The 288,358-nt window shown below is 38.9% G+C and overlaps 2 protein-coding genes across 5 annotated transcripts; one reads left to right on the top strand and one right to left on the bottom strand.

Moving 5' to 3' along the window:
• Positions 1–11,662: 11,662 nt before the first annotated feature.
• Positions 11,663–221,401, bottom strand: LOC106094111 (ras-related protein Rap-2b). Of its 4 annotated transcripts, XM_059367458.1 has the most exons (7): positions 221,026–221,401; positions 188,441–188,476; positions 109,449–110,101; positions 90,490–90,721; positions 34,844–35,041; positions 15,211–15,303; positions 11,663–12,353 (listed from the first exon to the last, which is right to left on the bottom strand). In XM_059367458.1, exons 3-7 carry the CDS (start codon positions 109,535–109,537, stop codon positions 12,048–12,050), a joined length of 918 nt encoding a protein of 305 aa, XP_059223441.1. In that variant the 5' UTR covers positions 109,538–110,101; positions 188,441–188,476; positions 221,026–221,401; the 3' UTR covers positions 11,663–12,047. The 4 variants fall into 4 exon arrangements, with proteins under 4 accessions (XP_059223441.1, XP_059223442.1, XP_059223443.1 ...); XM_059367459.1 differs by lacking the exon at positions 188,441–188,476; XM_059367460.1 differs by lacking the exons at positions 188,441–188,476; positions 221,026–221,401 and adding an exon at positions 110,977–111,314.
• Positions 47,042–54,555, top strand: LOC131997112 (uncharacterized). Its single transcript, XM_059367461.1, has 2 exons — positions 47,042–47,607; positions 53,364–54,555. The coding sequence occupies exon 2, from the start codon at positions 53,365–53,367 to the stop codon at positions 54,226–54,228; it is 864 nt and encodes a 287-aa protein (XP_059223444.1). The 5' UTR covers positions 47,042–47,607; position 53,364; the 3' UTR covers positions 54,229–54,555.
• Positions 221,402–288,358: the final 66,957 nt, after the last annotated feature.

Here is a 288,358-nt window from a genome sequence, read left to right on the forward strand (position 1 = left end):
TTCGTTAGTAACACATCGAATCCATTCCCACTTTCGACCACATAAAGTATATATTCTTGATCGTCGAAATATTCTAAAACGATGTAGTTATTTTCGTCCATTCGGCAGCCCCCCCCCCGTCTCTTTAAATCACCCTACAGTCTTTAACAAGTAAAAGCGCGTTAAGTTCAACTGCGCCGAATCTGTCATACCCTCAACCATGGATTCCATTTGGCAAGTTCTTGGAAAAATTGTTAGAAGTCATAGCAAACACCACGTTCCCAATTTTAGCAAAATCGGATCGATGGAATGGATCGAATCGGAATGATTGCGTCCCCTAAAAGTTTAAGAAGTTGAATCGGGAGGTCGGTTTATTTGGAAGCTATTCCAGGTTATACCTCCTACTCCAGGGGCCGACGACGAGACAATCACAGTCTCTCTCAACATAGGGAAAATTAGTATAGGCAAAAATCCTCATACTAAAACATCAGGTATGCAGGGGCGGCCCATCACCGAGTTCAAGATTGGGAAGACTAGGATAGGTAAAGATCCTAATATTGAAACATCAGGCATCGCAGAGACAGGAAGGAGTTTCAATGCAGCCTAACGAATAGGGATCCGATGATGGAACCATAAACCACTCCCAAGAAGCCAATAAGAAGCAGATTTACTTAAGATTTGGAATACTAAGGCAAAGATCCTATTTAGAAACATCAGGCAGTACAGGGACGGGAAACTCAATACAGCCTAACGAAAAGCGACCCGACAATGGAACCATTACCGAGTTTGTAGATATTCGGAAGACTTGGATAGTCAAATAACCTAATACGATTACATCAGGCAGCGCAGTGACAGGAAAGTCAATGCAGTCTAATGAGCAGGGAGCAGATGATGAGACCATCACCCACTCCCAAGAAGCCCATCTAATGTAGGACCAATGCTTGAGGTCATCCAGATAAATCTCCATCGGGACGAGACGCTACTCATGCTCTAATGGAGAAACTCAACAAGGGCAAGATTCATATTGCCTTAACTCAGGAGCCATGGACGACCTGGAAAAAAAGTTTCTGGACTGAACCATATCAACTACCAATTATTCTATGCTAACACTGATACTCCGCCGAGGACCTGCGTTATTTGTTATAAAAATTTGAAATATATATTTTCCCCAGAGTCGGATGCAACGTCGGATGCAACAGTGATAAGACATGAAGACGGTGGAGCATACCTGGCATCACTTTATCTGCCTTTCTTCTCTCTGACACCGCCACTAATAGGGTGCGATGCGAACTCTCACCACATTCCGTGGGGTAGTACCAACACTAATAAGCGGGGCCAAGCCCTGGCAGAATTCTTAAATACTGACGACCTAATAACACTTAATATAGGTAATACCGCTACCTTTGTTAATAGGATTAGGGAGGAGGAACCTAATCGATGAGGTTCAGGATTGGAGGGTCTCCATGAAACACTCTTTCTCTGACCATCGCTATATAAGGTATAGAATCGCGCTGCCAGCGCCGGCTTCCAGAATAGGTTGAAAACCATCTGGACAAAATTCGGAAGGCTACTCAGAAGAAGATTTGGCAAGAGAATTTTGATTGTCCAAGCATAGAAGAGATTGACGACAATGTCAATCAATGTACTGTAGATCAGTACCGGGTGGACCCGGTCCTTAGAGACTTGATTAACCATATGCTAAGGAACAGGTGGGGATCCCGTAACATAAATATAAGGGAGAAAGTAGCACAAGGCACACTACAGGGGGGAATTTTATCGCCACTCCCTTGGGTGATCACCATAAATAACCTATTACGGATGCTGACTGAGGAGGGATTTGAACCCCCCTTCTGTTACGTAGATGATATTATAATACTTCTAAGGGGCAAGGATCTGAACCAGCTATGCAGAAGGGCCGAAAGGGTCTTGCATATGGCATATGACTGGGCTAGACAAATACTTAGGAGTGATATCGGACAGAAACTTAATTGGAAGTGTGGCATTCAGGAGCGTACTAAGAAGGCTTATAGATGGTGGCCACTTTGTAGATAGGCCGTAGGCTCGAAATGGGGCCCGATCTCGACGATAGACCACTGGCTTTACAGGAGCGTGATTAGACCAATACTTACGCCTCAGTAGTTTGGTGGACGGCGATGGAGAAAAAGTGCAACGTAAGGATAATACAACAGGTTAAGAGAACATATTGTCTTGGCATAGGCGGAGCGATGAGGACCACGCCCACTAGGACACTGGAGACTATTCTAGATATGCAACCCATTGACATACAGATTAAGCCTTAAGTCCCACTGCGGCTATGAGACTTAAGGCGATGGGAGAATAGATTGAGGATAGGAGCAGGTCATACCATCGCGGTACAATCGAGGCCACGATAGGAAACTTGGAGGGAAGGGAAGAGTGTTCCGATCGTATACCTGAGACGACACTTGAGGTCGAGTGCGAGGCACTGCTGCCAGCGGCACAGTTTTGGATGGACGGAACCCTAGCACTGTCATCTGGAAGATCATGTTACACGGATGGATCAAAGCTAGAGGACAGAGTGGGAAAACCCAACCTTGAGAACACAAGGACTGAGATCTGTTTTAGACTGCCTGACCATAATACGGTCCTCCAGGCGGAGATCCGGGCGATCACGGAATGCGGGAGGTGGTGTGGGGGCGTCGAGGACAGAAAACTGATCATAAGGGCAATAACAATCAGGACGGTAAAGTCACGAACAGTCTTGGAGTGTAAGAAGGAGATTAACGCCTTCTCTGAGAATGGCACGATCCGCCTCGTTTGAGTGCCGGGCCATAGCGGAGTAAGGGGAATGAAAAAGCAGACGATTTAGCAGTGAAGCCAGAGGTTAACTAAGTTTATTGATGGCAATAAATTTAGTTAACGCGAAGCCATTCTGGTCGACGCAGTTCGGGTTAAGAGTGTGGGCGACGAAGGTGCATGTAACAGTGTGAAACACCGAAACAGTCGGTAGGACGACGAAAATCCTATGGTTATATGTGGATTGTGAGAAGACGAGGCTATTACTCAAAAGAAGCAAACAGGAGGTCAGTAAAACTATGCAAAATCGGTGCGGCAAGTGAAAGCATGCGTAGCGCATGTGGGGAAGATGATGAGACGTTGGAGCATTTTCTATGTGCCCGGTTTTCGCTGCTAACAAACACCACCACTTAGATGGGAACACAATACCAGATATGAACCAACTTTGGGGAGTGATATGAAAAACAATTAAGCAGCACGGAATTTCTGACTTAAATTTTATTTTTCGAGGTTACTTTTTTTGTATTTAGAGCGCACAACAAGCCGTTTACTGGCTTAGGTGTATGTTCATAGTGACATAGTGCGATTAATTTCTGCACCCTCTTTTCAACCTAACCTAACATATATCAGTTTATGCACTGATTTAGACCATACTCGTCAAGATATACAGATCCTACTCTAGAGGCTTAAGAAGTATAATCCAATTATGGGAGCTTGTCTTAGCATGGATGGATTTGGATCATACTGGGCACAGTTGTTGCAAGTCATAAAACACCACGTGCAAAATTCAGAGACATTGGAAAATATTTTCACTCTCTAGAGGCTCAAGAGTTGGCGCAGAGGTAAGAATTTTCACCTATTCGGCGTGTACATTAGAAAATTTTTCAGTGGTGGTTATCCCCTTACTAATGCTGGCTACATTTGTGAGTATCCTAGGATAAGCTAGGTTGAGTGGGTTGTCCACCAAAGGTAAGTTCACTCGGAGGCCAGTCTGACCCATTGTGGTACCCTAGAAAGAAAGGGAAGAGAAAGAAGATGTGAGACCTCGGACCAAAGGTTAACACGAGTAAAATAAAGACAGGAGGATAGAGAAACCGAGCGGGAGGTAAGGAAATGTCCATCCCCATGCAAGTACGTACGCCGGAGCTTATGGCACCCCCCTTCGTAGTATCCTACAAAGACAACAAATTTTGGTCATGAACATTCCACTTAGGAACAGGGGCAAACTTCTCACATATCAATGAGTGCAGTCCGAATCAAGTTTAAGCTCAATGATAAGGGGCCTTCTTTTTATAGCCGAGTCTGAACGGCGTGCGACACCTCTTTAGAGAGAAGTTTTATATGGAATAGTACCTCACAAATGTTGCCAGCATTAGGAGGGGAAAACCACTGCTGAAAATTTTTTCTGATGGTCTCGCCAGGATTCGAACCCAGGCGTTCAGCGACATAGGCGGACATGCTAACCTCTGTGCTACGGTGGCCTCCTTCGTAGTAGCCTACCATGTTAAAACTTCTCTACTGAGTAGCGCCGCTATGCGCCGCGCCGTTCGCACTCGGCATAAAAAAGCGGGCTCCTTAACATTATGCTTAAACCTTAATCGGACTGTACTTTTCATTAATGGAAATTTATTATGGTTATTTACGATCTAAAACTTATAAACCGTACAGGTCGCATTACTGACTTGGAGTCTTAAGTACATGCCAACGTCATTTAATGTCAGATTGCACTGAAGTTTGAACAACGAGTTGCGATGGACCCCAGAACTCCGAACCAAATCGGACCATAGATCGTTCTGTTGATTTGAGGTCTTAAGTCCATTCAAATTGCATTTATTGTCCTATTCCGCAAAAATTTGTAATTCGCAGTTACACTAAACCACCCGATATATGGGCTAAATATGGTCCATATCGGATTATATTTAGATATAGCTGCCATAAACACCGACATTCAGGTCTTAAGGCGTTAACGAGTTAGACTACGTTTTCCATTGTACGAACCGAATATGGTCCGGAAAGACCCATATTTAGATATACACCGATCTCCCGAATTAGGGTTTTGAGGCCCTAAAAGCCGAATTTATTGCTTTATTCCCTTGCAATTTGCAAGAAAGGGTTATATTCGGTCACTCAATTTTTTTTTATATCCTATACATCACTACTGTTGTACTGGGTATTATAACTTATTAGTGAACTTGTTTGTAACACCCAGGAGAAAGGGAGCTAGACTTATTAATAAATATACCGATCGATTCAAAATCACTCTCTAATTCGATTTACCTAGATATTTAGATATTACCCCCATATATATGTATTAACCAGTGTATTTCTTAACAGATTTTCTCTAAATTTTGCACAATGTCTTTTTACATTAGATGTTGGTTAAAATTTGTTTAGGTTTAGATATATTTTCTTCAGATTTTCACTATTATTGCAATAATTTGGTAATTTCTCACTAAGGTTTCTCCTATGACTTTTCTAATCACTGGTAAATTTCATAGAAATCTATTTAGATGTAGCTCCCATATATATGTATCTACGGATTTTCACTTTCAAGGCCATTGCTAAGGCATTTATAAACAGATCTTCTCAAAATTATGCACAATAGTTTCTTCTATGACTCCCACAACATGTCCGAATTTCAAGTTTAAACAAATTTTAGTTTCGACGGCTTAGACTGCATACCTACAATGGTATAGGGTATCAAAAGATCGGCTTTGGCCGACTTTAGTCCGTCCTTACTTGTTAGATAGACAAAAAGACCGATCTCTCGTTTTGGGTTTATAGCCCATAGAAGGAACATTTTTTATCCGATTTCGCAAAAGTTTGGAACAGTTAGTTGTATTAGACTCCTCGACACCTGCTCTAGATCGGATCATATTTGGATATAGCTTTCGCATAGGCCGATCTAATTGGTTTGAACCAATTGTCAAAGCACTTTTGCCACTCTGTTTGAGGTAGCTCCAAAGCACGCATGTCGAAAATTGTTGACTTCTCATTTTATTTTGTTACGTACGGGAATAAATAGAAGGACCATACGGCGGATGACTAATCAAATCGATGTTTTGAGTGTTCAAAAATGCAGTTGTTTCGTGTTTTTGGAGCAATTCTTTCGACCAAACGACACGAGCCTTTTTTTGAGCGATTGACAAGTTGTGTGGAATCCAATGTGAACAAATTCTGACGGTCAAATGCAATATTGAATGTATGCTCGTCCCACTAATACCTAAGGTTGTCTCAATCTCACGATAGGTCGCATGATGATCTTGCAATATCAGTTGGCTCACAGCATCAATGGTTTTTGGAACAACAATTGATTTCAGACGACCATCACGAAATTCGTCTTGGAGTGAACTACGACATCGGTTGAATTCACCATACCATCGATTAACACTGGTCCTTGATGGAGCTTCATCGCCAAAAATTGAATTAAGTCCATCGATGTGCTGTTGTTGAGTTAATCCACGTCGAAAGTTTTTTGGGCGAGATGAATCTTTTAAGTTACTGTAAACAACACAAATAGCGCTCGTATGTCAAAACGTTCTGAGTACGTATAAAACCATGTTTCCAATCACAATTCTAGATTTGCGGCGAGATTTCGGAAATCTTGTGTTTTGCAACGAGGATTCCCATACATTTTCAATGTGAGCTTATTTGAGGAGATTTGCTGCAAATCTCCTTCCAAACTCAGATGCAATACTGCGTTTGCATTGAATACCCAATATTATTGGGATTTTTGGGCAGGACCTTTTCTTAACATCTGACAATTTCTTTTTGAAATTATAAGATTTAGTAGTAATTCATTCTTTTGCGCTTCTTTAGTTTGGTCACAAAATTTCATTTTGTTGTTGGTTTAACCAGTTTAGACCAATGTGTTTTTATCTCTTGCTTCTATTTCAAAACAAAACAACAAAAACACTTTAAAGAGTCTCAACATTTGTGGTGTGTTAAATGTATCAAGGGGCGGGTTTCAATGATCGCGATTTCGGCCTTTGCCAAGGACCTCGTCAGACTGCTATGCCACAAAAAGATAACATGCTTCCACCTACCCACTAATTAGTGAGCAGTGCAATGGTAGAAGCATGCCCTCTGAATGAAATGTTAGGTCTTGTTATTCAACCTCTTCTTATAGCGCAGTAAGAGAAAGTTCAATTCTAACAGCCAACATCTCTTCAAAGAGACATCTAACATCAACAACACACACAAAGTTAAAGACTTGTTATCCAGACAAACTTCGCTTGCCATAAAATAACTTTGCTTTTGATTGAAACACAAGGGTTGTCCAATCCCGAAATATAAAAAGCAACCCTCGTATTAAAAAAAATGAAGAAGAGTGCGTAGTTTTGGTCCCCTCGATATCTTTAACCGAAAAATATTTCTTGAGTTGACAAATGTTAACAAAATTTTGGGAAGATGTATACCCATGGTGGTGAGTATCCAAAGTTCGGAACGGCCGATCTTAAACGTTTCCATTTTTTTTTGTGTAATGTATAATTATAAATTAATTTTTATATAAGTAATTTTATTTTCAATTGTATTGAGATTTATGAAGGTTTTTAGTTTCAATTTAATATCCTGTATTTATTTTGTTCAGTTTTTCTTTGAAAATGGAGATTTAAAAAAAAAGATAATGTGTTGATTTTTGTTGGTTCATTCTTTTTGAATTTTTTTGTGATATATTAATGTAATAGAGAAACCGTAGTTGCGAGTTTTAAATGGTGAATGGCTATTTTAATAAATGTTTTTACAGCAGATAAATTGATCAATTTCCTTCTAATTGGTTGTGTTAAAGAAATGTTAAACACATTTTATTTAAAACTTTCCTTTTATAGAGAAAAAATACTCTCTATGTCGTGGTTTTATTATTTTCCTCCCTTTTCTGTAATGGAAGTTGTCGTTGTGCAATTAAGCAGGTAAAGTCACCATCCCAACTGAAGAAATATTCCAATTTCAATTGGATTGCTTAGATTTTAATGTTTGTTCTCAATTTGGTTCTTTTTTACATTTTGTGTGTTTTAGTTAATAATTTTCACATTTAGAATAACAAATATTTTAATGTACTTTCGAATGTCAAATTGACAGTGTGCAGTAGTTTGACAGAAGAGTAGGAATTCTACGCTCATCCTCATAGAGTTGTATCGTAAATTATTTTGCTGTTGTGCAAGTGACTTTTCCTTCTTAATTGTGCACTGGACGTTGTTAAATTGTGATTCGCCATGATTTTGCCTCTGTATCTCAAATTTCTTCACTGTCATCCAGCTATAATCGAAATTGATCAGTTTACTCCTTATTTATTCAATGTAACTATGTATGTTGGGTTCTTTGGATTATTGGATTCTTTTAATAATATTAATTTAGTTTTGTTTATTTTCTCGTTATCTTAATTGTTTGAAAATTAAATTAGTTTTTCTTTTGTTACTTCAACTTTGAAACCCGTATTATTTTGTTATGTAGGCTGGTATATTTGCAACAAGGATTAATTGTGATTACATTTATAAGTTTGCAAAGATTTTATTTGTATTTCTAGTTTGTATAAAGACTTGTAATGAGGAAATATTAACTTATCTAAGGTTTTTATAAGTAAATGAAATGCATGTACCAAACACCATATCTGGATATTAAAGAATTGCCCATACGTTAATGGAAGAAGCAAATGGAAAAGTAAAGCAAACATTCCCAAATGTTGTTTGCATAACAATTGAATTGTTCCGTTAAAATCGTTTTATTGAACCCTTCTTGGTTGTCAAATAAAGGGTGATTTTTTTGAGGTTAGGATTTTCATGCATTAGTATTTGACAGATCACGTGGGATTTCAGACATGGTGTCAAAGAGAAAGATGCTCAGTATGCTTTGACATTTCATCATGAATAGACTTACTAACGAGCAACGCTTGCAAATCATTGAATTTTATTACCAAAATCAGTGTTCGGTTCGAAATGTGTTCATTCACCGTAACGTTGCGTCCAACAGCATCTTTGAAAAAATACGGTCCAATGATTCCACCAGCGTACAAACCACACCAAACAGTGCATTTTTCGGGATGCATGGGCAGTTCTTGAACGGCTTCTGGTTGCTCTTCACTCCAAATGCGGCAATTTTGCTTATTTACGTAGCCATTCAACCAGAAATGAGCCTCATCGCTGAACAAAATTTGTCAAAATTTGAACACATTTCGAACCGAACACTGATTTTGGTAATAAAATTCAATGATTTGCAAGCGTTGCTCGTTAGTAAGTCTATTCATGATGAAATGTCAAAGCATACTGAGCATCTTTCTCTTTGACACCATGTCTGAAATCCCACGTGATCTGTCAAATACTAATGCATGAAAATCCTAACCTCAAAAAAATCACCCTTTATTTAACATTGGGACTATTGTCCAGCCTGCTGAAATAATGCTTTTAATTGAATTTTTAATTTGGATATGATGTATTTAAATTATAGGGAATATAAAATAAATAATTCTTGGTTAATTCTACTACAATGTAAATGTCAATAGTACATTGTAACAATTGTTTAAATAGTATTTGGTAGTACTTAATACCAAAAACAAGAAACTACTCTTTAAAAATTGTATTCTATAGAACAAGTTTAGATTTTACCATATTGCATTGTCACTGGTTTTTATTGCATTGCATTCCATTTCATTTCAACTGGCTTTGAAATGTGTAGTAGTGTAGTTCATTTAGTTATCAATAGGTACCAGTTTCAAGTTCTACATAAAGCCAAGTCACATGCATTCCATCTGCTTTTCCTGCATTTGAAATTTATTAATAAAAATATTTTGAAAGCAACATCATCAATATTGCTATTGCCGTTGCCACCCCTTAAGGACCATGTGAAGGAAGAAGATGTCAATAGGGACAGATGCAGGAAAGGATATTGGTAAAGTACCACTACAACTAACACAATACTTAACTCATTTCGATATTCTAACATAGACATTTGTATACAGACAGATGCATCTAGTAGATGAAAATTTTATAAGTTCACTTTTCCTAGAAAAAACTATAGTTAAAGTTTCGTTGCTGAGCTTCCGCCATGTAATGAAATCCTGGCACTATTTAGCGTTTCACCTATACATACAACAACAATATTGTAGAATTTATCTGTCTTCTATCATCTTGGCTTACAATAGAGTTCCATTATGATCGAACTTACAATTGAGTCAAGAGAAATATGTAATAAAACTAACCTTCTCCAAGGAATAGGTTAATAAAACTGTCCCTCTCCAAGGGAGAGGTTAATAAAAACACCATTATCCAAGGGAAAGGGTACTAAAACTACCTTTCTCTAAAAGAAAGGACAATAAAACTGCCTTTTTTCAAGGAAAAGGGTAATAAAATTACGCTTCTCCAAGAGAAAGGTTAATAAAACTATCCTTCTCCAAGGAAAAGGTTAATAAAACAACCCTTCTCCAAGGAAAAGGGTAATAAAACTATCCTTCCCATGGAAAAGAGTAATAAAATTATCCTTCTCCCAGGGAAAGGTTCAAAAACTACCCTTTTCCAACGAAAAGGGTAAGAAAACAACCCTTCTTCAAGGAAAAGGGTAATAAAACTACCCTTCTCAAAGGAAAGGGTTAATAAAAATACCCTTCTCCAAGGAAAAGGTTAATAAAACTACTCTCCTCTAAGGCAACGGGTAGTAAAACTACCCTTCTCCAAGGGAAATGGTAATAAAACCATCCCTCCCCAAAGCAAAGGGTAATAAAACCACTCCTTCGCAAGGGAAAGGTTGATAAAACTACCCTTCTCCAAGGTAAATGGTAATAAAACTAAATTAAGATTAATGAAACTAAAAAGGCATTAAAACTACCCTTCTCCAAGGAAAAGGGTAATAAAACTACCCTTCTCCAAGGAAAAGGGTAATAAAACTACCCTCCCTGAAGGGAAAAGTTAATAAAACTACTCTTCTCAAACGTAACGGGTTAGAAAACTATCCTTCTCCAAGGTAAAGGGTTATAAAGCTACCCTTTCCCAAGGGAAAGTGTAAAAAACTACTTTTCTCGTAGGTAAATTGCAAATTTTGCCCATGAACATTCCACTAAGGAACAGGAGCAAACTTCTCACATATCAATGAGTGCATTCCGAGTCAAGTTTAAGCTCAAAGATAAGGGGCCTACTATTTATAGCCGAGTCCGAACGGTGTGCCGCAGTGCGACACCTCTTTGGAGAGAAGTTTTACATGACATAGTACCTCACAAATGTTGCCAGCATTACCCTTCTCCAAGGAAAATGTTAATAAAACATCCAATTTCAAAAGAAAGGGTAATAAAACTACCATTCTCCAAGGAAAGGGGTAATAAAACTACCCTTCTCCAAGGAAAAGGGTAATAAAACCACCCTTCTCCAAGGAAAATGGTAATAAAACTACCATTCTCCAAGGGAAAGGGCAGTAAAGCTACCATTCTCCAAGGGAAAGGTTAACAAAACTTCCCTTCTCCAAGGTAAAGGGTAAAAAACTACCCTTCTGCAAGAGAAATGACAATAAAACTACTCTTTTCCAAGGGAATGGGTAATAAAACTACCCTTCTCCAAGGGAAAGGGTAAAAAACTAAAAGAAAAGGGTGAAAAAACTACCCTTCTCCAAGGAAAAAGGTAATAATACTACCCTTCCCCAATGGAAGGGGTAATTAAACTACCCTTCTCCAAGGGAAAGGTTAATAATAATTCCCTTCTCCAAGGTAAAGCGTAATAAAACTACCATTCCCCAAGGGTAGGGGTAATAACACTACCTTTCTCCAAGATAAAGGGTAATAAAACTACCCTCCCCAAGGGAAACGACCCATCCACCGCTGATAATTTTTCTTTCATTCTTTCATCATCCAGAATTCGAGCGCGGGCTTTCAGCGTCATAGGTGGACATGCTTATCAATGCGCTGAGGTCAAAACTCTTTAGAACTCAAAACTTTAAGATTTTTCTCCTATAATTTTATTTCGTGTGAACTTGAATCGGTCCATTTTAAGCTAAATGTGGTCCATTTTAAGCTTATTGCTTTAATTAAGAAGCATTTGGAAAAGTGAACTTATACTAATTTCGTCGACTGTATGTACCCATTTTACAAACCTTTGGATGTATTAATATTTTATGTCACTATACGCATATATACATACATTTAACATACATACATATATATATATTTCTATTTCTATTTATCAGTATCAGTTTCCGTTTTTTAGATGCACTTGCAATTGCTGTTGTAGTTGTTGTTAATTTAATATTGTTGTTGCTGTTGTTGGTTGGTTGGTTTTCGGCCGATTTGGGTGCTGCTGGAGATGTTGCTGTCGATATTTTTAGGAAATTGCACAGGAATTACGTTTGCTGCCCAAACTACGTTCCTGTATCCGCTGCAAGTGTTGCAATTGCGCTGCCGTTGGTGCATGGGCGGCCGCCGATGCTGCATACGCGGATGATGATGATGAAGACGAGGCAGATGAATGGGCTTGATTATGGTGGTGGTGATGGGGCGGTTGATTGTGGTGTGTCGGTGTACCAGGCCCATTGTTGCCCACTTGCTGTGGTAATGACTGACGGCGGCGACGCAAAGCTGGACTTAAATTGTAGGTGATTTTTGCTTGCGACAGCAACTCTTTGAAAACCTATTGAGTGGCAGCATTGAATATGAGAAGAAAACATAAAAATCAATGAGTACATGAAACAATTACAAGAGAGTGTTCTGTGTTCTTTGTATTCAACATCAAATGACATCGAAATAGTTCTATTGAGACAATAATATTTGTATGAAAGAATCTCTTGTCTATATACACTGAAAAAAATTATAGCTGATTTATTAAACAACAAAACACATATTAAAATGAAAATAAATTAGATTACTTTAAATACAATAGCAAAATTTCATCAAATGAAAAAATCTATATTAGACTGGAGAAAAGGCAATGGAGACAAGTAAAAACGCATTAAGTTCGGCCGTACCGAACTTCGGTTACCCACCACCATGCATATGTTTTTTTTTATCCTATTTTATTAGAAATCTCCTATATCCATATTTATATCCAAATATGCCAAATATGGGCCGACCTGTCATATTAGGTTCAGCTGCGAACAGCCTATAACAAGTTACAGTTTTAAATTTCAGCGAAATAGGGTTATAAATGAGACTTTTATGGGCTTAAGATTCTTAATCGGCAGATCGGTCTTTATGGCAGCTATATCGAAATATGATCCGATTTGCACCATATCCCGTTCGGAAATCACTGTTCTAAATTTCAGCAAGATTGGTTAAGAAATGCGCCTTAGATCCCATATCGGTAGATCGGTCTACATGGCAGCTAAATCCAAATGTGGTCTAATGTGGACCATGCTCGGTTCCGATATCGGGTGGACTCAGTTCCACATTTTAGCGGCTTCGCGGATAACAAACGAGAATGTTATGCGCTTAAATCCCTAAATTTACAGACCCATCTATATCGAAGCTATATCCAAATGTGTTCTGATGTAGACCATAATCAGTTTGGATATCGAGAGGTGTAGTCGAACTCACTGTTCAGAGTATTTGGGTAATAAATTCATCTTTTAAGGGCTTAAGACCCAGAATCGGCAGATCGGTCTATATATCAGGTATACATAAATGTGGCTCGGTATGAACCATATTCGGCTCGGATATTAGGGACCCTAGTAAAACTCACCTGAATTGTTTCACAAAAATCAAAGAGAAATCTATACCCTTTCTCAAATGGCAGAGATTTTACTAGTTATACCCACCACCATAGTATACCTCTTACTAATCCAGTCATTCCGTTTGTAGCACTTCGAAATATTCGTCTAAGAACCCATAAAGTGTATATATTCTTGATCGTCTCTACGTTCTGAGTCGATCTAGCCCTGTCCGCCGTCCGTCCGTCTGTCGAAATCTCGATAGCGGTCAAACACGTAAAGCTAGACGCTTGTAATTTTGCACTGATACTTAATATTGATGTAGATCGGTGGGGATTCCAAATAGGCCATATCAGTTCAGATTTAGATATAGCTCCCATATAAACCGATCTCCCGATTTGACTTCTTGAGCCCTTGGAAGCCGCAATTTTCGTCCGATTTGCCTGTAATTTTGCATGTAGGGTTCTGTTATGATTTCCAACAACGCTGTCAAGTACGGTCCAAATTGGTCCATAGCCTGATATAGCTCCGTCTGTCTGTTGAAATCTCGTTACAGTCTTTAAAAATAGAGATATAGGTCTGAAACTTTGTACAGATTCATTTTTGTCCATAGGCAGGTTAAGTTCGAAGATGGGCTATATCGGATTATATCTTGATATAGTTCCCATATAGACCAATATGTCGATTTAAGGTCCGATTAATTGTCCGATTTTTCAGAAATTTGATACCGTTGTGTTAGGCTCCTCAATATCCCTGTATAATACGGCTAAGATAGGACTAGATTTGGATATAGCTACCATATAGACTGATCTCCCGATTTAAGGTTTTAGGCCCATAAAAGGTGAATTTTTAAACAGATTTCGCTGAAATTAGGTACAATGAGTTGCGTTAGGCCCATATTCCATATTCGTTCCGATTATGGTTAAGATCCCTCCGTATTTCGATATAACTGTCATAAAAGGCTTATTTATTGTCCGATTTCGTTGAAATTTGGTAGAGCGAGTTGTGTTATGCTCCTCGACGACCCTGCTCAGTGCGACCAAAATCGGTCCAGATTTGGATATAGCTCTTATATAGACTGATCTTTCGATTGATGGTCTTGAGCCCATAAATGGCGAATTTATTGTTATATTTCGCAGAAATTTGGTATATCGAGTTGTGTTAGGCTCCTCGTTGTCCCTGTTTAATACGGCCCAGATCGGTCCAGATTTGGATATAGCCATATGTACCGATCTCCCGATTTAAGGTTTTAAAGGCATAAAAGGTGAATTTATTAACCGATTTTGCTGAAATTTAGCATAATGTGTTCTGTTAGACACTTCGACATTCGTGCCAAATATATTCAAGATCGGGCTATATTTGGTTATAGCTGCCATATATACCGATCTCCCAAATTAAGTTCTTGGAACAATAATAGAGCGTTTTTTACACGATTTCGCTGAAATTTGACAGAGTTGGCGGTATAAGGCTCTTCGACATTCGCGTTTAATATAATTCAGATCGATTTAAGTTCTTAGGACCAAAAAAGGTGAATTTTTTAACCGATGAATTCAGTTGTGTTAGACCCTCACATAGCCTTGCTGAATATAGTGGAGCTCGGACTATACTTAGAAATAGCTGCTATGGGTTCATAAGTGATGCATTATTCACCGTAGTATGACGAAAGATGGTTAATGTATATATCCGAGGTGGTGGGTATCCAAAGTTTGGCCCGGTCGAACTTAATGCCTTTCTACTTGTCATATTTCTTGAAGTTATGTCATTCAAACACGTAGGAATTATTGAACTTATTTGTTTGAGCGGCAGTATACATATGTGTCTGTTTGTGTGTTTTGAAATTACCTGTGTTATATTCTCATTTCTCGCTGCTGAGACTTCTACGAAACCATTTTCCCAGTCTACTGTCACAACCGATTCTGTGGTGGCATATTCAACCTGAAATTGATGAAAGGATAAAATTACACAACCAAAAATACCCTTATGCATATTTATTATGTACAACAACTGATTTATGAAGATGTGGTGCTAAGATCGATACATGAAAACACTTTTGGTGTACATATGCGCAGATAGTGTTGACATTGATTTATTTTGAATTTGTTTATATTGGCAGTGTTGACGCTATTAAATATCATAGGGCGTTGTTCAATATAAAGGCCGCGAATAACGTGTCAACGAATTTAATTATATGCGTTTTAATGTTAATTTTCGATGTTCGAAACGTAGGAAGAAGAAGTCCACGAAGAAGTGGCGTCTTAAATTGTGATAAAAATATGCATATTTAGTTTTCATAGATTTTCGCTTTCCAACTTATATTGGATAATGAAGTATTGTACAAACGAAAAACGTATGATAGCCTTTGAAAAAGGAAAAAAAAATTAGGTAATTTTTCTTGTATTACAGGAGTACATTCTGTCGGTGTCATTTTTATACCCACCACGGAAGGATGGGGGTATATTAATTTTTTCATTCCGCTGGCAACACATCGAAATATCCATTTCCGACCCTATAAAGTATACACATTCTTGATCATCGTAAAAATCGAAGACGATCTAGACATGTCCGTCCGTCTGTCCGTCTGTCTGTTGAAATCACGCTACAATCTTCACAAATAGAAATATTGAGCTGACACTTTGCACAGATTTTTTTTTTGCCCATAAACAGTTTTAGTTCGAAGATGGGCTATATCGGACTACATCTTGATATAGCCCCCATATAGACCGATCCGCCGATTTAGGGTCTTAGGCCCATAAAAGCCACATTTATTATCCGATTTTGCTGAAATTTGAGACAGTGAGTTGTGTTAGAACCTTCGACATCTTTCGTTAATTTGGCCCAGATCGGTCTACATTTGGATATAGCTGTCATATAAACCGATCCTCTGATTTAGGGTATTAGGCCCATTAAAGCCACATTTATTATCCGATTTTGCTGAAATTTGGGACAGTGAGTTCTGTTAGACCCTTCGACATCCACCGTCAGTTTGGCTCAGATCGGTCCAGATTTGGATATAGCTGCCATATAGACCGATCCTCCGATTTAGGGTATTAGGCCCATTAAAGTCACATTTATTATCCGATTTTGTTGAAATTTGGGACAGTGAGTTGTGTTAGGGTCCTCAACATCCTTCGTCAATTTGGCTCAGATCGGTTCAGATTTGGAAAATTGCATACTATTCGGTGAAAATAGTATGCAATTTTCACCGAATTTTGATGAAAGGTGGTTTACATATACACCCGAGGTGGTGGGTATCCAAACTTAACGCCTTTTTACTTGTTATACCCTCCACCATAGAATGGTGGGTATACTAATTTCGCCATTCTGTTTGTAACTCCAACTAGTATAACTCTAACTAGTATATATATTCTTGATCGTCATGACATTTTAAGTCGATCTAGCCATGTCCGTCCGTCCGTCTGTCTGTCGAAAGCACGCTAACTTTTGAAAGAGTAAAGTTAGCCGCTTGATTTGCACAAATACTTCTTATAAGTGTAGGTTGGTTGGGATTGTAAATGGGCTATATCGGTCCATATTTTCATATAGCTGCCATATTATCCGATCTTGGGTCTTGATTTCTTGAGCCTCTAAAGAGCGCAATTCCTATCCGATTTGGCTAAAATTTTGCATGACATGTTTCGTCATGACTTCCAACAACTGTGCTAAGTATGGCTTAAATCGGTCCATAACCTGATATAGCTGCCATATAAACCGATCTTGATTTCTTGAGCCACTAGAGGGCGCAATTCTGATCCGATTTGGCTGAAAATTTCCATGAGGTGTTTTGTTATGATTTCCAATTAAAAATATGGTTCAAATCGGTCTATAACCTGATATAGTTGTCATATAAACCGATCGTGATTCTTGATTTCTTGAGCCTCTAGAGGGTGCAATTATTATCCGACGGCTTTTCCCTTCAACATACGTGTCAAATATGGTCTGAATCGGTCTAAAGTCTGATACAGCTGCCATATAAACCGATCTCCCTAATTTACTTCTTCAGCCCCTAAAGGGCGTAATTCTTACTAGAATTGGCTGAAATTTTACACAATAATTTCTACTATGGTCTCCAACTACCAATTCAATTATGGTCCGAATTGGACCAAAAAGTGGTAATGTTCATACTCTACGCCTTCATCTTGACACTGTACAATCTGAGGCATTCCATGATCGCCCGGATTTCCGCCTGTAGCGCCTTGTTAACTTCAAGTGAAACATTGCAATTTATTTGGATAATACATAATTGTGCTAAAATGCTTAATGAGTCAAATCGTGAGACAGGTTTATATGAGAGCTACAATACATTTATACATGAATCTTGTCGATCAATTAACATACTGAGACTGAGAATGAAGGGAAAGGAAACGGTCCAATTCGAGGTGAAACTTTAAAAGGAATTTTGTCATCCTCTCTCGAAAACTTAAAAAAAACTTTAATCTCGTTCTCTACAAGCAAATGAGTTCAATGTATTTTGCCCTTCAATGCGTAGATCATTTTTAAGGATAGTAGAACAAATATGCTTGGTTTTGATTATGCATTGATAATAAACTTCATATTCGTCTTTTAAAGCCACAAGAGTCAAGAAGCCAAATTTAAATTCTCTTTGTATTTATTCAAAGACACAAAAGATGTGGAGGCGAACAAAAACCTTCTGGCATTCTGATGCAAAAGCGAAGACAGGGAGCGCTGGGTGGGTATCCTGCAACCAAAGACGCATAGATTGCGGCGGTGAGAGCGTGTTACTGAAATTTATGGCAGCATCGTAAAGAAGGAAAATATTTGTCCAGTAAACCAAAAGTGAAAGTGAAAATGATGGAAATCCCTTTTCTCCCTGTTTCTTGGGTGGGGTGGGGGGAGGACTAAATGAATGTTTGTTGCTGAAAGTGGAATGTAATAAAAATGCAAATTCTTTTTGCTACGTCCTTTATTAGTTTGCATACAATCACAACAACAAACGAAAGCAGCTACAGCAACAAGCTGTAAACATCAACAAGGACAATAACCAGGATAAATGGTAACCTATTGTAATCCTTGCCAGTTTGCTCGTCTGTTCCATTACAAAGTTATTGGATGCCAAAAAAAAAATTATTAGAATATAAATTGAATTGTGGGAGAGTGAGTGTATTTGTTAAGGATACGGGGTGGCGCTCCTTTTTCAGGGATCGCTTAAACTTTTTTGACATTTCCTCCTTGCTTAGCACTGCGTTACTTGATTGAGTGCCAAAAGGAATACTCATTTTCAAATGACAATGGGAACACCAACCATGCTTAACCAAACAAAAAATTAGAAAGGGAAATATTCCAAACAATACCAATGCCAGATGGTGTACCAACCTTTTGCCCCGGTATTGTTTGATAGCAAAGAATAAGAAAACTTTTTACTTTCTTGGGAGTGTACCGGTGTCGTCGATACCCTTTTGTTTAGAAAGTGAAGGGGACGTCATATTCAGAGTGTTGCTAAAAAAGATGAAAATAAAATTTCAGTAAATACTAACCGAAATGATCATCACTGAATGTAGTAAAGCGTTTTGATTGTTTTTATAAATAGGGTGGCAAATGTTCTTCCAAGTATCCATACGCAGAAGCTAACTGGTTTACTTTAAAGGATTGAGTTTTTCTCAATGTACTCAGGGATATATTTTTTGAGCACCTGACATTAAAATCGTTATAGGAGACTTTAATGCCAATATACAGCTTAGCTGACACAAAGTGTGACCAAGTTCACACAGGAACTATATTTATCAGACTAGAAATTATTTGTTTTATTGATAACTCATTTTATTGTGTACAAGCCACCAAAAGCATCAATCTTTAGCTCGCCGCGTTAAAGATAAAAAATGAGAATTATGAAAAAAATGAACTTTGTCCTACCAACAAAAAAATAAAATGCGGCGGAGCACGGCCGGACACTCGGAACAACACACAGTCAGAATGGATAGAGAAAACTCTTTGAAATTTGAAATGGTTAGAGCTGAGGTGTTATCGAGATCGGTACGATCCTGCAGGCGGGCAATAACAACCAGGGCGGTAAAATGGAGATTAATGTCATCTCCGAGGATGGAAAAATCCGCACAGTTTGGGTGCCGCGCCATAACGGAGTAAGAGGGAATGAAGTGGCAATCGATTTGGCAGTGAACGCCGGAGAACTGCAGTCGAAAAACTTGGTCAACCGGAAGCCTCTCAGGCTTCAATTAAGGACCTGGGTTACAAACGTAACAATATAACATTGTGTAACATCGAAACAGTCGGTAGGACGGCGAAAATCCTATGGGGTGATTCGGATCGTGAGAGGTCGAGACTATTACTGAAAGGAATAAGATGGAGGTCAGTATAGTTTGTGGTGTCATAACGGAACATATAGGACTACGAGCTCACTTATGCAAAATCGGTGCGGCAAGTGATAACATGCGTAGGGTATGTGGAAAAATGATAAAACGTTGGAGCATTTCCTTTGTCAAATCTTTGCAAAAAATAGTTTGTACTAAATAATATTTATTTTTATTTATTAAAAAAGTGCCAATTTGGAAAGTCGTTGTACAAAATTTCAGCCAGGTTTCAGGTTTCAGGTTATGTACCGATTCCAACCATACTTAGCACAGTTGTTAAAAATCATCAAAAACACGTCATGTAAAATTTTAGCCGAATCGGATAGAAATCTCTAGAGGCTTAAGAAGGCAAGACCCCAGATCGGTTTAAATGACATCAATATTAGGATATGGACCGATTTGAACTATACTCACTACAGTTTTTGGCACAAAATCGGATAACAATTGCGCCCTCTAGTGGCCCAAGAAGTCGAGATCCAAGATCGCATTAAATGGCAGCTATATCAAAACATTAACTAATAAGAAGTATTTTTGCACTAATAAGAAGTATTTTTGCAAAATTTCAAGAGGCTAGCTTTATTCGTTCGAAAGCAAGCGTACTTTCGACGTGTTTAGGCGGCCGTTCTAAGTTCTTGGAAACCCACCACCATGGATTCTGCTTAAAATTTAAACAAACTAAATTTGGTTGAGGAGCATAATTTTATTCTACATACCAAATTTCTGTCAAATCAGCAAAAATTAACCGAATAAGGATAATCGAGAGACCGGCTTATATGGGATCTATATCGGGTTATAGACTGATTTGGACCATATTTGGCACAGTTGTTAGAAGTCATAACAGAACACCGCATGCAAAATTTTAGCCAAATCGGACAAAAATTGCGTCTTGTAAGGGCTAAAGAAGTCAAATCGGGAGATCGGTTTATATGGGAGCTACACCAGGTTATAGACGGATTCGTACGGTAATTAACACAGTTGTTGGAATTTATAACGGAACACAACATGCACAATTTCAGCCAAATCGGACAAAAATTCCGGCTTCCAGAGGCTCAAGGAGTCAAATCGGGAGATCGGTTTATATGGGAACTATACCAAAATCTGAACCGATATGACTCATTTGCAATCCCCAACGACCTACATCAATATAAAGTATCTGTGCGAAATTTCAAGCCGCTAGCTTTACGCATTCGACCGCTATCATGATTTCGACAGACGGAGGGACATGTTTAGATCGAATCAGAATGTTGAGGCGATCAAGAATAAATATACTTCATAGGGTCTAAGGCGAATATTGCGAGATTTCAGGTTGGTATACCTCCATCTTATGGTGGTGGGTATAAAAATGACAGCTATATCAGCTTATGGACTGATTAGGATCATACTTGGAAGTCATACCAAAACAATATCAGGCTAATTCTTAAAATTTCCTGCGAATTAACTACCAGTCAATTAATTTCTTCTTCGAATAAAATCCTCTTATTCTGATGGAATGGGCAGAGGAAATATTTGGGAGACGGAATCTCGAATTTTCGAAAACAGCTTTTTTTCTTCAGCTGTTTTATTTTGGATAAACATTTGACTATTATTTGTTAGAAAAAAGAACATGAAATGGAAAAATAAGCAAAAATAAATTAGAAATGTTGTTAAACAAGTAAAAAGGAGTTAAGTCCGGCCGGGCCGAACTTTGGATACCCACCACCTGGGGTATATATGTAAACCACCTTTCGTTATAATCCGCTGTCAGATCAAAAGAGGATACATAGGTCCTAAAGGCATCCTCTTTTCTTCTTCTGAACAAAAATACCAATACCGAAATACTCCGCAAACAGGCAAGAGCTTCGTGTGCCAAAGTACTTAGACACCAAAAGTTTCTTTACGAACAGCGTCTTGGTGCCAAAGTTATTGCTTCTCCGAGGGGAAGAAAGAGCTTTTGGTCATTCGTAAAAAGAGTAAATGGCAACCCATCGACACCGGTTGATAAGGCTAATCTACTGGCTGAAATGTTTGCAGGAAATTCTTCATTGCCGTTTAGCAACCAACCACTCCCCGTGATTGATATTGTACCTAGTTCGATGCCTCAGATATTATTTCGAACAGGTGGACCCTAAAGGGATCTCGGATCTCGAAGTTAATAAATCTCCGGGCCCGGATAATGTATCAACACTTATCCTTTGTAAGTGTTCTTCGACGCTTGCTCGTCCACTACCCAACCTTTTCAACCTTGCTTACCGTGCGGGAGTTTTCCCGGCGCGTTGGAAGGTTGCGAACGTTCAGCTCATCCCCCAACCCTGCGAATTACCGGCCAATTGCGATATGATCTGTGCTCTCCAAGGTTATGGAGAGTATGGTTAACCATTAGAGTCCAATGGCTTTGTTAGCAACAGACAGTATGGGTTCCGCAGAAATCGTTTTACGGACACCTAATGGAATTTTTGTCGTTACGATGGAGTCGCTCTATTCACCAGTTTGGTGAGAGTAAGGTCATGGCTCTGGATATCTCCAAAGCATTTGATAGGGTCTGGCACGGTGCACTTTTATCAAAGCTTGTCGCTTTTGGAGTCAGTAATAACTTCGTTCGATTTATATCGAGCTTTCTCAGAGACCGCACTAAACGAGTTGTTGTAAATGGGTTCTCATTCGATGAGTATACATTGACCTCAGGTGTGCTACAAGGCTCTGTCCTTTCCCCTTCCCTTTTTCTTATTTTCATTGACTATCTATTGGGTCAGACTTCGAATCCAGTCTACTCATTTGTCGATGATAGTAGTCTGCGTCATTCATATTCATCCGACCATAGGCCCAGCATTATGGATGAGACGCTCTCCCAGGATTTGTTGGCCATTTCAGAGTGGGGTAGAATGAACAGAGTAGACTTTAACGCACAGAAGTCGCAGTGCTGTTTCTTGTCTCACAAGCCCACTTCAATCGTCGATATCTATCGACGGTATAGATATTGAACAATCAGATGCTTTTGATGTTCTGGCCATCAAGATACAATGTGAAGTCCGTTGGTCAAAACACGTATTCAAAGTGTCGAAAGAAGCATTCAAGTGTTTGGGTTTTCTTAAGCGGTACAAGAAATATTTCACCTCTTCTGATCTTTTCAATATCTGTACTACCTACATCAGGCCGAGGATGGAATATAACTCTCATATTTGGGCAGGAGCTCCAAAATCATCCTTGGAGCTACTTGACCGTATTCAACGGAGAGCGATGGTGTTGATTGGGAACAGTAGGGTATCCAACTCTATTGCTTCTCTTGAACATCGTCGGAATGAGGGTAGCGTTGTATTGCGCTATCGTTATTTTCATGGCGTGTGTTTCAGGGATATTCGTCTGCTTATCCCTGACGTAAGGATGTTCACCAGGAATACAAGACTTGCCAGGAACTCACACCCGTTTGTAATTGATTGGCCAGTCGACCGAACTATGCATTACCGAGAAAATTAATTTTTCGCCCGAACCATTCGTATGTGGAATCGACGAATATCAATAAACACTACTCCCTCTTTCCCCCCTCCAACCCTTTACTTTCCTAATTGGCAACGCAATGCACTGCATATATAGGGGACATCCCCTTTTGCCTTTTATGGGCCAAAAACATTAAATCCAGAGATTGGTCTATATGGCAGCTATATCCAAATCTGAACCGATCTGATGCAAATTAAAGAGGGATGTCGAAGTCCCTAACACAACTCACTGTACTTAATCGACGGATCGGTTTATATGGCAGCTGTATTCAAATCTGAACCGATCTGGACCAAGTTGAAGGAGGATGTCGATGGGTCTAACACGACTCACTGTCCCAAATTTCAGCATAATAAGATAATAAATGTGGCTTTTATGGGCCTAAGACACTAAATCGGGGGATCGGTCTATATGGGGGCTATATCAGGATATAGTCCGATATAGCCCATCTTCGAACTTAATTTAGAAAAAAAGTGTAAAAAAAGTATATTTGATTAAAGTTCATTCTAAGTTTTATTAAAAATGCATTTACTTTCTTTTAAAAAATCCGCAGTTACTTTTTGGGCAATCCAATACTTCATAGGGTCGGAAATGGATATTTCGATGTGTTTGCCAGCGGAATGACAAAATGAATATACCCCCATCCTTCGGTAGTGGGTATAAAAATGTCTGTACTCAATATTTTATTGTTGGGCAGCTACGACAACTAAATGAATATATCTTGTAAAGACCTACATTTAAAGAGCTATAACTTGAAGATTTAATAGACATTTCCGGGCGCCGGCCGCTTTTCTTGTTGGTTGGGACGGCTGTTGGTCATATAGCTGCCGAAAAGCGACTTATGGGTTATTCATATTCCTGTGGTGTAAATGCTGCCATACGTGGCACCAAGTATTCTTGAGTAATTGATGGTCTGAAGTGTAATGTAATGCAAATTTGCCCACGAACATTCCATTAAGGAACAGGCAAAATACTTCTTGCTTATCAATGAATGTCGCCCGATGCTACTGTAAGCTCAATGAAAAGGGATCTTCTTTTAGTATTCTAATATTGTTGTCTTTTATTGTCAATAAATCTGAAAAACGAATGCAAACCTTCTGTAATGGGTTCATGACATATTTAAGCCGGGAGAACCTATTAAATTTTGTACTTGTTTTTGACGAAAAAGTGAAAAATAATATCCGTACAAAATAAATTGTTCGTAAATAGTAAGAAGTGTTATAATTTTTTTTATAAAAACAATTAAACTTATTTTTTATAAATTTTCCCAAATTTTGTATTTTTATTTTCCCCTTTTTTATACCCACCACCCTAGGATAGGGGGTATATTCATTTAGTCATTCCGTTTGCAACACATCGAAATATCAATTTCCCTACAAAGTATATATATTGTATTTCGAATCGTCGTAAAATTCTAAGACGATTTAACGATATCCATGTGTCCGTCTATCCATCTGTCCGTCTGTTGTAATCACTCTAGAGCCTTAAAAATTGAGATATTGAGCTGAAATTTGGCAAATATACGTCTTTTCGATGCACGCTGGTTAAGTTCTTAAACGGGCCAAATCGGACCATATTTGGATATAGCTGCTACATAGACCGATTTTCCGATAAAGGGTCTAATGCCCATAAAAACTTTATTTTTATCCGATTTTACTGAAATTTGAAATAGTGAGCAGTTTTAAGACTCCCAACATCCGACCCAACTATGGTACAGATCGGACTACATTTAGACACAGCTGTCATATAGACCGATCTGCCGATAAAGGGTCTGAAGGGTCCCATAAAAGCTTTATTTTTTAACCGATTTCGCTAAAATTTGAAACAGTGAGTTATTTTTAGCTTCCTGATACCCGACCTAAATATGGGTTAGATCGGACTATATTTAGATATAGGTGCCATATAGACCGATCCGCCGAAAAGGGGTCTGAAGCCAATAAAAGCTTTATTTATTATCCGATTTCCATGAAATTTGAAACAGTGAGTAGGTTAAGACTTCCCAATATCCGACCTAAGTTTGGTTCAGATTGGACTATATATAGATCGATCTGCCGATAAGGGGACTGAAGCCCATAAATGTTTTATTTATTAGCAGATTGCGCTGAAATTTGAAACAGTGAGTTTTTCTGATCCTCACGATATCTGAAATTAATATGGTGCAAATCGGTTTATATTTGGATATATCTGTCAGAGAGACCAATATTTTGTTCTACAAAATTGAAAAGCGACATATATATTACACCACTCATTGTCCGTGTCGAATTTGGGTGCTTAAGTAATCCAATTTTCTCCTGATTGTGACGAAATGGGGTTTACATATATACCCGAGGTGGTGGGTATCCAAAGTTCGGCCCGGCCGAACTTAATGCCTTTTTACTTGTTATTATTCCCTTTTATTTCTGTTAAGAATACCTACTTTTTTACCATGGAGACTTTTCCCTTTTTCGAAGTTGAAGAATAGGGGAAAAGTTTCCAGGGAATAGTTATTCAAAATAGAGCTGCATGTGAAAAATTCACCGAAATTGGATATGAAAAGCGCCCACTAGAGGCTCAAGAAGCCTAATCAGGAAATATGTTTAAATGACATCTATATAACGTTGTGGTATATATATTCTTGATCGTCATGTCATTTAAAGTCGAGCCATGTACGTCCGTCTGTCCGTCCGTCTGTCCGTCCGTCTGTCGAAAGCACGCTACCTTTCGAAGGAATAAAGGTAGCCGCTTGAAATTTTGCAAAATGGGCCAAATCGGTTCATGTTTTGATATATCTGCCATATAAAGCGATCTTGGGTCTTGACTTCTTGAGCCTCTAGAAGGCACAATTCTCATCCGATTTGACTGAAATTTTGCACGTAGTGTTTTGGTAACACTTCCAACAATTTTGTTAAGTATGATTTAAATAGGTTCATAATCTGGTATAGCTGTCATATAAACCGATCTTGGATCTTGACTTCTTGAGCCAATAGAGCGCAAAATTATCATCCGATTTGATTGAAATTTAGCATGAGGTGTTTTGTTATGCCTTTCAATAAATGTGCTTAGTATGGCGAAAATCGGTACATAACCTGGTATAGCTGCCATATAAACCGATCTGGGATCTTGACTTCTTGAGCCTCTAGAGGGCGCAATTCTCATTCGATTTGGCAGAAGTTTTGTACAACGGCTTCTCTCATGTCTTAATCGATCAATAGCTTGATACAGCTCCCATATAAACATATCTCCCGATTTGGCTTTTTGAGCCCCTATAAGGCGCCATTCATATCCGAATCAATTGAAATATTACACAAAGACTTCTACAATGTTCGGCATTCATTTATGATCCGAATCGGACTATAACTTGATATAGCTCCAATAGCATAATATTCTTATTCAATATTCTTTGTTTGCCTAAAAAGAGATACCTCCTTGTTGGAGGGTGTACAAGATTCGGCTTGGCCTAACTTAACACGCTCTTACTTGTTAAATTCGTAGAAGTTGCAATCGGGAGATTTGTTGTATGGGGAGTAAACCTACCTTTATTGCCAGAAACAGGCAGGAGGTACTAGGTTTTACCTTTGTATCGGGGGATATGAGCGAAAGTGTATGCAACTGTATTAGTTTCAGCCGTGGGGAAAATACTTCAGAAGTGGTCCCTCGGAATCTGTGGAGGACATAGACATAATGGTTAAGCGGATGACGAGCGAATCATGTCCTAGAGCCAAGGAGCAAACCGTCACCGTCATAGTGGATCCCAAAACTGGTAGATGTTAGAAAGGGCTGCAGAATAGTCGTCAACAGCGCTAAAGGCTGAGCTAAGAAAATACAGGGACGACATGAAAAAGGCTCAGAAAAAATACTGGTTTTAATTCTGCAGCTCCGTGGAGGATACATCTGAGGCTTCTAAGCTTAGGAAGATCCTATTCTCGAAACCTATTTGGCGGTGGGAAATATTCAGAAGTCAGAGATTGTATGGAAATTACGTCGCTATTTCATTGGAACAATGAGTGCTTACATCAAGCAGTTAATTCTGTCGAGTGGTGTATGCCGTTGCAATGGAGTGCTAATGCAGTTTCTCGACGTCCAGCGTCCTTGCTGCAACAAGGTCGTGATCGTATATTCAACACCAAACTCATCGCATTTCCTGTAAGGTTGTAATGTAGTTGTAAACTGCATCTTCCCTGCATAGAGTTAGGACGTCTCGGTTTCATTTACTCAATGGGATTTAATTAAAGCGTCTCTTAAATTGTCCATTGTAGCCGATCACTCTGTGATAGGAAAAAAATGCTGAGTGACTAAACTTTGCATGCTACGATTTTTTAAAGAAGCTGTGAGGATGCCGAGAAAGAAAGTCATACAAAACCTCGTGTAGCTCTGCGTGTGCCGAATTGGCAAACAGAAGGAGTTTTACTTTTTTGATTATACGCCTGAATTATCGGATGTGGTCACTGAAAGGATATTTGGTATTTTACTGTTATCGGGTTGGTTTAATGGGCACATTTCCTTCTCCAGCTTTTGTGGCTTAAACTGTCTGGGTGAATTGGATTGCACACACCAAGAGTTTAAATAACTTAGCACTCAATTTCTTGGGTCATTATAGGCAAAGCAAACACATTCACATAGAAAACACTTTTCGATTAAAGCTTAATATCACTGACAATAGAGCTTTCCATTTTTTGTGAATTTTTTCCAAGTTCCAAGCTATGGAAAATGAGAAATTCATGCTCGATTGAGAAAGTACGCGCTGAAAAAGAAAAAAAAAACTAATCGGTTTTTGATTCTCCATCTCTTTTGTGGTTGTGGTGTTATTGGATGACTTAATGTATGCATGAGCTCTATATGCTTCCCGGCACCTGAATAAACAAATCGAAAATGCCTATTAAGGTCTCGGATACATTGTATGGCATCTTTCAGTGGGTGTAGAGTGCCTTACTAATTTCTCACATTTTACTTTTGGCTCAGCAGAGATGTGACAAACCCACAAAACAACTGAACCCATGTCAATTCAGGCATTAATAACTAGGGCGAGAATCAATTTTTTTGCCTTTAAAGTTTTGCTTTGCCTGGGATTGTTAGTTCATGCGGTGGCATTTATGGCGATATTGAAAATTCTCATGTTAGGAAATGCCATACTTTGCATTTCCCTGGGCCTACGATTTCCATTAGCAGGAGGCTTGTGAGGCCATGCGAAACGATGTGAGTGTTTACCTTTTTTGCATAAAACAACTCCAAGCTTCAAGTTCCGCGCCATGATTGCCATGGCGGTGGGTTTTTTGTATTTATTCGAGTGGTTTGGATTTCTTTCTTCGCACAATCCATTTTTGTTTGCTTCCTTTTGTGTTATAATTCTGTTGCAGCTGTTGAGGTGGTGTGTAAAAATGTAAAACGTTTCCACCAAATGATGGAATGTAAAGATTCCCAGCTTTGGTTCTGCCATACCACAAAATTTGCATTGTTATGCGGGATTGAGTTTGTTTTTCTTCTCGCTCCTCGTTGACAGCTCCAAAGGTGTTAATATTTGCTTATGTGGGGAAAGGGAGCTGTTGTTGTCTTTGTCCTACAGTGGAAACGATGTTCTTAAAAAATCGCTTCATTGGAATTTATTGTGTTATTCTTCCCCCAGAGACATTTTTTCGCTTAAAGTGACACTAATGAAGGCTTTTAAAACGATGTACGGAGAAGGAGGGGCAACAAGATGTTGCTCCATTGTCCATTTTCATATTTAGGATGTCAATATTTTCTTTCATAATGCACAAAAAAGGGAAGTTAAAAGAAGGACAAAAGGTTATCAAATCATAGGTGTTTGAAGGTATATAATGTTTCCAAAAAAACTTAATTCAATATAATTCAAAAAGAAAAAAAAACTCATGATTTAGAAAAAAAACTCCTTACATTTTATTTTGGTAAAGTTAAATTTTAAGAGTTTCTATGATAAATGCTTTAAAAAATGATATACAATATTTAATTACATTTGAGCAAATGAAGCTCAAAGGCCAAAAAGAAAAAAAGATGTGTGAAATAAATCCACAATTTTTGATCTATTGACTTCAGCAGTACCAAATATTCGAGATTTTGTAGAAGAGGACATACTCGTTATTTAAAATTTCTTGTCGGTTGTATTTCTTATACAGATTGAAATGCAGGTTATCCACTAAAAGCGTCTCCAATTCTGGAGTCCATTTTTTCGAGGACTACAAGCCGCCTTCGACAAGAGAGAAAATATGCTACTCGCCTATGCCGACGACATCGATATTAGGGGTCGGTCACCGGAAGAAGCGATTGCAGCCTTTGAAAGTATCGAAAAAGAATCAACGAAAGTGAGTTTGCAAGTAAATGTAGATAAGACAAAGTGGATGACATCAACCCCTACAAAGCAACCCGAAAATGGAGCAAGTTGTAACTCCCAACAACTTTGAGGTAGTCAGTAACTTTATCTACCTTGACACCGTAGCAAACGAAACGAATGACACCAGCTTTAAACAGGTAAAAGCGTGCTAAGTTCGGCCGGGACGAATCTTATATACTCTACACCATGGATCGCATTTGTCAAGTTCTTTTCTCGGTATCTCTTTTTAGGCTAACAAAGGATAAAAGAAAATAATTGCTGTAATATTGGAGCTATATCAAGTTATTGACCGATTTGGACCATAATTGAATTAATTGTTGGAGACTAAAGCAGAAGTCATTGTGTAAAATTTCAGTCAATTCTAATAAGAATTGCGCCCTTTAGAGGCTCAAGAAGTAAAATAGGCAGATCGGTTATATGGGAGCTGTATCAGGCTATGGACCGATTCGGACCATATTTGACACGTATTGTATTTTGTATGGTAGAAGCCGTTGTACATAACTTCTGCCAAATCGCATAATAATTACGCCCTCTGGAGGCTCAAGAAATCAAGATCCCAGATTGGTTTAAATGGCAGCTATATCAGGTAATGGATCGATTTGAACCATATTTTGCACAGTTGTTGGAAGTTATTACAAAACACGTCGTGTGAAATTTCAGCCAAATCGGATAAGAAGTGCGCTCTCTAGTGGCTCAAGCAGTCAAGATTCAAAATCGGTTTATATGGCAGCTATATCAGGCTATGGACCGATTTGAACCATACTCAGCACATTTGTTGGAAGTCATAACTGGTCTGTCGCAAATAAATAAGGTCTATAACTCATGTGGAAGACTCCTTGACCTCATATTCATAAGTCATCCCCACGATATATTGCTTTTTCCTTTTAACCCCATTACCCTTCTATCGTTGCTTTCTACATGCCATAGGAAATCATATCAAAATAAGTCTGTATATTGCTTCTCGAAGACAGATTACTTTAAATTGAATTCACTTCTGAGTTCAATGGACTGGAATATTCTCCATTCAATGAATTCTTTAGATGAAATGCTACAAATGTTCTATAGTACTCTAAAATGCAATGTATCAGAAATTGTTCCAAAGAGAGTATCCTTTACGAATATTGATCCTCCGTGAACTACTCCTGCGTTGTCGAAATTGAAGAACAGAAAGAATAAACTCTATAGAAAATCCAAAGAAGTGGTTCAAATTTTGATTATACGAATTATTCAGTAGGAAGGTCGAAATACACAGTTATGAATAAACAACTGTATAGCAAGTACATAACAAGGATGAAGAATGAGATGGTGTCGAATCCTAAATCCTTTTATGGTTTTATTAACTATAAACGACGATGTAATGGTTTCCCATAGAGTTTGCAATTTGAACAAGTTGCAGCGGATGATGATATTGAAATCTCAAATATCTTTGCATCATTTTTTAAAACCACTTATTCCACCAAATCGCACGAGGAAACTTTTCGATATCCCTACCCGATTTCTGAATTCTCATCTATACACATAGATGTCCATAGTTTTGATATTTCTACCGTGTTGGAAAACTTAAGATGTCTTAAAAGTATGACAGCTCCTGGGCCAGATGGAATCCCAGCATGCATACCGAAACATTGTGCGGAAAATCTCGCTCTTCTTCTTTGCATACTCTTCAACAAATCTTTATATTCTGGGCATTTTCCAGAAATGTGGAAGGAGTCTTGCTTCGTTCCTGAGACTGACATTTTCAATTATAGAGGTATCGCGAAGCTTAATGCTATACCAAAGTTATTTGAGAAACTTGTAACAGATTCAGTATCATTAACGAATATTAATGAGAACACTCGGATGTGAACGATGGATTTAGAAAGAAATACCAGACAGACTGTATTTATTCTGATTTCAGAAAGGCATTCGATAATATAAATCAAAGATTGTTATTAACCAAGTTGCATTACATGGGATTCGGTCCTTCGTTATTAAATTGGATAAAGTCGTACCTTATTGGCTGATCAAAAATGGTGAAATTTGGTAATGCAGTGTCTAATAAAATAGATGTGAGTTCTGGGGTTCCACAAGGGAGCCATCTTGGTCCTGTACTTTTTGCTTTGTTCATTAATGGCTTGCCGAATGTAGTACGCCACTCTAAAGTATTTAGAGTGGCGTACTACATTCGTATAATCTCGAGACGTATCAAAGTTTACTGCAATCTGATCTTAACAGTTTTTATGACTGGTGTAAAAATAATCTACTAGAACTAAACATTAAAATATGTAAGCATATGACCTTTTTTAGACTAGGTAGTATGCAATCAAGTTATTATTTTGATGGCCGCTTGATTGAATCTGTCTCATCTATGGATCACCGTCTAGACTTCCGCGAGCATATTTCTGTAATTACTAACAGGGCATATAAAAGCCTAGCTCTTACAAAACGCTGGAGTAAAGAATTCTCAGATCCAATAGTTACTAAACTGTAGTATATTTCTTTTGTGCGTTGTATCATAGAGTACGGTTCTGTAGTATGGGACCCAGTTTACCTTATTCATTTTAAAACAATTACCATTTAATTGTTTTAAAGAAAACAAACAGAAACAATTTTTATTATTTTGCCTCAGGAATCGTGGCAGGAACCAGCAGAATTTGCCTAGCTATAATTACAGATTGAATGTAATTAAATTATCAACTCTGAAAAGTCGTCGCGTTATGCTGAATGTAACTTTTCTAATAAACATTATTCATGCGAAATTATTATAAGATTTTATTTTAGACAGATTTTATATAAATGTTCCAATCAGACCAGCTAGTCATTATCAACTACTTCAAATAAATTATTATACCATCAATTATGCAAATAACGACCCCTTGCGCCGCCTCTTCCTTGAATTCGACAAATTTTATAATCTAATTGATCTATCAGAAAGTCGCGAGTCGATAAAGAGGAAGTTAATTTTATACTTGAATCATATTCAGTACTTAAACCTCTATATTCTTAAAAGCTCAAAAAAAAAAAAAAACAAGTAAAAGCGTGCAAAGGTAGGCCGGGCCGAATCTTATATACCCTCCACCATGGAGCGCATTTGTCGAGTTCTTTTCCCGGCATCTCTTCTTAGGCAAAAAAAGGATATAAGAAAAGATTTGCTCTGCTATTAGAGCGATATCAAGATATGGTCCGGTTTGGACCACAATTAAATTATATGTTCGAGACCTGTGTAAAATGTCAGCCAATTCGAATAAGAATTGCGCCCTTTAGGGGCTCAAGAAGTAAAATAGAGTGATCGATTTATATGGGAGCTGTATCGGGCTATAGACCGATTCAGACCATAATAAACACGTATGATGATGGTCAAGAGAGAATCCGTCGTACAAAATTTCAGGCAAGTCGGATAATTATTGCGATCGGTTTATATGGCAGCTATATCAGGTTATGAACCGATTTGAACCTCATTTGATATAGTTGTTGAAAGTAATAAAAATCGTCCTGCAAATTTTCAGCCAAATCGGATAGGAATTGCGCCCTTTAGAAGCTCAAGAAATCAAGTCCCAAGATCTGTTTATATGGCAGCTATATCAGATTATGGACCTATTTGAACCATACTTGGCACAGTTGTTGAATATCATAATAAAACACGTCGTGCATTTCAATCGGATAAGAATTACGCACTCTAGAGGCTCAAGAAGTCAAGACCCAAGATCGGTTTATATGGCAGCTATATCAAAACATGGACCGATATGGCCCATTTACAATACCAACCGACCTACACTAATAAGAAGTATGTGTGCAAAATTTCAAGCGGCTAGCTTTACTCCTTCGGAAGTTAGCGTGCTTTCGACAGACGGACGGACGGACGGACATGGCTAGATCGACATAAAATGTCGCGACGATCAATAATATATATACTTTATGGGGTCTCAGACGAATATTTCGAGTAGTTACAAATAGAATGACGAAATTAGTATGCCCCCCATCCTATGGTGGAGGGTATAAAAAACAGGTAAAAAGGCGTTAAGTTCGGGCGGGCCGAACTTTGGATACCCGCCACCTCGGATATATATGTAAACCACCATTCGTCATAATCCCGTGAAAAATGCATAATTCATAGCCTCATAGTAGTTATATGGAAATATGGTCCGATTTGGACCAAATTCTACATGGATATTGAGTGGTCTAATTAGTACAAGTCAGTGTTCAATATTGCAGAACAAAATATTGGTGTTTTTGGTAGCCATATCCAAAAATAGATCGATATGAACCATATACGACACGGATGTCGAAAAGCCTAACATAAGTCACTGTGTCAAATTTCAGCGAAATCGTATTATGATTGTGCGTTTTATGGGGCCAAGACTTTAAATCGAGAGATCGGTCTGTATGACAGCTATATCCAAATCTGGACCGATCTGTGCCATATTGCAGAAAGATGTCGAGGGACCTAACACAACTCACTGTCCCAAATTTCAGCGACATCGAACAAACGTTTTAAGGTTTTAAGCCCATAAAAGGCGCATTTTTATGGGCTCAAAACCTTAAAACGAGAGATATATCCAAATCTGGAACGATCTGTGCCATATTGAAGAAGTATGTCGAAGGGCTTAACTTAACTCACTGTCCCAAATTTCAGCAAAATCGGATAGTAAATGTGGCTTTTATGGGCCTAAGACCCTAAATCGGCGGATCTTTCTACATGGGGGCAACATCAAGATATAGTCCTATATATCTTCGAACTTAACCTGCTTATGGACAAAAAAAAGAATCTGTGCAAAGTTTCAGCTCAATATCTATATTTTTAAAGACTGTAGCGTGATTTCAACAGACAGACGAATGGACATGGTTAGATCGTCATAGATGTGTTGCAAACAGAATGACAAAATGAATATACCCCCATCCTTCGGTGGTGGGTATAAAAATATATATACATATATATTTTTGTACATATATATTTGGCAGTTAATTTAGTCTGTAAGGATTTTGTAATCTATAGACTTAAGACAAATAAATAAAAAAAAACGTTGTGCAAAATTTCAGCCAAATCGGATAGGAATTGCGTCCTCTAGACGCTCAAGAATATATATAAACGAATATATCGAGGAGTTACAAACAGAATGACGAAATGAGTATACCTCCATCCTATGGTGGAGGATATAACAAAGGTATTTTTAGAGTCCGATAAAAAATTGGTAGCAAGTGCCAAAAAACTCCTTACAAGCTGGTCAAGAACTCAAATCGAGATATCGTTATACATAACAGCTTTATAAGGCTGTGGACAGTTTTGGAGTTACTAGTTTGATATTACTTTCTCGCTTTCATTCTCTTAGTGTCTATATGGATTTTGGACCAGTCATTTAATTTCCATTAACTTGTTAACACTTACCTCTCTGAGATCACTATCCTCGGCTAATAAATCTATTTTATTACCCACCACCACAATAGGGACAGCTGATGTGGCCTTAGTCTCATGTATTTGGTCACGTATCATTCGGACCTCTTCGAATGTCGTCGCATCTGTGACATCGTAGACCAAAATGAAAGCATCCGCCGATGAGATAGACAAAGCTCGCATGGCAGGGAACTGAAATGATATAAGAAGCAGTGATCAAAGATTTAAATTTTGTATCGAGACCCACACACAAACATACATACACCTAAGTATAGGTATTGTTCTTCATCAATAGATATGGTTTTATTAAAACTTATTTATATTTATTTATTTATTATTTTATATGCGACCCGCCGTTGGTGATTATTCTTCATTAACGTGTGCCTGTTTTTATTCCAGCCTTAAGCAACTATTGCTGGGTACCCATCAGAAGGGATATATGTTAGCTATATCTGGTAATGGACCGATTTGTACCATACTAAACATGAAAGTCGCAAAAGAAAACCACACTCATAATTTATGTCAACTCGTATAATAATTGCCTCCTCTAGTGGTTTAAGAAGTCAAATTTGGAGATTGGTTTATATGGGAGCTCTGTAAATGAAACACGTTTAGGCAATAAATACACCTATATTCGACACTGCACTTCCACATACCGCCGCTGGGTAGTAAAATCCAATGAAATTTCACATGCATAAATTATGAACTCCCACATATGCATTAGCAAAAAGGAAAATCTCATTGGTTCTTTTTGAAGCAGTTTCCCCGAGTGGCTGGTTAATTGGCATTGAGCCCAAGGGATAACGACTACTGTGGTCCATGCAATGTACACAAATGTCCGAGCCGCAACTTTATTAGGCTTAAGTACACCAATTGCCATTAGATAATATTTGCTTATGTTCATGCAAATTAAAATTCTAATGCACAATGTCATGCCATGTTGGTATGGAGATGAGTTTTCGCGGTTTATAGTTTAAGTTAAATTTAAACCTCATTCTCTGGTTTCACAGTTATTGAATGTGCTTAGTTAAAATCTGTCATTAGATTTGCTGATGTTTTCATGTGAGCGTTTAATATTTGAGTGTGGCTCTCGGAGAATTGTAATTACAAAATTTAATGGCATATCCAGGAAATTGATAATAAACCAGTAAGGAAAGGTAAAAGTCGGACGGAGCAGACAATATAATACCCTACACCTACCCATCAAATGTAAATTCTGGCAATATAAAAATATATAGATATATGAGAGCTATATCTAAATCTGAACCGACTTTTAAACAGATCGTTTGAAAATTGTTGTTACTACGACCATTTAAGTGCAAATCTGGCGATAAATATGTATGGGTGCTACATCAAAATCTGAACCGATTTTTATGAAATCTCGCAGATATGTTAAGATCAGTAACAAAGCAATGGCACGGGCCAAATTTGGTGCAGATCGGTTACAAATTGTGTTTATTAGAGCCTTATAAGTGTAAATCGGGCGATACATATATATGGGAGCTATATCCAAATGTGAACCGATTTTGATGAAATCTAGCAGATATGTTAAGATCAGTAGCAAAACAATCCGTGCCAAATTTGGTGCATATCGGTTGAAAATTGTAGCTTCTTCGGCCATTTAAATAAAAATCGGGCGGTACATATATATGGGAGCTATATCTAAATCTGAACTGATTGTTTCCGAAATCAATAGCGTTCGTCCTTGGGCTAAAAAAGTGGTATGTAGTGGATTTTTTCTATTTTTTTCCTGTGTAGTTCAAGCTCAGTGATAAGGGTTTTCCTTTTTATGCCGAGTCCGAACGGTTTGCCGCAGAGTGGTACCACTCAGTAGAGGAGTTTACATAACCGGTTACCTAAGGTAATTACTCCACAAATTTCGCCAGTACCAGGACTGGATTGTTTTTGTACCCACCACCATAGTTTCAAGTGGATGAACCGCCGCTTGAAATTTTGCACCGACACTTAATAATGATGTAGGTCGTTTGGGTTTGCAAATGGGCCATATCGGTTCAGATTTAGATATAGCTCCCATATAAACCAACCTCCCGATTTGACTTCGTGATCCTCTGGAAGCCGCAATTTTTGCCTAATTTAGCTGATTTTTTGCATGTAGTGTTCTGTTATTACTTTCAACAACTGTGCCAAATACGGTCGTCAAATCAGTCTATAACCTGATACCAGATACAGTTTCCATATAAACCGGTCTCTCGATAATCCTTGTCCTTTTCCTAGAAGCTGTATTTTTATACCCACCACCAAGGGATGGGGGTATATTAATTTTGTCATTCCGCTTGCAACACATCGAAATATCTATTTCCGACCCTATAAAGTATATATATTCTTGATCAGCGTATAAATCTAAGACGATCTAGACATGTCTGTCCGTCTGTCTGTTGAAATCACGCTACAGTCTTTAAAAATAGAGATATTGAGCAGAAATTTTGCACAGATTCTTTTTTTTGTCCATAAGCAGGTTAAGTTCGAAGATGGGCAATATCGGACTATATCTTCATATAGCTCCCTTATAGACCGATCCGCCGATTTAGGGTCTTAGGCCCATAAATGCCACATTTATTATCCGATTAGACTGCAATTTGGGACAGTGAGTTGTGTTAGGCCCTTTGACATCCTTCGTCAATTTGGCTTAGATCGGTTCAGATTTGGATATAGCTGCCATATAGACCGATCCTCCGATTTAGGGTCTTAGGCCCATAAATGCCACATTTATTATCCGATTAGACTGAAATTTGGGACAGTGAATTGTGTAAGGTCCTTTGATATCCTTCATTAATTTGGTGCAGATCGGCCCAGATTTGGATATAGCTGCCATATAGACCGATCTTTCGATTTTAGGTTTTGGGCCCATAAAAGGCGCATTTATTGTCCGATGTCGCCGAAATTCGGGACAGTGTGTTAGGTTAAGCCCTTCGACCTCCTTCTGCAATATGGCCCAGATCAGTCCAGATTTGAATATTGCTAGATTTGAATATAGACCGATCTCTCGATATAAGGTTTTGGGTCCATGAAAGGCGCATTTATTGTCCGATTTCGCCGAAATTTGGGACAGTGAGTTGAGATAGGCCCTTCGACATTTTTCTGAAACTTGGCCCATTTTTCTGAAACTTGGCCCGATATCTCGATATAAGGATTTGGCCCCATAAAGGGCACATTCATAATCCGATTTCACTGAAATTTGACACAGTGACTTATGTTAGGCTTTTTAAAATCCGTGTCGTATGTAGCTCAGATCGGTTTATTTTCAGATAAAGCTACTTAAAAGACCAATATTTTGTTATACACAATTGAACAATGACTTGTACTTATTACTTATAATTTGGTCCAAATCGGAACATATTTTGATATAACTGCTATGGGACAAAAGGTATACAATTTTCACCGGATTTTGATGAAAGGTGGTTTACGTATATTCCCGAGGTGTTGGGTATCCAAAGTTCGGCCCGGCCGAACTTAACGCCTTTTTACTTGTTTTCAACTAAATTTATTTTGTATAAATTTTTAGCAGAATCCATGGTGGTGGGTTTCCAACATTCGGCCCGGCCGAACTTAGCACGCTTTTACTTGTTTTTTGTATGACAGAGAGACACGAACCTGACTGCAATGTGATAATCGCAATAAAAAATGTCCAGTTTCCAAGAATAAATAAAATAAATAAAACGAGGATACACATGAACCAAAAAACCAATCAAATTTCAATTGAAAGTTTTTGACCTTTAGTTTGTATTGCTCCCATTGAAGTATGCCGCATCCATCTACCTCTTCGCTTCTCTCGAAGCATCCTTGCTGGAGTGGCCTTGTACTAGCCGTATTGTATGGTTATTGGGGTAAAAGTCCTCGAAACATTAAAGATGAAACCAATTCACATGCTGCCATGTTCGGTGTCAGTGTATGTCATGATTGCTCTTTTGTTGCCACTTGCCACTGCTAAAGTTGCAAAAGTGAATGGAATGGAACAAAACTCACGCTGATTTCTCAGTGCTATAGATCGTTTGGCCAAACAAGTGCTCTACGAAGGAGCAACTATGTCAGAAAACATTGTTGTGGTGTCTTCACATCCTTAAAATATGCTCCACATTTAACATTTTTCTGGCTTTTCACTTTCAAGTGTGCATGGTGTTCGTGGTTGATGGAAACAGTTTGAAATTTTAGTTTTAGAACAAAGGCCAATTGTAGCAACTGCATCAGGAACATTTGCGTCTACAGCGACGCTGCATCGATGTTGTAGTCATTATACCCTACATCACTACTGTGGTACAGGGTATTATAATTCAGTGAATTTGTTTGTAACACCCAGAAAGAAGAGAGCTTGAACCATTGATAAGTATACCGATCGACTCAGAATTATTTCCAGATTCGATTTAGCTATGTCCGTCTGTCTGTCCTTCCGTCCGTCTATGTTTTCTGTCCGGCATATTTTTTGGCTTAGAGACGAAGCCTATGGAAATTGGACAAAATCGGTTCAGATTTGGATATAGCTCCCAAATATATGATCGTCCGATTTTGGACTAAAACTGCAATAGTATCGTAATTTGTGAACCAATTCTCATGACACATCTCGCCATTACTGGCGATTTTGATAGAAATCGGTTCAGGTATATGTGTACTTGCTTCCATATATGTCCTTCGCCTAAAGTGATTGCATCAACCGATCTTCTCGAAACTTTGCTTTCCTCTACGACTACCACAAAACGTGCGGATTTTTGGTCGAAATCGGTTCAGATTTGCATATAGCTCCCATATATATTTTCGTCAGATTTGGAATAATATTGCAATATTGTGGTCATTTGTTACATATGAAATTTAGCCCAAAGGATTCTCTTATGACTACTGACATTTCTGTTGAATTTCTTAGAAATCGCTTCATATTCAGATATAACCCACATATATATGTATTAACCTATTTCAATTTTCTTTCCTTTTATAGAAATCGGTTCATACTCAGATATAGCCCCCATATATATGTATTAACCGATTTTCACGTTAAGAGCCTTTGTCAGCGTATTTCTTAACAGATTTTTTCTGAAGTTTGCTCAATGTATTTTTCTATTATTTTAACCGATTATATATGCCGATTTTGGTTATAATCTGTTAAGATTTATTATTTTCATCCGATTTTGACTAATATTTTAATAATTTGGTCATTTGTTATCCGATCCTCAAAAAACATTTGTCACTAGGTTTCTCTTATGTCTCTTCTGATAACTGGTAAATTTCATAGAAATCTGTTCAGATATAGATAAAGCACCCATTTAAACGTATCTCCCGATTTTCACTTCTAATGTCTTTGCTAACGGATTCATCAATCGATCTTCTCAATATTTTGCACTACGATTTTTTCTATAACTCCCACAATATCCCTGTATTTTGGTCCAAATTCTATATTTCAAATTTAAACAAATTTTAATTTCAACGTCTTAACCTGTATACCCAATGTGGTGTAGGATATCAAAAGGTCGCCTTCGCCCGACTTTTTGCCGTCGCTACTGGTTTTAGTTACTAATGCAGTTGTTTCATTTTCGAGTTTTAGTTTGAGTTTGAGTTTGAGTTCGAGCACTTTGAAAACTTTGGTGCACTGCTCTACGAGCACTATGGCGTCAGCGAGCGTTCGGAGGATTGAATTATGACTTTATGGTCGATGACTTTATCAACATATTCATCTATGCATTTGAGCAGTATTCGCCAAGTTTCATACTTGCCAAGCTTTCTAAAGGAGATTTCGCAAATATGTTCAGGTTTTATGCAACCAAATTATTTGGCATTCGTTTTAGGCCTTAGAGTAAACTTTTGTGATATGCTACTGGTTTTCTGTCTCCGCTCTGTCTGTGAAAAGTCGGTCAAAGAGTCATTGAATATATATGTTTTTGTAAATCATTTATAGAATATCCGCATTGAGGAACAATGGCAAGGATTGTTTGGATACGCGCAAACAAATAAAGATGAGGTGATAATTGCCGTTGAACCGTAGAACAATATCCATAAATGTTTATAAAAATTGTGTCGCCTTATCGAAATAGAATATGTGGTTAGTGCTATGCCAGATTTTAAACCTCCATAATACAATATGTGGGTGCTAATCAACATCCGAGATTACTAAATTCCATTATTAATCTATACCGACTATATCTTCATATAGTTCCCATACAAATCTCCTGATATAACGTCTTAAGAATTAAAAAGTAAAAGCGTGCTAAGTTCGGCCGGGCCGAATCTTATATACCCTCCACCATGGATCGCTTTTGTCGAGCTCTTTTCCCGGTATCTCTTCTTAGGCAAAAAAAGGATATAAGAAAATATTTGCTCTGCTGTTAGAGCGATATCAAGAAATGGTCCGGTTTGGACCACAATTAAATTATATGTTGGAGACCTGTATAAAATGTCAATCAATTCGAATAAGAATTGCGCCCTTTGGGGGCTCCTGAAGTAAACAGAAAGATCGATTTATACAAGAGCTATATCAGGCTATAGACCGATTCAGACTATAATAAACACGTATGTTGATAGTCATGAGAGGATCCGTTGGACAAAATTTCAGGCAAATCGGAATATAATTGCGACCTCTAGAGGCTCAAGAAGTCAAGATCACAGATCGATTTATATGGTAGCTATATCAGGTTATGAACCGATTTGAACCTTATTTGACACAGTTGTTGAAAGTCATAATAAAATACGTCATGCACAATTTCAGCCAAATCGGATAGGAATTGCGCCCTCTAGAAGCTCAAGAAGTCAAGTCCCCAGATCTGTTTATATGACATGAACCGATTTGAACCATACTTGGCACTGTTGTTGGATATCATAACAAAATACTTCGAGATAAAATTCATTCAAATCCGGTAAGAATTGCGCCCTCTAGACGCTCAAGAATTCAAGACCCAAGATCGGTTTATATGACAGCTATATCGGGTTATGAACCGATTTGAACCATACTTGGCACAGTTGTTGGATATCATATCAAAACACGTCGTGCAAAATTCCAATCAGACAAGAATTGCGCACTCTAGAGGCTCAAGAAGTCAAGACCCAAAATCGGTTTATATGGCAGCTTTATCACAACATGTACCGATTTAAACCATACTTAGCGCAGTTGTTGAAAGTGATACTAGAACACCACGTGCAAAATTTCAGTTAAATCGGACCAGAATTGCGTCCTCTAGAGACTCAAGAAGTCAAAACCCAAGATCGGTTTATATGGCAGCTATATGAAAACATGGACCGATATGGCCCATTTACAATCCCAACCGACCCACACTAATAAGAAGTATTTGTGCAAAGTTTCAAGCGGCTTTTACTTCTTCGAAAGTTGGCGTGCTTTCGACAGACAGACGAATGGACGGACGGACATGACTAGATGGACATAAAATGTCACGACGATCAAGAATATATATACTTTAATGGGTCTCAGACGAATATTTCGAATAGTTACAAACAAAATGACTAAATTAGTATACCCCCATCCTATGGTGAAGGGTATAAAAACGTCTATTTGTTATCCGATGAGTTGTATTAGGCCACTGTAATGCAGAAGTTAGCATGTCCGCCTACGAAGCTGAACGACTGGTTTCGAATCCTGGCGAGAACATCAGAAAAAACATTTTCAGCGGTGGTTATTCCCTCCTAGTGCTGGTGACATTTGGGAGGTTCTTTGCCATGTAAAAACTTCTCTCCAAAGAGGTGTCTAACTGCGGCACGCCGTTCGGAATTGGCTATAAAAATAAGGCCCTTTATCATTGAGCATAAACTTGACTCGAACAGCACTCATTCATATGTATGAAATTTGCCCCTGTTCCGTAATAGAATGTTCATGGGCAAATTTGCGATTTGCATTTGAGTTGTATTAGGCCCCTGAACATCCGGCTGAATATGGTTAATATTTAGATAGCTCATAAAGCACGCATTATTTACCCGGTTCCAATAAAATTTGAAACAGTGAGTTTTTTTAATCTGCTTCACAGCCGTGCAGAATGTATTCCAGTTAGGACCTTATTTGCATATAGCTGTCATATTGACCGATCTGACCTTGATCTTGGGTTGATAAAAGACTAGTTTTTTATCCAATTTTAAGTAATATATCCATGGTGGTGAGCACCCAAAGTTAGCCACGGATGAGTTGAATGTATGTTAACTTGTTTGATGAACCATTTTAACTAGTTTTCGCTATACGGCGTGTTGCAGAGCGACACCTCTTTGGGGAGAAGCAAAGTACCTCACAAATGTCGCCAGAACTAGGAGAGGATAACCACCGCTGAAAAATTTTTTTCTGATGTTCTCGCCCGGATTTGAACTCATGCGTTCAGCGTCATATATATTTATATATCCATACTTGTATATATACTAGCTGAATTATCCTTTAAATATTTATTTTCAACAATTTAAGAGGTTTTAGTGAAAAATCATGCTACGAAAATAGTAAATGAATATCTCTTGGTTAACAGTATAACAATGTAAGGGCCTCTATCTAAATCCGATATAATCTTTATAAAGTTTGAATGTTTGATGTACTCCATTCTTAAAAGACTTAATTTTAGCCCGATTTTCTCATGATGTCTGATTTAGGGGTGTTTTCGGAAGAGAGGTGGTCCCCCAGACTCTTGGCCCTGAAAAATATCAGCATCGTGCTCTTGTCTTAAATACCATTTATTTAAACTCAATATTGCCATTGGTTTAAGGAGAGTTTATAGGATGAGTCGTCCTCCTAAAATTTGGATGTCAAATTAATTTTCTTATCTCAAATACCTTTAATTTGGGCCACATATTGGCATAATCGGTAAATGTTTACGCTTTGGGTGGTATCTTTGGGAAGGAACGGTGCTCCAAATACATAGTTCACATTTAAATATTTGTATTCTACTCCCAAATACCTTTATTTGAACCCTACATTTGGATATTCTACTCCCAAGTACCTTTATTTGAGTTCCATATTGCGATGGTTAGTAAATAATTGCTGTTTGGGAGGTATTTTGGGAAAGGGGTAGACCCACAGAAAATTGGTCCCGAAAATGGGTATCAATTCTTGCTCAACTCCCCAATACCCTTTATTTGAGCCCCACATTGACATGGATGGTAAATATGCCCGATTTATGGGTGTTTTGGGGAGTGGGGTGTTCTCCCAAACACTTGGCCCAGAAAATATATCAGCATCGTGCTCTATTCTCATATATATCATTTCTTTGAACCCCATATTGCCATTGGCCTAAAAATTAGATATCCAATTCGTTTTCTAATCTCAAACTCCTTATTGCAAAAGTCGGCAAACATGTCCGGTTTGGGGTATGGGCCCTTCAAACTATCAATATCGAGCCCCACTCTCTTTAGGACTCAAAATGTCTTGGTGAGCAAATACGTCCTATTTGGGGGTTGTTATGGTGTTGGGACGTCTCCTACACAGCTGGTCCCAAATGTTGATAATAGATTCGTGGTCCACTCCCAAATACCTTTAATTTGAGCCACATATTTCCATAGTCGGCAAACGTGACAGGTTTGGTGGGTATTTTGGGGGAATGGGGCGGCCACTCAATGACTTGGCCTTGAAAAATATATCAGATTAGTGTTCTACACTAAAATACCTCTTATTTGAGCCCCATATTGGAATGGTCACCAAATACGTCCTATATGAGTGGTGTAATGGGTGTGGGGTGGCCCCATACACACTTTTTCCGAATATTGATATCAGATTCGCGCTTTACTCCCAAAGACCTTTCATTTGACCCCATATTGCTATTATAGTATATTTGTCCTCTTTGGGGGTTGTTTTTGGAAGGGCCGGCCCCCAAACACTTGGTCCCACATTTGAATATCATATTCTTATTCTACACTCATATACCTTTTATTTGAGCCCCATACTGGCACGATCAGTAAATAAGTCCTGTTTGGGGGATGTTTTGGGGAAGGGGTGGACCCCCAGAAACGTGGTCCCAAATTTGGATATCAGATTCATATTCTACTCGCAAATACCTTTCATTTGAGTCCCATATTACCATGGTCGGTAAATATGTCCGATTTAGGGGTGTTTTGGGTGTTGGGGTGGTCCCCCTAGCACTTTGTCCGAAAATTGGATATCAGATACGTTTTCATCAGAAACGTTGTCGTGATTGGTGTATATATATATTTGGCAGGTTTTGGTGGTGGGGCTCCCCCCCTAGGTACTCCATCCGAAATTTGGATACCAAATTTTTATACCCACCACCGAAGGATGGGGGTATATTCATTTTGTCATTCCGTTTGCATCACATCGAAATATCCATTTCCGACCCTATAAAGTATATATATTCTTGATCAGCGTGAAAATCTAAGACGATCTAGAAATCACGCTACAGTCTTTAAAAATAGAGATATTGAGCTGAAACTTTGCACAGATTCTTTTTTTGTCCATAAGCAGGTTAAGTTCGAAGATGGGCTATATCGGACTATAAATTGATATAGCCCCCATATAGACCGATCCGGCGATTTAGGGTCTTAGGCCCATAAAAGCCACATTTATTATCCGATCTCGCTGAAATTTTGGACAGTGAGTTGTGTTAGGCCCTTCGACATCTTTTGTCAATTTGGCTCAGATCGGTCCAGATTTGGATATAGCTGCCATATAGACCGATCCTCCGATTTAGGGTCTAAGGCCCATAAAAGCCACATTTATTATCCGATCTCGCTGAAATTTTGGACAGTGAGTTGTGTGAGTTGTGTTATTATCCGATTTTGCTGAAATTCGGGACAGTGAATTGTGTTAGGACCATCGACATCCTTCGCCAATTTGGCCCAGATCGGTCCAGATTTGGATATAGCTGCCATATAGTCCGATCTCTAGGTTTTAGGTTTTGGGGCCATAAAAGACGCATTTATTGTCCGATGTCGCTGAAATTTGAGACAGTGAGTTTAGTTAGGCTCTTCGACGTCCTTTTTTAATTTTGCTCAGATCGGTTCAGATTTGGATATAGCTGCCATATAGACCGATTACTTGATTTAAGGTTTTGTGCCCATAAAATGCTCATTTATTGTCCGATGTCGCTGAAATTTGAGGCAGTGAGTTAAATTAAGCCCCTTAACACACTTCTGCAATATCGCACAGATCGGTTCAGATTTGGATATAGAAGCCATATAGACCGATATCTAGGTTTTAGGTTTTGGGGCCATAAAAGACACTGTTTATGCCGCATACCTTCGCCGTTTAGTGTTAAGTCAAATGAATTTTCATATCCAGATGTCACTTTTCATCTTAGATAAGGCTAAAAAGTAGTTGCGTTAAGTTTACTACTTGTTCTTTTGTATTAGCTCACCGAGTGATTTCTCGTTCATTCAATTTGTTACCATCGAATAATAAAGTTAAAAGTCATCGTCTACTTAACCATAAATTTCTACGTTTTCTTAAAGAGGAACCATTTTGGTAAGGCTAAGCAACCGAACTCTCCCTCGTGGCTTACTGAAACCTGATTTCGTTTGTTTTTCGTATTTCTTTCTGCTTTTTAATTCCATATCACCGACATTGAATGGATATATTTCCGAGATTTAACCAAATCTACCATCTTTTAGGAAATCCAAATTTTTGCCAGTTTCTAATTCCTAAGTTCAGCCAAATACTCTACATGGTCCTTCGAACCGGATTTGGAAAGCCTAAAAGAAATTTTTCATCCACAATTGCAATTTCGTTTAAGCAGAAATAAAATCGAATCCAGGTATGTTCGGCTAATGAAAAACTATTTTCGTATAAAAGTAGAGGGACAGAAGTTACGTAACGTGTTTTTCCTCACAAAGTTCCTTTTCTGCGGAGACAGGTGTTAAATGGTGCATTTAACATAGAAGTCCAAAAAAGAAAAAAAAAAAAATCTAAATGAGACTACATATGTGCTCTTAGATAGCAACAACATTTATATTCCAATAATTTGGTACAATTGCTCGTACATTGTGTAAGGCGAAAATAAACTTCCAATCTCTTTGTTGGGCATCGATTTAACATACCCAGTGGTGAGAATCCCATTCCTCTTCAATCCATTTGATTCGGCACTTTAATTGGGAATATCAATGCTAATTTTTGCCTGTTTTGTTGACATACGCGTCAATCGTTGGTCAAGATCTGCTACAGCACTGCTCCATAATAGATAGCAACAGCGAATTGATATAGCAGTCGTGAGCAGCGGTAGCACAGTTTCGTTTTTGTTTTGATTCAGCTGACTATTAAAACAGGTTCCCTTCCATAGGGATTTATAACACTCCATTATGGGTACCGTTTATGTATTCATGATAATCAGATCATAAAATTGAAGGAGAAGTAAAATATCAAAAGGGCAGTGTGTTGTCGGAAGCCATATCCACTTACATCGTTTTTATACTGTCATTATTTTGCCTTTGTTCGCCCTATTTGTCATTACTGATATTGTTGATCAAAGCAACGTGTGTGAATTAAATATAGAAAAGTTAGAAAGTGCTACTTGCTACATTTATCGATTTTTGAAACTGCGGACTATAAAGAGTAAATTTCATTGCGGAACGAGATACGTCAGAGGACCTTAGTTTTTGTGTTTATTTTTGGTTGAACACAACATAGAGACAAAAGTATTTTGGCGATATATACTTTGGGAAGAATTCCAAAAGAGGCTGGATCATAAAGACACCATCAGTTAGAAGACGGCATTAAGGGCAGTGAAGAAGCCTTAACCTCTATAATCCTACACCAAGTTCATGGCCCAGAAGGAGAAAAGAACATCAAGGAAGAATACCAAATTTGAACCAAATTCTGGGGATTAATGCAGGTATTTTGTGAGATAATAAAAGTGAAGTCGAGCTAAACTATATTAGATCAGATTCGTGAATGGTCTTTAGTTTTTGTTGTTCCTACGATAATTTTTTTGGATTTCCGATACGAGTTGCATCATTTGTAGACTATTTTTTTCGTTCATTTTTTCTTAAAAATTATTAAATTTACCATTGAATTACCCTGCCATAAACGAAATTTTCCTTCTAGTCCATTGTACGGATACAACTTATGTGAGAATATTCCACATGGCTGCATTTGTGGTCTTCGATTTTCAATCCAATTGCGTTTGCCCACATATGAAATGTTTTTCTAATTGAGGTTAAATTTTGGAGTATATTTTGAATTTTGTTTTTGCTCCAAAAGGGCAGGAAGTTGATTGGATCGAAGTTTTGAATTCATTCGTTTTACATTTAATTTTCTTATACTCTTTTTGAACGGGGTTTACAGATATTTTTCTAATATTGATATATATGTTCGTTGAGATTCTGAGGTTTGGACTATTGTGTGGTCAGAATGTCCGCTTTGACAAGGTTTACGCAAATATCTGACGCTTTGATTATTTTCAACGCCGATATTTGCGGAGAATCTCTCAACAATTCTTCAGTCTACTCTTTGGAGGTACATAAGGAAGAACTGCGAGATATTTGGCAGAGAATGAAACCCACGTATGAGGAAAGTGTTCAGGAACTAATGGCTTCTGCGGACGAGAATAGCAAAGCTGATCTTGAGACTATTCGAGCCCGGTACCACAGCACTTACACTACATATGTCGATTCTGTAGCTAAGATAAGTGCCTGTATAGAATCCAAACGGGCGTCGATATCCAATCCAATTCCGATGAATACATCTTCCGTCCGAGATGAATATCCGTCAGTTCATTTACCACCGTGTGACACAGAGCTCTTTCACGGAGATTATCTAGCTTGGCCGACCTTCCGAGACTTGTTTACGGCCATCTATATAAAAAATTCGAGGCTTTCACCGGTGGAAAAGCTTTTCCATTTGAATAATAAAACGCGAGATGAAGCCAGGGATATTGTCCGCAAAGCCCCATTGACCAATGAGGGCTTTGATATTGCCTGGAAAGCTCTGCAAGTTCGGTATGAAAACAGGAGGTTGCTTATAAATAGCCAACTGAAGGTTTTGTTTAGCCTTCAAAGAATATCTGTCGAATCCGGAGACTCCATAAAGGAGATTCAAAATTCCATCAACAGCATAATATCTGCTCTGAAACTCTACCAGATCGAGATACAAAGTTGGGACCCTATTTTCGTCTACCTATGTAGCACTCGACTTCCCGAAAATACCCTTTCATTATGGGAGCAGTCTGTCAATAACAAGACAGAATGTCCGTCCTGGAAGGACCTTGATTCCTTCCTCACTAGCCGATACCAAACGTTGGAGACGGTTCGAAATTTAAGTGATCAGCCTTCCACTTCTAAATCGAGCGAACCTCCCAAAGTTAATGTCAAACTATCCGGTCAGAAACGGGTTAATTCTTATCAGAACAGCTTAGCTCTTCCTCCTTGTAAACTTTGTCCAGACGTATCACATACAATCCGAGTGTGCCCAAAGTTTATAAGCATGTGCTACAACGACAAGTTGGCTTTTATAAAGAAGATAAAGCTATGCTTGAATTGCTTTTCGAAGGGACATGTGGTAAAAGATTGCAAAAGTGCATTTAATTGTTCGAAATGTCAACGAAGACATAATACCTTGCTTTGCAATACAGGAACTGAATCGGGTAACCAATGTATCACCGCTCCAAATACACCAGTTCTACAGTCCACATCCGAAGATACGCCCCAAATTTCTAGCGGTGTGACAATTCAGTCTTGTGCTGCTACCACATCCAGAAAGGTTCTCCTTGGTACAGCAATTATTCACATCCTTCATAGAGGTGAGATATTTAAAGCAAGGGCTGTATTTGATTCTGGTTCAGAAGCTTCGTTCATTTCTGAACACCTTTTCAACCTTCTTCGACTTAATAGCAAAAGGATATCCGCCCAGATCTCCGGGCTGAATGGGTGTGTGTCCGCATGTTCACAGAAAATATGCGACTTATGTTTAAGTTCACCCATAGACTCCGGAATTTTCATAAATGCTTCCGCAATCGTTCTTCCCCGACTGACATCTTCATTGCCCACCTTTACGGCTGATAGCGACATGTTTTCCCGTTTACCGGACATTCGTCTGGCGGATCCTGATTTCTTTCGAACATCATACATTGATATTCTGATCGGGGCAGACTTAATTCCTCAGGTAATGCTTGGTGGGGTGAGACACAAGGTTTGTGGAACACTGATGGCTCAAGAGACAGTGTTCGGATGGATTTTGACAGGGCCTGTTGCTTCTGATAATATTTCCTCCTTTCGAACAACGGTCTCCTACTTTAACGAGTTAGCGCTCGATGAGAGGATATCCAAATTTTTTGAGATGGAAGATATTCCTAAACGAAAACACATGTCGGATGATGACAAATACTGTGAAGAGTACTTTGCTGAGTCCACGCGAAGGGGCCCAACGGGCCGATATGTTGTATCATTGCCATTCAAGAAAGAGTTTGGAAATACTTTGAGACTAGGTCCGTCGAAGAGGAATGTAACGGCCCAATATTTTCGGAACGAGAATCGTTTGATTAGAACACCAGATCTGAAGGTACAATATGACAAAGTGCTCAAGGAATACTTGGAACTTGGCCATATGAAAGAGGTTCCGTCAAATCCTTCCCAAGATGATTCCAGATATTTCCTTCCACATCATGCTGTGGTTCGCCCTGACAGCGTGACTACGAAGGTCCGCGTCGTCTTCAATGCTTCGAATCCAACTTCGAATGGTGTAAGCTTGAACGACGTCCTTTACTGCGGACCGTCCCTCCAACTTGACCTGACTAGTTTGCTTCTCCAATGGCGCTTTTACAAAATCGTCTTTAACAGCGATATTGAAAAGATGTACCGCCAGATTTCCGTTAATCCTAGCCACACACCCTTCCAGCGTATAATCTTTAGGGATGATCCAAACGACAACCTCCACGAATATGAGCTCCAAACGGTTACGTTTGGATTGAATTGCGCCCCATATCTCGCACTTCGTACAATTCAACAGCTAGCCACTGACATTAAGGATGTTTATCCGCTAGCTAGTCATGTTTTAATGTCGTGTATGTACGTAGATGATGTTATGGCAGGAGGCCATGACGTGTCATCAGCCATTAAGGTCCAGACAGAACTGACTGCTGCCCTGGAATCCGCTGGATTCGCATTGAGGAAATGGACCTCCAATTCATCCGAATTCCTTGCTTCCATTCCTAGGGAACATTTACTCAATGAAGATTTCCTACAGTTTAATGACAATAGCACGGCTAAAACTTTGGGCGTAAGGTGGAACGCCAGATATGATTATTTCTATTTTTCTGCCAAAGCCATCAGGCCTAATGAGAGGCCTACTAAGAGGTTCATTTTATCCGAGATATCTAAACTGTTTGATCCCGCTGGCTGGCTTTGTCCATATATTGTACTAGCCAAACTATTAATGCGAGATATATGGGCCTCCAATACCGACTGGGACAGCCCAGTTCCGACACATTTATTGACTAATTGGTTAGATTTCTTGGCCAATTATTCTGATATAAATGACCTCCGTATTTCCCGTTGGGTACAATACACACCCGACTGCGAGGTGCAACTGCATGGCTTCTGTGACGCCTCCGAGAAGGCATATGCCGCTACCATTTATTCACGCACCATCGATTCCAATGGCAATATAAATACCTATTTACTCGTGGCAAAGTCCAGGGTATCTCCTTTGAAAACCGTTTCGATCCCAAGGCTAGAACTTTGCGCCGCACTTTTACTTGCCGAGACGATTGAGGCATTGATGCAGGTTTTCCCTATTCCGAATACGAAAATCTTTTGCTGGTCGGATTCCATGATTGTCCTAGCATGGTTGAAGAAACCTGCATTCCTTTGGAAAACGTTCATAGCCAATCGGGTTTCCAAAATTTCCGAGATTATCAGTGGGGACAATTGGTCCCATGTGGAATCTAGACACAATCCTGCAGACATTGCCTCTCGGGGTGCTTATCCGAAAGAGCTTTCCGGTAATTGTACATGGTGGTGTGGACCGCCATGGTTGCAACTTCCTCCAAGTTTGTGGCCAATACCAAGTTCGGTCCAGATTGACGAAACTCTAATGGAGGTTCGCCAAGTTCAAAATAATTTCGCGTACTTTCCGAATTTCGAAGACCTTCTTGACCGATTTTCTTGCCTAGGAAGGGCGCTCCGAGTAATGTCATACGTGTACCGATTTATTGCCAGTCTGAAGGGCAGTAGGGCTTCAAATGACAGTATTCATTCTGAGGGAGATGTCATCGAGACGACTAGAAATTCGATAATTAAGTTGGCGCAAATGCACCAATATCCAAACGAATATCGCAAACTTTCTCAGAAGGAGCTAATACCCACCTCTAGTTCACTTTCTAATCTCAATCCCTTTATAGACAAGAATGGTCTCATGCGGGTTTGTAGCCGTATCGCTGGGTCAGAAAGCTTAACTTATGACGAAAAATATCCGATTATACTTCCATACCACAGTACGTTTTCCAGGCTTTTACTACGTTTCATTCATACCATAACATTACATGGCGGAAACAATCTGATGCTTCGTATGCTACGGCTCCAATTCTGGATGCCTAGAGCTAAGAATCTCATCAAATCTACCGTTCACAATTGCAAGATTTGCGTTATTGCTAAGCATAAGTTGCAAAAGCAATTGATGGGAACCCTTCCTCCAGAGCGGACAACACTATCCCGCCCCTTTACGAATACGGGGTTAGACTTTGCAGGCCCCTTCGAGATAAAGGCATATACAGGGCGTTCTTGCAAAACTACAAAGGGATATGTGTGTATCTTTGTCTGCTTCGCCACGAGAGCAATCCATCTCGAGTTCACTACTTCCCTTTCCACTGCAGCATTTCTAGCTTCCTTTCACAGATTCGTGTCACGACGAGGGTGTCCACGTAATCTATATTCAGACAATGGTACCACCTTCGTGGGCGCTTCTAAAGAAATCTCTCAGAATTTTCTTCGCTGTTCCCGCGATTCAATATCCGCAAATTTTTCGTACCAGAGTATAACATGGCACTTTATACCCCCGGGAGCTCCTCACATGGGAGGACTCTGGGAAGCCGGGGTAAAAAGTTTTAAGCTACATTTCCGTAAAATGGCTGGCAATCATAAATTTACTCTGGAAGAGTTCGCTACAATTCTAGCCCGAATTGAAGCCTGCTTAAATTCCAGGCCAATTTCTCCGGTATCTGAGGATCCAAATGACCTATTGGCATTGACGCCTGGTCACTTTCTTACCGGTGGTCCGATCCTCTCCATTGCCGAACCATCGGAGTCCGATGGCAATCTTTCCGTTTTAAACCGTTGGCGTCGAGTAAGGGCTCTATGCCAACAATTTAGCATCCGATGGAAACATGAATATATCAAAGAAATTCATAAACGTATGAAATGGCAAACCCCTCAGAAGAACTTAGAAGTTGGCTCTATGGTCGTTATTCGAGATGATTGTTTACCCCCAAATGAGTGGAGACTGGGTAGAGTTTCTAAAATTTATACTGGGAAAGACCATTTGGTAAGAGTGGCCGATATTGTCACGACAAGGGGTATAATCACTCGTCCGATAGTGAAAATTGTTCTCCTCCCTCCTTGCTAAATTTTATTACAATATATCCTTATTTAATTTCAGTATGCCTTCGATAAAATGTAAAGTGTCCAAAGGACGTCGCACCAAGTTCAGCTTTAATTGCAGATTGTGTAAGGGCAACCATGGGCTGCGAAAATGCCAGAAATTTCTCTGCATGACCGTCGATAAACGTTTGCATGCAGTTATAGCTAATAACTACTGTCCCAATTGCTTGGCCCATACGCATTCATCCGGAAAATGTTTTTCTAGCTTAGGATGCAAACATTGTGGAGGCAGTCATCATTCCTATTTGCATATCCACTCCGAGAAACACGACAACCAAAAAACAGAAGCCAAGGATAACTATCAAAAACCCAAACGTTCAACAACAACCCAACATAAACGTCCAACAACAACAACCATATCTCAAGCCGTGAGCCTTGAAACACTTACCAGTCCCCATACAACTAATCTTTTCCCAACGGCCGTGGTAGATGTACTCCATGGCAAGAAAAAGCACTCGGTCAGAGCCGTAATAGATCCATGCACATCTATTAGCAAAATTTCACAGCGATTGATAGAGAAAATTGGGCTAACTACTACTACTCTTGGCAGCGAAACTATCTGCCCTGTCGCGATCCATTCCAAATGTATCACCAACAGGTTATTAGAAACCATGATGACTGTGAACCATCGCATATCTATGGACACCCCAAAAAGATCAATTCCAGCAACAACTGCAGACAAGTTCCCAAACATGAAGTTGGCGGATCCCCATTTTTATCAAAGTGGACCATTCGACATCGTTTTTGGATCCGACTTATACGCCAAGATAATTCTACCAGGTCTTCTACCAAGCAATGCCGGGCTTCCCGTTGCAACTAATACTATATTTGGATGGGTTTTGTCTGGATCGTGCTCAGCTTAGTAGCCTATTTTATTATAAACATTTGAAATATCAAATATGAATTATACAATTTATTATGAATTCCTTTAGAAAATAAGGCAACTTTTTAATATTTGCATTACTGCAAGAGGGGCCGGAATGTTTATGCCGCATACCTTCGCCGTTTAGTGTTAAGTCAAATGAATTTTCATATCCAGATGTCACTTTTCATCTTAGATAAGGCTAAAAAGTAGTTGCGTTAAGTTTACTACTTGTTCTTTTGTATTAGCTCACCGAGTGATTTCTCGTTCATTCAATTTGTTACCATCGAATAATAAAGTTAAAAGTCATCGTCTACTTAACCATAAATTTCTACGTTTTCTTAAAGAGGAACCATTTTGGTAAGGCTAAGCAACCGAACTCTCCCTCGTGGCTTACTGAAACCTGATTTCGTTTGTTTTTCGTATTTCTTTCTGCTTTTTAATTCCATATCACCGACATTGAATGGATATATTTCCGAGATTTAACCAAATCTACCATCTTTTAGGAAATCCAAATTTTTGCCAGTTTCTAATTCCTAAGTTCAGCCAAATACTCTACAGACACATTTATTGTTCGATGTCGGTGAAATTTGAGACAGTGAGTTAAGTTATCGGTTCAGATTTGAATATAGCTGCCATATAGACCGATCTCTCAATTTAAGGTTTTGGGCCCATAAAAGAGGCATTTATTGTCCGATTTCACTGAAATTTGACACAGTGACTTATGATTGGCCTTTGACATCCGTGTCGAATATGGTTCAGATCGGTTTATTTTTAGATATAGCTACTGTACTTATTAGTATTTGGTCCAAATCGGTCCAATAACTGATATGGGGCATTAGGTATGAAAGTTTCACCGAATTTTTATGAAAGGTGGTTTATATATATACCCGAGGTGGTGGGTATCCAAAGTTCGGCCCGGCCGAACTTAACGTCTTTTTACTTGTTATTTTTAGGGTACTATATGAGAGCACACAAAATTTCGCTTAAATCGCACCACCCATCTCCGAGATCTGGTGTTTCTGAAAATTAGGGTAAGGGGGAGGGTACGCCCCCCTTCAAATATCAAAAATGTAGTACCCTATTTTCACCACATAATTATTATGCACCATCTGTGAAAATTTCAAGAAAATCGGTTCAGTCGTTTCTGAGTCTATAAGGAACACACAAACAACAACAAACAGACAAAAAACCCAAATTGACTTTAATACCCTACACCACCACTGTGGTACAGGGTATTATAGATTTGTGCATTTGTTTGCAACGCTAAGAAGGAGAAGAGCTAGACCCATTGATAAGTATAGCGATCGACTCTGAATCACTTTCTGATTCGATGTCCGTCTGCCCGTCTGTAAGTCCATGTATTCTTGTACTCAAAGTGCAGGTCGTATTTGTTGTCCGATCATCACCAAATTGTGCACATATCACTTTCTTGGCCCAAGGACGAACGCTATTGATTTTGATAAAAATCGGTTCAGATTTAGATATAGCTCCTATGTATTGGGTTGCCCAAAAAGTAAATGCGGATTTTTTAAAAGAAAGCTAAAACTAACAGCTGATAACTGACAGAAGAAAGAATGCAATTACAGAGTCACAAGCTGTGAAAAAATTTGTCAACGCCGACTATATGAAAAATCCGCAATTACTTTTTGGGCAACCCAATATATGTATCGCCCGATTTGCGCTTAAATAGCCGTAGTAGTGACAGTTTTCGACCGATCCGCACACAATTTGGCACGGATTGATTCGTTACTGATTTCAACATATTTGATTCAAAATCGGTTCAGATTTAGATATAGCTCCCATATATATTTTCAACCGATCTGCACCGATTTTAACATATCGATTTTAACATATCTGCACAATTTCATCAAAATCGGTTCAGATATAGATGTAACTCACATATATATGTATCGCCTGATTTGCACTTATATGGCCGTAGTAACAACAAATATCGCCCGATCTGCACAAAATTCGGCACGGATTGTTTTGTTTGCTGATCTTAACATATCTGCTAGATTTCATCCAAATCGGTTCAAATTTGGATGTAGCACCTATACATATTTATCGCCGGATTTCTACTTATATGGCCGTAGTAACAACAATTTTCACACGATCTGTTTTAAAGTCGGTTCAGATTTAGATAAAGCTCTCATATACATATATGCTTATATATTGCCCGAATTTACATTTGCAGGGTATGTGTAGGATATTATATAGTCTGCTCCGCCCGACTTTTGCCTTTCCTTACTGGTTATATATAAGAAAGATATACTTCCTCAAAAACACCTCTTAGTCCTTTCTGGGTCTGTGTTGTTTGAATACCACTGAATTGGGATATCATTTGTTAATATTTTGGGTTGAACGCATATCGAGCATATACGATAAACAAGCATAATTTGTGTAGACATACTTCCTTTTCTTGATAAAACACCAAATCACACGATTAACGTTGTAATCTTGTGGCATTGGTCTACGTGTTTTGTACTAATCATTAAATTCGTTTAAATTGGCAGAGAATTCCAAACGCTTTAAACTTGGTAGACCCATAACGCAAAGCACTTTGTTTACTGCTAAACTAAAAGGATTGTTTTTCCGAGAACTTCAAAGAATAAGAATGTGTTAATGTTTGCTCTTCTTCTCTCGAAAACTAAGAAAACGATTTCGTTCGTTGTGGGGAAAATTTATGGGACCGCACAGTTGGTTGCCTGTTATTGGCTTATTACGCTGAACCACAGATAAAGAATTTTCATCCGTAATGGTCCATGAAAGCGTTTAAAACCACCCATAACGCAAAAGGGTGGGGGATGGAAACGTACGAAAATTAGCTATGCGAATAAGTTTTCCTCGGTGGGGATAATGGCATTACAAGTTGTTGTAGTTGCTGCTGTTGCTTGTCCTTATTATATTGTAGAACAAAGAAGCAAACAAAAAACTTGAGTATTTATGTATGTCAATTTATAACATTGATGTCATATTTGCAAGTTGCGAAATTACCTTTAGATCAGACTGAGTGAGAAAGGAAGACCGGCGTAAAGTTTACTTTAGAGCAACTTTGAAAATTATTGGAGCGAGTCTGAATTGGCGGTTGGATGTTGTGCGATAGCACATGCTAATGAGAACTTCATGTTTGATTTGTGGTTTGTGGTGAAACACTTTATGCCTGAATTACAAGACAGTTAGCTGAGGCGATATGCTTGTCCAGGCAGAGGAGTTTACCAATAAAGGTATGCCTTGGAAGTTTCAACATGGGCCTTTTCTTAATTTCGCGAAGTAAACTAAATTTATGGGAATTTTTTCAGTCCTAAGAAAGTGACCATACAATATTTTAGTGTTGACAGTTAAAAGTAAAACTTTTTCAGGCCAACGATTGGATGATTGGTATTCGTACTAAACTTCAGGAGCCTCAAAGATCTCAACAAGTTTGTAGGAGTTGTATGCCACTAATTAAATAAGGATAAGTTAGTAGTGGGACCCATTTAGTAGTTTTTACTGGAGACTTGTCTGAATTGGTTGGGTTAAAAAGAGGGTCCCGATATTAATCCGCCCCATGCTACGATGGAAATGTCACTATAGAAATCTAAGAAGTAACATCCCTATGGGAAATGTATAGTTATTTACCCCAAATATACCAGTCCTAAACTGGAGAATTAGTTACCTCTCACAGGACATGTCCTACATGGAATGCAAAGTTTCAATTGTCATAACTTATGATTCTTAATTATTTTTTAAAAAGTCGCTTTCTTATTGTTATAAATTTTTTATCCGTTAAATATATTTGCTAACTAATGTTATCTCCTTTAAAAATAAAATAAAATAAATAAAATAAATAAAAAATACTTGCAAAGTATATTCACCTTTTTCGGACTGTCCCAGGACCTATCCTACGGCGTTAGAATGGTGGCAATTCATCACCTGGAGCGACAAACCTTTATAAAAGTAATAATTTTTTTCCATTTAAGGGGACGAGAGGAGCTTTCCCATGACAGGTTTGGGACCTGTCCCATTTCCCTTAGGGATCTCACTTTTCTTTAATTAGCCCTTACAAAACATTTGTTCCTCTAGACGAACGTAGAATAGATTTCCCAACGCCTCGATCTTCTGCGCCTCGTTCTTCTATGCCCCACACCCAGTTTCCAGATGGCTTTATCCCTGAATGACTCGTTTGTGTCAGCATGTCCTAGTGCCAAGCCAAGAGGCAAATAGCGGCCGCCATTGTAGACTCCAGAACTGATAAATATATAAAAAGGGCTGTAGAAAACTCTTCATCAGGGCGAAAGCCACATTGGCACCGTATGATTGGAACATCTATAATATAAGCTAAGCAAATGTAAAGGCGGGCTGAAAAAGCCTTAGAAAAATCCAGGGTGGAATTCTGCATCTCCATTAAGGACGTACCTGAGACTTCTGGGACCTCGGAACCAATTACTGTAGGTTACATTCAGAACTCAGAGAATGTATGTACAATGTCTAGTGAGTAAACACAAGAATTACTCATTGACACTCATTTCCCGGGAACTCCCCAACGAAGGTGGCGCATGAAGATGTTGTCCCTGATTTGCATTAGTCGGAGGTTGTGTCTGAGTCGAAAATGTTTTGGGCGATAAGAAGTTTTGTCTGTTTTAAATCGCTAGACTCTGATGATGTATCACAGTTGAATTAAAGTCATTGCCCGTTAGACTTGTTGCTTGGCTTAGGGGATATACACTGCTTGCATCAGCATGTCGTACATATCTGTGGGAGGGGGGCACACAAAGATCATTTTCATTCCGAAAGCAGGAAAACCTTATCACACGAAGGCGAAAGATTTTCGTCCTATTAGTCTGTTATCTGTTTTGCTGATGACTGTAGAGAAGTAAATAGAAACATATCTTAGGGAAAAAAATTTCCTACGATTTCGCCTGTCGCGGCAACAGCATGCATATAGTAATGGCAAGTCCTCAGAAACAGCCCCCTATGACCTAGTCGCCTACATAGAGTGTTCTCTCGTTGTCAAGGAATACACAATGGTAGGATTAGTTGGCATTGAAAGTGCTTATAATAATGCAAAACCGACATCAATCATGAAGGAGCTGGAATTTAGGGCATCAACACTTCCTTAAAAAGTTTATTGATAACTTAATTACTTACTATTATGGAGGCCACCGAAGCGCAAAGGTTAGCATGTCCGCCTATCACGCTGAACGCCTGGGTTCGAATCCTGGCCAGACTATCAGAAAAAAATTTTCAACGGTGGTTTTCCCCTCCTAATGCTGGCAACATTTGAGAGGTACTATGCCATGTAAAACTTCTCTCCAAAGAGGTGTCGCACTGCGGCACGCCGTTCGGACTTGGCTATAAAAAGGAGGCCCCTTATCATTGAGCTTAAACCTGAATCGGACTGCACTCATTGATATGTGAGAAGTTTGCCCCTGTTCGTTAGTGGAATGTTCATGGGCAAAATTTGCAAAAAAAATTTGCATATTTATTTACTATTGCGGAGAGTGGGATCTGTAGATTAAAAAGATGGGTTAGCAGAGGAACACCTCAAGGTGGTGTACTGTCTGTGTCCCCTACTTTGGCATATAGCCATTAACATTATATTATTGCTTTTGGAAGAAAAATGTGTAAAAGTGGTAGCGTATGCTGATGACGTGGCTATTGCGGTTAAATGAAAGTTTCCCATCACCCTTAGTTCACAGCTACCAGTTTTTAACCACCTGTCGTCTACTGCCATTTGGGCCTTCTTCCGCAGAATTAGTGAACATGTTGTTAGAGACATGTCCATAGGTTCCAGTTCCCCTAGGAACTGGAATACTTTGGATTATGTTAAAGTGGCAGCCATCAAAGCACTGATGCAACAGACCTTGCCGATGAAGATTCCATCGGGTCAATCCGGTGCGTACAGCCGGCTGCCAGGGGGTTGATATTATACTTCTTATTGATGCTATCAGGAAAAATGGTACAGTACTTTATTTATCAAAAAAAAGCTCAGGCAATACGACGTCAAAAGATCGGTTTATATGGGAACTATATCAGGTTATATACCGATTTGAATCGTACTTGGCACAGTTGTTGGAAGTCATACCAGAATACTATCTGTAAAATTTTTTTTCCGACGGCTCAAGAAGTCAAATCGAGAGATCGGTTATATATCTGTGCAAAATTTCAAGCGGCTAGCTTTACGTGTTCGACCGCTATCGTGATTTCCACAGACGGACGGATATGGCTAGATTGACTCAGAATGTCGTAAGCGATCAAGAATATTTTTATATAATGGGGTCTTAGATCAATATTTTGTGGTGTTACAAACGGAATGACTAGATTAGTATACCCCCATTCTATGGTGGTGGGTATAAAAATCAGGCAGAGTAGGGACAAGAGACGCAACACAGTGTAATGAACAGGGACGCGACAATGGAGCCATCAACAACTTTCTCGAGATTCGGAAGACTAGAACAGATAAAGATTCTAATATTATGACGTCAGGTAGAGCAGTGACAGGAAACTCACTGCAGCTTAACAAACAGGGAGCTGATGATGAGGCCATAACCTACTCCCAAGAAGCCCATTCATTCAAGATTTGGAAAATGAGGATAGGCAAAGATCCAAATATTAGAATATCAGGCAGTGTAGGGACGAAAGACTCAATACAGCCTAACGAACAGGGACCCGACGATGGAACCTTTACTGACATTCTCAACATTCGGAAGACTAGGATAGGTAAAGAACCTCATATTAAAACATCAGGCAGTGCAGCGACAGGAAACTCAATGCAGTCTAAAGAACAGGGAGCGGACGATGAGACCATCACCTTCTTCCAAGATGCTCATTTACTTGAGGTCATCCAGATAAACCTCCATCGGAGCGATTCATATTGCCTTAATTCAAAAGCCATGGACGACTCGAAACAAAGTTTATGGAGTGAACTATATCTGATACTCGGCCGAGGACCTGCGTTATTTTTCATACAAATTTGATTTTTTTTCTTCTGAGTTTATTTAAGAGCAAAGTTATTCGTGATGTAGTTCAAGCGTAATAGTGTGATTGCTTTATATTTGGCTGGAAAATCACAATTGGCTATTGTTGGCGAATTTTAGTATTGCACCATAAATCGTTATAATGATAATGGGAGCGTTGGAAACATACATGAAATGTGTCGGCGAGTGAAGGCTCGAATTCAACGATATTCACGCCGCAGTGGCAACCAAATGGCTAAAGATCTGCAAATGTCCTGTGAAAGGATGCAGCATACATTGAAAAACAAGTTCCGATGTGAACATAGGTTGGCACGGTTTTTGAACTCATACAAAAATACCACGTTTATAATTTCAGCCAAATCGGATGGCTGCGGTCTCTAGAGTCAAGAAGTCAAACCGGGAGATCGGGCTATATCAGGTAATGGAACGATTTAAGAGTTAAACCGAAACACCTTGTTCTGTTACACCCTATAGAGGCTATAGATGTTAAGATCAGAGATCGGCTTATATGGAAGTTACTTCAAAACAAGAACCAATATGGCCCATTTACAATTTCAACTGAATTACACTAATAAGGAGTATTTATGCAAAATTTCAAGCGCTTAGTTTTACTCTTTAGAAAGTTAGAGACACGGCTAAGTCGATTTAGAATATCAAGCCGATAACGAAATTTGTATACCTCCATGGAGGATACAAAAATTTTCGACTTGAAAGAAAAAGGGAGTTGCTTTGCTTGTACAATCGTGATGAATTTTCAAGCATCGTGTTTTCTGACGAGAAATAATAAAATGAATGAGCAATTTGTAAACTCCCAAAACGATCGTAGTTACTTAGCAGAGTGTACGTTCGAGAATTTGAGCCTACCAACGGGTACGCGAAGTATATATATATATATATATATATTCTTGATCGTCTCGACTTTCTGAGTCGATCTAGTAAAGCTAGCCGCTTGAAATTTTGCACAGATACTAAATATTGATGTAGGTCATTAAGAATTACAGATGGGCCATATCGGTTCAGATTTCTTCTTCATCTTGCAAATCCTGGAAGACGCAATTTTTGTCCGATTTGGCTAAAATTTTGCATACGGTGTTCTGTTACGACTTCCAAAAACTGTGCCAAATACGGTCTATATAGCTCCCATACAAGCCGGTCTCTCGATTTTCCTTGTTCTGTTCCTAAAAACTTTAGTTTTTGCTGGTTTGGCAGAAGTTTAGTATGTAGAATAAAATTACGTTGTTCAACTAAATTTATTTTTTATAAATTTTTAGCAGAATCCTTATAGGTGGGTTCCCAAGATTCGGCCCGGCCGAACTTAGCACGCTTTTACTTGTTTTTTACTCAAGTAATGGTATGTGCAGCTGTGACCGCCAAGGACTATTCAGCGTTCTCCATCGAGATGGCCAACCCTTTACGGTAATGTTGATGGCATGTCACACATATTCTTATGTTTTTTATTTGTGCATTTGTTTGCAACGCTAAGGCGGAGAAGAGCTAGACCCATTGATAAGTATACCGATCGACTCAGAATCACTTTCTGATTCGATTTAGCCATGTCCGTCTGTGAGTCCATGTATTTTTGTAATCAAAGTGCAGGTCGTATTTGTAGTCCGATTGTCACGAAATTTTACAAATGTCACTTTTTTGGCCCAAGGAAAAATGCCATTGATTTTAGAAAAATTCGGTTCAGATTTAGATATAGCTCCCATATATATCTTTCATCCGATATGGCGTTTTAAGGCTGTAGAAGCCACAATTTCGGTCCGATCTTTTCAAAATTTGGCATTGGGTATTTTATTTAAGGTCTACATATGTGTAAAAATCGGTCCAGATTTAGATATAGCTCCCATATATATCTTTCATCCGATATGGACTTTTAGGGCAAAAAAATCCACCACAATTTTAGCCCGATCTTTAAAAAATTTTGCGCGAGGTGTTTTATTTGACGTTCTTATATGTGTGGAAAACTCCATGAAAATCAATTCAGATTTAGATATAGCTCCCATATATATCTTTCATCCGATATGACCGTTTAAGGCTGTAGAAGCCACAATTTTTTACTGATCATTACAAAATGCGGCATGGAGTGTTTTATTTGACGTCTCCATATGTGAGAAAAGATTCATAAAAATCGGTTCAGATTTAGATATAGCTCCCATATATATGTATCGCCCGATTTGCACTTAAATGGCCGTAGTAGCTACCATTTTCAACCGATCTGCACAAAATTTGGCACGGACTGTTTTGTTACTGATTTTAACATATCTGGAAAATTACATCGAAATCGGTTCAGACTTAGATATAGCTCACATATATTACTTTCATCCGATTTGAACCATTAAGGCTGTAGAAGCCACAATTTTGGTTCGATCTTCTCCAAATTTGGCGTCGAGTCGTTTTTGTGAAGTCTCAATGTATTTGCAATATTTAATTAAAATCGGATCACATTTAGATATAGCTACCATATATATTTTGCCGCAATTTTGGGCCGATCTTTACAAAATTTAGCATGGGGTGTTTTGTTTAACGTCCTCATATGTGTGGAGGACTTTTGGTCTTTTAAGGCTGTAGAAGCCACAATATTCGTCCGTTTTTTTGTTCTATTTCATGTTTCAGCATGTGTCAATAAAATTGGCACAGGTTTCGATATAACTCCCATATAATCTTTTATCCGATATTGTTCTTATCCGAATTTTATCCGAATATTGTTATTCTACATATAAAAATACATACACTAGGTGGTGTAGGGTATTATATAGTCGGCACCGCCCGACTTTTGCCTTTCCTTACTGGTTGTTTCAGTCGATGTTGAGATACCAACGAATGAAAATGTGCATGGGTATATGCATAGTTTTTTTGGTTTTGCAATGAATTTATTTGATTAAACGCCCGGAAAGGATAACAACGCATTTCAGTTTTCTTATTTTATGTTTATTTTTGCAAAACATTAATCATTCGGTGCATAAATTGATTTTTTTTTTTCATATTAAGAGAAAAATACTTAAGAAGAGTATTTTACACATACAGTTTCATTTTCATTTTGGGCTTCGCTGAAGTAGATACTAGTTATTATGGAGAAACATTCTGGAAGCTGATTTGAGGCATGTACACGCAAACATTTCGGTCGTAGATCATAGACGTAACAACAAGACTCGAACTTCTTATCGTTTACATATTGCCTGTCCCATTCGCCAGATGCCTAAAACATATGCCAGAATGGATGTACCATTGTAAAACCATTGTACAGCAATAGGCCAAAAGACCGGCGAATTACATTCGTGCAGCTTGCAACTCGCATTTTGACCGACTCAGAGCAATAGTCAAGACAAAAGTGAATGAATTCTGACATTAAGATTACATCCATAAATTTTTGTCATTTGAATCAATAAAAATTATTTTCACGCAAAAAAACATTGTCGCTTAAAATAGTAACACGTCGTGTCAGCTATCCTGTATATGCGAATATGCATATTTCACCATGACACCAGAAATTGTTAGTTATCTACATATGTTATAGGCATCAAAGTTTGATAATTTGTCACTTGGATAAGTTTTCTTTAAGGCAATACTTTCGTACGTGATGAAATACAGTTTTCCTCACTTTGACTTCAGTTAGAGAATAAAGGTGTTGAGCGGGGGAATCACATTCTATGAGCAGCGACACCTATTCAGTTTTTTCAATGCTTTTCCTTTTATGATAGTTTTTCTCCATAAAAAGTGTTTTTTGACAACATTTTTGTGTTGTTGTTATGTTGATTTTATGTTGCACTATTAAAGCATATTGTGTGCAACATTGTAGTTCGTGGTACAAAGAGAACATTATTGTACATTTTGAACATCTTACTTAAAATATATGGGGGTTTTAATGCATTTTTATGCCATCCATTTCAGGGTAAAATGTATTGTGAAGCCTCCCTACAGTAGGCAGTGACTCACAGTGGAATGGAAAAAAATTGTGGAAATCAGTTTCTCATATTTGAACGGATTTAGATATCTTTATGAAATTTTAAATACTTATTGGTATTTTTTAGCCAGATTATGAACAAAATTTCAGTGCCCTAGATGGCGCTTGGGCTAATTGGGAGGCCTTTAAAGTTGATCATCTCGGCCCTATAAAATGTTGTTTGGATTGCTAAAAGCACATTTATGTCATTTTCCGATTTTCAATTTTTTTATTTACTGGAAAGTGCTCAAAAACCCATAAAAAACATGCACGTAAAAAAAAATTTGTTTCACACAAAGGAACATTTCGACAAGTAAACTTCTTTTGTGAAAAACGTTGGACTTTGATTACAATGAAAGTATATGTGTTTTCATCTTTGACTTATAGAATATGTTATTTGGAGTTTCAGCTAGTTTTTCTCTATTTATAAATTAATTTAATGTCATGCTTATTTATATATAAATTCTTTACAATTTCAAAAGAGAGTATGCATATTTAAAAGTTCCAAGTTCAATTTTATGTTGTGACATAATTCAAACCCAAATTTGTACCAATTATAAGCAGATCCCAGATGATAATTTACACTATTTTAGAGTTAATTTGGATTTATTCCGATGTTAATTAATATCTTTATATATAAAAATCAATTTGTTCAACCAATAGACTCAAAAGCGGCTGATCCAATTTCTTTCAAATTTTCACAGATTGTGGGGAATGATCCAGAAGGAGTAGTAGGCTATATAATTTATTGATATTGGTTGGGGGCGGAGCCTTCCCTTTACCCTAAAAGTACGACCCCAAATAAAAGTAAATCGATCGGGACAATATGAAAGGTATTCAGGAGTAGACTACGAATTTCATGTTAAAAATTGTATCCAAGTATCAGAGGGGCCGTCCCGACCCCAAAACCCATTAAAACAGGCTAATTGGGCGATAACGAATGAAATGTATTCAGGATTAGATTACGAAAATGGTCAGGAAAGAGGAAAAGGCTTTTTAGTTTGTTGATATTGGATGGGGCCGGACCCTCCCCCGTTACCCCAAAAACACCACTTAAAATCAAAAGTGGACCGATAAGGACAATATGAGTATCAAACGAAAGGTAGTGGGAAGTAGAATACGAATATGGTATTAAAAGTTGGATCCAAGGAAACCAGAGGCCACTCCTACCCCAAAAGTTCCCCAAACAAACATATTGGACATGCATATAAATATGGGACTCCAATAAAATGTAGTCGGGAGTTGATTACGTACGATTACGATTACGATTAAGTATTTGCGCCCCGCCCCGTCCCCAAAAAGCCCAAATAGGAATTTTACTCGATCATAGCTATATAAGACTCAAATGAAAGGCATTTGAGAGTAGATTACGAATATAACATTAAACTTGGTGTCCATGAATCTAGGTGGTGCTTTACCTCCTAAATCGCATCCAATAGGTTATTTGACCTATTAATTTGCGTCATTCAAATTTGCGCTCAAGACGCCCTCCACAAAACGTCTGTATACACCAATCATGACAATATGGCGTTAAATAAAAGGTATAAGGTTGTGAACTGCGAATCTGATCTCATTATTCTGCTCATATATCTAGCCACCTCACCCCAAAACAGTCGCCGCAGCAAAAAACATGGTAGTAAGCAGCACCAGATTTCAACATAAAAATATTCACAAAGTCACATGGCTGTCACCCGATCAAAACACGAGAAACCAAATTTATCACGTTGTGATTGACGGAAGGCATTCATCCAGCATGTTAGATGTACGATGGATTCGTGGAGGGAATATAGATTCGGATAATTACCTTGTTGCAGCAAAGGTTCGCACCCGTTTGAGCATGGCGAGGAAAGTTCGATCTAACCATGCACGGAAGTTGGAGTTTGTAAAGCTGCAAGCACAAGAGATGGCAACGGCATGCTACTGAGGTGGGGTGATGCTACTGAAGCCAAGAATGCAATCAGTACCAGGAGAGAGGAGAAATGCAGAAAGAATGAGGAAATGGAAAGACGTGATTGTGAGCGAATTGAGATGTACAGGACTCAGAATGTAGTCCGGAAATTCTATTAAAGAATTAAACATCAAACCGATTGCTTTGGTGCAGGCACATCCTCCTACAGATATAAAAAAGGGAATATGGTAACTGACACAGATGGCGTGCATCCTTAGCATGGAAAGAACATTTTACCCAACTGCTAGTGTCCGACGATGGTGGCGAAGAGGATACCGCAGAACCAATCCCTGCTGATGGTATAGAATATTTAACTCCTAGTCAGAATGAGGTCCAAGTAGCAGTGACCCGACTAAAGAACAAGAAAGCAGCAGGAGCCGGCGGTTTACTCGCTGAACTATTTAAGACCGTAGGCGACACATTGATAAGGCGTATGCATCAGCTTGTCTGCGCAATCTGGCTAGAAGATCGCACACCCAGTGATTGGAACCTTAGCATACTATGTTCCGTACAAAAGAAAGAAGACAAGATGGAATGTGCCAACTACAGAGGAATATCTCTCCTCCCCATCGCATTCAAGATACTCTCGAGCGTACTCTATGAAAGATTAAAACCTAAAGTCTATGAAATAATTGGAGCCTATAAATGCGGCTTTAGACCTGGTAAATCCACCCTAGACCAGATATTCACTCTGCACCAAATCACGGAAAAGACCCGAGAAGGACAAATCAACACCTGCCATCACTTTGTCGACTAAAAAGCCGCTTTTGATTACCCTATATGTTTAAAAATATTTCAAGCTATATCTGAGTTTCGTATCCCTGCTAAATTATGAAGACTCTGCACGATGACACTTGCTAATAATAGAAAAGAATCTCGCTGAACCATTTAATACCAAACAAGGTGTCATACAAGGAGACAGCTTATCGTGTGATTTCTTTAATATCCAGCTTGAGAAATCTTCCTTACGAGATGTAGATGTCAATAGATATGGCACACTAATCACAAGAGAACACATGCTACTCGCCTATGCCGACGACATCGACATCATAGGTCGGTCAGCGGAAATAGTAACTGCAGCCTTTGAAAGAATCGAAAGAGAGTCAGAGAAAATGGTTCTGGCAGTAAATGGAGATAAGACGAAATGGATGGTTTCAACTTCCAATATGCATTGTACAACCGATCAGATAAAGAACAAGTAAAAGCGTGCTAAGTTCGGCCGGGCCGAATCTTATATACCCTCCACCATGGATCGCATTTGTCGAGTTCTTTTCCCGGCATTTCTTCTTAGGCAAAAAAAGGATATAAGAAAAGATTTGCTCTGCTATTAGAGCGATATCAAGATATGGTCCGGTTTGGACCAGAATTAAATTATATGTTGGAGACCTGTGTAAAATGTCAGCCAATTCGAATAAGAATTGCGCCCTTTGTGGGCTCAAGAAGTAAAATAGAGAGATCGATTTATATGGGAGCTGTATCGGGCTATATACCGATTCAGACCATAATAAACAAGTAATGTTAATGGTCATGAGAGAATCCGTCGTACAAAATTTCAGGCAAATCGGATAAGAATTGCGCACTCTAGAGGCTCAAGAAGTCAAGACCCAAGATTGGTTTATATGGCAGCTATATCAGGTTATGAACCGATTTGAACCATACTTGGCACAGTTGTTGAATATCATAACAAAACACGTCGTGCAAAATTTCATCCCAATCGGATAAGAATTGCGCACTCTAGAGGCTCAAGAAGTCAAGACTCAAGATCGGTTTATATGGCAGCTATATCAGGTTATGAACCGATTTGAACCATACTTGGCACAGTTGTTGAATATCATAACAAAACACGTCGTGCAAAATTTCATCCCAATCGGATAAGAATTGCGCACTCTAGAGGCTCAAGAAGTCAAGACCCAAGATCGGTTTATATGGCAGCTATATCAGGTTATAGACCGATTTGAACCATACTTGGCACAGTTGTTGGATATAATAACAAAACACGTCGTGCAAAATTTCATTCCAATCGGATAAGAATTGCGCACTCTAGAGGCTCAAGAAGTCAAGGCCCATGATCGGTTTATATGGCAGCTATATCAGGTTATAAACCGATTTGAACCATACTTAGCACAGTTGTTGGATATAATAACAAAACACGTCGTGCAAACTTTCATCCCAATCGGATAAGAATTGCGCACTCTAGAAGCTCAAGAAGTCAAGACCCAAGATCGGTTTATATGGCAGCTATATCAAAACATGGACCGATATGGCCCATTTACAATACCAACCGACCTACACTAATAAGAAGTATTTGTGCAAAATTTCAAGAGGCTAGCTTTACTCCTTCGGAAGTTAGCGTGCTTTCGACAGACAGACGGACGGACGGACGGACAGACGGACGGACATGGCTAGATCGACATAAAATTTCACGACGATCAAGAATATATATACTTTATGGGGTCTCAGACGAATATTTCGAGTAGTTACAATCAGAATGACGAAATTAGTATACCCCCCATCTTATGGTGGAGGGTATAAAAACAGGCCTTGATATTTTGTGCCTATGCTGGTTCACATCTAAGCTGTAATCATTTAACATCTCGTGACGATATCTTATCCGCTCAGAAATGGCAAACTTAGAGGCCACCGTAGCGCAGAGGTTAGACTGTCCGCCAATGACGCTGAACGCCTGGTTTCGAATCCTGGCGAGACCATCAGAAAAAAAATTTTCTAGCGGTGGTTTTCCCCTCCTAATGCTGGCACAATTTGTAAGGTATTGTATTATGCCATGTAAAACTTCTCTCCAGAGAGGTGTCACACTGGGGCTCGCCGTTCGGTCTCGGCTATAAAAAGATGGCCCGTATCATTGAGAATTAACTTGAATCGGACTGTACTCATTGATATGTGAGAAGTTTGCCCCTGTTCCTTAGTGAAATTTTCATGGGCAAAATTTGCAATTTACTATGCAATTGTCTAGTATCCTCCTTGTATCTATTGGGTTGCCCAAAAAGTAATTGCGGATTTTTTAAAAGAAAGTAAATGCATTTTTAATAAAACTTAGAATGAACTTTAATCAAATATACTTTTTTACACTTTTTTTCTAAAGCAAGCTAAAAGTAACAGCTGATAACTGACAGAAGAAAGAATGTAATTACAGAGTCACAAGCTGTGAAAAAATTTGTCAACGCCGACTATATGAAAAATCCGCAATTACTTTTTGGGCAACCCAATATTACTTAATTTAACAAAAAACAAGCAAAAGCGTGCTAAGTTCGGCAGAGCCGAATCTTATATACCTTCCTGTGCAAGGTCTCAAAAAAGCATGCTTCTAACATTGCCCAACTCACTAATTAATGAGTAGGTGGAAGCATGCAATCTTTTTGGGGCAAAGCAGACTAAAGATGAAGCATGGGTTTGCTATGAAATCGCGATTTCCATAGTCTGCACAATGCATTAATAGCAACCCCATTTTACCTAGAATTTTTCGAAAAGGATTTTTATTTTTGCTCTCTATTCTAATTAGAATCAAAAACAAACCCTATTGGTTTCATCTGGACAAAGAAATCCAGAATCTTTTGCCAATGAAAAGAATTTACGAATAATGATTTCCTAAGTGTTATGTACGAAAAACTTTAATGAAATGTCACGAGATTCTATGTTTAAAAAAAATTCCAAACTCCTTGGTAAGGAAATGTGTTAAATGTTAACAAGTTCGGCCGGGCCGAATCTTATATACCCTCCACCATGGATCGCATTTGTCGAGTTCTTTTTCCGGCATCTCTTCTTAGGCAAAAAAGGATATAAGAAAAGATTTGCTCTGCTATTAGAACAATATCAATATATGGTCCGGTTTGGACCACAATTAAATTATATGTGTAGCGACGATCAAGAATATATATATTTTATGGGGTCTCAGACGAATATTTCGAGTAGTTACAAACAGAATGACGAAATTAGTATACCCCCCAACCTATGGTGGAGGGTATAAAAACGCCAATAGAAAACACCACCTCTAAATTTTCGGCAAATTGAGTAATAATTGCACCCTCCAGAGGTTCAAAAAGTCAAACTGGGAAATCGGTTCATATGGCAGCTATATCAAGTTATATACCGATTTAGACCAAACTTGGAACAATTGTTGGATGTCATACCAAAACGACATACATATGCACAATTTCAACCGAATTGGATAACAATTGCGCCCTCTAGGAGCCCAAGAAGTCTAATCGGGAGTTTGGTTTTATAATGGCGGCTATATCAGGATGTGGACTGATTTAAACCATACTTGACACAGCTGTTGGATGTAACAAAAAAAAAAAAACACTTCATGCTAAATTTCGACCAAATCGGTTAGGAATTGCGCCGTCTAGAAGCTCAAGAAGTCAAGATCCAAGTTCGGTTTATATAGCAGCTATATCAGGTTATAAACCGATTTGAGCCATACTTAGCATAGTTGTTGGAAGTCATAACAAAACAGGTCACGCAAAATTTCAGACAAATCGGATAGGAATTGCGCCCTCTAGAGGCTCAAGAAGGACTGATTTATATCATATTTAACACAGCTTTTGAGACTCATGCCAGAAAACTTCATGCAAAATTTCAGCCAAATCGGATAAAAATTGCGCCCTCTAGAAGCTCTAGAATTCAAGACTCAAAGTCGGTATATATGGCACCTATATCAGATTATCAACCGATTTAGACCCTAATTAGCACAGTTGTCGGAAGTGATACCAAACATCACGTGCAAAATTTCCATTAAATCGGATAAGAATTGCGCCCTCTAGAAGCTCAAGATGTCAAAGCCCAAGATCGGTTTATATGGCAGCTATATTAAAACATGGACCGATTTGGCCTATTTACAATCCCACCTACACTAATGAGAAGTATTTGTGCAATATTTCAAGCGTCTAGCTTTACTCCGTCGATAGTTTACGGGCTTTCGACAGACGGACGGACATTGCTAGATCGACTTAAAATGTCATGACGATCAAGAATATATATACTTTATGGGGTCTTAGACGCATATTTCGAGGTGTTGCAAATGGAATGACTAGGTTGTTATACCCCCCATCCTATGGTGGAGGGTATACAAATTAAAAGATGTCCTGAACTCGTTGTATATGAATTGACCTAATGATTATTTTCTCCTTTGATATTTGTCCATGTATCCCTATTGGTTACGCTATGTTTGTCTTATTTACCACGACTTTTAATTTATAACTTTTTAAAAAAATTCTATATTACTCTTTGCACAACTGGAATGGGCCATCAAATCTCAGAAGGAAGCTGCTTGATTATTGAGATAATTTAGTTTTGAGTTGTGTGCTTGGGTACTTCAATGTGTACGCCAATGTGTATGCATGTAGGCGAAGGACAGACAAATTAAATGAACACAGCAACGTGAGCATATTTCACTGATTCTACTGCCACAAGAGCACAAGTGTTAAATTGTCAAATGAAAACTTTTATTTGTCACCGACACACATTGTATGTGAGAAGTCTGTTTTGTTCTACGAAAATCTAAAAGTTTCCCAACTTTGTTGTGTTTCATTTCATTTGACACTTTTATCATTCGATGTCCTTTTGCTTGGCAAGGATTCAGCAAGATTTCTTCATTGTATGTTAGGTCTTAAAAGAAGCGACAGAATGTTGGAATTTCACTCCCAGTACGTTTGCGGAAGCTGTTTCTTCTAGTGGCGTTTAAGGTGGCGAAAATGTGAGGGTTGGTCTATAAAAAAGTTTAATTTGATAGGGAACCATGTATGGAATACCTTTTCAATAAAAGGAACAAGTATGTGGAAATTTAAGTTTGTTTATTTCTCGGAATAGCAGGCAGCCGGTATTATTTCTTATAAGCCAAATTTATAATTTGAAGAGCACGAAAATAATTAAATAAACAGTGATTGCTACTTTAAGAAAATATGTGAAAAAACTGGTGAGTTCGGCAGGGCCGAATCTTGGGAACCCACCACCATGGATTCTGCTAAAATATGGGATCTAAATCTGCTTATAGACCGATTGGGACCGTACTAGGCATAGTTATTGAAAGCCATAACAGAAAACTATGTGCAAAATTTCAGCTAAATCTGATAAAAATCGCGGCTTGTAAGGGCTCAAGAGGTCAAATCGGGAGATCTGTTTATATGGGAGCTATATCAGGTTATAGAACGATTTGGATCGTACTAAACACAGTCGTTGGAAGTCATAACATAACACTATGTTCAAAATTTCAGCCAAATCGGACAAAAATTGCGGCTTAAGAAGTCAAATCGGCAGATCGGTTTATATAGGGGCTATATCTAAATCTGCACCGATATGGCCCATTTGCCATCAATCAATATTAAGTATCTATGCAAAATTTCAAGCGGCTAACTTTACGCATTTGACCTCTATCGTGATTTCGACAGACGGACGGACGGACATGGCTAGATCGACTCAGAACGTCGAGACGACCAAGGTTATGTATACTTGATGGGGTCTTAGACGAATATTTCGAGGTGTTATAAACGGATTGACTAGATTAGTATACCCCCATCCTATGATGATGGGTATAATTAGGAATGATAAAGCAGACGATTTGGCAGTGAAGGCCAAAAAACTGCCGTCAATAAACTTGATTAACCCGAAGCCTTGCGGGTCGACGCATTCCGAGTTAAGGGCGTGGGCGACGAACACTGTGGAACAGCGAAACGGTCGGTAGGACGGTGAAAATCTTATGGGGAGATCCGGATCGTGAGAAGACGAGGCTATTACTGAAAGAAAGTACGAAGGAGGTCAGTATAGCTTTCTGTATCATTCGGAATCACTACGAGCTCGCTTATGTAAAATCGATGCGGAAAGGGAGAGCCTATGTAGGGCATGTGGGGAAGATGATGGGACGTTGGAGCATTTCCCATGACATTGCCCGGAGTTCACGGCTAACAGACACCGGTACTTAGGTGGGGACACAATACCAGACATGAACCAAGTTAGGGGCGGGGTATGAAAAACAATTAAGGATTTTGTAAGTAGTTCGGTATTCCAAACTTAGATTCTCTCTTTCGAGGTTACTTTTTAAGTATTTAGAGCGCATTACTTAGGCGTACGTCCATGAGTGGCATGAGGCGGATGTTAATCAACCACAGTAGTTGCCTTCAATGTTACAAGATAATGAGCGCTGTCCGATTTAATTTTATGCTCAATGATAAGGAATCTCCTTTTTATAGCCGAGTCCGAACTGCGTGCCGCAGAGCGACACCTCTTTGGGGAGAAGTCTTTACATGCCAAAGTTCCTCACAAATGTCGCCAGCATTAGGAGGGGATAACCACCACAGAAAATTTTCCTGATGTTCCTGCCAGGATTCAAACCAAGGCGTTCAGCGTCATAGGCGGACATCCTAACCTATATGCTACGGTGGTCTCTGGTTGAGAGTATGAGAGATAAAAGTTGGATGTATGAAAGATAGAGGTGACAGTCATGGTGGGGTGTTGTAGTGGTGGGTGATGTTCGTGGCTTGTTTCATGCAGAGGTCAGCCAGCTGCATATAATTCTTCTTTTGACTACTTATGTTGTACTTATTGTTTAATTTTTATTTTTTGCTTGTAGTGATTGGATTAGGGATCTACCAATTGAAAAGTCGACGTTTCGACTTTTTCTGATAATCAAAAAGTCGACTTTTCGACTTTTTTCGATTATCAAAAAGTCGACTTTTCTACTTTTTTCGATTATCAAAAAGTCGACTTTTCTACATTTTTCGATTATCAAAAGTCGAATAGCCAAAATAAATATTTTTTTTTTTTGGTTTTTTTTTTATAAAAATGCAATAATTTGTACTTAAACTTAAATAAGAATTGCGCCCTCTGGAGATTCAAGAAGCCAAGACCAAAGATCGGTTTACATGGCAGCTATATCAAAACATGGACAGATTTGGCCTATTTAAAATCCGATCTACACTTATAAAATATATTTGTGCAAAGCGTCTAGCTTCAATCACTCGAAAGTTAGGTGTTACAAACGGAATGACGAAATTAGTAAACCCCCATCAAAAGGTGAAACGAAAAATGTATGCATAAAATTTGTTTATTTTATATCATTAACATTTGGATTTCAATGTTTAAAAACTAATTTATCTTCAACATTTAGTTAATTATTATTTAAAATGAATTTAAAATGGTACATTGCAATGCAGATAAATTTAATGTTAAATGTAGCACATTTTATATTATCAATAAAAATTTAATTGAGAAAAAAATTCTACGAATTTTTCATATCACCTCAACATCATTTTCATCTGCCAAAAACCGCAACAAACATGCCGCATGTCACATTCATTTCAATTAAAGACAATACAAAAAAAAAAACAACAAAAAAGACATCCTAAGGGGAAAAATTACTTCGCCTCTACGAAGCAACCCTGTTAGCACCAAGGACGTTGTTGTCAAATGCCAGAATCAAAAATATTTTGTCAACGACAATGACCAGTAAAAATGGAATGGTTGAAATGGAATTTTTTTAAAACGTTTATGTTTTCGACTTATTTTACAATAACATATCAACATCATCGTAACTCGAATCAGGGAAGTGGCAGGGAATAAGAACTGAGTGGCCCATAGGCAGTTGGTAATTTATTTCCAAATTGGCTAACATTTGCCTGAGGTCTACAAAATGATTGCTACATGTGTATAGCAGAAAAAAGAATACTTAAATTGTTCAGTAATATTTCTGTAAATGTGAACTAAAGAGGCTACTTGAATTAGCTTGCGTAACTATCTCCCTATTTGGCTTTTACATCCCTTAAAGCACACAATGCGGATCTCGACGCTAATAAATCTCCAGGCCCGGACGGTATATTAACACTTGTCCTTTTTCAGTGTTCTTCGACGCTTGCTCGTTCATTACGCAACTTTTTCAACCTTGCTTACTGTGCGGGTGTTTTCCCAGCGTGTTGGAAGGTTGCGAACGTTCAGCCCATCCCCAAGAAAGGTGAGGCGAACAACTCCTGCAAATTATCGGCCAATTGCGATATGCTCTGCGCTCTCCAAGGTTATGGAGAGTATGGTTAACCATTATCTTGTCAGATACTTAGAGTCCAATGGCCTTCTTCAGACAGTATGGGTTCCGCAGAAATCGCTCTACGGGTGACCTAATGGCACTTTTTGTCGGAACGATGTAGTCGCTCTATCCACCAGTTTGGTGAGAGTAAAATCGTGGCTCTGGATATCTCCAAGGCATTTGAAAGGATCTGGCACGGTGCACTTTTATCAAAGCTTGTCACTTTTGGTGTCGGTAGTAACTTCGTTCGATTTATAACGACCTTTCTCAGAGATCGCACTATACGAGTTGTTGTAGATGGGTTCTCATCAGATGAGTATATATTGGTGTGCCACAAAGCTTAGTCCCCTTCCCTTTTTCTTATTTTCATTGACAATCTATTGGGTCAGACTTCGAATCCACTTTACTCATTTGCCGATGACAGCAGTCTGTGTCATTCATATTCATTCGAACATAGGCCCAGTTTTCATGAAATTGTGAACAGGATGCGCATTATGGATGAGACGCTCTCCCAGGATTTGTTGACCATTTCCGAGTGCGGTAGAATGAACAGAGTAGACAAGCGGTTCACTGACCCACATCAATCGTCGATATCTATCTGCGGTATAGATATGGAACAGTCAGATACTCTTGATGTTCTGGGCATGAAGATACAATGTGATGTCCGTTGTTAAAAACAAGAATTCGAAGTGTCGAAAGAAGCATTCAAATGTTTGGGCTTTCTTAAGCGGTGCAAGAAATATTTCACCTCTTCTGATCTTCGCAATATCTATACTACCTGCATCAGGCCGAGGATGGAATATAACTCTCATATATGGGCAGGAGCTCCAAAATCATCCTTGGAGCTACTTGACCGGGTTCAAGGGAGATTGATGGTGTTGATGGTATTCAACTCTATTGCTTCTCTTGAACATCGTCGGAATGTGGGTAGCGTTGTATTGCTCTATCGTTATTTTTATGATGTGTGTTCCAGGGATATTCGTCTTCTTATCCCTGACGTAAGGATGTTCACCAGGAATACAAGACTTGCCAGGAACACATACCCGTTTGTAATTGATTGGCCAGTCGACCGAACTATGCATTACCGAGAAAATTAATTTATCGCCCGAACCATTCGTATATGGAATCGTCTTCCGGTCTTTCCCACCGACATTGACATTCAGAAATTTAAGAAGAGTATCAATAAACACTACTCCCTCTTTCGCCCCTCCAACCCTTAAAAAAATGTGCCCTTTTATGGACCAAAAACATTAAATCGAGAGATAGGTCTATATGGCAGCTATATCCAAATCTGAACCGATCTGAGGCAAATTAAAGAGGGATGTTGACTAAATTTTAGCAAAATCGAATAATAAATGTGGTTTTTATGGGCCTAAGACTATATCCTATATCTGAACCGATCTGGAACAAGTTGAAGTAGGATGTCGATGGGTCTAACACGACTCACTGTCCCAAATTTCAGCATAATAAGATAATAAATGTGGCTTTTATGGGCCTAAGACACTAAATCGGCGGATCGGTCTATATGAGGGCTATATCAAGCTATAGTCCGATATAGCCCATCTTCGAACTTAATCTTCTTGTGGACTAAAAAGTCTGTGCCAAATTTCAGCTCAATATCTCTATTTTTAAAGACTGTAGCGTGATTTTAACAAGTTATTTTCCCGGCATCTCTTCTCAAAAAAAAGATGTAAGAAAATATTTGCTCTACCCTTAGAGCGATATTAAGGTATGGTCCGGTTCGGACCACAATTGAATTATATGTTGGAGACCTGTGTAAAATGTCAGCCAATTCGAATAAGAATTGCGCCCTTTGGGGGCTCAAGAAGTTAAATAGAGAGATCGATTTATATGGGAGCTGTATCAGCTATAGACAGACCATAATAAACACGTATGTTGATGGTCATGAGAGAATCCGTCGTACAAAATTTCAGGCAAATCGGATATTAATTGCGACCTCTAGAAGCTCAAGAAGTCAAGATCCTAGATCGTTTTATATGGCAGCTATATCAGGTTATGAACCGATTTGAACCTTATTTGACGCAGTTGTTGAAAGTAAGAATAAAATACGTCTTGCAAAATTTCAGCCAAATCGGATAAGAATTGCGTCCTCTAGAAGCTCAAGAAGTCAAGATCCCAGATCGGTTTATATGGCAGCTATATCAGGTTATAAACCGATTTGATCCATACTTGGTACAGTTGTTGAAAATCATAATAAAATACGTCATGCAAAATTTCAATTTCCAAATCGGATAAGAATTGCGCCCTCTAGAAGCCAAGTCAACAGATCGGTTTATATTACATCTATATCAGGTTATTTTCCGATTTGAACCATACTTGGCACAGTTGTTGGGTATCGTATCAAAACACGTCGTGGAAAATTTCATTCCAATCGGATAAGAATTGCGTACTCTAGAGGATCAAGAAGTCAAGACCCAATATCGGTTTATATGAAAGCAAAACATGGACCGATATGGCCCATTTACAATTCCAACCGACCTACACTAATAAGAAGTATTTGTGCAAAATTTCAAGCGGCTAGCTTTACTCATTCGGAAGTTAGCGTGCTTTCGACAGACAGACGGAGGGACATGGCTAGATCGACATAAAATGTCGCGACGATCAAGAATATATATACTTTATGGGGTCTCAGACTAATATTTCGAGTAGTTACAAATAGAATGACGAAATTAGTATATCCCCCATCCTATGGTAGATGGAAATTCCTTTTTCTGTTGTTACGGCGAACATTTTTGCAGATTTTACTGAAAAAATTGTTTCAGCGTAGAGAGTTTATTTTTGGTTTAGGCTTTTAAAAATATTTTTTAACGACAAAAGTCCAATTATCACGTTTTTTCAAATTCTGTCAACGTTTAATTTTCCTGTTTTCAAAACGAGTGTTACGATTTCCTCTCATTTCTCCCCTTCTTCCTGACACGCTACTGGTTATAGCGTTTAATTGAACTACCTGTGCTTTGGTCCCAATATTTTAACATCCTGCAGCGAATGCAGGATATTCAAGACGCCTACGCTAGCCTTTTTCTAAGCTTTAAGGCAATTTGGATACACATGCTGTTATGGCGTTACATAATGGCCATTAATAGCGAAAAAATATTGAATATAAATGGCAAACATTAATTTCCGCCGAGTGTTACATAGAAAAAAAGAGGCAAACGCAAAAAACTGAACAGATTGAACAAAGACAAATACAAGTCCGCTAAAGAAGAGGAGGCAAAAAATTGTAGTGTATGGAAAACAAAAACTTCTCGAGAAAATGGGAATAAAAAAGTCTTCATTCAAATCCTATTAAAGTGAAAGAATGAAATAAGAAAACTTCAAGAAGAGATTATAAAAGGAAAGAGCGACAGATAATTTTTCATATTTCCGAACTCAACTAAGTGACACTGTCATTAGTCATATCCTGGGCTGAGCTATGGGAATTGGTTTGTCAGGCCTTCTTCTTCGCAACTAATGATTGGTTTAGTTAATGTCTGGTATCCAGATTTCTGTTGACAAATAACTACGTTGTCTGTTTCAGTGCAATGATTTTTCATGTGAACAGCTGTCAAACTACATATAAAAAAATTCAAAATGAAAACTTTGTAAAAAATTAAAATGCTCTTTTTATGCTAATGTCTAAAAAGTAGAAATTAGGCATAATTAATCCTACTTTAAGCAAAAGTTATGATACGAACTAAAACACCCACCACCATGAATCGCATTTGTTAATTTCTTTTCACTCAGAAAATAAAAAAAAAATATAGTGGGTCAAATCCAAAGTTTGATTAATATAGGAGCTTTATCATTTGGTACACACATTGGAGGTCATAAAATCAGAGAAACTTGTAGGTAAAAACAGCAAAAATTTTTACTGTTACAACAGAAAGTCTGCTGGAAATGGAAAAGCTGTAATTTTTTGCTAAAACAGCAAACATTTTCGGCTGTTTTCAGATGGTAAAAAGATGAAAATGGTTTACAATTTTAGTTTTTACAAAATTTGTGTTTCATTTTATCTTATAACTTAAGGGCATTTTTCTCCAATTTTCTACAATGTTGAAGAATTTAACGATTTTAAAAAACAGCAAACAAAATAACTACCACAATCATATCTGAGATTTTAAACAAAAGATGTAAGCCTAAAATTGTCAAAATTTTATAAAGGGTGATTTTTTTGAGGTTAGGATTTTCATGCATTAGTATTTGACAGATCACGTGGGATTTCAGACATGGTGTCAAAGAGAAAGATGCTCAGTATGCTTTGACATTTCATCATGAATAGACTTACTAACGAGCATCGCTTGCAAATCATTGAATTTTATTACCAAAATCAGTGTTCGGTTCGAAATGTGTTCAAATTTTGACAAATTTTGTTCAGCGATGAGGCTCATTTCTGGTTGAATGGCTACGTAAATAAGCAAAATTGCCGCATTTGGAGTGAAGAGCAACAAGAAGCTGTTCAAGAACTGCCCATGCATCCCGAAAAATACACTGTTTGGTGTGGTTTGTACGCTGGTGGAATCATTGGACCGTATTTTTTCAAAGATGCTGTTGGACGCAACGTTACGGTGAATGAACACATTTCGAACCGAACACTGATTTTGGTAATAAAATTCAATGATTTGCAAGCGTTGCTCGTTAGTAAGTCTATTCATGATGAAATGTCAAAGCATACTGAGCATCTTTCTCTTTGACACCATGTCTGAAATCCCACGTGATCTGTCAAATACTAATGCATGAAAATCCTAACCTCAAAAAAATCACCCTTTATTATTATACCCCCTACCATAGGTTGGGGGTATACTAATTTCGTCATTCTGTTTGTAACACCTCGAAATATGCGTCCAATAACCCATAAAGTATATATATTCTTGATCGTCGTGACATTTTAAGTCGAACCAGCCATGTCCGTCCGTCTGCACAAATACTTTTTATTAGTGTAGGTCGGTTGGGATTGTAAATGGGCCAAATGGGTCCATGTTGATATAGCTGCCATATAAACCGATCTTGGGTCTTGACTTCTTGAGCCTCTAGAGGGCGCAATTCTCTTCCGATTTGGCACTAATTTTGTACAACTGAGCCCCGAATCGGACTATAACTTGATATAGCTGCTCCTCCGTCCTTATTCATTATACTTTGTTTGCCTAAAAACAGATACTGCGCAAAGAAATCGACAGATGCGACCATGGTGGAGGGTATATAAGATTCGGCCCGACGAACTTAGCACGCTCTTACTTGTTATTTACCACAAGCTTCAATAGATGTTAAAAAGCTCAAAAATTTTGTATTGTTTCATTCAAAAGTTGAAAAGTTTCATTTTAATATTACAATAGCAAATAGTGTTTGACGATTGGGACTTAGGTTATTATACACTCATAGAAAAAAGTTTCCTGAAAATAGCAAACACTGTCTGTTGAATATTAGTAGTTAATTTTGCTGCTATTGTAGCAGTAGTTCTGTATTACAGCAGTAGCACTGCAGAGTAGTAGGCTTACTGCTGAAAAGTCTGTTGTTAGCTGAAAATGACTGCTACTTAATTATGAAGGGGATGCTAGAAGAAACAAGTAAGAGCGTGCTAAGTTCGGCCGGGCCGAATCTTATATACCCTCCACCATGGATCGCATTTGTCGAGTTCTTTGCGCGGTATTTCTTGTTAGGCAAACAAAGAATAATGGAAAAGAATTGTTATGCTATTAGAGATATATCAAGTTATAGTCCGATTCGGACCATAAGTAAATTGAATGTTGAAGACCATAGTAGAAGTCATTGGGTAATATTTCAGACCATTGGATAAGAATTGCATCTTATAGGGGCTCAAGAAGCATATTCGGTAGATCGGTATATATGGGAGCTGTATCTGGCTATAGATCGATTAAGACTATATTGGACACTTATGTTGAAGGCTATTGTACAAAATTTCAGCCAAATCGGATAAGAATTGCGCTCTCTAGAGGCTTTAGAAGTCAAGATCCCAGATCGGTTTATATGGCAGCTATATCAGGTTATTTATCGATTTGAACCACATTTATCGCGGTTGTTGGAAGTCATAACAAACAACATCATGCAAAATTTCTACCAAATCGGATGAGAATTGCGCCTTCTTTTGGCTCAAGAAGTCAAGATCCATGACCGGTATATATGACAGCTATATGAAGTTAGGGACCGATTTGAACCATACTTAACACAATTGTTGGAATTGATACCAAAACACCACGTGCAAAATGTCAGCCAAATTGGATAAGAATTGCACCCTCTAGTTGCTCAGGAAGTCAAGACCCAAGATCGGTTAATATGGTAGCTATATCAAAATATGGTACGATTTGACCCATTTACAACCCCAATTGACCTACACCAATGAGAAGTATTTGTCCAACATTTCAAGCGGCTAGATTTACTCCTTCGAAAGTTTGCGTGCTTTCGACAGACGGACGGACATGGCTAGATCGACTTAAAATGTTATGACGATCAAGAATATATATACTTGTTTTGAATAACAAATTTGGTTGAGTGTAGGAGCTATTTAGGCCAACCGCATAAAAATGTTGCCCCCCAATACGAATACTGAAGGTTATTCTAGATATTCGACCCATATACATATAGATTAAGTTTGAGGTAACCACTGCGGCTATAAGAGTTGAGACAATGCGAGAATGGTTACAGGATATGAGCAGGTCATACCATCGCGGTATAAGAAGCACCACTAGGTAACTTAAATGGAATAGAAGAGGTTTCGGATCGGATACTTGATACGGTAAGGTCTTGAATTGACGGAACTCCGGTATTGCTATTTGAATGTTCATGAATGAATCAAAGCTGGAGTACAATGCATGCCTGAGGATCTACATGTAGGACCCAGGGACTAAGATCTGTTTCCGACAGTCTGACCATTCCGACAGCCTGACCATGACTGTTATCAGTTACCTTGATGAATACAATAAACTTAATGAATACGTTTCTTTTTAGCGTGACGCAGTCCGATTTAAAGGCATGTAACTGTGGATCAATTAAATGATTGGTAGGACGACAAAATCCCTTTGGGGGATCTGAATAGTGGGAAGACTTTTACTGAGAGTAAGCTGAAAGGAGGTCTGTATAGCTTTCGGTATTATTACGGGACACATGCATCTATGGGCGCCCTTATGCAGAATAAGTGTGGCAAGTGAGTTCACGTATAGGACAGAAGGGGAAGACAATGAGACGTTGTTTCATTTCTTATGCCATTGCCTGCTTTCCAGACTACGGCACTACCAGACATAAACCAACTAAGGGGCGTGGAGTGGAGAACAATTAAGGATTTTGCGGGTAGCACAGATTTCATTACTAACATTGTGTAGACCTCTCGATATCCTTGTTTAATATACCCCAGATCAGACTAAATTTGGATATAGCTGCCGTATAGACCGACCCCTAGATTTAAGGTCCTTGGGCCATAAAAAGCGCATTTATTGTCCGATTTTGCTGAAATTTGGGACAGTGAGTTATGTTAGAACCCTCGATATACTTGTTTAATTAGGCTCAGAACGGCCCTGATTGGGATATAGCTATCATATAGACCGATTTCTCGATTTAAGGTCCTTGGGCCATAAAATCGCATTTATTGTTCGATTTCGCAGAAATTTGACATAGCGACAATTTGACATCCCTGTTCAATACGGTCCAAATTTGGATATAGCTGTCATATATAACGATGATTTTTTATCACCGTATTATGACGAAAGGAGGTTAATATATATATCCGAGGTGGTGGTATAGCTAAGATATAATGTCATAACGACGATTGGCATAAATATCTTATCAGACAGACAAGCAGGAACATATTGTTGAATTCAAAAATCGATCATGACTGTTGCAGATCTCTCAATAGATGACTGAGCAATATTAACTAGTTCTGGGGCCGGGCCGCAGAGATATCCGAGGGAATTGTAGAGCAGACGAGCTTGCGAGACTAAGAACTACATAACACTTTCAAGGGGAACTGTGGGTATGACTGTAGCGACATGTAAGCTAAGTATTCAGGATCTAGCACGAAGGTCGATGACCTGCTGATGTTATTTGAAATACATTAATTTATTAATATCATTTGGTGTTCATTTACAAACGAAGGACAAACTAGTAGAAATTGACGGCGCCAAGTTTAAAGTCTTGTCCTTAGGACAAAAGTTTTGCTTAACTTTGTAATTAAAATATTGTTGCCAATATAAAATGTGGGTTTAATACCACAAATTGTTATTTTATGTCAATTATGTGCGTAAAAATTGTTTATATTTAGTGTGTTGATACAAATGCCACATTTGGAAATCAATTGTTGAATAATACAAATCTGGTTAGGTCGTGATGTAACATTTTTGATACCCATCACTAAAGGTGGGTATAAAACATATCGAAATATAGGATGGGGTATATTCATTTTGCCATTCCGTTTGCAACACATCGAAATATCCATTTCCGATCCTATAAAGTATATATATTCTTGATCAGCGTAAAAATCTAAGACGATCTAGACATGTCTGTCCGTCTGCCCTTCGACAACCTTCGTCAATTTGGCCGAGATCGGTCCAGATTTGCATATAGCTGCCATATAGACCGATGCTCCGATTTGGGGCCTTAGGCCCATAAAAGCCATATTTATTGGGTTGCCCAAAAAGTAATTGCGGATTTTTCATATAGTCGGCGTTGACAAATTTTTTCACAGCTTGTGACTCTGTAATTGCATTCTTTCTTCTGTCAGTTATCAGCTGTTACTTTTAGTTTGCTTTAGAAAAAAAGTGTAAAAAGAGTATATTTGATTAAAGTTCATTCTAAGTTTTATTAAAAATGCATTTACTTTCTTTTAAAAAATCCGCAATTACTTTTTGGGCAACCCAATATATTCCGATTTTGCTGAATTTGGGACAGTGAGTTGTATTAGGCCCTTCGACATTTTTTTTCAATTTGGTCCTGATCGGATCAGATTTGGATATAGCTGTCATATAGACCGATATCTCTATTTAGAGTCTTGGCCCCAAAAAAGGCGTATTTATAATCCGATTTAACTGAAATTTGACACAGTGACTTATGTTAGGCTTTTCGACATCCATGTTGTATATTGTTCAGATCGGTTTATTTTTAGATATAGCTATTAAAAAGACCAATATTTTGTTATACACAATTGAACAATGGCTTGTTCTTATTAGTCTTTGGTCCAAATCGTGACATATTTCGATATAACTGCTATGGGACATAAGGTATGCAATTTTCACCGGATTTTGATGAAAGGTGGTTTACAATACATATATACCCAAGGTGGTGGGTTTCCAAAGTTCGGCCCCGTCGAACTTAATTCTTTTTTACTTGTTTCAATGTCATTTGTTTTAATTCATTAGGGGGTAGAATTTTCAAGTGATAAAGAGAATGTTATTAAGACAATCTCGGTTTTGTATTAAAAGATATACCTGTTTGGTAAATTAAAAAACAGATAAAATTCAGAAAAATGAATGAAATCTTCATTTGAATCCATATAATTGAATGTTTGAAGGTTATTTCATGCAAATGTTGGCCGTGACTGCGCCTCAAATGGTCCATCCACTTAGTCCAATTTTGGCATACTCTTTCCAACATTTCGGCCGCTATCTCACAAATAAATGCTTCAATGTTGTCTTCCAATGTGTCAATTCAAACGGGCTTGTCTGTATAGAAATGAGCTTTAAAATAGCCCCACAAAAAATAGTCCAAAGGCGTTAAATCGCACGATCTAGGCAGCCAATTGACCGGTCCCGAACTTGAAATAAAATGTTCACCGAACTTGCCTCTCAACAAGTCCATTGTTAAACGTGCTGTGTGGGATGTGGCACCGTCTTGTTGAAACCACATGTCATGCAAATCAATCTCTTGCATTTTGGGCAAAAAAAAGTTGGATATCATCTCACGGTAGCGCTCACCATTCACAATTACGTTACGATTCGCATTATCTTTGAATAATGATGCCACCAGCCCATAAAACGCACCAAACGGTGACTTTTTTTCAGGATGCATTGGTAGCTCTTGCAATGTTTCTGGCTAATATTCACTCCAAAATCGACAATTCTGCTTATTTACGAACTCATTGAGCCAAAAATGACCTTCGTCGTAAAATGGAAGAAGCGCGCGATTAACTTACTTAATAGGACACGGATTTTTTTTTAATAAAATTCCATAATTTGCAAATGCTGTTCGTTCGTTTGTAAGACGATTCTTGGTTAAATTGTATATCAAACTGAAGATGTTTGACAGTGAAACAAAACACGAAACTTGCGTGAGCTGTTTAAACCAGTGTTGCCAAAAAGATAATAGCTACAAAATCACCCTTTACATCTAATACCAAATTGTATTTTTAATTTTTCCATACCAGACGGCACTAATTTCATGCCTCTATCAATACTGTATGGTATCGAAATAAGCGCATTTAAGCTCAATATTTCTATCAGTTTAGGTTAAAATATCTGAGCCAAATTTGAAGATGTTCGGATGAAATTTGCTGTCTTTATTTTACGCGTAAATTAACAAGGACTACGATACAGACATCTCTCTCTTCCTTCTGGGCGTTACAAACAAATACACTAAGTTATAATGCCGTGAAACACTCTAGTGGTGTAGGGTATAAATAGAATGATGCATATAAAGGGTGATTTTTTTGAGGTTAGGATTTTCATGCATTAGTATTTGACAGATCACGTGGGATTTCAGACATGGTGTCAAAGAGAAAGATGCTCAGTATGCTTTGACATTTCATCATGAATAGACTTACTAACGAGCAACGCTTGCAAATCATTGAATTTTATTACCAAAATCAGTGTTCGGTTCGAAATGTGTTCATTCACCGTTCAGCGATGAGGCTCATTTCTGGTTGAATGGCTACGTAAATAAGCAAAATTGCCGCATTTGGAGTGAAGAGCAACCAGAAGCCGTTCAAGAACTGCCCATGCATCCCGAAAAATGCACTGTTTGGTGTGGTTTGTACGCTGGTGGAATCATTGGACCGTATTTTTTCAAAGATGCTGTTGGACGCAACGTTACGGTGAATGAACACATTTCGAACCGAACACTGATTTTGGTAATAAAATTCAATGATTTGCAAGCGTTGCTCGTTAGTAAGTCTATTCATGATGAAATGTCAAAGCATACTGAGCATATTTCTCTTTGACACCTTTATCCAAATCTGAATGTATTTTGATGAAATAGGTTAGAGCCATAGGTAAGAAACCATCCCATAGCGAGAAGTGATATTTTTTTTCCATTTTTGCTCGTTAAAAGTAGGTTAGGTTAGGTTGAAAAGAGGATGCAGGATATTAATTAATATTAATTTGTCCCATGCCACTAAAGACAAATACCTAAGCCAGTAATCGGCTTGTAGTGCGCTCTAAAAACTAAAAAAAAAAAAAAGTAAATTTCAAGTTGGAAATTCAGTGCTACTTACAAAATCCTTACTTGTTTTCCATACCGCGCCCCTAAGTTGGTTTATGTGTGGTATTGTGTCCCCACTTAAGTACCAGTTGCGAAAAGTGGACAATGACATAGGTAATGCTCCAACGTCTCATCATCTTTCCCACATGCCCTACACATGTCATCACTTGCCGCGCCGATTTAGCATAAGTGACCTCGTAGTCCTATGTATCCCGTTATTTTTTCAAAGATGCTGTTGGACGCAACGTTACGGTGAATGAACACATTTCGAACCGAACACTGATTTTGGTAATAAAATTCAATGATTTGCAAGCGTTGCTCGTTAGTAAGTCTATTCATGATGAAATGTCAAAGCATACTGAGCATCTTTCTCTTTGACACCTTTATCCAAATCTGAATGTATTTTGATGAAATAGGTTAGAGCCATAGGTAAGAAACCATCCCATAGCGAGAAGTGATATTTTTTTTCCATTTTTGCTCGTTAAAAGTAGGTTAGGTTAGGTTGAAAAGAGGATGCAGGATATTAATTAATATTAATTTGTCCCATGCCACTAAAGACAAATACCTAAGCCAGTAATCGGCTTGTAGTGCGCTCTAAAAACTAAAAAAAAAAAAAGTAAATTTCAAGTTGGAAATTCAGTGCTACTTACAAAATCCTTACTTGTTTTCCATACCGCGCCCCTAAGTTGGTTTATGTGTGGTATTGTGTCCCCACTTAAGTACCAGTTGCGAAAAGTGGACAATGACATAGGTAATGCTCCAACGTCTCATCATCTTTCCCACATGCCCTACACATGTCATCACTTGCCGCGCCGATTTAGCATAAGTGACCTCGTAGTCCTATGTATCCCGTTATGATACCAATAGCTATACTGACCTCCTTCTTGCTTCCTTTCAGTAATAGCTTCGTTCTCTCACGATCCGGATCACCCCATAGGATTTTCGCAGTCCTACCGACTGTTTCGCTGTTCCACAGTTTTACCACGCTACAAACCCAAAAGGCTTCAGGTTGACCAAGTTTATTGACGGCAGTCCTCTGGCCTTCACCGCCATCGTCTGCCCTTTCATTTCCCCTTACTCCGTTATGGCCCGGCACCCAAACGATGAGGATTTTGCCATCCTCAGAGAAGGCGTTAATTTCCTTCTTATACTGCAAGACTGATCGTGACCTTACCGTCCTGGTTGTTAATGCCCTTAAGTCAATTTTACTGTCCTTAAAGATGTCACACTCGACGTCCTCGCGTTAGCACCACACCACCTCACGCATTCCGTGATCGCCCGGATCTCTGCCTGCAGGACCGTATTATGGTCAGGCAGTCTAAAACAGATCTCAGTCCTTGGGTTCTGAACGTAGAACCCCAGACCCACTGTGTCCTCTACGTTTGATCCATCCGTGTAACATGATCTTCCAGATGGCAATACAAGGTTCTGTCAGTCCAAGACTGTGCCACTGGCATCTGTCCCTCGGACTAGACCTCTAGTGTCGTCTCAGGTATCTGATCGTTAACCTCTTCCCTTCTTTTTAGGTTTCCTATCGTCGCCTCGTTTATACCGTGATGGCATGAGCTGCTCCCATCCTCAATCCATTCTTCAATCGCCTTAAGTCAACGGGTTGGATATCAAGACATGTTCTCTGAACCTGTTGTATGGTCCTTATGTTGCACTTTTCTCCATAGAAGTCCACCAAACAACTGAGGCGCAAGTAAGTATTGGTCTTATCACGATCCTGTAGAGTCAGTGGACTATCCCCGGATTCAGGCCCCATTTCTAGCCTACGACCCGTCTACATAGTGCACAACATCTTTTTTTTTCTGTCAGCCAACACGCAGGGGATGTCCCCTATGAATGCAGTGCATTGCGTTGGCGAGAGAAAATTAGGAATTGGAGGTGGCGAGAAGGATGTACTGCTTATTGACATTTGTCTTAAATCTTTGGATGTTAAAGTGGGTAGGAAAAACATTAGCCGGAAGTTGTTTCCACATACGAATGCATTGTGCGGTCTGCTGGCCAATCAATTACAAACGGGTGTGAGATCCTGGGATGTCTAGTACCCCTGACATACATCCTTACATCAGGAATAAGAAAACGAATATCAGACGAACACACACCATGAAAGTACCTATAAAACAGCGCCAAACAACCCACATTGGGACGATGATGAAGGGAGGCAATAGAGTTGGATACCCCACTGTCCCCAATCAACGCCATCGCTCTCCTCTGTACACGGTCCAGTAGCTCCAGGGATGATTTTGAAGCTCCAGCCCATACATGTGAATTGGACTCCATTTTCGGCCTTATGAAAGTGGTGTAGATGTTAAGAAGGTCAGACGGAATGAAGTATTTCTTACACCGTTTAAGGATGTCAGATACATTTTCGATTGAGGGGAGTGGTTGATTGCTATCCGGCAGGAAAGAATTCCCTGCAAATATATCAGCCAATAGGTTAGCCTTATCAACCGGGTCAGTGAACGTTTGATCGTCCTTAACAAGAGTTGGAATAGTAGTAGGGTAGTTCACCCTTTACTCTTTTCACGAACGACCAAAAGCTTTTACTTCCTCGTGTAGAAGCAAGGACCTTAGTACGCAGACGCTGTTCGTAAAGAAATTTTTCGCGCCTAAATTTCTGTGAGCCTTCTCAGTTTGCTACTGAATGTGACACTTCCAATAAAGTTTCCTATCCAAGATAACTCCTGGCGTTACAAGTATATTCACTAATTTATAACACTATGTACCACAGACGTGGTATTCAAATATATTTTTTAAATTGGGTTTAAGCTAAAGTTTTATATTAAGTTTGTTAAAAATGTCCTATTTTTTAAAAGTTTTAATAGAATATTTAAAAATTTGCCATAGTGGAATGGGGCGGATTAATATCCGCACCCTCTTTTCAACCTAACCTAACCTACAAACTTACGTTCTTTTATAAGAACTTTTGTAATAAACATGTTCTAAATTACCATAATGTGTCATACCTCATATGATCCAGCCGTATCCAGTATATCCAGCGTGAGACTAACACCCGCTATTGAAAAGTTACCCTGATGCATTTCTTCGATGGTCCTTTTGTATTTGGTCGTAAACGTGTTGTATAAAAATTGTGTAATTATTGAGGTTTTACCGACTTTAGCAGCACCCATGACAACGATTTTGTGGCGAGCATTTGCCGGACCAATGGCATCGTCTACAGCATTATTGCGGCCAACTCTGAAAGGCAAGGCAAACAAAACGATAAAAAACATTAGGGTGTATCGAAATGAAAGTTGAAAAAGAGTTGTAGTGGTATATTAAAAACTATAAGAAGAACATTAAGGTAAATGTAATACACATGAGGCAACTGAGGCCACAGCGGCGCAGAGATTAGCATGTCCGCCTATGACACTGAACGCCTAGGTTCAAACCCCGCCGTGAACATGAAAAAATTTTCAGCCGTGGTTATCCTTACTACTGCTGGCTATATTAGTGAGGTATCCTGCCATGTTAAAACTTCTCTACCAATTGGAGTCTTTCGGACTCGGCATAAAAAGGAGGATCCTTGTCACTGAGCTTAAAATTTAATCGGACTGCACTCATTGATATGAGAGAAGTATACCTTGTTCCTGAATGGAATGTTCAGGGGAAATTTCGTATAATACACTACATATTTTAAAATTTAAAAGTTTACAAATTTGCAAGCATCTGTATTATTGTGTATATGGAAGTATGGGATCACTTGTATATTCCATATCTCCTAATGCTCTTACATTAGTAAGGATTCCGAAAAGGATGATATGGAGCGAGCTTCATATGTTTCCGGGCATAATAGAGATTGATGTTCGGTTGGATGAACTTTGTAGTTGCGTGTAGTACCACGTGCAGGTGGGGCAACATAATGATGACTATGTGCTTCCTGTTACTGCTGGTTTGTTAGTGTTGTTAGTGATGGTGCAACGAATAGAGGCGTTTTCGAGGGCTGCACATACATGAATGCTGTGTAGTCGACATTGTTCATAGTTGGTGAATGATTCCGTAATAGATTTAGATTGTTTTCACTTTGTAGGTTGTGAAGCTGTTGTCTTACTCAGACAGATGAATGCTGGCTTTTCGTTGTGGTAACTGTGGCCGGTTGCTTTGCAACAAATTCAATTATAATTGTTGTCGTTGCGAGAATATAGTGAATGTATGGGTAAATGAGTAAATAATTGTTGTACACCCCTCCTTAGGATGCGGGTATACTAATCTAGTCATTCTGTTTGTAACACCTCCAAGTATTGATCTTCTACCGTCCGTCCGTCTGTGGAAATTACGATAGCTGTCCAACGTGTGAAGCTAGTTGCTTGAAATCTTGTACACATTCATCTCATTGATGTAAGTCGCTGGTGATTGCAAATGAGCCACATGAGTTCATATTTGCATAAAGTCTCCATATAAACGATATGACCTCTTAAGCGTAGTTCTTACCCGATTTGGCATGGATAAGAATAAAGCAATCTTATCTCAATGACCTCTACTATGATTTCTTATATTCGTGCCAAGTATGGTTTTAATTGCTCCGTAACCCGATATAGCTCCCGTATAAATCGATCTCCCAAATGTACTTCTTGAGCTACTTGAGTACGCTATTCTGACCATGGCTGAGGAGTCGAGCAATTCTTTTAGTAATGTGTATACCCCACACCACTACTGTGGTACAGGGTATTATATCTTAGTGCATTTGTTTGTAACACCTAGAAAGAAAAGAGATATACCCATTGATACGTATACCGATCGACTCAGAATCACCTTCTGATTCGATTTTGCTATGTCCGTCTGTCTGTCCATGTTAATTTGGGTACAATGTATATGTCGCAGTTTCCATCCGATCGTCTTAAAATTTGGTACAAACATGTTTTTTGGCCTAGAGACGAAGCCTATTGAAATTGGAAAAAATCGGTTCAGATTTGGCTATAGCTTCCGTATATATGTTCGTCCGATTTGCAGTAATAATGCAATAAAATGGTCTTTTGTTAACCGATTCTGTCGGAATTTTGCAGGAAGGATTTTCTGCAAAATTCGATCATTCTGTTTGTAACACCACGAAATATGCGTCCAAGACCCCATAAAGTATATATATTCTTGATCGTCATGATATTTTATGTCGATCTAGCTGCCCGTCCGTACGTCCGTCTGCCAGTCGAAAGCACGCAAACTTTCGCTGGAGTAAAGCTAAAGTAAAGCTAGGCTTGAAATTTCGCACAAATACTTTTTATTAGTGTAGGTCAGATGGGATTGTAAATGGGCCAAATCGGTCCATGTTTTGATATAGCTGCCATATAAATTGATCTTGAGTCTTGACTTCTTGTGCCTCTAGAGGGCCTGGTAAAGCTGCCATATAAACCGATATTGGATCTTGACTTCTTCAACTGCTAGAGGGCGCATTTCTCATCTGATTTTGCATGAGGTGTTTTGTTATGTCTTTCTAGAACTGGGCTTAGTATGACGCAAATCGGTACATAACCTGATATAGCTGCCATATAAACCGATCATGGGCCTTGACATCTTCAGCTTTTAAAGGGGCAATTCTTATCCGATTTGGCTGTAATTTTGCACGTGGTGTTTTGGTATCATGTCAACAACTGTGCTAAGTATGGTTCAAATCGGTTCTTAACCTGATATAGCTGCCATATAAACCGATCACGGGTCTAAGTACCTCCTTCGTTGGTGGGTATGTATGACTATTATACAAAATCAACAAGACGTTAGACTGAACCTGAATGGAATGTAAGAAATTTTTAAACCCATAAATCTATGTAACATCTCTCATGCTATCTGAAAACATGTGTTTATCTGAAGAAAATGTATGTACAGGTGTATATAGGAAGTTTTATACAGATCTTAGTTTATGTTGTGTACCTAATGTTAATATTGTATTTTTATTAGGCATTGTTTAAATGTTGTTGTACTCGCATAATCAGCCAGTAAATTAAAATTGTAATTAAATAATACTCTGGTAAATTTTGACAGGCTTTTGAAAATATGTCCCCATGTAAATGATTATCCTATCGCGGAATGTGTATTATAACCGCCCATAATTATAGTAGATTTTGCATTCCGTAATTTTGGGTTGTTTTTTTTTGCAGTATTAGTTCGCTTTTATGTTACTTATACGAAACTAAATTTGAAACTTAGCTGGCATTCCTATGACAACAAATTGATGGGATAAATATGTTGCCCTGCATAACAGAGTAAAGTTAACCACCTAAATTTTCAAGTTGCCATTTTTCAGCACACATGCAAAGCAATATACCAAAATTAATGTTGGGGACAACCAGCACCGCTCGTAAAATCTCTCACAACAGCTCTTGCGTTTTCCACAATAATTAATTAAATTTGTGCGGCAATGAAAAACTTTGTTAGCATCATCTATACCACCGCACTGTGTTTTCTAATAAAGTTGTTTAAAACTATGCGTACGCTTGTAGGCAAATTTTGTGTACGAGGGTAAAATTTAAAAATAGAGAAGAACTGAAAGGGGAAGTAACGTTTTGTTTTTTTTTTATAAAAATTTTCTTCTTTTTATACCCACCACCGAAGGATGGGGGTATATTCATTTTGTCATTCCGTTTGCAACACATCGGAATATCCATTTCCGACCCTATAAAGTATATATATTCTTGATCAGCGTAAAAATCTAAGACGATCTAGACATGTCCGTCCGTCTGTCTGTTGAAATCACGCTACAGTCTTTAAAAATAGAGATATTGAGCTGAAATTTTGCACAGATTCTTTTTATGTCCATAAGCAGGTTAAGTTCAAAGATATAGACCGACCCGCCGATTTAGGGTCTTAGGCCCATAAATGCATCTTTTATTATCCGATTTTGTTGAAATTTGGGACAGTGAGTTATCTTAGGCCCTTCAACTTCCTTCGTTAAATTGGCTCAGATCGGTTCAGATTTGGATATAGCTGCCATATAGACCGATCCTCCGGTTAAGGGTCTTAGGCCCACAAAAGCCACATTTTGATGAAATTCGGGACAGTGAATTGTGTTAGGCCCTTTGACATATTTCTTCAATTTGGTCCAGATCGGTTCAGATTCAGATATAGCTGCCATATAGACCGATTTCTTGATTTATGGTTTTGGGCCCATAAAATGCTCATTTATTGTCTGATGTCGCCGAAATTTGGAACAGTGAGTTAAGTTAAGCCCCTTGAGATACTTCTGCAATATCGCATAGATCGGTCCAGATTTGGATATAGCTGCCATATAGACCGATATCTAGGTTTTAGGTTTTGGGGCGATAAAAGACGCATTTATTGTCCGATGTCGCTGAAATTTAACACAGTGAGTTTGGTTAGGCTCTTCGACGTCCTTCTTCAATTTTGCCCAGATCGGTCCAGATTTGCATATAGCTGCCATATAGACCGATCTCTGGATTTAAGGTTTAGGGCCCATAAAAGAGGCATTTATTGTCCGATTTCGCCGAAATTTGGCAGTGCTTTGTGTTAGGCTTTTCGACATGTTTGTGCAACTTGGCCCAAATCGGTCCAGATTTGGATATAGCTGCCATGTAGACCGATATCTCGATTTAAAGTCTTGACCCCATAAAAGGCGTATTTATAATCCGATTTCACTGAAATTTGACACAGTGACTTATGTTCGGCTTTTCGACATCTGGTCGTATATAGTTCAGATCGGTATGAGGTATATGAGTATAAGGTATGAATTTTTTTTGATGAAAGGTGGTTTAAATATACATATACCCGAGGTGGTGGGTATCCAAAGTTCGGCCCGGCCGAACTTAACGCCTTTTTACATGTTTGAATTAATGGAAAAACAATCAACCACTTTTTATTGGCGCATCGAGATATCGAGATATCGGTCTATATGGCAGCCATAAGCAAATCTTGATCGATCTAGACCATATTGAAGCAATATGTGGAAGGGCTTAACTTAACTTACTGTCCCAAATTTCGACAACATCGGACAATAAATGCGCCTTTTATGGGCCCAAAACCTTAAATCGAGAGATCGGTCTGTATGGCAGCTATATCCAAATCTGATCCGATCAGGGTCAAATTGAATAAAAAATTCGAAGAGCCTAACACAACTCACTGTCCGAAATTTCAGCAAAATCGGATAATAAATGTGGCTTTTATGGGCCTAAGACCCAAAATATGCGGATGGGTCTATATGGCAGCTATATCCAAATCTGAACCGATCTGGTCCAAATTGAAGAAGAATGTCGAGTGGGCTAACACAACTAACTGCCCCAAATTTCAGCAAAATCGGATAATAAATGTGGCTTTTATTGGCCTAAGACCCTAAATCGGCGGATCGGTCTATATGGGGGCTATACCAAGATATAGTCCGATATAGCCCATCTTCAAACTTAACCTGCTTATGGACGAAAAAGGAATCTGTGCAAAGTTTCAGCTTAATATCTCTATTTTTAAAGACTGTAGCGTGATTTCAACGGACAGACGGACGGACATGTTTAGATCGTCTTAGATTTTTACGCTGATCAAGAATATATATATAATATAGCGCAGAACGGTCCAATTTGGATATAGACCATATAGACCGATCCGTCGATTTAGGGTCTTAGGTCCACAAAAGCCACATTTATTATCTGATTTTGCTGATACTTGGGACAGTGAATTGTGTTAGGCCCTCCGACACCCTTCTTCAATTTGGCCCAGATCAGTCCAGATTTGAATATACATAGCTGCCATATAGACCATTCTCTCGATAAAAGGTTTTGGGTCCATATTGTCCGATGTCGCCGAAATTTGGGACAGTGAGTTATGTTAAGCCCCCCGACATATTTCAGCAATTTGGCCTAGATCGATTAAGATTTGCATATAGCTGCCATATTTTCGATTTAAGATTTTGGGCCCATATAAGGCGCATTTATTGTCCGATGTCGCCGAAATTTGGGACAGTGAGTTGTATTGGGCAGTTCGAAATTTTTCTTCAGTTTGCCTCAGTTCGGTCCAGATTTGGATATAGCTGCCATATAGACCGATCTCTCGATTTAAGGTTTTGGGGCCATAAAAGGCGCGAAATCCTTCTTCTTGGCCTAGATCGGTCCAAATTTGAATATAGCTGCCAAATAGACCGATCTCTCGATTTTAGGCTTTGGGTCCATAAAAGGCGCATTTATAATCCGATTCACAGAAATTTGACACGGTGACTTATGTTAGACTTTACGACATCCGTGTCGTGTATGGTTCAGATCGGTTTATTTTTAGATATAGCTACTAAAAAGATCAATATTTTGATATACACAATTGAACAATGACTTGTACTTATTATTATTTGGTCCATATCGGAATATATTTCGATATAGCTGCTATCGGGCATAAGGTATGCAATTTTCACCGGATTTTGATGAGAGGTGGTTTACATATATACCCGAGATGGTGGGTATCCAAAGTTCGGCCCGGCCGAACTTAACACCTTTTTACTTGTTCTAAGATGCTTGTGTATGTTGATGATGTGAAGCTCTTTATGCATACGAACTTATGAATTCAACTAACAGGACGATATACACTCTTATGTCAAATGGTGCAGTACAAAGGGAATGTCCCTAAATTTGAAGAAACGTAAGAAACTGTCTTCGTTTAGATCTCAGGCGATTTTTTAGAATTTCTTCTTTGGCTCGTACAAACTGGATAATGTTGATTCGTTTGCAGATTAAGTACTCCTTATACATATTGTTTGTTTTTGTAATCTTCATTAATGCAATCTATCTGTTACTGATATTTAACATTATTTTTGATGTTTTAAATTTTTGTATGTGAAATTAGCCAGTGGTCAATTAACTTAATACAAATGAGATAGCGTTTATGGAAGTAGATCTTGTGGTGCTTTTCGTTTTAACCATTCCCATCCTAGTTCCTTTCTTTCTATTTGATATCTGGTTTGCCCCTAGGGGCCATCAAGTGACTAAAGTACCTTTAAGTCGTTTAATATGCACATCACACTTGCAATGCAATGAAGCAGATTAAGTTTGGTCATAATTTTTGAAAAGCTCAGTATTCACGGCATTTGATTGATTTAGTTCAAGAACTTTTTCATTTTGGAAAACTTTTTACTTGGTTTGAAATGAAATCGCCAGTTTTTGTAATGTTCTGGTAATGTTATTTGAAAGTGTCTCAGCTGTGTGGGAGTTGAACTTCTCACAATGAGATAAGTAATCCCAAGTGAATGCAGAACGTTGAAAATAATTTTTCACTGTCAAGGCATAATAAAAATATTAATGACATTTAAGCCGCCAATGAATTGGTAAGATTTGGCTTCGATTCTTGCTGTTACTTAGCGCTATGGCATGACTTTGACTTTGTCAGCTAATCTGGGGAAAGATGAGTTTGCGACAGTACTTTTGTGTGTAGTCTTAAAAGGGGCGTTTTGATGAATGCTTGCTTTGTTAATAGATCAACGTTATTTTCATTTAGTTTCGCTATACGCCCCTCCACGTCCTAATGCTGTCTAATTTTTCTGACATGCTTATTTGCAATCACCACGAGAAGGGCGTGGACAGGATGAATAAAAAGGTCACATGTTAATTAATTTCGAAATCACAAATGTTTTTGTATTGTCGTAATCAGTCTTAGTTTAACATAACAAATACATTGGTATTCATGATTCATGACCTGTTAGTCTGTGCTTTGAGTACAAGCTCCTTCTCTATTCCCACTTGGTTTAGTCCTCTGTGGTTTGTAGATTTGCTATGCAGGATATCCGCGATGACTTCTTTCCATCTTTGGCTCAGACCTCACTTTTGAAATGTATGCAAATTTTATGTAGATCTTACCATCCATTCAGCATTAAAGCCAAATGCAGAACTGTAAATGGTGTGTATGGTATCTAGGATTGTGAAAACCTCAAACAAGTGGATAGGGGAATTTTTGTTTTTGGGGAATGAAAATGAAATCAGATGATTGTGGCTAGTCATTGGAGAAAAAAAAAACGTTGATTTGCTGTGTGTGTTTTGGGCTTTTCTAAGAGATTTTCGTAATCAATATGAATGTGTGGTTAAACAAAATTTGACATAAGGGGCAGTCACTTGAAACTACAGAAGAAAATCCTTCAAAATATCGAAGGAGATTCCTTTTGGGGAGAGGCGACTACTTTTCAATAAGAAGGATTCGTTACTTACAAAAGAATATTAAAAACAAGTAATAGCTTGTGTTGTGTACCGTCCGGCTGGAAAGAATTTTATTTACCCTGCTCCCAAAGCAATAGACCGATTAATACCACACTTGATATTTGTATTAAAAACTAATGTACAAAATTTCAGCTAAATCAAATATAATTATTTGCCATCTAGGAGTCCAAGACATAGGTTTCTTAGCGAACTAGACTTCAACTAGTCTAAAGGAGTTGTGTACTACAGATTCAACAAGTAGAAGCTAAAAGTGTATCGGTGAGGAGCAGAAGACAACTCACTAGTTGTTGTTGAGGAGCTATCACGAAATTTCTAAAGTCGGGCGCATTGGAGGAGACTGAAAATCCTCTATCATGATATAAAGAGGAGGGTCGGTCATTCGGCTTAAGCTGTGTGCCAGGGAGCAATAACGGTACTCAATTTGTACTTCGACAGCAGCAGTTAGTGAATCATTTAAGGAGGATTCGTTCCCACTGCAAGTGTCCGGTACCCTAAGGAAGAGTGGCTCCACTGCTTTCTTAACTGCACCTGGATGCGTTAGAAAACTCATTATGAGAAGATCGAACGAGTCTTGTAAGGATGAACGAACTCCTGGCGGACTCATCATCATTGTAAGGCCGCTTCGGCGACACTAAAGTACACACTGATGGCGGGAGGATTTCAAGGGGTTCTTATGTGTGAATTTCAAGGGGTTCTTATGTGTGGACTAAGAACTCCAGGAACTAAACTACTCAACAGTTCGAGGAATAGGAGACACAGAGGCTGTATGCTCGCAATGAGAAGTCTAAATGTTTTTATACCCACCACCGAAGGATAGGGGTATATTCATTTTGCCATTCCGTTTGCAATACATCGAAATACCCATTTCCGACCCTGTAAAGTATATATATTCTTGATCAGCGTAAAAATCTAAGACGATCTAGACATGTTCGTCCGTCTGTCCGTCTGCCTGTTGAAATCACGCTACAGTCTTTAAAAACAGAGATATTGAACTTAAACTTTGCAGGTACTCATTCTTTGTCCATAAGCAGGTTAAGTTCGAAGATGGGCTAAATCGGACTATATCTTGATATAGCCCCCATATAGACCGATCCGCCGATTTAGGATAAAAGCACAATTTTGGGACAGTGAGTTGTGTGAAATCGCTCGACATCCTTCGTCAATTTTGCCCAGATCGGTCCAGATTTGGATATAGCTGCCATATAGACCGATCCTCCGATTTGGGGTCTTAGGCCCATAATTTATTATCCGATTTTGCTGAAATTTGGGACAGTGAGTTGTGCTAAGCCCCTCGACATCCTTCGTCAATTTTCGGTCCATATTTGGATATAGCTCGGTCCATATTTGGATATAGCCCATAAAAGCCACATTTTTTATCCGATTTTGCTGAAATTTGGGACACTAAGTTTTCTTAGGTCCTTCAATACCTTTCTTCAATTTGGCCCAGAACGGTTCAGATTTGGATATAGCTGCCATATAGACCAATCTCTCTATTTAAGGGTTTGGAGCCATAAAATTTGAATTTATTGTCCGATTTCGCCGAAATGTGGGACAGTGAGTTGTGTTAGGCTCTTCGACATTTTTTTGCAACTTGGCCCAAATTGGTCCAGATTTGGACAGAGCTGCCATGTAGACCGATATCTCGATTTAAAGTCTTGGCCCCATAAAAGGCTCATTTATAATCCGATTTCACTGAAATTTGTTAGGCTTTTCGACATCCGTGTCGTGTATGGTTCAGATCGGTTTATTTTTAGACAAAGCTACTAAAAAGACCAATATTTTGTAATGCGCAATTGAACAATGACTTGTACTTATTAGTATTTGGTCCAAATCGGAACATATTTCGATATAACTGCTATGGGACGTGAGGTATGCAATTTTCGCAGGATTTTGATGAAAGGTGGTTAACATATATACCCGAGGTGGTGGGTATCCAAAGTTCGGCCCGGCCGAACTTAACGCCTTTTTACTTGTTCTTTTTCCGTCGCTTGGCTCTGAGGTTCAATAGTAGTCAAACTTAAAATTAATAAGTTTTTTTACGAGCAGAAGGATGTGTGACTGAAAAGTGTTGGATGTTCACTGAAACTAGTAGATTAGTTTCAGCCTTTGCGAAAGTATTGAAAAAAAACGGATTGGTATACATTTCGTCGCACATTCCGCACGACCATCCCTTCTAGACTAGAAAAGGAAGTGGAAACTGCTGAGGACATCGACTTAATGGTCAAGCGGATCACGAAGGCCCTGAATGACTCGCCTGTGTCAGTATGTCTTAGAGACAAACCAAGGGGCCAACAGCGACACCCATAGTGGACCCTACAGCTGGTAGGTCTAAGGAAGAGCTGCAGAAAACTCTTCAACAGGGCACCACACGATTGGGACGTCTACAAAAAAATTCAAGGGAGAGCTGAGAAAGGCTGAGAACAAATCCTGGTTGGAATTCTGCAGCTTTGTGGAGGTTACATCTGAGACCTCTGGGCTAAGGAAGATTCTGTCCTCGAGACCTGTTACGGTGGAGTATATTCAGAAGTCAGAGAAAGTATGGACAATGTCTAGTGAGGAAACAGTACAACTACTCGTTGATACACATTTCCCGAGAAATTCTCCAACAGATAACGTGGTGCCAGAAGAGGTTGTCACTGGTATCCATTCGTCGAAGGTTATTAGGGAAATTGTGTCTGAGCCGAAAATCCTTTGGAGGATAAAAAGTGTTGCCTCATTTAAGTCGCCAGGCCTTGTGATGTATCACCGGTTAAATTTCAAGCCGTGTCTGATAGACTGGTTCCCTGGCTTAGGGAGATATTCTCTGCTTGTATCAGAATGTCATATATTCCTGTGGGATGGAGGCACACGAAGGTCGTTTTCACACCGAAACAGGAAAACCTTACCACACGAAGGCGAAAGATTTTCGTCCTAGTTAGACCTAGTCGTCTACATAGAGGGTTGTCAAGGAATATACAATGGTAGCATTTCTTGACATTGAAGGTGCTTTCAATAATGTAAAACCGACGTCAATCATGAAGGAGTTGGGGTTTCTAGGCATCAACTCTAGGTATATTAATAACTCACTTATTAAAGGATGCATTACGGCAGGCTTGGGATCTGAGGATCTTAAAAGATGGGTTAACAGAGGAACACCTCAAGGGGGTGTACTGTCTTCTCTACTTTGGAATATAGCCATTAACAATATATTATTGTCTCTGGAAGAAAAAGGCTTAAAAGTGGTCGCGTATGCTGGTTTATACTGTGTGTCATGTACAGGGTATATACTGCAGTTTTCAGTACTATAATGCTATATGGTATTGGTCTGGTATTGGTCTGGTGGTCGGCACTTCAAAAGTCCACATACTGTTTACAACTCAGCTGGATCTAAAGGATATCATGTTTGTGCATCTCAGACGCACTGAGGATGACACCATCTGATGCACTAAATTTAATGTCCCAAATAATGCCTCTAGACATTGTGGCTAGACGAATTGCTGTGACCTCTGCCGTGAGGCTAAGGAACCTTTCTTTCTCTTGGTCATGCGGTGGCTACGGACACTGTGTTATCCTTGATACAAAGCCTGGTGTTCCGTGCACATACTGCCGGAAGCGCTATATGATAAAAAGTACTGTTACACTATTTCTCATAGAACCGATTGGAACTACAGTAACCCTGGTAATTGGGGATACGAAGATTTCTATACGGATGGTTGTAGATTTTATAGGCCTTGTACTCTGTAGAAATGATTTGGCTATAGTGAATAAAATCAACAAGTTTTTTGCTTCAAAATCTATTAACTAAAAAGTTATCATGAAACAAGTAAAAGCATGCTAATTTCGACTGGGCCGAATCTTAGATACCCTCCACCATAGATCGCATTTGTCGAGTTCTTTTCCCGATATGCCTTTTTAGGAAAACAAAGGACAAAAAAAAAGAATATAATATTGGAGCTATGTCAAGCTATGACTGAACTCAAGAAGTCAAGACCCGAGATCGGTTTATATGGCAGCTATGCCAAAACATGGACCGATATAGCCCATTTACAATCCCAACCGACCTACACAAATAAGAAGTATTTGTGCAAAATTTCTTTCCAGCGGCTAGCTTTACTCCTTCGAAAGTTAGCGTGTAAAATGTCATGACGAACAAGAATATAAAGGGTAATTTTTTTGAGGTTAGGATTTTCATGCATTAGTATTTGACAGATCACGTGGGATTTCAGACATGGTGTCAAAGAGAAAGATGCTCAGTATGCTTTGACATTTCATCATGAATAGACTTACTAACGAGCAACGCTTGCAAATCATTGAATTTTATTACCAAAATCAGTGTTCGGTTCGAAATGTGTTCATTCACCGTAACGTTGCGTCCAACAGCATCTTTGAAAAAATACGGTCCAATGATTCCACCAGCGTACAAACCACACCAAACAGTGCATTTTTCGGGATGCATGGGCAGTTCTTGAACGGCTTCTGGTTGCTCTTCAATCCAAATGCGGCAATTTTGCTTATTTACGTAGCCATTCAACCAGAAATGAGCCTCATCGCTGAACACATGAATGAACACATTTCGAACCGAACACTGATTTTGGTAATAAAATTCAATGATTTGCAAGCGTTGCTCGTTAGTAAGTCTATTCATGATGAAATGTCAAAGCATACTGAGCATCTTTCTCTTTGACACCATGTCTGAAATCCCACGTGATCTGTCAAATACTAATGCATGAAAATCCTAACCTCAAAAAAATCACCCTTTATATACTTTATGGGGTCTTAGTCGATTATTTCGAAGGGTTACAAACAGAATGACGAAATTAGTATACCCCCATCCTATGGTGGAGGGTATGAGAAGTAAAAGCGTGCTAATTTCGGCCGGACCGAATCTTATATACCCTCCATCTTTGATTGCATTTGCCAAGTTCTTTGCCCGGTGTATCTTAATAGGCAAACAAAGGATAATGGATAAAAATTTCCTTGATATTAGAGCCATATCTGGTTATGGACCGATTCGGACCGTATTTGGCTCGCGTGTTGAGGGTCATAAGAGAATTTGTTGTAAAAAATTTCAGGCAAATCGGTTAATTATGCCCTCTGTTGGCTCAAGAAGTATAATCGGGAGATCGGTTTATATGGAAGCTATTGTATATCAGGTTATGAAACGACTTGCACAATATATATATATATATATATATATATATATATATATATATATATATATATATATATATATGTCCTTTATTTGCAGGAGGCAAGGGTGGTGTTTATACCCAAGCCCGGCATGGCAAGTTATGAGACATAAAAAGCCTACAGACCCATAAGCCTAACGTCCTTTCTACTCAAAGCCATGGAACGTATTATGGACACCATGATAAAGAGTAGGACATCCAGCGAAGTGCTCAAATACAAACAGTGACCTTCCCTTCGGAGACTGCCCTGCACGAGGTTGTGCCTAAAATAAAAGAATCATTCGATGCCAAAACGTACACACTGGCGGTATGCATTGACATCGAGGGGCTTTTAACAATGTGTGGACCGACACACTGATCTAATCCTTAGACCAGTACTGGGTGGACCCGGTCCCTAGAGACTGGATAAACCATATGCTATGGAACAGGTGGATAAATTGTGTGTCCCATGGCATAAATATAAGGGAGAAAGTGGTACAGGGCACGCCACTTTATCGCCACTCTTATGGGAGACCACCATCAACGACCTATTACTGATGCCGAGGCCACCGCAGCCCAGAGGTGAGCATGTCCGCCTATGATGCTAAACGCCTGGGTTCGAATCCTGACGAGATCATCAAAAAAAATTTTCAGCGGTGGTTTTCCCCTCCTAATGATGACAACATTTGTGAAGAACTATGCCATGTAAAACTTTTCTCCAAAGAGGTGTCGCACTGCGGCACGCCGTTCGGACTCGGCTATAAAAAAGAGGCCTCTTATCATTGAGCGTAAATTTGAATCGGACTGCACTCATTAATATGTGAGAAGTTTGCCCCTGTTCCTTAGTGGAATGTTCGCGGGCAAAATTTGCATTTACGGATGCTGATTGAGGAGGGATTTGAACCCGTCTGCTATGCAGACAATGTTATAATACTTCTAAGGGGTAAGGATCCGAACGAGCTATGCAGAAGGGCCGAAAGGGTCTTGGCATATACCTGGGCTAGACCCAGAGGTCTCAATATTAACCCAGAGACGGCTGAAACATGCCTGTTCACGAGGAAGAGGAAAGTGGGCCAATTCAATGCACCACGTTTCCTTAATAAGACGATTTCGATATCTGACAAGATCAAATACTTAGGTGTGATCTTGGACAGGAAACTGAAGGTGTCAGGAGCGTACTGAGATGACTCACAGCTGTTGGGTACTATGTAGACGGGCCGTAGGCTCGAAATGGTGCCTGAATTCGAGGATAGTCCACTGGCTCTACAGGAGCGTGATTAGACCAATACTTACTTACGCCTCAGTAGTTTAGTGGACTGCTATGGAGAAAAAGTGCAACATAAGGACCATACAACAGGTTCAGAGAACATGTTGTCTTGGCATAGGCGTAGCGATAGGGAGCAAGCCCACTAGGTCACTGTAGACTATTCTAGATATCCAATCCATTGACATACAAATTAAGTGTGAGGCAGCCACTGCGGCTATGAGACTTGGCGATGGGAGAATGGATTGAGGATGGGAGCAGTTCATACCATCTTGGTATAATCGAGGCGACGATAGGAAACCTGGAAATAAGGGAGAGGTTTCCGATTGGATACCTAAAATGAACCTTGAGGTCGAGGCACTGTTGCCATCGGCATAGTCTTGGATTGGCGGAACCCTAGTATTGCCATCTGGAAGATCATGTTACACGGATGGATCAAAGCTAGAGGACAGAGTGGGCCTGGGGGTTTACATTGAGAACCCAGGGAATAAGATCTGTTTTAGACTGCTTGACCATCATACGATCCTGCAGGCGGAGATCGGGGCGATCACGGAATGCGTGAAGTGGTGTGGTGATAACGCGAGGACGTCGAGTCTGAACATCTTTACTGACAGTAAACTGGCCACAAGGGCAATAACAACCAGGACAGTAAGGTCACGAACAGTCTTGCAGTGTAAGAAGGAGATTAACGCCTTTTCTGAGGATGGCAAAATCCGCACCGTCTGGGTGCCGGGCCATAACGAAGTAAGGGGAAATGTAAGGGCAGACGATTTGGCAGTGAAGGCAAGAGGACTGCCGTCAATAAACTTGGTTAACCCGAAGCCTTTCAGGTCGACGCAGTCCGAGTTAAGGGAGTGGGCGACGAATGCGCATGCAACATTTTGGAACAGCGAAACGATCGGTAGGTCGGCGAAAATCCTATGGGGGAAATCAGATAGTGAGAAGACGAGGCTATTACTGAAAGGAAGTAAGAAGGAGGTCAGTATAGCTATTGATATCATAACGGGACACATAGGATTTCGAGTTCATGTATGTAAAATCAATGATAGCATGTGTATGGTATGCAGGGAAGATGATGAGACGTTGGAGCATTTCCTTTGTCATTGCCTGGCTTTCGCGTCTAACAGACACCGGTACTTAGGTGGAGACACAATAACAGACATGAACCAATTTAGGGGAGTGGTATTGAAAACAAGGATTTTGTATATATCACGGAATTTCGAACTTAAAAATTTGCTTTTTAGAGGTTACTTTATAGTTTTTAGAGCGCACAACAAGGCGATTACTGGCTTAGGTGTATGTCCATAGTGGCATGGAGCGGATTAATATCTGCACCCTCTTTTCAACCTAACCTAACCTACCACAAATTTATAAGAAAAGCAGCTATATCAGAACATAGGACGATATGGCGCATTTACAATCCCAACCGACCTACACTAATAGGAAGTATTTGTGAACAATTTCAAGGGCCTCGCTTTATTCCTTCGAAAGTTAGTGTGCGAGCAGATGGACGGCATAACTAAATCGACTTTTAATGTCAAGAATATCAAGAAAATTTTGTACCTTGTTGGCTTTGAGAAGAATATTCCGATGTGTAACAAACGGAATGACGAAATTAGTAAATCCCGTATATTATGGTGGACGGTATAAAAATTCGAGATATGTTGAATTGACGTATTGGAAAACCCTGGAACCAGAAAGATCTTGGTGAGACAGAAAGAACCGCCTTCAAAAGATACATTTATAACAAAAATTCTAGAAAATTTTTCTGTTTTGAGATATGTTGTTTTCCAAATGTCCACAGATATTTCGATATAGCTACTAAGTAAATAGATTCATTGGATTAGCTTTAAATTTTCTCGTATTGCTTTGATATGACTTTCAACATCTATGGGATGTATGATCCCAATCGTCCTACGACCTAATATAGCTCCCATATAAACTGATCTCCCGATTTGATCCTGGAAGAACAATTATCATTCTATTTAACTGAAATATTGTATGTGCAATTTTGATATAAATCCAACATTCATAGCAGGTATGGTTCAAATCGTCTAACAAACCAATCTGATTTCCGTATAATCCCTCTAATATGCATGTGATAAAATCGTTCAAAAAAGCTTAAAGGACATTCGACCCCGCCGAACTTAACGCACTCTTATTTGTAATGTTTCTAGATTCCTTAAAGATGTGATACATATCTTTGCACTCGAGAAAAATTAGATCATTGACTCTCATGATTACAATGCTTGAATTAAATGGGAATCTCCCAAAATGGGATTCAAGCGTTTGCACATTTAAGGAACCGAAACGCACGAAGCCAGAGGAAAAGCTTGTTGCTGGTTGCTTTTGTGTACATTTGAGCATAATTTATGAGCTGTATTTATTTTGCTCGATTATTATTTGTTCATCTCTGAACAAATTGTGCTCGGTTTATTTGCCATTCGTAGATTTTGCATTAGAATTCAGGCAACCATGGTAGGACGACGCAACAGTAAACACCAAATTAATTGTTTCAAATTGTGGCATTAAATACAACAGAACTTAGCTGGGTCGGAAAGGATGATAATGACAACGGCAACGTTGAAGGTTATTTGAAGGGAATGTGATTGTGGAAGAAGCCGATTTGGTTTGGGGCAGAATATTCCAATTCAAATGGGTATTAAATGAAATCCCAAATGCAAGTAACAATGAAGAGATACTTTAATGCTCAGCTTAATTATTGCGTTGAGAAGGAAAAGGAATGGGAGTTGAAAAGAATGGACACTGTGGGTGGGGGGAGGTATAAAATGAAGCAAAGCAATAATTACAATGACAAAAGTGCTTAAGAAAGTATGTACAAGAGTATATAGCAACCAGCAAAGAAAGGCAAAAGTCGGGCGGTGACGACTGTTTAATACCCAAAATTTACCCTATATCTAAATCTGAACCGAGTTTGCCCAAACTATTGATATTGTAGTAGTCGTCGAGTAAAGCGTTGTACAATATTGGTTAATAAATGCGCTTGCAGTGGCTCTAGAAGTGAAAATCGGGCGATGCACATATATGGCAGCTATATCTAAATCTGAACCGATTTCTGTGATAATCACCAGTACTATTAAATGTAATAAGAAAATCCTTCCTGTCAAATTTCGAGATTTGGCTAACAAATGAGCAATTTATTGTAATACTTGCTGACCCGGGCCCGCTCCGCTGCGCCTTCTTTTACTTTATATGGAACAAAAGTTTCCGTGGAATATTTATTTTCGACAATTAAATATCTTTTAGTGAAATACCATGCTACGAAAATAGTATATCGCTTGACAAACAGTTTAATCCCTGAATCCCATATAATCTTTATTGGTCTACGAATTTAAGTTTGGATGTAAGGTGTACTCCATTCTTAAAATACTTCATTTCAGCACAATATTCTCATGATGTCTGATTTAGTGGTGTTTTCGGAGGAGAGGTGGTCCCGCAGATATTGGCCCTAAGAAAATATCAGCATCGTGCTCTTCTCTCAAATACCATTTATTTAAACCCCATATTGCCATTGGCTTAAGAGTTTACAGGATGAGGCGTCCTCCAAACATATGGTCCCAAAATAGGTTATCAAACTCGTTTTCTAGTGTACCCAAAATTTCGCTTAAATCGCACCACCCATCTTCGAGATCTGGCGTTTCTGAAAATTAGGGTAAGGGGGAGGGTCCGATATCAAAAAATTTAGTACCCTATTTTCACCACGGGATTATTATGCACCATTTGTGAAAATTTCAAGAAAATCGGTTCAGCCATTTGTGAGTCTATAAGGAACACACAAACAAACAAACCTACAAACAAACACAAATTGATTTAAGATTAGTCCAAATCGGACGAACATATATATGGGAGCTATATCTAAATTTGAACCGATTTTTTCGAAATTCAATAGGCTTCGTCTCTAGGCCAAAATCATGCCTGCACTAAATTGAAAGACGATTGGAACTAAAATTTGCGATATGTACTTTGTACACAGATTAACATGAACAGACGGACAGACAGACAGACGGGCATAACTAAATCGAATCAGAAAGTGATTCTGAGTCGATCGGTATACTTAGCAATGGGCCTCTTTTCCTTTTGGGTGTTACTAACAAATGTACAAAGCTATAATACCCTGTACCGGTGTAGGGTATAAAAACGATGAGCACCAAAAGATAAGAGGGGGAATTCTATTCGACAACGAGGAGGTGAATTGGGTAAACGGAACAAGCCATTAAAATGAGAAGTTTGCCTAACAACAACAACAGCAAACAGACGAAGAGCACAGCTAAGAAGGCCAAGACCAGCCATCGCCAACCAAAGCATATGAGACATGGTAACAGCAGATATTTAAGACAGTAAAAATTTTAAGAAAATTAAGCATAACTTACTTGTCACGTTTGGTTTTATCCTCGGCATGGTCATCCTTCATAAAGGATGGCTGTAAGCTGAAACGCCTACGCAAATGACGACCGCGCATTGTTGTGATGTGATGAGCACAGTTCGTCAATGTGTGTGTGTGATGATGGGTGTGTTGATGAATACACTCGAAGAGAATTTCTAAGAAATTTAGTGTCTTAGCAGTGGTCTGGCCTTTCAGCCGTTCCTTGTGTTTGTAACGTCAGAGATTTCTTTTACTGTTGTGCAGATGGGCCTCTTGTTTAACTTCTGTTCTCCCTGGTATGGGCTGGGGATTACTTGGTGTTTCTTTGTCGCGCAATAAATTAATGTCATGTAAAATCTTTTCGTGACGTGTTGGATTACTCTTTTTTAGAATTTATTTCGAGCATTTGTCTTGTCATCCCCATTTGAGGCTATAATGGTTTTTCTGATGGCTGCTTGCTCCGTCAGTTGGTAAAATGCTGCAGGATCTCGGTGCTGAGTTTAGTGCAACACGAATGACACTTTCAAGGTTTGCCTTCTTTTGTCTGTCTTATCTTTTGGTGAGGAATGACGATGTTGATGACGTTAAAAAACCCTTCTTAGTTGCTGGCTGTGCGGTTTTCGCTTTTGCATTCATTAAGTCTCGTGGGTGTTTCTTTTTCTGGAAATTAACAAAAAAAAAGTAAAAACTCGTTTATCAGAGAAATGTTGAGCTTATGGACATAATTTATCCTAATGCAATTTCTTTTCAGAGAGCTGAAACATGTTTTTGGTGGTCAGATTTAATGCATAAGGAAAGAAGCAGGGGTAGTTTTTGTTATTCAAATCCACCGTTTCATTAATTTCACAAAAGATTTTTTAGCAAAAAAACAAAAAGATTTTTCTACAAAACTAACAAAAAATTTTAAGATGTAAGTAAGTAAAGTGATCATTGCTATACCCACTATCATTGGATGGGGGTATGCAATTATTTCTTCATTGAAATATTGATCTGAGACCGAAATAGGTAAATATATTCTTGATCGTCTTGACATTCTGAGTCGATTTAGCCATGTCCGTCCGTCTGTCTGGCAAAGTAAAGTATCTTTCGAAGGAGTAAAGCTAGGCGCATGCAATTTTGCACAATTACTTCCTGTTAGTGTAGGTCGGTTGGGATTGTAAATGGTTCATCTCCCGATTTTATTCCTTTAGCCCCTATTGGGAGCAATGCTTACCTGATTTGACTGAAATTTTGCACAACAAATTCTTCAACACACGTGTCATATATGGTCTAAATCGATCTATAACCCGTTATAGGTCCCTTATAAACTGATCTCCCGATTTTATATATTCGAATATATTTTGAATATATATTTTCAGTCCAGTTCATGTTTGTTTTAATCAAATGCATATGGGACATTGAATAATTTTAATGATTTACTCAATTCACATGTCTTAAAAAAAACATTTTGGTTAAATTGGATTTGGGGTTTGGGTGATGTCCTAAATACAGGGTCCTACATTTGGATATCAAGTTCGTATTCTACTCCCAAATACCTTTATTTGAGCCCCATATTGCGATGGTCAGTAAAAAATTGCTGGTTGTCGGGTATTTTAGGAAAGGGGTAGACCCCCAGGAAATTGGTCCCGAAAGTGGGTATCTATTCTTGCTCTACCCCCCCAATAACTTTCATTTAAGCCCCACATTGTCATGGTCGGTAAATATGCCCGATTTCTAATCCCTGAAAATATATCAGCAACGTGCTCTATTCAAATGATATATATATATCTATATATCATTTGTTTGAACCCCATATTGCCATTGGCCTCAACATTGGATATCAAATTCGTTTTCTAATCCCATTTAAACTCATTATTGCAAAAGTCAGCAAACATGTTCGGTTTGGGGTATTGGCCCTAAAAACTATGAATACTTAGTTCCACTCTCTTTAAGACCCAAATTGTCTTGGTGAGCAAATACGTCCTATTTGGGGGGACGACCGCTAGACAGTTGGTCCCTAATGTTGATATCAGATACCCACATACCTTTAATTTGAGCCCCATATTTCCATAGTCGGCAACATGACCGGCTTGGGGCGTGTTTTGGGCGATGGACGGCCATTCAGTGAGTTGGCTTTGAAAATAAATATCGGATTCGTGTTCAACTTTAAAAACCCTCTTACTTGAGCCTCATATTGCAATAGTCAGAGAAAACTTCCTATTTGGGTGGTGTTGTGGGGGTGGCGTGGCCCCATAGACACTTTTCCCAAATATTGATATCAAATTCGTGCTTAACTCCCAAAGACCTTTCATTTGAGTCCCATATTGCTATGGTCGTAAATTTGTCCCCTTTGGGGGATGTTTTTGGTGAGTGGCGGCCCCCCAAACACTTGGTTTCATATTTGGATATCAGATTCATATTCTACACTCAAATACCTTTTATTTAAGTCTCATATTCCCATGGTCAGTAAATAAGTCCTGTTTGGGGGGTATTTTGGGGAAGGGGTGGACCCCCAGAAACGTGGACCCACATTTGGATATCAGATTCGTATTCTACTCGCAAATACCTTTCATTTGAATCCCATATTGCCATGGTCGGTAAATATATCCGATTTAGGGGTGTTTTGGGGCTTGGGGTGGTCCCCCTAGCACTTGGTCCGACAATTGGATATCAGATTCCTTTTCATTATCCTAAATACCTTTCATTTGAGTCCCATATTGTCGTGATTGGTCCAAATATATGTTTGGTAGGTTTTAGGGGGGCGGCCCCCCTAGGTACCCCATCCGAAATTTGGATACAAAATTTTTATTTTTAGGGTACTATAAGAGAGCACACAAAATTTCGCTTAAATCGCACCACCCATCTTCGAGATCTGGCGTTTCTGAAAATTAGGGTAAGGGGGAGGGTCCGCCCCATCTTCAGATATCAAAAAATGTAGTACCCTATTTTCACCACGGGGTCATTATGCACTATCTGTGAAAATTTCAAGATAATCGGTTCAGCCATTTCTGAGTCTATAAGAAACACACAAACACAAATTGATTTTTATATATTTATAAGAAGATGATTCCCCGATTTGACTTTGACATATTAACAAATGTGTGATGGGAAGTATACTTTGTGACTCCACTTCTTGTTGTTATTGTGGTTCGGAAAGCTATGTGCTCTTTTTAACCAAAGTAATCTACTTCTTCTGTTTCCTAGTAGCAATTTATTTTTATATAATGTGAAAACTCCAAAGAGGATATTTTTTTTCTCAAACTGCTTTCTGATTTGTTTATTTCTGTTTATTGTTATTGTTCCTCTTAAGGGGGCCTGAACAATGCTTATTTGGAAATTCTTCCATTTGCATTTCTAATCTTACAAAAAAAAAAACTGAAAACTTTTTGTCTAACTTTTTGCTCGAGTCTTGTAAGCAGAATTCTTTTATTAGCTTTGGGACTTGTTATTGACTATTGATTGTTTATTCTTAAACTTCATTTCTCCAGTTGAAAGAGGGTCCAACTCTTCTTTAGCGTTCCTATTTAACACGTTTTTCTAGGAAAAGCAATTTCAATGTTTATTCTTTTTGCCTCTATGCAGCAGGTAATTTAAGACACTTCCATTTTCATTGGGCAGCAGGTTGTTTATGTTGTCTAATTAGACTTTTGCGGGGCTATATTGCTTTGATGATAGGATTTTTGGTTTTGCCCTTACGTTGCAAAAGTGGACGATGGCAGCCATGATTTATTTCACTTTTTAGGTAATAGTATATTTAAGCAATTTATCACTCTCCTCGCTTTGTTCAATGTTTCATTATCGCCATTAAAGAAACACAGTTTTTCCCATTTTATATGTTTTGTTTGAGCCATTCAATTTAATTGTCGTTCCTAAAGAAAACATCAACAATTTATTGCGACAATGTTATTCTGTCTGTAGACCGTAAAGACCGATATTTTTTTATGTTAATTAGTGTAACAATTAATTTCAACATTAATTTTTTATTCGCAAGCGCTGACAACAATTGTTAGTCATTAAAGCCAAACAAGAATGAATCACAAGCAAAGTTATTACAAAGGATTTATATGGGCATGTATGTGCTTCAAGATTGGGTTTTGAAGGAATGAACGGAAGTTTGATACCACCGGCTTGCTATGGTTTGAATAAAGCGGGTTACAGTACTGCACAACTAGGTCCGCGAAAAACTCCATTGATCGCCTTTGGGAGCCTTATGACAGTCAATGTTAATGTCATGGTTTATATACCATGACATTTACATGGTATATAATCCATTTACACTGGTGATATCCAACTTGGTTTTTCAAGCAATACCGCGAGTTCATACGCTTGCATCAGCATATTAATAAGAACTTTAATCGAATGAACCTTGGGCTTCGGTAGGTTAGGTTAGGTTTGTGGGGCAGTCTGCCATCAGACTCACTTAGACGTTTTCGTTCATTGTGATACCATAGGAATAGAAGAAGGAAGATGCCCTCTAGTTTCTACAGTTGAACTATCCAGATCGCTTTAAAAAGCCCAATAACTTGTGAATGTTCACATCCGCTAAATCAGACAGGTTCTCAAAGAAATGGGAACCTTAAGTGCAACACTCCTTCTAACTGCTAGTGCGGGACACACACTCAGAAGGAGTTCTACAGTCTCTTCTTCTTAGATGTGATCACAGCTTCTGCAAATGTCGTTACTAGAAACCTTCGGTATGTCAGCAAGTGACCTGTCATGGCGGACACAATGACTGAGATGTCTGTTCTAGGCAGTGGTAACAAAGTGATAGACTTCTTCAAGTCTACATAGTTTTGGTATGCTCACAGCCCCCTCTTTGTGACCATCTATCATTTGTTGTCCTTCGGGCCTGGTCCTGAAAACATAGATTACATGTCGCCAGAGGTTTCCCTGGAATGTGTATGGTAGTTCCTAGTCTCGTCCAAGTTCGTCCGCTTTACAATTCCCTGGGATATCTCTGTGGCCTGACATCCAGAACAGGTGAATTTTGAACTGTTCAGCCATCTTGTTGAGAAATCTGCGACAGTTGAGGGCGGTTTTGTGTTCAGAAATACGTTCTCCAGGGATTTAAGTGCTGCCTGGCTGTCTGAGAAGATATTTATGTTATTTATAATGACATTATATCTTAGCTATTCCACCACTTCCTTAATTGCAAAGATCTCTGCTTGATACACACTGCAGTGGTCGGGTAAACTTTTCGATATGACCAGTTCTAGATCTTTAGAGTACACCATCCGTATAGAAGTCTATGTAACTTCTGTTACCAGGGATATCGTAGTTCCAATCGGTTCTACCAGGAATAGTGGTACAGTAATTATTTTGGGCTTTGGTAAATTGTCTTTAAATGATTCATAAAAAGACAAAATGTTTGACTATATAGAAAAGTGGTATTACCGAGGAGAACCTACCACAGCTTCATATACATAAAAAATGAAACGTTTGCAATGTCTATGCAACAAACAAATTAGTTTTGTTGGAAAAGTACTATTTTCATAGTTACTGTGCAACATTTTCTTCTACCGTTTACCGTTAGTGGTGAATTTGTCAACTTTTGGTGTTAAAGTCACTTTGGTTATGCTTACACTTTTATGAACTTCATCTGTGGTAAAGAATGGTTCTTTAATGCAAAAACTCAAAACTGCTTATAAGCAAAATATGCTTCGTTAACAGCAAAAGAAGATTTCTTACACGAAAAGATGATAGTTTTGATAAATCTTGTGTCGCTTCCATTTGGCAGACAGTGTAGCTAAAAAGACTCATTTTTTTTTTATTGGGCAAGGCTAAGTTTGCGAACATTTAGAATGCGAGGTTGGTGCGGATGCATGTAAAAGAATAAATCGTTTCACATAGAGAAAGTTTTCGTCAAGCAAACTTGTTTTGTGAAAAACGTTGGACTTTGCTTACGCTAAAAGTACATGGTTTTTGTGATAAATTCTTAGAAGAATTTGTGAGAAATGTAAGTTTTTTTTTACCATGACAATACCTTTCATTCTTGATATACATATTTACTTGCATTATTTGGCTATGACAGAATATTTGTTCCACTAGCCAAACGTTGAATAGTGTTCCAAGCGCCTCGATCTTCTGCGCTCATTCTAAAATCTCTGACACCAAGTTTCGATCTTTCCATTGATCTTTCCATTGGGCTTTTGGTCTTCCCGCTTGGAGTGTACCACCGTGTTTGCCTTCAAAAGACTTCTTTATTGGAGCTTCTTCATCCATTCTGACAACATGACCTAGCAAACGCTGCCGTTGTATTTTGATGCGTGTCACTATGCTATCGACATCATACAGCTCATAGAGACCGTGGTTCATTCGTCGCCTATATTCTCCATTAACGCAAACTGATCCATATATTTTATGAAGAATCTTTCTCTCAAATACTCCAAGCAATGCCTCATCTGCTTTCACAATAACCTATGCCTCAGAACCATATAACAGCACGGGTAGTGTCAGTGTCTTGTGTAGTGTAATCTTCCTCTGTCGAGAGGTGGTCTTGTTTCTAAACTGCTTACTTAGTCCAAAGTAGCATCTGTTTGTCAGTATTATTCTTCGCTTAAACTCAAAACTGGTGTCATTGGTTTCGGTTACGGCGGTGCCGAGATAAAGTTACTGTCTCAAAGATGTGGTTCCCAACTTACTACTTCCAATGACCGACCTATGATATCGATGTCGTCGGCATAGGCGAGTAGCATATGGTCTCTTGTGATTAGTGTGCCACATCTATAGACATCTGCATCTCGTATAATCTTCTCCAACAGGTATTAAATGGTTCGGAGAGATTCTTTCCTATTCTTACTGAGGAACGCGTATCAGCAAGTGTCATCCTGCAGAGTCTCATGAATTTTGCAGGGATACCAAACTCAGACATGGCTTGAAATACCTTTGAACTTAATGGAGTATCGAAGGCGGCTTTGTACTCAACAAAAAGATGGTAGGTGTTGATTTGTCCTTCTCGGATCTTTTCCAGGATTTGGCGCAGATTTACCAAGTCAAAAGTCGCATTGATAGGACCCAATTATCTCATTGACTTTAGGTTTAATTCTTTCACATTCTACGCTCGAGAGTATCTTGTATGCGATGGGGAGGAGACTTATTCCTCTGTAGTTGGCACATTCCGTCTTGTCTCCTTTCTTGTGTACGGGACATAGTATGCTGAGGTTCCAATCATCGGGTATGCGTTCTTCTAGCCGGATTGCGCAGATAAGCTGATGCATACGCCTTATCAGCGTGTCGCCCCCGGTCTTAAATAGTTCAGCGGGTAACCCGTCGGCTCCTGCTGCCTTGTTGTTCTTTAGTCGGGTCACTGCTACTTGGACCTCATTCTGAATAAGAGGTAGGGTTGCTCTATATGACGCATTCTTGGCTTCAGTAGCACCTCAACACTCTTGGTCGTACAATGGGTCATTTTCCATGGAGTGGGCAATAGTTTGCCACTGCGCCATTATATCATCGGAACAAGGAGTGCTTTCATCAAGCAGTTGGGTCAGTCGAGTGGAGTATGCCGCTGCCATTTGTTGTGTTTGCAGCTTTGTACTTGTTGTACTTTCCTCGCTATGTTCAAACGGGTGGGAATCTTTGTTGCCACAAGGTAGTGATTCGAATCTATATTCGCTCCACGGATCGATCATACATCTAGCGCGCTGGATGAATGCCTTCCGTCAATCACAACGTGATCAATTTGGTTCCTATTGTTTTGCATATTCTCTCTCTAGGCGCTCGTAGAAAATATCCTTGGTCTGCTCGTCTTTGTCTTCCGTCGGGGCATGGGCACAAATAAGGCTGTTGTTGAAGAATTTGGCTTTTATGCGGATTGTGGCTAGCCTCTCATCCACCGAAGACAAGCTGGAGACAAGGTGTTTCAGTCTCCGACTAACCACAAAACACAGCCAAATTCATGTCTCGTATTATGACAGCTATAGTATAGTTCGTCGCCGTATACCGATATATATATATATATATATATATATATATATATATATATATATATATATATATATATATATATATATATATATATATATATATATATATATATATATATATATATATATATATATATATATATATATGTAGAACATGTTATTCGGGGTTTTTAGTTTTAGGAACGTTTTACAAGAAACAAGTAAAAGCGTGCTAAGTTCGGCCGGGCCGAATCTTATATGCCCTCCACCATGGAGCACATTTGTCAGTTCTTTTCCCGGCATCTCTTCTTAGGCAAAAAATGATATAAGAAAAGAAAGAAAGAAAAATCTGCTATTAGAGCGATATCAAGATATGATCCGGTTTAGACCACAATTAAATTATATGTTGGAGACCTGTGTAAAATGTCAGCCAATTCGAATAACAATTGCGCCCTTTGGGGGCTCAAAAAGTAAAATAGAGAGATCGATTTATATGGGAGCTGTATTGGGCTATAGACCGATTCAGACCATAAAAAAAACACGTATGTTGATGGTCATGAGAGGATCCGTCGTACAAAATTTCAGGCAAATCGGATAAGAATTGCACTCTCTAGAGGCCCAAGAAGTCAAGACCCAAGATCGGTTTATAAAATGCAGCTATATCAGGTTATGAACCGATTTGACCCATACTTGGCACAGTTGTTGGATATCATAACAAAACACGTGGTGCAAAATTTCATTCTAATCGGATAAGAATTGCGCACTCTAGAGCCTCAAGAAGTCAAGACCCAAGATCGGTTTATATGACAGCTATACCAGGTTATGAACCGATTTGAACCATACTTGGCACAGTTATTGGATATCATAACAAAACACGTCGTGCAAAATTTCATTCTGATCGGTTAAGAATTGCGCACGCTAGAGGCTCAAGAAGTCAAGACCCAAGATCGGTTTATATGGCAGCTATATTAGGTTATGGGCCGATTTCAATCATACTTGGCACAGATGTTGGATATTATAAGATATATAATATATGGCACAGATGTTAGATATTATATGGCAGCTATATCAAAACATGGACCGATATGGCCCATTTACAATACCAACCGACCTACACTGATAAGAAGTAGTTGTGCAAAATTTCAAGCGGCTAGCTTTACTCCTTCGGAAGTTAGCGTGCTTTCGACAGACAGACGGACGGACGGACGGACGGACGGACGGACAGACGGACGGACGGACAGACGGACGGACATGGCTAGATCAACATAAAATGTCGCGACGATCAAGAATATATATACTTTATGGGGTCTCAGACGAATATTTCGAGTAGTTACAAACAGAATGACGAAATTAGTATACCCCCATCTTATGGTGGAGGGTATAAAAAGACACGAAATTCAGAATAATGCATGAAATCTTTATTTGAATCGATAGTACGGTCCATTTAATTTAATGTTTGTACGCAAATTGTTTCACGCAATGTTTTCACGCAAATGTTGACCGTGACTCCGCCTCAAATGGTCCTTTCAGTTAGTCCAATTTTGGCATACTCTTTCCAACATTTCGGCCGGTATCTGATGAATAAATGCTTCACTGTTGTCTTCCAATGAGTCAACTAAAACGGGCTTGTCGGTATAGATATGAGCTTTAACATAGCCCCACAAAAAATAGTCTAAAGGTGTTAAATCGCACAATCTAGGCTACCAATTGACGGTCACGAACGTGAAATAAAATGTCCATCGAATTCGCCTTTCAATAAGTCCATTGTTACGCGTGCTGTGGGGCGCCGTCTTGTTGAAACTACATGTCATGCATGTCAAGCTCTTTTATTTTGGCCAAAAAAAAAGTTAGATATCATCTCACGGTAGCGCTCACCATTCACAGTTACGTTACGATTCGCATCACCATTGAAGAAGTACGGTCCAATGATGCCACCAGCCCATAAACCGCACCAAACTGTGTCTGTTTCTGGCTGATCTTCACTCCAAAATCAACAATTCTGTTTATTTACCTAGAAGAAGAAGCTCGTGATGAACTTTCTTAACAGAGCACGTTGTTAAGAAAGCGTTGTTCGTTTGTTTGACGATTCATGGTTATATTATAGACTAAACTGAAGATGTTTCACATTGAAAAAAAAACACGAAACGTGCGTGAGCTGTTTAAATTAATGTTGCCAAGAAGATAATAGCTAAAAAATCACCCTTTAATTATATACAAACATACGGCTCTCGAGTGTAAATTGGGAGATGTATAAATATATCTGCACATATTAATCTTAACCGATTTTGAGCATCGGTTGAAAAATTACCACATATAGCAATAAAACTCAAAATCGGATGAACATATACATGGAAACTAAATCTAAGTCTGAACCGATTTCGACCAAAATGCGTTTATAAAGGGTGATTTTTTTGAGGTTAGGATTTTCATGCATTAGTATTTGACAGATCACGTGGGATTTCAGACATGGTGTCAAAGAGAAAGATGCTCAGTATGCTTTGACATTTCATCATGAATAGACTTACTAACGAGCAACGCTTGCAAATCATTGAATTTTATTACCAAAATCAGTGTTCGGTTCGAAATGTGTTCAAATTTTGACAAATTTTGTTCAGCGATGAGGCTCATTTCTGGTTGAATGGCTACGTAAATAAGCAAAATTGCCGCATTTGGAGTGAAGAGCAACAAGAAGCCGTTCAAGAACTGCCCATGCATCCCGAAAAATGCACTGTTTCGTGTGGTTTGTACGCTGGTGGAATCATTGGACCGTATTTTTTCAAAGATGCTGTTGGACGCAACGTTACGGTGAATGAAGACAAATGCGATTGATAAAAGCATTTGCAAAAGTGTCCCAGAGCGATAGACAAACGGACAGCTAGATCGAATCAGAAAGTGATTCTGAGTCGCTTCGTATACTTGATGGCCAAAACGTTTATTTGTAATTCTATAAGCCTTGGCTATGTACAATACCTTTATCCCTTTTTTTAGTTATTTCCATTATGATATGTTGAGCCTTAATTCACTGCCATGGTAAAAGCAATAACTCAAGTCCACTCACATATACGCAGAATACGAAGAGAAGTCTTTGGGGGATTTTGTTATGTCCATCACACTCTTAGGGTTCTTTCAGAAGCTACAGCAAACAAAACTGTCCCAGAGTAGAGAAAAATTAAGGCCAAGTACATTGTCACAAGCCGACCATATCTTTAATGTGGTTAGAAAATTTCTCTTCATAAATAACACCGTACAGCAGGACCTTCAACACAAAGTCATTTACACATACTTTGTTAGCACTGCTATGTTTTTTTTTCACTAAAAAAGAAAATAACAAATAGCCGTTGGCTGGCAAAAAAGAACATCACACCCAAACACATCGGTGAAATGGCTACATGTGTTTGCATAGAAATGTCTAAATTTATTTCCCCACAAATTTTGGAATGTATATTTAAATTTTTAAGTGGAATTTACTGTTATAAGGTAAATTTTAGTTAATATATTTTTTTTGATTTGTCTATGCGGAATAGTTGGGGTAAGTGAAAGCTTTTGGAGCGTAGATGGGGAAAATGGCTAAACCAGCACATAGATGGCGCTACGATACCAGTCATGTTCCAACTTAGGGCATTGAATGGAGAACGATTAGGGATTTTATAAGTAGCACGGAATTCTGGACATAGATAACGGGTGATTTTTTTGAGGTTAGGATTTTCATGCATTAGTATTTGACAGATCACGTGGGATTTCAGACATGGTGTCAAAGAGAAAGATGCTCAGTATGCTTTGACATTTCATCATGAATAGACTTACTAACGAGCAACGCTTGCAAATCATTGAATTTTATTACCAAAATCAGTGTTCGGTTCGAAATGTGTTCATTCACCGTTCAGCGATGAGGCTCATTTCTGGTTGAATGGCTACGTAAATAAGCAAAATTGCCGCATTTGGAGTGAAGAGCAACCAGAAGCCGTTCAAGAACTGCCCATGCATCCCGAAAAATGCACTGTTTGAAATACGCTGGTGGAATCATTGGACCGTATTTTTTCAAAGATGCTGTTGGACGCAACGTTACGGTGAATGAACACATTTCGAACCGAACACTGATTTTGGTAATAAAATTCAATGATTTGCAAGCGTTGCTCGTTAGTAAGTCTATTCATGATGAAATGTCAAAGCATACTGAGCATCTTTCTCTTTGACACCATGTCTGAAATCCCACGTGATCTGTCAAATACTAATGCATGAAAATCCTAACCTCAAAAAAATCACCCTTTATATACGAGGGTGCTATACAGTACAGAAGACATTGACACCAAGGTCAACAGGATTACGATTGCAACAGTGCGGTCCTTCGAAGATAGTTGTCCTCTTCGAGAAAGGAAATCAGCTCAAGAAAATCCCCGTATGACAGGAGAGATTCGCAATATTGGTAAAGGGGTCCACATACACAAAAAAAAAAAAAAAAAAAAAAAAACGTTTGGGACATTTTATGACAAACAAAATACTTTTATCACGAAGTTTTGCTTTTATTGTTAACCATACATATAGTTTTATTGAACGTAACTAACTTTGTTTATTGTAAACCTTTTAGCAGCTTCGTCTACGGTGAAAGGAACTTCTTTGTGTTGTCAAACCAAAAACTCTTTAATTGCAAAAATTTTGCCAACCAGTGGTAAAAATACTCACTCTATTGCACATTAATTTATACGTATACAAGAAAATAATCCCAAGCAGACGCTGTTTGTTTTCCATACCTGCCCATTGTCGGTCCAAGTCTGGCATTTCGTCCCCACCTAGTTGCTGATGTCATTTAGCCGCGAAAACCGGGCAATGACATAAGAAAGGCTTCAACGTCACATCTTCCTCCTCACATGCTCTATACATGCTATCACTTGCCGCATCTATTCTATTCTTTCGAAAGCTATGCCGACCTCTTTCTTATTCACAATCGGGACCTTCCCATAAGATTTTCGGCGTCCTACCGGCCGTTTCAGACTGCATAGACCCGAAAGATTTCTAGTTAACCAAGTTTATTGATGGCAAGTTCCTCTGAACTTGGTCTGCTCTTTCATTTCCCTTTACACCGCTGTGGCCCGGCACTAGAGCTGGGAAAATATCGATGGCACTAACGATTTTATCGATATTTTATTTTTTTCTGAATATCGATTGATATTTTTCCTATCACTGAATGTCTCCTTAAAGAATAATTGCGCTTACAGAAGGTGCCATTTTCATCCTATAAGGCTAAAATTTTCCAAGTAATTTTATTAAATTTAGTTTTATTCGGCCCCTGCATTGATATTGCTTCTGCATAAATCGATCTCCGGATTTTTACTTCTCATTTTCGTTTGAAATATAGGTAATCGGAAATAAACAATAGTATCGTTGCTATCGATATTTATTATTAGAAATATCGAATGTACTAAATATCGATAGTTTGCCAGTTCTACCTGCACCCAAACAATGCGGATTGTGCCATGCTCTTCTTACACTTCAAGACCGTTCGTGACTTTACCATTCTGATTGTTTTTGCTCTGATGGTCAAATCGCTCGGATCACCGCCTGCAGGATCCTATTATTGTCAGGCAGTTGAAAACAGAACTCAGTCCCCAGGCCCACTCCGTCCTTCAACTTCAATTCATCTGTGTAGCATGATCTTACTAATAGCAATACCAGAGTTCCGTCAATCCAAAACTGTGCCGCTGGCAGCAATGCCTTGAACTCGACCTCAAGTTTCGTCTCAGGTATCCGATCGGAAACCTCTTCCATTCCTTCCAAGTCTCCTATCGTCGCATCGATTATGCCGCCATGGTATGAGCTGCTCCTATCTTCTATCCGTGGCTGCCTCCCAACTAATCTGTATATCTATGGGTCGGATATCTAGAATGGAGTCCGGCACGCTAGTGGGCGTGGTCCTCATCACTCCGCCTAAGCCAAAACAACATGTTATCTGAACCATACGTTGCACTTTTTCTCAATTGCAGTCCACTAAACGAATGAGGCGTAAATAAGTATTGGTGTATTGGTCTAATTACGCTCCTATAGAGCCAGTGGACCACCATCTGTATACGCTCGGTACGCTCCTGAATGTGACACTTTCAATTCAGTTTCCTGTCTTATCAGAAATAGTGAAACAGAACTTTTTTAGGATACCGTAACGCAGAGGTTAGCATGTCCGCCTATGACGCTGAACGCCTGGGTTCGAATCCTGGCGAGACCATCAAAAAAATTTTCAGCGGTGGTTCTCCCCTTCTAATGCTGGCAAACATTTGTGAGGTACTATGTCATGTAAAACTTCTCTCCAAAGAGGTGTCGCACTGAGGCATGCCGTTCGGACTCGGCTATAAAAAGGAGGCTCCTTATCATTGAGCTTAAACTTGAACCGGACTGCACTCATTTGAACTTTTTTATACCCTCCACCATAGGATGGGGGTATACTAATTTCGTCATTCTGTTTGTATTTCCTCAAAATATGTGTCTAAGACCCCATAAAGTATATATATATTCTTGATCGTCATGACATTTTAAGTTGACCTAGCTACGTCCGTCCGTCCGTCTGTCTATCTGTCGGAAGCACGCTAACTTTCGAAGGAAAAAAGCTAGCCGCATGAAATTTTCCAGAAAAACGTTTTATTAGTGTAGGTCGTATGGGATTGTAAATGGGCTATATCGGTCCATGTTTTGATATAGCTGCCATATAATCCGATCGTGGATCTTGACTTCTTGAGCCAATAGAGGGCGCAATTCTTATCCGATTTGGCTTAAATATTGCATGAGATATTTTGTTATGATTTCCATCAACTGTGCTAAGAATGATTTAAATCAGTCCATAAATTGATATAGATGATATATAAACCGATCTTGAATATTTACTTCTTGAGCCTCTAGAGAGCGCAATTCTTATCCGATTTGTTCCAAATTTTGCATGAGGTGTTTTGTTATAACTTCCAACAACTGTGCTAAATATGGTTTATATCGGTCTATATTCTGATATAGCTGCCATTATAACCGCTCTGGGATCTTGATTTCTTGAGCCTCTAGAGGGCGCAATCCTTATCCGATTTGGCTAAAGTTTTGTGCAACGGCTTCTCCCATGACCTTCAACATACGTGTAAAATATGATCTGAATCGGTTTAAAGTCTGATACAGCTCCCATATAAACCGATCTCCCTTTTTTACCTCTTGAGTGTCTAAAGGGCGCAATTCTTATTCAAATTAGCTGAAATTTTACAAAATTCTTTCTACTATGGTCTCCAACATTCAATTCGATTATGGTCTCAATCGGACCAAAACTCGATGAAGATCCAACAGCATGACAATTATTTTCTTTTTTCGCTTGTTGGCCTAAAAAGAGATACCGGGAAAAGAACTCGACAAATGCGATTCATGGTGGAGGGTATACAAGATTCGGTCCGGCCGAACATAGCACGCTTTAACTTGTTATACCCACCACCGAAGGATGGGGGTATATTCATTTTGTCATTCCGTTTGCAACACATCGAAATATCCATTTCCGACCCCATAAAGTATATATATTCTTGATCAGAGTAAAATCTAAGACCATCCAGCCATGTCCGTCCGTCTGTCTGTTGAAATCGCGCTACAGTCTTTAAAATAGAGATATTGAGTTGAAACTTTGCACATATTCTTTTTTTTGTCCATAAGCAGGTTAAGATCGAAAAAGGCCTATTTCGGATTATATCTTAATATAGCCCCCATATAGACCGATCCGCCGATTTAGGGTCTTAGGCCCATAAAAGCCACATTATTTATCCGGTTTTGCTGAAATTTGGGACAGTGAGTTGCGTTAGGCCCCTCGACATCCTTCTTCAATTTGGACTAGATCGGTTTAGATTTGGATATAGCTGCAATATAGAACGATCCGCCGATTTAGGGTCTTAGGCTCATAAAAGGCGCATTTATTGTCTGATTTTGCCAAAATTTGGGACAGTGAGTTGTGTTCGGCCCTTCCATAACCTTCTTCAATTTGGCACAGATCAATCCAGATTTGGATATAGCTACCATGTAGACAGATCTTTCGATTTAAGGTTTTGGGCCAATAAAAGGCGCATTTATTTTCCGATGCCGCCGAAATTTGGGACAGTGAGTTATGTTAGGCCCTACGAAATTTTTATGCAATTTGTCCCAGATCGTTTCAGGTTTGGATATAGCTGCCATATAGACCGATATCTCGATTTAATGTTTTGAACCAATGAAAGGCGCATTTACTGTCCGATTTCGTCAAAATTCGGGACAGGGAGTTGTGATAGGTCATTCGACAGCCTTATTAAATTTTGCCCAGATTGGTTCAGATTTGGATATAGCAGCCATATAGACCGATCCCTCGATTTACGGTTTTGCGTCCATAAAAGTCGCATTTATTGTCCGATGTCGCCAAAATTTAGGACAGCGAGTTAAGTTAAGCCCCTCGACATATTTCTGCAATTTAGTCTACATCTATCAAGATTTGCATATAGCTGCCATGTAGACCAACCGATAGCCGTATAAGGTTTTGGGCCCATAAAAGGCGCATTTATTTTCCGATGTCGCCGAAATTTGGGACTGTGAGTTGTGTTAGGCCCTTCGACATTCTTCTTGAATTTAGCTTAAATCGGTTCAGATTTGGATATAGCTGCAATATAGACCGATTTCTCGATTTAAAGTCTTGGTTCCAAAAAAGGCCCATTTATAATCCGATTTCACTGAAATTTAACACAGTGACTTATGTAGGCTTTTTGACATCCGTGTCGTATATGGTTCAGATCGGTTTATTTTTAGATATAGACCAACATTTTGTTATACACAATTGAACCATAACTAATAATTATTATCATTTTGTCCACATCGGAACTTATTTCGATATTGCTGCTATGGGACATAAGGTTTGCACTTTTCACCGGATTTTGACAAAAGGTGTTTTACATATGTACCCGAGGTGGTGGGTATTTTTACTTGTTTTTATACCCTCCACCATAAGATGGGGGTATACTAATTTCGTCATTCTGTTTGTAACTACTCGAAATATTCGTCTGAGACCCCATAAAGTATATATATTCTTGATCGTCGTGACATTTTATGTCGATCTAGCCATGTCCGTCCGTCCGTCTGTCTGTCGAAAGCACGCTAACTTCCGAAGGAGTAAAGCTAGCCTCTTGAAATTTTGCACAAATACTTCTTATTAGTGTAGGTCGGTTGGTATTGTAAATAGGCCATATCGGTCCATGTTTTGATATAGCTGCCATATAAACCGATCTTGGGTCTTGACTTCTTGAGCCTCTAGAGTGCGCAATTCTTAACCGATTGGAATGAAATTTTGCACGACGTGTTTTCTTATGATATCCAACAACTGTGCCAAGTATGGTTGAAATCGGTTCATAACCTGATATAGCTGCCATATAAACCGATCTTGGGTCTTGAGTTCTTGAGCCTCTAGAGTGCGTAATTCTTATCCGATTGGGATGAAATTTTGCACGAAGTGTTTTGTTATGATATCCAACAACTGTGCCAAGTATGGATCAAATCGGTTCATAACCTGATATAGCTGCCATATAAACCGATCTGGGGTCTTGACTTCTTGAGCCTCTAGAGTGCGCAATTCTTATCCGATTGAAATGAACTTTTGCACGACGTGTTTTGTTGTGATATCCAACAACTGTGCCAAGTATGGTTCAAATCGGTTCATAACCTGATATAGCTGCCATATAAACCGATCTGGGATCTTGACTTCTTGAGCCTCTAGAGGTCGCAATTATTATCCGATTTGTCTGAAATTTTGTACGACGGATTCTCTCATGACCATCAACATACATGTTTATTATGGTCTGAATCGGTCTATAGCCCGATACAGCTCCCATATAAATCGATCTCTCTATTTTACATCGTGAGCCCCCAAAGGGCGCAATTGTTATTCGAATTGGCTGACATTTTACACAGGTCTCCAACATATAATTTAATTGTGGTCCAAACCGGACCATATCTTGATATCGCTCTAATAGAAGAGCAAATCTTTTCTTATATCCTTTTTTTTTTGCCCAAGAAGAGATGCCGGGAAAAGAACTCGACAAATGCGATCCATGGTGGAGGGTATATAAGATTCGGCCAGGCCGAACTTAGCACGCTTTTACTTGTTTTTTATAAAATACGGTGCTTTACTAAGGTAATTCGGTTTGTAAAACCTATCTATTTAGTGGTGAAGCGGCTTAGCGGTTCACAGTTCATACTCATTTGTAATTAAAGGGTCCCCACTCATTTATAAGAGAGAAGGTTCCCCACTCTTCGTTATTGGGGATGTTCATGGGCAAATTTGCAATTTGTTCCAAAAAAAGGCAGGCTGTCTGCTGGTACTTCAGAAAAGCTACATCTTCCCTTTTGGGTTGTAATTTGCCTTCCATGGTGCTATGCATGCGAAACATGGCCAACGGTATGCGAGATGTAAACAATTTAATGAGCTTCAAGTTTTTGGTCAATTTAGGGCTATTCGCCATAAAAAACTCCTTTTGTTTTGTATGAGCCAGCATATGAGAAAACAAATTCACTTTATGAAGCATATCGGACCCCCATGCTACACTTCACTCTGCAAAAAATGAGATATAATTACTTTTTTGTTGGACGCATAAAAAAGACCAGCTTAAGCAGTTTTCAGATGCCAGTAACTTTTCTGGCTTCGACATGCAGACATCATAAATTTTATTCAAAGGGGGCAAAGAAGAAATCTGAATGAAATGTCAGTGGGGAAAGAATGTGCCAAAGCACTTTTAAACATTTCGGCTTTTTTATACATCTGTATCATTTTCCAATTAATTTCGTCCCCAGGATTTGTGGCCATGCAGAGCACAGAATAATTTAGCGAGGTCTAGACAAACAAATGAGTTTTCCAACTTAAGGATCAGCGGGAAAATCCACAGTCGCATTAATTCTACACTGTCCTGGCAGGTGTGACGACGAAAAAGGGACAGGGAAACAATTGGTCACCACGGGGCGTTGGATTTGCCCTAAGGGTCACAATAACAACAGAATAGCCTGAAGAAACTTCAATCAAAATATTTTTATTTGCCATCAGCAAATGAAGCAATGAAAACAAACAAAAAATTCTTCTTAGTTAAGAAACTTTTCATAATGAGCTACGGTACGTATTTTAAAAATTTTTTTGTACCCTATGAATTAAAGGTTTTTTATGCGTTAAGGCCGGTACTAAGTTTGCGTATCGCAGTTAAAATTGTAAGTTTTTCTTTTAAATTTTTTTGGATTATAACTTTTGAAACAAAATTTCACCGTGGATCGCGGATGGAATGGTAATATCAGCTATTTTGGATCGTCAGTTTGTTTTTGACAGATAAAAAGGTTAGTCGTCTTTTGATGTGCTCTTCGATTTTTTACGAACAAATTGGTCAAAGAAACTGTATTAAGTTTTGTATAACCAAAAAGCGCGTTTCAGAAGTCCTTCGAAGATTGAAAACACGGAGCTCCCACATTAATCGAACATCTTGATACCCAGGAAGCCGCAATTGTTATCCAATTTTTGCAGAAATTTTGCACGTAAAGTAACACATACATCCTTCAACTAAGATAATTCGGGTACATTTCTAGCAGAATCTACGGTGGAAGGTTCTCAAGATTCGGCATGACAGAACTTAGCATGATTTTACTTGTTTGATTTCAAACTGTTGAATTCTAAACTGACCTTGGGACAAGACAACAGTGAACCGTAGTTAAAGTCGCAAATTGCCTCACAAAAAGGAGCTTCTTTAAAGTTTTAGTTTGTAGGTTGTAGTTTAGGTTCAAGTGGCAGTCAGCCATCAGACTCCCTCAGACGTTTTCGTCCATTGTAATACCATAGGAACAGAAGAAGGAAGATACCTTTTAGTTCCTACCGTTGAACCATCCAGATCGCTTTAAAAAGCCCAATAACTTGCGAATGTTCACATCCGCTTAATCAGACAGGTTCTCGAAGAAATGAGAACCTAAAATGGAACTTCTTATAACTGGTAGTGCGGGACACACACACAGAAGGTGTTCTATAGTCTCTTCTTCTTCGATGTCCTCACAACTTCTGCAAAAGTCGTTGCTGACAACCTTCAGTCTGTTAGCATGTTTTCCGGTTAGACAGTGACCTGTCATGACGGACATAATTTGTTTAGGTTAAGATGTCGAGTATTTCAAAAGGTAATAATTGGACTGTCATCTATGAAGTAAAATAGGAATCAATCAGCCGTCAAAATTTGATAATAATCATCATGGCAGTTAGTAAATAGGAAATTAAATTTAAAGATGGGACCATTATATTAAAGTTTTGGTTCTTTGGTTCGTTTTCATTGCTTAAATCCTACAAATAAGGAAAACTATTAAATTTTGAGTCAAATTTTTTTCAGTGTGGTCTCAAGAAGTCATATCGGGGTATCGTTATTTGAACAGGCCTGTATCAGTATATAGACCGATTGAGGTCACACTACGCACTGAAGATGGAAGTCATAAGAAAAGTTCTTTTGCCAAATTTCAATCAAATAAGGTGAAAATTAAGGCCTCTATAGCCAGTCGGAGGCCACCGTTGCAAAGAAGTTTGCATGACGTAGAACGCCTGGGTTCGAATCCTGGCGTGATCATCAGAAAAAAATTCAGGATTGGCTATCCCCTCCTAATGCTGGCGACATTTGTGAGGAACTATGCCATTGGAAACAAGTAAAAGCGTGCTAAGTTCGGACAGCCGAATCTTATATATTGGGTTGCCCAAAAATTAATAGCGGATTTTTCATATAGTCGGCGTTGAAAAATGTTTTCACAGCTTGTTACTCTGTAATTGCATTCTTTCTTCTGTTGTTGAATGTTGAAGATCACAGTACAAGTCATTGGGTAATATTTCTGTCCATTCGGATAAGAATTGTCCCTTGCAGGGGTTCACGAAGCATTATCGGAATATCGGTTTATATGGGAGCTGTATCAGGCTATAGACCGATTCAGACCATATTACATAAGCATGTTGAAGGTCATGGGAGAACCTGTTGTACATATTTCAGCCAAATCGGATAAGAATTGCGGCTTCCAGGGGCTTAAGAAATCAAACTGGGAGATCGGTTTATATGGGTGCTATATCTAAATCTGAAGCTCATTTGCAATCCCCAACGAACTACATCGATATTAAATATCTGTGAAAAATTTCAAGCCGCTAGCTTTACGTGTTCGACCACTATCGTGATTTCGACAGAAGGACGGACATGGCTAGATCGACTCAGAACGTCGAGACGATCAAGAATATATACACTTTATGGGATCATAGACGAATATTCCGAGATGTTACAAACGGAATGACTAAACTAGTATACTCCCATCCAATGGTGGTGGGTATAATTATTTCAATCACCTTTTTCAAAAACTGTGATTGAATTCAAAAACTGTCGATCTAGCCAAATTTTGTGCAGATGGATTAAAAATTGTAGCTATTATATTTGGGAGCTATATCTAAATTTGAACCGATTTTTATCAAAGTCAATAGTGTTCGTTCTTGGGTCAATAAAGTGGTATGTGCAAAATTTCGTGATGATTGAACAACAAATACGACCTGCACTTTGATTGCAAGAATACATGGTCTCACAGACGGACATGGCTAAATCAAATCAGAAAGTGATTCTGAATCGATCGGTATACTTATCAATGGGTATAGCTCTTCTCCTTCTTAGCGTTGCAAACAAATGCACAAACTTATAATGCCCTGTACCACAGTGGTGGTGAAGGGTATAAAAAGTAGCGAGAAACAAAATTTTTGCATGCTCTCAAATCATTCGTACGTTCAAATGCTGTATGGTTTGAGACGCATGGAAAAAAGTAATTGTTCGCTTTATGGAAATACATTTGTTTAAGCGTGACTCGTGAGTGTTACGTGAGTTGTGCGTGAGTCACATTTTTGTGTCTTGAGCGTGCGTGAATGTGAGTCAACATAAAAAAGTTGTGCGTGAGTAGAAAATCACTCACGCTCACATCTCTAGTGGTTACAAAAGACGAACGACCAGGCGGATAAACAGACGGACAGACACACGGACATCTTAAAATCGTCTTAGAATTTTACGATTATCAAATTAGATTCGGAAATGAGTACTTCCATGTGTTGCAAACGGAATGATTGAATTATTACCTTGTGAGTCGTATGCAGATATCCCTCTCGTTTTTTCAGTCCTTAGTTAAGTCAATGAACCAATCAAACTTTTGCAACTGTGGGGAGTATAACGAATGGCTAACATCGTTGATTGTCTTATACTGTATTTATATCTTATACATATATTTGCGGCCTTCATCAGCAACGAATGCTAAAATAAGGGAGATAAACTTTATATTCAATTTTTAGCATTTCATTCAATTGTTTAGTAAAAAACTGATTTAGGTTCGAACTTTGCGGCGAATAAATATTTATTATTGCAAATTTCGCTTATTTAACTTTAATATCAAAACTTTTCTCCGTTTTATTTTGTCTTTGCCAACAGCTGTAGGCCTTTATCGAACACATTTGCGAAACGATAAAAATAAGTCCAATAAATGCAGGGATGTATGTATATGCACGAATGCTTGTTAGAACTGCCCTGGGGTACACAATTTATTAGCTTATGTTAATAGTAATCCAATTTGGGCAAACGCTTGTTTTTTCGAGAGTATTTATTCCGGTCCCCATCACTCGCTCTATTGCGCTCGCCGTCTCTCACTCCCTATCTTGCGGTAGGTTTGTCTTATCTCGCCTAGGGGTCTTCAGAATTGTTTTCTTTTGTTCGTTGCCAAAAAGATGGCAGAACGCCACAACAAACAATCGCACTAACAAAGAATAATAAAAGGAACTCCCGTCCTTGGTTGGATGAGCACAATGAACAAGGATAATAACAATTCGACTAAGGGCTATAACTGTTTGTAACTGTGCTCCAAAATGAGATGCCTGCATTCATCCATCGAAATAATTTTGTATTCCTTTTATTTTTTTGGACTCCTTCATTCAAAATCATTTCTAATGTGTTGCATGGCTTAAAGACAGAAAGAAGAATAAGAAAACTCGACAAAACAATGGAAGCAAAAATTAACAACCAAAGTCGCTTGACTTGAAAAGCGGAGGCGGGCAGGCGTATGTACTGTAATTTTCAGCAACAGTCGAAATGTGTAACAATAACTCTTGTGTGAAAAAGGGAAGGGTACCTACACCGCATTAACTTTTTAAGTGTGACAGAAACTACTAGCACCCGAGATGGAATCGGCATATATTTAACTAATATTTTGCCCTGTTCCTTAATCTTACCCTATTGCTCATACTATTTTAAATATATTTAAACCTACACCTTTAATACCTACAACATATCTATTGTCCGATATGTAATGAAAATGGGACTATATATGTGAAATAGTTTCTTTAAGCATTTTTATACCCTCCACCATAGGATGGGGGTATACTAATTTCGTCATTATGTTTGTAACTACTCGAAATATTCGTCTGAAACCCCATAAAGTATATGTATTCTTGATCGTCGTGACATTTTATGTCGATCTAGCCATGTCCGTCCGTCTGTCCGTCTGTCCGTCTGTCCGTCCGTCCGTCCGTCCGTCTGTCCGCCCGTCCGTCTGTCTGTCGAAAGCACGCTAACTTTCGAAGGAGTAAAGCTAGTCGCTTGATTTTGCACATATACTTCTTATTAGTATTGTAAATGGGCCATATCAGTCCATGTTTTGATAAAGCTGCCATATAAACCGATTTTGGGTCTTGACTTCTTGAGCTTCTAGAAGGCACAATTCTTATCCGATTGGAATGAAATTTTGCATGACGTTTTTTGTTACGATATCCAACAATTGTTTCATGTTTGGCTCAAATCGGTTCATAACCTGATATAGCTGCCATATAAACCGATCTTGGGTCTTGACTTCTTCAGCCTCTCGAGGGCGCAATTCTTATCCGATTGGAATGAAATTTTGCACGACGTGTTTCGCTATGACTTCCAACGACTATGCAAAGTTAGGTTTAAATCGGTCTATAACCTGATATAGCTGCCATATAAACCAATCTTGGGTCTTGACTTCTTGAGCCTCTAGAGGGTGCAATTCTAATGTGGTTGGATTGAAATTTTGCACGACGTTTTTTGTTACGATATCCAACACAACTGTGCCATGTATGGCTCAATTCGGTTCATAACCTGATATAGCTGCCATATAAAACGATCTTGGGTCTTGACTTCTTGAGCGTCAATTCTTATCCGATTGGAATGAAATTTTGCACGACGTGTTTCGCTATGACTTCCAACAACTGTGCCAAATTAGGTTTAAATTGGTCAATAACCTGTTATAGCTGTCATTTAAACCGATCTGGGGACTTGAATTCTTGAGCTTGCATGACGTATTTTTTTATGACTTTTAACAATTGTGCCAAATAAGGTACAAATTGGTTCATAACCTGATATAGCTGCCATATAAACCGATTTGGGATCTTGACTTCTTGAGCCCGTAGAGGTCGCAATTATCATTCGATTTGCCTGAAATTTTGTACGACTGATCCTCCCATGACCATCAACATACGTGTTTATTATGGTCTGAATAGGTCTATAGCCTGATACAGCTCCCATATATGTCGATCTCTCTATTTTACTTCTTGAGCCCCCAAAGGGTGCAATTCTTATTCGAATTGGCTGACATTTTACACAGGTCTCTAACATATAATTTATTTGTGGTCCGAATCGGACCATATCTCGATATCGCTCTTATAGCAAAGCAAATCTTTTCTTTTATCTCTTTTTTGCATAAGAAGAGATGCCGGGAAAAGAACTCGACAAATGCGATCCATGGTGGAGGGTATATAAGATTCGACCCGATCGAACTTAACACGCTTTTACTTGTTAATTCTTTCAATATGTAAAAAATCTCTTTTTGGACAGAATGATTGGTGTTTTTCAAAAATAATCATCAAATAATAAAATCTAAATACTCTTTATTCCTTCCAAGCGTTTAATCAACAAAAATAATTATTTTTAAAATAAAAACAGAAGAACGATGCGCGTAAATTCGATGCTGTCTCAACAACGACCAAAACAAAGAGCATGAGAATTTGTGTGACTTGCCATCAACGCTACTGTAAGAGGCTGGGCATCGCTGGTTTATACGCTAAAAAAAAAAAAAAAGAGTTATCATATATCGGAAGCCACCGTAGCGATGCGCAGCGATGCAGATGCGCACATACATGTGCGTCTATGACGCTGAACGCCTGGGTTCCAATCCTGGCGAGAACATCATGCAAATTTTCAGCGGTGGTTATCCCTTCCTATTACTGGCGACATTTGGGAGGTAATATACCATTTGGTATGGCAGCCATGTAAAAACTTCACCACAAAGAGGTGTCGCACTGCGGCACGCAGACACACAATAACAAACATGAACCAACTTAGGAGCGTGGCATGGAGAATAAATAATTATATATATTGTTCGTAGCACGGAATTCCTGACTTAGATTTTTTCGAGGTTACGTTTTAGTAATTATAGTGCACAACAAGCTGATTACTCCCATTGGTGTATGTTCGTAATGCCATGGGGCGGATTCATATATGCACCCACATTTCAATGTAACATGAGGGAAGAATTTGCAATCAGATTTACTCACATAACCGTTCCTGGAAGGATTGGAAGAGGTTTCCGATCGGATACCTGAGTCGACACTTGAGGTCGAGTGCAAGGCAATGCTGCCAGCGGTACAGTCTTGGATTGACGGAACCCTAGTATTGCCATCTGGAAAATCATGTTACATGGATGGATCAAAACTAGAGGACAGAGTAGGCCTGGGTGTACACATTGAGAACCTTGGAACTGAGATCTGTTTTAGACTACCTGGCCATAATGCTGTGATTGAAAATGTAATCTTATTCATTTAAACAATAACTGCCAAGTCTATTGACTGTTTTTTTATACCCACCACTAAAGGATGCGGGTATATTTATTTTGTCATTCCGTTTGCAATACTATAAAGTATATAGATTCTTGATCAGCGTAAAAACCTAACACGATATAGTCATGTCCGTCCGTCTGTCTGTCGAATTCACGCTAAAGTCTTTAAAAATAGAACAGTTGAGTAGAAATTTTGCAAAGATTCTTTTTTTTGCCCATAAGCAGGTTAAGTTCGAAGATGGGTTATATCGGACTATACCTTGATATAGCCCCATATTGACCGATCCACCGATTAAGGGTCTTAGGCCCATAAAAGCCACATTTATTTTCCGATTTGGCTGAAATTTGGGACAGTGGCCCATAAATTTAGGGTCTTAGGCCCCTAAAAGCCACATTTATGAACCGATATTGCTGAAATTTGAGACAGTGAGTTTGGTTAGATCTTTCGATATCATTCTTCAATTTGGCCTAAATAGGTCCAGATTTGGTTATAGCTGCCATATAGACCGATCCACCGATTTAGGGTCTTAGGCCCATAAAAGCCACATTTATTATCCGATTTGGCAAAATTTGGGACAATGAGTTAAGTTAAGCCCCTCAACATACTTCTGCAATATGGCACAGATCGGCCCAGATTTGGATATAGCTGCTATATAGACCGATCCGCCGATTTATGGTCTTAGGCCCATTAAAGCTACATTTATAAACCGATTTTGCAGACATTTTGGGACAGTGAGCTGTGTTAGTTCATTCGACAGCTTACTTCAATTTGGCCCAGATCGGTCCAGATTTGAATATAGTTGCCTAAAGACCGTTCTATCGATTTAAGGTTTTGGGCTCATAAAAGGCGCATTTACTGTCCGATTTCGCCGAAATTTGGGACAGTGAGTTGTATTAGGCTCTTCGACATTTTTCTGAGACTTGGCCCAAATCGGTCCAGATTTGGATATGGCTGCCACATATACCGATATCTCGATTTAACGTCTTGGCCTCATTAAATGCGCATTTATAATCCGATTTCACTGAATTTTGACACAGTGGCTTATGTTAGGCTTTTCGACATCCGTGTCGTATATGATTCAGATCGGTTTATTTTCAGATATAGCTACTTAAAATACCAATATTTTATTATACACAATTGAACAATGACTTGTACTTATAAGTATTTGGTCCAAATCGAAATATGTTCTATTTCGATATAGCTGCTATGGAGCATGAGGTTGCATTCCTTTTTGACGAAATCCAGGTTCACCGGATTTTGACGAAAGGTGATTTACATATATACTTGAAAGTCGTTAAAATCTAAGACGATCTAGCCATGTCCGTCCGTTTGTCTGTTGAAATCACGCTGCAGTCTTTAAGAATTGATATATTGAGCTGAAACTTTACACAGATTTATCTTTATACCCCCCACCATAGGATGGGGGTATACTAATCTAGTCATTCCGTTTGTAACACCTCGAAATATTCTTCTAGGACCCCATAAAGAACATATATTCTTGATCATCACGACGTTCTGAGTCGATCTAGCCATGTCCGTTCGTCTGTCGAAATCGCGATAGCATAAAGTTAACTGCTTGCAATTTTGGACAGATACTTCTTATTGATGTAGGTCGTTGGGGTTTGCAAATGGGACTTATAGATATAAAATCCGATCTCCCGATTTGACTTCTTGAGCCCCTGGAGGCCGCAATTTTTGTTCGATTTGGCTGAAATTTTGTATGTAGTGTTCTGTAACGACTACCAACAACTGTGCTAAGTATAGTTCAAATCCATATAAACCGATCTCCTGATTTGCCTTCTTGAGCCCTTACAAGTCGCATTTTTTGTCCGATTTGGTTGAATTTTGCATGTAGTGTTCTGTTATGACTTTCAACAATTGTGCAAAGTATGGTCCAAATCGGTCTATAACCTGATATAGCTCCCATATAAACCGATCTCCCGATTTGACTTCTTGAGCCCTTACAAGCCGCAATTTGTATCCAATTTGGCTGAAAATTTGCATGCGGTGTTTTGTTACGAATTCCAACAACGGTGCTAGATATGGTCCAAATCAGTCTATTTCTAGCTCCCGTGTAAACCGGGCTCTCGTTCATCCTTTTTCGGTACGTAGAAGCGTCAGTTTTTTCTGGTTTGATAGAAGTTTGGTATGTAAAATAAAAGTGTGCCTTTCCACTAAATTTATTTTCTATACATTTTTAGCAGAATCCATGGGGATGGGTTCCCATGATTCGGCCCGGCTGAAGATGGGCTATATCGGACTATATTATATGGATGTACCTTCCATATGTTCCGTCTCCCGATTTAAGTTTTTAGGATAATAAAAGCACGTTTATTACTCGATTTCTCTGAGATTTTAACATTCGTGTTCAATATGATTAAGATCGGTCTATATTTGGATATAGGTGTCATATACATGTACCGATCTTCCGATTTAAGTTAGGCTCATAAAGGTGCCGTTGAATGTGGTACAATGGGTTGTATTAGACACTTCCATAGCCTTCTTGAATATGGTGCAGATCGGACTATATTTGGATATAGCTGCTATGGGTTCATAAATGATTTTTCATTGTATTATGACGATAGGTATTTAATATGTATATATATCCGAGGTGGTGGGTATCCAAAGTTTGGCTCGCTCGAATATAATGCCCTGTTTAGTTGTTTATTAGTCCCATTTCTTGTTTATTATTACATTGGTTACAAACGCGAAGTAAGTATACAATGCGTCAGAAAAATATCGAATTTTCCTTGCATCAATCCTTTCAAGTGCATTTTCATACTTAATTTATAAAAAAAAGTGCATCTTGCTTGCCGTACGGGCTGTCATAGCAAAATAGAAAACATCTTATCAGAGACTGAGTTCTGTTTATTTTCTTTTTGAGCCCACCTTATGTCTCCTATTCTTTTCCCTGGGATTACTTCTTCTTTCTTTGATACAAAAGAAATTGTGGTTGAATTTTAGTTTGCAAGGTTATGAAAATTTCTATGGAATGTGCGTCTATGAGTCTGTTTCTCTGTTAGAATATTAACATCATTTGATTTGTAAACTTTGAGAAGGAGCTGGTTGTGGCTATGCTGTGGGCTCTGCTTTTGTTTGTCTGTCTACAGCAGATGTGTTTCCTTGTAACGAGCTTCAAATGAACCTTATTATTCAAATGCCAAAATGTCCTAGATGAAGATGTTCGAGCACGGCATGGGGTCAACCATACTGGGTTGGTAGAAGGCCAGCTGAATAGCTGCAGTCTGAGGAAACACATCCTGAACAAGGATGAGGGCGCACGTTGGTGAAAGATAATAATTATTTTTTCAAAGCACTTTTAAACGGACATGTATTATTTATGGGGGTAATTATCGTTATTGTTATTAAATAAAGGCATTACTTTAAAATGCATAATGTTCATTATGTATTGAAGTAAACAACCGTTTTGCAAATAAAGACTGTTGCGTGGGGTTGTGGGTGTGTGTGACGACTGGTATATTTACCATGCGCAAACCTTTGTTAATGTACACAGTATAAAAACCCTTTAGGTACGGACTATTGTAGGGCAAAGCCGACCTTTTTAGACCCTTTTCCACAGTTATAATCTTCTTACAAAGTGGAAATTTGCCCATGGTAATAAAAATATTTTTGATTTAAGATATAAACAAGTAAAAGGGCGTTAAGTTAGGCCGGGCCGAACTTTGGATACCCTCCACCTCGGGTATATAAATAAACCACCTTTCGTCATAATCCGGTAAGAACCGCATAATTTATGCCCCCATGGCAGCTTTATCGAAATATGGTCAAATTTGGACCATATTCGGCAAGGACATTGAGTGGTCTAATAAGTACAAAACATTGTTTAATTTTGGTAGTTATATCCAAATATACACCCATATGATTCATATACGACACGGATGACGAAAACCCTTACATAAGTCACCGTGTCAAACTTCACCGAAATCGGATTATAAATGCACATTTTATGGGGCCAAGACTTTAAATCGAGTGATTCGTGTATATGGCTGCTATATCCAAATCTGAACCGATCTGGGTCAAATTGAAAAGGGATGCTGAAGGGCCAAACACTACTCATTGTTCCACATTTCGGCGAAATTGGCGAAATGCGTCGTTTATAGCCCCAAGATCTTATATCGAGAGATCGGTCTATATGGCAGCTATATGCAAATCTGGATCAAATTGCAGAAAGATGTCGAAGAGCCTACCATAAATTGACGAGGAATGTCGATATAGCACACCACGGTTTGCAATGATGTGCGATCATTAAACATCTGTTTTGGCTTCAGCTTTATTCGCTAACATATAGTTTGAGGATATAGGACATATGAATCAAGGTAAATCGTTGATCGCTTTTTCGTTTGATGGTCTCAAAAAAGATTCATTTACTCGGGAGAAAATTTACGAAGTATATCACACTACAATGCGAAAATAAGCACACCTAGCAGCAATACGTGAACCACATTCTTCTTCATTGGCTATGTGAATATAGAAGGCAAAGGCGGAACTTCCAAAGCGAAACCAACCGCGTTGATAGCATTTTTCAAATGTAAAAAATATAATTGCCGTCTGTAGTGACGGTCTCATCGAACGCCATCTAATCTGTCCATTTCATTTCAACCTAAAATCGACCATGCTAGTGGGTGATACTAGAACAGTAGTCGAGCGGTCTAATAGCACTTATAATAGGTTTGTAAGGTTTTCGAGGTGTGCAACAGAATTTGTTATCCGAAATGTCAGCTGAATCGGATCAACAATACGCATTTGATTAGATCATTTAATATGCTTGCTAAGACTCTAGGTAGTTTATCAGCAACGGCATGTCTCAGCAACAGCACGTGCATATTGTAGGACAAGTCCACTGAAACAGCTTTTTACGTCATGGATGGCCAACTAGTCGGTTCTCTACCAAGGAGTACATTATGGATTTTTATAGCAGAGTCCCTTAGTGCAGAAGTTTTTACATAGCTGCCACACGGAGGCCACCGTAGCGCATAGGTTAGCATGTCCGCCTATGACGCTGAACGCCTGGGTTCGAATGCTGGCAGGAACATCAGAAAAATTTTCAGCGGTAGTTATCCCCTCCTAATGCTAGCGACATTTGTGAGTCACTTTGCCATGTAAACACTTCTGCACAAAGAGGTGTCGCTCTGCGGCACTCCGTTCGGACTGGGCTATATAAAGGAGGTCCCTTATCATTGAGCTTAAAATTGAATCGGACAGCACTCTCTGATTTGTAAGAAGTTTTCCCCTGTTCCTTAGTGGAATGTTCATGGGCAAATTTGAAATTTTTGCCACACATATAGTACAGTACTAAAAAACTTTTCTGATATTCCTACCAGGATTCTTTGAGGGCAGAGCTTGGTATGTCCGCCTATGAGGGACATACCAACCTCTGCCCATAAAAATATATTATTTTCTCTGGCAGAAAAATGTATACAAGTGATCGCGTATGCAGATGACGTGTCTGTTGAGGGAAAGTTTCTCTTCTCTCTTAGAGATATACTTCCGGAAGCCGTCGGTATGACCGCGAAGTGGCTACCGACGCACGTCGTTATTTTAAGCAGGAGATACAAGTTACCCATTGTGACACCTGTCTCCTTTGAAGGAGAGTATATTTCATCTACTGTGATGTACGTGTGTCCCGGGCAAGCAGTCCGGAGTTAGATTAGGTTAGGTTGAAAAGAGGGTGCAGATATTAATCCGCCCCATGCCACTATGGACATACACCTAAGCCAGTAATCGGCTTGTTGTGCGCTCTAAAAACTATAAAGGAACCTCTAAAAAGAAAATTTTATCTTAGGAATTTCGTGCTACTTACAAAATCCTTAATTGTTTTCAGTTCTAATCCCATAAGTTGGTCTAAGTCTGGTATTGTGTCTCCACCTAAGTGCCGGTATCTGTTGGACGCGAAAGCCGGGCAATGGCAAACAAAATGCTTCAACGTCTCATCATCTTCCCCACATGCCCTACACATGCTATCCCTTGCCGCACCGATTTTATTTAAGTGAGCTCGTAGTCCTATGTATCCCGTTATAATACCAATAGCTATACTGACCTCCTTCTAGCTTCCTTTCAGTAGTAGCCTCGTCTTCTCACGATCTGGATTCCACCATAGGATTTTCGCCGTCCTTCCGACCGTTTCGCTGTTCCACAATGTTGCATGCGCATTCGTTGTCCACTCCCTTAGCTTGGACTGCGTCGATCCGAAAGGCTTCTGGTCAACCGAGTTTATTGACGGCAGTCCTCAGGCCTTCACCGGCAAATCGTCTGCCCTTTCATTCCCCCTTACTCCGTTGTGGCCCGGCACCCAAAAGATGCGGATTTTCCTATCCTCAGAGAAGCCGTTAAACTCCTTCTTATACTGCAAGACTGTTCGTGACCTTACCGTCCTGGTTGTTATTGCCCTTATGGCAATTTTACTGTCGGTAGAGATGTTCACACTTGACGTCCTCGCGTTAGCACCACACCACTTCACGCATTATTATGGTCAGTATTATGGTTAGGCAGTCTAAAACAGATCTCAGTCCCTGGGTTCTCAATGTAAACTCCCAGGCCCACTCTGTCCTCTAGCTTTGATCCATCCGTGTAACATGATCTTCCAGATGGCAATACTTGGGTTTCGTCAATCCAAGACTATGCCGATGGCATCAGTGCACTCGCACTCGACTTCAAGGTTGATCTCAGGTATCCGATCGGAAACCTCTCCACTACCTTCCAGGTTTCCTATCGTCGCCTCGATTATACCGCCATGGTATGGCTGCCTCACACTTAATCTTTATGTCAATGGGTCTCCGTGTGTCCATAGTCTCCAGTGCAATAGTGGGCGTGGTCCTCATCGCTCCGCCTATGCCAAGACAACATGTTCTCAGAACCTGTTGCATGGTCCTTATGTTGCACTTTTTCGCCATAGCAGTCCACCAAACTACTGAGGCGTAAGTAAGTATTGGTCTAATCACGCTCCTGTAGAGCCAGTGGACTATCCACGAATTCAAGCCCCATTTCGAGCCTACGGCCCGTCTACATAGTGCCCAACATCTGTGAGCCTTCTCAGTACGCTTCTGAATGTGACACTTCCAATTCCGTTTCCTGTCCAAGAGCACACCTAAGTATTTGACCTTGTCAGATATCGAAACCGTCTTATTGAGGAAACGTGGTGCGCTTCGTCTTCCTCGTGAACAGGCATATTTCAGTCTTCTCTGGGTTAACATTGAGACCTCTGGGTCTAGGACCCTTTCGGTCCCTCTGCATAGATTTTCTAAGAGTTTACAAAAATCAATTATTGACATACACATTTTATAGAGTCGAAATTGAATACTTCTATGTGTTACAAGGTGCATGACAACTTGAATATACTCCTGTACTTTGGTGGCAGGTATAAAATGGAAATAGACTACCCCGAACTCTCTTATTTATTTATCACAAATATGAATCACTTATGTATATAATCCTAATAAGACTTCTATATAAAATGCATTGAATGTTTCCATACATGTTGTGGTTTTATTTTCCGATTCTAAATAACAAAGCACGCATTTTTACACCATGCAAATGTATGCCCATTAAGAAGAAAATTGCAAATACAGACACAACGTGTAAAAGAAAATTTAATATATGCAAATTTTGTTTAACTTTTCAACAAAAACGCTATTCTTGGCTGACACTCTTGCAAATATTTCAGATTCTTGGAACGGAATCTGGCTCATTGCCATATGGATGTGGATGTCTTCATGCTGAAAATTTGATAAAAAAGCACCGCCTCAAAGATCTTCTAAGCGTATTTGTTCAGAATCTTGCAATGCTTTTGCTTTCTTCGATGAGAAAAAAAATTCCCAAATTGTTTGCCATTGTACTTAACATAATTGTTTGGCTTTTCATATTCTTTGCATCTTCAATTTCTGGATTTTTTTTTATTTTTGTTCTTCCGAAATCCCCGCCACAGTTTAACTAAGTCCCAACAAGCCCAAGATGAACAATTTCAGCGTTAAACACGTATTGGGGCAAAGTAATCATAAGGATACGCCCATCCACACCTCTGCCTTATTCGTATCCTTGGGATTGAAAGAAAAGTTAAATCGTAAATTGAATATGCATACAACAACAAAATAAGTACTCCTCAGGAGCCCATAATCTCGCAGCCACAAATGAAGTAAAGTTCTCACACATGAGGGTGTAGACGATACAAGCATTTGCTTAACGTGGTACTGAGACCTAGAATGTTAAAATTCCAAAAATTTTGTTATGTGAAAAGATTTTATAAGAAGCTAAATGAAATCACGATAGACAATAGATGGAAACAAATCTAAAGAAATTTAAGAAATTAAATAAATGTTGTTATTTTTTAAATGATTACAACAGCCGTGACTTGTTAAAATTCTAATGCCGTTATAGCAGTCTTGGGTTGATGGAAACCTAGACCATCATCCATTGGCATGAAGTTATGGGGAAGACCTGGTTTGAAATCTATGCATAGCGTAGAATTGGAATTTGAATCATTTTGACTTCCAGACCACTATGTATGTTGTTTGGAATTCGCGTAGTCACAAAGTGCCAACAAAAAACGAATATCCTGACAGTAAGCTCTGATGGCATGGATCAAATAGTCTTCTGTAAGCTATTACTTTTGACGAAATTCATATGGCTAAATTTGGCTTTTCATTCTCACAGACGCCCCTTATTCGCGAAACATGTAGGAAGCCGTAATAGTATGAAGACTCTTTTGAGGAAAGTGGTAGTATGTTATAACTTAACATTTGAATAGTTCGATTAGAACAGAGGGATAATGACGTCATGTACAAAGGTTGCAGTCATAGGATATTTAATTTCATAAAAAGCCGTGTCGGCTTCGGTCAAAAAAAGTTTAACTGGTAAACCACCGGCTCCTGCTGCCTTATTGTTCTTTATCTGAGTCGCTGCTACGCTGGCATCATTTTTACTAGTCTTTATACCTTCAACACCGTCATCAGACACCGTCACTATGTCAGCAGCAGCGAAAAATTTGTTTTCATATCCCATGTATAATACCTGAATCTGTTACCAGATTTCCATTTTTGTCTCTGCAAGAGGGAAAGCATGTACACAAGCTACCGGTTATTTCATAGAGTTTTCGTACTTCATTCTCACTTTTAAAAGCTCACATTCACGGTCACGCCTTTCAATTTTTCTATTTTCCTCCTTCCCATAAAACTCCAAACCTTTGCATTAGTATTTACTTCGGGATTACGTTTTATGCCAGTTTAAGATCTTACGTTTTTCGCTATAGCGTAACAGATACAAATTTTGCTGCTTTTTTATACCCACTACCGTATGATAGGGGGTATATTCATTTAGTCATTCCGTTTGCAACATATCGAAAAATCAATTTCCGACCCTACAAAGTATTTATATTTCGGATCGTCGTAAAATTCTAAGACGATTTAACGATGTCCGTGTGTCTGTCCGTCTATCCGTCTGTACGTCTGTTGTAATCACTCTACAGCCGTCAAAAATTGAGATATTGAGCTGAAATTTGGCACAGATACGTCTTTGTGATGCTCGATTATTTAGTTCTTGAACGGGCCAAATCGGACCATATTTGGATATAGCTGCTATATAGACCGATCTGCCGATAAAGGGTGTAAAGCCTATAAAAGCTTTATTTATTACCTGATTTCGCTGAAATTTTCAACAATGGGTTATTATAATCCTCCCGACATCTGACCTAAATAATGTTAAGATCGAACTATATTTAGATATAGCTGTCATATAGACCGATCTCCCGATTAAGGGTCTGAAGCCCATAAAAGCTTTATTTTTTAACCGATTTCGCTGAAATGTTAAACAGTGGGTTTTTATAATCCTCCCGACATCTGACCCAAATAAGGTTCAGATCGAACTATATTTAGATAAAGCTGTCATATAGACCGATCTCCCGATTAAGGGTCTAAAGCTCATAAGTTTTATTTTTTAACCAATTTCACTGAAATTGTAAACAGTGAGTAATTTTACGCCTTCTAACATAGGACCCAAATATGGTTCAGATCGGACTATATTTAGATTAAGCTGTCATATAGACCGATCTGCGGGTAAGGGTCTGAAGCCCGATTTTGCTGAAACTTGAAACAGTGGGTTACTATAATCCTCCCGACATCTGGCTAAATAAACTTCAGATCGGACTATATTTAGATATAGCTGTCATATAGACCGATCTCCCGATTAAGGGTCTGAAGCTCATAAAAGTTTTATTTTTTTACCAATTTCGCTGAAATTGTAAACAGTGAGTAATTTTACGCCTTCTAACATAGGACCCAAATAAGGTTCAGATCGGACTATATTTAGATTAAGCTGTCATATAGACCGATCTGCCGGTAAAGGGTCTGAAGCCCATGAAAGCTTTATTTATTACCCGATTCCGCTGACACTTAAAACAGTGGGTTATTATAATCCTCCCGATATCTGGCCTAAATAAACTTCAGATCGAACTATATTTAGATATAGCTGTCATATAGACCGATCTCCCGATTAAGGGTCTGAAGCTCATAAAAACTTTATTTTTTAACCAATATCGATGAAATTTGAAACAGGTCATAACATAGGACCTAAATATGGTCCAGATCGGACTATATTTAGATTAAGCTGTCATATAGACCGATTTCCCGGTAATGGGTCTGAAACCCATAAAAGCTTTATTTATTACCCGATTTCGCTGAAATTTGAAGCAGAGGGTTATTTTAAGCCTCCTCATATCTTACCTAAATCTGGATCAAATTGGACTATATTTAGGTATAGCTGCCATATAGACCGATCTCCAGATAGAGGGTCTAAAGTCTATTACGCCTCCTAACATAGGACCCAAATATGGTTCTGGTCGGACTATATTTAGATATAGCTGTCATATAGACCGATCTGCCGATAAAGGGTCTGAAGCCCATAAAAGCTTTGTTTATTACCCGATTTCGCTGTAATTTGAAAATATGGGTTGTTTTAGGTCTCCCGACATCCGTCCAAAATATGGCTTGGATCGGAATATATTTTGATATAGCTGCCATACAGACCGATCTCCCGATAAAGCGTTTAAAGCGATTAAAAGCTTTATTTTTTATCCGATTTTGTTAAAATTTGAAATACAAAAATTCAACAGTGACTTATATTTATTAGACGACTCAATGTCCGTGCCGAATTTGGGTGCATAAGTTATCCAAAGGTTTGCCATTTCATGATGGAAAGATAAACGAGCCAACAAGTCGAAATTATTAAAATTTACTAAAGAAATTCGGAGTCTGTGGCCTCAAAGGTAAGAGCTTCAGCAATGAGGCTCATTTCTGGCTGAATGGCTTCGTCAATAAGCGAAATATGCGTTATTGGTCAGACAGCAGTCCACATGTACTCCATGAGTAATCATTGCATCCCGAAACAATAGAGTGGTGCGGTTTATGGGCCGGCGGCGTCATTGGGCCTTACTTCTTCCGGGGTGATCAAGACCGACTCGTTACTGTGAATGGCAATCGCTACCGTTCAACGATAACATAATATTTTTCGCCTGAATTGGATGATATGGACTATCGGCCGATTTGTGAAAACCGTCGAAAATTGGTTTCAGCAAGTGTGGCCGTGGTGGCTATGTAAAAGAATTCGAGTTCCATACATAATGGCATCGAACATACTTTTACAGAGAGAAATAATTTCATTGATACCCACAACCGTTTTAGTTTTATTAAAAAAAATTGTAACGCTCTTTCTGAAAAACCCAATTCATGCAAGTTATACTCCATCTTTGGTCTGATGTACGTAGTGTAGAAATTAAGAATATCAGAGGGAGTGAAATATTTCTTACACCTTTAAAGAATGGGAGTGGGATAGTCAACGGACTGCCATCAGTATACTCCGATGTTCTTGCGGAATTTCCTGGGTCTCCTCCAGTTTGTGATGATGCCGATAGAAACTAATTGCCATCGTGGATTAACACTTAATTGCAATATATCGTTGTGCGCTAAAAAAGATTGGTGAGATCTGGCCTGGTGCAGCACTAGATTTAGTAAAGAAGGAAGATATTCCTTCTCGACCAGTGGCTCATACTTGGATACCAAGGATTCCCTCAGATCCTGAATCGATACTTGGAAGACTAAGGGAATGTAATCCCAATCTTTCAACCGCCGACTGGAAGATTGGATGAGGCAGATGGTGACCGGAGACATGCAGTATTCGTACTAAACTCCGGTTGTCTCGCAGACCTCAACAAGTCTAAAGGAGTTGTATCCTACGGATTGAACAAGTTGAAACTGAAGGTCTATAGAAGCGGTGGGGTTGGGGAATCAGAAGACGACTTGCCTGAGGAACTATCGACCACATCCCTAAAGTCTGGCGAAGTTCGAATGTCAACGATAGGGGTGATCTGCCTATCGAATATATTATAAGTTGCAATCTGGCGAATTGTAATAAAGGGATAAACCGACCTTTATTACCATGTACGGGCAGGAGGTACTAGATATTATCTTTGTATCGGAAGGTATAAGTGGAAGAATATGCGACTGGGATGCGTTGGATGACCACAGCTTCTCAGATCAACGTTATATTAATTTCAGCTTTGGAGTAAATACTGCAGAAGTGGTTTCTCGGCTAAACGTCTATCCCTTTTATACCAGAAAAGGAAGTGGAAACAACGGAGGAAATAGACATAGTGGTCAAGCGGATCACGAAGGCCCTGAATGACTCGCTTCTGTCAGCATGTCCTGGTGCCAAGCCAAGGGGCAAACAGCGATTGCCATTGTGGACCCCACAGCTGGTTGGTCTAAGGAAGGACTGCAGAAGACTCTTAAACAGAGCAAAAGCCACAAGAGCAACACAAGATTGGGACATCTATAAGGCTGAGCTAAGAAAATATAAGGGCGAGCTGAGAAAGGCTCAGAGCGAATCCCGGATAGAATTCTGCAGCTCCGTGGAGGATACATCTGAGGCCTCTAGGCTAAGGAAAATTCTGTCCTCGAGACCTATTACGGTGGGGTATATTTAGAACATTAGAGCTACTCGTTGATACACATTTCTCGTGAAATTCTCCAACGGACAACGTGGCGACAGAAGAGGTTGTCACTGATATGCATTCGTCGGAGGCCATTAGGGAAATTGTGCCTGAGCCAAAAATCCTTTGGGCGATAAGAAGTTTCGAATTCCTTTAAGTCCCAGGCCCTGATGGTGTATCACCGGTTGAATTACAAGCTTTGTCTGATAAACTGGTTCCCTGGCTTAGGGAGATATACTCTGCTTGTATCAGAATATCATATATACCTGTGGGATGGAGGGACACTAAGGTCATTTTGATTCCGAAAGCAGGAAAACCCTACCACACGAAAGCGAAAGATTTTCGTCCTATTAGTCTGTCATCCTTTCTGCTGAAGACTCTTGAGATGTTGATAGAAACATATCTTATGGTGAGGATCCCTAGAGATCGCCTGTCGCGGCAGCAGCATGCATATAGTAAAGGCAAATCCACTGAAACAGCCCTTCACGACCTAGTCGGCTACATAGAGGGTTCTCTCGCTGTCAAGGAATATAGAATGGTACCATTTTTTGACATTGAAGGTGCTTTCAATAACGTAAAACCGACGTCAATCATGAAGGAGTTGGAGTTTTAAGGCATCATCTACCGTAAGAAAGTTTATTAATAACTTACTAAAAGATGCATTTCGGGATCTGTGGATCTAAAAAGATGGGTCAGCGAGGAACACATCAAGCAGGTGTACTGTCTCCTCCATTTTGGAATATAACCATTTACATTATGTTTTTATCTCTGGAAGAAAAATATGTAAAATTGGTCGCGTATGCGGATGACGTGGCAATTGCGGTAAGGGGAAAGTTTTCCAGCACTATAAGATATGTATATACTTCAGGAAGCTCTAAGTGCAGCATCAAAGTGGGCTACCGAAAGTGTTGTAGGTATAAATCCGTGTAAGACAGAACTAGTTCTTTTCAGCCGGAGATACAAGTTGCCTACAGTGGAACCTGTCTCCTTGAGTGGAGAGAATGTTCCATTTAAAGAAAGAGCAAAATACCTGGGTGTTTTGCTGGGCAGGAAATTCGACTTAAATTTAACATATTGGAAAGCGCAAGGAAGACCACTCTTGCCCTATACACCTGGAAGAGAGCCATTGGCAAAAGTTAAGGGTGTAGACTGCGTGTCATGCATTGGGTATATACTGCAGTTGCCAGACCTACAATGCTATAATTTGTTGTGGTCTGGTGGACGGCGCTTCAAAAATCCACCTACTGTTCAATACTTAACCGGATCCAAAGGATGGCTTGTTTGTGCATCACAGCCGCAGTGAGGATGACATCATCTGATGCACTGAACTTAATGCTACATCTTTGTGGCTAGACACATTGTGGTTAGACAAATTGTGGCTAGACAAATTGCAGCGACCATTGCTGTGAGGTTAAGGGAGCTTTCTCATTGGTCGTGTGGCGGCTACGGACACTATGTTATCCTTGATACAATATCCGATGTTCCAAGCAGTTTGGATTAAACCCTATCTCAGCCTCTTTTTGATAAAAAAATACTGTACCACTATTCCTGATACAACCGATTGGAACTACGATATCCCTGCTAACAGAAGTTACATAGACTTCTATACGGATGGTTCCAAACTAAACGACCAGATGGGCTTTGGGGTATACCCTAAAGATCTAGAAATGGTCACATAGAAGAGGTTACCAGTCCACTGCAGTGTGTATCGAGCAGAAATCTTTACAATTACGGAAGTGGTGGAATGCAAATGCAAATTTTGCCCATAAACATTCCACTAAGGATCAGGGGCAAACTTCTCACATATCAATGAGTGCAGTCCGATTCAAGTTTAAGCTCAATGACAAGGGGCCTCCTTTTTATAACCGAGTCCGAACAATGTGCCGCAGTGAAGCACCTCTTTGGAGAGAAGTTTTGCATGGCAAATGTTGTTACCTCACAAATGTTGCCAGCATTAGGAGGGGAAAACCACCGTAGAACATTTTTTCTGATGGTCTCGCCAGGATTCGTCATAGGTCTTCAGCGTCATAGGTAGACATGCTAACCTCTGCACTACGGTGGCCTCCGTGAAGTGGTGGAATTCTAAGATATAATGTCATTACGACGATTAGCATAAATATCTTCTCACACAGCCAGGCAGCCATTAAATCCCTGGAGAACGTATTTCTGAACACAAAAACCGCCCTCGACTGTCGCAGATCTCTCAACAAGATGGCTGAACAGTTCAAAATTCACCTGCTCTGGGTGCCGGGCCACAAATATATCTCAGGGAATTGTAAAGCGGATGAGCTTGCTTGACTACCCTACACAATCCAGGAATACTGGAATTTGTGGGTATGCCTCTAGCAACATGTAAGCTAAGTTTTCAGGACGAGGCCCGAAGGACAACGAATGATGGATGGGCACAAAGAGGGGGCTGCGAGCATTCTAAAACTATGGGGCCTAATCTTAACTTGAAGAGGTCAACTGCTTTGCTGTCATGGGCTAGAACGGACGTCTCAGTCATTGTGTCCGTCATGACAGGTCACTGTCTAATCGGAAAACATGCTGACAGACTGAAGGTTGCCAACAACGACTTTTGCAGATGCTGTCAGGACATCGAAGAAGAAGAGACTATAGAATACCTTCTGTGTGTGTGTCCCGCACTAGCAGTAAGAAGGAGTTCCACTGTAGGTTTTCATTTCTTTGAGAACCTGCCTGATTTAGCGGATGTGAACATTCGCAATTTATTGGGCTTTTTAAAGCGATCTGGATGGTTCAACGGTAGGAACTAGAAGGTATCACAATGGACGAAAACGCCTAAGTGAGTTTGATGGCTGCCACTTAAACCTAACCTAACCCTCTTCCATTTCGATCATAATGTTATTTTTATAGCAGTGTAATATAAGAACCTCACCATAACACTACTACGTGCTATATTAAAATCTAAAAAATTCATCACTTAAATTACAACAATTGAAGAAATTAAAATGTACAGTTATATCTCATAGAATATAAAAATAAATAAATGAAAGTTAAGTAAACCATTAGGCTATAAGGTCAGTTTAATGTGACATAATTGTGGATGAAATATTTCACAAATTCCATGAGTGCCAAGTAAGCAAAAAAAAAGATAAGCGCCATTCAATAGATACATCTCTCTTAGTGTCTGAGTGCAGTCAGTCCCAAATGGACATTTAAGGAAACCCCTACGGTTAGGGAAACCAATGGCAATGATTCAGTTTTACAAGCAAGGAATGAAAACAAAAACGCACGCACCACCATTAAAATCCGGCAAAAATAATGGTCGTCCCTTAAGAGTGCGTTTGTGCTGAAAAAATTAAAATACACGTAATTACCATTTTTATGGTAATTTTTAACATTCTCAGAATTTTTAATAAATTATCCATATTCGCGTAGGAGTTGCAGATAATGTATCATAATTTAATCTCTACTACTTATAACCAGCAATAATGTGTCGATTAAGCTTATTATCATGTAATTCACTTCGTTCCCACATAAATGAGATCATTTGAATGCATTCAGCAGAGATAAAAAAAAATGCCAACAACATTGGCTTCTGAGAGTTTATTTAAAAAGAAAGTTATTCGTGATAGAGTAAAAATTTCAAATTTTGCCAATGAATATTTCAACAGGGGCAAACTTCTCACATATCAATGAGTGTTGTCCGATTCAAGTTTTAAACTAAATGATAAGGGGCCTTTTTTTATAGCCGAGTCCGAACGGCGTGCCGCAGTGCGACATCTTTTTGGAGAGAAGTTTTACATGGCATAGTGTCTCACAAATGTTGCCAGCATTACGAGGGGAAAACCACCGCTGAAAATTTTTTTCTCAATGTCTCGCCAGGTTTCGAACCTAGGCGTTCAGCGCCATAGGACGCCATAGGACCTCTGCGCTACGGTGTTCTCCGTGATAGAGTTCAAACGTAAATGTGTGATTGTGTTATTCTTGCCTGGAAAATAACTTATGCCTATTGTTCGCGATCGCAAACACATCAAAGAGAACAAATTGTTTGTGTATCGCACCATAAATCGTAACCAAAAATACTGCAACAATGCCTGAAATGGTGATGGTTTGAGTTCACCGAAATCCACGCCGTAGTGGCAATCAAATGGCTTAAGATCAGAAAATATCTCATGAAGGTTAGGTTGAAAAGGGGGTGCGATATTAATTCGCCCCATGCCACTACGGACATACACCTAAGCCAGTAATCGGCTTGTTGTGCGCTCTAAAAACTATAAAATAACCTTTAAAAAGAAAATTAAAAAAAATTAGGAATTCCGTGGTACTTACAAAAACTTTAATTGTTTTCAATGCCACTCCACTAAGTTGGTTCATGTCCGATATTGTGTCTCCACTTAAGTGCCGGTATCTGTTAGGCGCGAAAACCGGGCAATGACAAAGGAAATGGTCCAACGTCTCACCATCTTCCCTGCATGCCCTACACATGGTATCACTTGCTGCACCGACTTTCCATAAGTGAGCTCGTAGTCCTGTATCCCGTTATGATACCAATAGCTATACTGACCTCCTTCTTGCTTCCTTTCAGTAATAGCCTCGTCTCCTTCTCCTCACGATCTGGATCCCCCCATACGATTTTCGCAGTCCTACTGACCGTTTCGCTGTTCCACAATGTTGCATGCGCATTCGTCGCCCACTCCCTTAACTTGGACTGCGTCGACCCGAAAGGCTTCGGGTTAACCAAGATTATAGACGGCAGTCCTTTGGCCTTCACCGCCAGGTCGTCTGCCCTTTCATTTCCCCTAACATTGTTATGGCCCGGCACCCAAACGATGCGGATTTTGCCATCCTCAGAGAAGGCGTTAATTCTTACACTGCAAGACTGTTCGTGACCTTACCGTCCTGGTTGTTATTGCCCTTATGGGGCCTAAAACAGATGACAGTCCCTGGCCCTAGGCCCACTCTGTCCATTAGCTTTGATCCATCCGTGTAACATGATCTTCCAGATGGGTTCCGTCAATCCAAGACTGTGCCGATGGCAGCAGTGCCTCGCACTCGACTTCAAGGTTGATCTCAGGTATCCGATCGGAAACCTCTTCCCTTCGCTTCCTTTCCCTTCCCTAGAATACCAAAGGAATTCATGCGCTTGCACTAATGTGGTGAACATTGTGTTTTCTGGCAAGAAAAATTTCTTAATTAAGCAATTTGTAAACTCCCAAAGCGCACGTATGAGAACTTGAGTCTACGAACGGCCACCCGAAGTAATTTGCCATCTGAAATGGTGTAGTGGCACATTTGGTTGTCGATGGCGGCTCTCTAATCGTTTTCATTGTGCCTGGCGTGGAAGTAAATGTGACTTATAATAAACATTTTGGAAGCTGATTTGGAGCCGGAGCAAGACTTGGCAGCGTCACATAAAGCAAGTTCGACTGACCTAGAATTTATATAACCTCCATTATGAATTGTGTTTGTGAACCTGTTTATTTTTACTTGCAGAAGCTAAAGGGAGTCAATGGGATAAATGCCCATGGATTCTTATATATTTGGATAATAATTAATTTCTGTAGGTGCTTAAGATATTAAATCCGGAAATGGGTTAATATGGTGCCGATGCATATCATAATTAGCACAGATGTTGGAGGTCATATGAAAAGTCATCGTGCTAATTTCAGACATTTCGGATGAGAATTGCCTGTAATTCTACGCCTTCTCTCTATCATTGCGGAGCACTGGCATAGCAGATGCTCAACCGTCTCCGGCTCCTCCCTATCCCCACAGACCTTGCAAAAATCCTCATCTTCTTGAGCCCATCGCCATGTCAGTGACCTTACGTTGCTGTGGCCGGTCAGGACATCGACAAACAACCCAAAGTATTTCTAATCATAAATATCGATACTATCGTCAATTCCCATTAACTATATATCAAACGAAAGTATAAAGTAAAAATAACGAGCAATATCAATGCACAGACCGAATTAAACTAAATTTAATAAAGTCCGCAACCGCTTGAAGGCCCGGAACCCAGCACAATGTGACAGCGGGCTTCAAACGTTCCAGATGCTCCTTGCATCTCCGCAGCCTGATTGTTCACATAAATCGTGACAGTTTGAGAAAGCCGCAGCACCTGTCTAAGGATCGCATCCAAGGCTCTGAGGATCGCAAAAACCTCCGCTTGAAAGACAGAGGCACCCATCGAGAAGTTTATTCTCCAATTTCTAGGAACTCAATAAAAAACGACTACCACGTTGCCCCCATACAGCACATAGTCCGCCCCTTCCGCATAAGAAACGAATGTCCGAAATCCAAAGTGCTCCATGTCTCTGACTCCCTCAGTTTGAACGCTGTCTTCAATGCTGCGCACTCCACGCATAAGTGCATAGCGGTGCTCCCGGAGAACTCCTCCTCGCCCCCGAAATCAGTCCGCCGCAACACTGTACCTTATCTAACATACAGCGAAGACACACCTTATCGAGAGGCCGGTGTCGCACCTGGCATCCATAGGTGAGGATCGGCCGAACCACAGCAGGGTAAATCCGTACACGTTCTCAATTCCTGCCCATCGAGTTGCGACATGAGAAGAGCGCATTCAGACCCCGTTTGACTTTCTCTTCAACATTTATTTTCCTGTTCAATTTCTGGTGGCGAATAACGCCCAGGTATTTACCCTCCCGTGAGTGCGGCAGATGCACTCCATCAAGGACTGGTTCCCCGGCAAGGCAAGCTATGCGACACCAAAGGCCTACAGATCAATACTTACAACCATATAACGTATTTTAGATACCATGATAAGAGTAAAACATCTAGCCAACTGCTCAAATGCAAACAGCATGCCTATGTCTAGGGAAGGTCGGTGGAGAGTGCCCTGTACGAGGTTGTGCATAAAATATTGTAGAAGAATCCTTCGATGCTAAGACATACACATTGGCGCATGCATTGACATCGAGGGGGCTTTAAACAATGTGAGAATCGACATGTTGATTCAATCCTTAAACCAGTACCGGGTGTACCGGGTCCTTAGAGACTGGATAAACCATATGCTAAGGAACAGGTGGATTAATTGTGTGTCCCATGACATATATATATATAAGGCAGAAAGTGGGCATTTTATCGCCTCTCTTATGGGTGACCAATAAACTATTGAATTATCGATAATTTCGATATTTCTAATTATTAACATCGATAGTATCGATACTACCGTTAATTTTCCATTACCCTTATTTTAAACGGAAATGAGAAGTAAAAATCAGGAGATCGATTTATATAGAAGCAATATCAATGCACATATCGAATGAAACTAAATTTAATTAAGTCAGTTGGAAGTCATGAGAGAAATCATTGTACAAAATGATAACCCAATCGTATGTAAATTGCGCTCTCTATAGGTGCAATGTATCTTGAATTATACATTCAGTGCGCATCGCCTATTTTTTTCAATTTTGCAAAATAAGAAAAAAAACTTTGCCGACAGTATCGATGGGACACAGCAGATGCTCAACCGAGACTCGGATGAGAAATTCAATATCACTATCGATATTGAATCAATCAATATTTTGCCAGCTCTAGTGACCACCATAAAAAATTATGCTGAGAAGGAGGGATTTGAACCCGTCTGCATAGCAGACGATGTTATAACACTACTAAGTTGCAAGGATCCCAACCAGGGTCTTGGCTATGGCACTAGGGTAGACCTAGGGGTCTCAATGTTAACCCTGACTGTTCACGAGGAAGACAAAGATGGCCCAAATTGACACACCATCTTTGCTCATTAGAACGATTTCTACATATAACAAGGTCAAATACTCAGAAGTGATCTTGGACAGGAAACTGCCCTTATGCTCACATTCAGGAGCATACCGAGAAGGTATGCTATGTAGACATGCCGTAGGCTCGAAATGATGCCTTAATCCGAGGATAGCCCACTGGCTCTACAGGAGCGTGATTAGACCAATACTTACTTACGCCTGAGTTGTTTGGTGGACTGCTATGGAGAAAAAACCACACCCACTAGGGCAATGAATATCCGAACCATTCACATATAGATTAAGTGTGAGGCAGCTACTGCGGCTATGAGACTTAAGGCGATAGGAGAATGGATTGAGGATGGGAGCAGCTCATGCCATCGCGGTATAATCGAGGGGTCGATAGGAAACCTGGAAAGAAGGGAAGAGGTTTCCGATCGGGTACCTGAGATCAACCTTGAAGTCGAGTGCGAGTGCACTGCTGCCATTGGCACAATCTTGGATTGACGGAACCCTAGTATTGCCATCTGGAAGATCATGTTACACGGATGGACCAAAGCTAGAGGACAGAGTGGGCCTGGGAGTTTACATTGAGAATCCAGGGACTGAGATCCGTTTCAGACTGCCTGACCATAATACGGTCCTGCACGAGGAGATCCGGGCGATCACGGAATGCCTGAAATGGTGTGGTACTAACGCGAAGGCATCGCGTGTGAATATCTTTACCGACAGTAAAATTGCCATAAGGGCAATAACAATCAGGACGGTAAGGTCACGAACAGTCTTTCAGTGTAAGAAGGAGATAAACGCCTTTTCTGAGGATGGCAAAATCCGCATCGTTTGGGTGCCGAGCCATAACGAAGTACGGGGAAATGAAAGGGTAGACGATTTGGCGGTGAATGCCAGAGGACTGCCGCCTATAAACTTGGTTAATCCGAAGCCTTTCGGGTCGACGTAGTCCGAGTTAAGGGAGTGGGCGACGAATGCGCATGCAACATTGTGGAACAGCGAAACGGTCGGTAGGATGGCGAAAATCTTATGGGGGGATCCAGATCGTGAGAAGCCGAGGCTATTACTAAATGGAAGCAAGAAGGAGGTCAGCACACTTATGTAAATTGGTGCGGCAAGTGATAGCATGTGTAGGGCATGCGGGGAAAATTATGAGACGTTGGAGCATTTCTTTTGTCATTGCCCGGCTTTCGCGTCTAACAGATACAGGAACTTATATGGAGACACAATACCAGACATGAACCAAATTAAGGGAGTGTCATTAAAAACAATTAAGGATTTTGTAAGTAGCACGGAATTCCTAACTTAAAATAATCTTTTTGGAGGTTACTTTATAGTTCTTAGAGCGCACAACAAGCCGATTACTGGCTTAGGTGTATGTCCATAGTGGCATAGTGGACCTAACCTAACCCACACAGTTAGAATAAAAGAAAAACTTTGCAATGAAAGTATTTTGTTTGTCGTAAAAATAACCCAAACGTCGAATCAATTACCCTTCTGTAGTCTTTACAAAACTAAATTTCCCGAACATTCCACTTAGGAGCAGGGGATACTTCTCTCATATCAATGAGTGCAGTCCGATTAATGTTTAAGCTCAATGATCGGATAGGTTAAGTTAGGTTGAAAAGAGGGTGCGGATATTAATCTGCCCCATGCCACTACAGACACCTAAGTCAGTAATCGGCTAAAAACTAAGAAATAACCTTGAAGAAGTAAATTCTTAATTGTTTTCAATACCACTCCCCTAAGTTGGTTCAGGACTGGTATCGTGTCCCCACCTTAGTACCGGCTTACTGCTAAGGGGCCTCCTTTTTTATGCCGAGTCCGAACGGCGTGCCGCATAGCGACACCACTTGGTAGAGAAGTTTTAACATGGCAGGATAACTCACAAATGTAGCCAGAATTAGTAAGGGGATAACCATGGCTTAAAATTTTTCTGATGTTCGCGCCTTGTTTTGAACCCAGGCGCTCGGCGTCGTAGACGGACAAGCTAACCTCTGCACCACGGTGACCTCCAATAGGTTATTTGTTGAAAATGAGAAAAATAACTGGTAGTGGTTTTAGTAGAGACAAGACAGTGAAGCAGCAAATTTGGTCAACATAGGCGGTTTGGTGCGTTTATTGAGACTACCACAAATTGTGCATAAGCTGCGAAACACATCTATCCAAGGCTTTATTTATCTGTTCGAAAATTAAATGTTTTTATTGCGATAATACGTGTTATTCTCGTTGTTAATATAACTTGCCGTCTGCATTACATGGAAAACTTTGTCTGTTTTCGGGAATCTAACGATTGAGCAACGTATGCCAACATCGAAGAACATGAACATTTATTAACCAACTTCAACTTTTAGTGAAACATTTGGCGAGGCTATAAAGTTATTGGCATAAAATATATACGGCCACTTTCTAAGCATGCAACAAAAAAATAATCATACGAAGTAGAAGTAGGAATTCACATTACTAACACCAGAATTGCACTAAAGAGTAAACGGCCAACATAGACGGACAGCAGATTTTTACAACATCGACCTAAGTGGCCCATGGAGTCGTTAAAATTTCCATTTCACTCTTCTGCTTAAGATTTAGGGGAAACACATTCGGCTATACTTGCATACAACATTGGGAAGAATAACCTTCAAGTACAATTATTATTATTATTATTATATTATGTTATGCCAGTTTTATGGATTTCGAGAGAGAATGCCCAAAGGCCTAAGAACTAAGAATGAAAAAATCATGTATGGAAAACGTCTTATATTGTCCCTTTCCAACAAGCGATTAATCAAGAAAAAAAAAGGCAAATCACATGTGCTGTGAATGGTCTTTCGTGAATGCATCATTGAACCAAGAGAAAAGAACTAAGCCAGGCGCCTTCATGAAGTTCAAAAACTATTAATGAACCCTAAATGAAGCTGGAAGTAGTTCATGCGGCCACAAAGTGTAGTGTCCCTAAGGGCAAAGTAGGAGCAAAGGACGAATGGACAGCCATTTCTGTGAATGGATGTCCACTAATGGTCGGATTGACAAAGTCAACTACCGCAAACATTGTTATGGTTAACCAAGTGAAAAGGCAATAGAGAATTGCTTTAGCTTTGGCTTGTTTGAGTTTTTCCCTAGATTTTTTTTGTCTGTTTGGACAACACATTATAATTATTTGCTCTTAAGTGTCTGGCACAAAAATGTTGGCGATAACAATAATGGCATGGCATCTAAATTAGACGCAAAAATTCTCACTCGTACACTTACTTTTACCATGCTACAATACATCGTCACAAAGGCAAATGACGACGATAGTCCTGACAAGAGACATCACTAGTAGCACTCAAGGAACTTTGCACAATGGCCCAAATGGCAATAATGTGTAAATAAGTCCAGAACTTTTGATTTACTCATCTGAGCAGTACAACGTGTTCAAAACATTTACAGAGTAGAAAATGTACCCGCAGTAAGTTGTTGTTGGACAGTACTTTCAATGCAGGGTGAGACTGTACTTACTGTACCAAATTTTGGCGACATCGGACAATAAATTAAGCTTTTATGGCCCAAAACCTCAAATCGAGAGATCGGTCTATAAGGCAGGTATATCCAAATCTGAACTGATTTGTTCCAAATTAAAGAAGGGTGTCGAAGGGCCTAACGTAACTCACTGTCCCAAATTTGGCTTTTATGGGCCTAAGACCCCAAATCGGAGGATCGGTGTATATGGCAGCTATATCCAAATCTAAAACAATCTGGGCAAATTGACAAAGACTTTTGAAGGGCCTAGCATAACTTACTGTCCCAAATTTCAGCAAAATCTGATAACAAATGTGGCTTTTATGGGCCTAAGACCGTAAATCGGAGGATCGGTCTATATGACAGCTATATCCAAATCTGGACTTATTTGGGCCAAATTGATGAAGAATGTCGAAGTGCCTCACACAACTGACTATCCCAAATTTCAGCAAAATCGGATAATAAATGTGGCTTTTATTGGCCTAAGACCCTAAATCGGTGGATCGGTCTATATGGGGGCTATATCAAGATAGAGCCCATCTTCAAACTTAACCTGCTTATGGACAAAAAAAAGAATATGTGCAAAGTTTCAGCTCAATATCTCTATTTTTGAAGACTGTAGCGTGATTTCAACAGACAGACAGACATATGGACATGTCTAGATTTTTTCGCTGATTAAGAATATATATGCTTTATAGGGTCGGAAATGGATATTTCGTTGTGTTGCAAACGGAATGACACAATGAATATACACCCATCCTTCGGTGGTGGGTATAAAAAGTAGCTAAGAGTTTAAACATGTTTAAAATCTGGATATACCTCTATACGATAGCTATACCAAAATAGGGGCAATTACAGCTCAGGGGTTAGCATGTTCGACTTTTACGATGAACGCCTGGGTTCAATTCCTGGAGTGGACGCAAGAAAAAAATTCCACAGCGGTTATCGCCTGCCAGTGGCGGCAGCATTTCTGGGCTGGTTACTTTAGGTTACTAAGTGGTGTCGCTCTGAGGTGCGCCTTTCGGTCTTTGCAAAAATAAAGAGGTCCCTTGTCATTGAGCTTAAACTTATATCGGATAATGGAATTTTCATGGGCAAATTTGTAATACCACAACACGATACACAATGAGATTTTTTTTTTGCAAAAAATTTTTTCTTTCTACTGGGAACTGTAACCGATTGGAAAAAATACAATAAATCAGATGCTTCATATTAGGTTATAGGCAGGGTTGGACATTGCTGTCCACGGGCATTCATAACAAGAAAATACGTGCAAAATTAGCTAAATCGGACAATAATTAAGACTTCCAGGAGCTCGAGATCTCAAATCAGGAGATCGGACTATATGGGAGCTATATCGGATTATAAACAACGTATGCTGGAAGTCATAAAACGATACTACGTGTATAATTTCAACCAAAACATACAACAATTTCGACTTCCAGGAGCTCGAGATTTCAAATTGAAAGATCGGTTTATATGGGCTCTAAATTAGGTTATGAATCGATTTGGATCGTATTTGACACGGCTGTTAGCCGTTAGCCATGTATAAGCCATGGTAACATGTCCGACTCTTAGGAGCTCAAGATCTTAAATCGGGATATCGGTTTATATGGAAGCTGTATCAGGTTATGAGGCGGACTTGACAAGGCAAAATTCAAGTCAAATTGGAATTTCGGATCCCAGGGACTCAAGGACCAAAATCTGGAGAAGTACTTATATGAGAGCTGTATCCCATTTGCAATCCTCAACGACCTTTGTCAATAAGAAGTATCTGTAAAAAATTTCAAGCAGATATCTTTATTCGTTCGACCGCTATCGTGATTTCGATAAATGGGCGTACGGACGGACATAGCCAGATCGACATAGAATGCCAAGACGATCAAGAACCATTATTCGGTGCAGATCAATATATCGAGGTATTACAAACGGAATGACTGGATAAGCATAAACTTAACGTAACTGCTATTTATGAAAAGGTATGTAGACATATCTGTGCCACTGTATATGGATGGTTGACGGACGGGCGTCTAGCCATGTACGTCCCTCCTTCTATCGAAATCACCATATCGGTCGGACGGATAAAGCTAGCGAGTTGCAGTTTGCAGAGGTACTTCTTTTTATTGTAGGTCATTGGGGATTACAAATGGGCCATATTAGTATTTGGATAAAGTTTCCATTAGGCCCCGGAGTGTGCAATGCTTATCCGATTTATCTGAAACTTTGCACAACGACTTCTGCTGCATATACAAATTTGCCCTTGAACATTCCGTTAAGGAGCAGGGGTACACTTCATACATTTTCTACTGTACTCGTTAGGATTCGAAACCAGGCGAACGGTAAGGTGGCATTCCTCCTCGACTTCTACCATGACCTCCAATATTCGTGCCAAGTATAGTCTGAATCGGATCATCAATTGATCTAGCTCCCATATAAACCGATCTCCCAAATGTACTTCTTGATCTCCTAGAGGAAGTAAATCTTATTCGATTTGGCTGAAATTCTTAACACTGATTTCTCCTTTTTCCAACGGATAACGTGACACCGGAAGAGACTGTCACCGATACGCATTCGCTTGGAGTTACTGAGGGAATTGTGTCTTAGTCATGAAAACTTTGGATAATAAAATGTTTCGACAGCTTTAAATCGCCAGGCCCAGACAATGTATCACAAGTAGTAAGGGCAAGTTCACTGAAACAGACCTTAATATTCTAGTAGGCAAAATAGAGCGTTCTCTTACTGTGAAGCAATTTTTGCGCTTCTGGAGGGCGCAATTTTTGTCCGATTTGGTTCAAAATTTGCATACGGTCCAAATCAGTCTATAACCTGATATAGCTCTCATGTAAACCGGGCTCCTGATCATCGTTGTTCAGTTTGTAAAAGCTTTAATTTTTGTTGGTTTGACAGTAGTTTGGTATTTAAAATAAAATTATGCCCTTCAACTAAATTTATTTTGTATAAATTTTTAGCAATCTTGGGAACCCACCACCATGGAGGGTTCTCAAGATTCAGAAATTAGTACGCTTTAACTTATCTTATATTATTTACTAGCTGACCCGGGCCCGCTCCGCTGCGCTTTCTTTTTCTTCATATGGAACAGAATTTTCCTTGGAATATTTATTTCCGACAATTAAAGATCTTTTAGTGAAATACCATGCTACGAAAATAGTATATCGCTTGCCTAACAGTTTAACAATATAAGTGCCTTTATCTGAATCCCATATGATCTTTATTGGTCAACGAATTTAAGTTTGGATGTAAGGTGTACTCCATTCGTAAAATACTTCATTTCAGACCGATATTCTCATGATGTCTGATTTAGTGGTGTTTTCGGGGGAGAGGTGGTCCCCCAGATACTTGGCCCTGAAAAAATATCAGCATCGTGCTCTTGTCTCAAATAGCATTTTTTAAACCCCATATTGCCATTGGCTTAAGAGGAGTTTACAGGATGAGGTCCCCCAAACACATGGCCCCAAAATAGGTTATCAAATTCGTTTTCTAATCTCAAATAACTTTCATTTAAGCCACATATTGGTATGACAGAAAAATTTTTTCCCTTTGGGGGTATTTTGAGAAAGGGGTGATACCCTAAATACATGGTCCTACATTTGGATATCAAATTCGTATTCTTCTCCCAAATACCTTTATTTGAGCCCCATAGGACGATGGTCACTAAAAAATTGCTGTTTGTGGGGTATTTAGTGAAAGAGGTAGACCCCCAGAAAATGGGTATCAATTCTTGCTCTACCCCATAATATATCATTTATTTGAACCCCATATTGCCATTGCCCTCAAAATTGGATATCAAATTCGTTTTCTAATCTCATTTAAACTCCTTATTGCAAAAGTCAGCAAATATGTCCGGTTTGGGGTTTTGGGCCTAAAAACTATGAATATTTAGCTCCACTCTCTTTAAGACCCAAATTGTCTTGGTGAGCAAATACGTCCTATTTGGGGGTTGTTATGATGGTGGGACGTCCGCTAGACAGTTGGCCCCTAAAATTGATATCAGATAAGTGGTCTACTTCCAGATACGTTTAATTTGCGCCCCATATTTCCATAGTCGGCAAACATGACCGGCTTAGGGGTTGTTTTGGGGGATGGGCGGCCACTCAGTGAGTTGGCCTTGAAAATATATATGGGATTCGTGTTCCACTTTAAAAACCCTCTCATTTGAGCCTCATATTGCAATAGTCAGAAAATTCTTACTATTTGGGTCGTGTTGTGGGGGTGGGGTGGCCCCAAAAACACTTTTCCCGAATATTGATATCAAATTCGTGCTTAACTCCCAAAGACCTTTCATTTGAGTCCCATATTGCTATGGTCGTAAATTTGTCCCATTTGGGGGATGTTTTTGGTGAGAGGCGGCCACCCAAACACTTGGTCTCATATTTGGATATCAGATTCATATTCTACACTCAAATACCTTTTATTTAAGCCCCATATTCCCATGGTCAGTAAATAAGTCCTGTTTGGGGGGTATTTTGGGGAAGGGGTGGACCCCCAGAAACGTGGACCCACCTTTTGATATCAGATTCGTATTCTACTCGCAAATACCTTTCATTTGAATCCCATATTGCTATGGTCGTAAATTTGTCCCATTTGGGGGATGTTTTTGGTGAGAGGCGGCCCCCCAAATACTTGGTCCCATATTTGGATATCAGACTCGTATTCTTCATTCAAATACCTTTTATTTAAGCGCCATATTCCCATGGTCAGTAAATAAGCCCTGTTTTGGGAAAGGGGTGGACCCCCAGAAACGTGGTCCCACATATGGATATTAGATTCATATTCTACTCGCAAATACCTTTCATTGGAGTCCCATATTGCCATGGTCGGTAAATATGTCCCATTTAGGGGTGTTTTGGTGGTTACCCCAACTAGGGACCACCCTGGTCCCTCTAGCACTTGGGCCGACAATTGGATACCAGATACGTTTTCTTATCCTAACTACCTTTCATTTGAGTCCCATATTGTCGTGATTGGCCTAAATATATGTTTGGCAGGTGTTAGGGTGGGGCAGCCCCCCTATGTACCCCACCCGAAATTTTGATAGCAAATTTTTATGTTTAGGGTACTACATGAGAGCACACAAAATTCCTCTTAAATCGCACCCATCTCCGAGATATGGCGTTTCTGAAAATTAGGGTAAGGGGAGGGTCCGCCCCCCTTCAGATATTCAGATATATCAAAAAATGTAGTACCCTATTTTCACCACGGGGTCATTATGCACCATCTGTGAAAATTTCAAGAAAATCGGTTCAGCCGTTTCTGAGTCTAGAAGGAACACACAAACATACAAACAAATAAATAAACAAACACAAATTGATTTCTATATATAAGATTTATTAATGACATTACTAGTACAACAAGATAGTAAAAAAAAACAAGTGAAAGCGTGCTAAGTTCGGCCGGGCCGAATCTTATATACACTCCACCATGGATCGCATTTGTCGAGTTCTTTTCCCGGCATCTCTTCTTAGGCAAAAAGTTATATAAGAAAAGATTTGCACTGCTATTAGAGCGATATCAAGATATGATCCGGTTTAGATCACAATTAAATTATATGTTGGAGACCTGTGTAAAATGTCAGTCAATTCGAATAAGAATTGCGTCCTTTGGGGGCTCAAGAAGTAAAATAGAGAGATCGATTTATATGGGAGCTGTATCGGGCTATAGACCGATTCAGACCATTAAAAATACGTATGTTGATGGTCATGAGAGGATCCGTCGTACAAAATTTCAGGCAAATCGGATAATAATTGCGATCTCTAGAGGCTCAAGAAGTCAAGATCCCAGATCGGTTTATATGGCAGCTATTGTATATCAGGTTATGAACCGATATGTATCATACTGGGCACAGTTGTTGGTCCGATTCGGACCATAATAGAATGAATGTTGAAGACCACAGTAGAAGTCATTGGACCGCTATGGTCCATTGGCAATCTCAACTGACCTACACCTTTAAGAAGTATTTGTGGAAAATTTCAAGCGGCTAGCTTTACACCTTCGAAAGTAGCGTGCTTTCGGCAGACAGACGGACGGTCGGATAGATGGACGGACATGGCTAGATCGACTTAAAATATCATGACTATCAAGAATATAGATACTTTACGGGGTCTGAGACGAATATTTGGAGGAGTTACAAACAGAATGACGAAATTAGTATACCCCCATCCTATGGTGGAGGGTATAAAAAGAAGTTAAAAATATTACAAAAATACGACTGAACAAAAAAAAAAAAAAAAAAAACGATTGAAGAGATACGGTGGTTCTTTTGAATACACTGCATTATAGAGTTGTATTAGGCATCTAGAGTCTTGGTAGTAGCAATACATCTTAGTAAAGCAGCATTCTCAAACTTTGAGGAGTACATGACCGTACAGGCCAAAAGTTTTTTAACATTTCATGTACTTTCCCAGAAGCTCGATTAATGTGGTTTGTCCATGACAACTTAGTATTGAATGTTAAACCCAAATTAAAGGAAGATTCCACTCCTTCTATTGTTGAGCCTGATATTCTTAATTCGATGTTTGTTTTAAAGGTTTGAGTTTTGCCAGTAACAATAAGCTTCGATTTTGATGGATTAAAATTCAAACAATTATTATTTTGCCCATTCAGAAATCCCATTTTAAATCTTTTTAATTTTAGTAATGTAATCGCTAATATTGGCGGTTTTAGTACTTGCGTATAGTTGTATATTAACAGCATGCAATTGTATATTACATGTCTCAGGAACATCGGGAAGGTCATTTATATGAAGAGTAAATAACAAAGGACCGAGAATGAAACCCTGGGGTACGCCTTGCAGTACATTTTATTTTGGAGAATTTTGCTGGCACTACACACTGAGGCCGATTTGACAAGAAGGATAATATTAGATTACAGGCTGAATCGGAAAAATAAAAGTTTCCTAAGTTTCGACATTAAGCGGATAGCTTTACTCCTTCGAAAATTAGCATGCTTTCGACAGACAGACGGACGGACATGGCTAGATCGACATAAAATGTCTTGACGATCAAGAATATATATACTTTATGGGGTCTGAGACGAATATTTCGAGGAGTTACAAACAGATTGACGAAATTAGTATACCCCCATCCTATGGTGGGGGGTATAAAGAACCATTGAAAATAATTTTAATTCCATTTTATTTCGAATATTTATTTTAATAATTCCAAAAGACAATGTTGCACCATGGCCAATCTCAATTCTTTGTATTCAGCAGTTGATTCCATATCCATCGATTTCCAAAAGTGATTTCTATATGAGAATGAGAATGTCCTTAAAATTTGTAGAACTTCGATTTTCATTGCTTTTAATGTTTTAAGTTCAAGGCTCAAAAACACTACTGGCGCGATGACAAATAAATATGACGCTGTCAATTCTTAATAGCCTCCTTTGTCTGGTATTGAATTGATACCAAATGGTATTAAAAATCTTTGCCAATGACGTTAAGAAAATATTATCAAAGTACCGTAATTTTTCTATCAGTGTATGTTCGTCTAGCACAGGCAGCAGACGGAGTTCCATTTTAGGTTCTAATTTCTTTTAGGACTTGTCTAAATTGGAAGATGTGAACTTTCGCAAGTTATTGATCTTTTTCGGCGGTTTAAATGACTAAACGTTTCAAAGTAAGTCTGATTGCAGTCTGCCACTAAAACTTGCTTTGGAGGCCACCGTAGCGCTGGGGTTAGCATGTCCGCCTATGACGCTGAAAGCCTGGATTCGAATCCTGGTGAGACCATCAGTAAAAAATTGTCAGCGGTGTTTTTCCCCTCCAAATGCAGGCAAAATTTGTGAGGTACTTTGCCATGTAAAACTTCTCTCCAAAGAGGTGTCGCACTGCGGCACGCCGTTCGGACTCGGCTATAAAAAGGAGGCCCCGTATCATTGAGCTTAAACTTGAATCGGACTGCACTCATTGATATGAGAGAAGTTTTCCCCTGTTCCTTAGTGGAATGTTCATGGGCAAAATTTGCAATTTGCACTAAAACCTACCCCAACTCCAACCTAACTGGTAAAGCGATTTAACGTTTAGAATTAGATTTTAAAGTAGAACTTCCTAATTCTTTAGAAGAAAATCCAATTAATCATTCTATTGTACGAATACGCTCTCGTAAAGAGCATACAACAATGTGCTACATAGAAGTTTCTCTTATGGCAGCAATTTCTTATCTGTTTCAAAACAAACACCTATCAGTATTTTTTCTATCCATTGAATTCAGCAATGAAAATAGTCATCCAAAGGTGTTCGTTCCATTTACCTAGCAACACGTTGCCAAAAACGTGACACTTGGCATTCTGCAAGGCAATGAGAAGAATTAAGCCTCTAACTTTTCCTGCTCTAGGAGGGAGTACACGTACATCCAGTTGCGATAACTTTTGTTAATTTATTCAGAGTAGGCAGTAGATTGTGCGTTGCTAATTTCACTGTACCTCTATTTTACGGCATTCTGTTTGCATCACCCATGCGTGGCCAAAACTCATACTGAGTGTCCCAATGCTGTGCCGTAAAGCCTCCAGATAAATGATGAGAGTGGACTAATGCCAAATGCAAACTGCTGCGGGCGCTGCTGGTGTAGATTCTGAACTTGAAATGTTGACACCAATATGCGTTGGAATTTCAATGCGATGACGGCTCTTAGAGTATGAATAGATTCGTTGGATTATATGAAGTCGTTGTTTCATGAGATTACGTTTTGTAAATAGTGATAATTAACTTTTATGAACTCGATGCATACACATTGTCACCTGAAGTGCAACACAACTGCTGAGACATGATAATGGCTTGCCTTTTGCTTAAAATACAATATTACGACGAGGTAATGAGGAGTGAGCAGGTTTAATGTTATGATACAAATTCGATTTGTAACCAGTTATGTCCCTTTAAACGACATTTAAAAATTCCTGAATCATAAAATGAAATAAATATTGTATTCTCGATGTTCTTTACCCTCCACTATGGATCGCATTTGTTAAGTTGTTTTAATAGCTTTATCAATATATTTGTGAGCTAAATCAAGTTATTGACCGATATGGACCGTACTCGTCATGGCTGTTAGAAGTCATAGAAAAGAACCATCTCCAAAACTTCAGGCAAATCGAGTAAAAATTGCGCCCTCCAGCGGCGCAGAGTGTCAAATTGGGAGACCGATTTACATGGCAGCTTATCAGATTATCAACCGATTTAGACCATACTTGACACAGTTGTTGAAAGTAATTTCTCAAAGATATGTTTAAAATCTCTGCAATATTGGATAAGAATTGCGCCCTCCAGAAGATCAAGAAATCGAATCGGGAGATTGTAACTATATCAGGGTATGTACCGATTAAAACCATACTCGGCGCATATGTTGGAAATTATAAAAAAAAACATCGTGCAAAATTTCAGCCAAATCGGATAATAATTGCGCCCTCTAGAGGCCTAAGAAGTTAAGATCCAAGATCGGTTTATATGGTAGCAATATCAGGTTATGGACCGATTTGAACAATAAACTGCACAGTTGTTGGAAGTTATAAAAAAACGAAAATGTAAATTTGCGCATGAGCATTCCATTAAGGAACTGGGGTAAACTTCTCACAAATCAATGAGTGCTGTCCGATTCAATTTTAAGCTCAATCATAAGGGACCTCCTTTTTATAGCCGAGTCCGAACGGCGTACCGCAGAGCGTCACCTCTTTGGGGAGAAGTTTTTACATGGCAAAGTACCTCACAAATGGCACCAGCATAAGGAAGGCATAACCACCGCCGAAAAATTTTCTGATGTTCCTGCCAGTTTTAACGCCTTCTAGAGGTCTAAAAAGTCAAGATCCCAGATAGGTTTATATGGCAGCTGTATCTGGTTATGGCCCGTTTTGAACCACGCTCAGCACAGTTGTTGGATATTATACCAAAACGAAGTCAAAAGCCAAGATCGGTTTATATGGCAGCTATAGTAAAACATGGACCGATATGGCTCGACCCACACTCATAAGAAGTATTTGCGCAAAATTTCAAGCGCCTAGCTTTACTCCTTCGAAAGTTAGAGTACTTGCAACAGACAGACGGACGGACACGGCTAGATCGACTTAAAATGTCATGACGATCAAGAATATATATACTTTATGGGTCCTAGACGAATACTTCGAGTTGTTATAAACGGAATGACGAAATTAGTATGCCCCCATCCTGTGGTGGAAGGTATACAAATTTTAGGGCACGCCGTTCCGTCTCGCCTATAAAACAGTGGCCCCTTATTATTGAGCATAAACTTGAACCGAACAACACTCATTGATATGTAAGAAGTTTGCTCTTGTTCCTTAATGGAATTTTCATTGGCAAATTTGCATTACCAGAGCTGAAATTTTGCATGACGTATTTCGTTATGACTTCCAACTTTTGTGCCAAGTACGGTCTACATCGGTCAATCACATGATATAGCTCCCATATAAATCGATCTCCCGATTTGACTTCTTGAGCCACTGGAAACCGCAATTTTTATCCGATTTTGCTGAAATTTTGCATATGGTATTATGTTATGACTTCCATCAACTGTGCTAGGTATGATACAAATCGCCCCATAACCTGATAAAGCTCCCTTGTAAACCAATCTCCCCATTTGACTTATTGAGCCCTTGGAAGACGTAATTTTTGTCCAATTTGTCTGAAATTGTGCGCGTAGTGTTCTGTTATGACCTTCAACAACTGTGCCAAGTACGGTCTACATCGGTCTATAACCTGACATAGCTCCCATATAAATCGATCTCCCGATTTGACTTCTTGATCCATTACAAGCCGCAATTTTTGTCCGATTTGGCTGAAATGTTGCATGCGGTGTTCTGTCACGACTTCCAACACCTGTGCCAAATACGATCCAAATCAGTCTATAACCTGATATAGCTCCCATGTAAACCGGTCTCTTGATCATCCTTATTCGGTTCTCAGAAGCTATATTTTTTGCTGGTTTGACAGAAATTTGGTATGTAGAATAAAATATGCCCTTCAACCAAATTTATTTTGTATAAAGTTTTAGCAGAATTCATGGCGGTGGGCTCTCAAGATTCGGCCCGGCCGAACTTAGCACGCTTTTACTTGTAAGTACCTCATTTTCTGTCTGTTCTGCCTTCCTCACTGGTCGTTGTAGTTCCGCCGTGTCGGAGAGTTGAAAGTCTGGATAAAGTGATGCCACCCCATAAAGTTTATTCTTGATCGTCTTGACATTCTAGATCTATCTGGCCATGTCCGCCTGTTCGTTTGTGGAAATCACGATAGCAGTCGAACGCGTAAAGCTAGCCGCTGCTTATTAATATGGGCCTTTGGGGATTGCATATGGGCTGCATTGGCTCAGATTTGGATATAGCTTCCGCATAAAGTTTTCCTTCTACTTGATTTTTTGAACCTGAGATTAGAATCCGATTAGGCTGAAATTTTGCACGTAGTGTTCATTTAAGACGTTGAATTATCGTGCCAAGTATGGTCCAAATAAGTGTATAAGATGATATACCTGCCATATAAACCGATCACCCGGTTTGACATCTTGAGTCCCAAGAATTCGCAATTGTTACCCGATTTGATGGAAATGTTGAACGTAATGTTCTGTAACTACTCCCAAAAACAGTGTCACGTACGACCCAAATCTGTTTGCCGTTGCGTTCACGGCGACGCCAAGCTATTGGGTTGCCCAAAAAGTAATTGTCGGTAATATAGTAGTAATATAGTCGGCGTTGACAAATTTTTTCAACGGCTTGTGACTCTGTAATTGCATTCTTTCTTCTGTCAGTTATCAGCTGTTACTTTTAGCTTGCTTGAGAAAAAAAGTGCGCGAAATTTTGTTTACATTTGTTTGTTTGACGTCAATTTGAATATGAAACTTTCAGCATTGGTGTCAAGAGTGGTTCATACTCTAATATTGCTGTCATACAAAGCCAAATCTGATTTGACTTAGCGATCACATGGATTTATTCGATTTGGCTTTTGATTTACGTTATGCTAAATTCCCATCTGAAGTAAATCTAAACGATTTGACAACCTCATACAAACCCACTTATCCCGTTGGACTTTTGTAACGCCTTCATACATTTTGGCCATAAGATTTAATTGCCACATTCAAAAAATAGGATATAATGCTAAACTCAATAAAAAGCTTTCCATTGAATTTCAAATTGTCAGCCAATAATCTAGTCCATTTCATATTGGTATCACACTGTACTAATTAACAATATTGTCTTTCGCTTTCGAAATATTTTGTTATACGAAAGAATGTTACTCAGATGAGCCTCTAATAAACTGAAGAAACTTTGGTAAAGATGATTGGTGGGCAAAGTTTTCAAGTGGGACTTTGTTCCTATTAACCGAGGAAACATCATTATGTCCATGTTTCAAACTTATTTCTATTTAATTGAGGAATTTTTCGCCAAATTAGACCAAAACCCAAAGAAATCCTCTTTAGACCTTATTCCTGGGCAAGTGCTTCCCTGCTTCCATGGACCCCTTCTCATTACCAGAGGCAACTGAAAAATGGCCCGCAAACATCTGTAAATCTTATTTATAAACTTATTAGATATCAGCTAATAAAAATATACGAGACACATGCCACATTTATTGACTTGCAGCTGATGTGGCCAAGAGCTGGGAAAAATAACGACAAATAGAGTCGCAAAGGAGGAAGGAGCAGGAGCAGCAGTAGCAGGACAAAGCTAACAATACAAAATCCCCCAGTAAAGACTTTGGCTCAGAATAACTTATTTGCAGAGTAACGAACGCAATAGGCTGACGAACTTCCCGCGCTGTGCCAGTCAGTAAGCCAGCCAGCCAGCTAGCATACAAAGGAGCAATTCATGCGGGAGTTGGAGGACATGGCTCCAGGGAGAATTGCTGAAAGTAAACTCACAGATTATAATATTGGTGTGATATATGCCAGCGTAATCTTCTTCTAGTTAGCAGGCAGTCACCAGACAGATGGAAACTTGACTGTTGGCACGATGAGAGGCCATACAGACAAACGTACATATAATATTCCTCCATTGTCTCCTTGGAGGGAGAGTTCTTATATGCCCATAATAAAGTGAAATTATGATGAGTATGTCTATCAAAAATCTCTGTTAGAACTAGAACTGACCAAAAAAGAAGCATCAAGTGCAAACACTTGAAGGACACATTTAAAATGTCATTGTATAAAGTGACTGTGACTACCTTACACAGGTATGTCTTAATGTGCGATGTTAATTTTGAATGTAATAAGGATGTATTCATAATTGTATCTTTTAAAAAGCTTTAAAGAAGATTTCAGTTTGCCTTGAGTAAGTATGTCATCCAAAAAAGGTCTTAGAGCATATGTGTGAATTGAATTCTGGGGTTTAAATATTTTTTTAATAATTAAATTCAAATGAATTTTTTTTTTTTGTAAAAATCTATAATTGTTTAAAACACATATAAAATTATTTACTGAAATTAAACAATGATATAACTGCAAGCAAATTAGTTCTATTTATATGTAATGTTTTACCAAAGAAAGACCATACATTTTCAATTTGAAAAAAAACCTTCAACACATATTACACAAAATGTTTTTTTAAACATTTTATTAACTTTAATACATTTCATAAGAAAATATAAATACGAACTCTGAAAAGTTTGAGGCCACCATGGCGCAGAGGTTAGCATATCCACCTATGACGCTGATCGCCTGGGTTCGAATCCTGGCGAGACCATAAGAAAAAATTTTCCGCGGTGGTTTTCCTCTCCTAATGCTGGCAGCATTTGTGAGGTACTATGTCATGTAAAACTTCTCTCTAAAGAGGTGTCGCACTGCGGCACGCCGTTCGGACTCGGCTATAAAAGGAGGCCCCGTATCATTGAGCTTAAACTTGAATCGGACTCCACTCATTGATATGTGAGAAGTTTTCCCCTGTTCCTCAGTGGAATGTTCAAAGGCAAAATTGCATTTGCTATGAAAAGTTTTGGTAGCCACACCGACATTATTAGATCCTCCACCATAGGATGGGGGGTATACTAATTTCGTCATTCTGTTTGTAACTACTCGAAATATTCATCAGAGACCCCATAAAGTATATATATTCTTGATCTTCGCGAAATTTTATTTTATGATTTAGCCATGTCCGCCCGTCTGTCCGTCCGTCCGTCTGTCTGTCGAAAGCACGCTAAATTCCGAAGGAGTAAAGCTAGCCGCTTGAAATTTTGCACAAATACTTCTTATTAGTGTAGGTCGGTTGGTATTGTAAATGGGCCATATCGGTCCATGTTTTGATATAGCTGCCATATAAACCGATCTTGGGGCTTGACTTCTTGAGCCTCTAGAGTGCGCAATTCTTATCCGATTTGACTGGCATTTTGCAAGTAGTGTTTTACTATTACTTTCAACAACTGCGCTAAGTATGGTTCAAATCGGTCTATGTTTCGATTTAGCTGCCATATAAACCGATCTTGGGTCTTGAATTCTTGAGCCTTTAGAGGGAGCACTTCTCGACCGATTTGACTGAAATTTTGCATGAGGTGTTTTGTTATGACTTCCAACAACTGTGCTAAGTACGGCGCAAATCGGTATATAACTTGATATAGCTGCGATATAAACCGATCTGGGATCTTGAATTCTTGAGCCTCTAGAGGTCGCAATTTTCATCCGATTTGGAAGAAATTTTGTACAATGGCTTCTCTCATCACCTTCAACATTCGTCTCTTATATGGTTTAAAACGAACAATACCTTGAGACAGCTCCCATATAAAGCGATCTCCCGATTTTGTTTTTTGAGACCCTAAAAGGCGCAATTCTTATCCGAATGAACTGAAATATTACACAATGTTTTCTACAATGTTCATCATTCATTTTTGGTCCGTATCGGACTATAACTTGACATAGCTCTAATAGCATAACAGTTCTTATTCAATATTCTTTGTTTACATAAGAAGAGATGCCGGGAAGAGAACTCGACGAATGCGATCCATGGTGGAGGGTATATAAGATTCGGCCCGGCCGAACTTAGCACGCTCTTACTTGTTAAGTATTTTTCCATTCGATGCCGACACCAGTAGAAGCGAGTTAACCTATTAACGACGAATGGGTAGGACAATACCTTAGAGTAGAGTTGTTTTCGAAAAATTCTAGCTCGAGTTTGGAAAAAGATATCCTAATGAAAATTAAATTGGCATAAAGTGGACGAATGAAACTGGTTTAAAATGTTTTTTCCTATCATATAAGATCATGTTTGGGGAAAAGTTGGCTTGCCGAAAGATGGCAATTTTTTACAGCCTAAAAATCAAATAAGCAATTTTCTCAAATTTTTTTGGAGTGAGATTCCTGGAAACCGTTTTAATATATTGCAACATTTGATTGTTTCTATATTATTAAAAAAATAAAAAAAAACTAGGAAAATCGTGCCATGGATCGCATTTGTCGAGCTCTTTTCACAGTATCTCTTTTTAGGCAAACAAAGGATAAAGGAAAAGAATTGCTATATTAGTGGAACAATATCACGTTATGGTTCATTTCGGACCATAATTGAACTGAATATTGGAGACCATAGTAGAAGTCATTGTCCAAAATTTTATCCAAATCTAGTAAGAATTGCGCACTTTAGGAGCTGAAGAAGTAAAATCGGGAGATCGGTTTATGCGGGAGCTGTATTAGGCTATAAACTGATTCATACCATATGCGACAAGTAGGTTAAAGGTCATGTGAGAAGCCGTTGTACAAAATTTTAACCAAATCGAATAATAATTGCGCCCTCTAGTGGCTCAAGAAGTCAAGACCACAGATCGGTTTATATGGCAGCTATATCAGGTTATTGACTGATTTGGACCATTCTTAATACAGCTGTTGGACGTCATAACAAAACACGTCTTGCAAAATTTCAGCCAAATTGGATAGGAATTGCTCCCTGTAGAGACTCAAGATGTCAAGGCCCCTTATCGGTTTATATGGCAGCTATATCAGGTTATGAACCGATTTCAAACATACTCAGCGCAATTGTTGGAAGTCATAACAAACTACCCCCTGCAAAATTTCAGCCAAATCGGAGAAGAATTGTGCCCTCTAGAGGCTCAAGAATTCAAGATCCCAGATCATTTTTTATGGCAGCTATATCAAAACGTTTACCGATATAGCTCATTTACAATCCCAACTGACCTATACTTATAAGAAGTATTTGTGCAAAATTTCAAGCGACTAGTTTTACTCCTTCGAAAGTTAGCGTGCTTTCGACAGACAGACGGACGGATGGACGGACAGACGGACGGACATGGCTAGTTCGACTTAAAATGTCATGACGATCGCGAATATATATACTTTATGGGGTCTTAGACGAATATTTCGAGGAGTAACAAACAAAATGACGAAATTAATATACCCCCATTCTATGCCATATAAACCGATCTGGGGTCTTGAGTTCTTCAGCTTTGTTATCTGATTTGGCTGCAATTTTGCACATGGAGTTTTGGTATCATTTACAACAACTGTGCTACGTATGGCGCAAATCGGTATAGCTGTCATATAAACCGATCTTAGATCTTGACTTCTAGAGCCGCCGGGGGGCGCAATTCTCATCCGATTTGGCTGATTTTGCACGAGGTGTTTTGTTATGACTTTTAATAACTGTGCTAAGTATGGCGCAAATTGGTTCATAACCTGATATAGCTGCCATATAAACCGATCAGGGATCTTGAATTCTTGAGCCTCTAGAGGGCGCAATTCTCATCCGATTTGGAAGAAATTTTGTACAATGGCTTCTCTCATGACCTTCAACATACGTGTCTAATATGGTTTAAAACGAATAATAGCTTGATACAGCTCCCATATAAACCGATCTCCCGACTTTGCTACTTGAGCCCCTACGAGGCGCAATTCTTTTCCAAATGAATTGAAATTTTATACAGTGACTTCTACAATGCTCAGCATTCAATTCGTTTATGGTCCGAATCGGACTATAGCTTGATATAGCTGCAATAGCATCACAGTTCTTGTTCATTTTCTTTGTTTGCCTAAAAAGAGATACCGCGCAAAGAACTCGACAATTGCGATCCAGTGTGGAGGGTATAAAAGATTCAGCCCGGCCGAACTAAGCACGCTCTTACTTGTTTAAATTTTTATGTGGCAAGTACGTTCCATAACCTGATATAGCTGCCATATAAACCGATCTTGGATCTTGACTTCTTGAGCCACTAGAGGGCGCAATTATTATCCGATTAAGCTGATATTTTGTACAACGGCTTCTCCCATGTCCTTTAACATACGTGTCGAAAATGGCATGAATCCTTTTATAGCCTAATGTAGCTCCCCTATAAACCGATCTCCCTATTTTACATCTTCAGCCCCTAAAGTGCGCAATTTTTACTAGATTTGGCTGAAATTTTACACAGTGACTTCTACTATGGTCTCCATTATTCTGTTCAATTATGATCCGAAATGAACCATAACTTGATATTGTTCCAAGAACATAGCAATTCTCTTCTTTTATCCCTTGTTTGCCTAAAAAGAGGTACAGTGGCAATAGCTCGACAAATACGATCCATGGTGGATGGTATATAAGATTCGGCCCGGCCGAACTTAGCACGCTTTTACTTGTTTTTTCTCACTGTGGGTCGCGGTTTCAATTGCCACTTGAAGCTTCGGTCTACCGCTTCTGTGGAATCATAATGATAAATTATCTTACAGAGTAAGTCACCACATTGGTAGTAGTACAAATTGTTCATATATTTAAAACCAAGTATACATATTCTTGCAATATTTGGACTATAGTTTACAAGTTATTCAAATGAAAGAATATATACGACTATGGCAATATTTGTGTTGTTTTATTAACCAATCTAACGGATTCGTTAGCTTATAGACAAATGAAACGCTTTTCCCGCCAAATGCTTTGTATTTTAACACATACACTCATCCGAAGAAATCAAGTATCACCAAAACAAAAAAAAGTTTTTTTTTTTTTTAATTCTTAACAACTTTTGCATTCCAGAAAGTTTAATCCTTGAATAATTATGTTGCGAACTGCCTCATTTTGCCATTCCGATTGAATAATGACACCATATGTTTTCTATTTTACACACTTATCAACAAAGTAATTAAAAAGGACGAAAACAGACGGAGCAACTTAGTAAGCACTTTTTCCATACAACATAATCGAGAAAATCCGCTTAATGGGTAAATAAGAAACCCCTTTCGTCATCATCCGAGGAAAAAATAATTAAAATAAAATATATTCTAAGATTTTGACGCTTGAGTTTGTTACAAATGTACATGCAAAATAAATGGCATTCATTTATGATATATGATTTGTAAAAACTATTGTATTCATTACTGATTTCGAGAGGTGAGTCTCAGGGAGGGGCCAGGTGGCCCTGACTCTTACACTCATAGAAATTTGTTAGTAAACATAGAAAAAATGTTTGCTGCAACAGCAGAAACTTCTCTGAAAATAGCAATTTTTTGCTAAAACAGTAAACATTTTCGGCTTTTTTCAAATTTTAAAATGTTAAATAAAGCTCAAATAAGTCCTAAATATTTCAAAATGTTTTATATTCCATCCTAATTTTTTTCCAATTTTGTTAAATTTTCTACACCTTGCTAATTTTTGATCGAATTTAAATAACAGCAGACAAAACAAGTAAAAGCGTGCTAAGTTCGACCGGGCCGAATCTTTTATACCCTCCACCATGGATCGCATTTGTCGAGTTCTTTTCCCGGCATCTCTTCTTAAGCAAAAAAGGATATAAGAAAAGATTTGCTCTGCTATTAGAGTGATATTAAAATATGGTCCGGTTTGGACCACAATTATATTATATATTGGAGACCTGTGTAACATGTCAGCCAATTTGAATAAGAATTGCGCCCTTTGTGGGCTCAAGAAGTAAAATAGAGACATTGATTTATATGGGAGCTGTATCAGGCTATAGACCGATTCAGACCATAATAAACACGTATGTTGAGAATCCGGTGTACAAAATTTAAGGCAAATCGGATAATAATTGCAACCTCTAGTGGCTCTAGAAGTCAAAATTCAAGATCGGTTTATATGGCAGCTATATCAGGTTATGGATTGATTTGAACCACACTTGGCACAGTTGTTGGATATCACAACAAAACATTTCGAGCAAAATTTCATTTCAATCGGATAAGAATTGATAAGAATCGTGCAAAATTTCATTCCAATCGGATAAGAATCGCGCACTCTAGAGGCTGAAGAAGTCAAGAGCCAAGATCAGTTTATATGGCAGCTATATCAAAACATGGACCGATATGACCCATTTGCAATACCAACTGACCTCCACTAATAAGAAGTGTTTGTGCAAAATTTCAAGCGGCTAGCTTTACGCCTTCGGAAGTTAGCGTGCTTTCGACAGACAGACGGACGGACAGATGGACGGACGGACGGACAGACAGACAGACGGACGGACGGACGGACAGACAGACGGACGGACGGACGGACATGGCTAGATCGATATAAAATGTTGCGACGATCAAGAATATATATACTTTATGGGGTCTCAGACGAATATTTCGAGTAGTTACAAACAGAATGACGAAATTAGTATACCCCCCATCCTATGGTGAGGGTATAATAACTACTACTATAATAATTATGCTTTTAAACAAAAATTAACTCCTAAATTTGGTAAATTTTTATACCCTCCACCATAGGATGGGAGCATACTAATTTCGTCATTCTGTTTGTAACTACTCGAAATATTCGTCTGAGACCCCATAAAGTATATATACAAGAATATATATTCTTGATCGTCGTGACATTTTATGTCGATCTAGCCATGTCCGTCTGTCCGTCCGTCCATCTGTCTGTCGAAAGCACGCTAACTTTCGAAGGAATAAAGCTAGCCGCTTGAAATTTTGCAAAAATTTTTCTGATTAGTGTAGGTCGGTTGGGATTGTAAATGAGCCAAATCGGTCCATGTTTCGATATAGCTGCCATATAAACCGATCTTGGGTCTTGTCTTCTTGAGCCCTAGAAGGCGCAATTCTTATCCGATTGGAATGAAATTTTGCACGACGTGTTTTGTTATGATATCCAACTGCTGTCGATAACCTGATAAAGATGCCATATAAACCGATCTTGGGTTTTGACTACTTGAGCCTCTAGAGGGCGCAATTCTTATCCGATTGAAATAAAATTTTGCACGATTCTTATCAATTCTTATCCGATTGAAATGAAATTTCGCACGACGTGTTTTTTTATGATATCCTAAAACTGTGTCAAGTATGGTTCAAATCGGTCCATAACCTGACTCACAGCAGTGATCGCAGCAATTTGTCGACCCACAATGTCCAGAGGCAGTAGATGTAGCATTAAATTCAATGCACCTCATGGTGTCGCTTTCAGTGTGGCTGTGATGCACAAACAGGCCATCCTTTGGATCCGGTTGAGTATTGAACAGTAGGGGGACTTTTGAAGCGCCGTCCAACAGACCACTACACTGTATAGCATTATAGGTCTGACAACTGCAGTATACTCCCAATGCATGACACGAGGTCTAAGCCCCCAACTTTTGCCAATGGCTCTCTTGCAGGTGTATAGGGCAAGAGTTGGCTTTCTTACCCTTTCCAAATTGTTGGATTTGAAGTTCAATTTCCTGTCCAGCAAAACTCCCAGGTATTTTGCGCTTTCTGTAAATGGAACATTCTCTACTCCCAACAAGACAGGTGCCACTGTAGGTAACTTGTATCTCCTGCTGGAAAGAACTTTTTCTGTCTTGCGTGGATTTACGCTTAGACGACTTCGCTGTTGAACGTAGAGCTTTTTGAAGTATATATATTTTTTTCGTTGGACATGGCTTGAATTGTTATTTCCATCAAAATACCGCTGCCGAAGTTCATCATATCAATTAAATCTTGTAAGTTGTTTGTGGCAACAAGAATAAACCAAAGAGCAATAAATTGTACCACTTGAGAATAAAGTACTCAAATACAACTCAGAAAAATTGTAAACAATTCTTACCCAGCTGCAACATAAACAAAGCGAAACTTGTATCCCTATGCAGCTTTTTTTCGCTGTTCAGCTGTCTTTTCGATTATTCGACTTCAAAATCGATTATTCGATTTTTTATCATAGAAAGTCGACTTTTACACAAAAAGTCGGTTAATTGATTAGTCCGAAGTCCACTTTGGGATCCCTATTTAAGGAGACGTTTAGATAAAATGTCTATATGTCTACATTTCCGAAGTGCTCAAAAACAAGCCTGTGCTGCATACCTCCATTCAATAGCTCTGCAAACTGCTTGGCAACACAAGACTAAATTTTTGATCTGACCTTGCCAAAGTTTTGGTCGTTGAGTTATACTATACACTTAACTATTCACAATAATTATGGACAATACGGGCCCATCTTCGTTGATACCAATACTGTGGTACAGGGTATTATAACTGAATTTGATCGATTTAGCTATGTCCGTCTGTCTGTCCATGTTAATTTGTGTACAAAATACAACTCGCAGTTTTCATTCGATCGTCTTAAAATTTAATACAGGCATGTTTTTCGGCCTAGAGACGAAGCCTATTGAAATTGGAAAAAATTGGTTCAGATTTGGATATACAATAGCTCCCATATATATGTTCGTCCAATTTGCAGTAATATTGCAATAAAATGGTCTTTTGACAACCGATTCTCTCAAAATTCGGCAGGAAGGACTTTCTTGTAATTCTCGACATTACTAGTGAATTTCATAGAAATCGGTTCAGATTTGGATATACCTCTCATATATATATCGCCAGATTTTGACTCCTAGAGCCACTGCAAGCGCATTTATTGACCAATCTTCCCAAAACTTCGTACAACGATTTCCTCCACGACTTCCGACACAATGTCTATAAAGTTTGCTCGAAATCGGTTCAGATTTGGATATAGCTCCCATATATATGTTCATCCGATTTGCAGTAATATTGCATAATAAATGGTCTTTGTTATACGATTCTCTTGAAATTTGGCACGAAAGATTTTTTCTTGGCTCTCGATATTACAGGTGAATTTCATGGAAATCGGTCCAGATTTAGATATAGCTCTCAAATATATAAATCGCCGGATTTTAACTTCTAGAGTCACAGCAAGCGCATTTACTGAATCATCTTGCCAAAATTTTGCAAAACGCTTTCCTCGACGACTGCCATAGTATCTGAGAAGTTTGCTTGAAATCGGTTCAGATTTAGGTATAGCTCCCATATAAAAGTTCGTCTAATTTCGAGGAATATTGCAAGAAAGTGCTCAGTTTTTATCCGATTCTGTCGAAATTCTGCAGGAAAGATTTTCCTATGACTCTTGATATAACTTGTGAATTTCATAGAAATCGGCCTAGATTTAGATATAGCTATCATATATGTATTTCGCCAGATTTTCACCCGAATTGTTTGACCAATTTTGCACAACGCTTTCCTCGATGACTATCACATTATCTGAGAAATTTGCTCGAAATCGGTTCATAATTAGATATAGCTTCCATATATATGTTCGTCAGATTTTGGGTTATTTGCAATAATGTTGTCAATTTTCAGCCATAGTTATTACACTTGTAACATATTTGTTCGGCGAGGTCCTTCAAAATTGGTTCAGACTTGGATATAGCTCCAACATTGTACTTATAGCGTACGTGTAGGGTATTATTGTATACAGTCGGCCCCGCCCGACTTTTGCCCTTCCTTACTGACTTAATTTTCTGATTCCACATAAGGCGTATTTTTAATAAGTTCTCAATGAAACATCAAATGAACTGGCTATCATGATCATTTCACAAATTCTTGAAATTCCTTCGCCAACAGTTTAAAATGGTGTAATAAGTAATAACCCAGCAAAATTGTTGCTTCTAAAGATGTAGAAAATATTTAGTTATTGGGTATATGGATGTACTCCAAAACTGCACCAAATGTTGTGATTTTAACATAGTGTGTTGCTAAAAATGCATGCAATTGTTCTTCACCGTTTACAGTGAATGACAAAAGTCATTGTGCCGGTTTAATATTTTCATGTGTTTTTTAAATCAGTTTACAAAATGGATTGTGATGGATTAATAAGATCTTGGGCACAAGTACGAAAAACGAAACGTAAAGTCGGCATAGAAAAGATTGACCATAGAAACTATAGTAGGAAGACCGACCAAAAATTCTGCAAGAGTATAGCTAAGCTCCTTTTAAGGCGCCTTACTTAAATAGCCAAAAATGGCATATGGAACATACATCACTCAATCAAATATATGTCGATTTTAACCTACAACAAGTAAAAAGGCATTAAGTTCGGCCGGGCCGAACATTGGATACCCACCACCTCAGGTATAAATGTAAATCCCCTTTCGTCACAGTCCGATGAAAATTGAATAACGGCACGGACATTGAGTGGTATAATATATATGTCACTATTCAATTTTGTAGAACAAAATATTGGTCTTTTTGGTAGATATATCCAATTATAAACCGATCTGAACTATATTAAGGTTGGCTATCGTGAAGCTCACTGTTTAAAATTTCAGCGAAATCGGGTAATAAATAAAACTTTAATGAGCTTCAGTCTCCTTATCGGCGGATCGGTCTATATGGCAGCTATATCTAAATATAGTCCGATCAGAACCATATTTAAGTCGGATGTTGGGAGGTCTTAACCTACTCACTGTTTCAAATTTCAGCGAAATCGGGTAATAAATACAGCTTTTATTGGCTTCAGACCCCTTATCGGCAGATCGGCTTATATGACAGCTATATCCAAATATAGTCCGATCTGAACCATAGTTAGACCCTTTATAGGCAGATCGGTCTATTTGACAGCTATATCTAAATATAGTTCGATCTGTACCATATTTGGGTCGGATATTGAAAGGCTTAAAACTGCGCACTATTCCAAATTTCAGCGAAATCAGATAAAAACAAGTAAAAGCGTGCTAAGTTCGGCCAGGCTGAATCTTATATTGTATACCCTCCAACATGGATCGCATTTGTCGAGTTCTTTTCCCCCGCATCCCTCTTAGGCAAAAGAAGGATATAAGAAAAGATTTGCTCTGCTATTAGAGCGATATAAAGATATGGCCCGGTTCGGACCACAATTAAATTATATGTTGGAGACCTGTGTAAAATGTCAGCCAATTCGAATAAGAATTGCGCCATTTGGGGGCTCAAGAAGTAAAATAGAGAGATCGATTTATATGGGGGCTGTATCGGGCTATAGACCTATTCAGACCATAATAAACACGTATGTTGATGGTCATGAGAGAATCCGTCGTACAAATTTTCGCCCAAATCGGATAATAATTGCGACCTCTAGAAGCTCAAGAAGTCAAGATCCCAGATCGGTTCATATGGCAGCTATATCAGACTATGAACCGATTTGAACCTTATTTGACATAGTTGTTGAAAGTAAGAATAAAATACGTCTTGCGAAATTTCAGTCAAATCGGATAGGAATTGCGCCCCATAGAAGCTCAACAAGACAAGTCCCCAGATCTTTTTATATGACAGCTATATCAGGTTATGAACCGATTTGAACCATACTTGGCACAGTTGTTGGATATCATAGCAAAACACGTCGTGCAAAACTTCATTCCAATCGGATAAGAATTACGCACTCTAGAGGCTCATGAAATCAAGACCCAAGATCGGTTTACATGGCAGCTATATCAGGTAATGGACCGATTTCAACCATACTTGGCACAGTTGTTGGATATCATAGCAAAATACGTCGTGCAAAATTTCATTCCAAGCGGATAAGAATTGCGTACTCTAGAGACTCAAGAAGTCAAGAACCTGGATCGGTTTATATGGCAGCTATATCGAAACATGGACCGATATGGCCCATTTACAATACCAACCGACCTACACTAATAAGAAGTATTTGTGCAAAATTTCAAGCGGCTAGCTTTACTCCTTCGGAAGTTAGCGTGCTTTCGACAGACAGACGGACGGACGGACGGACATGGCTAGATCGACATAAAATGTCGTGGCGATCAAGAATATATATACTTTATGGGGTCTCAGACTAATATTTCAGAGGGTATAATAAAGCTTCAGACCCTTTATCGGTAGATCGGTCTATATGGCAGCTATATCTGAATATGGACCGATCTTATCCATAATAAGGTCAGATGTCGGGAGGCCTAAAATAACTCACACCTGCAAATTTCAGCGAAATCGGGTAATAAATAAAGCGTTTATGGTCTTGAGACTTTTTATCGGGAGATCGGTCTAAATGGTAGCCATATCTAAATATTGTCCGATCTGAACCATATTCGGGTCACTTGTCGGGAAGCTTTAAATTACTTACTGTTTCAAATTTCAGTAAAATCGGTTGAAAAATAAAGTTTTTATGGACATTAGACCCTTTATCGGAAAATAGGTCAATATAGCAGCTATATCGAAGTATGGTCCGATTTGACCCATTCAAGAACTTAACCAGCGTGCATCAAAAAGACATATCTGTGCCAAATTTCAGCTGAATATCTCAATTTTTGAAGGCTCTAGTGATTACAACAGACGGACGGACAGAAGGACAGACGAACAGACACACGGACATCGTTTAATCGACTTTGTAGGGTCGGAAATTGGTATTTCGATGTTTTTTTTTTTTTTTTTTTTTTTTTTTTATTTCTTAGACATAACAATGTTGCTTAAGTATAATACTACAACTAGTCATTTGAATTAGGACTAACTAGTAGTTTATTTAAATTATATAATTATGTATGATACAGCTTATGCTTTAAGGCACAAGTAGCTGGGTAAACCTCCTCTTCAGATCGAAGGGTTTATATCTATTGAGTCTTCGGGTTATATTTGCCTCCATAAGTTTTGGGATCTCCGGATTTTTGTGATGGTGCAGCCTTTTCTCATAGTTATCTGCTACTTGCTGTATTTCCTCTCTTACAGTGCTGATTTTAAGATCTCTATGTATGTCGCTATTTCTTATATACCATGGTGCCTTTACTATATCTCTTAAGATTTTGTTTTGGAGTAACTGTATACTTTGAATGGTACTTTCATTGGCACATCCCCAGAGTTGGATACCATATAGCCATATCGGCTTTAAGACTTGCTTATATATCATAAGTTTGTTGGAGATAGATAGTAAAGACTTTCTACCGATCAGCCATTTTAACTCGCGATATTTAATTTCTAGAGCTTTTTTTTTGTTTGCCACATGAGCTTTCCATTTTAGTTTGCTGTCTAGCGTCACTCCAAGGTACTTTGCCGAATCAGCAATAGGAACTTGTTTGCCTTTAATGAAAATGGGTTTATGGGTGGTTTTTGTTTTTTGTGTAAAATCTACATGTACGGACTTTGAACTATTGAGCTTAAGTCCCCATTTTTCAGTCCATGAATCAATTTTCGCCAAAGCATTTTGTAGTTTGATTGTTGATGTTTCGTTTGTTTTGCCTGTTGCAACTATGACTGTGTCGTCAGCGAATGTACCTATAGTACATTCTGAATACGAGGGAAGATCATACGTATATAGTAAATACAGAAGTGGACCCAATATGCTGCCCTGTGGAACTCCTGAGTAGATGGGGTAGATTTCCGAATACTCGTTACCCTGTTTGACTCGAAAAAATCTATCGTTTAAATATGACTCCATCAGCTTGCAATAACTATCCGGAAGTATTGACTTAAGCTTGTGTATTAGCGATGTGTGAACAACTCCGTCGAAAGCCTGAGAGATATCCAAAAATACAGCGGAACATACCTCCTTTTTTTCGAAAGCTTCTTCAATATCATGTGTTATCCTGTGAATTTGTTCTATGGTGGAATGACCTTTACGAAAGCCAAACTGATGACTTGGTATTAAATTCATTCTTTCAATAAAAGAGTTTAGACGTTTGCCTATTATTTTCTCAAAAAGTTTACCAATTAATGGTAGTAGTGAAATAGGTCTGTAGGAGCTTACTTCATTTAGATCTTTCCCAGGTTTTGGAACCATTATTACTTCGGCGACTTTCCAAGCTGTTGGCACATAGTTTAAACGAATAGCTGAGTTAAAGATTTTTGTTATTTTAGCTAATGCTTTTAGCGGTAAATTCTTCAATACTTCTGCTGTAATCAGGTCAAAGCCAGGTGACTTTTTATTTTTGAGGCATTTTATTTCCTGAAGTATTTCCTTTAAGGTAACTTTTGAAATTATTTCTTGACATGATAGACCGACGTTTTCTTCCTTTGAGTTTGACTTATTAGAAAAAATTGTGTACAAGTGTTTCGCAAAGGCATTAGCCTTCTCTAGATCTGTTTTTGCCCATTCGCTTTCAATTGTCCTTAAGGGTTGATTAAGGTTTTTAGGACAGTTCAATTTTTTTGTGGCTTTCCACAGTGAATAGTCTGTTTTACTATCATAAGTCAGTTTTGAAATAAACTGATTAAATTTTGAGTTTTTTAATTTCTTGATTTCTTTGCGAAGTTTTTGAGTTAACTTATTCAGAATTTGTTTGTTCTGGGGAGATCTGTTCATCTGCCACTTCTTTCTTTGATTCCTTTTCTGTTTTACCATATTTCTTATGTATAAAGGATATGTGTGTCCTGAAGAAGGCTTTTTATAAGTTGGTGTGCTACTCGATGTGTTGCAAACGAGAGGATTGAATGAATATACCTCCTATTCTACGATGGTGGGTATAAAAAATGCAATTCATTCGTAACTCCAACCATTTATATACCATGAAAGCTTTTAAACTTAGCATATTCAATGTTATTCTACTTTACTTTCCAAGGTGTTGAAACAGAACATACTTTTTCTCTTTGGAAGTACCTAAAATGCTGTTCTTTTAGACAGACTAACATCCAAATTATTTGCTGGGATTAGATAACAGCCCACAACTATTGTATGCGAACTTTTCACTACAGGTAGGTCTAGGATGCTTCACTCTTCCAAATATGCATATCCCATGAGCCATTTTCATTCTAATTTTAAAGCATCTCGTTGCTAAGGCGTTTTAATATCTCCTTGTGTGCTTTAAAAAGTGAATATTTAAGGTATTTAATTAATTTAATTGCTACAAATATGAAACCAGCTGCTTACACAGCCGCATGCCCACACACGTACTTATATATAAAAAAGCACAGCCACTGAGTTAGTGTGTGTTGTGTGAGGGCTGATTCGGTTGGATTACATCAGGCGTGAAAAGCAAACACGAAGCTAAATCCATCTAAACACTTCGTGTTGAATGAGGACTGACAGACGGACGGGCGGACACATAAATGCAAATGCAAACACTCAAAGATGGTGTTAATTATAATGAGGATTAAACATAATTTAAATGAAGCACATGGAAGTGGGCTTACAAATGCCGTCATATGATAATCATGGTTTGGTACAAGGCAACTTCCGTTTCCCGGAACTCATCATGACAAACTGGCGTGGCACAAGGGAATCTCTATAGAAATAGATGATGAGTACGCCGCCTCAACAAAGCCAGTCAAGAACTAAATTTACTATAGTTCTATCATCAAGGCCACAAGTGTGTAGCATTTAATAGAAAAAAAGCCCAGAAAAAAAGTGTGATTTCAGTGTATTTTTTTCTTCTTACGTTCATTCACCACCAACAAGCATTGCATGTATCCATTTTCAGTGGATTTATTAAGATTCGAAATGACAATCAAGTTAAACAGCTGCCAGAGCCAAAAGCAAAATGTGATTGCGTACAGACTAACTAATCTGCTATGAATAAGCAGAGCAGAAATCACAATGCGAGAAGATAATCACAGCACGCATGAATGGCACCCATGGCCTCTATTGTGGGTGATGAATATGTTGATGGCCACAATACACACACACACCATTGAAGGTGCTGCTAATGGTTTTTGAAGTATTTGCTTGGCACTCGATATGGGCAGAAATTATTATGGTGAATATATTATTATGAATGATTGCAAAAACCCTCCGTTATGATTGAAAGGTCGCTTTTTTGTTGTTATGATTGAAAGGTCGCTTTTTTGTTTGCTTTATATGCGTCCTCCTTTGTGAGCATCTTTTCTACGGTTATTGGGCAGATTTTCATTTCATTTGTCTCAGCTAAAACCATTTTCTATCATTTAATAGCATCTTTCCCCATAGATGTGGCAATGAAATCTGAGATGTATTTACCTTAACCTTTATTGAAATGAAGAATTTTTCCAATATCTGAAATAGACGGAGAGTATAAGTCGTTTATGAAATAAAATATATTAATGTATTAAATAAATGTCAGTTTTTATGTGCGCCTGCGATATTTCGAAGACGATATCAAAAATGCTACCCGTGACAATGTCAGATTTTTCGTTGACCGGTAGGTTAGGTATCCATCCAGATCGCTTTAAAATCCCAACAATTTGTGAATGTCATATTAGCTAAAGCAGACAAGTTCTTAAAGAAATGAGAACCTAAAGTGGAACTAATTCTGACTGCCAGTACAGGACCTACCAGCAGATGTTCAATAGTCTCTTTTCCCTCAACGCCCTTAGAGTCTACAGCTTCTGTAGAAGTCGTTACTTGCAAAACCTTCAGGCTGTCAGCATGTTTTCCGAGCATACAGTGACCGGCCATGACTGAGACGTCTGTTCTAGGCGACGACAGCAAGTCTACACAAAAAAAATATTTTGAAAAACAACAACTCTAGGTTGCAAAACCGACAACGAAATTTGTTAATTTCCTGCAACAATATATTTTGAATCTCACCGACCCGAAGTAAAAATTTTGTTGTGAAAAGCACTCGCACTTGCAAGCCAACATATAAGAACAACAACAATATATTCAGAAGCAAAACAAAAAAAAACATTTTACCAACGATGCCACACATGTGCTTTCTTTGGTGCACAGCTTCGGTGTGTGTGGTTGGTGGTTAGTTCTATTTTCTTTGTTTGGCTCGCGATGCTTGTTCTCGTTCGTTTGCTGCTGCTCGGCAGCAGGGTTTTTCCTTTGTCAATCTCTCTACTATTTCCCTTAAAGACAAATCTTTATAATTTTGTCACCGCTGAGGATGAATCAGTGAAATACCATGCTACCAAAATAGTATTGGGTTGCCCAAAAAGTAATTGCGGATTTTTGATATAGTCGGCGTTGAAAAATTTTTTCACAGCTTGTGACTCTCTAATTGCATTCTTTCTTCTGTCAATTATCAGCTGTTACTTTTAGCTTGCTTTAGAAAAAAAGTGTAAAAAAAGTATATTTGAGTAAAGTTCATTCTAAGTTTTATTAAAAATGCATTTACTTTCTTTTAAAAAATCCGCAATTACTTTTTGGGCAACCCAATATATCGCTTGACTAATAGTTTAACAATATAAGTGCCTTTATCTGAATCCCATAAGATATTTATTGGTCTACAAATTTAAGTTTGGATGTAAAGTGTACTCCATTCTTAAAATACTTTATTTCAGCCCGATATTCTCATGATATCTTACCGAAAACACCCCTAAGTTTTCGATGGTGAGGTGGTCCCCCAGATACTTAGCCCTGAAAAAATATCAGCATCGTGCTCTTCTTTCAAATACCATTTATTTAAACCCCATATTGCCATTGGTTTAGGGGAGTTAACACGATGAGGCGTCCCCAAACACATGGCCCCAAAATTGGTTATTAAATTTTCTTTTCTAATCTCAAATTCCTTTCATTTGAGCCAAATTTGGCATGGTCGAAAAATTTTTACCCTTTGGGTGGTGTTTTGGGGAAGGGGTGATGTCCTAGATACATGGTCCTAGATTTGGATATCAAATTCATATTCTACTCACAAATACCTTTATTTGAGCCCCATATTGTGATGGTCAGTAAAAAATTGGTGTTTGTGGGGTACTTTGGAAAAGGGGTAGACCCCCAGAAAATTGGTCCCGAAAGTGGGTATCAATTCTTGTTCTACCCTTCAATACCTTCCATTTAAGCTCCACATTGACATGGTCGGTAAATAAGGCCGATTTAAGGGTGTTTTGGGGTTTGGGGTGGTCGCCCAAACACTAAGACCGGAAAATATATCAGCAACGTGCCTTATTCTCATATATCTATATATCATTTATTTGAACCCTATATTGCCATTGGCCTCAAAATTGGATATCAAATTCGTTTTCAAATCTCATTTTAACTCCTTATTGCAAAAGCCTGCAAATATGTCCGGTTTGGGGTATTGGCCCTAAAAAATATAAATATTTAGTTCCACCCTCTTTACGACCCAAATTGTCTTGGTGAGTAAATACGTCCTATTTAGGGGTTGTTATGGTGGTGGGACGTCCCCTAAATAGTTGGTCGCTAATGTTGATATCTGATACGTGGTCTATTCTCAAATACCTTTAATTTGAGCTCCATATTTCCATAGTCGGCAAACATGACCGTCTTGGGGGGTGTTTTGAGGGATGGGCGGCCACTCTGTGAGTTGGCCTTGAAAATATATATCGGATTCGTGTTCCACTCTAAAAACCCTCTTATTTTAGCCTCATACTGCAAAAGTGAGCAAATACTTACTATTTGGGTGGTGTTGTGGGTGTGGGGTGGCCCCATATACACTTTTCCAAAATATTGATATCACATTCGTGCTTTACTCACAAAGACCTTTCATTTGAGCCCCACATCGCTATGGTCGTAAATTTGTCCCCTTTGGGGGATGTTTTTGGGGAGAGGCGGCCCCCAAACACTTGGTCCCATATTTGGATATCAGATTCTAATTCTACACATTTTATTTAAGCCCCATATTGCCATGGTCAATAAAAAAGTCCTGTTTGGGGGGTGTTTTGGGGAAGGGCTGGACCCGCAGAAACGTGGTCCTATATTTGGATATCAGATTCGCATTCTACTCGCAAATACCTTACATTTGAGTCCCATATTGCCATGATCGGTAAATATGCCCGATTTAGGGGTGTTTTGGGAGTTGAGTGGGTGGGGTGGGTGGGGTGGCCCCATAGACACTTTTCCCGAATATTTATATCAGATTTGTGGTTTATTCCCAAAGACCTTTCATTTGAGCCCCATGTGGCTATGGTCGTAAATGTGTTCCCTTTGGGGGAGGTTTTTGGAGAGAGGCGGTCCTCCAAACACTTGGTCTCATATTTGGATATCAGATTCTAATTCTACACTCAAATACCTTTTATTTAAGCCCAATATTTCCCATGGTCAGTAAATAAGTCCTGTTTGGGGGTTGTTGTGGGGAAGGGGTGAACCCGCAGAAACTTGGTCCCACATTTGGATATCAGATTCATATTCTACTCGCAAATACCTTTCAATTGAGTCCCATATTGCCATGATCGGTAACTATGTCCGATTTAGGAGTGTTTTGAGGCTTGGGGTGGTCCCCCTAGCACTTGGTTCGACAATTGGATATCAGATACGGTTTCTAATCCTCAATACCTTTCATTTGAGTCCCATATTGTCATGATTGGTCTAAATATATGTTTGGTAGGTTTCAGGGTGGGGCGGCCCCACTAGGTACCCCATCCGAAATTTGGATAACAATTTTTTTTTTAATGTACTATATGAGAGCACACAAAATTTCGCTTAAATTGCACCACCCATCTCCGAGATCTGGCGTTTCTGAAAATTAGGGTAAGGGGGAGGGTCCGCCCCCTCTTCAGATATCAAAAAATTTAGTACCCTATTTTCACCACGGGAAAATTTCAAGAAAATCGGTTCAGCCGTTTCTGAGTCTATAAGGAACACACAAACATACAAACAAACAAACCTACAAACAAACACAAATTTATTTTTATATATAAGATAGGGTCGGAAATGGATATTTCGTTTTATTCCCACCCCCATCCTTCGGTGGTGTGTATAAAACGTACCCAGTCGCACAGTTTCTTTAGCAAGTAGGCAAAAACCTTTCTAATATGGCAGAAATGCAGATGGGGAGCACGTATATATAATGAAGGAATGTCTGTCTCCAAGTGAAGCATGCAATTCGGTGCATTCTTTAGTAAAAATAATATATTCTTCAAGAAGAACCTAGGCAACTTCTCAACCTGCTCGAAACGTTGAAAACCCCAAAACTCTGCGCCGTACAACGGTATAGAAGTCGCAGCAGAACGGACAGCGGACTATAGACATAGCTCAGCAAATTAGCGTTCAGAGTCGGTTTTGCTAAAGCGAACTTCGAATCTATATGCTTAGATGTAGATAGGTTAAATGTTATATTAACACCTAGGTAGTTATACCCATTTACCACTTCAATAGTCGGTTCTCCGTACTTTCAATTCATGTCTCTCCCTATTCTCAATCTTTTCCTAATTATCATAATCTTTGATTTACTGAGATTGATTTTCAGGCCCCATAAGCTGCAGTAGGAAAAGAGAACATCTATCATTCTCTGTAACTCAATCGGCGAATCTGATAAAAAGACAATATCGTCCGCATACATTAAAACCTTTACCATCCTTCCACCGACAGTTACTCCATATAGCAAACATTCTGGCAAGACGTTCAAGTACAAAGAAAATAAAACTGGACTCAAAATTTTTTTGAAATAATTATTTTAAAATGTACATAACCCGTGTAAACATTTCGGGGTTTTAAGATTGTGTTTTTAGTTCTTAAAAACTTTCATTTTACTGCTGATGTTATTCAAATAATTTATTTGCTTGGCCAATCTGCCGTAGTTATCAAAATTAAGCTTTATTTTGTATAAATAATCGCCATATAGGAATCCAGTGAAATGATATTACAAAGCAAAAACACATTTTCTGCCTTACTTTAAAATAAGGTTTTTATACCCTCCACCATAGGATGTTGGTATACTAATTTCGTCATTCTGTTTGTAACACCTCGAAGTATACGTTCAAGACCCCATTAAGTAAATATATTGTTGATCGTCATGACATTTTAAGTCGATCTAGCCAAGACCGTCAGTCTGTCTGCCGAATATAAACCGATCTTGGGTCTTGACTTCTTTAACTTTTAGAAGGTGCAATTCTTATCTGATTAGGCTGTAATTTTGCACGTGGTGTTTTGATGTCACTTCCAATAGCTGTGCTAAATATTCGGTTGCCCAAAAAGTAATTTCGGATTTTTCATATAGTCGGCGTTGACAAATTTTTTCACAGCTTGTGACTCTGTAATTGCATTCTTTCTTCTGTCAGTTATCAGCTGTTACTTTTAGCTTGCTTTAGAAAAAAGGTGTAAAACAAGTAAAAGCGTGCTAAGTTCGGCCGGGCGAATCTTATATACCCTCCACCATGGGTCGCAATTGTAAATTTCTTTTTCCGGCATTTCTTTTTAGGCAAAAAAGGATATAAGAAAAGATTTGCTATGCTATTAGAGCGTTATCAAGATATGGTCCGGTTTGGACCACAATTAAATTATATTTTGGAGACCTGTGTAAAATGTCAGCCAATTCGAATAAGAATTGCGCCCTTTGGGGGCTCAAGAATTAAAATAGGGAGATTGATTTATATGGGAGCTGTATCGGGCTATAGACCGATTCAGATCATAATAAACACGTATGTTGATGGTCATGAGAGGATCCGTCGTACAAAATTTCAGGCAAATCGGATAATAATTGCGACCTCTAGAAGCTCAAGAAGTCAAGATCCCAAATCGGTTTATATGGCAGCTATATCAGGTCATTAACCGATTTGACCCTATTTTGACACAGTAGTTGAAAGTAGGAATAAAATTGGATATCATAACAAAATACTTCGTGCAAAAATTCATTCAAATCGGATAAGAATTGCGACCTCTAGAGGCTCAAGAAGTCAAGACCCAAGATCGGTTTATATGACAGCTGTATCAGGTCACGGACCGATTTAAACCATACTTGGCACAGTTGTTGGATATCATAACAAAACACGTCGTGCAAAATTCCATTCCAATCGGATAAGAATTGCGCACTCTAGAGGCTCAAGAAATCAAGACCCAAGATCGGTTTATATGGCAGTTATATCAGGTTATGGACCGATTTGAACCATACTTGTCACAGTTGTTGGATATCATAACAAAACACGTCGTGCAAAATTTCATTCCAATCGGATTAGAATTGCGCACTCTAGATGCTCAAGAAGTCTAGACCCAAGATCGGGTCTAGATTCCAATTCCAACCGACCTACACTAATAAGAAGTATTTGTGCAAAATTTCAAGCGGCTAGCTTTACTTCTTCGGAAGTTAGCGTGCTTTCGACAGACAGACAGACGGACGGACGGACATGGCTAGATCGACATAAAATGTCACGACGATCAAGAATATATATACTTTATGGGGTCTCAGACGAATATTTCGAGTAGTTACAAACAGAATGACGAAATTAGTATACCCCCCATCTTATGGTGGAGGGTATAAAAAGTATATATGATTAAAGTTCATTCTAAGTTTTATTAAAAATGCATTTACTTTCTTTTAAAAAATTACTTTTTGGGCAACCCAATATGATTTAAATCGGTCTAAAACCTGGTATAGCTGCCATATAAACCGCTCTGGATCTTGACCGCTAGAGGGCGCAATTCTCATCCGATTTGGCTGAAATTTTGTATGGGGTGTTATGACTTCCAATAATTGTGGTTAGTGTGGCGCAAATCTGTACATAACCTGAGCGTCTAGAGCGCGCAATTCTCATCCGATTTGGCAGAAATTTTGTACAACGGCTTCTCCCATGACTTTCAACATACGTGTACAATATAGTCTGAATCGATCTATAGCTTCTATAGCTTCGTACAGTTCCCATATAAACCGATCTGCCAATTTTGCTTCTTGTGCTACTACAAGTCGCAATACTTATCCAAATGGACTGAAATATTACACAATGACTTCTACAATGTTCAGCATTCAATTCTTTATGGTTCGAATCAGACTATAACTTGATATAGTTCCAATAGCATAACAGTTATTATCTCGCGGTATCTCCTAAAAAGAGATACCGCGCAAAGAACTCGACAAATGCGATCCATGGTGGAGGGTATATAAAATTCGGCCCGGTCGAACTTAGCACGCTCTTACTCGTTTTAAATTAATATACCTGTTATTTTAAAAAAGTTTTCCTGTCTTTCATTTGCCAGTCACCCTAAGAGGGTTCGGATACAACAAGTTTACTTTTGCGCTTCACGTCCAAATCGTCTGTCATTTCGTTTCCCCTTACTCCGCTATGGCCCGGCACCCAAACAATGCAGATCGAGCCATCCTCAAATGAGGCGTTAATCTCCTTCTTACACTCCAAGACTTCGTGGCTTTACGGTCCTGGTTGTTATTGCCCTGATAGCCAGTTTACTGTCACACATGCTGTCAACGCCTGGATCTCCACCTGCAGAGTCGTATTATGGTCAGGCAGTCGAAAACAGTTCTCCGTCCCTGGGTTCTCAATGTAGCCGTAGGTCCACTCTGCCCTTTAGCTATGATCCGTCTGTGTAGCATGAACTTTCAAATGGCAATACCAGAGTTCCGTATTATTGTCACATGTTTCCGATCGGAAACCTGTTCCATTCTTTCCAGGTTTCCTATCGTCGCCGCGATTATACCGCGATGGTGTGATCTGCTCCTTTTCTCCATCTATAGAGATGGGTTTCTACCGGGTAAATACCCAACGCTTCGGTATTTATTTGGTAAATACGCAATAAATACCTCTTTTGGATATTTTTTTGGGTATTTAAAATTTTGCAGATATCTTGGGTATAAAAACACTTTATACAAATCTGATTTTCTGATCACATAAAGTCAGATTTTAGTTATTTATAGCCGCTATATAAACCGATCTCCAGACTTAACGTCTTGAGGCAATAAATTGATAATTTTTTTATTCGATTTCGATGAAATTTGGCACAGTGAGTTCTGGTAGACCCCTTCCAATTTCTGTGAAGTTTTGTTCAGATCGGACTATATTTAGATATAGCTGCCCTATAGATGACTGACCGATCTCCCGCTTTTTCCCGGTATTGAGGCCATAAGAAATCCATTTATTACCCGAATTTGATGAAATTTGGCACAGTGTAGACCTCAACCCATTCCTGTCAAATGTGGTCCAAATCGGACCGTATTAGGATATAGCTGCCATATAGACCGATCTCCCAATATAGTGTTATGAGTCAATAAAAGGAGCATTTTTCATCCTATTTCGATGAAATTTGCCACAGCGAGTTTTGGTACCCCTCTAACCGTTTTGTTGAATATCGTCCAGATCGGACCATATTTGCATATAGCTGCCATATAGACCGATCTCCCGATATAGAGTATTGAGCCCATAAAACGAGAGTTTTTCCTCCTATTTTGATGAAATTTGATTGCGTTTTGATTGACCTCTTCACCAATGTGTCGAACATCGTCCAGATCGGACCATATTTGGATATAGCTGCCATATAGACCGATCTCCCGATATAGAGTATTGAGATCATAAAATGAGCATTTCACAGAAATGGGAAGGGGTCTACCAGAACTCAAGGTGCCAAATTTTATCGAAATCGAATAAAAAATGACCAATTTATTGCCTCAAGACCTTAATTCAGGAGATCGGTCTATATAGCGGCTACATATAACTAAAATCCGATTTTATGTGATCAGAAGATCAGGTTTATATACAAAGAATATGAAACCATCAAAAATAGTTTGCAAATTGTTTGTATATCCAAGATATCTACAAAATTATTAATATCTTTTGGGCTTTTGGGTATAAATGGGTAAATACCCGGGTATTTACCCATTGCCCATCTCTATCCATCTATTCTCCCATCGCCTTAAGTCTCATAGTTGCAGCAGCTGACTCACACTTATTCTGCATATCTATGGGTTGGACATCTAGAAAGGTTTTCATGCCAAGACAACATGTTCTCTGAACCTCTTGTTTTATCATATTGTTGCACATTTTCTCTATCGCAGTCCACTAAACTACTGGAGCAGAGGAAAGAAATGGTCTAATCACGCTCCCGTAGAACCATGGGCTATCCTCGGATTCGGATACAGAGCCTACGGCCCGGCTACATAGTGCTCTTCACCTTTCAGTCTTGCCCATATGCTCCCGAATGTAAGACTTCTAGTTCTGTGTCCTGTCCAGGATCACTCCTTAGTATTTGACCTTGTCGGACATCGATATGGTTCTGTTTAGAAAACTTGGTGCGTCATAAAGAGCCTCATTCGTCTTCCAGGTGAACAGACAGATTTCAGCCTTCTCTGGGTCAATATTTAGGATCCAAGATCTAGGCCAGACGTACATATGCCATCCACAAGACCCTTAACAGCTGTCTCACAATCTAACTAAATCATATTTGAAAATATATTGTCTTCTACGGGCAACAAACTGTTCAATCAACGTATGTGCGCTTCAGCTTATTACGGATGCCTTAAGTGTCCACACCAATCTACACCGCATTTGATGTAAGAAATGGGAGACATTTGTAAATCTTTGCTCCGATTATAGTGCCTTCAAGGACATTCGGCTTTGTGGTATTCATTGCAGGTCCTGAAGGACATAGCAGTTATTTGCATAGCAAATGATCACCAATTTGGATAAAAAATGCAGAAATGTTTAAAAGATTTAGCGTTGATTTTAAATCTTAGTGCTGCATAGTTATCTGGTAAACTTGCCATGGCATTTACCCATTTAAGCCCACAATGAAATTATTTACCTAATTTAACAACTGCTGGGTAATTCCATTGTCAGAGATATTGCCTCAACGTTTAGTGGGTGTAATTAAAAATTAATTGCTCACACACACACATGCACCCAAATGTAATGTCTATCAACGATGTGCTTGGTACATGTCTTCTTCTCCCAATATCAGTTGTCCTGACAGCATTCGTTTGCCTGATTTCTGAGCTTGATGATGGTTGTGCACCACCATAATACACCAGAACTGCCAAATACTTCAAGTCATAAAAGAGCAAAAAACAAAGACCAAACAAGAACGAGAACGAGAACATCTCCAACGACAAGGAACAACACATTTGCAATTATATCAAGGTGTTCTGTTTGTTTGCTTTAAAAATGAAATTCAAATGTTTCCTAAAATCCCCTTCGTAATTAATTGGGGCGAAATGTTATGCCACTAAAAGGAGTGAATAAAGCCAAACAGCATTCCATAGAATTTCTCTGCAAACTGCCATGCTCACAAGCATAAAAACTAAATTCGACAAATTTTTCAATGTTTCCTGTGAGAAAATTGAGATGTGGGTTACTGGTTCACTCGAAACACTGCAGCATTTGTAATAGAATACCTTGAAGAATTTTTTTTTTTGGTTCTATATCATCATACACTCGCCCTTATTCTGGGATTTAAATTATAATTGCATTTAAAATCAAAATAGCTTCACTTTTATTTGTTTTTGGGAGTTCCCATGATAACATTGCACTGAATTGCCTAGCAATGGGAAATTAACTTATTTAGTACCTTTTAACGTAATTGGAATTTTTATTTCATTGAAATCTTAGTCCGTACTCGCATTACGGAATATGATGACGAATGTATGTTGTCGCCCTTAGAGTTGGAATCATGAATCTGGAATTGAGATTTTGAATAGCTGAGTGGGTAACGAGATCGGATTCCAAGTGCAGGGGTCGAGGTTTCCATTCCCTCCTGGGACCTCGGCCGGTAACTGCTCTATTATTACAATAGACAAATAATCTGTTTTTGATTCCAAACCGATCGTTTTACTTAAAGATGGGTTTAGCTCTTCTCCTTCTCGACTTTGCAAACAAATGCACAAAGTTATAATACCCTGTGCCACAGTGGTGACGTGTGATATAAAAATGTGTTCGGCGTTCATAATAAAGATTTTATTTTTATTCTCAGCAACTAATGTCAGCTTGAAGAAGGATATTGATGTCCCAAACTATCGACTGCTTCAACAAGAAAAAATTTAACTGTCAATACTCGCATCACGGAATATAATGACGAACACTTGCCTACCATTTTTATACCCTCCACCATGGGATGGGGTATACTAATTTCGTCATTCTGTTTGTAACACCTCGAAATATGCATCTGAGACCCCATAAAGTATATATATTCTCAATCGGCAGTATGATTTAAATCGGTTCATAATATAATATGTCATGTAAATCGATCAGGGATCTTGACTTCTAGAGCCAATAGAGGGCGCAATTCTCATCCGATTTGGCTGAAATTTTGCATGAGGCGTTTTGTTCCAATAACTGTGCTAAGTATGGCGCACATCGGTTTATAATCTGGTATAGCTGTCATATAAACCGATCTGGGATCTTGACTTCATGAAACTCTAGAGGGCGCAGTTCTCATCCGATTTGTCGGAAATTCTGTTCAACGGCTTCTCTCATGACCTTCAACATACGTGTTTAATATGCTCTGAATCGATCAATAGCTTGATACAGCTCCCATATAAACCTATGTCCCGATTTTGCTTCTTGAGCCCCTACAAGGCGCAATTATTATCCGAATGAACTGAAATATTACAAAATGACTTCTACAATGTTCCGCATTCATTTATAGTCCGAAACGGACTATAACTTGATATAGTTCCAATAGCATAACAGGTCTTATTCAATATTCTATGTTTGTCTAAAAAGAGATACCGCGCATAGAACTCGACGAATGCGATCAATGGTGGAGGGTATATAAGATTCGCCCCGGCCGAACTTAGCACGCTCTTACTTGTTTAACTTATTATTAATCAAATATGTTCGAAAAATGAGACATGCTAGGTAATATTTTGGTGTGATCATTTTAATTCTTCATGAACAACTCGTTTTAATCAGATAAGACGTTTAACTCTCTCACCACAAGTACTTGAGTTGCTGGTCTGCGAACCACTTCCAAAAGGTTCCGTAAATGAGGGAACCGAAGAAAAAGAAGATGAAAGTTATGATGATTTAGAATACTTCACATTCGAAAATGAGTTAACTTTGGATGAAGTACAAGGATGATGCATACTTAATATTATGATATACTAGCTGAATCGGGCCCGCTCCGCTGCGCCTTCTGCGCCATTAAAGTTTGGGTGTTAGATATACTCCATAAATAAAAGTCTTTATTTCAGCTCGATATTGTCATGATATCCGATTTAGGGGTGTATTCAGGGGTGAGGTGGTCCCTTACACTCTTGGCCCAGAAAAATATATCAGCATGGTGCTCTTCTCTCAAATACCATTCATTTGAATACCATATTGCCATTGGTTTAAGGGGAGTTTATGGGATGAGGCGTTCTTAAACATTTGGCCCCGAAATTTGTATCTTTGGGGGGTGTTTTGGGAAAGAGGCGGTGCCCCAAATACATGGTCCCTCATTTGGATATCAGATTCGTATTCTACTCCCAAATACCTTATTTGAGGCCCATATTGGCGAGGTTGGTATATATGCCCGATTTAGGGGTGTTTTGGGGAGTGGGTTGGTCCCCCAAACACTTAGCCCTGAAATTAGATCAGCATCGTGCTATACTCAAAAATATCATTTCTTTGAACCCCATATTGCCATTGGCCTCAAAATTGGATATTAAATACGTTTTCTAATCTCAAGTACATTTCATTTAAACCCCTTATTGCAAAAGTCAGCAATTATGTCCGGTTTAGAGTATTGGCCATAAAAACTATCAATATCGAGATCCACTCCCTTTAAGACCCAAAATTGCCATGGTGAGCACATACGTCCTATTTGGGCGTTGTCATGGGGGTGGGACATCTCCTAGGGAGTTGGTCCCGAATGTTGATTCGTGGTCTACTCCCTAATACCTTTCATTTGAGCCCCATATTTCCATAGTCGGCAAACATGACCGGTTTCGGGGGTGTTTTGGGGGATGAGGCGGCCGTTCAGTGACATGGCCCTGAAAATATATATCAGATTCGTATTCTACTCTAAAATACTTCGTATTACAGCCCCATATTGGAATGGTCATCAAATACTTCTTATATGGGAGGTGTTATGGGGTCGGGGTGGCCCCATACACACTTTTTCCCGAATATTGATATCAGGTTCGTGCTTTACTCCCAAAGACCTTTCATTTGAGCCCCATATTGCTATTGTAGTAAATTTGTCCTCTTTGGGGGTTGTTTTTAGAGGGGGTGGCCCCCTTACACTTGGTCCCACATTTGGATATCAAATTCGTATTCTACACTTAAATACCTTTTGCCATGATCAGTAAATAAGTCCTGTTTGGGGGTGTTTTGCGGAAGGGGTGAAACTTGCTCCCACATTTGAATACTAAATTCGTATTCTACTCGCAAATACCTTTCATTTGAGTCCCATATTGTCGTGATTGGTCTGCATATATATTTGGTAGGTTTTGGGGGGTGGGGCTGTCCTCCTAGGTACCCCATCCGAAATTTGGATACCAAATTTTTATTTATTAGGTTACTTTAAGAGAGCACACAAAAATCGCACCACCCATCACCAAGATCTGGCGTTTTTGAAAATTAGGGTAGGGGGAAGGGTCCGCCCCCCTTCAGATATCAAAAAATGTAGTACCCTATTTTCATCATGGGAACATAATGCACCATCTGTGAAAATTTCAAGAAAATCGGTTCAGCCGTTTCTGAGTCTATAAGGAACACAAAAACAAACAAACAAATACAAATTGATTTTTATATATAAGAAAGATATGCCTCACAATTGCTGTGTTTTATTTTAGTACTGGATAGACAAGCCGTAAAGGGCAAATATAAAACAAAAAAAGTTTCCACTACAAGTGTGTTGATTTGCCATTTGTCATACTATCAAAACTAAACGACGAAAAAAATGAAAATAATTGTAAAATTTATAAATAAAATTTGCAAAAGATCTGTGGGCATAGAAGTCAATTAAAATTTATGAAGATTTGTGCAAGCAATTTTATAAATAATGGGTTTGAATTTTATTTTGCCATTCATAATAGAGGATTTTTGCGGGTGGCCACACTTATTTGTAAAAAACTCATCATGGCATTCATGTCGACAGATGTTCTACATATGCCTGCTCTGGTAATTTATCCAGAACTTCCGTAATTTTCAAACAAATTCCATTGCACTGCACTATATAGTACTGAAATAAAACAAAGCTAATATCGCCAGAATTAGGAGGGAATAATATATACGACCCCAGGCGTTCAGCATCACAAGTGGACATTCTTAATTCCTTTTGATCCCAAAAAGCAAAAATACGAAATATCATGCCAATCGATCGATAAATAATAACCCTATTGACTCAAAACTTCTTCCAGATTTGGCTTAGCCATGTCCATCTGTTTGCGTATCCTTTCTGTACCGTTTGTCCGTCTCTTGCTTTTTTAAAATCAAGGTACAGATCGCTTTTGCTACCCAATCTTCACGAAATTTTTCACATATCACTTAGCCCAAAGGCAAGCGTTATGTAAATGGAGGGCATGCGTTTCTCTATTTTCCAAAAAAAAAATCTCGTTTATGTTCGCCATATATCCTTGGTCATTAATCTCTAAAACGGTTGAAAACAGTTAGAGAGCGGCCATCGGTGGTCACAGTTACCGTTTGGAACTTGTAAGGCAATTTTTTCAGAACTATAGTCATGTGATTGTCGCACGGCATGGATTTCGTTAAAAGCGTGCCTTCACTCACCGATCCATTTCACGTTGCACAGTGGGAGAAAACGGAAAAAATAGTAAAAAATATGCCATATGAGAACGGGTAGGGATATCTCTTTGAAATTTGAAATTGTTAGGGCTGAGGTGTTACAAAACAATCCCCAAAATAGCCCTTTCGGGCAAAGATGGTTTCAAAATTTTAATTTTTTAGTAAATTTGCTGTGGAGGCTACAAATATTGCTAGGTGCAAAAAATTTTTTTTTTTGAATTTTTGAACCATAAATGAAGATTTGGCAGCCCGAAAATTTTTTCGAAATGTCGAGGTGACCAATTTCAGGGGGACTGCCAAGAAGCGCCCGGACCATCTAGGGCCTTGAAATTTTGCACACAATCTCGCCAATACTTCAGCTCTAACCATTTCAAAGAAGAGATATCTCTGTCCGATCTCACACAGTATATTTTTTACTAGTAATTTTCGATTTTCAACCATTATTACAATTTATGGTGCGATACCCCCAAATTTTTGGTGTTTGAGTTCGCCAATAGCCGTGTTAGTGTAGTAGTTTGCACATTGGCATCAATTAAGACCATTACTACTCTGGCTTGCCGTCTCAGGTTAACTTTCTCAGGTCTCCGAATGACAAATGGTCTACAACCACAGCATGATATTCCATATTACCCCACCCTCCTAATACACTACCTGATTAGGGGTTCCTTTTTGAATCGCAAAACCTCTCGCTATACCCGTATCCCAATTATCCAGTGTTATCATCATAAACAAATAAAAATGAAAAACGATGTTTCGTGGAAGCGATTGAAGTACAAAAACAATCCGTGATTAAAATAATCGAATTTGTTTATTTGCCCAGTTAAATTTATCATAAAGGGTGCCTTATCACTTCCGCTAAAATGCATTCATTGTAAATTCCCGTGTTATCAATATTTGAATAATAATGCAAATAAATCATAATAGCACGAGCACTAAAATAGGCTATAATGGCCATTTCATTTCACCAAAACTACAAGGCCAATAACGAAGCCAAATAAACGTTCGATCTAAATGAAATATTGATTGGCATTGGGAGGACGACAACTCATTTTTCATTACGATTCGATGATGGCGACGATATCGACTTACAAACGAATCGACAAGCAAACGAAAATATCCCCATAACCTACAACAGCATGAATTGATAATGGAATTCTTATCCCAACGCAGACCAGGGTTATAAATCATCAGCAGTGGTTGGAAGCCGATAGTGCGGTAGCTGTTGGTCTCTGACACTTAGTACCATGGCATTGGCCAAATGATTTGCCCTTTGCAATGGCTCAGAATCAACGGGTTACGGAATAAGCGTCAGCATACATGCGGTATAAGTCATGGAGGAAGTCGTTGTGCAAAATTTTGTGAATGTCGGTTGATAAATGCAAAACCCTTAGATTAAAAATTGGAAGGTGGGATCTATATCTAAATCTGAACTGATTTCTATGAAATTCACCAGCAAGGTCAAGCGTCATAAGGGAATACTTTGAACACAAATGACCATTTTTTTTGCCATATTAGTCCAAATTGGACGAACATGAGAAAAATTTCGGTTGATAAGTGCCCTTGTAAAGGTTTTAGAAGTAAAAATCGGGCGATATATTTTTATGGCATCTATATCTAAAACTTAACAGATTTCAATAAATTTCAACAGGAATGTCGTGAGTCATAAGAGAATCCCTAATGCAAAATTTCTTGAGAGACTGTGAACAAATGGCGATATTAACCCAAATCGGCCGAGCATATATAAGGGAGCTATATCCAAATATGACCCGTTTTCTTATAGGCTTTGTCTACAGGCCCATAAAAATTTTAAGACGATCGGATGAAAATTACGACCTGTACTTTGTGCATAAATAAACATGGACGGACGGACAAAGCTAAATTGGGTCGATACGTATGCTTATCCATGGTCTATCCCTCTTCCTTCTGGTTGTTACAAACAAATACACTATGTTATAATACCCGTACCACAGTAATGTTGTAGGGTATAAAAGTAGGTAATGATAGATTGCGTAGAAAATATGTTGAAAACTTAGTATTAACCCAGTGGAATTAAATAAAGGAAGACAAGTAAAAGCGTGCTAAGTTCAGGCGGGCCGAATCTTATGTGGCTTTCACCATAGATCGCATTGATCAAGTTCTGTTCCCCGTATCTCCTTATAGGCCAACAAAGGATAATGGATAAGAATTGATATGCATTTGGAGCTATGAACCGATTCGGGCCATACGTAGCTTGGATGTTATAGACCATAGTAGATGCAGACCATATTTGGCACGTATTCTAACTGAGAAGTTGTTGTGCAAAATTTCAGCCAATTTGGATAAGAATTGCGCCCTCTGGAGGCTCAAGAAGTATAATCGTGAGATTGGTTTCATGGGAGTTATATCAGGTTTTGGATCGTTCTTAGCACATCTGCCGAATGTCATAGAAAACGCAATAATATAAAATGTCATATCGGATAAGAATTGCGCTCCTTAGAGGGTCCAGAAGGGACGATCCGAGATTGTTTTATATGGCAGCTTTTTCGAAACATTGACCGATATAACCCATTTACAATCCCAACCGACCTACACTAATAGGAAGTAAAATTTCAAGCGCATAGTTTAATTCTTTCGAATATTAGCGCGCTTTCCACAGACAGATGGGCGGAAAGACGGACGAACATGGCTAAATCGACCAAAAATGTCATGGCGATCAAGATTATATCTTGTTAATAGGGTTGTAGACCAATAATTCGATGTGTTACAAACGGAATGGCTAGTTAGTTTACCCCATCCTATGGTGGAGGGTATTCTTAAGGAGCAATAAAGAACAAGTAAAAGCGTGATAAGTTCGGCCGGGCCGAATCTTATATACCCTTCACTATGGATCGCTGGTGTCGAGTTCTTTTCCCGACATCTCTTCTTAGGCAAAAAAAGGATATAAGAAAAGATTTGCTCTGCTATTAGAGCGATATCGAGATATGGTCTGGTTTGAACCACAATTAAACTATATATGGGAGACCTGTGTAAAATGTCAGCCAATTCGAATATGAATTGCGCCCTTTGGGGGCTCAAGAAGTAAAATAGAGAGATCGATTTATATGGGAGCTGTATCGGGCTGTAGACCGATTCAGACCATAATAAACACGTTTGTTGATGGTTATGAGAGAATACGTCGTACAAAATTTCAGGCAAATCGGATAATAATTGCGACCTCTAGAGGCTCAAGAATTCAAGATCCCAGATCGATTTATATGACAGCTATATCAGGTTATGGACCGATTTGAACCTTATTTGACACAGTAGTTGAATGTAAGAATAAAATACGTCATGCAAAATTTCAGCCAAATCGTATAGGAAGTGTGCGCTCTAGTAGCTCAAGAAGTCAAGTCCCCATATCTGTTTATATGACAGGTATAACAGGTTATGGACCGATTTGAACCATACTTGGCACAGTTGTTAAGTATCATAACAAAATACGTCGTGCAAAATTCCAATCGGATAAAAATTGCGCACTCCAGAGGCTCAAGAAGTCAAAACCCAAGATCGGTTTATATGGCAGCTATATCAGGTTATGGACCGATTTGAACCATACATGGCACATTTGTTGAATATCATAACAAAATACTACGTGAAAAAATTCATTCAAATCGGATAAGAAGTCAAGACCCAAGATCGGTTTATACGGCAGCTATATCAAAACATAGACCGATATGTCCCATTTACAATACCAACCGACCTACACTGATAAGAAGTATTTGTGCGAAATTTCAAGCGGCTAGCTTTACTCCTTCGGAAGTTAGCGTGCTTTCGACAGACAGACGGACAGACGGACGGACATGGCTAGATCGACTTAAAATGTCACGAAGATCAAGAATATATATAAGACGAATATTTCGAGTAGTTACAAACAGAATGACGAAATTAGTATACCCCCCATCCTATGGCGATCTGTCCCTTGTAGATCAGAGCAAAATTGTGGAAATTTATTTTTCAGGACTGTCCCTTGTAGACCTGAGCAAAAATGTGGATATTGTGGAGAATATTGATATGATGGTCAAGAGGATTACAAACGCCCCGAACGAAAACGGCCGCATTGTTGGATTCCAGAAGTGGTACGCCCAAGGAAGGTTTGCAGTAGACAATAAGGCGATAGCCACAAGCCACAGTCCTGTGCCATCTATAAGACAGAGTTCAGAAGATACAAGGGCGAGTTGAAAATAACTCACAATGAATACAAAATGGAGTTCTGCAGCTCCGTGGAAATTACATCGTAGCACTCTCGGCTATAGAAGATCGTATTATCCACACCTATCACGATGAGGCACATTTAGACGTCAATATCTAGTGAGGCCAATTAAGGATACAGATTTCCTAAGTAATTCTCCAACAGACGATGCACAGTGTTGCCGCGGTGTACAAAAATGCAAAAATCACAATGGAAATTATTATGAAATTTTTTATTAATCTTTTGAATCACCTTTCAAATAAGAAGATTAAAATAATTTTATTTGAAGTCCCCCTTCAGCTAATCGATGTTTTCGTACGAAAGTTTTTAACAAATGAATGCAAAACTTCTCTCCAAAGAGGTGTCGCACTGTCGCATGCCATTCGGACTCGGCTATAAAAAGAAGGCCACTTATCATTGAGCTTAAACTTGAATCGGAATTTACTCATTGATAGGTGTGAAGTTTGCCCCTGTTCCTAAGTGGAATGTTCATGGGTAAAATTTGTATTTGCATATCACGTTATTTACCGATTTGGACCATACTTGGCAGAGTTCTTAAGAGTCATAACAGAGGTCATCTTGTAAGTGCTCAGGAAAGGAGCTATATGATGTTATAGTCCGATTTAGACCGTGTTTGGCACAGTTATTGAAAATCATAAAAGAACACCACGTGCAACATTTGCACCAAATCGGACAAAAATTGCGGCGTCGAGGGGCTCAAGAAGTAAAATAAGGAGAACGGTTTATATGGGAGCTATATCAGGCAATAGACCGATTTGGACCGTACTTGGCACAGTGGTGACCGATCGGCAATTTAAATCTACATTTAATATCAGATTTCGCAGAAATTTGGGACAATGAGTTATGTTAGGCTTCTCAACATCCTTGTTCAATAAGCCCAGATCGGACCAGATTTAGGTATAGTTTCCATATACGCCGATCTCTCGATTTAAGGTCTTGGGCCCATAAAAGGAGCATTTATGATACGATTTTCGAAATTTGGGACAGTAAGTTATGTTATACCCCACGACATCATTATTTAGTTTGGTCCAGGGCGCATTGGTAAAAGGCGCTTTTATTGTCCAAAATTTGATACAATGATATCCCTAGTAAATACGGCCCAGATCGGTATAGATTTGGATATAGCTGCCATATATACCGATCTTCACATTTAAGGTTTTATACCAATATAAAAGTGAATGTATTAACCTATTTTACTGAAAATAGGCACAAAGAGTTGCGCTAGGCCCTTGAACACAATCGGTAGGTCAAATTCGAGCTATATTTGGATAAGCTGCTATATGTACCGATTTGCCGTTTTAAGTTCTTGGGACAATAAAAGCACGCTTATTACTCGATTTCGCTGAAATTTTACAGAATGGGCTTTGTTAGGCTCCTCAACATACGTGTTCAATATGGTTCAAATCGGTCTATATTTGGATATAGCTGTCATATAAATGTGCATATAAGGTGCGTTTTTTAACCAATGTAGGGCATGTAAGGAAGATGATGCGACTTTGGAACATTTCCATGTCATTGCTGGGCTTTCGCAGCCAACAGACACCGGTATTTAGGTGGGGACACCATACCAGACATGAACCAACTTTAGGGCGTGGAAAGCAATTAAAGATTTTGTAAGTTGCACGGAACTCCTAACTTATATTTTCTTTTTCGAGGTTAATTTTTAGTATTTATAGCTCACAATGAGACAATTATTGACTTAGGTGTATCCGCACCCTCTTTTCCGCCTAACCTAACCTAACCGATGAATGTGTGTAGCTATGTAGTCCCTTATATAGCCTTCTTGAAGATGGTGGATATTGAACCATATTTAGGTATAGCAGCTAGGGGTTCATAAATGATGCATTTTTCACTGTATTATGACGAAAGGTAGTTATACATCCCTAATGGTGGTTGTCCAAAGTTCGGCCCGGTCTGCAATGCATTTTTATTTGTTGTGTTTCATTTTATTATATTTCATTTTAATTTTATTTATTTTATTTAACTTTCCCTCGAACAATCCCTACATAAATGAAGCAGAAGATACATTCAGCAAACAACAATATTTTTAGCAGGCTGCCTGCTGATCTGAAATTGCAAACATAACAGCAAAATTAACTACTTATGGTCAGCAGACAGTGTCTGCTATTATCAGCAGACTTTTTTCTATGAGTGTACTTCCAAAGAGCTTTTTGAGGGTATCAATGCATTCTGCTGTCGCGAACCGCAACAAGATGCCCCTGCAATACTCGCAGCGTATAATTTGTAGGATGGACCCTCATCGGGATTCCACACATGTTCCATCTTGGGTATGATGGGAATGATGATTTCGTGGAATCCTACCACAAATCCTTCAGCTCGTCTATGTTGTATTTCCTGGTGGCTCCTTACCTTTTTCGACGACCATCTTCTGTTTACCAGATGGCTGTGACCTTCTTTTGGAAGTCACAGTTCTCCATGAAGACTTAGGGGCCATGTGCGCTTCCTTCATAATATTCTCTTATGACAAAACTTCAGCACGGGCCGGACCCACCCCCGAAAAAGATTTTATTTAATTTTTTCTTAAGACTACATTTTTATGAATTTTTAAGGACTAACTTTCAGCAAAAAACTAAATTCTGCTCTGACTTTATAACGAAATGTCACCGCCGATACGGCAGTTCCTGCACCCAATAGCTACCACAATTTTCAAAAAAGAAAAAAAGATTGAGATATCTTTACCAAATTCACAGTAACAATAATTTTGGAAATTTTCGATTTGAACAAAATGAGGGGTACCCCCACCCCCCCAAAAATAAAATCCTGGTTACGTCCCTGGATGCCAAATAAACCGATCTCGTATCTTGACTTCTTGAGCCTCAGGAGAACGCAGTTCTTATCCGATTTGGCTGCAATCTTGTACTATGACTTTTTTATGATATTCAAGAGAAGTTCCAAGTATGCTTTGAATCGGTTCAAAACCTGATATATCTACCATATAAACCGATCTATCGATTATACTTCCTGAGCCCCTAGAGGGCACAATTCTTAACCAATTTGGCTAAAATTTTGCACAACGACTTCCCCTACGTGCCCAACATGGTCCGATTCGGGCTATACTTAACAACATCCAAGTTAAGTATAGCCCGAATCGGCCAGTAGCTCCAATAGCATAGCAACTCTTATCGATTATCCTTTGTTTGCCTATAAAGTGATACGGGGCAATAAGCGATCCATGGTGAAGGGTATAAAATAATCGATCGGACCGACCTTAGCACACTCTTACTTGTTTATATCCAAACGTTACATGTGCATCCATTTCTTTTTCTTGGTGTATACTTATATTTTATCATCACAATAAATTTTGCACGCATTGTTAACCTTAAGGAATCCCACATAAACCTTAGAATATATAAAATCTCTGTTAAATTACAAACTAAAGCTGGGATAAAAACGAGATTATATGGAATTAAGGTTATGTGAATAGAGGTATATTTCGTATTGAAATGCAATTTGACGACCAAATCCCATTAATGGTGACTGAAATACGGCCATAAAATCTATCATACGCCACATTGGACGTCATCAAATGTAAAAAATATAGCTAATACGCACTGGAGTCCACAATGGCATATAATTAAAAAATGGAAACTCGTCAGCCGTTATTTGAAGATAAAGTTTGAAATGAAAAATAATGAAGTGTTATCCGCGAAAATCACAGTTGTTGTCCGATATTCAAACTGCTAAATTCTTGGATAGCGGAATGTTCAATTCTCCAGCCGAGGTCTTGAAGTCTAAGATTATTTATGGCTTTTTAGGTAGATTTTCTATTCAAATATAAATTGGGATTGCTGATAAATATTTGTGCCAGTGTTTGTGGTGTGGTTCGATCAAATTTTGTATGTCTAAATAAATGTCAACTTTTTATTTTGTATCATTTCCCAGGTAAGTATCAAAAGCATGCCAGAAACCAAATATACATAACACACATACAAATTTCCCATAAGAAAACCCAAATAATCGAACATCTGAAACAAGTGGAGTGTATGTTAGAGAGCATTTTTAAAAATTGGTTTAATTTAAAATGCCAAACGAACCGTGAAAAGCAGACACATTTTTCTTTCGCATCTTACCCACATGTGTTGTGCGGCAATAACACAATCGTTGAAAACATGCTCAGCTTAAACTACGGCAGTTACCTGCTTGGTGGATATCAACGACACACATTTTATAGAGGAGTAAGGGTATTTGAACTGGGAAAATTTAAAATGGTTTTTAAGCGTTCGTACAAAAAAAAAGAGGTTTGTAGGTGATTGCCGCAAACAGTATTGGGACAATTTGAAATCACTTGGTAAGAAGAACAGATGTTTTGTTGTTGGGGACACAGTCATGGTCAACATGTTTTAAAAACATTTACTTAAAAAGGAAATGTTGTGAAATATGTATATGGTACAGTTGGCGAACTTAGGCGAAATCATTGTTCGAATTGGGCTTTCTAGAGCCTCAAGAAGTAAACTCGGATGATGGATTTAAATAGGGAAACATATATCAGGTAATTGACTTCTTCGGATTCATTTAAAGCTCATAGGAGAGTCACCATTCACAATTTTGGCCAGGGCTATGGAGTCGCGTAATTTTGACTTGACTTCGACTCCGGAGTCGACACCGAGCACTTACATTTTGTTTATTTTTTTTTCTAAGCTACTATGATTTTATAACAAAGAAAATAATTTTGTTAACATCTTTTGACTATTTACCGCACCTCCTGTTAAAAGTAGTAGGCTTATTATTTTTAATAAAGAAAACATAAAATGCAGCACGACTCTAAAATGGGTTCCAGAAATCCCACTCCTAAGAATTTAGAAAAAAATTTTTTTTTTAGTTTTTGAGTAATTGCCGTTTTATGACAAGAGCTTATAAGAAGGGAAAATTTGATTAAACTAGTTTCATTCGTCCACTTAATGACAATCCAAATTTCATTACGATGCCCCTAACTAACTTGAGCTAGAATTTTTCTAAGACAGCTCGTTTCTTGGGTTTAGGCGAGGAAAAATGCTGCGGGCAAAAACTCGCAATTAGTAGTATTCTTCTTTCTTATTTTTTCGTAAAAGTGTACAATTCATACTTGAATACTTTACTATATACCATAAAGAAGGAGAAACAAGTAAGAGTGTGCTAAGTTCGGTCGGGCCGAATCTTATATACCCTCCAACATGGGTCGCATTTGCCGAGTTCTATGCGCCAAACAAAGAATATTGAATAAGAACTGTTATGCTATTGGAGCTATATAAAGTTATAGTCCGATGCGGACCATAAATGTATGCTGAATATTGCAGAAGTCATTGCGAAATATTTCAGTTCATTCGAATAAGAATTGCGCCTTACAGGGGCTCAAGAAGCAAAATCGGGATATAGGTTTATATGAGAGCTGCATCAAGCTATTGATGCATACAGACCATATTAGACACGTATAGAGAAGGTCATGAGAGAAGCCATTGTACAAAATTTCTTCCAAATCAGATGAGAATTGCGCCCTCTAGAGGCTCAAGAAGTCAAGATCCCAGTTCTATTTAGATGGCAGCTATATCAGGTTTTGTACCAATTTGCACCATACTTAGCACAGTTGTTAAAAGTCATAACAAAACACCTTATGCGAAATTTCAGCCTGATCGGATGAGAACTGCCCGCTTTATTGGCTCAAGAAGTAAAGACCCAAGATCGGTTTATATGACAACTATACCAGATTATTAAACGATTTGAATCATACTTAACACAGATATTATTATACCAAAACACTACGTGCAAAATTTCAGTCAAATCGGATGAGAATTGCGCCTTCTAGAGGCTTAAGAAGTCAGGATCACAGATCGGTTCATATGACAGCTATATCAAAACATGGACCGATTTAAACCATACTTAATTTAGTTGTTGAAAGTGATACCAACACATCACGTGCAAAATTTCAGTCAAATCGGACGAGAATTGCGCCCTCTAGAGGCTAAAGAAGTCATGACTCAAGATCGGTTTATATGGCAGCTATATCAAAATATGGATCGATTTGAACCATACTTAACGTAGTTGTTGATAGTGATACCAAAACACCACGTGCAAAATTTCAATCAAATCGGACGAGAATTGCGCCCTCTAGAGGCTCAAGAAATCAAAACCCAAGATCGGTTTATATGGCAGCTATATCGAAACAAGGACCGATTTGGCCCATTAACAATCCCAACCGATCTACACTAATAAAAAGTATTTGTGAAAAATTTCAAGCGGCTAGCTTTACTCCTTCGAAAGTAAGCGTGCTTTTGACAAACAGACGGACGGACGGATGGACGTACAGACGGACGGACATTGCTAGATCGACTTAAAATGCCATGACGACCAAGAATAAATATTCTTTATGGGATCTCAGACGCATATTTCGAGGTGGTACAAACAGAATGACGAAATTAGTAGACCCCCATCCTATGGTGGAGGGTATAAAGAACAATTAATTTAAAGCCATGTTACTTTGTGACGTCTGGCATTTCTCCATATCTACCTGCGGTATTGATTCATTAAGAAATGTCGATATCTTAAACAATAGATTAAGTATTTAACAAGTTTGTCCCAATTGTTGGGTTCTTGACTATTCAGAACAACAATTATCTCATTCAATGTTAGAAGCCCCTTTTCAAAAATCGCCAATCTGTTCACCCAAAACACAGGACATCGGTCGATGAAATGTTCAATATTTTCCTCTTCATTTAAATTAAGTTATTTTTCTTCTGACGTCGCCCCGAATTTATAACTGTTTAGGTTAGTGACTCCTGCTCTTGCTTTAAATATCATGAAAACTTTTTCCAAAGGTGTTTCGGCTGTTAACAGTTCAACAGATAGCTGAAATCAGGATAGCGTTCGAACGAATGAGGCTATCCGTATGGAATTTTTTACAGATTCTTCTTCTTGATGAAGGTCGTTGGTAAATGTTGCAAATGGGTCATTTGGTCCTGATTGATTTCAGTTTATAATACTAAAGAATTGTTAAAATACTTAAAGATTATTTCGTACTACGTTTCTGAGTATGGACTTCCAAACTGTTCAAAATCTGAGCTTATCCAAAAAACGGGTTTGTAATATTTGTATACACTACACCCCTACTGTGGTACAAAGAAGATAGATGGACCCATTAACAAGCAGAGAGAACGGCTCAGAATCTATTATTTATTTTTTGCAATTATGACCCGTTTGAAACCTGAACCTAAAGTAATATCAGCATCGTGCTAGAGCACGATTTTGTTTAAGCCCAATAATGTCAAGCATTTTGAAAGTGGCTATCAAGATATTCAGGGCTACGGGTCTCGTTCAGATTCGCACTATTTAATTTTTTTGTATTGGTTATCTTCATTCAAAATCAAATTTCAAAGCGACCACTTGGGATGCCACATTCTTAAAGATCCGTAGGTCCTCCTGTGTCCATCCCAATTTGAGGGTAAACATTGTTCTCTATTACCAAAGATCTTTTATTTTTGTCCTATTCTATCCTGATCGGCCTTCATATATTATTTTTAATTCCTTTTTTTTTGGTAGGATAGGGGTAGGGGGATTGCCCTCTGACACGTCCTTTCATTTGAGTACAATATATTCTCGGTCGTTCTAAATGACAGTTTGGGGTTGTATTTATTGGGAGGAGAGAGTCGTTAAGAACCAAACGACAATTTATTTGAGTCTTTTATTGTCGCGATCTACTTGTCTTGCGGAACGGTGAATCCGTTGTCATAGTCTTTTCTTTTAATTGACATATTATCCCAATCGAACTACACGTCCTATTGAAAGGTATTTCGTGGGTGGGCTGGTCCCAGATTCTGTCCTAAATGTGTATACGAGATTCGTAGTCAACTTCCAAAGACCTTTCACTTGATACCCATTTTGTGACGTTGGACATTTATGCCCATTTTGGGGGTTTTGAGGTTGGGGAGGCCCCGATATGGATAGGCCCCGATAATAGAAGATTCTCGATCTTCTTGATATTCTGAGCCAATTTAGCCATGTCCGACCGCCTGCTATCTGTTCGTTTGGCCGTCAGTGTAGGTCGGTTGTCTTATTATTTCAAATGCGTCATATCTGTCAATATAAACTGATTTCAGATTTCAGAGATCTTCTTGAGCCTCTAGAGGGCGTTATTCTTTAGCAATCCGACTAAAATCTTGTATAAGGTATTTTGCTCTGACTAGCCACCACCATAGGATGGAGGAATATTAATCTAGTCATTCCTTTTTTAACACAGCGAAACATTCGTCTAAGACACTATAAAGTATATATATTCTTGATTATCTCAACCGTCTGAGTCGATCTAAATATGTCCGTCCATCCGTCTGAAGAAATCACGATAGCGGTCGAACTAACTATTGATGTAGATCATTGGAGATTGCAAATCGATCATATCGGTTCAGATTTAGATATAGCACCCATATAAACCGATCTCCCGATTTGACTTCTTGAGCCCTTACAAGCCGCAATTTCTTATCCGATTTGGCTGAAATAAAGCACGTAATGTTCTGTTAAGACTAATAACAACGGTGTCAAGTACGGTCGGAATCGGTGTATAACCTGATATAGCCCCCATATAAACCGATCTCCTGATTTGACTCCTTGAGCCCTTACAAACCGCAATGTTTGTCTGACTTGGCTGAAACTTAGCGTATAGTATTTGTTATTAAATCGGTTTATAACCTGATATAGCTCCCATATAAACCAATTGCTCGATTTGACTTCTTGTGCCCTTACAAGTCGTAATTTTTGTCTGATATGGCTGAAACTTAGCATGTAGTGTTTTGTTATGACTTCCAACAACCGTGACTTCAACAACGGTCAAAATCAGTCTATAACCAGATATAGCTCCCATATAAACCGGTCTGTCGATCATCCTTGATCGGTTCCTAGAAGTTTTAATTTTTGCTGGTTTGACAGAAGTTTGATATGTAGAATAAAATTATGCCCTTCAATTAAATTTATTTTGTATATATTTTTAGCAGAATCCATGGTGATGGGTTTTCAAAATTTGGACCGGCCGATCTTAGCACGCTTTTACTTGCTTATTTTAGAATTTAACTTTTTTTGTTGAACCATTTTTTACAGCTTTGTCCGGAGTTAATTTTCTTGACTACGATTCTGGGCAAAATTGATCGACTTCGTTGCCCTGGTTTTAGCCAAATCGGATAAGAATTGTGTCCAGCAGCGGTTCAAGAAGAATTAACGGGAGATTGGTATATATGGGAGCTACGTTAGGTTATGGAGCTATTTGTCCATATTTGTTGACTTCGGAACGGGCTATATGAGAGCTTCATCTTAACAGCCAGCATTTTGGCTCATTGCAATCCCAATCTTGCTGCTATCTTTCACTCTTCATCTTAACACGAAGCAATTTGCAATTTTCATATATCTTCCTCCTAGCCATGCTGTTATATAAGACAACATGCAATCAATTTTTGTATCCTAGACCACAACTGTGGTACAGGATTTGGTTGCAACATCCAGAAGGATGAGTGTGATAGACCTATTGATAAGTATACGGATTGACTCAGAATCACTTTCTGATTCGGTTTAGCTATGTCCGTCCATCCGTCTGTCTATCTGTCCATGTTACTATGTGTGCAAAGTTCAGATCGCAATTTTCGTCCAAATTTGCAGAGACATTTATTTTGGCCCAGAGAAGAAGCCTATTGATATTGGAAGAAATAGGTTCAGATTTGGATAAAGCTCCCATATATATGTTCGTACGATTTGTACAAATTCTGCAATAAACCGGTTCTCACGAAATTCGGCAGGAAGAATTCTTATGTGACTCTATGTGATTCACCAGTAATCATTCATGAACATAGCTGTCTAGGACAAGAAGGATCCTAAGCTCGAAATGGTTTAAGGTAGGATACATTCAGAAGTCAAAGAAAGTATGGATAATGCTTAGGAAGGAAACACTAGAACTACTCGTTGATACACATTTTCCAGCAGACAACGTGGCGACAGAAGAATTTGTTATTGATATGCATTCGTCGGAGATTGTTAGGGAAATTGTGTTTGAGTCGAAATTCCTTTGGGCGATAAAGAGTGTTGGCTCTTTTAAGACGCCAGGCCCTGATGATGTATCACCGGTTGAATTCAAGCTGTGTCCAATTGACTGGCTCCTTGGTTTCGGTAGATATACTCTGCTTGTATCAGCATGTTGTACATACCTGTGGGATGAAGCGACAGAAAGGTCATTCATATTCGTTCCGAAAACAGAAAAATCTTATCACACGAAGGCGAAAGATTATCGGAATGGAAAGATTTCGGAATTACTAGAATTTCTAGGCATCAACACTTCCGTAAGAAAGTTTATTTATATCTTACGTACTAAAAGATGCACTACGGAATGCTTGGGATCTGGGGATCTAAAAAGATAGGTCCGCAGAGAAACACATCATGGAGGTGTACTGTTTCCTCTTCTCTGGCAAATAGCCATTAACAATATTTTATGGTCTCTGGAAAAAAAGTCGTAAAGTGGACGCTTATGTTGATGACGTGGCAATTGCGGTCAGGGGAAAGTGCGACAGCGAAGTGGGCTACCGAAAGTGGTCTAGGCGTAAATTCGCCTAAGAAGGAAGTAGTTTCTTTTCAGCAGCAGATACAAGTTAGCCACAATGACTTCTATCTCCTTGGAAGGAGAGAATGTTCTATTTGCTGAAAGAGCAAAATACCTGGGCGTTAAGCTGGATAGGAAATTAAACTTAAAATCAAACATCTTGCTCTATACACCTGTACAAGATCCATTCGCAAAAGCTGGGACTTCAAACAGCGTGTCATGCAGGGGCGATATATTGCAGTTCCCAGATCTTTTATGTTATATGGTCTTGTAGTCTGGTGGAAGGCGCTTCAAAAGTTCTCCTTCTGTTCAATACTCAGCCGAATACAAAGGAAGCTCTACGTATGACAACGAAACATTCTCTTCTCTTTGGGAGGAGAGAATGTTCCACTTATTGAAAACGCGAAACACCTGGGTGTTTTGCTGAATAGGAAATTAAATTTTAAATCAAACATCTTGGAAAATATAAGAAAGGCAACTCTTGCCCTATACACTTGCAAGAGAGCCAATAGCAAAATTTATGGCTTAAACAGCAGTTGTCAAACCTATAATGCTATATGGTTTTGCATTCTGTTTGACGGCGCTCCAAAAGTCCACCTACTGCTCAATACTCAGCTGAATTCAAAGGATGGCTTGGTTGGACATCATACTGAGAACTAAGCCATCTGATGCACTAAATTTAATGATAAATCTAATGCAAAATCAATATGGCTAAAGAAATTTCTCAGACCACTGCTGTGACGCTAAGGGAGCTTTCTCTTGGTTATACGGCGGACACTGTGTTATCCTTGATACAATGCCCGATATTCCGTAGCCGCTTTCTGATAAAAATTACTGTACCACAATTCCTTATAGTACCGATTGAAACTACGATATCCCTGGTAATAGAAGTTGCATAGACTTCTATATGAATGTTTCCAAACTGGACGACCAGGCAGGATTTGGAGTGTACTCTGAAGAACTAGGTCTGGACATATCAAGAAGGTTGCCCAGCCACTGTGTGTGAATAAACTATCAATTAAAGAAGTTGTGGAATGGTTAATATATAGACATACGGACGATCGTCATAAATATCTTCTCAGACAGCCATTAATTTCTGGGGAACATGTTGCTGAATTAAAAACCGCCCTCGACTGTCGCAGATCTCTCAACGAAATTTCTGAACAGTTCAAAATGCACCTGTTCTTTTCATGATTGATGTGCGGGGCCACGGAGATCTTTCAGGTCGGGCCAGGGCCTTACACATTCCATGTCAACTGGAATATGTAGGTATGCCCTTAGCGATATCTAAGATTAGTCTTCAATATAAATGGGGGGGTTGGGCCTAATCTAACCATGAAGAGGTCCAGCGCTTTGCTGTCGCTGGGTGGAACAGACGTCTCATTCATTGTGTCTGACATTTGCATAAACTGTGAGGATGTCTTCATATTCCTTTTCCTGTGGTATCATTTACTTTGCTTTAGATGAACATTACAAAAAATTTATTACTCAAGTCAGAAATGGAATAGAATTTCCAAGCGCCTTGACTGTTCGCGCTTCTTCTTAAATTTCTGACACCCACTTTCTAGAAGGCTCTCTACTGTGGTATCACAATGGACGAAAATGTCAATGTGAGTATGAAGGCAAACTGCCACCTAGCCTAACCTAACCTAACTTCAGCTAGACATAGCTCCCGTTTATATGTATAGCCCAATTTTCACTTCTATAGCCTTTGCAAGAGCATTTATCAACCCATCTTCTTAAAGTTTTGCACAACTTCTTCTATGACTTCCCTTCCACTATGTATAGGGTCAAAATTGGATGAGGTTTAAAAATCTTTAGCTCCCATATATATGCTCGTCCTATTTTTAGTAATATTGACATAATGCAGTAGTTTTTTAAACGATTCTCACAAAGAACTCTCTTATGACTGTTGATATTTCTAGTGAATTTTATGGAAATCGATTCAGATTAAGAAATAGCTCCTATATATACTAATCGCCCGATTTGCACTCTTTCAGTCGAAGTAATTACAATTTTGTATGGATATTCCGGAAATTCGATACGAATTATTATTTTTATACCCTCCACCATAAGATGAGGGTATACTAATTTCGTCATTCTCTTTGTAACACCTCGAAATATGTAAATATATTCTTTATCGTCATGTCATTTTAAGTCGATCTAGCCATATCCGTCCGTCTGTACGTCCGTCCGTCCGTCTGTCTGTCGAAAGCACGCTAACTTTCGAAGGAGTAAGGCTAGCCGCTTGAAATTTTGCACAAATACTTTAAATTAGTGTAGGTTGATTGGGATTATAAATGGGCCAAATCGGTCCTTGTTTCGATATAGCTGCCATATGAACCGATCTTGGGTATGGACTTCTTGAGCCTCTAGAGGACGCAATTCTCGTCCGATTTGACTGAAATTTTGCACGTAGTGTTTTGGTGTCACTTCCAACAACTGTGCTAAGTATGATTTCAAATCGGTTCATAATCTGGTATAGCTGTCATATAAACTGATCTTGGATCTTGACTTCTTGAGCCAATAGAGCGCGCAATTCTCATCCGATTTGGTCGAAATTCTGTACAACGGCCAGGCCGATTTTAGCACGCTCTTACTTGTTATTTTCATTATAATTATTATTATATTCCATACAAGCTATGGCTCTATTCACAATTATACAGTAAAAGGAAGGTATTTTATTCCGATTTTCACCCTAGCTTACTTACTAGACTTTAATGAAAGAACATTTGCCCCATTAGCTGAACTTAGAACAGATTTCTAAATCTAGAAAGGATACTCTAGAATAGCGTTCAATGTAAGCGATATACACACATAAGTACACCCTCGCCTATGGCATACAAAAAAATATTTTGACTCATTCTTTAATTGGTTATGGGTCAATACAAATAACAATTGCGATATAAATCATGAGCCACACAATACACTATGGTATTGAAATCTTTTTTTCCTTTTCCAACTGCTGGAAGATAAACATTATCATAATTATTGTTATTAATATTACTTTTATGACAACGTCAACGTTAACGTCGTCATAGTCGTCGACGACAACGATGATAATGTTATTAATTGTAGGAATATTGTTGTTGCTGCGACAGGTGGATGAGATAAAATTGCTAATAATGATGATGATATGGGAGTTGTATGGGGTGCGTTGTTAAATTTATTCAAGGTATTAAAATATCATAGAAGCGTGTATTTTAACACGCACTCACACATGCCTCAATGCCTGTGTGTGAGTGTCTTCATACACTTTTCATCAACAACAAGTTCAACAAGAGGATTTTAAATCAAAAGGAATAAAATCATTTACGTTATCCTTAAACGTTTTTCATTACTTTGTTGTTCCAAATCAATCTTTTCAAATCATGTGTGTTTATGTTCAACAAACCAAAAAAAAAACGAATTCAACCAAAGCAAAATAATGAAAAATGAAGAAGAAATGAATAAAAAACCAATACAATACCTTTGAGAATACTCCTCCTTTGTTTGGGAAATGGATACCACCAGCGACGAATTCCCTCAGGTAAGGATGATCAGGAGCTTCCACACAACAGCCACACGGGGCCTGTAAGCAGAGACTTTGATAATGGAACCACAGACACTTTTGGCACACACACACACACGACCCCTCTCTGAATCACCTCGAAATGCACATTCGAAAAGGGTAGACAAAATGTAAGACATCCTTTTTTCAATTTTTCATTTATTATTCTTTTTTTGTTAAAATCGGTAATTAGATTTAAAACATTTTTTTCATTAACATTCTTCAACTTGAATGAGGATAAGTTTCACACACACACACACATATATATATATACTGGCGTTTCACAATATGCATTCAAATCGAATATTTTCCCTGAGCATTTATTCAATTTATTTTGCTTTCCAAATTCAATTGAATTCAATTTAATTCAAATGTTCATTCACTATTTGGTCCTAAGGACACAAGCTGCCACAGAGATGTAGAAACAGAGAGACATGGGCAGATTTTCAAACAACACACTGTGGCAAAACCATTCGCAACACTTCCGCTCAGTGGCAGATTTCAATCGTTTCGCATTGAATTCCCGGGAAAAACTGATTTTCACTTGATGCATGTGAAATGCCAAACGTAAGGATTGTGTGTGTCTTCTTGGTGGGTCTACGACCGCCACAAACATGTTGAATGCCGTTGAGCTTTTTTGTTGGCTTTCTAAAAGGTTACACCAGCATACCACTCACTCCGGGAAAAGCCCTTCATCATAGCATAGCTGAGAACGAGAATGGTTTTAAAAGTCAAAGAGAGAACGGCAATAGCCTTATGGCTGAATAAGCTTTTGAGGATGTAGTTTTGGCTTGTGCTGGAGCATGGATATGAGCTTTTGAGAAATATTTCATTCTCTTCATACGAAGTTCATTCAACGATTCAGCTGCATTTAAGGTGGGGAAAATTTAGCAACACGTGTGCTCACATGCAGGCAAAGGTGAGCGATAATAGAAAAAGGTTTAAAATTATCAATTGAACTGACCGAGGCGTGGAGGCTTTGACCACAATCAATTGAAGTGATTTACATCTAATCAGGAGTTTTAGCACCTTGACTTAATTTCCTTAAGAAAAGAAGAGAGAAGAAAAACTATAAAACCTAATTTCCAATTCAACTAATCATTTAAAACTAATGGTAACAAGTACAAATGTATGGCAGTGCCGAACTTTGGATACCCACCATTGATATAAAGGGTGTTTTTTTAAGAGCTATGGGAAAGTTTTTCAAAAAAAAAAAACACACAAAATTCAGAAAAATGCATGAAATCTACATTTGAATGGATAGTACGGTCCATATGATTTAATGTTTGAAGGTAGTAGCTTAATGTCGTCTCTCAGCAACCTGTTTCGCGAAGAACACGATCCAGCACATGGAGCTGACAACAAATGAACTTGGGTGTGGGGTGATCCTTCTCTTCGAACATTTGCTGCAGTCGAACTAACGCCTGTCCTTTGACCGGCATTCACACTTTTTGTACCGGCAACAATCATCAGAACTGATCCCCAGTCGAAGTCGAGCTAACGCCTGTCCATTTACCGGCATTCACACTTTTTGTATCGGCAACAATCATCAGAACTGATCCCTACTGTTTGAACTTTTTCTACGATTGTTTGAGCTTTCCTATATTTAATTTGAGCGCAGTCAACTTATTTTCTTTGAATTCGTTCTTTACGACCACGGCCTGATATTCAACGCTCTCAAGGTGATTGCGGTCAAAGTGCATGCTCCACTTCCCCAGATAAAGCGTACTTACCAGGACTTTCACTCGAGCAGCTTTCTTGTAAATATATAGCCTTGTTGATTCCAGGCTGACATGGGATTAAAAGATTTCAGTGCCCTCAGCGAAAATCTGGTTGCAGACCGTTGCTGCTTAGTGGGACGACAGCTTTGAGATTGTAAAAAGTCGTTTCGTAATGCCTGTTTGGTAATGCTTCTCTTTTCTTGATGATGTTGCATTGTAATCCTCTCAAGTATTATCTGTACTGCTGTCGAATGAGTCCGTGATACTTTCGGAGCAATAAAGGATCGCTGAGTGGGAAAGTTTCATTCCATTAAGCTTCCATTGCACTCTCTGGAATAGCCAACGCGGCTTTTGCTCTCAACTTGCAGTTTGTAGAAGATCTCATTCTACCTTGGCTATGATAGGTATTTCCTTGAATAAGTCATAGTTATGTTTTTTCCGCAGGCAACGAGCCTTTTATAAGTTTTGTTCAAATGACTTGACCAGCTCTATAGCAATTAGATCGATCCTCTCTCTCCATTCTTTGATTGTGGACATAAGAAGTTTTAAGCGTTCAGTGACGTGATTTTTCAGGGGCATGTGACACCTTTCACTTAATGGTTCATCAACAATTGCCATGTTGCATATTCTGGATGGTGCTTTATCCAGGTTTCTTTGTTCTTCTCCGTGTTAAAAAAATCTTCTCTAGAATAACATGTTGTGTTGTATGAATGGAAAATGCCTTACCGTTATTCAGGTTTTTTTGAACTAGTTGAATGATACACATCGATCAATGAATACTTATGTGTACAACGTATTTTTCAATACTTAACTTCACTTTTATGAGCGGTCGCTTCTCATTTTACGGTGACTGTATACATGTGTAAACACATGTGCGTCACTAATTTTTCAAAACTTCAAAATCAAATAAATGTGGTTTGTGTAACAAATAACCCCCAAACAGGTAGCCAACGGAAAACACACATCAATATAAAATGCACTTTCCTTTTCCTCCTTAAATTAAATGTAAACGGAGTGGCTGCCTAAAAGGCAAATCAGCATACCTTTATGATAGTTTATTAGTTTTCAACCACAATCATAAAAATGGCATAATCTTTTGTTTTTCACCAATGCTCTTTAAATCGGAGAATCATAAAAATGTTGTCAACAGTATTTCCAAAGCTGATTCCAAATTAGGAACCTTCACTTTATCCTATATATAACAATTAAAAACGTGGTACGTTCGACCGGGCCAAATCTTGGGAACCCACCACCATAGATCCTGCAAAAAAATTATACAAAATAAATTTAGTTGATGGGCATAATTTTATTCTACATTCCCAACTTCTGTCAAACCACCAAAAATTAAAGCTTCTAGGAACCGAACAAGTATGATCGAGAGACCAGTTTATATGGGAGCTATATTAGGTTATAGACTGATTTGGACCGTATTTGGCACAGTTATTGGAAATCGTAACAGAACACGGCATGCAAAATTTCAGCCAAATTGGACATAAATTGCGCCTTTAAGGACTCAAGAAGTCAAATCGGGAGATCGGTTTGTATGAGAGCTATATCAGGTTATAGACCAATGTGGACCATACTTGGCACAAATATTAAAAGTCATAACAGAACACTGTCTGTAAAATTGTAGCTAAATCGGACAAATTCGGAAATTGTGGTTTCCAGTGGCTCAAGAAGTCAAATCGGTTTATATGGGAGCTATATCAGGTTATAGACCAATTCGGACCGTACTTGGCACAGTTGTTGAAAGTCGTAACACAACACTGCATGCCGAATTCCAGCCAAATCGGACAAAAATTGCGGCTTGTAAGGGCTCAAGACGGAGCCCTAGTATTGCCATCTGGAGGATTATGTTACACTAATGTATCAAAGCTAGAGGACAGAGTGGGCCTGGGAGACAACATTGAGATCCCAGGGACTGACATCTGTTTTAGACTACCAAATCATAATACGCACCGTTTGGGTGCAGGGCCATAACGGAGTAACTGGGAATGCGAAAGTAGACGATTTGGCAGTGAAGGCCAGAGAACATAATACCCGATTTAAACCATACTTTCCAAAGATGTTGGAAGTCATAACGGAACACCACGTGTAAAATTTCAGCCAAATCGGACAAAATTGCGACATATAAGGGCTCAAGAAGTCAAATTGGTTTATAATGCAGCTATATCAGGTTATTAACCGATTTGGACAGTACTGTTGCTGTGTCAAGTTGTTGGAAATCATTACAGAACACTCAAAATTTCAGCCAAATCGGACAAAAATTACAGTTTCATGGGACTCAAGAAGTCAAATCGGGAGATCGGCTTATATGGGAGCTATATCTAAATCTGAACCGGTATGGTCCATTTGCAATCCCCAATAACCTACATCAATATTAAGTATCTAAAGTATTGTAGCGGCTAGCTTTACACGTTTGATCGCTATCGCGATTTCGACAGACGGACGGACATAGCTAGACCGGACCCTTCCTCTTGCCATAATTTTCAGAAATCCCAGATCTCGGAGATGGGTATTGCGATTTAACCGAAATTTTGTTACAAAAACCCACCAAATATATTCATAGACTAATCACCACAATATGGGAATCAAATGAAAGGTATTTAAGAGTAGAAAACGTATCTGATATCCAATTGTGGAACCAAGTATTTGGGGGACCACCCCAGCCCCCAAAACACCCCTAAATCAGATATATTTATCGACCATGGCTATATGGGCCTCAAATAAAATGTATTTGAGAGTGGAATTCGAATCTGATATTCAAAGGTGGGACCAAGTGTTTGGTGGGCCGCCCCTGCACCAAAACACCCCCAAAGAGGAAAAATTAACCGACCATAGCAGGCTCAAATGAATTGTTTTTGGAAGATGGGTATGGGATATCAACATTCGGGAAAAAGTGTCTATGGGGCCACCCACCCTCTTAACACACCCCAAATAGGACGTATTTTCTGACCATTCAAATATGGGGCTGAAATAAAAGGTACCTTACAGTAGAACACGAATCTCATATATATATTTATATATTTTCAGGGCAAAGTCACGCAGTGGCCATCCCATCCCCTAAAACACCCCCCAAACCGGACATGTTTGCCGACAATGGAAATATTGGGCTCAAATGAAAGATATTTGGGAATAGATCAGGAATCTGATATCAACATTTGGGACCAACTCTCTAGACGACGTTCCACCCAGAAAGAAGACAAGTTTATCGACCATGGCAATATAGGGCTGAAACGAAAGGTATTTGAGATTAGAAAACGAATTTGATATCCAATTTTGGGGTCAAGTGTTTGGGGGACGCCTCATCCCATAAACTTCCCTTAAACCAATGGCAATATGGATGCCAGAAATAAATGCTTATACAACAGAAGAGTAAAACACATTGTTTATTATTTAAAGTTTTTATATTTGGTATACTGCATTGATTATACTGCAGAAACATTTTTCTCAACAACACTGTTTTATGAATGCAATCTGCTTTTCTATTCAAATCACCCAAAATTATGCTCTTTCGATGTATATATATATTTTTTTTTTTATTTTAAAAATTTAAGTGAATACATTTTGCAGCAATAATTATTAGCCCAGCAGTTAACAGATTTTTCAAGAATAAGTCATTGCCCAGACACAATTAAATTAAGTATGAGTTTGTCGTAGTGGCCCTGCAACGGTGTTCGTCTGCTTAGACATAGATAATATAGGCAGATTTCCAAAATGTTAGTTGCTTTGTATTCGAACAAAGTATAGTGCATCAAAATGTCACTGTACTTAATTTTTACATTGCATACCATTCAAAAAATATTGATAACTAGCTGACCCGGGCCCGCTGCTCTGCGCTTTCTTTTACTTTATATGGAACAAAAGTTTCCTTGGAATATTTATTTTCGACAATTAAAGATCTTTTAGTGAAATACCATGCTAACTTGACTAACAGTTTAACAATATAAGTGCCTTTATCTGAATCCCATATCCACTTTATTGGTCTACGAATTAAAGTTTGAATGTAAGGTGTACTCCGTTCTAAAAATACATCATTTCAGACCGATATTCTCATGATGTTTGATTTAGTGGTGTTATCGGGGGAGAGGTGGTCCCCCAGATACTTGGCCCTGAAAAAATATCAGCATCGTGCTCTTCTTCATAATACCATTTATTTAAACCCCATATTGCCATTGGCGTAAGAGGAGTTTACAGGATGAGGCGTCCCCCAAACACATGGCCCCAAAATAGGTTATTAAATTCGTTTTCCAATCTCAAATACCTTTCATTTGAGCCACATATTGGCATGGTCGAAAAATTTTAACTCCTGGGGAAGGGGTGATGCTCTAAATACATGGTTCTACATTTGGATATCAAATTCGTATTCTACTCTTAAATACCTTTATTTGAGCCCCATATTGCGATGGTCCCTAAAAAATTCCTGTTTGTGGGGTATTTTGGGAAAGGGGTAGACCCCCAGAATATTGTTCCCGAAAATGGGTATAAATTCTTGCTCTACCCCCCAATACCTTTCATTTAAGCTCAACATTGACATAGTCTTTAAATATGCCAGATTTAGGGGTGTTTTGGTGATTGGGGTGGTCCCCCAAACACTTACCCCGGAAAATATATCAGCAACGTGCTCTATTCTCATATATCTATATATCAATTTTTTTATTGCCATTTCCTTAAATTTGGGCATCAAATTCGTTTTTTATTCTCAGAAAGTCAATCAAAGACAGCAAATATATACGGTTTGGAGTATTGGCCCTAAAAACTATGAATATTTTGTTCCACTCTCTCTTGGAGAGCAAATTGGGGGTTGTTATGGTGATGGGACGTCCGCTAGACAGTTGGCCCCTAATGTTGATATCAAATACGTGGTCTACTCCCACATACCTTTAATTTGAGCCCCATATTTCCATAGTCGACAAACGTGACCGGCTTGGGTGGTGTTTTGAGGGATGGGCGGCCACTCAGTGAATTGGCCTTGAAAATATATATCGGATTCGTGTTCCACTCTAAAAACCCTCTTATTTTAGCCTCATACTGCAAAAGTGAGCAAATACTTACTATTTGGGTGGTGTTGTGGGTGTGGGGTGGCCCCATTGACACTTTTCCCAAATATTGATATCAAATTCGTGCTTAACTCCCAAAGACCTTTCATTTGAGTCCCATATTGCTATGGTCGTAAATTTGTCCCATTTGGGGGATGTTTTTGGTGAGAGGCGGCCACCCAAACACTTGGTCTCATATTTGGATATCAGATTCATATTCTACACTCAAATACCTTTTATTTAAGCTCCATATTCCCATGGTCAGTAAATAAGTACTGTTTGGGGGGTATTTTGGGGAAGGGGTGGACCCCCAGAAACGTGGACCCACCTTTTGATATCAGATTCGTATTCTACTCGCAAATACCTTTCATTTGAATCCCATATTGCCATGGTCGGTAAATATGTCCGATTTAAGGGTATTTTGGGGCTTGGGGTGGTCCCCCTAGCACTTGGTCCGACAATTGGATATCAGATTCCTTTTTATTATCCTAAATACCTTTCATTTGAGTCCCATATTGTCGTGATTGGTCTAAATATATGTTTGGTAGGTTTTAGGGTGGGGCAGCCCCCCTAGGCACTCCATCCGAAATTTGGATACCAAATTTTTATTTTTAGGTTACTTTAACAGAGCACACAAAATTTCGCTTAAATCGCACCACCCATCTCCGAGATCTGGCGTTTCTGAAAATTAGGGTAAGGGGGAGGGTCCGCCACCCCTCTTCAGATATCCAAAAATTTAGTATCTTATTTTCACCACGGGGTCATTATGCACCATCTGTGAAAATTTCAAGAAAATCGGTTCAGTCGTTTCTGAGTCTATAAGGAACACACAAACATACAAACAAAAAATCAAACCTACAAACAAATACGAATTGATTTTTATACCCTCCACCATAGGATGGAGGTATACTAATTTCGTCATTGTGTTTGTAACTACTCGAAATACTCGTCATAAAGTATATATATTCTTGATCGTCGCGACATTTTGTGCCGATCAAGCCATGTCCGTCCGTCCGTCTGTCTGTCGAAAGCACGCTAACTTCCGAAGGAGTAAAGCTAGCCGCTTGAAATTTTGCACAAATACTTTTTATTAGCGTAGGTCGGTTGGTATTGTAAATGGGCCATATTGGTCCATATTTTGATATAGCTGCCATATAAACCGATCTTGGGTCTTGATTTCTTAAGCCTCTAGAGGGCGGAATTCTCATCCGATGTGACTGAAATTTTTCACATAGTGTTTTAGTATTCTTCACTTCTAACTACTGTGCTAAGTATGGTTCAAATCGGTCCATTACTTGGTGTAGCTGTCATATAAACCGATCTTGGGTCTTGACTTCTTGTGCCTCTAGAGTGCCCAATTCTTATCCGATTAGAATGAAATTTTGCACGAGGTGTTTTGTTTTGATATCCAGCAACTGTGCCAAGTATGGTTCAAATCGGTCCATAACCTGATATAGCTGCCATATAAACCGATCTTGGGTCTTGATTTCTTGAGCCTCTAGAGTGCGCAATTCTTATCCGATTGGAATCAAATTTTGCACGACGTGTTTTGTTATGATATCCAACAACTGTGCCAAGTATGATTCAAATCGGTTAATAACCTTATATAGGTGCCATATAAACCGATCTGGGATCTTGACTTCTTGAGCCTCTAGAGGTCGCAATTATTATCCGATTTGCCTGAACGTGTGTGTTTATTATGGTCTGAATCGGTCTATAGCCCGAAACAGCCCCCATATAAATCGATCTCTCTATTTTACTTCTTGAGCCCCCAATGGATGCAATTCTTATTCGAATTAGCAGACATTTTACACAGGTCTCCAACATATAATTTAATTGTGGTCTAAACCGGATCATATCTTGATATCGCTCTAAAAGCAGTGCAAATTTTTTCTTATATCATTTTTTGCCTAAGAAAAAAATTTTTTGTTTACTTTTTAAATTTTTGTTTGCTTTTTCACATAAAATGGACAATAAGAGACGAAAACAAGTACAAAGGAGTTAACTTATGGCCCCAAAACCTTAAAACGAGGGATCGGTCTATATGGCAGCTATATCCAAATCTGAACCGATCTGGACTAAATTGAATAAAAATGTCGAAGAGCCTAACACAACTCACTGTCCCAAATTTGAGCAAAATCGGATAATAAATGTGGCTTTTATTGGCCTCAGACCCTAAATCGACGGATCGGTCTATATGGGGGCTATATCAAGATATAGTCCGATATAGCCCATCTTCGAACTTAACTTGCTTATGGACAAAAAAAGAGAATGTGCAAAGTTTCAGCTCAATATCTTTACTTTTAAAGACTGTAGCCTGATTTCAACAGACAGACGGACGGACATGTCTAGATCGTCTTAGATTTTTACGCTGATCAAGAATATATATACGATGTGTTACAAACGGAATGACAAAATGAATATACCCCATATATAAAAATAGCTTAGTTAGAAATTTTATCACGTTTTAGAAAAATTTTTAACATTTTTGCAACTAATTTGTTAGTTTTTAACATATTTAATAAAAATAAAATGTATTTTATTCCATATGTTTCATATCGTACCTGTAAACAGAGCTCATAGTTGATTTGCTCCGGCAGTTTAGGTTAGGTTAAGCTTAAGTGACAGCCTGCCATCAGACCCACTTAGACGTTTTCGTCCACTGTGATACCACAGGAACAGAAGAAGGATCGCTTTAAAAAGTCCAACAACTTGTAAATGTTCACATCCGCTAAGTCAGTCGTTTCTCAAAGAAATTAGAACCTAAAGTGGAATTCCTTCTGACTGCTAGTGCGGGACACATACACAAAAGGTGTTCTATAGTATCTTCTTCGTCGATGTCCTCACAGCTTCTGCAAAAGTCGTTGCTGGCAACCTTCAGTCTGTCAGCATGTTTTTCAATTAGACAGTGACCTGTCACGACGGACACAATGACTGAGACGTCTGTTCTTGCCAGCGACAGCAAAGCAGTAGACCTCTTCAAATCCAGATTAGGCCAAATAGTTTTGGAATGCTCACAGCCCCCTCTTTGTGACTATCTATCATTCGTTGTCCTTCGGGCCTGGTCCTGAAAACATAGCTTACATGTCGCTAGAGGCATGCCCACAGATTTGAGTATCTCTGGAATGTGTAAGGTAGTTCCTAGTCTCGCAAGATCGTCTGCTTTAGAATTCCTTGGGAAGTCTCTGTGGCCCGGCACCTAGAACAGGTGAATTTTGAGCTGTTCTGCCTTATCGTTGACAGATTTGCGACACCCGAGAGCGGTCTCTGTGTTCAGAAATACGTTCTCCATGGATTTAATGGCTGCCTGGCTTTCTGAAAAGTTTTTTATGCCAATCTTCGTTATGACATTATATCTTAGCCATTCCACCATTTCCTTAATTGCAAGGATCTCCGCTTGATACACACTGCATTGGTCGTGTAACATTTTCGAAATGATTAGTTTTAGATCTTTAGAGTACACCCCAAAGCCCACCTGGTCGTCTAGTTTGGAACCATCCGTATAGAAGTCTGTATAACTTCTATCACCAAGAATATAGTAGTTCCAATTGGTTCTATCAGGAATAGTGGTACAGTACTTTTTATCAAAAAGCGGCTCAGATAAGGTGTTATCCACACTGCCTGGAACATCGGTCATTGTATCAAGGATAACAAAGCGTCCGTAGCCGCCACATGACCAAAGAGAAAGCCCCCTTACCCTCATGGCAGTGGTCGCAGCAATTTGTGTAGCCACAATGTCCAGAAGCATTGGATGTAGCATTAAGTTCAGTCCATCAGAAGGTGTCGTTCTCAGTGCGGCTGTGATGCACAACCAAGCCATCCTTTGGATCCGGTTGCCTATTGAACCGTAGGTGGACTTTTGAAGCGCCGTCCATCTGACTACAGTACCATATAGCATTATAGGTCTTACAACTGCAGTATATACCCAATGCATGACGCGCGGTCTAAATCCCCAACTTTTGCCAATGGCTCTCTTGCAGGTGTATGGGGCAAGAGTTGCCTACTTTGCCATTTCCAAAATGTTGGATTTGAAGTTCAATCTCCTGTTTAGCAAGCACCCAGGTATTTTGCGCTTTCTGTAAATGTGACATTCTCTCCTCCCAAGGAGACATGTGCCACTGTAGGCAACTTGTATTTCCTGCTGAAAAGAAATACTTCTGTCTTGCTCGGATTTATGCCTAGACCACTTTCGGTAGAACACTTCACTGTTGCACGTAGAGCTTCCTGAAGTAGACATCGGCAGTAGTAGTCATCAGCATGCGCGACCACTTTTACACCCTTTTCTTCCAGAGACAATAGTAGAGGAGACAGTACACCTCCTTAATGCATTTTTTAGTATTTAAGTGATTAATAAACTGTCTTTCGCTAGAGTTGATGCCTAGAAACTCCAACTCCTTATGATTAACGTCGGTTTTACATTAACGCACATTCAATGTCAAGAACAAGACAGCGAGAGAACCCTCTATGTAGCCGACTAGGTCGTTGAGGGCTGTTCCAGTGGATTTGTCTTTACTAGGTGCATGCTGCTGGCGCGACAGGCGATCTCCACGGATCTTTGCCCTAAGATATGTAAGATTCAAGAGTCTTCAGCATAAAGGATGACCGAATAATAGGACGAAAGTCTTTCACCTTCGTATGGTAAGGTTTCCCTACTTTTGGAATGAAAATTACCTTCCTGTCCCTACATCCCATGCTAATATAAGCAGAGTATATCTCCCAAAGCCAAGGAACCAGTCTAACAGACACAGCATATAATTAAACCGGTGATACATCTTCAAGGTCTGGCGGCTTATAGAGGTCGAAACTTCTTATCTATCTTATATAGCTCCAGAATAATCCGATATCCTGATTGAACTTATTGAGCCTCTAGTTTGTGCAATTATTATCCAATTTCAATGTAATTGTATAGGAATATAATCTGATATAGCCTATGTAAAATTAAGTGTATTATTTAAACATTAAACAATTCTCAAAGAAGTATTGGAAGTCTTAAAAAATTCTTCTTTAACCAATTTACTTAAAAATAAGTTAGAAATATTGACCCATTGGCGTTTTAATAGCTTCTATGGCAACTGGTTGATTGCTCCTCAATCGTTTATGCAATTTAAAGCAATTACAAAATATAGCAAAAAAAACTTAATATTGCTTCTTTTTTCAACCACCCCCCATCATGTCCAATAAACAATGTTATATGTATAAAGCATTCTGCAGGGGGACATTGGAAAACTGTTGCCCTAATATAGAAGAATATTACCATAATCCTGCCGTAAACCAGACACAAGTTAACGAACCATTCGGAAAATCAAATAAAGGCCCAATCGTAAAATGGATAAAATTCAAACTAAACAAAATTGAAATTGTCATCCTCTGGTCCGCTTTTCGGCATTCAACCCACATAGATGGATGTGAGTGGGCGGTTGTCTTAGAAATGTTCACTCAGAAGAAGAAGAAGAGTCAAATATTAAAAATTGTTTTACTGTTTCAAGAATCTCTTTGAACACACTTTCCGTAGGACATTTTCATCACACCGACCACACACCTGCCTGCCACTATGGGCAGGCCAAAGAATAATCGAGTGAATCTGTGGTTGGCTGGAATGGGGGTTGGTGCATTTGCCACAACAGTGAATCGAGGGAAGCTTTTATTGTTCAACAGTGCGTAATGTTTCAATGGCAAGCTGGCAGCATCATTGGCAAGCATCGCACGTTCCAGGGAATCTGAAACGGCAGTCCAAACTCCCACACATACACACAAGAATTGATGATGTATTCCCATTCTGTCTGGTTTGAGCTGAAAACTGTAACTTTTCCAGCAACTACTACGAGTGGATATAAAAAATGGAATTCATATGCGTTAAGGTGGCGGCATTAGGGAGATAAAAGAACTGCTTAGACTGAGGCACACCTCTCCAAATAACTACGGCAAATAGTCGTGGGACACTTTATTTTCCATGCCATTGTCGATTGGGCTATAAATATTTACATGACAAACGGGGACACTACAATCACGGGAATTAAATAAAATTCCCCAAAAACCTATTCTACCTTGACCTTTTTGTACAAAAAAGGCAAACATCTTGTTGGAACACAAGGACTCAAGTGTACACCAAAGACGTGCAGCTGTGTAACTGCAAGTGTCAACAAAACAGATATACCATATAAAGGGTGATGTTTTAGCTATTATCTTTTTGGCAACACTGGTAGAAACAGCTTACGCACATTTCGTGTCTTGTTTCACTGTCAAATATCTTCAATTTGGTCTGTAATTTAACCACGAATCGTCCTACAAACGAACAACTCTTGCAAATTATTGAATTTTGTTATCAAAATGCGCGCTCTGTTTAGAGAGTTCATCGTGTTCAAATTGTATTCAGCTACGAAGCTCATTTTTGGCTCAATGGGTACGTTAAATAACCAGAATTGTTGATTTTGGAGTGAAGATCAGCTAGAAGCATTGCAAGAGCTACCAATGCAGTCAGAAAAAGTTTCAGTTTGGGGCGGTTTATGGACTGGTGGCATCATTGGACCGTACGTCTTCAATGGTGATGTGACTCGAAACGTATTACGATAAATTTTATCATAATTTATCGTAATAAAATACAAATACAATACAAGGTGAGCGCTACCGTGAGATGGTACCCAAATTTTTTGCCCAAAATGCAAGTTCTTGATTTGCATCACATGTGGTTTCAACAAGAGCTGCCACATGTCACACAGCACGCGTTACAATAGACTTATTGAGAGGCGAGTTCAGTATACATTCTATTTCACATTCGGGACCGGTCAGTTGGCCGCCTAGATCATGCGATTAAAAACCCTTAGGCTATTTTTGGGGGGCTAGTTTAAAGCTCATGTCTATACAGACAAGTCCGCTCCAATTGACGTATTGGAAAACAACAGTTATTCGTAAGATACCGGTCGAAATGTTGGAAAGAGTATGCCAAAATTGTGCGGATGGACCATTTGAGGCGCAATCACGTTCAACATTTGCATGAAATAGTCTTCAAACATTAAATCCATATAAGACCGTACTATCCATTCAAAAAAAGATTTCAAGCCTTTTTTGAATTTTGTGTGTATTTTTTTTAAGTTTCCTATAGCTCTTAAAAACACCCCTTCAGTGTAACAGTTATTTTTTCGGTTTGCTTGTCCATACTCATTGAACAATAACAGAGAGAAACAAGTGTGTGTTGTGTTTCGGTGACCCAGCTGGCCCCGTCGTCAAGACGTTTTAAAAGAAGGGTGCATGACCATTTTAAATCGTTGAAGTCATATAGCCGACAGCCAATACAAGTCGTTGATGATATTTTATATACAATAGTTGTAGCGAAAATCTTGCAAGACTTTCAAAGCGACATTGTGAACGAAAATATCATTATGTCTCATGACAATTCAAGCGACAAGTCGGTCCGTTTTTCGAAGAAAAAATATAAAAAAAAGTTTTAAATTCCTCAAAAAAAAAAAAAAAAAAAAAACAAATGTGTGGATAAATTTATGGAATTCGTCGTCAATCAAATTATAGAACAGAAGTCTTTGAAGATTATGTCATGATAGACGTTTGGACCAGAAAAACGAAAGATCAAAATTACTTTTGTTCAAGTATACGAATTATTGCATTTTATAAAATACCAAAAACAAATTAAAAGGCGTTTAGTTCGGCCGGGCCGAACTTTGCGACTATTACGGTGCCAAGGCTATAAATCGAGAGATCGGTGTATATGGCAGCTATATCCAAATCTGAACCAATCTGGACCAAATTGAACTGCCCCAACAACTCACTGCCCCAATTTCGTCGAAATGGTGTAATAAAAGCGCTTTTTATGTCCCCAAAATCTTAAATCGAGAGATCGGTGTATATGGCAGCTATATCCAAATCTGGACCGATCTGGGCCAAATTGCAGAAGAATATCGAGTGGACTAACAAAACTCATTTTCGAAATTTTGGCAAAAAATAACTATAAATGCGCCTTTTATGGACCCAAGACTTTAAATAGAGAGATCGGTTTATATGGCAGCTATATCCAAATCTGGACCGATCTGGAACAATTTTTAGAAAGATGTCGATTGGCCTTACAAATTCCAGTGTCCCAAATTTGGCAACATCGGCAAATAAATGCGGCCCTAAACCTTAAATCGAGAGATCGGTCAATATGGCTGTTACATCCAAATCTGAACCGATCTGGGCCAAATTGAAGAGGCATGTCGCAAGGATTAATATAACTCACTATCCCAAATTTCGGCGACATCGGATAATAAACCTTACATCGAGAGATCGGTCTATATGGCAGCTATATCCAAATCTGGACCAATCTGGGCCAAATTGCAGAAGAATGTCGAGTGGACTAACACAACTCACTTCCCAAATTTTGGCAAAAGCGCACAATAAATGTGCCTTTGACCCAATACCTCAAATCGAAATATCGGTCTATATGGTAGCTATATCCAAATCTGTAGCGATCTGGGACAAATTGTAGAAAGATATCGATTGGCCTAACAAAACTCACTGTCCAAAATTTGGCAAAATCGGACAATAAATGCGGCCCAAAACCTTAAATCGAGAGATCGGTCTATACGCCAGCTATATCCAAATCTAGACCGATCTGTTCCATATTGCAGAAGTATGTCGAGGGGGTTATCTTAGGTTACTGTCCCAAATTTCGGCAAAATCGGATAATAAATAAGCAAGACCTTAAATCGAGAGATCGGTGTATATGGCAGAAATATCTAAATCTGAACCGATCTGGGCCAAATTGAAGAGTCATGTCGCAGGGCCTAACACAACTCACTGTCCCAAATTTCAGCAAAATCGGACAATAAATGCTCCTTTTATGGGCCCAAAGCCTTGAATCGAGATATCGGTCTTTATAGCAGCTATAATCCAAATTTCAGTCAAATCGGATAATAAATGTGGCTTTTATGGGCCTAAGACCCTAAATCGGCGAATCGGTCTATATGTAGGCTATATCAAGATATAGTCCGATATAGCCCATCTTCGAACTTAACCTGCTTATGGACAAAAAAAGAATCTGTGCAAAGTTTCAGCTTAATATCTCTATTTTTGAAGACTGCAGCGTGATTTTAAGAGACAGACGGACGGACATGGCTAGATCGTCTTAGATTTTTACTACGATCAAGAATATACATACTTAATAGGATCTGAAATAGATATTTCGATGTGTTGCAACCGGAATGACAAAATGACTTTTTATATCCGTCGGTGGTGGATGGAAAAAGTTAATCTCCCTTCTTGAGCCCTAACAAGCTGCAATTTTTTTCCGATTTGGCTGAAATTTTGCATGCAATGTTCTGTAACGACTTCCAACAACTGTGCTAAATACGGTCCAAATCAGTCTATAGCCTGATATAGCTCCCACGTAAAGCAATCTCTCGATCATCCTTGTTCGCTTCCTGGAAGCTTTAATTTTTGCTGGTTTGACTGAAGATTGGTATGCAGAATAAAATTATGCTCTTCAATTAAATATATTTTATATACATTTTTTGCAGAATCCATGGTGGTGATATCCCAAGATTCGGCCCGGTCGAACTTGGCACGCTTTTACTAGTTTTTGTTAGGCTGAACATTATGTACATATGGTTAGTAGCGTTAGTTTTAAATAGGAGCCAAACATTAAGCAATTAAATTTTCAGCAGAGTGGATTTAAAATGGGCCGCACTAATTTTTTAAGTGTTCTTCAAGGAAGTGTCTCGAATCAAAAAAGCAAATTTTCTGCTACCTATACTTCCCCACTTCTGTTTATTGTGTTACTAGCTGAAACGGGCCTGCTCCGCTGCGCCTTCAGATATCTTTCTCTGTTTAAAGAGAAACCCTATTGACTGAAAATAAAATAGACTCAATACGATGCCATTAATTTGGCATACAGTCGGACCTCGATTACCTGGAATGCTCGGGAACAGATAATCGGGTCATATCGGTTCAGATTTAGATATAGCTTCCATATAACCCGATTTAAATTCTTGAGCCCCTGGAAGGCGCAATTTTTGTCCGATTTGGCTGAAATTTTGCACATGGTGTTCTATTTTGACTTCAAACCACTGTGCCAAATACTTTCCAAATCGGTCAAGAACCTGATATAGCTCCTATATAAACCGATCTCCTGATTTGATTTCTTGAGCTCCCGGAAGCCACAATGTTCATCCGATTTGGCTAAAATTTTGCACATAGTGTTTTGTTATGACTCCCGACAACTGTTCCATTCAAATCGGTCAATAACCAGATATAGCTCCCATATAGTAGCAGAATCCATGATGGTGGGTTTCGGCCGGCCGAACTAAGCACGTTTTACTTGTTAACATTTGTCTTGGCCTAAAATGACAGACTCCTTGGAGAGCTCCAAGGAGTCGAAAAAATGTTGTGGAACCCTGTAGTATTGCTTCTTTTTAAGATATCATTAAAAATCTTGTCCGATCACTTTCTCCAATAACTAACGTCTTGAGAGTACCAGCAGCATTAGAACACAATAATCCATGTAGTCTCTCCTTTGGTCATATATGACTGCTTCATTATGGCATACCAAACAGCTTTATTGCAAGCATCTCCGTTATAAATTTTATTACAAAAATGATTCGAGGAAATTAACAAAATTCAAACTCCTCAAATCAACATCGAAATAAGAATATCGGACACAACAATTTTTTGTAATTCGTACATAAAATTACCAATAAGTACCACAGGAAAATAAGAAGGAAGATGCCTTCTAGTTCTTACCGTTGAAACATCCAGCTCGCTTTAAAAAGCCCAACAACTTGTGAATGTTCACATCCGCTATTCCAGACAAGTTCTCAAAGAAATGAACTACTTCTGACTGTCAGTGCGGGACAAACACACAGCATATGATCTAGAGTATCCTCTTGCTCGACGCCCTCACAGCTACTGCAGAAGCCGTTATGTGCAACCTTTAGTCTGTCAGCATGTTCCCCGATCAAACAGTGTCGTGTCATAACGGACACAATAACGGAGACGTCTGTTCTAGACAACGACAGTAAAGCGGTAGACCTCTTCAATTTTAGATTGGGCCTCATCATTTTGTCATTCGTGCCCTTCGAGCCTGATGCTAAAGACTTAGCTTACATGTCGCTATCGCTAAGTTTACATGTCGCCTTACCCACATATTCCAGTTCCACTGGTAAGTGTCAGGTATTTCATAGTCCCGCAAGCTCGGATGCTCTATACCTACTCTATAAGTACAATGTGGGACCTATATCCAATTCTGAACCAATTTTGATGGACCTCGGCGACCAAAATGTTCAAACTATAAAAACTACGGTTGACAAATTACAACATTATGGCAAATTACCCAAAATCTGAGGAATGTATATATGGTAGCTATATCTATTTCTGAACCGATTCCGAGAAAACTTCTCAGATAATGTGGTAGTCGTTGAGAAAAGCGTTGTGCAAAGTTTTGGCAAAATTGGTCATTAAATGCACTTGCAGTGGCTCTTGAGGTGAAAATCTGGCGATATACATATATGACAGCTATATCTAAATCCGGGCCGATTTCTATTAAATTCACCAGTAATATTAAGAGTCATAAAAAAATACATATAGGCTTCTACTGTGGTCTCCAACATTCAGTTCAATTAGCATAGCAATACTTATTGTTTATTGTTTATCCTTTATTTGTTTAAAAAGAGATACCGGGAACGAACTCGACAAATGCGATCCATGGTGGAGGGTATATAAGATTCGGCCCGGCCGAACTTAGCACGCTTTTTTAATTGCAAGTATCGCCGCTTGTTATACACTACAGTGGTTGGGTAACCTTCGCGATATGACCAGTTGTAATTCTTTAGAGTACACCCCAGTCCATCTCGTCGTTTAGATAGGAACCATCCGTAAAGAAGTCTATGTAACTTTTATTACCAGGCATGTCGAAGTTATAATTCTATTAGGAACAGTACTTTTAATCAAAAAGCAGCTCAGGCAATCTGAAATCCACACTGCTTTGGAATTCAATTTCCTGTCCAGCAGAACGCCGAGATATTTTGCGCCTTGTAAATGGAACAATTTCTCCTCCTGAAGAGACAGGTTCCGCTGTGGATAACTTTATCTCCTGCTGGAAAGAACTACTTTTGTCTTACACGGATTTATGCCTAGACCACTTACGGTAGCCAACTTCGTTGTCGTACATAAAGTTTCCTGATGTATATCTCTAAGATTGTTTAGAAACTATCCTTTAACCGTAATAGTCACCTCCTTGAGGTGTTCTTTGCTGACCCATCTTTTCAGTTCTACAGATCCCAAGTCTGCCGTAATGTATCTTTTAGTAAGTAAGTTATTAAAAACTTTCTTACGGTAGGATTGATGTGTGAAAACTTCAGCTCCATCATGATTGACGTCGATTTCACATATGACATATCACATAAATCGCCATCCAGGGTAAAAAAAATTAATTGGTCAGATTCAATATAATTGAGTCAAATAATATTTAAATTAATAAAATTGGATTGAATTTATAAAATTTTATCTCAAATTTTCCAAATTTTTATCCAGAAATATTCCCGGCAGACAGAATTTGTCCAACAACCTTCGGCAAATGCATATCAGTGGCAATCTCTTCTGGCACCACATTGTCGTTTGGAGAGTTTCCTGAGAAATGTGCATCATTGTCCATATATTCTCTGACTTATGAATGTATCCTCCTGCAATAGGTCGTCTCGAGGATACGATCTTCCTTAGCCTAGAGGCCTCTGATGTATCCTTCACGGACCTGCGGAATCCCATCCAGGTTCATTGGTGAATTTCACAGAATTAAAATTTGGACATGGGTTCAATTTCACTTTTAGGACCTTTCTGTTTTATGGGCCTTTGCAAACGAATTTATCGAACGACCTTCTCAAAATTTTACACAACGATTTCATCTATGACTCCTACAAAATCTATGGATTTTTGTCGAAATTCTTGCTTTACATGCATCAAAATACAACGGCTGTTTTGGCTAAGTCATGTTGTCAGAATGGATGAAGAAGCTGCAGCAAAGAAGTCTTTTGAAGGCAAACACGGTGGTACAAGCAAACCGGGAAGACCAAAAGCCCGATGGAAAGATCAAGTGGTGGGAGACACCTCGAAACTTGGTGTGAGAGATTTTAGAATGAACGCAGAAGATCGAGGCATTTGGAACACTATTCTATGTTCGGCTAGTGGAACAAATGTTCTGTCATAGCAAATTAGAGCAAAGGCGAAATTCTAGTTTTCAAATTAAAGCAAATTTTAGTTTCGACGGTTAAGCCTGCATATCCAAAGTTGGGTTTGGGTATCCAAGGGTCGGCTTTGCCCGACTTAAGCTTGTTCTTGCTTATTTTGTAATGATTTACTGTGTCTATCCTTATAATTCTATTAAACCAATTTAAAGTTTTTTAATATTGTTGTGCTAGCAATAAACACACAATAATTGGCAAAATTAACCCATGACAAATCACCTTCACACTCTTTATTATCCTAACAATCCAAGTTACACGGATGGATCAAAGCTAGAAAACAGAATGGGCCTGGATTCTACATTGAGGACACAGGAACTGAGATCTGATTTAAACTGCCTGACCATAATACGGTCCTGCAGGCGGAGATCCGGGTGGTCACGAAATGCGTGAGGTGGTGTGGTATTAACGCGAGGACTCGTTAATATCTTGCAGTGTAAGAAGGAGATTAACGCCTTCTCTGAGGACGGCACGATCCGTATAGTTTGGGTGCCGGGCCATAGCGCAATAAGGGGGAATGGGAGAGCAGACGATTTGGCAGTGAAGGCCAAAGAACTGGCGTCAATAAACTTGGTTAACCCCAAGCCTATCTGGTTGACGCAGTCCGAGTTAAGAGCGTGGGCGACGAATGCGCATGTAACCCTGTGGAACAGCGTAACTGGGGGTAGGACGGCGAAAATTCTATGGGGGGATCCAGATCGTGAGAAGACGAGGATATTACATAAAGGAAGTAAGAAGGAGGTCAGTATAGCTTTCGGTATCATAACGGGACACATAGGACTACGAGCTCACTTACGCAAAAACGGTGCGGCAAGTGATAGCAGGTGTAGGGCATGTAGGGAAGGCAATGGGACGTTGGAGCATTGCCTGGCTTTCGCGGTTAAAATACACCGGTACTTAGGTGGGGACACAATACCATACATGAACGAACACAGGGGAGTGGTATGGAAAAAATTTAAGGATTCGGAAACAGCACGGAATTCCTAACTTAAAATTTCCTTTTTCGAAGTTACCTTTTTGTTTTTAGAGCATACAACAAGCCTCTTTCAACCTTACCTAACCTAAAAATCTTTTGGGTAGAAATGTGTTTTATACTCACGGTATTCTTTACAAAACTAGAGGCCATTTAAACGATTTTCATTATAACACTTGTCTGTTTCCATTTTGTCATGTATTAGCTATAAACTGCATTTCATTTTGTAAAGCTGCAATAAATGAAAGTTTTTATTTCCATCGATATTATGGAAAATCCCCTTTTAAAGTTATGTTATGCTAACTCAATGAAGAGAAATATAATAAAATTGGAGGGCAATAAGCTGCATAACAAATGCCAAAACGCAATCAACAGCAGCAATGACTTTGGTAATTTTGTTGTAAACCAAAAGGGGAATCACCAGATTTTGATTGTACATGAAATGCCTTTCAAAAATCAGTAAAGTCAACAAAGATCCAATCTCCCACACCTATTGTGGAAGGGTACATCTAGAAGTCAAGGAACGTCTTGGCAATGTCTAATGAGAAATCACTTTAACTACTAGTGGATACACATTTCCCGGAAAACTTTCCAACTAACAACGTGGTGCCAAAAGAGTTGGTCAATGATGTGCATTCGTCAGAGGTTCTTGGGGTAACTGAGTCGAAAATCCTTTGGGCGCTAAAATTTTTTGACTCCCCTAAATTGTCAGGTCCTGAAACAGACTTATGGATGTAAATGCCAACGAAAAAATATAAAACAAAAGAATATAAAAGATCCACTGTATCATTGTCTACTGACGAAGTAGGCGTAGAAAGTGGTGCAGGAATAAATCCGACTGATATCGAATCCTTAATTTTATGGTGAGAAAAAGGTACTTAAGATGGCACCTGTCTCCTTGGGAACGTGGAGATCTTAATCACACTGGGGATTTCGGTCTATATGTAACATGTTTATATACCCTACACCCCTTCTGGGGTACAGGGTATTAAACCTTGTGTATTTTTTGAGACGCTAAGAAGGAGAAGAGCTAGACCCATTGATAAGAATACCGATTGGCTTAGAATCACTTTCTGATTCGATTTAGCTATGTCCGTCTGTCTGTCCATGTATTCTTGTGATCAAGTTACAGATCGCATTTATTGTCCGATTGTCATAAAATTTTGCGCAATACAATATACAAGAGATATATTGTAGCTCCCATATAAATCTTTCATCCGATATGGACTTTTAAAGCTGTAAAAAGCATCTTTAAAATATTGAGATATTCTTTTTGACGTCCCAGTATGTGTGCAAAATTTCCTCAAAATTGGCACAGGTTTAGATATAACTAGATATACTTGGATTAAGTATGGAGAATCCCAAATTTTTTATATTCACCACCAAAGGATGGGGGTATATTCATTTTGTCATTCCGTTTGCAACATATCGAAATATCCATTTCCGATCCTATAAAGTATTTATAGTGTTGATCAGCGTAAAAATCTAAGACGATCTAGACATGTCCGTCCGTCTGTCCGTCTGTCTGTTGAAACCACGATTACAGTCTTCAAAAAGAGAGATATTGAGCTGAAACTTTTCACAGATATTTTTGTTGTCCATAAGCAGGTTAAGTTCGAAGGTGGGCTATATCAGACTATATGGCGATATAGCCCCCATATAGACCGATCCGCCGATTTAGGGTCTAAGGCCAATAAAAGCCACATTTATTATCCGATTTTGCTGAAATTTGGGAAAGTGAGTTGTGTTAGGCCCTTCGACATCCTTCGTCATTTGGCCCAGATAGGTCCAGATTTGGATATAGCTGCCATATAGACCCATCCTCCGATTTAGGGTATGAGGCCCATAAAAGCCACATTTATTATCCGATTTTGCTGAAATTTGGTACAGTGAGTTGTGTTAGTCCCTTCGATATCCTTCGTTAATTTTGCCCAGATCGGTCCAAATTTGGATATAACTGCCATATAGACCGATCCTCCGATTTAGGGTTTTAGGCCCATAAAAGCCACATTTATTATCCGATTTTGCTGAATTTTGGGACAGTGAGTTGTGTTAGGCCCCTCGACAACCTTCGTCAATTTCGCCCTGATCGGTCTTGAGTTGGATATAGCTGCCATGTAGACAGATCTCTCGATTTAATGTTTTGGGCCCATAAAAGGCGCAATTTATTGTCCGATGATTCCGAAATTTGAGACAGAGAGTTGAGTTAAGCCCCTTCACATATTTCTGCAATTTGGTCTACGTCGATCAAGATTTGCATATAGCTGCCATATAGACCGATATCTCGATTCAAAGTCTTGGTCCCAAAAAAGGCGCATTTATAATCCGATTTCACTGAAATTTGACACATTGACTTATGTTAGACTTTTCGACATCCATGTTGTATATGGTTCAGATCGGTTTATTTTTAGATATAGCTACTAAAAAGACCAAAAATTTGTTAGACATAATTGAACAATGACTTGTACTTATAAGTATTTGGTCCAAATCGGATCATATTTCGATATAACTGCTATGGGATATAAGGTATGCAATTTTCACTGGATTTTGATGAAAGGTGGCCGAACTTAACGCCTTTTTAATTGTTTTGTCCTAACGTAAGAAAATCATAAAAGGTTCTGTTTGATATTTCAAAAGGTATCCAAATTAATGTCTGACTACAATTGGAGATAAGTTCTATATATTAAAAGTACTAAGTACATTAGGTGGTGTAGGATATTATATAGCCGGCTCCGGCCGACTTTTGCCTTTCCTTACTGGTTTTTTAATAACTTAACATAGGTACGGTTATGATAGATTGAAAAGAGGATGCCTACTGACTGAGACGTCTGTTCTAGCCAATGACAGCAAAGCATTAGACCTCTTCAAGTCTAGATGAGGCCACATAGTTTTGGAAGGCTCACAGCCCCCTCTTTGTGACCATCTATCATTCGTTGACCTTCGGGCCTGGTCCTGAAAACTTAGCTTACATGTCGCTAGAGGTATACCCACAGATTTCATTATCCATGGAATGTGTAAGGTAGTTCCTACTCTCGCATGTTCGTCTGCTTTACAATTCCCTGGGATATCTCTGGGGGCCGGCACCCAGAACAGGTGAATTTTGAACTGTTCAGCCATCTCGTTGAGAGATTTGCGAAAGTCGAGGGCGGCTTTTGTGCTCAGTCCCTGCATTTTGGGTAGCCACAATGTCCAAAATCATAAGATGTAGCATTATATTCAGTACATCAGATGGATTCGTCCTCAGTGCGGCTGTGATGCACTAACAAGCTATCCATGGATCCGGTTAAGTATTGAGCAGTAGGCGGATTTTTGAAGCACCGTCCACCAGACCACAACACCATATAGCATTAAGGGTCTGACAACTGTAGTATATACCCAATGCATGACACGCGGTCAAAACCAACAACTTTTATGCAAATTACAGAGTTCCTTGGCCGAGTTCCCATGTTAGCATAAAATAATTGGTAGTTATCATGGTTTAGTCCAAAAACTGTTTTCCGGGTCATCCATGGCCCCCGAATATGTAACTTGTCTATGCTGATTTTTTCCATCAGAGTGTGTGTAGTCATCTCGCTCCGCTGGAGATTTATCTGGATGACGTCAATGATAGATCCTCCAGTAAATGGACTTCTTGGGAGTCGGTGATGGTCTCATCGTCTGCTCGCTGTTCGTAAGGCTGCATTGAGTTTCCAGTTACCGCACTGACAATATCAGGATCTTTGTTTTCTTAGTTGTTCCAATCTTGAGTCGGTGATGGTGTCGTTTGTTAGGTAGTCCTAATATGAGGATCTATGCCTATTCTAGTCTTCCTAATCTTGAAAAAGACAGCTTTGGATGTGTAAATCACCATGCCTTTATTCTTAAACAAACTTGTCTGGGCGATTTGCTCAAGACCCACTACAAGGAAAGTACCTTCCTCCTTCTCCTCCCTGTGGAAGAGCTCACATTTTTCCGGGACCAAACTTTGGTTTTGCTTGCTTAAAACTTCCGCCATTCTATCCATCGCAAACTTGCTGCCCCATCACTTTATGAGGGCCGTCGCCTTTGTGAGCTTAGGAATGTCTATCTTTCTCACTAGTAGGGCATTACGCCCAGCCAGAGAGTGGGAACACTTCCAATGAGCTTTTTGACGGTGTCATTATAATCTGCTCATAGTTTATACGGTTAGACCCTCTTCAAAAATTTTCAGCGATCGTCTTCCCCTTCCGAAATGACTTTTGGAAGCCATAGTCCTCCATGAGGACTCATGGTCGGTGCGCGCTTTCTTTGTACTTGTTCCGACTTTGTTTCTTTCCATAGAATGCTGTCTGGAGTTTCCATTGAGGGAGGGCTGTCTTGGTCCTTTCAGAGTACTCGAAACCAGGAGTTCTTCTTCTCTTTCAGCGGTTTCCCAGTGTTCTGTTCTTTGAGGGACCTTTCAGGCTTTTGTAGAAGTAGTTGTAATGTCATTTTTATACCTACCATCATCCTGCACTTTCGCTCGATTGCCCGGTACATATTACTCAGTCTTATTCGGCCTGCCCCGGATTGCTTTCCTGGTCTTCTTGTTAGCCATCAGAGCAGTCACCGCTTGATTGCTGCCATCATCCCGCTGACCTCATCTTTCGACTCGGCTGTAATAACTGGTTCATTGACAATGTTGCTGTCTGAAACAGAATCGGAAACATAACATTTACTTAAAGACTTGGGACGAAATGTGAATCCCTGTGGATTATCCCTCTCTTCCTCATTCGTTAGGCTGACGACTAGTTGTGCTCTTGAAGCATTACTTTCGACTATAGGTGCCAAGGCACACACATCTGTAGGAGGAGCAGACAACAACTGTTGGGTCTTTGTAGTCCATTTTGAGCCTCCTCCGGAAAGGCTTTAATATTTTTTGGCGTAGTAGATAGTACCTACTCCGCTATACAGATATTTTTTGGGCAGCAAAAATTGGAATAGGACTATGTCCATAGTGGCATGGGGTGGACTAATATCCGCACTCTCTTTTCAACCGAAACCAATCTAGTCTTTGACTAATACTTCATATTACAAAATGAATATCTTCGCATCCTATATTGGAGGGTATAAAATGTCAAATGCACTATTCCACTTTACTATCCCTAATTAGCTGCACGTGGCTGCGTATTGCCATAAACTTGCAACGCAAGTTGAGTAAAACGTACTACGTATATAATATTATTTATTACGTTTTACTGTGTTATTCTAACTTGAGTTTAAAATTCATTTCACCGAGAATTGTTAAAGTGTTTGCTATCACAATTCATGTGTACATCTATACGAATCATGAATATACTGCAATTTCTTAGGGCTACAACAAGTTCCAGCACAGATCTAAATTAAATAATAATATTTACAAAGCAAATCATTTGCATGCAATGAATTCATGACAAAGCGTTTCAATGGAATGCGTTCTCCCTCTGTCAAAATTTGAGAGCATGATGTTAAATTTGTTCGAAGTAACTCTTTCGAGAAATTCGAAACAACAATTCTTCGATTGTCATGGAAATCTTAACATCTTGGTGGCTCGTGGGCTGTTTGTAGAATCCAGAGTTGATGAATATCATTACAAATTAAACAATATTTTTAAATAACACAAATTTAAAATTGAATTCAATCAATTTTGCTTATTTTACCAACATATATACATTTACTTGAGTTTTGACGCATAGATACACCATATCTTTTGGTACATCTATGCCATCTTAATACCTTTTCTATTTTGTGCTAGACAAATATAAGGCAAATTTTAAGATTGAACCAATTACGAAGACTAAGGCCGAATCCTGGGTATACAAAACCATGGATTTCACAGGACAACAAAAATTTACCTAAATTCGTACGTACAACCATTCCTTATTTAGTAACCTTAATATAAATTATGTTCTCATTATCACCAATAGCAACAACTTTCTGCCGTAAAATTGAAAAAATTAACTGATTTCTTCGTTAAACAGTTCCATTATAGGTTAGGTTTAATTGGCAGTCTACAATCGGTTTCGAGCACCTTTACGTGCAAAAAAGTAATTCATTCGTTACACGCAAAAAATTATATAATAATAATATTTATATTATTATTATATTATTTTTATTTATATAATAATAATAATAAATATATTATATAATAATAATAATAATAAATAGATAGAAAGGGTGACAGGTAAATACCTTTCGGGTAAGTTGGATAAATACCCGGATATTTACCCATTTACATCCAAAAGCTAGGTATTTGTGCAAACAAATTTTGATGATTTCGTATTCTTTGTATATAAACCTAATCTTTCGATCTCATAAAATCGGATTTTAGCTATATATAGCGGCAATAAATTTGTCATTTTTCATCCGATTTCGATGGAATTTGGCACAGTGAATTCCCATTTCTGTAAAGTTTGGTTCAGATCAGACTATATTTGGATATAGTTGCGCTATAGAGCGACCGCCCGATTTCCCGATATAGGGTATTGAGGCCATAAAAGATCAATTTATTACCTGAATTCGATGAAATTTGGCTCAGTGGGTTCAGGAAGATCCCTACCCATACCTTTTAATATCGTCCAGATCGGACCATATTTGGATATAGCTACCATATAGTCCGATCTCCCGATATAGAGTAGTGAGCCCATAAAAGGAGCATTTTTCATCCGATTTTGATGAAATTTGGCACAGGGAATTCTGGTACCCCCTTAACCCAGAGCGGCAAAACGTGCCACCTAGAAGCTTTTCTGCGAACAGCTCGATAGCGTTAATGATGCCTCAAGATGAAAAAGCTTCTCTCAATAACCCATGTCCAAACTGAAACGTTAGTAGACGACATGGGATTGAGAGCAAAAACCACGGAGGATATATTGAAGCTTTTGTGAATTTTTCGCAGAATACGACAGGACTTACGGAGACAACGGAATCTTTGAATAATAATCTTGATCGTTTTTCATAGCTTTATCATAACGGAATTTATGGTCATGAAGCCTTGAGGAGCCTCAAACCATTTAAGTCACACGGACCTGATGGTATATTTCTGACGTTACTACAAAAGGAGGCCGACTATCTGACGCCTCATCTGGCCACTATTTTCCCATGCAAGTCCCCGCGGGTACACGAGTTCCCAATGATATTTTAATGCCTTTTTCAATAGCAGTTAAAATAACACATAATGAGCCACCATAAGGACGCCTCCAAGCAATTCAAATGTGAGAAATGTTCGTCGTGTTTTCTACTCTTGAAAGTTCACATGCAGGAACACGAAACTTGGATTACTTTTGTGAAATATGCAGAGAGTTGTTCATATGAGTTTGAACGCCAACGAAAAGCAATTCCAATGCTAGCTTAGAAAAGCGAAAGAGAAATTATAAAACAATCCTCCAGGGACTAAGTAAATTCCCCTTATACCCACCTCCAAAGGTTGGGCGTATGCTAATCTAGTCAGTCCGTTTATAACACCTCGAAATATTGATCTTCGACCCCATAAAGTATATATATTCTAGATCTTAATGGAAATATTGCACAGATAATTAATATTGATGTAGGTCGATGGGGAGTGTAAATGGGTTATATCGGTTCAGACTTAGATATAGTTCCAACATATACCGATCTCCCGATTTGACTTCTTGAGCCCCTGGAAGCCACCAATTTTTTTCGATTTGGCTGAAATTTTATACGTAGTGTTCTGTTAAGACTTCCAAAACGGTCTATAACCTGATATAGCTCCTATATAAACCGATCTCCCGATTTGACTTCTTTAGCCCTTACAAGCCGCAATTCTTGTCTTTCAACAAATGTGCTAAGTACGGTCCGAATCGGTGTATAACCTGATATAGCTGCCATGTAAACCAGTCTCTCGATCATACTTGTTCGGTTCCTAGAAGCTTTAATGTTTGTTGGTTTGACAGAAGTTTCGTATGTAGAATAAAATTATGGTCTTCAACCAAATTTATTTTGTGATAATAATTTATCAGATTCCATGGTGGAATCCAAGTTTCTCCCCGGCCGAACGTAGCACGCTTTTCCTTTAATTTTGCAAATGCGGAACTTTGTCAAAATATCGATAGAAGAAATAACAATCGATATTTAGCCAATCGATTTTAGCCAGCTCTATCGATAGGACGGCGAAATTCCTATGGAGGGATCCAGATCGTGAGACGACGAGTCTATTTCTGAAAGGAAGTAAGGAGGAGGTCACTATAGCTATTGGTATCATTACGGAACACATAGGTGTCCCGTAATGATATGTTATCACTTGCCGCGCCGAGGTAAAGAGGCGGGGAAGATGATGAGACTTTGGAGCATTTCCTTTGTCATTGTACGGCTTTCTTGTCTAACAGATACCGGCACTTAGGTGGGGACACAATACCAGACATTAACCAGCTTAGGGGCGTGGCATGGAAAACAATTAAGGATTTTGTAAATAGCACGGAATTCCTAACTTAAATTTTCTTTTTGAGGTTACTTTTTCTAGTACTTAGATTAAAAAAAGTACAACAAGCCGATTACTGGCTTAGGTGTATGTCCATAGTGACTTGGGGCGGATTAACATCCGCACCCTTTTTATACCCACCACCGAAGGATGGGGGTATATTCATTTTGCCATTCCGTTTGCAACACATCGAAATATCCATTTCCGACCCTATAAAGTATATATATTCTTGATCAGCGTAAAAATCTAAGACGATCTAGACATGTCCGTCCGTCTGTCCGTCTGTCTGTTGAAATCACGCTACAGTCTTTAAAAAAAGAGATATTGAGCTGAAATTTTGCACAGGTTCTTTTTTTGTGCATAAGCAGGTTAAGTTCGATTCGGCAATATCGGACTATATCTTCATATAGCCCCCATATAGACCGATCCTCCGTTTTAGGGTCTAAGGCCCATAAAAGCCACATTTATTATCCGATTTTGATGAAATTTGGGACAGTGAGTTGTGTTAGGCCCCTGGACATCCTTCGTTAATTTGGTCCAGATTTGGATATAGCTGCCATATAGACCGATCCTCCGATTTAGGGTCTTAGGCCCATAAAAGCCACATTTATTATCCGATTTTGCTGAAATTTGGGACAGTGAGTTGTTTTAGGCCCTTCAACATCTTTTGTCAATTTGGCCCATATCGGTCCAGATTTGGATATAGCTGCCATATAGACCGATCCTCCGATTTAGGGTCCTAGGCTCATAAAAGCCACATTTATTATCCGATTTCGCTGAAATTCGGGACAGTGAGTTGCGTTAGGCCCCTCAACATCCTACGTCAATTTGGTTCAGATCGGTTCAGATTTGGATATAGCTGCCATATAGACTGATCCTCCGATTTAGGGTGTTAGGCCCATAAAAGCCACATTTATTATCCGATTTTGCTGGAATTTGGGACAGTGAGTTGTGTTAGGCCCTTCGACATCCTTCGTCAATTTGGCTCAGATCGGTCCAGATTTGGATATAGCTGCCATATAGACCGATCCTCCGATTTAGGGTCTTAGGCCCATAAAACCCACATTTATTATCCGATTTTGCTGAAATTTGGGACAGTGAGTTATGTTAGGCCCTTCGACGTCCTTCTTCAATTTGGCTCAGATCGCTCCAGATTTGGATATAGCTGCCATATAGACCGATCCTCCGATTTAGGGTCTTAGGCCCATAAAAGCCAAATTTATTATCCGATTTTGCTGAAATTTGGGACAGTGAGTTGTGTTAGGCCCTTCGACATCCTTCGTCAATTTGGCTCAGATCGGTCCAGATTTGGATATAGCTGCCATATAGACCGATCCTCCGATTTAGGGTCTTAGGCCCATAAAACCCACATTTATTATCCGATTTTGCTGAAATTTGGGACAGTGAGTTATGTTAGGCCCTTCGACGTCCTTCTTCAATTTGGCTCAGATCGCTCCAGATTTGGATATAGCTGCCATATAGACCGATCCTCCGATTTAGGGTCTTAGGCCCATAAAAGCCAAATTTATTATCCGATTTTGCTGAAATTTGGGACAGTGAGTTGTGTTAGGCCCTTCGACATCCTTCGTCAATTTGGCTCAGATCGGTCCAGATTTGGATATAGCTGCCATATAGACCGATCTTCCGATTTAGGGTCTTAGACCCATATAAGCCACATTTAATATCCGATTTTCCTGAAATTTAGGACAGTAAATTGTGTTAGGCCCTTTGATATCCCTCATTAATTTGGTGCAGATCGGTCCAGTTTTGGATATAGCTGCCATATAGACCGATCTCTCGATTTCAGGTTTTGAGGCCATTAAATGCTCATTTATTGTCCGATGTCGCCGAAATTTGGGACAGTGAGTAAAGTTAGGCCCCTCGACATAATCCTGCAATATGGCACAGATCGGTTAAAATTTGGATATAGCTGCCATATAGACCGATCTCTCTTTTTAAGGTTTTGGGCCCATAAAAGGCGAATTTATTGTCCGGTGTCGCCGAAATTCAGGACAGTGAGTTAGGTTAAACCCTTCGACTTCCTTCTGCAATATGGCCCAGATCAGTCCAGATTTCAATATAGCTGCCATATAGACCGATCTCTCGATATGAGATTTTGGCTCCATCAAAGGCGCATTTATTGTCCAATTTCGCCGAAATTTGGGACAGTGAGTTGAGTTAGGCCCTTCGAAATTTTTCTGAAACTTGGGCTAAACCGGTTTAGATTTGGATATAGCTGCCATATAGACCGATATCTCGATTTAAAGTTTTGGCCCCATAAAAGGCGCATTTATAATCCGATTTAACTGAAATTTGACACAGTGACTTATGTTATGCTTTTCGAAATCCGTGTCGTATGTAGCTCAAATCGGTTTATTTTTAGATAAAGCTACTAAAAAACCAATATTTTGTTATACACAATTGAACAATGACTTGTACTTATAAGTATTTTGTCAAAATTGGAACATATTTTGATATAACTGCTATGGGACAAAAGGTATTCAATTTTCACCGGATTTTGATGAAAGGTGGTTTACGTATATTCCCGAGGTGGTGGGTATCCAAAGTTCGGCCCGGCCGAATTCAACGCCTTTTTACTTGTTTAACCTAACCTATTCTAATAACAAGATCTTAATGCAATTACTTTTGTAGGATAGGATATGATTACCGTATTTTGGAAAATTTTCATTGCATAAGAGAAAATTTTCATGAGATGAAATAAAATTTGTATATCGAAATGGGCTAAATTTTTTGCTAGAAAATGAGATACTCTTTTTTTGCCCAATGTTTTCCATAAAAGAAGTTTACACACTTCACTTCAACTTCATTTAAATCTAATTATTATTATTTGTTTGCGTGAGTCAATCAATGGGGCAATGGGCCGGTTTATAATCTGTCCCCTTTTTTCAAACTTACCTTTTTTAAAATCTTAAATAGGGTCTAATTTGCGAAAATTGTTTTAAGAGTGTAATGACCAAACCTTTATTTTATATCGATCGAAGCATATGAAAATATTTCTTAAATGCATCTCTTCGAAAAGAACATTCAAGACTGCTGTGTGTTCGTTTACTGTTATGACTAAATCATTATCGTAAATTTAGCGTATACGTACATTTATGCCTGTCATTCGTGCGAGACACCTTATTCTTACTACAACCGTAATTCCAAGGCCGGGGCCACGGATGGCGGTGCTTCCAATGCAAGATTGTTATAATTTTCCATTATCCCATTTTTATGGTTTTATGTAAATAAAATTTCTGTTTTATGAATTACACATTCTTTGGGTGAATGTGGTAAATGGGCATACTGTCTAAGAGGGCGCGAAATGACTTTTCCTCACATCCTTGCAAGCATGACTTCAGACGCAAGGCAGACAATGAAGCATGCCATGAATATTGAGTAGCAGTGCCAGCATTAAACTCTTCCGTTTCGTTTACACTTTTGACGAAGGAAACATTTAAAGCACTTGCCTAGTTGCTATATCTGTGTATGGGTCTGAAGACGAAGGCGAAAGTTTGCAATTGAGAGGAAGGAGTTAATGGTTTAATGGCAGCAAAGATATTCGAAAATTACACTTGTTTAAAATTTTCTTTCCTTTTAAGGAGGAAGTAACACAGTTTTGTGGATTTTTCTACAGCAAGAATTTCAATATAAACTGTAACGAAGGAACTACTTTGTGAGGAGGGGATTTCAGTCCACCCTTCAGATTCAATTTATAATGCATAAGCGACTTTATAAAATCCCATCTACGGTCTACCACTTGTGAGAAGTTCAAATAAGGCAAAATGATTTCATCTTTAGCGTAGACATAGGGAATATACCAATTCTAAAAAATAACAAAAACAATGAAAGTTGGATACAGTCAATTAACTCGCCCTTTTTTCTGTTGGTTAAAATATACAAAATCAATTGTTGACTATGGGAAGTGATGATGTTAGCTTTTTCCTAAAATTATGGTTTGGCCAATTTTTTTATGCAATTCAGTTTAAACATCAATGGATGGAACAGGTAGCTTCTTTACAGTTATATTCCACAAACTAAAACCATCTTTCCCAACAAAATTTTTAAAAAAATATCCAATGTGCCCTCTTACAATTGTTGAAGCCACAATTTTGGTCCGATCTTTACAAAATTTCACATGAAGTGCTTTTTTGATGTCCCAATAGGTGTGCAAAATTTCATCAAATTACCTTTTAAATCTTTAGTATCCACGATTTTGGTCAGATCTTTACCAAATTTAGAATGAGGTGTTGCGTTTGACGTCTTAATACGTGTCCAAAATTTCATCCACATCGTTTGAGATTTGGATATAGCTCCCATATATATCTTTCATCTGATATGACTTATTAGGGCTGTAGAGGCTACAATTTTGGCCCGAACCTTACACAACTTTGTCATGTGTGCGAAATTTTATCTAAATCGGATCAGATTTCGATATAGCTTCCATATATATCTTTTATCCGATATGGTCTTTTAAGGCTGAAGAAGCCACAATTTTTGTCCTATCTTAACAAAATTTCGCTTGATGCGTTTTATTTGATGTCCCAATATATGTGTCAAATTTCATCAAATCAATCCAAATTTATATGTAGCTCCCGTATACCTTTTTTGGCCGATATTTGCTTTCAAAACTGCGGTAGTCAGAATTTGGGTCCCATTGTTAGAACATCTTGTTGTTCTATTCGATATTTCCGTAAGTATGCAAAATTTAAATCTGTCAAGCCTTAGACATAGGTGTGATATTGAATTCGAGCCTTAACTCTCCGAATCATTTCAGATGTTGTTGCAGTTTTTTTGAACCACCCCCTGGACGACTAGTGACGCTACCAATGTCATTTGCACGATTTATGGTGCGATATACAAACAAATACAAGGACGAGATGAGAAGGGCTCCGAATTCAGCGGCTTCGTAGAGGATATATCGAAGTTCTCTAGGCAAAGGAAAATCCCATCCTTGAGACCTATTATGGTGGCATATATTCAGAAGTCAGAGAATACATGGACAATGTCTAGTGAGGTAACACTAGAACTACTCGTTAACACACACTTCCCGAGAAACTCTCCAACGGACAGCGTGTCTCTAGAAGAGGTTGTCGCTGGTATGCAATCGTCGGTGGCTTTTAGGGAAATTGTGTCTGAGCCGACAAACCTTTGGGAAGTTTCGACTCCTTTAAGTCACCAGGCCCTGAAGATGTATCACCGGTTGAATTATAAGCTGTGTCTGATAGACTGGTTCCCTGGCTAAGGGAGATATAATCTGCTTGTATCAGAATGTCATATATACCTGTGGGATGGAGGGACACGAAGATCATTTTCATTCCAAAAGCAGGAAAACCATAACTTACGAAAGCAAAAGATTTTCGTTCTATTAGTCTGTCATCCTATATGCTGAAGACTGTAGAGAGGTTGATAGAAACATATCTTAGGGCAAAAAGATCCCTAGAGATCGCCTGTCTCGGCAGCAGCATGCATTTAGCAAAGGCAAGTAAACTGAAACAGCCCTTCACGACCCAGTCGGCTACGTAGATGGTTCTCTCGCTGTCAAGGAATATACAATGGTAGCATTTCTTGACATTGAAGGTGCTTTCAATAATGTAAAACCGACGTCAGTCTTGAAGAAGCTGGAGTTTCTAGTTATAAACAATACCGTAAGAAAGTTTATTAATAACTTACTTACTATTTGTGTGTTCGCTGTTAAATAATACGTACGCTTTTGTGTGAGCTCCCGTCGAAGTTGTGAATTTGGTGGCCAAAGGAAAAATTAGGTCCAAAAAACTATTGCAAAAGACCGAGGACGACATGGTGCTGCTTTGATAGTGAAGGTGATAGTGGCAACGTCACGTAAACACACAAATTTTTTAAAAAAAAAGCTATCTAATTTTTGCAATTTTTTTTTACATTTGGCACAAATTTATTGGAAATATCATATAAATGTTAACCGGTGTCCGAAATAGATAAATGTAAACATAACAAAACAACATAAACAGCTGATTGGTTCACAGTTGTCTTTTTGAGGTGCGGCCGCGTTTACACAGAGTACTTTCAACAGAGTACTTATACACAAAATAAGCATAATTCACAATAGTATTTTTGACCGTTAAATTTAAATTCTACTGTGGCTCAAAGTAAAATAAATTCACAAACTGGAAAAGAGAAAAGCTCATAATTTATCTCCAGAAGGAGAAGTGAAGAATAATACGAAACAATTCAAAATGAGTAACGAACAAAGAGTCTCGGATATTAGTGTGGCCAGCTTAAAGGCGATAATAAAGGAATGCAATGAAGAGATTTTGGGGCGATTATCAACATTGTCTGAAGAAGTTGAACAACTAAAGATGGCTAACGATGGGCTGGTACACGAGATGAACCTTCTTAAAGATGAAAACAATATGCTCAAGCGACGTCTAAATGATTTGGAAACAAATATAAAGGGAAAAAACTTGGTGTTTAGAGGCTTGTCGATCCAACAGACAAACGTTTTTGAGATACAAAAACTCTGTCAAGAAGTGCTGAGAACCCCAAACAACATACGCGCCAAATCAGCAAGAACATTATATCAAAGAAACGGAATAGCTGCGGTATTAGTTCAATTCGAGACAGAAAATGAGGTAGAGGATATTTTACATCGAACTAATTTTCTTAAAGGAACACAAATCTACATCGAACGAGATCTCAACGCAGAAAGAAGGCTGGATAAAATAGTTATGCTTCAACTACGGAGAAAACTTATGGATTTCAGCAAAAAATACAAAATAAAAGTCAGGGATGATAAGCTAAAAATTGAAAATAAATGGTTTAAGTGGAACTCTGAGAAAAAGTTGGTGTGCGGTATGACTAGCGCAATTAATATTTTTAAGGAATTGTATGGAGAAGATTTCAATTTAAATGTTAAATATAATATTTTAAAAAACGATTTAAATCTAAAAAACTAAAGAAGTTCCCAAGTGATAAAAATGAATATAGTCAAGTAATAGAAGAAATGAATATTTTGTCAGAAACAACTTTTAAAATACTTTCATATAATATTAATGGTTTAAAAAATAAATGTTTGTACCCTGAGTTTTTCGAATACATTGGAGGCTTTGATATGTTTGCATTAATTGAGACGCACGTTATGGAAACCCAAACAGAAAACTGGTCGAAATATTTTAAGGACTTCAATTTAATGTGGCAGAAAGCAGAAAGATCAAGTATACATGGGCGTGCAAGTGGTGGAATAGTATGCGGTGTTAGAAAAGATCTTCAAACAAAAGGAGTTGATTATAGTTTCGTGAAAGAAAACCATTTAAATATGATTAAAATAAGCACACTGGAATCATGTTTTACGTTCGTTCCTGTTTATATACGTGGAGAGAATTGGGCCTGTGATTTTGAGGCGATGAGAGAAATATTTGAAAAAATAGATGACGGACATATAATATTAGCAGGGGATGTTAATGTACGAATTGGTAACCTCCAACAAAATCTTGAAAGCGGTCTGGAAACTGAGTTCACAGCGGGAATGGAAACCAGGCGCTCAAAAGACTCAATTGTAAATGCAAAAGGAAAACAATATATGGAATTCTGTGAGGATAATGGACTGTTAATTCTAAATGGCAGAACCGAAGGAGACGAAGAGGGGCATTACACGTATGTGAGCAAAAATGGCAGTTCGGTTAACGATTTAGCAGCAATATCATATTATGGACTGAAAATGATTAAAAAATTCGAAGTTGAAGAAAAAGTTTGGTCTGATCATTTTCCACTAAAAATAGAAATTAAATTAAATAAAATCGATATCAATGCAAAGCCATTAAATTTACCGCCAAAACTTATTTGGAAAAAGGCAACAACTGAGCGATACCAGAACAGCTTGAATCAAAACCTTCTTTTAGCTATAAATGGGAATGGTATAGACAATCTATCAGATTTGTCCAATTTAATTCAGAAGTCGGTCGTAATAACAAATAAACAAAATACATGCAACAAATACAAAGCAGACTGGTACAACAGTCGATGTGAGAGGGCAAGAAAAAAATCATTTGAATGCCTCAATAAGTTCAGGAGAAGTAGCACTCTACAAGACAAAGAAACTTATCTGAATGCGGTTAAGACGTACAAGAAAACATGTAAAGAAAGGAAATTTGAGTATGCCAGAGAGTTAGAAGCTAAAATCTGCAACACCACAGATGTAAAACAATGGTGGATACTTGCAAAACAGATAAGAGGACAAAAACATAAAATCGGTAGCAGTATTTCTGCTGAGGATTTTAAGATATATTTCAATATGCTATTAAATAAACCACAGTTTGCAAATAACATTGAATATGCCGTACTGAAAAGAACAAATATTGAACTGGATAGAGAAATAGATGTACGTGAAATTCAAGATGTTTTAAACGAAACGAAAGAAAATAAGGCGCCAGGAATGGACAGGGTGCCGTATGAGTTTTTGAAATATTCATCACAACAATTTCTTACAGAGCTAGCACGTCAATATAATCGAATTTATGAATCAGGACAGCTAGATAACATCATGCAAGAGTCGGTAATATTTCCTATATACAAAAAGGGCGATATAAACACCCCAAGTAATTATAGAGGCATCTCTTTTATGAATACAATGGCCAAGATTTTTATGGGAATTGTAAATAATAGACTAAAGAAATGGATTAGTGATTATAATATATTAAAAGAATTTCAAGCAGGCTTTAGACCAGGATACTCAACCGTAGACAATGTTTACAACCTGGCATCAATCGTCCACTGCAAGTTATCTGAAAGAAAGAAAGTGTACGCATTTTTCGTCGATTTTTCAGCCGCATTTGATATGGTACCCAGGCAACTTTTAATCTATAAATTGCATGAAATCGGAATCTCAACAAAGATGGTTTATTTAATACAAAACATATACCAAAACACTAAATCGGTAGTTTGGACTGGAGATAATGTATCGCAACATTTTAATACTTATACAGGAGTTAGACAAGGGTGTTTGCTGTCGCCTTTACTGTTCACTCTGTATTTAAATGATATACACGACTGGTTGGAAGGAGGGTTAGTGCTAGACGAATTAAATATTCGGGTACTACTGTACGCTGATGACATCGTCATACTAGCTGATGATATTGAAGTATTTCGAAAAATGATATGGAATTTAGAAAACTATTGTAGTAGATGGAATATGGTGGTAAATTTGCAAAAATCCAAGATAATGGTGTTTCGAAATGGAGGACGGTTATCTTCAAGGGAGAGATGGAAATACCTCAATGAAGAAATTGAAGTGGTGAACGAATACTGCTACCTTGGAGTCCTTCTAACTCCAAAAATGAGTTTTACTAAGCATGCAGAACAAAGAAACAAACGAGCGAAGATTTGTATAAACGCAGCTTGGGAAAATCTGATCAATAACTCAAATGTATCCCTTATATCGAAATGGAAAATTTTCCAGAGTGTGTGCAAAACCACACAGTCATATGCAGCCCAGGTGTGGGGGTACAACTGGTTTGAAGAAGTAGATGAACTACAAAGGTACTTTTTGAAAAAGGTTTTAAAGCAACCAAAACATATACCAAATTATATATTATCTTTAGAGACCGATGTACCTGACAACCACTTTTACACATTGAAACTACATATGGATTATATATATAAAACTTTATTCCTTTACGATAATAACAGACTCCCGCATAAGCTTTCTATAAAAATATGGAACAAACAAATTTTCTGGGCCTTGGCACTGAAATCTTGGTCCGAAAGCACTAACGTTCCAATTGAAAATCTATTCAGAACAGCGCAAGATTGGTCTACAACCACAACTATACTTGTAAATAATCTCAAAAGGAAAAGCTATACAGAGAAAATAGATAGAGCAAGAGCAAGTGAAAGCAGATTTTATCGTTTTTTGAATCCAGAAATCGGGATTGAATACATGCAAGATGTTTGGAAACTGGACAAAATTGCTATTATAATGAAAACAAGGGCAGATGTACTTCCACTGAATGGAAACGTTTTTAGAAACGCAGCGAGACACCAATGTACATTGTGTAACTTGAGAGAAGTCGAAAACTTGCAACATTTCATAGCCAGATGTCCAGTATTACAAGAATTTAGGGTACGGCATTTTGGAACTGCCTATCTAGATGATGTACAGCTAATACAAATTTTAAATGGAACTTTTTATTGTGGGTGGGATGGATTATATAATTATGTTAGCAATGCTTTGAGATATCGGAACTACATAAATCGAGAACAATTTTGAAAAAAAAAAAAAAAAAAAAAAAAAAAAAAAAAAAAAAAAAAAAAAAAAGAATATGTAAATTTTTTCCTTAACTTTACACTTTATAAAATTTTACGTTAACTTTATGGCTTATAAAATGTATATATCTAAACGTAATGTTACGCAAACATACTAAATTTAGCTATTTAACAGCACAAATTAAAACAAATATGGTATTGACAGACAACTATTTAAAGTTATTGTCATTAACTAATTACATTTACATTTTGTTATCTTAATCAAACAGTATATAGAAATTTGAATTGTAATGTTTAAAGAAAACAAAATAAAATCTATCTATCTATCTACTTACTAAAAGATGCATTAAGGCATGCTTGGGATCTGTGGATTTAAAAAGTTAGGACAGCAGAAGAACATCTCAAGGAGGTGTACTGTTTCCTCTACTTTTGAATATAGCCATTAACAATATATTATAGTCTCTGGAAGAAAAAGGTGTAAAAGTGGTCGCGTATGCTGCTAACGTGGCAATTGCGGTTAGGGGAAAGTTTCCCAGCACTAAGAGAGGAAAACTCAGGAAACTTTACGTGCAACAGCATAGTGGGTTAACGAAAGTGGTCTAGGCGTAAATCCGTGCAAGACAGAAGAAGTTATTTTCAGCAGGAGATACAAATTACATACAGTGGCACCTGTCTCCTTAGGAGGAGAGAATGTTCCATTTACAGAAAGCGCAAAATACCTCTGTGTTTGATGGACAGAAAATTTTACTTAAATCTTACATTTTGGAAAGCGAATGAAGGGCAACTCTTGCCCTAAACACTTGCAAGAGAGCCATTGACAAAGGGGTTTAGACCGCGCGTCTTGTATTGGGTATGTACTGCTGTTGTTAGACCTATAATGGTGTTGTGGTCTGGTGGACGGCGCTTCAAATGTCCACCTACTGTTCAATCGGATCCAACGGATGGCTTGTTTGTGCATCACAGCCGCACTGAGGACGTCATCATCTAATGCACTCAATTTAATGCTACATCTAATGCCTCTGGAAATTCTGGCAAGACAAATTGCTGCGACCACTGCTGTGAGGCTAAGGGAGCTTCTCTTCGGTGATGTGTTCCAGACAGTGTGGGTTACTCCCTACTGAGCCGCTTTTCGATAAAAGGAACTATACCACTATTATTGAAAGAACCGATTGTTACTACGATATCCCTGGTTATAATAGTTAATAGTTATATAGACTTCTACACGAATGGTTCCAAACTAGACGGCTAGGTGGGCTTTGGGTGTACTTTGAAAAAGTAGAACTGGTTACATGGAAAAGGTTACCCGACCACCGTAGTGTGCATCAAGAGAAGTGGTAGAATGGCTAAGATATAACGTCATAATGACAACTGACATACAAATCTTCTCAGACAGCCAGGCAGCCACTAAATACCCGGAGAACGTATTTCTGAATTCTAAAACCTCCCTCGACTGTCGTAGATTTCTTAATGAGATGGCAGTTCAATATTCACCTGTTCTGGGTGCCGGGCCACAGAAAAAGCGAAGGAATTGTAAAGCGGACAAGCTTACGAGACTAGGAACTACCTTACACATTCTAGGGAGCTAAAATCAGTGGGTATGCCTCTAGCGACATGTAAGCTGAGTCATCAGGATCAGGCCCGAAAGGCAATGAATGATAGATGGTCACAAAGGGATGCTCTGAGCATTTCAAAATTATGTGACCTATTCTAGACATGAAGAGGTCTACCGCTTTGCTGTCACTGGCTAGAACTGACGTCTCATTCATTGTGTACAGGTCACTTTTTGATTGGAAAACATGCAGTGTGCGTGTCCCGCACTGGCAGTCAGAAGGAGTTTCACTTTAGGTTCTCATTTTCTCGAGAACTTGTCTGATTTAGCGGATGTGAACATTCGCAAGATGTTTGGTTTTTTAAAGCGATCTGGATGGTTCAACGGTAGAAACTAGAAGGCATCTCCTACATTTACCGACCACTTGATTTGACTTCGATTTCAGCGTCTACGGAAAGTAATTCTCATCAAAATATATGAAAAACCATACGGATCTCTTGCAATGACCTACCATTATCCACTTTTAGATTTAGCCAATAAAAAGTAACCGTGCAATGAACTTGACAAAAGCAATCCAAGGTGAAGGTTATAGAAGATGACCAGCTTTTACGTATTAAATTAAACCATATGAAAATTTATCGAATAAGAAGCAACAATTAACTTTTGTTATTATTTGGGCTTCCACATCGCCAACGAGTGTCAGGTAGGATAACAAAATTGAAAAGAAACAAATACAAATAAATCCTTCTCAGGGCATTGTTCCAATGTGCAATTGTTCTCCGGAGAAGAACATAAATGCAATTAAATAAAACCATATACCACGCAGCCAATCAATCCACATTCAATTCTTGGTGATGATGCACTTTTTTCCAATTCTGAGATAAATGAAGCTGCCGGCGAGTTGATTACCTTGCAATGCAGTGCGGTGTTCGGAGAAAAATGCAATGAAAACCACAAAATGAGTAATTGATTGCAAAAACATTTAAGCGATTTTTGTATTTTGTAAAAGAAAAAAGCTTAAAAAATCAATGATGATTTCTGCTGTTTTCATAGCTCAATTTGTGTGCATGAAGTCCACAGTAGTTTAATACAAATGAAAACGAGTGAAGTTTGTGAAATTAAATTGGATTCAGATTGACGCTTCTAGAGGTTTAAGAAGTCAAATCGGTTGATCGGTTGAGTTGCAGTCTGCTATCAGACTCACATAGACGTTTTCGTCCATTGTGATACCCCATGAACAGAAGAAGGAAGATGCCTTCTAGTAACTACCATTGAAACATCCAGATCGGGTTAAAAAGCCAAACAACGAGCAAATTTTCACATCCGCTAAATCAGACATCTTATATATAACAAGTAAAAGCGTGCTAAGTTCGGCCGGGCCGAATCTTATATACCCTCCACCATGGATCGCATTTGTCGAGTTCTTTTCCCGGCATCTCTTCTTAGGCAAAAAAAAAGGATATAAGAAAAGATTTGCTCTGCTATTAGAGCGATATCAACATATGGTCCGGTTTGGACCACAATTAAATTATATGTTGGAGACCTGTGTAAAATTTCATCCAATTCGAATAAGAATTGCGCCCTTTGGGGGCTCAAGAAGTAAAATAGAGAGATCGATTTATATGGGAGCTATATCGGCCTATAGACCGATTCAGACCATAATAAACACGTATGTTAATGGTCATGAGAGAATCCGTCGTACAAAATTTCAGGCAAATCGGATAATAATTGCGACCTCTAGAGGCTCAAGAAGTCAAGATCCCAGATCGGTTTATATGGCAGCTATATCAGGTTATGAACCGACTTGTACTTTATTTGACATAGTTGTAGTAAAGAAAGTAACAATAAAAGACGTCTTGCGAAATTTCAGCCAAATTGGATAGAAATTGCGCCCTCTAGAAGCTCAAGAAGTCAAGTCCCCAGATCTGTTTATATGACAGCTATATCAGGTTATGACGGTTCATTTGAACCATATTTGGCACAGTTCTTGAATATCATAACGAAACATGTCGTGCAAAATTTCATTCCAATCGGATAAGAATTGCGCACTTTAGAGGCTCAAGAAATCAAGACCCAAGGTCGGTTTAGGTGACAGCTATATCAGTTTATGGACCGATTTGAACCATACTCGGCAAAGTTGTTGGATATCATAACAAAACACGTCGTGCGAAATTTCATTCCAATTGGATAAGAATTGCGCACTCTAGAGGCTCAAGAAGTCAAGACCCAAGATCGGTTTATATGACAGCTATATCAGGTTATGGACCGATTTTACCCATACTTGGCACAATTATTGGATATCATAACAAAACACGTCGTGCAAAATTTCATCCCAATCGGATAAGAATTGCGCACTCTAGAGGCTCAAGAAGTCAAGACCCAAGATCGGTTTATATGGCAGCTATATCAAAACATGGACCGATATGGCCCATTTACAATACCAACCGACCTACACTAATAAGAAGTATTTGTGCAAAATTTCAAGCGGCTAGCTTTACTCCTTCGAAAGTTAGCGTGCTTTCGACAGACAGACGGACGGACGGACAGACGGACGGACATGGCTTGATCGACATAAAATTTTACGACGATCAAGAATATATATACTTTATGGGGTCTCAGACGAATATTTCGAGTAGTTACAATCAGAATGACGAAATTAGTATACCCCCCATCTTATGGTGGAGGGTATAAAAATCAATTTGTGTTTGTTTGTAGGTTTGTTTGTTTGTTTGTATGTTTGTGTGTTCCTTATAGACTCAGAAACGGCTGAACCGATTTTCTGAACGAAATTTTCACAGATGGTGCATAATAACCCCGTGGTGAAAATAGGGTACTACATTTTTTGATATCTGAAGGGGGGCGGACCCTCCCCCTTACCCTAATATTCAGAATCGCCAGATCTCGGAGATGGGTGGTGCGATTTCAGCGAAACTTTGTGTGCCCTCATATATTGTAGTACCTTGAAATAAAAATTTTGGTATCCAAATTTCGGATGGGGTACCTAGGGGGGCCGCCCCACCCTAAAACCTACCAAACATATATTTAGGCCAATCACTACAATATGGGACTCAAATGAAAGGTATTTAGGATAAGAAAACGTATTTGATATCCAATGGTCGGACCAAGTGTTAGGGGGACCACCCTAAGCCCCAAAACACCCTTAAATCGGACATATTAACCGACCATGGCAATATGGGACTCAAATGAAAGGTATTTGCGAGTAGAATACGAATCTGATATCCAAATGTGGGACCACGTTTCTGGGGCTCAATCCCTTCCCCAATACACCCCCCAAACTGGAATTATATACTGACCATGGGAATATGGGGCTTAAATAAAAAGTATTTGAATGTAGAATACGAATCTGATATCCAAATATGGGACCAAGTGTTTGTGGGGCCGCCTCTCACCAAAAACATCCCCCAAAGGGGAAAAATTTACGACCATAGCAATATGGGGCTCAAATGAAAGGTCTTTGGGAGTATAGCACGAATTTGATACCAATATTCGGGAAAAGTGTCTATGGGGCCAACCCACCCCCACAACACCAACAGGAAGAAAAGAAAGTATTTTGAGGGCAATGGCAATATCGGGTTCAAATAAATGATATATAGATATACCAGCTGACCCGGGCCCGCTCCGCTTCGCCTTCTTTTACTTCATATAGAACAAAAGTTTCCTTGGAATATTTATTTTCGAAGATCTTTTAGTGAAATACCATGCCAACTTGACTAAGAGTTTAACAATATAAGTGCCTTTATCTGAATCTCATATGATCCTTATTGGTCTACGAATTTAAGTTTGGATGTAAGGTGTACTCCATTTTTAAAATACTTCATTTCAGCCCGATAAAATTGATATCCAATTTTGAGGGCAATGGCAATATGGGGTTCAAATAAATGATATATAGATATATGAGAATAGAGCACGTTGCTGAAATATATTCCGGGCTTAGTGTTTGGGGGACCACCCCAATCCCCAAAACACCCCTTAATCGGGCATATTTACCGACCATGTCAATGTGGAGCTTAAATGAAAGGTATTGAATTGATACCCATTTCCGGGACCAATTTTCTGGGGTCTACCCTTTTCCTAAAATACCCCACAAACAGCAATTTTTTACTGACCATCGCAATATAGGGGTTAAAAAAAGGTTTTTGGAAGTAGAATACGAATTTGATATCCAAATGTAGGACCATGTATTTAGGGCATCACCCCTTTCCCAAAACACCCCCAAAGGGAAACAATTTTTCGACCATGCCAATATGTGGCTCAAATTAAAGGTATTTGAGATTAGAAAACAAATTTCATAACCTATTTTGGGGCCATGTGTTTGGGGGACGCCTCATCCTGTAAACTCCTCTTAAGCCAATGGCAATATGGGGTTTAAATAAATGGTATTTGAGAGAAGAGCACGATGCTGATATTTTTTCAGGGCCAAGTATCTGGGGGACCACCTCTCTCCCGAAAACACCACTAAATCAGTCATCATGAGAATATCGGGCTGAAATGAAGTATTTTAAAAATGGAGTACACCTTACATCCAAACTTAAATTCGTAGACCAATAAAGTGGATATGGGATTCAGATAAAGGCACTTATATTGTTAAACTCTTAGTCAATTTGGCATGGTATTTCACTAAAAGATCTTCGAAAATAAATATTCCAAGGAAACTTTTGATCCATATAAAGTAAAAGAAGGCACAGCGGAGCGGCCCGGGTCAGCTAGTGTTTATTAAAAAGAATGAGAACCTAAAGTGGAACTCCTATTGACTATCAGTGCGGGACAGACCCCTTGAAGGTCTTCTATAGTCTCTTCTTCTTCGATGTCCTCACAGCTTCTGCAAAAGTCGTTACTGGCAATCTTCAGTCTGTGAGCATGTTTTCCGATTAGACAGTGACCTGTCATGACGGACACAATGACTGAAACGTCTGTTCTAGCCAATGACAGCAAAGCAGTAGACCTCTTCAAGTCTAGATTAGGCCACATAGTTTTGGAATGCTCACAGCGCCCTCTTTGTGACCATCTATCATTCGTTGTCCTTCGGGACTGGTCCTGAAAACTTAGCTTACATGTCGCTAGAGGCAATACCACAGATTCCAGCTTCCTTGGAATCTGAAGTTAGTTCCTAGTCTCGCAATCGCGTTCCCTGGGATATCTCTGTGGCCCGGCACCCAGAACAGGTGAATTTTAAACTGTTCAGCCATCTTGTTGAGAGATCTGCGACAGTCAAGGGCGGTTTTGTGTTCAAAAATACTCTTTCCAGGGATTTAATGGCAGCCTGGCTGTCTGAGAAGATATTTATTCCAGTCGTCATCATGACGTTATATCTTAGCCATTCCACCACTTCGGTGGTCGGGTAACCTTTTCCATATGACCAGTTCTAGTTTTTCAGAGTACTCCCCAAAGCCCATCTATATATATAGCATTAAATTGAGTGCATCAGATGATGTCATCCTCCGTGTGGCTGTGATGTACAAAGAAGCCATCCTTTGGATCCGTTGGACTATTGAACAGTAGGTGGACTTTTGAAGCGCCGTCCACCAAACTACAACACCATTATAGGTCTGACAACTGCAGTATATACCCAATGCATAACGCGCGGTCTAAACCCCTAATCCTTGCCAATGGCTCTCTTGCAGGTGTATAGGGCAAGAGTTGCCCTTCTTGCGCTTTCCAAAATGTTAGATTTAAAAAAAATTTCTGTCCAACAAACACCCACGTATTTTGCGCTTTCTGTAAATGGAACATTCTCTCCTCCTAAGTTGGCAGGTGCCAATGTAGGTAATTTGTATCTCCTGCTGAAAAGAACTACTACTGTGTTACACGGATTTACGCCTAGACCACTTTCGGTAGCCCACTATACTTTTGCACGTAGAGCTTCCTGAAGTATATCTCTAGGAGTGCTGGGAAAATTTCCCCCAATCGCAATTGCCACGTCATCAGCATAGTCGACCACTTTTACGCCTTTTTCTCCAAGAGACAATAATATATTATTAATGCTGATTCATATTTTTAGATCCACAGATCCACAGAAAGTTATTAATAAAAATTTCTTACGGTAGAGTTGATGCCTAGAAACTCCAACTCCTTCATGATTTACGTCGGTTTTACATTATTGAAAGCACCTTCAATGTCAAAAAATGCTACCATTGTATATTCCTTGACAGCGAGAGAACCCTCTATGTAGCCGACTAGGTCGTGAAGGGCTGTTTCAGTGGATTTGCAATTACTATATGCATGCTGCTGCCGCGACAGGCGATCTCCAGGGATCTTTGTCCTAAGATATATTTCTATCAACCTCTTCAGTCATAGAGAATCTATGACTATCTATGACAGTCTTCAGCATAAAGAATGACATACTAATAGAACGAATCTCTTTCGCATTCTTTATATCCCTCCATCCCACAGGTATATATAAGCCAAGGAGCCAGTCTGTCGGACACAGCTTGTACTTCAGCCGGTGATACATCCTCAGGGTCTGGCGATTTAAAGGAGTCGAAACTTCGATCGTAGCATTGACTAATTTTGTATTTATTTATGTTATTATACCCACCACCGTAGGATAGGGGGTATATTGATTTAGTCATTCCGTTTACAACACATCGAAATATAAATTTCCGACCCTACAAAGTATATATATTTCGGATCGTCGTAAAATTCTAAGACAATTTAACGATGTCCGTACGTCTGTCCGTCTATCCGTCTGTCCGTCCGTCTGCTATAATCACTGTAGAGCCTTCAAAAATTGAGATATTGTGCTGAAATTTGGCACATATACGTCTTTTTGATGCACTCTGGTTAAGTTCTTGAACGGGCCAAATCGGACCATATTTGGACCGATTGTCCGCAAAAGGGTCTAATGCCGATAAAAACTTTTTTTTCATCCGATTTTGCTGAAATTTGAAACAGTGAGTAGTGTAAGGCTTCCCAAAATATGGTTCAGATCGGACTATGTTAAGATATTGCTACCATATAGACCGATCTCCGGATAAAGGGTCTGAAGGTCATAAAAGCTTTATTTATTACCCGATATCGCTGAAATTCAAAACAGTGTGTTATTTAAAGCCTCCCGAAATCCAATCTAAATATGGATTAGATCGGTCCATATTTAGATATTGCTACCATATTGGCCGATCTCCCGATAAAGGGTCTGAAGGCCATAAAAGCTTTATTTATTACCCGATTTCGCTGAAATTTAAAACAGTGGGTTATCTTAAACCTCCCGACATTTGACCAAAATATGGTTCAGATCAAAAGCTTAATTTATTACCAGATTCCGCTGAAATTTGAGTGTGAATTTTTCTGAGTCTAACGACCGTAGTATGGTTCAGATCGGTTTATATTTGGACATATCTGCCAAAGAAACCAATATTTTGTTCTACAAAATTTATTAGTGACATATATATGTTAGACCACTCAATGTCCGTGCCGAATTTGGGTGCTTAAGTTATCCAATTTTCACCGGATTATGACGAAATAGGATTTACATATATACCCGAGGTGGTGGGTATCCAAAGTTCGGCCGAACTTAATGCCTTTTTACTTGTTAAATTTTTTTTTTTAGATGAATATCACATTCATTCATTTAACCATGTAAAATTATCCTAGGCTTTAAATTTCTAGTAATTTAAAATGGTTATAAAATATTTCGTTTGTGAAATCATTACAACTTCTCCTTTCAACATAATGTAAATTAATGTCTGATGTAAAATTGGGTGATTGATGTCATAAGCAAATCCTCAACTTGTTAAGAAGGACGAAGTTGATTAAAGCGTTTTTCATTTCCAAAATACACAAATCCCTAATGAACTTCCATCCCAAATGATGATGTATTATTCATCAGTTTCTAAATACAGTGCATGATTGGACATATTTTATTTTGTACATCCGTTTCCGGTGTAGTGTAAGAAAATACACATGCTCCCCCATTCACAATCTTTTTGTAACGGAAATGCCTTGTGTGAAAAATCCTATTTATTTACAGAAGGCTATCTCACACCCATCCGGTATGTGATGTGGTAAGAAAACTTTGTATGCCTCCTAAGGATTGTGAATCCTCTATTTGATGAAAACGTATCATCACCCACATGGAATCGGATGTTCGCATGAGTTGTCTAAAATTGTCCCAATTAAGATGGAAGTGACCAATTGTATTTGTGAAATCATTTGGGCGATGGTATGAAGATGTCGATGATTCATCATTCAATAGAAAATTAATGATTTTACGAAATGGGAAAGTTTTTCTTAACCGAATGAAAAATTCTAATTATAACATTTTCCATAGGATGCGAGGTGTTCTAACTTCGCCATTCCATATTGTTTAAGCGTAAGTCGCTTCTTTTACCACCAGAAAAGAATATTTGGAACTTTTATCAACATTTAAATGGATTTTCAATATAAATTATTTGTATATCCTCCAGGGGGTATACTTATTTGGCATTCCGTTTGAAACACCTTGAAATATTTATCTAAGACCCCATATATATTCTTGATCTTCGCGACATTTTAAATCGATCTAGTCACGTCCGCCAGCCAGTGTGTCTGTCGATAGCATCTTTCGAAGGAGTAAAGCTAGACGCCTAAAATTTTGCAGAAATACTTCTTATTGGTGAAGGTCGATTGGGATTGTAAGTGGGCCTATGGAGGTGGGTATAAAAATTCACAAAGCTACTTGGTTGTCCCTAGATCAATAAACATAGAAGAAAATTGGTCAGATGGACGGCATTCATCCAGCGCGTTAGATATACGATCGATCCTAGGAGCGAACTTGGAAAGGTATCGGGAGAAAAGGAGAGAGGAGAAAAATGTATTCTATGAAAAGCAAAATGAAATGGAAAGACGCCAAAGACAAATAATGAGATCTGTTAACTGTAGCGATTTTATGCTTGGACTATGGAAATAATATTTATCACAGTTGCTAGCATCCGTCAATTGTGGCGAAGAGAAAGCCGCAGAACAAATACTTGATGATGGTATAGATTGCTTAGCTCCTAGTCAGAATGAGGTCCAAGTAGCAAGGACCCGACTGAAGAACAACAAGGCAGCAGGGGCCGTTGGGTTGCCTGCTGAACTATTCATAAGACCGGAGCCGACACGCTAAAAACGCGTTTGCATCAGCTATTCTGCACGATCTGGCTATAAGAACGGATAACCGATGATTGGAAACTCAACCTACTACGTCCAGTAACCAAGAAATGAAACCAGACAGAATGTTAATGCTAACTACATAGGAAAAAGTCTCCACCCAATCGCATGCAATATACCATGGAACATACTGTGTGATAGATTAAAATCAAAATCAGATAATTGGGCCCAATCCACGAGTTTTAGACCTGGTAATCTACAATACACCAGTTATTCACACTCCGTCAAATCCTGAAAAGATCCGAGAAGGACAGACCACCATTTACCATCTCATTGTTGACTACAAAGCAGTTTTCAACTGCCATATAGGTTCAAAGGTATTTCAAGCCATATCTGTGCTCGGTATCCCTGCAAAATTAATAGGACTCTTCAGGATGACACTTGCTGATACACGTTCTTCAGTAAGATTAGGAAAGAATCTCTCCCAACCGTTTAATACCAATGTTAACCAATGTTACCCTTCGCATTCAAGTTACTCTTGAGATTACTGTGTGAAAGATTAAAATAAATGAGATATTAGGGCCCTAAAAATGAGGCTTTGGACCTGATAAATCCACCAAAAACCAGATATTAATGAAATGAAATGGTAAAATAGGAAAATATCTCTTCGTACCATTCAATACCAAACGAGGTTTGACACAGGGAGATAGATTATCGTGTGGTCTCTTTTATATGCTTGTGGGCAAGATTATACAAGATGCAAATATGAATAGAAATGGCAGACTGCTCACAAGATAACACATGCTACCAACTCGCCTATGCCGACGACATTGATATGGGTCATGGGTCTGTCGTCGGAATAAGTAAGAAGAATAGTATTGGCGAACAAATGCTTCTTAGGATTAAGCAATCAGTTTAGAAACCTCTCAACAGGTAAATATTGCACTATACAATATACTTCTACTACCCGTTTCCTGGTCATGGGTACTTGTGAAAGCAGACGAGGCAGGGCTTGGAGTGTTCGAGAAAAAGATTCTTCGTGAAATTAATGTACCAGTTTGCATTGGTAGAGAATATCGGCGTCGTATGAACCACAGAAGAAGGAAGATGCCTTTTTGTTTCTACCGTTGAACCATCCAGATGGCTTATAAACAACAACTTTCGAATGTTCACATGCGCTGAATCACACAAGTTCTCAAAGAAATGAAAACCTAAAGTGGAACTCCTCCTGACTGCCAGTGCAGGACACATGCACAAGAGATGTTCCATAGTATCTTCCTTCTCGTCATCCTTACAGCTTCTGCCAAAGGTCGTTACTTGAAAACATAATTTCTTTTTTTTTTGTTTTCCGATCAGAGAGTGTCATGACTGCACTTAATCAAAATAGCAAGAATGTTTGCCAAAACAACAGTTTTTGATTGCTGAAAAAGGAAAAGCAGACATTACTTCTGCTTCAGCAAACATAGTGCTGCTGTTTAAGCAACCAAAATCTGTTGTTTTAAATACAAAAGTCTGCTAAGATATAAAAAAGAATATTGAATACAAAAACTTGCTGAAATGAAAAATGTTTTTTCCACAAAATTGAACAGTGACTTGTATTTATTAGACCACTCAATATCCGTGCCGAATTTGGTTCAAATCGGACCATGCATTTTTCACCAGATTGTGACGAAAGGTGGTTTACATATATACACGAGGTGGTGGGTATCCAAAGTTCGGCCCGGCCGAATGTAATGCCTTTTTACTTGTTTTGCTTCAAAATCTTTTATCTAACAAAGTTATGAAAAAATATCGCGAAAAGCGAAAAACAGTACCAACCAATAGCCAATAAAAGGTAAAGTAAAATAAAGTTATCAACGACGGAGGCAACAGTACTGAGACGGGGAGACGATGGAACATACCTGACATAGCTTTATCTGACTTTCGACTCTACAATACCAACACCAACGTCGGAGGTGTGAGGAAAGCAAAACAAACAGGTAACGAAATTCTAATAGGATGCTACTAGCTCCCATCACATTTCCTAGTACAATCTTTAATTAGCACGGCCAAGCCCTGGCCGAATTCTTGAATACCAATGACCTAATGAAAAAACTACTTTTGTATCAGCGCGGTTTAGATGTGACTATATGTGCAGAAAATCTAGTCAATAACGTGAATGTATAGAAAATTGAATCACGGATCATCTTTACATAAAATTTATTATAACCCGGCCAGGTGAAGGTGGAAACCAACTAGGCAAAATTTGGAAGTCTATTCAGAGGAAGATTTAAGCAAAAATCTTTTGATTGCCCAAACATAGACGACATTGACGGCAATGTCAATAGGATTACTACACCAATAGTGGGACCTTTCGAAGATAGTTGTCCGCATCGGAAAAGAAAATTATTATAAGAAAAACTACTGATGACTAGTTTAATTTGCAATAGGGCACGTCATAAAAAAGGACTTGTGTATTTAAAAAATAACTCTCAGATAAAAACCATCTTCCATATTTGCATGTGAAAAAGTTAATTCTCAACGAATTTTGTATTATATTTGCAGAATTCTTTGTTGAAGTAGGTTTGTAGATAGACAAAATAATTGAAATTTTTGGGATTTTCAATAACTTTATTTTGTTTAGTTAGTTGGTCAAAGTTCGGAAGACTACTCAGAAGACTTGGGCAAGGTAATTAAGATTGTCCAAGAATGGAAGACATTAACGAAAATCTCAACAGGATTACAGCTGCACTAGTGGAGTTTTTCGAAGTTGTCCTTTTCGAGAAAGGAAATCAGCCCAGGAAAAAAACCTGGACGACCGGGGAGATTCACAATATTGTGAAAGAGGTCCGCAGACTTTATAACAAAGCATGTCGTAAAAAAGCGCCAAGATAAAAAAGTTTCTCTCAAAAACCCATGTCCAAATTGAAACTTTAGTAGACGACGTGGGAGTGAGAGCGGAGACAACGGAAGACATGTTGGGGCTTTTGATAAAAACCCATTTTCCACAGGATACGGCGGGACTCATGGAGACACCGGAATCTTGGAATAATGACGTTGATCGAAGGTTTATAATTACGGAATTTATGGTGAAGGAATCCTTGAGGAGCTTCAGACCATAAAAGTCACCCAGACCTGATGGAATATTTCCGGCATTACTACAGAAAGAGGCAGACTATCTGACGCCTCGTCTGGCTAAAATTTTCACAGCGTGCCTAGGACTTGCATATACTCCTAAAGCCTGGCAGGAGACAAAGGTGGTGTTTACACCCAAGCCCGGCAAGGCAGGTTATGCGACACCAAAGGCCTACAGACCCATAAGCCTTACTTACGTCCTTTCTACATAAAACCATGGAACGTATTGTGCAAACCATGATTCATCCAGCAAACTGTCAAGAAAAGGTCGGTGAATACTGCCTTGTTTGTTTTGTATAAAATAGAAAAAACTATTCGATGCCAAGACGTATATATAAGAGGAGTGTGGCACAGGGGGCATTTATAACCTATTACATATGCTGACTGAGTAGAGATTTGAACCCGTCTGGTATGCAGACGATAAAATAAGACTTCTAAGGGGTAAGGATCTGAACCAGCTACCCAGAAGGCCCGAAAGGGTGTTGCAGATGACACACCACTGGGCTAGACCTAGGCGTCTAAATGTTAACCCAGAAAAGACCGAAATTTTCTTGTTCACGAGGAAAACAAGGTTGGGCCAACTTGACCCACCACGTTTCCTCAATAGAACGATCTCGATATGTGATAAGGTCAAATACTTAGGAGTGATCTTGAATGTGAAACTGAAATGGAAGACTGCTGCCAGGAGCACAGTCTTGGATTGACGGAACCCTAGTACTCCCATCTGGAAGATCATGTTACACGGATGGACCGAGCGGCCTCGGGGCCTACATTGAAAACCCAGGAACGCAGATATGTTTTAGACTGCCGGCCATAAAACGGTCCTGCAGGCAGAGATCCGGGCAATTACGTAATGCGTGAGGTGGTGTGGTTTTCACGCGGAGACGTGGAATGTGAACATCTTTAAGGACAGTAAACTTGCCATCAGGGCAATAACAACCAGGACGGTAAGGCCACGAACAGTCTTGCAGTGTAAGAAGGAGATTAACGCCTTCTCTGAGGATGGGAAAATCCGCATCATTTGGGTGCCGGGCCATAACGGAGTAAGGGGAAATGAAAGAGCAGACGATTTGGCGGTGAAGGCCAGAGGACTGCCGCCAATAAACTTGGTTAGCCCGAAGCCTTTCGGGTTGACGCAGTCCGAGTTAACGGAGTGGGTGACGAATGCGCATGCAACATTGTGGAAGAGCGAAACGGCGAAAGTTCTATGGGGGAATCCAGATCGTGGGAGGACGAGTCTTTTACTGAAAGGAAGCAAGAAGGAGGTTAGTATATCTATTGGTATCATAAGGGGAAACATAGGACTACAAGCTTTTGCAAAATCGGTGCGGCAAGTGAAAGTATGTGTAGGGTATGTGTGGGATATGATGAGACGTTTGAGCATTTCCTATGTCATTGGCCGGCTTTCGCAACCGGTACTTGGACATGAACCAACTTAAGGGCGTGCTATGGAAAACAATAAAGGATTTTGTAAGTAGCACCGAATTTCCAACTTACTAGCTTTGATTTCTGACCATAGTGACATGGTCAACCTAACTTAACCTAGGTTTTAGATTAAGTTATAATGCAAGTCTGTCATCACACTCAATCGCACGTTTTCATCCATTGTGATACCATAGGAACAGAGCAGGGAGATGCATTCTGGTTTCTAACGTTTAACCATCCAGATCGATTTTAACAGCCCACATACAAATGTTCACAACCGCTGAATCAGGCAAGTTTTCAAAGAAATGACATCCTAAAGTGGAACTCCTTCTAACTGGTAGTGCGGGACGTCCTCACAGCTCCGGCAAAAGTCGTTACTGGCAATCTTCAGTCTGTCAGCATGTTTCCCGATCAGACAATGACATGTTATGACGAACTCAATGGCAAAGACATCAGTTCTAGCCAGCGACAGCAAAGTGTTAGACCTCTTCAAGTCTATATTAGGCCACATAATTTTGGAATTCACACAACCCCCTCTTTGTGATCATTTATCATCCGTTGCCCTTAGGACCTGAAGACTTAGCTTACATGTTGCTAGAGGCATACCCACAGATTCCAGTCCACCTGGAACGTGTTCCTAGTCTCGAAAGCTGGTCCGCTCTACAATTTCCTGGGATATCGCTGTGGCCCGGACCCAGAACTGGTGAATTTTAAGCTATTCAGTCATCTCGTTGAAAGATCTGCGACAGTCGAGAGCGGGTTTTTCATATAGAAATACGTTCTTCCGGGATTTAATGGTTCTTGTCTCCCTGAGAAGACCATAATGCCAATCGTCGTTATGACATTATATTTACGCCATTCCATCGCTCTGCAAAGTCTCCGCTTGATATACATTGCAGTGGTCGGGTATCCTTCTCGATATGACCAGTCCAAGTTCCTCAAAGAACAACCCAAAGCCCACTTGGTCATCTAGTTTGGAATCACCAGTATAAAAGTCTTCTATTACCAGAGATATTGTAAATTTAATGGCTTCTATCAGGAATAGTGGTACAGTATTTTTAATCAATGTCTAGAGGCAGTAGGTGTAGCATTAAATTCAGTTTATCAGATGATGTCGTCCTCAGTACGGCTGTGATGCACAAACAAGCCATTCTTTTGATCTGGTTGACTATTGAACAGTAAGTGGGCTTTTGAAGCGCCGTCCAACAGACCACAACACCAAATAACGTTATAGGTCTGACAACTGAAGTATTGGATTTACACTTTCGGAACCACACTTCGCCGTCGCACGCAAAGCTTCCCGAAGTATTTCTCCAAGAGAGCTTGGGAACTTTCCCCTAACCGCTATAGCCACGTCATTAACATACGCGACCACCTTTATACATTTTTCTCTCAGAGACAATAATAAATTGTAAACGGCTTTATTCCTAAATAGAGGAGACAGTACACTTCCATGAGGTGTTCTTCCACTGTCCCATATTTTAGATCTACAGATCACAAACCTGCCATAATACATCTTTTAGTATGTTATTAATAAACTTTCCTATGGTAGTGTTGATACCAATAAACTTCAGATTCTTTGTGATTGACGGTTTTATGCTATTGAAAACAGCTTCAATGTCAAAAAACGACACCACTGTATATTCCTCGACAGCGAGAGAACCCTCTATGTAGCCGACTAGGTCATGAAGGGCTGTTTCAGTGGACTTGCCTCTACTATATGCATGCTGCTGCCGCGACAGGCGATCTCTTGCCCTAGGATACGTTTCTATCAACCTCTCAAGAGTCTTCAGCATTAAGGGATGACAGACTAATAGGCCTGCTTTCGTGTGGTAAGGTTTGTATATCAACAAGTAGTTCTAGTGTTTCTTCACAAGACATTGTCCATACATACTCTGACTTCTGAATAAACCCCAACGTAAAAGGTCTCGAGGACAGAATCTTGCTTAGTCTAAAGGCCCATGATGTATCCTCCACGGATGTGCAGAATTCCGGCCTTTATCAGCTCGCACTTGTATGTTCTTAGCTCAACCTTATAGACGTCCCAATCGTGTGATGCCCATGGGGCTTTCGCCCTATTTTTGAGTTTTCTGCAGTTCTTGCTTATACCAACCTGTTCTGGGGTCCACCATGGGTCGCTGTTTGCCCCTTTCTCACAGTGACTTCGCGATCCTGCCTCCGCAGCTGCCACTTCTTTTTCTGGTCTTAAAGTGATAGTGGTTTAGAATTTGTGCCGAAATGTATCCCAATCCGCATTTCTTCTGTTTAGCCGAGTATCTGGAGCGACGATCAGAGAAGCTGAAGTCATGCAACATTTCCTAGTCACATATCCTTCGATACAAAGGAAACATCTAGATTCTCCTACCTGTTTCTGGCAATTAAGGTCCCTATATTTCAAATCGCTAGATTGCAACTTCTGATGTATATTAAATAAGCACCTCATCCCCTTCGTTGATATCTGAACTTCCCCATATGTGGTGGTGTGCATTATCATCACTTCCTACAACGAGGCTCTTTCCGTTCCCCGTAGCCTTGAGTAGGAATAGTCGATGAACGATAACTCCATATATCCATGGTTCCTGGATAAGAGCCACATCAAATTCTCATGCCATCAGAAAGACCTTTGGTGCCGCCGATGCGGCCTTACAATCTTGGATATTTATTTCCAGAAACCGGACCATAGTCAGGATTCAGAATTTCCACTACTGTTGCGTTGGACTCATACATCTGAGTCCGTCAGGAGTCCATCCTACATGAAGAGGCAGTTAAAAAAGTAGTAGAACCACTCTTCCTCAGGACACTGGGCACTTGCGGTGTGGACGACTCCTCCTTAGATGCGTCACTAGCTGCTGCTCTCGAAGTACCTGTTAAGTTCTGTCCTTCCCCGTTGGCGCACACCTTGAGCCCAATCCAACCAGATGACCCACCCACAAAAGGCTTTTTGTGACCCGCCTCGATGTCTTCCTCTTCTGTTTCGATCATGGGAAGGGGATTTTTAGTCTCCGGCAATCCGCCAGTAGAGATGTGATCGATACAACTAACTAAGCAATGATTTCCCAACCCCACCTCTTCTACACAACTACAGTTTCAACTTGTAGAATCCGTAGGATACTACACCTTCAGACTTTTTGAAGCCTACCGGACCGTCGGAATTTAGTACGAATACTCCATGTTACCGGTCACCTCATCCAATCTGCCAGTCCGTGGTTGAAAGATTGGGATTACATTCCCTTAATCTCCCAAGTATGGATTTAGGATCCAAGCGTTGTCAGACCAAGTGTTTGGGGGACCACCCCAACCCCCAAAACACCCCTAAATTGGACATATTTACCGACCATTGCAATATGGGACTCATATGAAAGGTATTTGCGAGTAGAATACGAATCTGATATCCAAACTTGGGACAAAGTTTCTGAGGGTCCACTTCTTCCCCAAAACACCCCCCAAACAGGACTTATATACTGGCCATGACAATATGGGGCTTAAATAAAAGGTATTTGATTGTAGAATTCGAATCTGATATCCAGATGTGGGATCAAATGTTTGAGGGGCCGCCCCGAGAACATCCCCCAAAGTAGATAAATTTACGACCAAAGCAATATGGGGCTCAAATGAAAGGTCTTTGGAAGTAAAGCCCGAATCTGATATCAATGTTCGGGAAAAGTGTCTATAGGGTCACCCCACCCCCATAACACAACCCAAATAGGAAGTATTTGCTGACCATTGCAATATGAGGCTCAAATAAAAGCTATTTTGGAGTAGAACACGAATCTGACATATATTTTCAAAGCCAAGTCACTGAGTGGCCGCCCCATCCCCCAAATCGGTCATGTTTACCGACTATGGGAAAAATTGAGCTTAAATGAAAGGTATTTGGGGGTAGACCATGAATCTGGCATGAACATTCGGGACCAACTGTCATGGGGACGTCCAACCATCATTCCAAACCCCCAAGTAGGACGTATCTGCTCACCAAGACAATTTGGGTTTTCAAGACAGTGGAGGTCGTTATTTATAGTTTTTAAGGCCCATACCTCAAACCGGACATATTCGCTGGCTTTTTCAATAAGGGGTTTAAGTGAGTGGTATTTGAGATTAGAAAACGAGTTTCATATCCTATTTTGAGGCCAATAGCAATATGGGGTTCAAATATATGAGAATAGAGCACGTTGCTGATATACCCACTCCCCAAAACATCCTTAAATCGGGCATATTTATCGACCATGTCAATTTGGGGCTCAAATGAAAACGAATTGGGGGTAGAGCAAGAATTGATACCCACCTTCGGGGCCATTTTTTGGGGGCCTACCCCTTCCCCCAATACCCCACAAACAGCAATTTTTTAATGACCATCGCAATGGGAGTAGAATACGAATTTGATATCCAAACGTATATCTATATTTAAGGCATCACCCCTTCACAAAAACACCCCTCAAAGGGTAAAAATTTTTCGACCATGCCAATATGTGGCTCAAATGAAAGGTATTTGACTTCCGAAAACGAATTTGATAACCTATTTTAAGGCCATGTGTTTGGGGGACGCCTCTTTCTGTAAACTCCCCTCAAAATCAATGGCAATATGGGGTTTAAATAAATGTTATTTGAGAGAAGAGCACCATGCTGATATTTTTTAGGGCCAAATGTCTGGGGGACCACCTCACCCCTGAAAACACCCCTAAATGAGACAACATGCAAATATCGGGCTATAATAAAGTATTTTAAGAATGGAGTACACCTTACATCCAAACCTTAATTCGTAGACCAATAAAGATCATATGGGATTCAGAGAAAGGCACTTGAATTGTTAAACTGTTTGTCAAGCGATATACTATTTTCGTGGCATGGTATTTCACTAAAAGCTCTTCAATTTAATTTTGTTCCTTATAAAGTAAAAGAAGGCGCAGCGGAGCGGTCCTTGTCCAGCTAGTCGGAATATATAGATGATAGTCCATTGACTATCCCACTCCAATTATTTTTGGGTATGCAGCCCTGTTCTTCTCCCTTATCGACAACTACCATCACCAAGCTGTCCTAAGCGACGTAAGCAAAGGTACTTGGAGCCATATTTGCATTGCTCGCCTTAGTTATCTATGTAAACGCAACCTTTTGGCGGACAGTTTCCGTATATAGACGGATGTTATAATACCCTGTACCACAGTAGTGGTGTAGGGTATAAACAAACAAAAATTCTACACTACTCAGCCCACACAATTTGTGCGATCCGATTAGATGCGCCTGTTTCCGAAATGATAGACGTTTTTATAAAAAAAAGTAACGAAAATTTTCTATATACTTTTATCACTATTCAACTTCTTTTCTTTCCGGCGAATTAACAGAAATTGTCAATTAAAAGGACTCCAAGTTCAGATGTTTATCGATGGATTTCCCATAATCAATTTCACGACAGACAAAAACAATATTGCCTATAAATTGAGATTAATTTCGAAGCATTAAAGCGAAATGCTTTAAATTCCTCCTTCTATTATGTGGTGCTTAATGCTGTTGTTCTTTTTTTTTGGCAAAAAAGCCCCCCAAATAAAAAGACAATAAATAACGTTAGCTGACATTTTGCCACTGCAACGAAGTGCCAGGCGGGCAGGCTGTTAGTCAGGATAACTCATCGATACCAAAAATAGAACACCAAGGCATGCTGTGTGTTAAAGGGATTCCTGGGAATGATAACATTAAATCGCAGACATTGCTGCCAGCCAGTTTTCCTTTTCATCTTCGCTTTCTTCTGGCTGACTAAAACTATGACCGATATGTTGTAGCTTGCTTAGATGTTTTTGGTGTGAGTAGCAGAGGAGGAAGAGGCATTGTTGGTCCTGATTGGCGGTGAAGGTTCACAAATCCTTGCTACAAGTTTTTCCTTTCTCTGCTCAGATTAAAGAGGATAAATTCGTTACAAAAGTTTTGTGTATTGGTGAGCTTGTTGCAACTTTTGTTTTTCGCAAAAGGCAAGTAGGAATATGTATGAGTAAGTTTTTCGCTAAGTATCCGGCAGGATCCTTCTCAGGCTTAGTGTTTACACGAAAACAATTTGTATCTTGAAATTATTCAAGCTAAAGTTGACCAAATTTTTAGGGACCTTCAACAGTTGGTTGGCGGGTTGCATAAAAGGATTTAAATGATCGAAGAACTGACTAATTTTTTAAAATTATGAGTAACATGAGCAAGGCAGATATAGGGTTTAGGCAGCAGAAACTGGAATGCTCTTGTTCAGTCAAAATCCATGTTCATGATTGTATTAACGAAAATACAATACAAATCAAGATGTTGACAATGCATTTTGCGTACCACATTTTGCCTTAACATTTTAAAGAGTTTTTGTTGCTTTGTTTTTATACTATACCACCCACCAAAGGATGGAGGTATATTCCTTTCCTCATTCCGTTTGCAACACATCGAAATATCCATTTCCGACCCCATAAAGTATATATATTCTTGATCATGGCTGGATCCATGTCCGTCCGTCTGTCTGTTGAAATCACGCTACAATGTTTAAAAATAGAGATATTGAGTTGGAACTTTGCACAGATTCTTTTTTTATTGTCCATAAGCAGGTTAAGATCGAAGAAGGGCTATATCGGACTATATTTTGATATAGCCCCCATATAGACCCATCCGCCGTTTAAGGGTCTTAGGCCAATAAAAAACGCATTTATTGTCCCATTTTGATGCAATTTTGGGACAGAGAATTGTGTTAGGCCTTTTGACATCCTTCTTCAATTTTGACCAGATCGCTCTAGATTTGAATATAGCTGCCATATAGACGGATCTCTCGATTTAAGGTTTAGGGCCCATAAAAGAGGCATTTATTGTCCGATTTGGCCGAAAGTTGGGACAGTGCTTTGTGTTAGGCTTTTCGACATGTTTATGCAACTTGGCCCAAATCGGCCCAGATTTGGATATAGCTGCCATGTAGACCCATATCTCGATTTAAAGTCTTGGCCCCATAAAAGGCGCATTTATAATCCGATTTCACTGAAATTTGACACAGTGACTTATGTTCGGCTTTTCGACATCGTGTCGTATATAGTTCAGATCGGTATGAGGTATATGAGTATAAGGTATGAAATTTTCACCGAATTTTAATGAAAGGTGGTTCACATATATACCCGAGGTGGTGGGTATCCAAAGTTCGGCCCGGCCGAACTTAAAGCCTTTTTACTTGTTAGTTGTTCGAAATAGACACAGAAACAAGTACCCATTCTTTTAAGTTGGACATAAATCCACTGACAAAATGAAATAATTTTGTGATCGAAATAAAAAGAAGCACAGAGACAAATTTTTAAAGTCGTTAGCCACAAAACAACATAACTAACATGCAATACCAACTCAATAAACAACAAAACCCAACAAATAACAAGTAAGAGCATGCTAAGTTTGTCCGGCCCTCCCCAGGGATCGCAATTGTCGAGTTCTTTGCCCGGCATCTCTTTTCAGGCAAACAAAGGATAATGGATAAGGATTGCTACACTATTGGAGCTATATCCAGTTATAGTCCGATTCGGACCACAAATGAATTGAATGTTGTAGACCATAGTAGAAGTCATTGTGTTAAAACTCACAATCACAAAAGTCTGCTTGCTAATATTATTTTAACACAATTCCTCACCTAAGGTGTGTCTTATAATAATAATATTTAATATATCTTGAAGCAAAACTTTCTGATTTGAGTCGTTAGGGCATTCCCATTATTTATAACAAAATTTTAATAAAAGTGTTATGTTATCAGTAAGATTTTGTAAAAATGCAAATTTTGCCCATGATCATTCTACTAAGGATCAGGGGCTAACTTCCCGCATATCAATGAGTGCAGTCCGATTCAAGTTTAAGCTCAATGATAAGAGGACCCCTTTTTATAGCCGAGTCCGAACGGCGTGCCGCAGTGCGACACCTCTTTGGAGAGAAGAAAAAGAAGAAGAAGGCATAGTACCTCACAAATGTTGCCAGCATTAGGAGGGGAAAACCACCGCTGAAAAAAGTTTTTTCTGATGGTCTCGCCATTAACAACGAAAATACCCAAGAAAAGAGGTTACTTAGAAGAATTCTAGCTCGAGTTAGGAAAGAAGCATCATAATGACATTTGGATTGGCGTAAAGTGAACGACTGCAACCAGTTACAACAATTTTTGCCGTCCTATTTTGGGGGGAAATTGCCTTGTCGAAAGTCGGCAATTTTTTATATCCCAAAAATCAAACGAAAAAATTCTCAAAATTCTTAGGATTGAAATTTTCTGATATTTCTTGTTGTATTTCATAGTTTCTCTATAAAACAAGTAAAAGCGAGCTAAGTTCGGCCGGGCCGAATCTTAGATACCATCCACCATGGATCGCAATTGTTGAGTTCTTTTCCCGGCATCTCTTCTTAGGCAAATAAAGGATATAAGAAAAGATTTGCTCTGCTATTAGAGCGATATCAAAATATGGTCCGGTTTGGACCACAATTAAATTATATGTTGGAGACCTGTGTAAAATGTCAGCCAATTCGAATAAGAATTGCACCATTTGGGGGCTCAAGAAGTAAAATAGAGAGATCGATTTATATGGGAGCTGTATCGGCATATAGACCGATTTAGACCATAATAAACACAGTATGTTGATGGAGAGAGAATCCGTCGAACAAAATTTCAGGCAAATCGGATAATAATTGCGACCTCTAGAAGCTCAAGAAGTCAAGTCTCCAGATCTGTTTATATTGCAGCTATATCAGGTTATGAACCGATTTGAACCATACTTGGCACAGTTCTTGAATATCATAACAAAATTTCATTCCAATCGGATAAGAATTGCGCACTTTAGAGGCTCAAGAAGTCAAGACCCAAGATCGGTTTAGGGGACAGCTATATCAGTTTATGAAACGATTTGAACCATACTTGGCACAGTTCTTGAATATCATAACGAAACATGTCGTGCAAAATTTCATTCCAATCGGATAAGAATTGCGCACTTTAGAGGCTCAAGAAATCAAGACCCAAGGTCGGTTTAGGTGACAGCTATATCAGTTTATGGACCGCATTGAACCATACTTGGCACAGTTTTTGGATATCATAACAAAATAGTACGTGCAAAATTTCATTCCAATCGGATAAGAATTGCGTACTCTAGAGGCTCAAAAAGTCAAGACCCAAGATCGGTTTATATGGCAGCTATATCAGGTTATATACCGATTTGAACCATGCTTGGCACAGTTGTTGGATATCATAACAACACGTCGTGCAAAATTTCATCCCAATCGGATTAGAATTGCGCACTCTCGAGGCTCAAGAAGTCATGACCCAAAATCGGTTTATATCGCAGCTATATCAAAACATGGACCGATATGGCCCATTTACAATACCAACCGACCTACCCTAATGAGAAGTATTTGTGCAAAATTTCAAGCGGCTAGCTTTACTCCTACGGAAATTAGAGTACTTTCGACAGACAGACGTACGGACGGACGGACATGGCTAGATCGACATAAAATGTCGCAACGATCAAGAATATATATACTTTATGGGGTCTCAGACGAATATTTTGAGTAGTTACAAACAGAATGACGAAATTAGTATACCCCCCATCCTATGGTGGAGGATATAAAAATTAATTTATTGCAATAATCCCACTTCTTTTGACAGCAGGTGCTATTTTACGCCAAAATCATTAAATACTCCTCTTTTCGCTAAATGGTCATAAAATATTAAGAAAATGATTTGTTTGTTGAAGTGACTTAAGAAATAAAACAAAATAAAAATACAAAATACCTACGTCAATATATATTCTATATAAAATTTCATCAAAATCGGACAACGGAACAGATATCAAAATTTTCTCAATATCAAAATTTTTGAAGGCTGTAGAGTGATTTCAACGGACAAAAGGACAGACACACGGACATCGTTAAATCGCCTTAGAATTATAGGACGATTCTAAATATATATACATTCTTGGATATTTCGATGTGTTGCAAACGGAATGACTAAATGAATATACCCCCATCCTATGGTGGTGGGCATAATTAGCGATCTGACACTGAATGTATCCTATAAGACATATTGCACATATAGAGGGCGCTATTTTCATCCGATTGGGTTTAAATTTTGTACAATGATTTCTCTCATGTCTTCCAACTGACTTTATTACATTTGGTTTTATTTAGTCTGTGCATTGATGTTGCTTCTATATAAATCCAGCTCCTATTTTTACGTCTCATTTTCCGTTGAAATATAGGTGATGGAAAAAAACGATAATATCGATATTTATTATGAGAAATATCGAAAATATCGATTGTTGTTATTGTCGATAGTTTGCCAGCTCTTCATTCAGGGTCTCAAGATGTCAAGTCGGGAGATTGGTTTATGTGAAAGCTATATCAGGTTATAGACTGATTTAAACCGTACATCGCACGGCTATTGGAACAGAACACTAGGTGCAAAATTTCACCAAAGCCAGATTATAGTTGCAGCTTCTAGGGTCTCAAGAAGTCAACTCGAAGGATCATTTTATATGAGAGCTACATCCAAATCTGAACCCATTTGACTGAGGCTTGGCACAAAGACTTCTGTTCTGTCTTCCAACATTCATGTCACATATAATTCCAATCTGTCTTCCAACATTCATCCCAATCGGTCTATATACTTGAAGCCCCCATATAAATTAATCGCCGTAGTTTACTTCTTGAAGCCTTAATTTTCAGTTGATTTGGCTAAAATTTGACACAAAATCATCTGTTCCATCTTCCAGCATTCGCGCCAAGTATGGTCTGAATTTTTCTATGTACCCCTTAAATACCAATACCCAGATATGACTTCTTGAGACCATAGAAGCCGCAATTAAGTACTGATTTTATTGTTACAAAATAATTCAAATTCGAACTGAAATAACCCTTCGGTCCCTTCGGTACCTTTTCCAACTTTATAAAGCTATACCATCTAAAGTTTTTGACGTAGAACATCACCTGCGATAACACACGAGAGATCGCATAGATATTACAATTGAAACGTTCGTATAGCAAAGGGTTAATAAGGGTAAATTTTTAGCGGAATCCATTAAAGTGGTATCCAAGTTTCGATCCAGCAGAACTTACGACATTTTTACTTTTTATATGTAAAACTTAATTTTAAAGACTGTGGAAAAAAATATTGGTTTTAAATTTCCTTATAATCTAAGTTTTCAGTTTCTGTCTATTGTAGTATCATAACCAAATTAAACTTTCATTGTAAGATAAGACAAAACACATGCCAAGTTAAACAACGATTGTAACTTCTCATCTCTTCCTAATTATTAGGTGTACTTTAGAGCTGACACAAGAGACGACTGACTATGTAAAGATTTTATATCATCATCACCGAGAGCAAGAGAAAACTTCAATTTCCTAAGAACGAAGCAAGTTAATGCGAAAGGCCAATCCGTGCTCCTTTATTTCATAAACGCTTGAATTTCTTCACGTTTCATCGATGGCAGTGCAATAATGAGGTGCAATTGTGATGTTATTGGAACTTTTTCCTGGGCAAAGTTCATTTGCCAGAATGGAATGTCAGAAATGGTGTGGATTGCTTGCACTGAAGCAAACAGTGCAAAAGAACAAGTAAAAGCGCGTTAAGATTAGCCGGACCAAATCTTATGTACTACGGTGTACATTTTTCTGAATCTTTGGATTATTCGATAAATAGTTTATTTGAAAATTCAGGTTTCACGATTAACCGAACAAGACCGAAAGAGATTGTCCATTAACCGATTAATAGATAAATATTTCATATAAATCAAAATAAGATATTTTTGAGATTGTACTTTTCAAATATTTCTCATATATGTATGGATATCGGTTTGAATTGTTAATAGGGCTAATGAATCCTGTTTATTTGATCTTTCTCTTTGAGCTCAAAACAATTATTCCAATCGAATGAATTTTTCCCCAAGTAGGGTCCAAACAATCAAACAAAATGAAAACAAATTTTACAATTCATATGTTTTTAAGCTTTTATAACAAATGTTACAGTTTTAACTGTTCGAATATTTGAAAGGTCACGAATAATCGATTAATCGAATAATTAATAATCGATCGCATGCGACAAGTTCTTTGAATGAGTTTTTCAAATATATAAGAGCTATACCAAGTTACAGACCGAAATGGACAGTACTTACCCTGGCTGTAAGAAGTCGTAAAAAAAATACCACCTTCAAAATTTCCGACAAATCGAGCAATAGTTATGCCCTCTAGAGGCTCAGAAATTCCAACTGGGAGATCGGTTTATATGGATGCTATATCAGACTGCAACGATTTGGACAACACTTATCGCTATCGTTAAAAGTCATAACAGAGCACTACGTTTCAAAATTTCAACTTAATCAGATACCAATTGCAGCTTCTAGGGAATCAACGTGTCAAATCGATGAATCAGTTTATATGGGAACTACATCCAAATCTGAACCGATATGACCCTTTTAAGAAGTAGGTTATATGAGGTTAGGTTAGGTTAAAAAGAGGGTGCAGATAT

Source organism: Stomoxys calcitrans, chromosome 4 (genome assembly GCF_963082655.1).
Source record: "Stomoxys calcitrans chromosome 4, idStoCalc2.1, whole genome shotgun sequence".
Lineage (NCBI taxonomy): Eukaryota > Metazoa > Arthropoda > Insecta > Diptera > Muscidae > Stomoxys > Stomoxys calcitrans.

Coding starts and splice junctions, on each gene's coding strand:
- LOC131997112 (XM_059367461.1), top strand. CDS start 53,365: ATGCCTTCGATAAAATGTAAAGTGTCCAAAGGACGTCGCACCAAGTTC.
- LOC106094111 (XM_059367459.1), bottom strand. CDS start 109,537: ATGCGCGGTCGTCATTTGCGTAGGCGTTTCAGCTTACAGCCATCCTTT. Junction 90,722..109,448: donor GATAAAACCAAACGTGACAA/GTAAGTTATGCT, acceptor CTTGCCTTTCAG/AGTTGGCCGCAATAATGCTG. Junction 35,042..90,489: donor ATACGGCTGGATCATATGAG/GTATGACACATT, acceptor ATATCATTTCAG/TTCCCTGCCATGCGAGCTTT.